At 39.9% G+C, this 288,358-nt stretch overlaps 3 protein-coding genes across 23 annotated transcripts; 2 read left to right on the forward strand and 1 right to left on the reverse strand.

Annotated features, from left to right (window-relative positions):
• Positions 1-66,807: 66,807 nt before the first annotated feature.
• JMJD4 (jumonji domain containing 4) lies at positions 66,808-74,188 on the reverse strand. 12 transcript variants are annotated; one of them, XM_085012095.1, is made up of 6 exons: positions 73,696-74,188; positions 73,260-73,425; positions 71,069-71,144; positions 70,458-70,689; positions 69,742-69,888; positions 66,808-69,299 (listed from the first exon to the last, which is right to left on the reverse strand). In XM_085012095.1, exons 3-6 carry the CDS (start codon positions 71,086-71,088, stop codon positions 68,997-68,999), a joined length of 702 nt encoding a protein of 233 aa, XP_084868221.1. In that variant the 5' UTR covers positions 71,089-71,144; positions 73,260-73,425; positions 73,696-74,188; the 3' UTR covers positions 66,808-68,996. The 12 variants fall into 12 exon arrangements, with proteins under 12 accessions (XP_084868221.1, XP_084868219.1, XP_005661214.1 ...); XM_085012093.1 differs by having other exon boundaries at positions 70,458-70,725; XM_005661157.4 differs by having other exon boundaries at positions 71,069-71,194.
• Positions 74,189-74,352: 164 nt separating this feature from the next.
• SNAP47 (synaptosome associated protein 47) lies at positions 74,353-184,580 on the forward strand. 8 transcript variants are annotated; one of them, XM_085012082.1, is made up of 6 exons: positions 74,353-74,491; positions 93,131-93,675; positions 139,370-139,860; positions 148,211-148,335; positions 159,504-159,610; positions 180,566-184,580. In XM_085012082.1, coding segments are annotated over exons 2-6 (1,269 nt in total). In that variant the 5' UTR covers positions 74,353-74,491; the 3' UTR covers positions 180,567-184,580. The 8 variants fall into 8 exon arrangements, 7 of the variants coding, with proteins under 7 accessions (XP_084868208.1, XP_084868207.1, XP_084868206.1 ...); XM_085012081.1 differs by lacking the exon at positions 159,504-159,610 and having other exon boundaries at positions 74,353-74,581; XM_085012080.1 differs by lacking the exon at positions 159,504-159,610.
• A 50,753-nt stretch (positions 184,581-235,333) lies between these two features.
• PRSS38 (serine protease 38) lies at positions 235,334-269,565 on the forward strand. 3 transcript variants are annotated; one of them, XM_003354166.6, is made up of 5 exons: positions 235,334-236,182; positions 236,368-236,530; positions 237,122-237,393; positions 267,650-267,792; positions 268,221-269,565. In XM_003354166.6, the coding sequence occupies exons 1-5, from the start codon at positions 236,020-236,022 to the stop codon at positions 268,473-268,475; spliced, it is 996 nt and encodes a 331-aa protein (XP_003354214.3). In that variant the 5' UTR covers positions 235,334-236,019; the 3' UTR covers positions 268,476-269,565. The 3 variants fall into 3 exon arrangements, with proteins under 3 accessions (XP_003354214.3, XP_084868224.1, XP_084868223.1); XM_085012098.1 differs by having other exon boundaries at positions 235,914-236,206; XM_085012097.1 differs by having other exon boundaries at positions 235,914-236,182; positions 267,650-267,787; positions 268,221-268,753.
• The last annotated feature ends 18,793 nt before the right edge of the window (positions 269,566-288,358 follow it).

Here is a 288,358-nt window from a genome sequence, read left to right on the forward strand (position 1 = left end):
AAAGAAGAAAAATATCAAAATAACAACTTAACCACCACCTAAATGAATTAGAAAAAGAACAACAACAACCAAAAAAAAAACCCTAAAGTTAAATGAATGAAGGAAATCATAAAGAACAGAGGGGAAATAGATAAAATATAGATTAAAAAATAGAAAAAAATCAATAAAACCAGAAGCTTGTTCTTTGAAAAGATAAACAAGATTAACACACCTCTGGCCAGACTCAGCAAGAAGAGGAGAGAAAGCCCCCCAAGAAATAAAAATTAAAATTAAAAAATGAAAAAGGAGAAATTACAACAGATACTGCAGAAATACAGAAAACCATAACAGAATACTATGAACGATTGTATGCCAACCAATTTGACGCTGTAGGAGACATGGAGAAAACTTTCTAGAGACTTACAGTGTGACAAAATGGAATTAAGAAGAAATATATCATCTGAACAGACTGATCACTAGAAATGAAATTGAATATGTAATAAAAACTATCCCTACAAAGAAAGTCCAGGACCAGATGGCTTCACAGGTGAATTATACCAAACATACAAGGAGGAACTTACTCCCATCCTTCTTAAATTTGTCCAAAATGTTAAGAAGGAACTTACTCCTATCCTTCTTAAATTTGTCCAAAATGTTACAAAGGAATATTCTATACAGCCAATGTCACCCTAATACAAAATCCAGACAAAGATACTACCAAAAAAGAAAATTATAGGCATAGACTCAAAAATCCTCAACAAAATTTTAGTCAATGAGTCCAACAACATATACAAAATATCATACACCATGACCAACATTCATCCAGTTTGCATTCATCCCAGGTTCACAAGGATGGTTCTACATATGCAAATCAATGTCATACACCACATTAACAAAAGAAAAGTCAAAAACCAAATGATCATCTCAATAGTTGCAGAAAAAGCATTTGACACTGTCCAACACCCATTCATGATAAAAATTCTAACCAAAGTGGGTATAGAGGGAATATATTTTAATATAATAAAACTCATTTAGAACAAACCCACAGCAAATATAATACTCAATGGAGAAAGCTGAAAGCCTTTCTGCTAAAATCTGGAACAAAGCAAGGATGCCCACTCTCACCACTGTTATTCAACATAATATTGGAAGTCCTAGCCACATCAATCAAACAAAAATTAAAAGGTATCAAAATTGGAATAGAAGAGGTAAAATTGTCACTGTATGCAGATGACAAGATACTATATACATATAAACCAAAGGAATACACACAAAATTCCTCCAACTGATTAATGAAAACAGCAAAGTAGCAGGATACAAGATTAACATTCATGAATGATTTTCATTTCTGTATACTGACAATGAAATAGTAAAGGAATAAAATAGCTTTTAAAATATAACCCCAAGAGATTAAATACATAAGGCAAACCTGACCAAGAAGGTGAAAGACATATGCTGAGAACTATAAGACATTAATCAAGGAAATTAAAGAGGATTCAAAGAAATGGAAAGATATTCCTTGCTCCTGAATTGGAATATTTAATATCATAAAAGTGGCCATACTACACAAAGCTGTATACAGAGTCAATTAAATCCCTATAAAATCACCAATGATATTTTTCACAGAACTATAACAAACAATCCAAAAATTTATATGGAACCATAAAAGACCCAGAATTGCTAAAGCAATCATGATGAAAACAATACAAGCAGGAGACAAAACTCTGCCTGACATCGGGCAATATTACAAAGCTACACTAAACAAGACAGAGTGGTACTAGTACCAAAACAAACATATAAACAATGGAACAAAATAGTGAACCCAGTAATAAACTGAGACACCTACAGTCAATTAATCTTCAACAAATGAGGCAAGAATATAAATGGGAAAAAGAGAGTCTTTTCAGCAAGTGGTGCTGGGAAAACTGGACAGCTGCATGTAAATCAATGAAACTGGAAAACACCCTCACACCATGCACAAAAATAAATTCAAAATGACTTAAAGACTTAAATGTAAAACAGAACACCCTCAAACTCCTAGAAGAGAAAATAGGCAACACATTCTCTGACATCAACCACACAAATATTTTCTTAGGTCAGTCTCCAAAGGCAACAGAAGTAAAAACAAAAATAAACCATTGGTACCTAATAAAACTGACAAGATTTTGCAAAGCAAAGGAAACCATTAAAAAAAAAGATAACTTATGGAATGGGAGAAAAGAGTTTCAAATAATATGAGTGATAAGGCCTTAATCTCTAAAATATACAAACAACTTATCCAACTCAACAGCAAAAAATTGAAAAATGGGCAGAATACCTGAATAGACATTTCTCCAAAGAAGACATACAGATGGCCAATAGGCATTTGAAAACATGCTCAACCTCACTAATTATTAGAGAAATGCAAATCAAAACTACAATGAGGTACCATTTCACACCAGTCAGAATGGCAATCATTAGTAAGTCCACAAATAACAAATGTTGGAGAGGATGTGGAAAAAAGGGAACGCTCCTATGCTCTGGATGGGAATGTAAGTTGGTATAACTACTACAGAAAATAGTATGGAGGTACCTCCAGAAACTAAATATAGAGCTACAGTACCAGAAATCCCACTTTGGGGCATATAATCAGACAAATCATTCCTTGAAAAAGATATATGTGCCCATATGTTCATCTCAGCACTATTCACAATAGCCAAGACTTGGAAACAACCCAAATGTCCATCAACAGATGAATGGATGAAAAATGTGGTATGTATACAGAATGGAATACTACTCAGCCACAAAAAGAATACAATAATGCCATTTGCAGCAACATAGATGGAAATAGAGACTCGTACTAAGTGAAGTCAGAAAGAGAAAGACAAAATACCTTATGACATCGCTTATATCTGGAATCTAATATATGGCACAAAGAAATCTTTCCACAGAAAAGAAACTCATGGACTTTGATAACATACTTGTGGTTGCCAAGTGGAAGAGGGATGGACTGGGAGTCTGGGGTTAATAGATGAAAATTCTTGCATTTAGAATGGATAAGCAATGAGATGCTACTGTATAGCACAGGGAAACATATCTAGTCACTTATAATGGAACATGATGGAGGATAATCTGAGAAAAAGAATGTGTGTGTGTGTGTGTGTAAGAGAGAGAGAGAGAGAGAGACTGGGTCACCTTGTTGTACAGTAGAAGACGGAAAGAACTCTGTAAACCAACTACAATGGAAAACATAAAATCATCATAAAAAACATGAGAGTCCTAGGGGGAAATATGGCAACAGCTGCTTTCCTGTGAAAGCTAACTTTGGCATTGGTGTGATCTCAGTGATGGGCATGCAATTTGCAAAAGTGAAGCTGGAAACCTCTTGGGCGTGACTGTTCTAAGATTGATGACATGTGGGCAGCAGCCTACCTGGCTAGGCACTACATTTACATGATTGTGAACAGAGTGACTTTTCATAAAAAATCAGCATTTTCCAGGGTGGGGAAAAACTTTTGTGTGTGTTGTAAGTTGTTTGATCCCCCTGCCAGAATGTAGTGCATACAGAGTTTTGGTCATCTGTGCTGGTCCATAACACTAGTTATGTTGTGTTTCCAAGGTTGAAAAGATGTGTAGGTAGATTTTCTGTAGAAACCAACATTGGCGCTGGTGTGCTCTCAGTGTGGAGCACACAGTATGCAAATGGAAAGCTGGAAATCTCTTTTGTGTGGCATTTTTCAAATTGGTGTATTTCAGGTTGAAGCCTAGCTGGCTAGGCTCTACATTTACATGATAATGAATAAAGTGCCTTTTCATACAAGATCAGCCCTTTCCAGGGTGGAGAATTACTTTTGATATACCTGTTGCAAGCAGGTGTATCCCACTTACAGGTTTTCAATCACACAGAGGTGTGGTCATCTTATCTGGTCCATAACAGTAATTATAACTTAGTGTCAAAGGTGGAAAAAAATGCAAAGGTTGGCTTCTTTGGGAAAGCATTATCAGTACTGGTGTCTTCTCAGTGACTATAGCGCAATTTGCCAGTGGGAAGCTGGATGCCTCTCCTTTGTGACCTTACGATCCATGACATGAGGGTAGAAGCTTGGCTGGCAAGGCCACACATTTTGAGTGTAAGGATGAGAATATAGTTTCCTACCAAATCAGATTTTCCCACATTTAGAAGGTGTTTGTCATCTGTTTCGAGGAGGTGAATCCCATCTCAAGAATCTTGCACACAGAGATTTTGGCATCTGAGCTGGTCAAGGACAGTTTTTATGTATAAGAAGTGCAGGTGGCTTAAATGCAACTGGTGATTTCCTATGGAAAACATTACTGTACTAGTGTGCTCTCAGTGACTATCATGAAATTTGCAAGAGGGAAGAGCTAAACTTTTAGAGTGTTAATTTTGTATTATTGGGGACATAAATGTAGAAGCCTATGGAGCTAGGCCCAGCATTTTGACTGCAGTGAAGGGAGTCCTTTTTCATAACACTTTACCATTTTCCAGTATTGAGACCAACTTTTGAGGGTCTTGCCAGCAGGGTGATCCCACTGCCTGAATCTAGCTCACACTGATATTTGCCATATGAGCTGGTCAATCCCAAGAATCATGTGTGAGAGGCCCAGGGGGAGATGGGAAAAGGCTGATTTCTTGTGAAAACCAACATTGGCTCTGCTGTGCTCTAAGTGACATGTATGCAATTGGCAATTGGGAAGCTGGAAACCTCTCTGTGTGACATATCTAAAATTGGTAATATGCAGGGAGCAGCACAGCTGACTAGGCCCTACCTTTTTGTGGTAGTGAAGAGAGCATAATTTTATACAAAATCAGAATTTTCCATGGTGGAGAACAACTTTTGAGTGTGTTGTAAGTTGCTAGATCCCACTGCCAAATTCCAGTGCACACAGAGCTTTGGTCATGTGAATTGGTATATAACAATGCTTATATGTGTGTGTCTGAGGTGAAAAAAAGGAAAGTTTGATTTACTGTGGAATGCATAATTGGTACTTCTGTACTCTCAATTACTGGCATGCAAATTGCTAGTGGGAAGCAAGAAGCCTCTTGTTTGCTACATTTGTAAGATTGGTGACTTGGGGGTAGCAGCCAGACTAGCAAGACCATCCATTATGAGTATAATGAGGAAAGAATATTTTCCTACCAAATCAGATTGTCCTGTATTTTGAAGGAGTTTGGAATATGCTTCAAGCAGTTCACCCCACTTCAGGAAACTTACATAAACAGAGCTTTTGGCATTTGAGCTGGTCAAGGACTGTTATTATGTAAGGAGGTACAGGTGGCTAAAAGACAATGACTGATTTCCTCTGGAAAACATTATTATTACTGATGTCTGCTCAGTGAATAGCAGAAAATTTGCAAGTGTGAAGCTGGAAGCCTCAAGATTGTGACATTTGTAATATTGGGGACATGAGTGTAACAGCTTAGTGAGCTAGACACAGCATTTCAACTGTAGTGAAAGCCATTGTTCATACCAAGTCATCATTTTCCAGGACTAGGAACACAAATTTGACTGTGTATCCAGCAGGTTGATCCCACTGCTGGGATGTAGCTCACACGTATTTTTGCCATATGAGCGGCTAAATAATACTAGTCATGAGTGAGAAGCCCAAGGGGAAAAGGGCAACAGCTGAATTCCTGGAGATACCAACATTGGTGCTGGTGTGCTTTCAGTGACAGGCATACAATTTGCAAATGAGAAGCTGGAAAACTCTTTCATGTGACATTTCTAAATTTCTGATCTGCGTGTAGTAGCCTAGCTGGCTAGGCCCTGCATTTACATAGTATTGAAGACAGCAACTTTTCACACAAAATCAGCCTTTTCCAGGGCAATGGCTGAAAAAGTACATAAGCAATTTTGAGTGTGTTGCAACAAGGTGGAACCCACTGACAGACTGGCACACACAGAGCTTTCGTCATGTGAGGAAGTCCATAACACTATTTATATGTGAATGTCCTATCTAGAATAAATGAAAGGTAGATTTCCTGTGGAAAGTATTGTCGGTACTAGTGTGCTCTCAGTGCCTGGCATGCAATTTGTGTAACTTTAAGAGATCACTGACATGATGGTAGAAGCACGGCAGGCAAGGCCAAGCATTGTGAGTGTAATAATGAGAATACATTTTGCTACAAGGTGAGATTTTCCCATATTTAGAAGGTGTTTTGAGTTTGTTTCAAGCAGCTTGATCACACTTCAACTATATAGCACATAAGAGCTTTTGGCATAGGAGCAGGGCAAGGACCATTATTATGTATCAGAAGCACAGGTGGCTAAAAGGCAACAGCTGATTTCCTCTGGAAAGTGTTATCAGTACTGGGTGCTCTCACTGACTGCAAGCAATTTGCGAGTGGGAAACTGGAAGCCTCTAGATTGTGACAATTGTAATATTGGGGACAAGAGGGTCAACGCCTGCTAGCTGTGCCTAGCATTTCGAATGTAGAGAAGTGAGTCATTTTTCAAAGAAATTCATCTGATTCTAGTGTTGAAAACAAAGTTTTAGTGGTCCCACAGCCGAAATCTAGTCCCCACAAGTTTTGCCATTTAAGTTTGTCAATAACAATGGTCATGACGAGAGACCTAGGGGGAAAAGGGTAATGTCTGATTTCGTAGGGAAAACAACACTGGTGCTGGTGTGCTCTCAGTTACAGGCATGCTATATGCAAATGGGAAACTGGAGACCTCTTTTTTGTGACATTCTAAGTTTGGGGACAGGCCGAGGTGGCTAACCCCTACAAGTTAAATATTTTCATACAAAATAAGCCTTAACCAGGGAACAAATTTTAGAAAAAATTTAGAACAAATTTTGGTTAGGTTTCAAACAAATTGATCCCACTGTCAGAATCTAGCACACATATAGATTTGTCATTAGGGTGTTCCATAACCCTCAGTATATATGAGTGTCCAGGATGGATAAAAAAATGTTGATTTCTTGTGGAAAGTGTTATGTGTACTGGTGTGCTCTAAGTGACTGGCATGTTACTTGACAGTGGGAAGATGAAGCATCTTGTTGCTGACATTTGTAAGATTGGTGACAAGAGGAGAGTAGACCAGCCACCTGGCCATGCATTTCAAGTGTAGTGATGAGAACATAATTTCCCACTAAATCAGATCTTCCATTATTTAGAAGCTGTTTTCAGTGTGTATATCAGTCAGTGGATCCCATTCAAGAATGTAGCGCACACGGAGATTTTGCCTTATAAGTTCTTCTCTTCACCATTGATTTCTATGAGGGGAACATGTAGTTAAAACTCAGGGATGATTTCCTGTGGAAACCAACTTTGGTGCTTGTGTGCTCTCACTGAGGGGAATGTGCTTGCAAGTCAGAAGATGGGGAACTCTTTTTTATATGAGAGATATGAAGAGGGCAGCCAAGCTGGCTGCGCCCTACATGTACAAGTTAGTTAAGAATATGTCTTTTCATACAAAATTAGCCTTTCCCAAGGTTTAGAACAACTTTGGACATGTTGCAAGCAGGTTGGTCAAATTGCAAGAAACTAGCCCCAAACAAGCTTGTGTCACCAGAACTGGTCCATAACACTCTTTATATATCTGTGTACAAAATGGAAAAATGGAAATGTTGATTTCCTGTCAAGGCATTAAGCACAGTGGTGTGCCTTCAGTGACGGGAACACAGTGTGCAAATAGGTAGCTTTAAAACTATTTTTGTGAAATTTCTAAGATGGAGACATGGTGGTCAAAGGCGAGATGATTAGGCCCTCCAATACCATGGTAATGAAAAGAGACCGTTTTCCTACAAAACCAACCTATTCCAGGGTTTAGAACAACTTTTGAATGTGTTGCAAGCAGGTTGATCCCACTGCCACAATCTCGCACACAGAGAGATGGTATCAAAGGAACTGGTTCGTAACAATAATTAGATGTATGACTTCAAAAGTTGGAAAAAGGAAAGGTTGGTTTCAGGTGGAAGGCAATATCAGTACTGGGTGCTCTCAGTGACTGGCATGACATTTACCTGTGGGAAGAAGGAAGCTTCATTTTTGAGGTATTTTTCATCCGGTAAACATCCATTGATATATATAAGTAGGGCAGGTGGATAAAAGGCAATGTCTGATGTCCTGCAGAAAACGTTATCAGTCCTGGTGTGCTCTCAGTGGTTGGCATGCAAATTGCCATTGGGAAGCCAGAAGTCTCTTGGTTGAAACATAGGTAAGATTTTTGAACTGATGGTAGCTACAGAGCAACTTAGGCCATGCATTTCGACTGTATTGAAGAGAGCTTATTTTCCTACCATATCAGGTTTTCCAGGATTTAGAAGGCATTTGGAATGTGTTTCAAGAACATGGATCCCACTTCAGGAATCTAGCATCCATTGAGCTTTTGGCATCTGATCTGGGCAAGGACTATTGTTTTGCAATCAAGGCACAAGTGACTAAAAGGCAACAGCTGATTTCCAGGGATAACGATTATCAGTGACCTGCATGCAAGTTGCAAGTGGGGTAGCTGGAAGCCCTTGGTTTGGCCTGCATGCAGGTTGCAAATGGGTAGCTGGAAGCCTCTGGTTTGGCCTATATGTAATATTGGGGATAGGATGGTAGCAGCCTAGCCAGGTAGGCCCATGATTTTGATGGTTATGAAGGGAGCCATTTTTCATACTATGTCCTATTTTTCCATTTATTAGACCAGGTTTTGTGTGTGTTGCAGGAAGGTTGATCCCACTGCCTAAATCTTGCTTGCACAGTGTTTTAACATCTGTGCTGGTCAAGAAAAATAGTCCTACATGAAAGGCCCAGTGGGAGAAAGGCCTCTGATTTCTTGGGAAAACCAAAACTGGTGAAGGTGTCCTCTCAGTGACAGGCATGCAATTTGCACATGGGAAGCTGGAAAGCTCTTTTTTGTGACATTTGGTCACACTGACATTTGGTCACTAAGATTGGTGACTTGTAGGTAGCAGGAAAGCTGGCTGAGCCTGATATTCACAAGTTAGCAAGGACTGTGCCTTTTCATAAAATTCAGCCTTAACCAGGGTTTAGAACAAGTTTTGGGTGGGTTTAATGCAAGTGGATCCCACTGGCAGAATCCAACACACATTTAGATTTGTCATCGAGCTTGTCCAGAACAATACGTATATACCACTCAGTGTCCAGGCTGGAAAGAAAAAACAAAATGTTGATTCCCTGTGTAAAACATTATCTGTATTTGTGTGCTTTCAGTGATTGGCATACTATTTGACAGTGGGAAGCCAAAGCCTCTTGTGTGTGACATTTAAATTTTGGTGACCCAGCCAGCCACATGGCCAAGCATTTCAAGTGTAATGACGAGAGCATATTTTCCCCACCAAATTAGATATTCCATTATTTAGAAGATGTACTGAGTGTGTATCAGTCAGTGGATTCCATGTCAAGCATCTAGTGCACACGGAGATTTTTGCCTTCCAAGGTGATGATTTGACAATTGTTTTCTATGAGGGGCACATGTAGACCAAAGACATGGTTGATTTCCTATGGAAAACAGCTGTGGTGCTTGTGTGTTCTCATTGATGGGCATGCATTTGCAAGTTGGAAGCTGGAAAACTCTTTTTGTGTCATTTCTATTATGGGTGGCATGGTGATCAGTATAGCTGTCTAGGCCATACAGTCACAAATATGTTAGGTATGTGTCTTTTCATGAAAAATTAGCCATTCCCATGACCTGCATGCAAATTGCAAGTGGGTAGCTGGAAGTCTCTGGTTCAGCATGTGTGGAATATTGGGGGCAGGATGGAAGCAGCCTAGCCAGCTAGGCCCATTATTTTGACAGTTGTGAAAAGAGACATTTTTCATACTATGTCCTCTTTTATGGTTATTAGACCAGGTTTTGCATGTATTGCAAGAAGGTTGATCTCACTACCCAAATATTGCTTGCACAGCGTTTTGCCATCTGTGCTGTTCAAGATCAATATTCCTACATGAGATAGCTCAGGGGAGAAAAGGCAATTGCTGATTTCCTTGGGAACACAACACTAGTGCTTGTGTGCTCTCAATGACAGACATGCAATTTGCAATTGGGAAGCTGGAAATCTCTTTTTAGTGACATTACTTAAATGGGTGACCTAGGGCGTCAGCCTAGCTGGCTAAACTCTACATTCACATGTTAGTTAAGTGTGTGCCTTTTCATGCAAAATCAGCCTTAACTTGGGTTTAGAGCAAGTTTGAGATTTTTTTCAAACAGATGGATCCCACTGGAAGAATTCAGCACAACCCTAGTTCTGTCATCAATCTTGTCCATAACACTCATTATATGTGAATGTACATGGTGAAAAAAAGTTGTGTTCCAGTGGAAAGTGTTACTGGTACTGGTTTGCTCTCAGTGACTGGCATGATACTTGATAGTGGGAAGCTGCAGCCTCTTGTTTGTGATCTTATTAGATTGATTACCCTAGGGGAGCAGCCTAGTCACCTGTCCACATATTTTTTCTGTCATTTTGTTTTTTCTAGGGCTGCACCTGTGCCACATGGAGGTTCCCAGGTTAGGGGTCAAATCAGAGCTGTAGCTGCTGGTCTACGCCAGAGCTACAACAACTTAGCATCTGAGCCACGTCTGCGACCTACATGACACCTCATGGCAACCCTGGATCCTTAAACCACTGAGTAAGCCAGGGATCAAACCCACAACCTCATGGTTACTAGTCAGATTCATTAAATGCTGAGCCATGACAGGAACTCCTGGCCACACATTTCAAGTGAAGTGATGAGAGCATTTTCCCACCAAATCAGAAGGGATTCCACATCAAGCATATAGAGCACACAGAGATTTTTTCTTTCCAAGGTGAAGTTTTGACCATTGTTTTTTATGAGATACACTTGTAGATTAAAGCCATGGCTGATTTCTTATGGAAACCAGCTGTGGTGTTTGTGTGTTCTCAGCGATTGGCATGTGTTTACAAGTGGGAAGCTTGAAAACTCTTTTTTTGTCATTTCTTATATGGGTGACATGTGTTGAACAGCCAAGCTAGCTAGGCCCTACATGTACAAGTTGTTAAGTATACACCTTTTCATACAAAAATAAGACTTTCCCAGGGTTTAGATCACCTTTTGGATGAGTTTCAAGTAAGTTAAACCCATTGGCAGAAACTAGCACACAAAGAGCTAATGTCATCAGAATTTTCCATAACATTCTTTATAGATCTGTGTCCAAATGGAAAAATGGAAAGGTGGATTTCCTGTAGAAGGCATTATGCATACAGTGACTGGCATGCAGTTTGCCAATGGGTAGTTTGGAACAAATTTTTATGACATTTCAAAGATTGAGACAGGCAGGTTGCAGCCTAGAATTCTAGGCCCTACATATCCATGGTAGTGAAGAGAGCCCTTTTTCATAAAAAGCAAAATTACTCCATGGTTTAGAAAAACTTATGAATGTGTTGCAAGCAGGTTGATCCCAAGGCCAGAATCTACACTCAACACTTATGAGCTTTATTCATAAGTGCTGGTGCATAACAAAGTTTAGAGGTTTGTTTCAAAAAGCAGGAAAAATGAAAGGTTGATTTCATGTGGAAGGCAATATCAGTACTGCTGTTCTCTCAGTGACTGGCATACCGGTTGCCTGTGGGAAGATGAAAGCCTCATTTTTGTGACATTTTTCATCTGGCCGCACAGGTGGATAAAAGGCAACATCTGATGTCCTATGGAAAACGTTATCAGTCCTGGTGTGATCTCAGGGGCTGGCATGCAAATTGCCAGTGGGAAGCCAGAAGTCTCTTGGTTGAAACATAAGTGAGATTTTTGAGCTGAGGGTAGCTGCCCAGCCAGTTGAGTTGGCCATGCATTTCAAGTTTATTAATGAGCTTATTTTCCTACCAAATTATATTTTCCATTATTTAGAAGGCATTTGGAAAGTGTTTCAAGAAAGTAGATCCCATTTCAAAAACCTGGCACACTCAGAGCTTTTGGCATCTGAGCTGGGCAAGGAGCCTTGTTTTGGAGTCAAGGCACAGGTGTCTAAAAGGCAACTTGGATGGAAAAAAATCATGGCTATAGACCTTGAGCTAAAATGCATGGTCATGGAAAACCATGATGCCTTCTTGGAATTCTAAGAAGGTTGTTCTAGAACAGAACAGATGCTGCCTTGCTGAGATAAAGTAGAGAAAGAATGCATGGTCATGGAAAACCATGACACAGCCGTGGAATGCCAAGAGAGTTGTGTTAGAACAGAACAGACTCCACTTAGCTGAGATAAAATAAGGGATTAATGTGATAACTTTGCTGCCCTGCAAACAGCTACACTATGGCCTAGATAAATGCTCAAGGGACTTTGTTGATAGTAGTTTTCTCACCAGGAGTAAACCTTGAAACTGTCTGTGCTGGATTAGCAGGTTTTATCTATAATCTCTATGAAATTTTTGCTTCTCACACTTCTCCACGTACCTCTTGTTCATGATCCTAATAAAAGACAGATGCTAAGTTTGCTCAGGACTATTACTTTTCACAGCATTAGCCATCTCTGTGTTTTTCTTAAGCTGTTCTCCAGGTGCAGCCTAAGTGCTGATTGTTGCAGATGATGACAGTCAACAGCTGATTTCCAGGGACAAATATTACTGGTACTGGTATGCTCTCATTGACCTGCATGCCAGTTGCAAGTGGGTAGCTGGAAGCCTCTGGTTTGGCCCATATCTAATATTGGGGGCAGGATGACAGCAGCCTCACCAGTCAGGCCCATGATTTCTATGGTTGTGAAGAGAGCCATTTTTCATACTAGGTCCTCTTTTTCCAGGCATTAGACCATGTTTTGGGTGTGTTGTAAGAAGGTTTAACCTACTACCCAAATCTTACTCACACAGCTTTTTCTGTCTGTGATGGTCAAGAACAATAGTCCTGTGGAGAAGCCTAGGGGGAAAAAGGGCACCTGCTGATCTCCTGGAGAAACCAGCACTGGTTTCTCAGTGATGGGCATGCAGTTTGCAAATGGGAAGCTGGAAACCTCTTTTTTTTTTACATTCTTAGATGGGTGACACATGGATAGCAGCCTAGCTGGCTAAGCCCTTCTTTCATAATTAGTTAGGGGTGTGCCTTTTCATACAAAATCAGCTTCAATCCAGGTTTAGAACAAAGGAATAGATGTGTTACAAGTAGGTGGATCTCACTGGCAGAATCCAGCACCCACCTAGATTTTTCATCAAACTTGTCCATAACACTCACTATATATGAGTGTCCAGGCTGAAAAAAAAACAAAACAAAATGTTAGTTTCCTGTGGAAAGCATTAACAGGAATGGTATGCTCTTAGTGACTGGTGTGCTATTTGATAGTGGGAAGCTAAAGCCTCTTGTGACATTTAGAGTTTGGTGACCCAAGAGTATCAGCCACGCCACCTGGCCATGCATTTCAAGTGTGGTGATGAGAGGATACTTTCCCACCAAATAGGGTATTCCATTATTTATAAGGGGTTTGAGTGTGTATCAGTCAGTGGATTCCATCTCAAGCATCTAGAGCTCATGGAGATTTTGCCTTCCAAGGCTATAATTTGATGTTTGTATTGTATGAGGAGCACATGTAGATAAAAGGCACGGCTGATTTCCTATGGAAACCAGCTGTTTTACTTGTTTGCTCTCAGTTATGGGCATGCATTTGCAAGTTGGAAGCTGGAAAACTCTTTTTGGTGTCGTTTCTCTTACGGATGACATGCGATGAGCAGCCTAGCTGGCTATGCCTTCCATGTACAAGTTTGTTAAGAATGTGCCTTTTTATAAAAAATCAGCCTTTCCCAGGGTTTAGAAGAACTTTTTGATGACTTCCAAGGAGGTTTATTCCATTGCCAGAAACTAGCACACGAAGAGCTTGTGTCATTGGAAAATTTCAATTACACACTTTATATATCTGTGCCCAAAATGGAAAAAGGAAAGTTTGATTTCCTGTGGAAGGAATTATGCATACTGGAGTGCTCTCAGTGGCTGGCATGCTGTTTGCAAAAGGGTAGCTTGAAATGTATTTGTATGACATTTACAAGATGGTGACATGTAGGTCACAGCCTAGATGGCTAGGCCCTACATATCCATGGTAGTTAAGAGGGCACTTTTTCATACAAAAACAACATATTCCATGGTTAAGAACAACTTACAAATGTGTTGCAAGCAGGTTGATCCCACTGCAGAATCTCCACATATAGAGATTTTTTTTTGTCAGAGATGGTGCATAACAATATTTAGAGGTGTGTGTCTAAAAGCAGGAAAAAGGAAAAGCTGTTTTTTTCTTGTGGATGGCAATATTAATACTGGTGTGTTCTCAGTGACTGGCATGCCATTTGCCTGTGGGAAGATAGAAGCCTCATTTTTGTGATATTTTTCACCTGGCCAGAATTCATTGTTACATATTAGTAGTTCAGGTAGATAAAAGGCAGTGTCTAATGTCCTATGGAAAACGTTTTCAATCCTAGTGTGATCTCAGGGGCTGGCATGCAAATTGCCAGTGGGAAGCCAGAAGTCTCTTGGTTGAAACATAGGTAAGATTTTGAGTTGTTTGTAGCTGCACAGCCAGTTATGCCATGTATTTTTACTATATCATTCATATCTTATTTTCCTACCAAATTATATTTTCCATTATTTAGAAGGCATTTGCTATGTGTTTCAAGAACCTGGATCCCAATTCACGAATCTAGCACAGACGGAGCTTTTGTCATCTGAGCCGGACAAGGACTGTTGTTATGTAGAAAAGGCACAGGTGGCTAAAAGGCAATGGCTGATTTCTGGGGACAAACTTTGCAGGTACTGGTGTGCTCTCCGTGACCAGCATGCAAGTTGCAAGTAGGTAGCTGGGAGGCTCTGTGTAATATTGGGGACAAGTTGCTAGCAGCCTAGCAAGCTAGGACCAAAATTTAGATGGTTGTAAAGAGAGACATTTTTCATACTATGTCCTCTTTTTACAGACATTAGACAAGGTTTTGATGTTTTGCAATAAGGTTGACCCCATTGCCCAAATCTTCCTCACAGATCATTTTACCGTCTGTGCTGCTCAAGAACAATAATCCTACGTGAGAGACCCAGGGGGAGAAAGAGCACCTGCTGATTTTCAAGGGAAAGCAACACTGTTGCTTCTGTGCTGTCAGTGATAGACACGCAATTTACAAATGGGAAGATGAAAACCTCATTTTTGTGATATTCTTTTGTTGGAGGACATGCACCTTGCAGCCTAGCTGCATAGGTCCTACATTCAGAGGTTAGTTAAGGGTGCAGCTTTTGATACAAAATCAGCCTTAACCAGGATTTAGAAACAGTTTTGGGTGTGTTTGAAGCACGTGGATGCCACTAGCAGAATCTTGCACCCACCTAGCTTTTGTCATCAAGCTTGTCCATAATGCTTATTATATGTGAGTGTCCAGGTTGGAAATAACAAAACGAAAGTTGATTTCCTGTGGAAAGCATTATTGGTACTGGTGTGTTGTCAGTGATTGGCATGCTCTTTGACAATTTGAAGCTGAAGCCTCTTATTTGTGAAATTTAAAATTGGTGAACTCAGCTTAGCAGCCCAACCAACTGGCCATGCATTTCAAGTGTAGTGATGAGAGCATATTTTCCCAGAAAGTCAGATATTCCATTATTTAGGTGTACTGAGTGTGTATCAGTCAGTGGATTCCTTCTCAAGAATCCAGTGTATACAGAAATTTTGCCTTCCAAGTTGATCAATTGAACATTGTTTTGTATGAGTGGCACATGTAGATTAAATACATGTCTGATTTCCCATGGAAACCAGCTGTAGTGCTTGTGTGCTCTCAGTGACAGACATGCATTTGTAAGTGGGAAACTGGGAAACTCCTTTTTGTGTCATTTGTAATATGGGTGACACGCAATGAGCAGCCTAACTGGCTAGTCTCTCCAGGTACAAGTTTGTTAAGAATGAATCTTTTCATACAAGGTCAGATTTTACCAGGATTTAGAACTTTTGGAAGATTTGCAAGTAGGTTGATCCCATTACCAGAAACTGGCACACAAAGAGCAAATGTCACTCAAAATTTTCCACAACACTCTGTATATATCTGTGTCAAAATGAAAAAACAGAAAGGTTGATTTCCAGTGGAAGGCATTATGGATGCTGGTGTGCTCTCAGTGACTGTCATGCAGTTTGTGAATGGGTAGTTTTAAACCTCTTTTTTTACATTTCTAAGATGGTGACAAGTGGGTATCAGCCTAGATGGCTAGGCCCTATGTATCCGTGGTACTGAAGAGAGCACCTTTTCATATATAACTAACCTACTTCTGGATTTAGAATAACTTGAATATGTTGAAAACAGGTTGATCCCACTGTCAATATCTAAAGCACAGAGAGCTTTTCTCACTGGAGTTGGTACATAACAATATTTAGAGGTGTATGTCCAAAGTGGCATAAAGGAGAGGTAGATTTCATGTGGAAGGCAGTATCAGTACTGGTGTGCTCTCAGTGACTGGCAGGCCATTTTCCTGGGGTAAGATGGAAGACTAATTTTTGTGATATTTTTCATCTGGCAAGAATCCATTGATATATATTAGTAATGCAGGTGGATAAAAGGCAATATCTGATGTCCTGTGAAAAACTTTATCAGTCCTGGTGTGCTCTCAAGGGCAGCCATGCAAATTGCCAGTGAGAAGCTGGAAGTCTCTTGGTTGAAACACAGGTAAGACATTTGTAAGATTGGTGACCTGAGGTTAGTAAAGCAGCCCCCTGACCATACATTTCAAGTGTAGTGATGAGAGCATATTTTCCCACCAAATCAGATACTCCATTATTTATATGGGATATTGAGTGTGTATCTATCAGTGGATATACTTCAAGAATCTAGTGTACATGGAGATTTTGCTTTCCAAGTTGATCAGTTGACCATGTTTTTCATGAGGGACACATCTAGATAAAAGGCATGGCTGATGTCCTACGTAAACCAGCTGTGGTGCTTGTGTGCTCTCAGTGATGGAAGTGTTTTGCAAGTGGGAAGCTGGATAACTTCCTTTTGTTTCATTTCTAATATGTGTGATAAGTGGTGAGCAGCATAATTGGCTAGGCCATGAATGTACAAGTTTGTTAAGAATGCACCTTTTCATACAAAATCAGCCTTTTCCAGGGTTTCAAACAACTTTTAGACAAGTTGCAAGTAGGTTGATCCCATTGCCAGAAAATATAACATGCAGTGCTAGTGTCATTGAAACTTTTCCATAACACCCTTTATATATCTGTGTCCGAATTGGAAAAATGTAATGGTTGATTTCCTCTTCAAGGCATTGTGCATACTGGTGTGCTCGCAGTGTGCAAATGGATTGCTTCAAACCTATATTTATGACATTTCCAAGATGGTGGCAGGTAGATGGCAGCATAGATGGCTAAGCCCTACTTATCCATGGTAGTGAAGAGAGCCCTTCTTCATTCAAAACCAACCATGGTTTAGAACAACTTATAAATGTGTTGCATGCAGGTTTATCCCACTGCTAGAATCTGTGTACACAGAGCATTTTTCCTTGGAGCTGGTGAATAACAATATTTAGAGTTTTGTGTCCAAAAGCCAGCAAAAGGAAAGATTGATTTCATGTGGAAGGCAATATAAGTACTGGTGTGCTTTCAGGTACTGACATGCCATTTGCCTGTGCAAAGATGGAAGCCTATTTTTTGTGGTATTTTTCATCCGGCCAGCATCCTTTGATATATATTAGTAGCACATGTATATAAAAGGCAATGTCTGATGTCCTGTGGAAAACATTTTCAGTCCTAGTGTGCTCTCAGAGGCTGTCATGAAAATTGCCAGTAGGAAGCCAGATGTCTCTTGGTTCAATCACAGGTAAGATTTTTGAGCTGAGGTTGGCTGTGCGGCCAGTTAGGCCAAGCATTTTGACTTTATTTATGAGAACTCAGAATGTGTTTCAAGAACATGGATCCTTTTCAATAATTTGCACACACAGAGCTTTTTTCATCTGTTGGGAAAGGTCCATTTTAATGGAGTCAAGGCACAAATGGCTAAAAGGCAACAGCTGATTTCCAGTGACAAACATTACTGGTACTGGTGTGCTCTCAGTGGCATGCATGCCATTTGCAAGTGGGTAGTTGGAACCCTCTGGTTTGACCCATGTGTAATATTTTGGATATGATAGTAGCATCCTAGTTAGTATGCACATTATTTAAACAGTTGTTAAGGGAGTCTTTTATCATATTATATCATTTTTTGCCAGTTACTAGACCAGATTTTGAGTGTATCACAAGAATTTTGATTCCACCGCCCAAATCTTGCTCACACAGCCTTTAACATCTGTGTTGTTCAAGAACAATAGTTCTACTTGAGAGGCCCATGGTGAGAAAGGGAAACTGCTGACTTCCTGGGGAAACCAACATTTGTGCTACTGGGCTCTCAGTAACGGGCATGCAATTTAAAAATGGGAAGCTAGAAACCTCTTTTCATGACATTTCTTAGATGGATGACGTGAGAGTAGCAGCCTATCTGGCTAAGTCCTACATTCACAAGTTATTTAAGTGTGCACCTTTTTATGGAAAATTACCTTAGCCAGGTTTGAGAACAACTTTTGGTGTATAACAAGTTGTGGGTGTGTTTCAAGGAGGCTGCCCACTGGCAGAATCCAGCACACACCTAGCTTTTGTCATCATGCTGGTCCGTCACACTCATTACATAAGTGTGTCCAGGGTGGAGAAAAAAATCAAGATCTTGATTTCCTGTGGAACACATTATCAGTTCTGGTGTGCTCTCAGGGCCTGGCATTCTTTTGACCACAGGAACCCAAAGCCTCTTGTTTGTGACATTTATAAATTTCATGAACCAAGGATAGAAGGACAGCCACCTGGGCATGATATGATATTCCAGTGTAGTAATGAGAGCTGCTTTCCCACCAAATCAGATCTTCCATTATTTGGAAGGTATTTTGAGTGTGTATCAGTCAGTGGATCCCAATTCAAGAATCTAGTGCACACAAAGATTTTGACTTCTATGTTGTTCAATTGACCATTGTTTTTATGAGGGGAATGGGTAAATCAAAGGCATTGCTGATTTACTGTGGAAACCAGCTTTGGTGCTTATGTGCTCTCAGTAACTGGCATGCATTTGCAGGTGGGCAGCTAGAAAACACTTTTTTGTATCATTTGTATTGTGGGTTACATGCAGTTAGCATTCTGGCTGGCTAGGCCCTACATGTACAAGTTAGTTAAGAATGTGTCTTTTCATACAAAATCAGCCTTACCAGGTTTGAGTACAACTTTTGGATGAGTATCAAGCAGGTTCATCCCATTGCTAGAAACTAGCACATGAAGAGCTATTGTCATCAGAACTAGTCCATAACTCTACATATCTGTGCAAAATGGAAAAAGGGGAAGTTTGATTTCCTGTGGAAGGCATTATGCAAACTTGTGTGCTCTCAGTGGCTGGCATGCAATGTGCAAATGGGTAGTTTGAGACCTAATTTTTTTGATATTTCTAAGATGGTGACAGGTGAGTAGCAGCCTAGTTGTCTAGGCTCTACCTTTCCATGGTGGTAAAGAGAGCACTTTTCCATACAAAACCAACATATTCTGGGGTTTGGAAAAACTTCAGAATATGTTGCAAGCAGGTTGATACCACTGCCAGAATCTCACACACACAGAGCTTTTGTCATTGGAGCTGACCCATAACAGTATTTATATATATATGTGTGTCCAAAAGTGGGGAAAAGTTGATTTCATTTGGAATTCAATATCAGTACTGGTGTGCTCTCAGTGACTGGCATGGCATTTACCTGTGAGAAAATGGATGCTTCTGTTTTGTGACAATTCTTCTGGCCAGCATCCATTGGTATATATTAGTAGCACAGGTGGAAAAAGGCAATTTGTGAGGTCTTGTGGTAAACGTTATCAGTCCTGGTGTGTTCTCAGTGGCTGGCAGTAGGAAGCCAGAAGTCTCCTAGTTGAGACATTGAAAGATTGTTGAGCTGAAGGTAGCTGCCCAGACAGCTGGGCCATGGAATGAAACTGTATGGATGAGAGTTTATTTTCTTACCAAATCAGATTTTCCCAGCATTTAGAAGGTGTTTGGAATGTGTTTCAAGATTGTGGATCCCACTTCAAGAATCTAGCAACCACTGAGCATTTAGCATCTGAGCTGGGCAAGGACAGATATTATGGAGTCAATGAACAGATGGCTAAAAGGCAACAGCTGATTTCCAGGGACAAAATTTATTGGTACTGGTCTGCTCTCAGTGACCTGCTGGCAATTTGCAAGTGAGTACCTGGAAGCCTCTGGCTCAGCACGTGTAAAATATTGGGTACAATATGATAAAAGTCTAGCTAGCTATGCACATTTTTTTATAGTTTTGAAGAGAGCTATTTTTCATAATATATCTTTTTCCAGTTATTATAACAGGTTTTGATTGTGTTTCAAGAAGGTTGATCCCACTGCCCAAATTTTGCTCACACAGCTTTTTACCATATGTGCTGGTCAAGAACAATAATCCCATGTAAGAGACCCAGGTGGAGAAAGGGCAACTGCTGTTTTTGGGGAAGACAACACTGGTGTTAGTATGTTCTCAGTGATGTGCATGCAATTTGCAAATGGAAAATTGGAAAACTCTTCTTTGTGATATTTTTTAGTTTGATGACATGTCAGTAGCTACCTAGGCTGGCTAAGCCATACATTTATAAGTTAGTTCAGTGTGCACCTGTTCATACAAAATCAGGGTTTAGAATAAGTTTAGGGTGGAGTTCCCATCGTGGCGCAGTGGTTAACGAATCCAACTAGGAACCATGAGGTTGCGAGTTCAGTCCCTGCCCTTGCTCAGTGGGTTAACGATCCGGCGTTGCCGTGAGCTGTGGTGTAGGTTGCAGACGCAGCTCGGATCCTGCGTTGCTGTGGCTCTGGTGTAGGCTGGCAGCTACAGCTCCAATTCGACCCCTAGCCTGGGAACCTCCATATGCCGCGGGAGCGGCCCAAAGAAATAGCAAAAAGACAAAAAAAAATAATGTTTAGGGTGTGTTTCAAGCAAGTTTATCCCACAGGCAGAAACCAGCACACACCTAGGTTTTGTCATCGAGTTGGTCCATAACACTCATATACATGTGTTTTCAGGGTGGAAAAAAAAGAGGATGATTTCCTGTGGAAAGCATTATTAATACTGGTGTGCTCTCAGTGACTGGGCAAGCTATTTGACTGTAGAAAGTTGAAGAATCTTGTAGTGACATTCATAAGATTGGTGACATGAGGCAACAAGGCCATCCAGTAGATATGACTTTCAAGTGTAGTGATGAGAGCATGTTTTCCCACCAAATCAGATATTCCATTATTTAGAAGGTGTTTTGAGTGTGTATCAGTCATTTGATCACACTTCAAGAATAGTGTAAACAGAGATTTTGGCTTCCAAGGTGTTCAGTTAACAATTTTGTTGTTATGAGAGGCACATGTGGATCAAAGCATGGTGGATTTTCTGTGGAAGTCAGCAATAGTGCTTGTGTGCTATCAGTGATGGGCATGTGTTTGCAAGTGGGAAGCTGGAAAACTATTTTTTGTGTCATTTGTAATAAGGGTGACGTGTGGTAAACAGCATAGCTGGCCTGGCCCTGCATGAACAAGTTTGTTAAGAATGCATCTTCTTCATATGAAATCAGACTTTCCCAAGGTTTAGAACAATTTTTGGATGAGTTTCAAGCCGATGGATCCCATTACCAGAAACTGGCACAAGAAGAGCTAGTGTCATTGGAACTAGACCATAACACTCTTTATATATCTGTGTCCAAAATGGAAAAACATAAAGGTTGATTTCCTGTGGGAGGCATTATGCATACTTGTGTGCTCTCGGCAACTGGCATGCAGTGTGCAAGTGGGTAGCCAGAAACCTATTTTTTTTACATTTCTAAGATGGTGACGGGCAGGTAGCAGCCTAGCTGGCTAGGCACCATCTTTTATGGTAGTAAAGACAGCACTTTTTTAATATAAAAACAACCTATTCCAGGGTTTAGAACAAATTGTAAATATGTTGCAAGCAGGTTGAACCCACTGCCAGAATCTCTGCATACAGAGCTCTTGACATCAGAGCTGGCCCACAACTATATTTAGATGTGTTTGTCCAAAAGTGGGTAAAAGGAAAGTTTGATTTCATGTGGAAAGTGATTATCAGTACTGGTGTGTGCTCAGTGACTGGCATGACATTTGCCTGCAGGAAATGGAAGCTTATGTTTTGTGACAATTTTCTTCTGGCAAGCATTCATTGATGTATATTAATAGCCCAGGCAGATAAAAGGCAGTGTCTGATGTCCTGTGGAAAATGTTATCATTCCTGGTGTGCTTTCAGGGGCTGGAATGCAAGTTGCCAGTAGGAAGCCAGAAACCTCTTGGTTGTGACATTTGTAAGATTTTTTGAGCCTAAGGTAGTAGCCCAGCCAGCTAGGACATGCATTTTGACTGTATTGATGAGCACTTACTTTAATAAAAAAACTGATTTCCCATAATTTAGAAGGCATATGTATGTGTTTCAAGAATGTGGATCCCACTTCAAGACTCTAGCACACACAGAGATTTTGGCATCTGAGCTGGGCAAAGAATGTTATTATAGAGTTAATGCGCATGTTGCTAAAAGACAATGGCTGATTTCCAGTGACAAACGTTACTGATACTGGTGCACTCTCAGTGACCTACATGCAATTGTCAAGTGGGTATCTGGAAGCTTCTTGTTCAACACATGTTTAATGTTGGGGCTAGGATGGTAGCAACTTAGCTTGCTATGCATATTATTTCAGCTGTTTTGTAAAGAGCCATTTTCCATAATACATCATCTTGTCCAGTTATTAGAACAGGTTTTGATTGTGTTGCATGAAGGTTGATCCCACTGGTGAAATCTTGCTCACACAGCTTTTTACCGTCTTTGCTTTTCAAGAGCAATACTCCTATGTGAGAAGCTCTGGGAGAGAAAGGGCAACTGCTAATATCCTGGGGAAACCAATTTAGGTTGCTGTGTTCTCAGTGAAGGGCATGCAATTTGCAAATATGAAACTGGAAACCAACTTTTTCTAACAGAACTAAGATTGGTGACATGGGGGTAGTAGCCTGGCTGGCTAAGCCCTACTTTCACAAATAAGGTAAGTGTGCACTTTTTCATACAAAATCAGCCTTAACCAGGGTTCAGAAAAAACTTGGGTGTTTTTCAAGCAGATTGATCCCACTGGAAGAATCCAGCACACACCTAGATTTTGTCATCGAGTTGGTCCATAATACTTATTATATAAGTGCACCCAAGGTGGAAAAAAAAGTTTGATTTCCTGTGGAAAGCATTATCAGTACTGGTGTGCTCTCACTTACTGGCATGCTATTTGTCAGTGGTTTGCCAAAGCCCCTCATTTGGGACATTTATAAAATTGGTGACCTGAGGGGGAGCAGCCAAGCCACCTGGACATGATAGTCAAGTGTAGTGATAAGAGCATATTAGCTGCCAAATCAGATATCACATTATTTAGAATGTGTATTGAGTGTTCATCAGTCAGTGGATTCTACAGCAAGAATATAGTGCACACAGAGATTTTTCCTTCTGTGCTGTTCAATGGACAGTTGTTTTGTAAGAGGTATGGATCAAAAGTATGTCTGATTTCCTGTGGAAACCAGCTTTGGTGCTTGTGTGCTCTCAGTGATGGGCATGTGTTTGCAAGTTGGAAGCTGGCAAACTCTTTTTTGTGTGATTGGTAATATAGGTGATGTGCAGTTAGCAGCCTAGCTGGCTAGGCCGTATGTGTACAATTTAAATAAGAAAGTGTTTTTCATAAAAAGTCAGGCTTCCCAGGGTTTAGGACAACTTTTGAATGCGTGGCAAACAGGTTGATCACATTGCCAGAAACCAGCACATGAAGAGCTTTTGTCATCAGAACTGATCCATATCAGTTTATCTGGGTCCAAACTGGAAAAATGGAAATGTTGATATCCTGTGGAAGGCATTATGCATACAGGTGTCCTCTCAAGTGACTGGCATTCAGTTTGCAAATGGGTAGCTTGAAAACTATTTTGTGACATTTCTAACATGGTGACAAGTGGGAAACAGCTAAGATGTCTAAGCCCTACATTTCCTTCGTAGTGAAGACACTACCTTTTTACAAAACCAACCTATTCCAGGGTTTAGAACTTTTGAATGTGTTTCAAGTAGGTGGATCCAATTGCCAGAATCTAGCACACATAGAGCTTTTGTCATCGGAGCTCTTCCATAACATTATTTTGATGTGTATGTCCAAAAGTTGGAAAAAGGAAAGGTTGATTTCATGTGGAAGGCGATATTAGCACTGCTGTGCTCTTAGTGACTAGCATACCATTTGCCTGTGGGAAGATGAGAGCCTTATTTTCGTGATGATTTTCACTTGGCAAGCATGCTTTGATATGTATTAGTAGCACAGGTGGATAAAAGGCAATGTCTGATGTCCTTTGGAAAATGTTATCAGTCCTGGTGTGCTCTCAGGAGCTTGCATCCAAATTGCCCTTGGGAAGCCAGAAGTCACTTGGTTGTGACCTTTATAAGATTGTTGAGCTGAGGGTAGCAGCCCTGCAAACTAAGCCATGCACTTCAACTGTATCAATAAGAGATTTTTATTCCTACAAAATCAGATTTTTCAGGATTTAGAAGGCATTTGGAATGTGTTTCAAGAATGTGGATCCGAGAGCAGATTAAGATGAGAGCAGATTAAGACGGTGGAATAGAAGGGCTGGAGCTCAACTTCTCTCCTAAAAACAACAAAATTCACAACTAATAGGCTGAGCAATCCCACTCAAATGGACTGGAAACCTTAAAAAAGATACCCTACTCCAGAAGAAAAAGAGGAGGCCACATCAAGAGGTAGGAGGGGCAATTTCACAATATAAACAACCCCATACCTCCTGGTTGGGAAGCTCCACATACAGAAAACTAACTGGTTCACAGAGACTCACCTACAGGAGTGAGAGGTCTGAGCCCCACATCAAACCCTCACGTGCAGCGATCTGGCACTGGGAGAAAAAGCCCCTGGATCATCTGGCATTGAAGGCCAGTGTGGCTTCTGTGCAGGAACTCCACAGGACTGGGGGAAACAGACACCCCATTCTTAAAAGGTGCACGTGGACTTTCACATGCACTGGGTCCCAGGGCAGAGTGAGGTCTCCATAAGAATCTGGGTCAAACCTGACCACAGTTCTTGGAGGACATCCTGGGAAAACAGGGGTGAACGTGGCTTGTTGCAAGGGAAGGACATTGAAAGCAAAGCTCTTGGAAATATTCAGCAGCTGCCTTTCTCTGGAGGGGGCAATTTTGGGACAATCTGGCCCCACCCTCAGTCAGTGCTGAGAAGCCCCTGGGCAAGCAACAATCCAGGTGGGGTCACAGCCCCACCCCTCAGTAAACAGGCAGCCTAAAGACCCTCAGGCCCACAGCTGCCTCTAATCCCATCCAGAGACTAAGCCCCACCCACCAGAGGGATTAGAATCAGCTCCACCTACCAGTGGGCAGGCATCAGCCCCTCCCATCAGGAAGCCTATAGCAAGCCCCCCATACCGACTTCAGCCACAAGGGGGGCAGACACCAGAAGTAAGAGAGGCTACAACTCTAATATCTGTAAAAAGTCACCACACCAAAAACATATAAAAATGAAAAGACAGAGAACTATAACTTAGATGAGGGAGAAAGGAAAAAAACCAGAAAATCAGCTAAGTGATCAGAGATTCTAGCCTCTAGGAGAAAGACTTTAGACTGTTGATGCTGAAGATGATGCAAGACATTGGAAATAAACTGGAGGCAAAGATGGATAACTTACAGGAAATACTGACCAAAGAGATACAAGATATAAAACTTAAATAAGAAGAGATGAAAAATACAATAACAAATAAAAAATTCACTAGAAGCAGCTAACAGCAGAATACGGGAGGCAGAAGAATGAATAAGTGAGGTGGAGGACAGATTAGTGGAAATTATGGATGCAGAACAGAAAAGAGAGAAAAGATTGAAAAGAAATGAAGAGAGTCTCAGAGAACTCTGGGACAACATTAAACACACCAACATCCGTATTATAGGGGTGCCAGAAGGAGAAGAGAGAGAGGAGGGGACGGAAAAAATATTCCAAGAGATAATAGCCGAAAACTTCACTAACATGGGAAAGGAACCACTCACTCAAATCCAGGAAGCACAAGGAGTACCATATAAAATAAACCCAAGGAGGAATACACCGAGACACATATTAATCAAACTGACCAAAATTAAAGACAAAGAGAAAATCTTGAAAGCAGCTAGGGAAAAGAAACAAGTAACATATAAGGGAACTCCAATAAGGTTATTGGCAGATTTTTCAGCAGATACTCTGCAGGCCAGAAGGGAGTGGCATGATATACTTAACATGATGAAAGGATAAAACCTCCAACCAAGATTACTTTACCCAGCAAGGCTCTCATTCAGATTTGAAGGAGAAAGCAAAACCTTCACAGATAAGCAAAAGCTGAGAGAATTCAGCCACACTAAACCAGCCTTACAACGAATACTAAAGGAACTTCTCTAGGCAGAAAAGACAAGCCAGCAACAGGAAACAAAAATTCCGCAAATGACAAGGCTCACCAGTAAAGGTATATGTACAGTAAAGATACAAAATAATCCATGCACAGTTATACCACCAAGATCAGAAATAATGAGAAGAGGTGGGTACAAATGCAGGACACTGGAGATGAACTTGCAATTAAGAGAACAACAACTTAAAACAATCTCACATACATATAGACTCTTATATCAAAACTTCAGAATAACTGCAAACCAAAAATCTACAATTGATACACAAACAAGGAATCTCTGGAGAAGAAATATATCTCATAGTAAATAAGTGCGTAATCCACCATGAAGAGGGTAATTTGACATCATTCTTGGAATGCTGAAGTCCTCTGAGATCTGATTCTGATTTCCTCTCCATCAAAGAATTTATGATAATTATAATTAAATAATGCAACTGTACAATTAAATAATACAATCCTACCATTGTATTGTTAATAACCATTTCTCTCTATGGTACAATATAAGGTGTATAATGTCTTGTTTATCACATCACTTAGAATGGTGTAATGCCTATATTGAAGAATCAATAAGATGTAACAAATTGTGAGGATGTATTTATATAGTTACAATGTTTTTTAAACAATTTATGCACTTTATATTCTACTCATTTTTGGAGGGTGTATTATTTTTGTTATTCTTACCAGTTAAGTTATTCTTTTTATTATGCTATATAAAATATTTAATGGTATATAATTCTTTCTTTATAAATTTTAGTTGCACAATATACACAATTTTAATATAATGCTAATATTTAGAGAAAAATTAAAATGTAATAGATAATACTAAATAGTAAAGATGAAAGCCATACAAAATGAGATAAAGTATAGAATAAATTTCGTATTTATCTCAGCATCCTTTCCATTCCACTTCTCCAGAGGGAGTCACTTAATCTGTTTCTTAAGATCCATGATATAATAATCTGCGTGAATGTAACTGTGTTTAAATATATGCATTTTATTCTGTAAAAAAAATAAATTAAATTTAAAAAAAGAATGTGAATCCTACTTCAAGAATCTAGCAATCCATTGAGCTTTTGGCATCTGAGCTGGGCTAGGACCATTGTTATGTAGGAAAGGCACAGGTGATTAAAGGCAGAGGGTGATTTCCAGTGACAAGCATTTCAGAGAATGTTGTGCTCTCAGTGACCTGCCTGAAAGTTCAAAGTGGGTAGCTGGAAGCCTCTGGATTGGCCCAGGTGTAATACTGGGGACAGGAGGCTAGCAGCCCAGCTAGCTGTGCACATTATTTCAACAGTTGTGAAAAGAGCCATTTTTCATAGCTCATAATCTTTTTACAGAACTGGTTTGAGTATATTGCAAGAAGTTTGATCCCAAGCCCAAATTTTGCTCACCCAGCATCTGTGATGTTCAAAAACCATAGTCCTGTGTGAGAGGCCCAGGGGCAGAAAGGGCTACTACTGATTTCCTGGTGAAGCCAACATTGGTGCTGCTGTGATCTCAGCATAGGGCATGCAATTTGAAAATAAGAAGCTGGAAACCTCTTTTCTGTGACATTTCTTGGATTGTTGATATGAGGGTAGCAGCCTAGCTGACTAAGCCCTACATTCACCAGTTGGTTAAGGGTAAACCTTTTCATACAAATCAGCCTCAACCAGGGTTTAGAACAAGTTTTGAGTGTGTTTCAAGTAGGTTGATCCCACTGGCATAATTCTGCACACACCTAGCTTTCGTCGTCCAGCTGTTCCATAACACTCATTATATATGAGTGTCCAGGGTTGGGAAAAAAACCCAAAAGTTTAATTTCCTGTGGAAAGTGTTATTGGTTCTGGTGTGGTCTCAGTGGCTGGCATGCTCTTTGACAGATGGTACCCAAAGCCTCTTATTTCTGATATTTGATATTTTTGTGACTCAAGGGTAGCAGCACAGCCACCTGGCCATGTATTTCAAGTGTAGTGATGAAAGCATATTTTCCCGGAAAGTCAGATATTCCATTATTTAGAAGGTGTATTGAGTGTGCATCTGTCAGTGGGACCCCACTTCAATAATCTAATTCACATGGAGGTTTTGCCTTCTGTGTTCTGCAAGTGACCTTTGTTTTGAATGAGGGCCACATGTGAATAAAAGGCATGGCTGATTTCCTGTGGAAACCAGCTTTGGTGCTTGTGTGCTCTTAGTTATGGGCATGAGTTTGCAAGTGGGAAGCTGATAAACATTTTTGTTCATTTGTAATATTGGTGGCATGTGGTTAGCAGCCTGGCCTGATAGGCCCTTCATGTACATGTTTGTTAAGAATGCATTTTTCATATAAAATCAGCCTTTCCCAGGTTTTAGAACAGGTTTTCACATGTTGCAGGTGGGTTGGTCCCATTGGTAGTAACTATGACACAATGAGCTCTTATCATTGGAACTGGTTCATAATATCTTTCCATAACTGTGTCCCAAATGGAAAGATATAAATATCTGTGTCCAAAATGGAAGAATAGATTTCCTGCAGAAGGAATTATACATAAAGGTGTCCTCTAAAGTGACTGGCATGCAGTTTTCAAGTGGGTAGCTTGAAACTTATTTTTGTAACATTTCTATGATGGCAAGATGCAGACAGCCGCCTAGCTGGCTAAGCCCTACATTTCCATATTAGTTAAGAGAGAACCTTTTCATTCAAAACCAATCTATTCCATGGCTTAGAACAAATTTTGCATGTGTTGCAAGTAGGTTGGTCCCACTGTAAGAATATTGCACACACAGATTTTTTTTCACCGAAGCTTGTCCATATCACTAGTTATGTTTGTATCCAAGGTGGAAAAAAAATGAAAGACTGATTTCCTGTTGAAAGCGTTATTGGTACTGATATGCTGTCTATTACTGGCATGCAATTTGCCAGTGGGAAGATGGAAGCCTCTTTTTTCCGACATATATACCCTGGCATGCTTCAATTTTTATATTTGAGTTGTGCATGTTTATAAAAGGCAACATTTGATATCCTGTGGAAACTGTTATTTTTACTGGTGTGCTCTCAGTGAATGGCCTGAAATTTGCCAGTGGAAAGCAGGAAATCTCTAGGTTGTGACAATTTTAAGACTGTTCAGCTAAAAGCAGCAACCTAGCAAGCTAGGATATGCATTTTGACTGTAATGATGAGAGCTTATTTTCCTACCAAATCATATTTTCCAGCATTTAGAAGGTATTTTGAGTGTTTTTCAAGCAGGTTGATCCCACTGCCATAATCTAGTGCACAGAATTTTTTATCATTCCAGCTGATCCATAACACTAGCTGTATGTGAATGTCCAAGATGTAAGAAATGGAAAGATTTATTTCCTGTGGAAACCTTTATTGGTACTGGTTGGCTCTCAGTTACTGGCATGCAGTTTGCAAGAAGGAAGTTGGAAGCTTCTAGAGTGGGACATGTGTGATATTGGCAACATGATGATTACAGCTTAGCTAGCTATGCCCAGCCTTTTGACTATAGTTGATGGAGCTGAAATTAATACCAAGTCATTATTTCCTCTTATTTAGAAGATGTTTTTAGTTGGTTGCAAGCAGGTTGATCCCATTGTCTGAATCTAGCTCAAACAGAATTTTGCCATTGGGTCTGATCAATAAAATTAGTCTTAAGAGAGAGCCTAGGAGGTTAAAAGGGCAATGGCAGATTTTCTGTTGAAACCAATAATGATGCTGGTGTGTTCTCAGTGACAGGCATGCAATTTGCAAATGGAAGCTGAAATAATCTTCTTTGTGAAAAGGGAAAAATTGGTGACATGAAGGTTATAGCCTAGCTGGGTAGGACCTGCATATACATGGTAGTGAAGAGAGAGGTTTTTCATACCATATTACCCTTTACCAAGGTTTAGAACAACTTTTGTATGTGTTGCAAGCAGGTTGATCCCACTGCCAGAATCTATCACATGCAGAGATTTTGGGATCTTAGCTGGACAATAATCCTAGAAATATGTGAGAGCATCAGATAGAAAAAAGGCAACAGTTGACTTCCTGTGAAAACCAAGATTGGTGCCAGTGTACTCTCAGTGACTAGTATCCACTTTTCATTCAGAAGAGGGAAACATTTTTGTTGACATGTATAATAATGCTAACATATGGGTGGCAGCTCTATAACTGGCCTCCGGTTTGTGATGGGAAGCTGGAAGCCTCTTTTTTGTGATATTATTAATATTGGTGACATGCACATAGCAGCCCAGCTAACAAGACACTGCTTTGCACTGTAGTGAAGAGAGGTACTTTTCATGCCAAATCAGCATCTTCTAACATCGGAGACTAAGTTTTGAGTGTGATGCAAGTTTTTTGAGCACACTGCCAAAATCTAGCACACACAGAGCTTTTTTGCATCAAAGTTGGTTACTATCAATAGTTGAATGTGAGATGCCAAAGTGAAGAAAAAGAAATAATTGTTGAGTTCCTATGGATACCAACATTGGTGTTGGTGTGCTCTCCATGACTGCCATTCCCACTGCAATTGGGAAGCTGGAAGCCTATTTTTTTGTCTTTTGTCTTTTTAGGACCGCACCTGCAGCATATGGAAGTTCCCAGGCTAGGGGTCTAATCAGAGCTGTAGCTGCCAGCCTAGTTCACAGCCACAACAATTCCAGATCCAAGCAGTGTCTGTGACCTACACCACAGCTCACGGCAACGCCGGATTGTTAACCCACTGAGCAAGGGCAGGGACCGAACCCGCAACCGCATGGTTCCTAGTCGGATTGTTTCTACTGTGCCATGACAGGAACTCCTGGAAGCCTGTTTTTTGTGACATTTGTAAGATTTCTGACATGTGGGTAGCTGACTAACTCGCTAGGCCCTGAATTTCTATAGTAGTGAAGAGAGCACATTTTCATACATAGTTAGTATTTTCCAGTATTTAGAACATGTTTTGAAGGTTTTGCAAGTTAGTTGAGCCCACTGCCAGAAAGTGAACAAAGAGCTTTTGGCATCTGAGCTGGTCAATAACAATTTTCCTACTGAGAGACCCAGGTGGAAAAAAGGCCACAGTTGATTTCCTGTAGAAATCAACATTGGTGCTAGTGTGCTCTCAGTAACTGGCATCCACTTTGCAGGTGGGATGATGGAAGCCTTTTGTATGTGACATTTCTAAGATTGCTGGCATGGTTGTAGCAGCCTATCTAGCTATGCCTGCATTTCAACTTTAGTTTAGAGAGCTCATTTTCATACCAAACCAGCCTTTCCAGTATTTATAACACGTTTTGCATGTGTTTCAATCTCCCTGAGCCCACTGCCATAATCTAGCACACACAGAGTTTTTGGCACTTGAGCTGGTCAATAACCCTAGTTATATGCCTTATGGACAAAAGGTAATGGTTGATTTCATTTAGAAACCAAAACTGCTGCTAGAGTGTGCTCAGTGTTTGGCATCAATTTTGCAAGTGGGAAGATGGGAGCTTCTTGTTTGTGACATTTTCAAGATTGGTGACATGCAAGTAGCAGCCCAGCTGACCAGAACCTGCATTTCAACTGTAGTGAAGAGAGGGGGTTCTCAAACCAAATCAGCCTTTTCCAGTATTTGGAAAGTGTCTTGAGTGTTTTTCAAGCAATTATAACCCGGTGCAGAATGTAGACCACAAAGATCCCTTGGCATCTGAGCTACCATATAAGACTAGTTTTATATGAGCGGCCCATTTGGAAAAAGGCAACAGTTAATTTCCTGATAAAACCAATATTGGTGCTGGTGTTCTCTCAATAACTGGCATCCACTTTGCAAGTGGGTAATTGGGAGCCTCTTGTTTGGGACATTTGTAAGATTGCTCTCATGCAGGTAGCAACTCCTAGCTATAACCTACATTTTGAATGTAGTATAGAAAGCACATTTCATCCCACATTAGCCTTTCCCAGTATTTAGGACATGTTTCATATGTGTTGCAATATGTTTGTTCCCACTGCCAAAATCTAGCACACAGAGATTTTGTAATCTGAGCTGGTCAATAAATCTAATTATATGTGAGATTACCAGATGAAAAAACGGCAATGGTTGATTTCCTGTGGAAACCCGGATTGGTACTGTTGTGTTCTCATTGGCAGGCATTAATTTTGCAAGTAGGAAGCCAGAAGCCTCTTTTTTTGTGACATTTGTAAGATTGATGACATGTGTGCTGCAGCCTAGATATCTATGCCCTGCATCTCAACTGTAGTGAAGAGAGTGTCTTTTCATAAAAAATAAGCATTTTCCAGTATTTAGAACATGGTTGGGGAGTGTTGCAAGTTAGTTGAGTCCCCTGCCAGAATACAGCACACACAGAGCTTTTGCCATCTGAAGAGCTCAATAAACACTTTTAGATGTTAGAGGGTCAGATGGGAAAAAGTTAAAGGTTTATTTCCTTTGGAAACAACAAAGGTTTTGGTGCAACCTCAGTGACTGTCATCCAGTATGCACATGGGAATTTTGAAGCCTCTTGCTTGTGATGATTATAAGATTGCTGAACTTCATGGAGCAACATAGCTAGCTATTATCTCCACTTCCAATATAGTGATGGGATGTCTTTTCATACCAAATTAGCCTTTTCCAGTATTTAGTACACATTTTCAGTGCTGCAAGTAGGTTGAGCCCACTGCAACAATCTAATTCTCACAGAGTATGGGCAGCTGAGCCAGTCATTACCCTAGGTGGAAAAGAGTCAAGGGTTTCTTTGCTGTTCAAAAGAATATTGTGGCTGGGTGCTTTCAGTAACTGGCACACACATTGCAAGTAGGAAGCTGGAACTCTGTTGTTTGTGTCATTATTAAAATTGTTCATATGCAGACAGCATCAAGCTGACTAGGCCCTGCATTAGGACTGTAGTGAAGAAAGCGCCTTTTCATACCAAATCAGACTTTCCCATACAGAAAACACATTTTTAATTTGTGACAATCTAGTAGAAACACTGCCAGGATCTAGCACACACAGAGCTCATGGCAACTGAGCTTGTCAATAATCATAGTTATATGTGAGAGACCTAGGTGGATAAAGGCAACAGTTGCTTTATGTAAAAAACAACGTTGGTGCTGGTGCACTCTCAGTGAATCACATCCACTTTGAAAGTGGGAGCCTCAAAGCCTCTTTTTTATGACATTTATAAGATTGGTGACATACTGGTAGCAGCCTACCTGACTAGGCCCTGTACTTCCACTGCAGTTGAGAGCAACTTTCCATACCAAATCAGCCTTTTCCAATATTTATAACATGTTTTCAGTGTGCTGAAAGCTAGTTGAGCCCACTGCCAGAAGCTAGTGCTTTGGCATAATGAGCTTTTGGCATAATAACTTTTGGCATATGAGCATGTCAATAATGGTAGTTATATGTGAGAGGCCCAGGTGGAACAAGTCAATGTTTGATTTCCTGTTGAGACCAACATTGGTGCTGGTGTGCTCTCTGTGGCTGCCTCCGATTTTCAAGTGGGAAGTTGAAAGCCATTGTTTGTGACATTTGTAAGATTGGTGACATGCTGGTAACAACCAGGCTAAGTAGGCCCTGCCTTTCTACTATACTGAAGAGAGCACTACTCATACCACTTCAGGCTTTTCCAGTATTTAGAGCATGTTTTGAGTGTGTTGAAAATTGGTTGAAGCCACTGATAGAATCTAGAGTGCACAAATTTTTGGCATTTTATATGCTCAACAATCCTATTTATGTGTGAGAGGCCTAGGTGTAAAAAAGACAATGGTTGCTTTCCCTTGGAAACCCTCATTGTTTCTGGGTGTTCTCTTTGTGACTTTTGTGAGAAGGCTAACATGTGGGTAGTAGCATAGCTGACTGGCCCAGCTATATTTCTACTATATTGAGGAGAGCAACTTTTCATAACAAATCAGCTTTTTCCAACATGGAAGACATGGTTTGAGTGTCTTGCAACCTAGCTGAGCTCACTGACATAATCTAGTGTACACAGAGCTTTTGGCATCTGAGATGCTCTATAATTCTATTTATATTTTAAAGGCTCAGGTTGGAAAAAAAAAGGCATCAGTTGCCTTCCTGTGAAAACCACCATTGGTGCTGGTGTGCTCTCAGTGATTGGCATCCAATTTGGAATTGCAAAGCTGGAAACCTCTTGTTTGTGACATTTGTAGGATTGGTGACAATCAGGTAGCAACCTTCTTGGTTATGCACTGCATTTGCACTGTAACAAAAAGAGCACATTTCATACCCAATCAGCATTTTCCAGCATTGGAAAACATGTGAGTGTGTTGCAAGCAGGTTGAGCCCAATGCAACAATCTAAGTCTCAGAGAGAAATGACAGCTAAGCCAGTCAGTAACCCTAGTTATATGTGAGAATCCTAGGTGGTATTGCTTTGCTGTTCAAAAAACATTGATGCTGGGGTGCTTTCAGTAACTGAAATACACATTGAAAATAGGAAGCTGGAAGCCTCTTGTTTGTTACATTTGTAGAATTGCTTATATGTGGATGTCACCTAACTGACTAGGTCCTGCATTTAGAGTGTAGTGGAGAGAGCAACAGTCCATCATGTAAAACAAGTTTTGAGTTTGTGGAAGGCTAGTTGAGCAGACTGCCAGAATCTAACACACATAGAACTCTTGGCAACCGAGCTTGTCAATAACCATAGTTATATGTGAAAGGCCCAGGTGTAAAGGGGAAATAGGTTCTTTCCTGTAGAAAGCAACATTGGTGCTGGGGTGCTCTCAGTAGCTGGCATCTACTTTGCAACTGGGAAGCTGGAAGCCTCTTGTTTGTGACATTTGTAAGATTTGTGATATGAGGGTAGTGGCCTAGGTAGCTTTGTCTTGCATTTAAACTGTAGTGAAGAGAGCACATTTTCATAACAAATCAAATCAGCCATTTCCAGTGTTTTGAACATGTTTTCAGTGTGTTTCAAGCAGGTGGAGCCCACAGCCAGAATCTAGCACACACAGAAATTTGGGGATCTGAGCTGGTCCCTAACCCTAGATACATGTGAAATGCTCAGGTGGAAAAAAAGGCAACAGTTGATTTACTGTAGAAAACAACATTGGGTTCATGTGCTCTCAGTCACTGGCATCCACTTTTCAGGTGGAAAACCTGAAGCCTCTTTTTTGAGACACTTGTAAAATTCCTGATATGCAAGTAGCAGCCTAGCTGACTAGGCCCTTCATTTCTGCTGTAGTGAAGAGAGCACCTTTCATACCAAATCAGCATTTTCCAGCATTGGAGAACACATTTTGAGTGTGTTGCAAGCTAGTTGAGCCCAGTGCCATGATCTAACACACACAGAGCTTTTGGCATCTGAGTTGGTCAATATCAATAATTATATGTGAGAGTCCCTAGAGGAAATGAGGCAACAGTTGATTTCTTCTGGAAATCTACATTGATGCTTGTTTGCTTTCAGTGACTGGCATCCACTTTGCAAGTGGAAAGATGAAGCCCCTTGTTTGTGACATTAGTAAGATTGCTGACATGAGACTAGAAGTTTTGCATTCTCTGCCCTGCCTCGACTGTAGTGAAGAGAGTTCTTTTCATACCACATCATCCTTTTCCAGTATTTAGAACATGTGTTTAGTGTGTTTTGAGCTAGGTGAGCCCACAGACAGAATCTAGCAGACATAAAGCTTTTGGCATCTGAGCTGCTCAATAACCTTAATTATATGTGAGAAGCCAAGTTGCAAAAAAGGCAATGGTTGATTTCCTATGGAAACCAGCCTTGGTGCTATTGTACTCTCACTGACTAGCATCCATTTTGCAAATGGGAATCTGGAAGCCTCTTGTTTCTGACACTTCTAAGATTGGTGACATGAGGTTAGCAGCCTAGCTGACAAGGCCCTGCATTTCAACTGTAGTGAAGAGGGCACATTTCATACGAATCAGTCTTTCCCTGTATTTAGTACATGTCTTTAATGAGTTGCAAGCATGTTGAGCCCACTGCCAGAATCTAGCGCACACAGTGATTTGGTATCTGAGCTGGTCCTTAAACTTAATTATATGTGAGAGGAACATGTGGGGAAAAGGCAATGTTTGATTTCCTATGGAAACCAACTTTAGTGTTGGTGTGCTCTCACTGACTGTTATCCATTTTGCAAGTGGGAAGCTGAAGGCCTCTGGTTTGTGATATTTCTAAGACTGCTGACATGAGGTTAGTGGCTTATGTAGCTATGCCCTGAATTTTGACTGTAGTGAAGAGACTGCCTTTTTGTAACAAAGCAGATTTTCCCAGTATTAAAATTTTTTAAGTCTGTTGCAAGCTAGTTGAGCCCACTGCTAGAATCTAGCACACACACAGAGCTTTTGGCATCTGAGCTCATCAATATATCTAGAGGCTCAGGTGGAAAAAAGGAAATAGTTGATTTCCTATGGAAACCAATGTTGGTGCTGGTGGGCCCTAAATGACTGGCATCCACTTTTCAAGTGGGCAGCCAAAAGCCTCTTTTTTGTGACATTTGTAAAATTGGTTATATGAGGCTATGAGCCTAGCTAACTAGCCCCAGATTTATGCTGTAGTGAAGAGAATGCCTTTTCATATCAAATCAGCACTTTCTGGTATTTAGAATGCATTTTCAGTGTGTTGCAATCTTGTTGAGTGCACTGCTAGAATCTAGCATGCACAGAGCTTTTGGCATCTTAGCTGCTCAATAAATATAATTATATGTGAGAGGCCCAGGTGCAAAAAGGCATTGGTTGATTTCCTTTGTAAACTGACACTGGTGTTCACGTGCTCCCAGTTACTGGCATCCCCTTTGCAAGTGGGAAGCTAAAACCTCTTATTTGTGACATTTGTAAGATTGCTGACATGCAAGTAGCAGCCTAGTGACTGGGCTCTGCATTTCCACTGTAGTGAAGAGAGTACCATCTCATACCAAATCAGCATTTTCCAGCATTGGAGAACATGTTTTGAGTGTGCTTCAAGTTATTTGAGCCCACTGCCAGAAACTATTGCAAACAGAGCTTTTGGCATCTGAACTGATCACTAACCCTAACTTTATGTGTAAGAACCAGGTGGAAAAAAGGCAAAAGTTGATTTCCAGAGGAAACCAACATTGGTGCTAGTGTTCTTTCAGTAATTGGCATCCACTTTGCAAGTGGGAACCTAGAAACTTCTTGTTTGTGACATTTGTAATTTTGCAGACATGTGGGTAGCAGCCTAGGTGACTAGGCCCTGTATTTAGACTGCAGTGAAGACAGTGCCTTTCCATATCAGATCAGCCTTTTCCAGTATTTAGAACACATTTTGAGTGTGTTGCAAGCTATTTGATCATAATGCCAGAATTGTAGTCACACAGAATTTTTGTATCTGAGCTTTTCACTAACCTTAACTTTATATGAGAGGCCTAGGTGGAAAAAATGCAATGGTTGACTTCCTATGGAAACCAACATTGGTACTAGTATTCTCTCAATGGCTGGCACCCACTTTGCAAGTGGAAGCTGGAAACCTCTTGTTTGTGACATTTTAAAATATTCTTAGGGCTGCACCTGTGTCATATGGGGGTTCTCAGCATTGGAGTCAAGTTAAAGCTTTAGCTGATGGCCTATGCCACGGCCACAGCAATGTGGGATCTGATCTGCATCTGCAACCTACACTACAGTTCACAGCAATGCCTGATCCTCAACCCACTAAGCAAGACTAGGGATCCATCTGTATCCTCATGGATACTAGTCAGATTCATTAACCACTGAGTCATAACAGGGACTCCTGTTTGTGATACTTGTAAAATTGCTGACATTCAGTTAGCAGCCTAGCTAACTGGGCCCTGCATTTTCACTGTAGTGAAGAGAGGACCTTTTCATTCCAAATCAGCATTTTCCAGATTTGGAGAATATGTTGAGTGTATTGCAATCTAGTTGATCACACTGTCATAATCTAGTGCAGACAAAGCATTAGGCATTTAATTTTGTCAATATTGATAGTTATCCTAGAGGCCCAGGTGGGAAAAAGGTTGATTTCCTGTGGAAACCAACACTGGTACTGCTGTGCTCTCAGTGGCTGGCATACACTTTGCAAGTGGGATGCAGGAAGCCTCTTCTTTGTGACAACTGTAAGATTGGTGAAATACAATTTCACCTACCTAGGTATGCCCTGAATTTTGACAATAGTAAAGAGAGGGCCTTTTCATAACTAATCAGATTTTTCTAGTATTTAGAACAGCTTTTAAGTGTGTTGCAATATTGTTGATCCCACTGCTAGAAACTAGTGCACACAGAGATTTTGGCACCTAAGTTGGTCAATAACCCTTGTTATATGTGAGAGTGCCAGGAGGAAAAAAGGAAACAGTTGATTTCCTGTGGAAACCAACATTTCTTCTAGTGTTCTCTCAGCAACTGGCATCTATTCTGCAAGTGAGAAGCCGGAAGCCTCTTTTTAGGATCTTTGTAAGATTTCTCTCATATGGGTAGGAGTCTAGTGAGCCCATTGTATTGGCTGTAGTTTACAGGGAGCATTTTCATACCAAATCAACCTTTTCAGATATTTTGAACACATTTTGAGTGTGTCAAAAGCTGTTTGAGTCCATGGCCAGAATCTAGAACACAGAAAACTTTTGGCATCTGAGGGGTCAATAACCCTAGTTTTGTGTGAGAAGCCCAGGTGAAAAAAAGTCAACGGTTTATTTCCTGTAGAAACCAACATCAGTGCTGTGTGCTTTTAGTGACTAGCATTCACTTTACTTTGTGTCATTTGCAGGATTGATGACCCAGGGTAGCAGCCTAGTTTGCTCTGCCATGCATTTTAACTGTAGTGAAGAGAGCACCTTTTCCAGTATTTAAAACACCTTTTTAGTATGTTGCAAGCTAGTTGAGCCCACTGCCAGAGTCTAGTGCACACAGAGCTCTTGGCATCCTAACTGGTCATTAACATAATTTATATGTGAGAAGCACAGATACATAAAATGCAATGGTTGATTTCCTGTGGAAACCAACATTGTTGCCAGTGTGCTCTCACTGGCTGGCATCCACTTTGAAATTGAGAAGCTGGAAGCCTCTTGTTTGTGACAAATTTTAAGATTGGTGACATGTGTGTAGCTGACTAGAGAAAACACTATGGAAATTTCTTAGAAAACTAAAGGTAAATCTACCATATGATCTAGCAATTCCCACTCCTGGGCATATATCCAGACAAAACTTTCATTGAAGTCATATATGAGCATGTATGTTCTTTGCTGAACTATTCACAATAGCCAAGACATTGAAACGATCTAAATGCCCACTAGGAGATGAATTGATTTAGAAGATGTGGTACATGTATACAATAGGATACTATCAGCCATAAAAAAGGACAAAATAATTTCATTTGCAGCAACATCAATGGAACTAGAGATTCTCATAGTGAGTAAAGTCAGGAAGGGAAAGACAGACACCCTATGATATCACTTATATGTTGAATATAAAATATGTAACAAATGATATACCCACAAAACAGAAACAGATCATGGACATGGAATACAGACTTGCATTTGCCAGGGGGGAAGGGAAGGGAGTGGGATGGACTGGGAGTTTGGCATGAGTAGATGCAAAATACTGCATTTGGAGTGGATAAGCAGTGAGACCCTGCTGTATAGCACAAGGAACTATATACAATCAGTTGCAATGGAACAGGATGAAGGATAATGTGAGAAAAAGAATGTATATATAACTGTGTCACTTAGCTGCACAGCAGAAAATGGCAGAATATTGTAAATCAACTATAATAAAAAATAAAAATGAAAACCAAAAAAAAAAAACGTATTCTGCTGCTCTGCTGAATTTTTGATCAGCTCAAGTAATTTTTGTGTGGAGTCCTAATGGTTTTCTGCATATACTTTTTGTCATCTACATAGAGTGCCAAATTTACCTCTTCCAATTTGGAAACTATTTATTTCTTTAATTTGTCTGATAGCTGCATCTAGGACTTCCAATACTATGTCAAATAAATGTGGTGAGAGTGAGCATCCTTGTCTTTTTCCAGATTTTAGCAGGAAGGCTTTCATCTTTTCTCCATTGAGTATTATATTGGCTGTAGGTTTGTTATAAATGGCTTTATTATGTTAAGATATGTTCCCTCTATACTCACTTTGGTAGGAATTGTTTTTCAGTCTTTATGTCTTTTCAGGGCCACACATGCAGCATATGGAGGTTCCCAGGCTAGGGGTCCAGTCAGAGCTGTAGCCTCCAGCCTACGCCAGAGCCACAGCAACGTGGGATCTGAGCCACATCTGCAACCTACACCAAAGCTCATGGCAACACCAGATCCTTAACCCACTGAGCAAGGCCAGGGATGGGACAGCATCCTCGTGGATGCTAGTTGGGTTTGCTAACCACTGAGCCATAATGAGAACTCCAGTAAGAATTTTTATCATGAATGAATGTTGGATTTTGTCAAATGATTTTTCTGCATCTATTGAGATGATCGTGTGATTTTTCACTTATCTTTTGTTAATGTGGTATTTGACATTGACTTGCATGAATTGAACCATCATTGAGAACTTCGTATGAGTCCCACTTTGTTGTGGTCTTTTTTATATGTTTTATGTGTTGTTGGATTTAGTTGGCTAAAATTTTGTTGAGAATTTTTGCATCTATATTCATAAAAAATATTTGCCTATAATTTTCTTTTTGGGTAGTATCTTTGGTTTTGGTATTAGGATGATGGTGGCTTCATAGAATGTCTTTGGGAGTGTTCCTTTTTTTCAAACTTTTGGAAAAGTTTAAGAAGAATGGGTGTAAGTTCTTCCTTTTATATTTGGTAGAATTAGCCTGTGAGGCCATCTGGTCCTGGACTTTTGTTTGTGGGAATTGTTTTTTATATTCAATTTAATTACTAGTAATTGGTCTGTTCAATTGATCTATTTCTTCTTGATTCAGTTTTGGCAGGTTGTAAGTCTCTAGAAATTTGTCCATTTCTTCTAGGGTGTCTAATTAGTTGTTCATAACATTCTCCTTATGTTTTTTAAATTTCTGTAGTACCCATTGATATTTCTCCTTTTTCTTTCTCATTTCATTTACTTGGGTTCTCTCTCTCTTCTTAATGAGTCTGGCCAGGGTTTTGTCAATTTTGTTTACCCTTTAAAAGAATCAGCTCTCAGTTTTACTGATTTTTTTTCTATTGTGTTTTAATCTATAGTTTATTTGTTTCTTCTCTGATCCTTATGATTTCTTTCCTTCTGCTGACTTCAGGGTTTTTTTCTTTTTTTAATTATTTTAAGTGGAAGATTGTTGCTTGAGACTTTTCTTCTTTATTGAGCTAGGCTTGTATCACTATGAACTTCCCACTAAGAACTGCTTTTGTGACATCCCACAGGTTTTGTATGTTTCTGTTTTCATTGTCATTTGTCTCAAGGTACTTTTTAATTGCCTTTTTGATTTTCTCATAGACCCAGCGGTATTTTAGTAGTTTTTTAGTCTCCATGCTGTCAGTTTTTTCTAATTTTCCCCCTGTGGTTGGTTTCTAGTTTTATGCCATTGTGGTCAGAGAAGCTGCTTGAAATAATTTATATACCCTTAAATTTGTTGAGGTTAGTTTTGTTTCCCAGCATGTGGTCAATCCTAGAAGATATTCCATGTGCACTTTAAAAGAATGTATATTGTTTTATTTTATGTGGTGTCCTGAAAATATCAATTAAATCTAACTATTCTATTGTGTCATGTAGGATCTCTGTTGCCTTGCTGATTTTCTGTCTCAAAGATCTGTCCATTGGTGTGAGTGAGGTGTTAAAGTCTCCTACTATTTTTGTATCCCCTTCAGTTTCTCCTATTATGTCTGTTAGTATTTGTTTTATGTATTTGGATTATTCTATATTAGATATATATATTGACAAGTGTAATATCCTCTTCTTGAATTGATGCTTTTATCATTAAATCATGTATTTATTATCTTTCTTTATGGCTTTTGCTTTAAAGTCTATTTTGCTTATATGAGTATTGCAACTCCCACTTTCCTGTCATTTCCATTGGCATGAAATATTTTTTTCTATGTCCTACTTTCTTTTTTTTTTTTTATTTTCCCACTGTACAGCAAGGGGGTCAGGTTATCCTTACATGTATACATTACAATTACAGTTTTTCCCCCACCATTTCTTCTGTTGCAACATGAGTATCTAGACATAGTTCTCAATGCTATTCAGCAGGATCTCCTTGTAAATCTATTCTAGGTTGTGTCTGATAAGCCCAAGCTCCTGATCCCTCCCACTCCCTCCCCCTCCCATCAGGCAACCACAAGTCTCTTCTCCAAGTCCATGATTTTCTCTTCTGAGGAGATGTTCATTTGTGCTGGATATTAGATTCCAGTTATAAGTGATATCATATGGTATTTGTCTTTGTCTTTCTGGCTCGTTTCACTCAGGATGAGATTCTCTAGTTCCATCCATGTTGCTGCAAATGGCATGATGTCATCCTTTTTTATGGCTGAGTAGTATTCCATTGTGTATATATACCACATCTTCCGAATCCAATCATCTGTCGATGGACATTTGGATTGTTTCCATGTCCTGGCTATTGTGAATAGTGCTGCAATGAACATGCGGGTGCATGTGTCTCTTTTAAGTAGAGCTTTGTCCGGATAGATGCCCAAGAGTGGGATTGCAGGGTCATATGGAAGTTCTATGTATAGATTTCTAAGGTATCTCCAAACTGTTCTCCATAGTGGCTGTACCAGCTTACATTCCCACCAACAGTGAAGGAGGGTTCCCTTTTCTCCACAACTCCTCCAGCACTTGTTATTTACGGACTTATTAATGATGGCCATTCTGACTGGTGTGAGGTGGTATCTCATGGTAGTTTTGATTTGCATTTCTCTTATAATCAGCGATGCTGAGCATTTTTTCATGTGTTTGCTGGCCATCTGTGTATCTTCTTTGGAGAAATGTCTATTCAGGTATTTTGCCCATTTTTCCATTGATTGATTGGTTTTTTTGCTGTTGAGTTGTATAAGTTGCTTATATATTCTAGAGATTAAGCCCTTGTCAGTTGCATCATTTGAAACTATTTTCTCCCATTGCCCACTCTCACCACTGCTCTTCAACATAGTTTTGGAAGTCTTAGCCACAGCAATTAGACAAACAAAAGAAATCAAAGGCATCCATATAGGAAGAGAAGAGATCAAACTGTCACTGTATGCAGATGACATGATTCTATACCTAGAAAACCCTAAGGACTCAACCCCAAAACTCCTTGAACTGATTAATAAATTCAGCAAAGTGGCAGGATATAAGATTAACATTCAGAAGTCAGTTGCATTTCTGTATACCAGCAATGAAACATTAGAAAAGGAATACAAAAATACGATACCTTTTAAAATTGTACCACACAAAATCAAATACCTCGGAATACACCTGACCAAAGAGGTAAAGGACCTATATGCCGAGAACTATAAAACCTTAATCAAAGAAATCAAAGAAGATGTAAAGAAATGGAAAGATATTCCATGTTCCTGGATTGGAAAAATCAATATTGTGAAAATGGCCATCCTACCCAAAGCAATCTACAGATTCAATGCAATCCCTATCAAATTACCCGTGACATTTTTCACACAGAACTAGGACAAACAATCCAAACATTTATATAGAACAACAAAAGACCCAGAATCGCCAAAGCAATCCTGAGAAACAAAAACCAAGCAGGAGGCATAACTCTCCCAGACTTCAAGAAATACTACAAAGCCACAGTCATCAAAACAGTGTGGTACTGGTATCAAAACAGACAGACAGACCAATGGAACAGAATAGAGAGAACCCAGAAATAAATCCTGACACCTAGGGTCAATTAATCTTTGACAAGGGAGGCAAGAACATAAAATGGGAAAAGGAAAGTCTATTCAGCAAGCATTGCTGGGAAACCTGGACAGCTGCATGCAAAGCAATGAAACTAGAACACACCCTCACACCATGCACTAAAATAAACTCCAAATGGCTGAAAGACTTAAATATACGACAGGACACCATCAAACTCCTAGAAGAAAACATAGGCAAAACACTCTCTGACTTCAACATCATGAATATTTTCTCAGGTCAGTCTCCCAAAGCAATAGAAATAAGAGAAAAAATAAACCCATGGGACCTCAGCAAACTGAAAAGCTTTTGCACAGCAAAGCAAATCCAAAAGAAAACAAAAAGACAACTATGTCCTACTTTCAATTTACATGTGTCCTTTGTCCTACGTTGGGTCTCTTTTAGGCAACATATAGCCTCAGGCGCCTTTCCTTCTCAGGCATATTGGTCTCAGTGTGGGGCACCAAATTTCCAGACCAAAAATCTCTCCCTCTTGGGTGACTTGTAATTAGCTTCTAGGTTTATCAGAAGTCCATACAAGGCACTTTGGACTTGGCCTCAGGCTGTCTAGAGCAATCCAGATTTGGTCTCAGGCACTAGGTTCCCAAATGACCAGCTGTCTATCTTGGACATCTCATGCATTATGAATTCAGCCTCAGGTATCAGGCTGATGGGTCAACCAGTTGTAGGTCCTGGGCATCCTGGCCCTGGCCTTGACACTAAGCTCTTGAGTTGATCAGCTGTCTGTCCCAGACATGCTGGATCATCCCAGATTTGGCCTGTGCTCTGGGCTATCAGGTCAAACACTATCTATACTGGACATCCTGGACTTAAACTTGGCACAAGTCTGTCAGAATGACTAGTTGTCTGTCTCAGTTTTGGTCTCAGTGCCAAACTCCTGAGGTGACCAGTTGTACATCCCATGCATCTTCTAGGTATCATGGCATTTAATAATTGGCTCTGGGGATGGGCTTTTGGATTTTGACAGCTGTCTGGCAGAGGTGTATCAAGAGTCCTGGACTTGGCCTTGGATGCCAAGCTGCTGGGTTTACCAGTTGTCTGGCCCATACATCCTAGATTTGGCCTTGGGTGCTGGGCAGCCAGAAGAACATCCATCCCTCCTGGGCATCCAAAATTTCCCTCTGGTACTGGGCTGCTGAGTTGACCAGTTGTCAATCCTGAGCATCTCAGATATGGCCTTGGGTGCCAGGCTTCCAGGTCAACCATCTGTTCATTAAGGATGTCTTGGACCTGGCACTGGGCACTAGATGGCTGAGTAGACCAACTTCCATTCCAGGCACCCCAAACTTGGCATTGTGTGCTGGGTTACTTGGTTGAGTAGCTGTCCTCTAGGGCATCCCAAACTTGGCCCCACATATGAAGTTGCCAGGGCAACTAGCAGTCCAGCCTGGGCATCCATATTTTTCCATGAGTGCTGGTCTCCCAGGTGAACTCCAGTCTGTCCCAGGCTTACTATATTCCCAGACTTGGCATCAGCACTGGGCTATGGGTTGACCAGATATCTGTCTTGGGTGTCCCAGACATGGCCTTGGGCACCTGGATTTCAGATCAACTAGCTGTCATATCAAATTATCTTGGACTTTGTTTCAGGCACAAGGCTGGCCAGTGCTGTCAGCTTTGGATCCTGTTTATCCTAGACTTGGCTTTGGGTACTGAGATTCTGGGTGCTATTTGAGTTGACCAGCTGTCACAGTAGTCTCTGATATGGACTTGTGTTCCACTGTTTAAGGTCAACAAACTTCATTCTTGTATCTCAGGTATCCCAGACCTGACCTCGGGGATTTCTGGGTCATTTAATGGTCTTTCCCAGGTATCCTCAGTATCCCGAACTTGGCATCATGTACCAGGTTACTAGGATGACTAGCTGTTCAAGATGTCCTGGACTTTACCTCAGGAACAAGTTGACAGGTCAACTAGCAGCCTTGATTGGGTGTATCAGTCTGTCTTGGCCTTGACACTAGATTGCTAAGTCTACAGGTTGTTCATCCCAGGCATATCAAACTTGGACTTTATGTCATTTTGCTAGGTTTACCAGCTGTTTTTCTGGCATCCTGGGTGCCCTGAATTTGGCCTTTAGCAAGGTGCTACCAGGTCATCAACTGTCCTGCCAACTGTCATTTGACCTTGGCTTTTTATTTTTCCCAGGTGTCCCAGGAATGACCTAGGCAATAAGCTATTGTGTCAAACAGGTTTCCACTCAGTCATCTCAGGTGTCCTGGATATGGCCTTGGGTACTGCGGTCACGAACTAGCTGTCCCAAGCTTTCCATGTGACTTGGCATCAGACATTGTGTTGCTGAGAATACTATTAATCCCAGGCATCCTGGACTTTGTCTTGGTGCCTGGATGCTGGGACAACCAACCTCTCATCTCAGATGTCCTGGACATAGTTTTGGTGATGGAGAGTCAGATCAGTCAGTTCTCTATCTCAGGCATTCCAGTGTTGGCCTTAGTGCCAAACTCTTATGTGACTAGTTTTTCATCCCAAGCATCCTGGGTATTCCAGACTTGGCCTCAGGGCCTGGAATCCTAGTGACAGCTATCTATCCTGGATGTCTTGTGCATCCCATATGTGGCCCCAGGCACTGAGTAGCTGGGTTGACAAGCCATCCAGTAGCTCCAGGGCTTGGGTGACTGAGGTCCTGGTATAATCCAGAACTGAGGCAAGCATTGGACCACAAATTCAGTCAAAATTCAGAGATATGCCCATCCTTGCTAGAGCCTCAGGGCCCTCATTTGTAAGTGGGGCCATGGTAAATGACCAGGCTTGGTAAAGAGGTCTTATGAGTTAACTGGACATCCAGGGCCAGTGGAGGGTAATAGGGAGATAAGGGAGAATGGAGGTCCCTCTCATCAGTCCTGGAGCCTGCCTGCCCCACTTCTCTGCCCTGTGAGGGCCCAAGGAACCAGTGCCTGATTGAATTAAATATTGTGTTTTTCGTTCTCTGATTTATTGCCTGGACTATAGTTAGTGCACTGACCACCAGGAAGTTGGCTGTACTTCCTGCACAAAATGGAGCAATGTGGGAAGGGATGAAAAACTCAAGTGTCATACTGAGTAACTGCCTGCCTCCCACCCAACTTTCATTTTTTATAATTAGCATCCATATCCACAATGTGAGCTGCCCATACATGGGGAGTGGGCTCTGGATCCTCTGATTTAATCATTCAGCTACTGTACTCTGAGCACTCTCACCCTGTTCAGAAGCCATGTAAGCCCCTGGGTGCCACATCCTGGTGGTCTCTGCTCCCTAGTAGCTCACAGTCTGGAGGGCAGATGGGGAAAAACCCAAGAAAAATGCTTATAAAGGAAAATAGCAAGTGCTGTAATGAAAATAAAGTGTGAGGGAATGAAGGCAGGATAAGGGCAGGGAGGTATGGCGAGAGACAGAGAATTGAGATATTGAGAGGTGAAAGAGGGGTAACACAGAAGAGAGTGATTAAAATGGAAACCACAAACTTCTTCTAATTGCATCCTGGGGCGGGACATCCCAGAAATTTTGCAGTATCTGCAGTTAGAAGCAAGTTGTTAGGTGCAGTACTCACTCAGGATGAGGCTGTGGGGAGAGAGATGAGGAGGTCAGAGAAGGAAGAGTTATGTGATCTGATTTGGGAATGAAGGTATGCAATGGTGCCAGTGTGTTGGTCAGCTGCATCAGCTGAGTGCTCACCCTCATGACTGCTCTCACCTGGAGGTGGCTGGGGCTAGCATAGCAAATTTTCTGGAGCCCACTGTGGTGGAGCCTAAGGGGCTGGGGCTGCAGACATGGGAGCATACTTTTGCCCCAGTTGCCTGTAAGGGGGTGTTTGGGTGATTCTCCTCTCAAAATCATGCTTCCTGTTACCCCTGCTGGAAGCTCACAGGGTCTGTGGTGGATCCAGGAAACTCCAACTCCTGAATGGAACAAGGAGTGTGCTCTGAGAGAGGAAATACCATTCCAGCTAAGTTGGCGGCCTTTGCAGAGACAAGCTGGGAATCAGGTCCTGATCAGGCAGTAGCTTTCCAGACCAATTTTTGACTATTTTCAAGGGTAATTTTCTAGGTCAGAGAGTGATATGTGAGGTGGGGGAAGGGAAGTGAGCATGTTTCAGTTTCCAGCTGCAGAAGGAGGGCTTTATGCTACTTCCCATTATGGGTAATTTGGGGTAAGGAGTATGTGGGTGCTGCTTCATAGATCTCTGCCTGAGGGTTCCTCTGACTCTGCTGCCCCCCTGCTTCCCCCCAGCACCTTCTCCTCAATATTGAGCAACAATACGGACTAGTCATATGAGGATTTATGTCAGCTTCCATATTTTTATTTCCAAGATGCACATGGACTACACACAGCTCAACATGCTTGGTTTAGACCTTGAGCAACACCCAGAGCCCTGAAGCTCACTGAGGCAGAGCCAGAGGGCCAGGAACACTGGAGGTGGCAGTTGTAATGAGGGATAGGCCAAGGTCACAAAGAAAAGAAGCAGAGAATAGCCTCAGTTCACTCATATGATGGGCTTTAGTCTAGGAACACTTCCTGGGATGTTTGGCCTGGGCTTCTCGTAAAGGCAATGGGTTGTTTTCTGTCTGTGGAAAATCACATTGAAAAGTAGTCATGTTGTTGAACAGCTCCATCACCTCTACCACCAACAATGATAGGCCAGCTTCAGCATTTTTTTACCACCAACTACAAGGATAGAACTCTATTATCAATTCCTGTGCCAGCTCTAGAGATAAAACCACCTCCAAAACTAATTTCAGAGTTAGAGTCAGTGTCAGATCCAGAGCTAGAGTCAGTGCACATTTAGAAGAAAAGCCAACTCAAGCACCAAACTCCACATCTAGAACCAGTAGAGGGGCAGTTTTAGCTCCAATACAGAGTTAGAAAGAGCTCAAGTACAATCACTACTACAAAATCCAGAGATAGAGGCAGCTATCACCAACTGCCATGCCAGCTCTTGTACCAGTTCTTGCAACAGCTCCAATGCCAGATCCACACAGAAAGAAAGCTCTAACATCAGCTCTAGAGATAGAAATACCTCACATCCAGTTCCAGCTTTTGAGCTACAATCAGTGCCAATTTCATAAGCAGAGATTCTTCCTCTCACTTGTTTTTAGTAACAAAAAATATACACTTCATGGTTACATATATTTTGTTGTAAAATTCATAAAAAATTTGGCTTTTAAAACATTTTAAGTTGTACAATCCAATAATACTCACAGTTCTATGCAATCATCACTACTATCTAGTTTCAGAATATTTCATCATCACAAACAGAAACCCTGTACCTATTAATCAGTCACTGTTCATTCCTCTATCTCCCCTAGACTGTAAAACCAATACCCTCACTTCTGTATCCATGGTTTTACCTATTCTGATTTTTTCATATTAGTGGAATTATACAATATGTGGACTCTGTTTTTGAACTCTTTCACTGAGCATGATGTTTTCAAGGTTCATCTACACTGTAGCATGTATCAATACCTCATTTTAAGTCAGAGTAATATTCCATTGTATGTATAGCTTTTTAAAAAATTCACTCATGTCATCAATTCTTTTGGTTATAAGTAGAAATGTTTGGTCAAATGGCAAGTCTACATTTGTTATAATTCAATGAATTTTATTACATTTATAGATGAGCAATGATCATCACAACCAAATTTTATAGCTTTTCCATCCAAACCTCCAGCCCATCCCCCACCCCCAAACTCTCTCCTTTGGAAACCATTAGTTTTTCAGTCTGTGAGTCAGTATCTATTCTGCAAAGAAGTTCATTGTGTCCTTTTTTCAGACTCCACATGTCAGTGATAGCATTTGATGTTAGTGTCTCACTGTCAGACTAATTTCACTTAGCATGATAACTTCTAGGTCCATCCATGTTGCTGCAAATGCCATTATTTCTATCCTTGTAATGACTGAGTAATAGTACCTTGTGTATATTCACCACATATTCTTTATCCATTCCTCTGACAATGGACATTTGGGTTGTTTCCATGTCTTGGCTATTGTATATAGTGCTTCGATGAACACTGGGGTACATGTATCTTTCTGAGTCATGGTTTTCTTTGGATAGATGCCCAGGAGTGGGTTTGCTGAATCAAAAAATAATTCTAATTTTAGTTTTCTTAGGAATCTGCACACTGTTTTCCACAGTGGATACACCAATTTACATTCCCACTAACAGTGTAATAGGGTTCCCTTTTCTCCAAGCCCTCTCCAAAACTTTTTATTTGTAGACGTTTTAATGATGGCCATTCTGACTAATGTATTGGTTTTGATTTGTACCTCATAGTGGTTTTGATTTGCATTTCCTCTAATAATTAGAGATTTAAACATCTCTTCATGTTTTTTGTTTGTTTGTTTTGGCCATCTTTGGTCTACTTTAGAGAAATGTCTGTTTAAAACTTCTGCACACTTTTTGATAGGGTTTTTTTTTGTTTTTTTGGTATTGAGCAGCAGAAGGTGTTTGTAAATTTTGGAGATTAATCAATTGTCGGTCCCTTCATTTGCAAATATTTTCTCCCATTCTGTGGTTTGTCTTCTCTTTTTGTCTAGGGTTTCCTTTGCTGTGCAGAAACTTTTAAGTTCATGTCCCAATTGTTTATTTTTATTTTTATTGTCATTACTCTAGGGGGTGGATCTGAGAAGATATTGCTGTGGGTTATGTCGGAGATTGTTTGGCCTATGTTTTCCTCTAAGAGTTTTATTGTACCCAGTCTTATATTTAGGTCTTTAATCCATTTTGAGTTTTTTTGTGTATGGTGTTAGGAAGAGTTCTAATTTCATTCTTTTACATGTGGCTTTCCAGTTTTCCCAACACCAGTTATTGAAGGGACTGTCTTTTCTCTATTGTATATTCTTGCCTCCTTTGTCATAGATTAGTTAACTGTAGGTGTGTGTGTTTAATTCTGGGCTTTCCATCCTAATCCACTGATCTACGTTTCTGTCTTTGTGCCAGTACCATATGATTTTGATGACTATAGCTTTGTAGTATAGTCTGATCAGGGAGCCTGATTCCTCCAGATCCATTTTTCTTATTCAGGCTGGCTTTGGCTCTTCCGTTTGTTTGTGCTTCCAAGCAAACTTTAAAATATTTTGTTCGAGTTCTGTGAAAAAATGTCCTTGGTAATTTGATAGGGAATGCATTGAATATGTAGATTGCCTTGGATAGTACAGTCATTTTGATAACATTGATTTTCCAATCTAACAGCATCTGTTTGTGTCATCTTTGACTTCTTTCATCAGTGTCTTATCGTGTCTTATAGTTTTCTGAGTACAGACCTTTTGTCTATTTAGGTAGGTTTACTACTAGGTATTTTATTCTTTTGGATGTGATGGTAAATGGGATTTTTCCCCCTAATTTCTCTTTCTGATTTTTCATTGTTAGTGTATAGAAATGCAGTCAATTTCTGTGTATTAATTTTGTATCCTGTGACTTTGCCAAATTCATTGATGAGTTCTAACAGGTTTTTTTTTTTTTTTGGTAGCTTCTTTAGGATTTTCTAGGTATAGTATCATGTCATCTGCAAAGAGTGATAGTTTTACTTCTTCCTTTCCAATTTGGATTCCTTTTATTTCTTTTTCTTCTCTGATTGCCGTGGTTTAGACTTCCAAAACTATGTTAAATAGTAGTGGCAAGAGAAGACATCCATGTCTTGTTCCTGATCTCAGTGGGAATTTTTTCAGCTTTTCATCATTGAGACTGTGGTGTGTCATATTTGGCCTTTATTATGTTGAGGGAGGTTCCCTCTATGCCCACTTTCTGAAGGGTTTTTATCAGAAATGGGTGTTGGATCTTGTCAAAAGCTTTTTCTGCATCTACTGAGAGTATCACATGGTTTTCATTCTTCAGTTTGTTAATGTGATGTGTCACATTGATTGATTCATGGATATTGAAAAATCCTTACATCACTGGGATAAATCCCACTTGATCATGATGTACAATCCTTTTAATGTATTGTTGGATTTGGTTTGCTAGTATTTTGTTGAGGATTTTGTATCTATGTTCATCAGTGAAATTGGCCTGTAATTTTCTTTTTTTGTGATATCTTTGTCTGGTTTTGGTGTCAGGACGATGGTGGCCTCATAGAATGAGTTTGGGAGTATTCCTACCTCTGCAATTTTTTGGAATAGTTTCAGAAGGATAGGTGTTAACTCTTCTCTAAATGATGGATAGAATTTGCCTGTGAGGCCATCTGGTCCTGGACTTTTGTATGTTGGGAGTTTTCTTGTTTTGTTTTGTTTTTGTTTTTGTTTTTTTTTACAAAGGGCAAATAAATCTAAACTTAATTTTGTTGTATTAAAGTGGTATAATTTTTTAAAGTTTTTTTATCATAACTGATTTTTTTTGGTTTTCTTTTCTTTTGTTTAATTTATTTATTTATTTTTCCAAGGTACAGCATGGGGGCAAAAATACACTTACATGTATACACTTTTTTTCCACCCTTCGTTCTGTTGCGATATAAGTATTTAGACATAGTTCTCAATGCTACTCAGCATGATCTCATTGTAAATCCATTCCAAGTTGTATCCAATAACCTCAAGCTCCCAATCCTCCCACTCCCTCCCTCTCCCCACTGGGCAGTCACAAGTCTATTCTCCAGGTCCATGATTTTCTTTACTGTGGAAATGTTCATTTGTGCTGTATATTAGATTCCAGGTATACGTGAAATCATATGGTATTTGTCTTTGTCTTTCTGACTCATTTCACTCAGGATGAGATTCTATAGATCCACCCATGCTGCTATAAATGGTATTATGTCGTTCTTTTTTATGGTTGAGAAATATTCCACTGTGTATATATACCACTTCTTCTGAATCCAATCATCTGTCCATGGACATTTAGGTTGCTTCCATATCTTGGCTATTGTGAATAGTGCTGCAATGAACATGCCAGTGCATGTGTCCCTAAGTGGAGTTTTGTCTGGATATATGCCCAAGAGTGGGATTGCAGGGTCATATGGAAGTTCTATGTATAGATTTCTAAGGTATCTCCAAACTGTTCTCCATAGTGGCTATACCAGTTTACATTCCCACCAACAGTGCAGGAGGGTTCCCTTTTCTCCACAACCCCTCCAGCACTTGTTATTTACAGACTTATTAATGATGGCCATTCTGACTGGTGTGAGGTGGTATCTCATGGTAGTTCTGATTGCATTTCTCATATAATCAACGATGTTGAGCATTTTTTCATGTGTTTGCTGGCCATCTGTATATCTTCCTTGGAGAACAGTCTATTCAGGTCTTTTGCCCATTTTTCCATTGATTGATTGGCTCTTTTGCTGTTGAGTTGTATAAGTTGCTTGTATATTCTAGAGATTAAGCCCTTGTCCATTGCATCATTTGAAACTGTTTTCTCCCATTCTGTAAGTTGCCTTTTTGTTTTCTTTTGGGTTTCCTTTGCTGTGCAAAAGCTTTTCAATTTGATGAGGTCCCATGGGTTTATTTTCGCTCTTATTTCTGTTGCTCTGGGAGACTGACCTGAGAAAATACTCGTGAGGTTGATATCAGAGAGTGTTTTGCCTATGTTCTCTTCCAGGCGTTTGATGGTGTCTTGGCTCATATTTAAGGCTTTCAGCCATTTTGAATTTATTTCTTGTGCATGGTGTGAGGGTGTGTTCTAGTTTCATTGCTTTGCATGCAGCTGTCCAGGTTTCCCAGCAATGCTTGCTGAATAGACTTTCCTTTTCCCATTTTATGTTCTTGCCTCCCTTGTCAAAGATTAATTGACCCTAGGTGTCAGGATTTATTTCTGGGTTCTCTCTATTCTGTTCCATTGGTCTGTCTGTCTGTTTTGATACCAGTACCACACTGTTTTGATGACTGTGGCTTTGTAATATTTCTTGAAGTCTGGGAGGGTTATGCCTCCTGCTTGGTTTTTGTTTCTCAGGATTGCTTTGGTGATTCTGGGTCTTTTGTGGTTCCATATAAATGTTTGGATTGTTTGTCCTAGTTCTGTGTGAAAAATGTCACGGGTAATTTGATAGGGATTGCATTGAATCTGTAGATCGCTTTGGGTAGCATGGCCATTTTTACCATATTAATTTTTCCAACCTAGGAGCATGGACTATCTTTCCATTTCTTTACATCTTCTTTAATTTCTTTGATTAATGTTTTATAATTCTCTGCATATAAGTCCTTTACCTCCTTGGTCAGGTGTATTCCGAGGTATTTGAATTTTGGAGGTACAATTTTAAAATGTATTGTATTTTTGTATTCCTTTTCTAATATTTCATTTTTGGTATATAGAAATGCGACTGATTTCTGAATGTTAATCTTTTATCCTGCTACTTTGCTGAATTTATTAATCAGTTCAAGTAGTTTTTGTGTTGAGTCCTTAAGGTTTTCTATATATAGTATCATGTCATCTGCATACAGTGACAGTTTTATCTCTTCTCTTCCCATTTTGATGCCTTTTATTTCTTTTGTTTGTCTAAACGCTGTGGGTAGGATTTCCAAAACTATGTTGAATAGCAGTGGTGAGAGTGGGCATGTTGGAAATTTTTTAATCACACTTTCAAATTCAGTACTTAAGATTGGTCCATTCATTTTTTCTATTTCCTTTTTGTTTAGTCTTTGAAGATTGTACTTTTCTAATAATCTATTTCTTCTAGGTTTTCTGTTTTATGGGCATATAGTTGCATGTAGTAGTCTCTTATGATCCTTGCATTTCTGTGATGTCCATTGTTAATTCTTTTTCATTTCTAATTTTTTTGATTTGAGTCCTCTGTTTTTTCTTTGTAAGTATGGCTAAGGGTTTATAGATTTTGTTGATCTTTTTAAAGAACCAGCTTTTACTTTCATTGATTTTTTCTATGATTTTCTTCATCATTTTTATTTCATTTATTTCTGCTCTAATCTTTGTTATTTCTTTCCTTATGCTAACCTTAGTTCTTGTCCATTCTTCTCTCTCTAGCTTCTTTAGATGTAAAGTTATGTTGTTCATTTGTGCTTTTTATTGCTTCCTGAAGAAGGCTTTTATTGCTATAAAATTCCCTCTCAGAACTGCTTTTGCTGCATCCCATAGGTTTTGGAGTGTCATATCTTTGTTGTCATTTGCTTCTAGGTATTTTTTAATTTTTTCTTTGATTTCTTCAGTGACCCATTTGTTGTTTAGTAGCAGGTTGTTTTCTCTGCACACTGTGTTTTACTTGCAGTTTTTTCCTTGTATTTGATTTACAGTCAGATAGTGGTGTGGGTGGAAAAGATGCTTGATATGACTTCAATTTTCTTAAAGTTACAGAGGTTTGATTGTTGACCAGAATGTGATCAATCCTAGAGAATGTTCTGTGTGCACTAAAGAACGTGTATTCTGCTGCTTTTGGATGGAATGTCCTATAAATATCTATTAAATCCATCTGGTCTAATGTTTCATTTAGGGCCTGTGTTTCCTTGTGATTTTCTGTCTGGTTTTTCTCTCCATTGATTTAATTGGGGTGTTAAAGTCCCCCACTATTATTGTGTTATTGATTATTTCTCCTTTTAAGGTTGTTAGTAGTTGCCTTATATATTGAGGTGATCTGATATAGGAGCCTACATATATATATATATATATATATATATATATATATATATATATATATATTGTTTTAAGTTGTTGGTCTCTTAATTGCATGTGCATCTCCAGTGTCCTGCAATTGTACCCTCTTCACCTCATGATTTCTAATTTTGGTAGCATATTAGTGCATGGATGATTTCCTACCTTTACTCTATATATACTTTTACTGGTGAGCCTCATCATTTGTGGTATTTTTGTTTCTAGTTGTGGCCTTTTCTTTTATGCCTAGAGAAGTCCCTTTAGTATTTGCCATAAAGCTGGTTTAGTGTTGCTGAATTCTCTTAGCTTTTGCTTATCTGTAAAGCTTTTGATCTCTTCAAATGTGAATGAGAGACCTGCTGGGTAAAGTAATGTTGGTTGGAGGTTTCTTCCTTTCATCACTTGAAGTATATTGTGCCACTCCCCTCAGTCCTGCAGAGTTTCTGCTAAAAAATCTGCTGATAACTTTATTGGGGTTCCCTTGTACATTATTTGTTTCTTTTCCCTAGCTGCCTTCAATATTTTATTTGTCTTTAATTTTGATCAGTTTGATTAAGATGTGTCTTGTGGTTTTACTCCTTGGAGTTATTTTATGTGGAACTCGTTATGCTTCCTGGATTTGAGTGACTGGTTCCTTTCCAATGTTAGAGAAGTTTTTGGCTATCATCTCTTAAAATATTTTTTCTGTACCTTTCATTCTCTCTTCTCATTCTGGAACCCCTATAATACGGATGTTGGTGCACTTAATATTGCCCCAGAGTCTCTTAGACCATCTTCATTACTTTTCAATCTTTTTGCTCTTTTCTGTTCTGCATCAGCAATTTCCAATAGTCTGTCCTCCACCTTGCTTATTCGTTCTTCTGCCTCCTGTATTCTGCTTTTGGTTGCTTGTAATAATTTCTTTTATTTCAGTTGTTATATTTTTGCATCTCTACTTGCTTAAATTTAAATCTTGTATTTCTTTGTTCATTTTGCTATAAATTATCATCTTTGCCTCCAGTTTATTTCCAATGTATTGTATCATCTTCAGTATCAACAATCTAAAGTCTTTTTCCAGTTTTGGTACCAGTACCACACTGTCTTGATGACTGTGGCTTTGTAATATTGCCTGAAGTCTGGGAGAGTTATGCCTCCTGCTTGGTTTTTGTTCATCAGAATTGCTTTGGCAATTCTGGGTCTTTTGTGGTTCCATATAAACTTTTGGATTGTTTGTCCTAGTTCTGTGTGGAAAATGTCATTGGTAATTTGATAGGGATTGTGTTGAATTTGTAGATTGCTTTGGGTAGCATGGCCATTTTTACCATATTAATTTTTCCAACCTAGGAGCATGGACTATCTTTCCACTTCTTTACATCTTCTTTAATTTCTTTGATTAATGTTTTATAATTCTCTGCATATAAGTCCTTTACCTCCTTGGTCAGGTGTATTCCGAGGTATTTGATTTTTTTGACGTTCAATTTTAAATGCTACTGTATTTTTGTATTCCTTTTCTAATATTTTATTGTTAGTATTCAGAAATGTGACTGATTTCTGAATGTTAATTTTATATGCTGCTACTTTGCTGAATTTGTTGAGTTCAAGTAGTTTTTGGGTTATGTCCTTAGGGTTTTCTATATATAGTATCATATCATCTGCATACAGGGACAGTTTTACTTCTTCTCTTCCTATTTTTATGCCTTTTATTTCTTTTGTTTGTCTGATTGCTCTGGCTAGGACTGCCAATGTGATGTTGAATAGCAGTGGTGAGAGTGGGCGTCCCTGTCTTGTTCCAGATTTTAGTGGGAAGGCTTTCAGCTTATCGTCATTGAGTATTATATTTTCTGTGGGTTTGTCATAAATGGCTTTATGTTAAGGAATGTTCCCTGTATGCCCACTTTGGTAAGAGTTTTTACCATGAATGGATGTTGAACTTTGTCAAATGCTTTTTCTTTATCTATTGAGATGATCATGTGGTTTTTGACTTTTCTTTTGTTAATGTGATGTATGACATAATTATTTGCATATGTTGAACCATCCTTGTGAACCTGGTGTGAATCCCACCTGGTCGTGGTGTATGAGCTTTTTGATATGTTGTTAGATTCAGGTAGCTAAAATTTTGTTAAGCATTTTTGCGTCTATATTCATCAAAGATATTGGCCAATAGTTTTCTTTTTTGGTGGTATCTTTGCTTTTGGAATTAGGGTGATGGTGGCATCATAGAATGTCTTTGGAAGTGTTTCTTCTTCATAAGCCTTTTGGAAAAGTTTAAGGATGATGGGTATAATTTCCTCTTTTAATGTTTGGTAGAATTCCCCTGTGAAGCCATCTGGTCCTGGACTTTTATTTGTAGGCATTGTTTTTATGACATATTCAATTTCATTTCCAGTGATCAGTCTGTTCACTTGATCTATTTCTTCTTGATTCAGTTTTGGCAGGTTTTAGGACTCTAGAAAGTTGTCAATTTCTTCTAGGTTGTCAGATTTCTTGGCATATAATTGTTGATGGTATTCTCTTGTGGTTTTTTTGAATTTCTGTAGTATCTGTTGTGACTTGTCCTTTTTCATTTCTGCTTTTGATTATTTGGGGTTTTTTTCTCTCCTTTTCTTCGTGAGTCTTGCCAGAGGTTTGTCAATTTTGTTTACCTTTTCACAGAACCAGCTCTTGGTTTTATTGATTTTGTCTATTGTTTTTTGAATCTCTATTTTATTGATTTCCTCTTTGATCTTTATGATTTCCTTCCTTCTGCTGACTTTAGGAGTTTTTATTTTGTTCTTCTAATTCATTTAGCTGGTGGGTTAAGCTGTACATTTGAGATTTTTCTTCTTTTCTGAGGAAGGCCTGTATTGCTATGAACTTCCCTCTGAGCACTGCTTTTGCGGCATCCAATAGATTTTGAGTGGTTGTGTCTTCATTATCATTTGCCTTCATGTATTTTTTAATTTCCTTCTTTATTTCCTCATTGACCTATTGGCTTTTTAGCAGTATGCTGTTTAGTCTCCATGTAGTAGATTTTGTCTTATTTCTTTCCCTGTGGTTGATTTCTAGTTTCATGCCATTGTGATCAGAGAAGATACTTGAAATAATTTCTATACTCTTAAATTTGTTAAGGTTAGCTTTTTGCCCAAATATGTGATCAATTATGGAGAATGTTCCATGTGCATTTGAGAAGAATATGTATTCTGATATTCTGGATATAATGTCCTGAAAAAGTCAATTAAGTCAATTAACTTTTCTATTGTTTCCTTTAGGATCTCTGTTGCTTTATTGATTTTCTGTCTAGAGGATCTGTCAGTTGATATGAGTGAGGTGTTAATGTCTCCCACTATGATTGTATTCCCATCAATTTCTCCTTGTATAAGTATTTGTTGTAGGTATCTGTGTGCTCCTTTATTAGGGGCATATATATTGATGATTGTAATATCCTCTTCTTGAATGGATCCTTTAACCATTAAATAGTGTCCTTCTTTGTCTTTCTTTATGTCTTTTGCTTTAACGTCTATTTTGTATTGTATTTTGTATTGCAACTCCTGCTTTCCTGTCTTGACCATTGTCATGAAATATCTTTTCCCACCCCCTTTTCAATCTATATGTATCCTTTGGCCTAAGATGAGCTTCTTGTAGGCAGAAGATTGAAGGGTTTTGCCTTTTTATCCAATCTGTTACTCTGTCTCTTTTGATTGGAGTGTTCAGTACATTGATATTTAAGGTGCTTATTGATAGATATTTATTTATTGCCATTTTAAACCTTGTTTTCCAGTTGGGTCTATGTTTTTTTTCTTTTTTTCTTTTATTTTTTTGGTTGGATGGTTTCCATTTATTTTACACTTGAGTACTTTTAAGTTTTTGTGAGTGTAATGTTTGGCTTTGATTTGTGGTTGCCCTGTTTTTTAAGTATGTTAACTCCTTCCTATATCTGGTTACTTTAGCCTGATAATCATATAGGTTCAAACACATCATTAAGATAACAAAGAATCTATTTTTCCTTCCTTCCCTTACCCACATTGTATGATTTTGATGTCTTCTTTTTTATTTTTTATTTTTTATTAACATCTTAATGTTTGGATCTGTATGCTGGCTTATTTAAGTGACCGATTTCCAATTGTGGTTTCCTCCATCCTAGTTCTTCCTCTGTTTTTGTTTGTTTGTTTGTTTTTAATTTAGAGAAGCCCTTTCAGTATTTCTTTTAGAATGGGTTTCATATTGCTGTACTCTTTCAGCTTTTGCATGTTGGAGAAATTCTTTATTTCCCCTTCTATTGTAAATGATATTCTTGCTGGATAGAGTTTTCTAGGTTGCATATTTTTTTATTTTCAGCACTTTAAATATATCTTGCCACTCCCTCCTGGCCTGTAGAGTTTCTGTAGAGAAATCAGGTGATAGCATTATGGGGGTCCCCTCATAATTAGCACTTTGTCTTTCTCTTGCTACCTTTAGAATCCTCTCTTTATCTTTAACTTTTGCCATTTTTATTATAATATGGCTTGTTGTAGGCCTGTTTGAGTTAAACTTCTTTGGGCTCCTCTGTGATTCCTGTGTCTCAATATCAGTACCCTTCAGATTTGGAAAGTTTTCAGACATAATTTCTTCAAATATATTTTAAATCCCCTTTTCTTTTTCTTTTCCTTCTGGAATTCCTATTATGCATAGATTGGCCTGCTTTATATTATCCCATTGGTCTCTTATACTGCTTTCATGTTTTTTCATTTGGTTTTGTGCCTGATGTCCTGTTTGGGTGATTTCCATTATTCTATCTTCCACATCACTAATTCGTTCCTCTGTGTTATTCATTCTGGTCTTCATTGCCTTTAGCTCGGTTTGTATCTCTGAAAATGAATTTTCTAGTTTATCTTGGCTCCTCCTTATATTTTCTATCTCCTTTCTGAGAGAATCTGCATTACTGTTCATATCCTCTTTAATTCCTTCAGTATTTTAAACAGATGGCCAACACGCACATGAAAGAATGCTCAGCATCCCTCATTATTAGAGAAACGCAAATCAAAACCACCATGTGATACCACCTCTCACCAGTCAGATTGGCCATCATTAATAAGTCCACAAATAACAACTGCTGGAGGGGGTGTGGAGAAAAGGGTACCCTCTTGCACTGTTGGTGGGCATTTAAGCTGGTACAACCACTGTGGAGGTACCTTAGAAAACTATACATAGAACTACCATATGACTCTGCAATCCCACTCTTGGGCATATATCCAGACAACACTTTCCTTAAAAAAGACACATGCACCGGCATGTTCATTGTAGCACTATTCACAATAGGCAAGACATGGAATCAACCAAATGTCCACTGACAGGTGATTGGATTAGGAAGATGTGGTATATATACACAGTGGAATACTACTCAGCCATAAAAAAGAACAAACTAATGCCATTTGCAGCAACATGGATGGAATTAGAGACTCTCATCCTGAGTGAAGTCAGAAAGTGAAAGAAAAAAACCATATGATATCACTGATATCTGGAATCTAATATATAGAGCACAAAGGAAACTTTAAACACAAAAGAAAATCATGGATTTGGAGAATAGTCTTGTGGTTGCCTAGGGGGAGGGGAGGGGGTGGGATGGATTGGGAGCTAGGGGTTAATAGGTGCAAACTATTACTTTTGGAGTGGATTAGCAATAAGATCCTGCTGTTAAATGCTGAGAACTATGTCTAGCCACTTATGACAGAGCATAATGGGAGAAAAAAGAATATATACATGTATATGTAACTGGGTCACTATGCTGTACAGTAGGGAAAAAAATTGTATTGGTGAAATAACAATAATAAAACAAATAATAAAATAAAGTCTTTTTCCTGGAGTCTGATAATCTCCCAATCACTTAGCTGTTTTCCTGGGTTTTTTTCTTGCTCCCTTCATTTTTATAGGTTTTTGGTGTGCTGTCCTTTTTGCAGACAATAGAATTGTAGCCCCTCTTACTTTTGATGTCTTCCCTTCCTCAAATGCTAAGTCCATATTTAACTTTTTGAAGAACTGCCAATCTTTTTCACAGAGGCTGCACCACTGTACCTCTCGCTCCTCCCCAGCAATGAATGAGGCTTCCAACCTCACTAGCAGTTTTTTTAAATGATCTTTATTTTTTCCATTATACTTAGTTTACAGTTGTGTCAATTAGCTACTGTACAGCAAAATGACCAAGTCATATATTTTTTTCTCAGATTATCCTCCATCCATTATGTTCCATCACAAGTCACTAGATATAGTTCCCTGTGCTATACAGCAGGATCTCATTGATTATCTACTCCAAAGGCAATAGTTTGCATCTATTAACCCCAGACTCCCAGTCCATCCCTTTCCCTCCCCATCCCCCTTGGCAACCACAAGTCTGTTCTCCAAGCCCATCTTCTGTGGCAAGATTCATTTGTGCAATATATTAGATTCCAGATATTAGTGACATCATATGATATTTGGCTTTCTCAGACTTTGCTTAGTATAAGAGGCTCTAGTTCTATCTATGTTGCTGCAAATGGCATTAGTTTGTTCTTTTTTATGCCTGAGTAGTATTCCATTGTGTATATATACCACATCTTCTTAATCCATTCATCTATTGATGGACATTTAGGTCGTTTTCCATGTCTTGGCAGTTGTGAATAGTGCTGCACTGAACATATGGGTGCATATTTCTTTTTCAAGGAAAGTTTTGTTCAGATATATGCTCAAGAGTGGGATTTCTGGGTCATACGGTAGTTCTATATTTAATTTTCTGAGGTACCTTCATACTGTTTTCCATAGTGGTTCCACCAACAGTATAGGGAGGTACCCTTTTCTTCACACGCTTCCCAGCATTTGTTATTTGTTGACATGTTAATCATGGCCATTCTAAAATATGAGAGGTGGTACCTCATTGTAGTTTTTATTTGCATTTTTCTAATAATTAATGATGTTGAGCATTTTTTTCATGTGCCTGTCAGCTATCTTTATATCTTCTTTGGGGAAATGTCTGTTCATGTCTTTGGCCCATTTTTCAATTGGGTTGTTGGGGGTTCTTTTGCTGTTGAGTTGTGTAAGTTGTTTGTATATTTTGGAGATTAAGCCCTTGTCAGTTTCATCCTTTGCAACTTTCTCCCATTCTGTAGTTTGGCTTTATGTTTTCCTTTGCTGTGTAAAAACTTGTCAGTTTGATTAGGTCCCACTGGGTTATTTTTGCTTTTATTTCTGTTGCCTTGGGAGAATGACCTAAGAAAACATTTGTAATGTTGATGTCAGAGAATGTTTTCACATAAGAAGCACCCTATCCTGCTTAGCCCACGAAGGAGGTGCTGCAAAGGATCTCCTAGTTGCAGGGTCCTGGGAAGTGACAGTGATCAAGCATGTGTGGACACTGCCCAGAGTGTTTGGCAGTGGCAGCAGCAGGGCAAGTGTCTTCCCAGGGGAGTGAGAGCAGCAACAGGTGGCACTCAGTTGCAGTGCCCTCTTTTTTGCTGACTTCTGAGGTGACTGGGGTCGCAGGTGGAGGGCCCTAGTAGTGAAGGGCCACACACCCCCATGGTTTCTGAGATGACTTGGTCATTTGTGCTGCCTGTAGATCACAGAAAAGGTGCCACTTCGTGATTAGTCTCCCATTGCCCTTAGCCTATACAAGAGGTTCCCAGGAACCCGTAGCCTGCACAAGAGGCATCCGGTCTCCTGTAGCCCAAGATAGTGGCCTATCAACCACCTGTTGCCTGCACCAGAGGCAACTCACCCTCTGAGAGCCCACACATGTGCAGGAAAAGAGATTTCTATGGTAGTATGCCCCTCTTCCTCTCACCATCCCCTACAATGGCACCTTGCTTTTCTTGCAGGGCAGACCTCCTCCCAGGTTCCCTCAGCTGTGGAGTTCTGCTCCCTAGCCCATGGCATACCACTCCCTAGCCCCTCAGGCAGACTCCACACAGCCAACCTTAGTCCTCTCTCTGGAACTGACCTCTGGAGCCTGAGTCTCAGTGCCCAGTCCCCACCCAAGCATCCCAGACTGTGGTATCCGGGGCAGTGGTATGGATGATCTGTACAGCTCTCACACTGCTTTGCCCTCCTCAGTCCATCTACTGCACTTTTCTTGGCAACTTTGAAATCCCTCCATCTCGGCTGATCTTCCAGTCAGTTAGGTAGCTTCCCAGGGTGTGGGTTCCTTTTCTCTTTCACAGCTCCCTCTCTGGAATGCCAGTCCTGTGCTGATTCCTTTTTTCCCTTTTTTTCTCTTCAGTTTGGAGGGTTTCTTGCCCTTTTTTGAGGCTTAAGTTCTTCTGCCAGTGTACAGTAGATGTTCTGTGTGAATCATTCTACATGTATGTGTTTTTTCGATGTGTTTCTGGGAAAAGGTGAGCACAATATCTTACTCCACTATCTTGATCCTTCTCCCATTTTGTTTTTTAATTTTCTTGGTAATTGTGAAGTGACTTTGACTTATTTTCCCTAATATCTAATGATATTGATCATCATTTCACATGGTTATTGGTCATTTGTGTCTCTATGAGGAGAAATGTTTATTCAAGTACTTTGCCCACTTTTATTTGGGTTGTGGTTTTGTCATTGAATTGTAAAAGGTTTTAATACATTCTGGGTTCAAGAACCTTACTAGATTTAGTTTGCAAATATTTTCTACCTTTCTGTAGGTTGTCTTTTCACTTCTTGAAGGTATTGATGCAATCTGATTTTGATGAAGCCTATTTTATATTGTTGCTTATGTTTTGGTGTCATATTTAAGAAAACATTGCTAAAATCCATGTGCATAAAGATATCTCCTATGTTTCTTTCTTCCCTAGGGGCTTAGAATTTTAGGTCTTTGATCCATGCTGAATTAATTTTGGCCTATGTTGTGAAGTAAGGTTCCAACTCCACTCTATTGCATGTGGACTTCCAGTTTTCCCAACACTATTTGCAGAAAACCTGTTTTTCCTTTATTGGGTAGTCTTAGTGCCTTTGTTGAAAAATCCACTGACCACACATGTATGGGTTTATTCTTTAAATCTCAATTTCTATTTCATTGAGCCTGCAGCTCAACTGACTTTGTTTGCTAGTTTTAACAGTTGTGTGTATGTGTGTGAATTCTTTAGGATTTTCTACATATAAATTTTGTCATCTGTAAATAAATAGTGTTACCATCTACTTTCCAATTTGGATGTTTTTACTTTTCTTGCCTAATTTTTCTAGTCAGAACTTCTAATGAAATAGAAGTGTGAAGATGGATGTCTTTGTGTTTTTCCTGATCTTAGGGAGAAAGTTTTCAGTCTTTCAAAACTAAACATGATGCTAGTTGTGGGGGTTTTATAAATGCCGTCTATCATGTTGAGGATGTTCCCTTTATTCTACTTATTGAGTTCTCGTATTCTTAGTGTGTTGGCTTTTGTCAAGTGTTTTTTTCAGCATCAATGAAGATGATCATATGGATTTTCCCCCTTCATTCTATAAATGTGGAAAGATTTAATTTCATATATTGAACAGTACTTTAATCCCTGGACAAATCCCATTTGGCCATGATGCATAATCTTTTGGATTTGGAAATATAATCCTGCTGGATCCTGTTTGCTAGTATTTACTGAAGATTTCTGCATCTATCTTCATGGGGGATACTGGTCTCTAGTTTTCTTTTCTTGTGAGGTCTTTGTCTGGCTTTCGAATTAGGGTAATGGTGCTCTCGCAGAAATCAGAAGTGCCCCCTCCTCTTCTATATGCTGGAAGAGTTTAAGAACTCTTTAAATGTTTGGTAGGATTCACCAATAAAATGTTTTATAATTTGCTTATACAAATTTTCCCATTTCATCTACAGCATGCAATTTGTAGGTATATAATTGTTCATAGTCTCTTACAAAGTCTTTTATTTCTGTGGGGTTAGTAGTGTTGTCCCAACTTTGTTTCTGACTTTGGTTATTTCAGTCCTCTCTACTTTTTGCTTAGTCAATCTAAAGGTCTGTCATTTTTTTTTCAGAGAAACAACTTTAAGTTTGCTGATTTTTCTCTATTGCTATGTTGTTCTCTACTATATTTATCCCTGCTCTAATATTTACTTTTCAGATTTACTTTGCTCTTTTTATGGCTCACAAAGGGCATCTTCTAGCTGATTCCTGGTCATAGCTAGCCTCAGGATCACCCTTTCTAGGGTGAGCTAAACACTTACTGACTTCAGTGCCTGGGCCAACCAGGCATTGTGCTCCCAATTTGCCAGCCCAGGCCACTTCCAGACTGGCTGGGCATGATGTCTGACAGTTGACAGGCTGATCTGGATTCCCATGGGTAATCTTGCTGTCTTAGGTGACTTCTGCTCTCTGGGAACCAGAGGACTAGCTAACTAGCTGAGAAGCACTGCCCAAAGTAACACTGCCCTGCTTGCTACTAGCTATTGCCCTCTGTAAACTCTTCTCATTTCTTTACAGGTCACATAAAGGCACCAATGAACTGTAGTCATCAGACCTGGTAGGATGCCTGTAGGCACCAATGACTAGGTAATAGTCACTGCCATCGGTGTCTAGGGGCACCCTACCAGGTCTGATAACTACAGTTTTTTGTTTTTGTTTTTATTTTTTGTCTTTTCACCTTTTCTAGGGCTGCTCCCGTGGCACATGGAGGTTCCCAGGTTAGGGGTTTAATCGGAGCTGTAGCCACCAGCCTATGCCTGAGCCACAGCAACAGAGGATCCGAGCTGTGTCCGCGACCCACACCACAGCAATGCCGGATCCTTAACCCACTGAGTGAGGCCAGGGATCAAACCCGCAACCTCATGGTTCCTAGTCAGATTCGTTAACTAATGCGCCACGAAGGGAACTCCAGTTCTCTCATCTTATAGCACCTGCTTATGACCCTCCCAGGTATCCTGACCTTATCTCACATCACTCCAGCCTTTCTCAGAGTAGATGGAATCTCAGATTCCATTATCAAGGCCAATTGAGAGTGAGAGTTGGCTACCTCCCTCCCCCAGTAGAGGAGAGATTCCACTTCACATACATTGCTCTCCACCAGGTGAGGAGGGGCAGCTGAGTCCCAGTGATGGTATCTGCTGCCACTACAAGTGTCAGGCACCAAGGAGTTTATGATACCATAAGAGATGGGTCAGTGGGAAGGGAAGATTTCAGAGGAGGTGAGAGGGTGATTTTTTTTTTTTTGTATAAAAGGTTAAAAATAAATTACTATTGTTGTAAATAGATAAGGATGTCCTTGAATATTATATTAAAATCCAGTTTCTACTATAACCTGGTTTTCACCTTTCATTTCATATGTTGAAAGAGGCATTCTCACTCCTCAATAAGGCACTCTCACTATTCAATAAGTCTTGCATAGCCATCAGTTTATTGTATATGGGAGAAGTGAGAAGGGCCAGCCACCCCTAAGGACATGCACAAGTCTAGCTTTTACAGACATTTGTTTCAGTTTCATTAAACTAGAAAAGAGCTGAGATACCCCCTCAGAACTCAGGGGATTTGGAGGTTGAAGGTACTTTCACAGGCATAGCAACAACCACTGAAATTTTGGGGTCTTTAAAAGTAACTCTTGCCAGGACCGTTTCCTACCCCAGGACAATGGCTGCCTCTCTACACTTTGGAGGAAGAGAAGCTTTTGCTGTGGTATCTTTTGACCAATATTGGGGAAACTGTATGTCAAACTTTGGAATTCCATAAACCCTAAGTAGATAAAATTGTTAAAAAGATAAAACCATATAATGTGGAAAAGAAAAAGCCAGAGGAAGATTATTAGCAAACACACTGAGGGCAGGCAGGATTTTCTATTATTATCCCTCTCCTCCAAAGAAGAACTTTATCTAAATTTGAATATTCCTCTGACTTCAGAATTCCTTTTCCTGCTTATTTCTTGGATTCCTTTTCCTGCTTATTTCTTGGATCCTGGCCTGGGGAAAGATTTGTGATGCAGACTTAGGCCTACAGCTGGGTGTCATTCTACAAGCACCCTTGCTGCCTATGTACAAGGATTTTCAGCATCCCTGCAATGCCCTGTACAATTAACACAGAAATGCCCTAGACGGCCCCCAGTCTATCAGGTACACAATGGCCACTCCTCTTTGGCTGGGGCCTGATGAATTAATTAACTTTGGTTAGGCCATGGTGATGTGAAACTTTCCATGAGAAGGGCTGAAAGATGCAGTGGATAGGCAGGGGAAGAGGTGTATCACTAGGATCAACAATTCATGGGCAGCAAAAACATAGTTCTACCAATTAATCACCGGAGTGCTTTCAATCTGGGTGGGAAACACACACTGCCTTGAGCTTACCCAATTGCTCTCCTGCAGCTTTACCCAGTACTGGATACTAAAGAGCTAGTGCGAGGCACAGCAAGAAGCCCCCAGGACCCTACCCAACCTTCACTGTGGTGCAGACAAGCGTGAGGAGTCTGTAATGACTGATTTTGTTTGGCACAGGGATTATAAGTAAGCCTTGGAAGTTGGACAGGGCAGAGTGAACAAAGAGTGGTTGTTGGATCAAACACTGCTTGCAAAGTGACTTTGGACAGCAAATAGTGAAATGAGTGAAAGCTGGATGGTGCAGGTATGTGAAGTATGGAAGAGGCCCAGGTTCCAGCTTGTCTGCAGGAGGACCTTGGGCAAGGCCCTCCACCTCACTGGGTATGCAGCTGCAAGGCTGGGCTTAGAGTCCCTGAGGGGAAAGGTGGTACTACAGTAAGCAGGAGGGGGATAAACTCACTTGTGCTTTGCTTTGCTTACTTCTTGCCAGCAGGGCCCAAGTGGCATCTGAACAATGTATCTGTGACACCTGGGGGGACCTACATGAAGGAGAGCACATGAGGCCTGGCCTGGAGACCTGACCAATAGGCATCCCTCAAGTTCCTGTTGGGGAGGAGGGGGCCATAGACCAGTGGCAGGAAGGAGGTTCTATGTAAACAATGGTTCTAGTGTGAGAGAGACACAGGTCTTGAGCCCCACTCTACATCAAGGACCTTGTTCTAGCAGATGTGTGGACTTTTACAGGGATGTAATGCTACAGCAGAGGGAGCCCTGCAAGACAAGGCAGATGTACTGCACCACTGAGGATGGGAGGCCTGTCAGCTTGGGTACTAGACTTTGCTGAGGGAAGGCTGGTATGGAGGTGAGGGTGCGCCAAGAAAACCCACTCCTCAGTCCACAGCACATTCTCAGCCTTCTTGCCTTGGGTCCAACTGACTAACACCTTCCCACCCACCCCCTCACTGGATCCAGAGTTCCCAGTCCTGGCTGGGCCTCATGATGACAAGGAGCCTGGAACCTCTAAACAGGCATCAGGTTCCTAGGGATGCCAATGGATAACTGGACATATCAGACCCCGGAAAGCAGGAATTGTGCCTGGGACACCAAGGTGACAAGGTTCAGCTGAGAGACAACACATCCCAGACCACAAAGGAAGATAACTTTTTCCTAGAAGGGACCCTGGAACAGGGCGACTGCCTGGAACAGGGCACCTCCTCGGTCCCCTTAGGACATGTTGCATCTGATCTTCATAGCACATACTAAAGGGATGTGGTGGCGGCCACAACCTCCTCCAGCTGCTGCAGCAGTTCCTCTGGCTGTGGGGAGAATGTACTGGTATCCATTCTCTGGAAGTCAGGGTGGGCCAACACAGACTTGAGCACCTCAGCTATGCGGCTGACATCAAAAGCAGCCTGCTGGGGGCCTAGCCCAGTGCTCTTGCCACACTCCACTTTGCCAGGGCCCACTCCCTTTGCCAGAAAGAGAAGCCTCCTTTCAGCGATGACCTTGAGAAAGTGATAGAATTCCTCAAAATTAATCCCGGAGCAGGACCTCATGATGACCTGGGCCAGAAAGGAACAGACAGTGAGCTACTGTTTTCCCACAGCTCTGGGAAAGTTCTACTGACCCTACATGGAGTCTAGGTTACAAAAGTTCTTGAGACATGGCCCAGTTCTTGAGGATGAAGAGACACCCAGGGGCCAGCCAGTGATCAAATGGCTCTGAGTCCTATAGCCTGGAAGCCCTAGACTCTCACTCACATAGGTAGGCCTTGTGGTTACCAGGCCCTCAGGACTGCAGCTCTGACATTAAAGATCACACCCTCCCTTGAGACCTCATGCTTCTCCACATTCTCCCCATGACCAAGGCACTGGCCCTGGGGAGCACGCTTTTGCCCGACTGTGGTCCTGGAGCAGGTGAACACCCTATCAACCCCTTCAACCCCACTATAACCCTAGTGAGCTTCACCCCATGTCCCCCTCCTGCTCAAACCAGTTGTCCCACCTGGCAGTGGTGGTGCCAATCAGGCATGGTGTCCCTCCACTCAATGATCTCCTGCTGCACAGCACAGAGCTCCTGCTGCAGGAAGTGCCACATGTTGGCCAGGTTACAGCCGTTGACCCAGTTGTGGTTGATGGAGATGGTGTCCTCCTGCAAGGGGCAAGGTGCAGGCTGTCCCCAAGAGCCCACAAGGGGCACTGTCCCCTCCCCTCATCCTGAGGTCCTTTCAGCCTTCGTCGGCTAGGAAAAGCTGCTCCTATCTCCCAATGGGAGCCAGCAGGGAAGAGGGATCCAAGATAAGATCATCTGAATTCAGTTAACCCAGAGTAGGGCTCCCCAAGGGCAGGACAACACCATGGTGTGTGGATCCGTTACCCAGGAAAGCAAAACAGGAGGGACAGAAAGAAGCTGAGGGCCCTTAGCAGTGCTGTGTGGAGGAACCAACATGGCCACATGCAATACCAGCCTTGCCCATGCCCCACCCCATCCCACACCCAGGCTCTCCCAGAGGGACAGTCTGTCCACTCTGTAGGAACAGCAGAGGTGGGCTTGGCCCTCTCTCTACCAGAAGCCATCTAAGAGGTGTTGAGGAGGATGGATGCTAGGCAGGCCAAGGGGCAGAGTTGAATGGGGGTCAGAGTCAGCCCATTGGAGCCCTGTGGCATTTCTCCCTGACCCGTCTGGGCCATAACATGTGAGGTGGGGAGTGCCCACCTTACCAGGTTGTGGACTTGGTGGTGCCACCCACTGGGCACAAATACCATCTCGCCGGCTTCCTGTGTGACCTCCAGTGGTGGGCTACAGCGATTGAGCACGGGGTGTAGGCGGCTATCCAGGAGTGTAGGGGAGGTCACGTCATAGGGGAGGCCACCATGGCAATCCCGCAGGGCTTCTTCTTGCCCCGGTGGGAAGAAGAACCACTTTTTCCTCCCACAAATGTTGACAGACCAGCTGAAGGAGCGGAAAATGTCGGCATGGAACGGCGACCTGTGTAAGAGCTCCTGTTGGTGCTCTGTGGCTTAGATGTGAGCTTTGCTTCTTCTGAATGGACTGGCCATGCTCAGAGGCCTCAATGGTTCCCAGCTCTCATACCTGGCCTGTGAGCCAGGTGGGAGGGCCAAAACTCCCCCACCCCAAAACATCATACAGAAGGTGCATAGGCTCTTTCCACAGAGGAAAGAGGGTAAGTAGGCTTAGAAATGCCAAACCTGGCAGCCAACTCCACGACCTGACTAACAGGAATTTCTGAGAGGCTCTGGCCAAGAGCGGAACACCAGCTGGAAGGTTTAGGGTCGGGGGTACAGGATGGTGGGAGCGGACAGGCAGTTACCAGGTGCCGGTGGGGCCCATGTAGATGAAGCGGTAGTCATCCACGTCCAGAGCATCCCAGTACTCGTTGAGCCAGTCTGACGAGAAGTATATGGGCAGGGTGAACACGCTCTCCGCCGAGGAGTCCCTTTAGAAAGTGGCTTGAAGAAGTGGCTACGAACCACTGCAGCAGAAGTGGCTACGAACCCACCTCCCAGTGCCCTTTCCCGAGCATATGAAGCCATGAGTTTTGAAATTATGTGAATGACCCTGACCTACCTTCTGGAGCTAGAGCCAATTGCTAGGCTGAGTAGGGCTACCTCGGATATCCAGCCATAATCCAGCCACCTGATGATCACAGCCCCAAATGATCCTAGCTGAGCCCTAAGCAAATGACTGAACCAGAGTTGTAAGCAGATGAAATGGCTCTGGGGGTACTGTGACACAGCCTAGACAATTTGTACAGGCGTGACCTAGATGTTAAGGACCCTTACAACACCTATTCCAGGATTTCAGCCTAAGCTGGCATTCTAAATGCATTATTTGCATCATGGTGATTTCCCAGATCTGGGGGCCTCCTTCACTTTTTCACCCATACCAGTGGCCTTGGTTTTATTGAGCAGATTCAAGGTCACAAAACCAGGCACAAGGACACCCCAGGTACACCAAGATTCTTTTCACCTCATCTCTCAACCCCTCACTCCCCTAGTCCATCCCCACAACCCAACCAATGGGCTCTCAGAGGAGCACTCTAAAACAGTCCAAAGAAGAGTGCAGCTCTGCCAACAACATAGTCACACAACACTCTTTGTAAGAGGCCATGATGGGGAGAACCTTAGTAGTTCCAAATCATCTGTAGCTCTCCAAAGCACCATGCAGGTCCTTCTGCTGCCATGCCTTTGTACACTGACAGACTCTTACTTATCCTTCAAAACTGCTCAGATATCACCTCTTCTGTGGCTATCCTTGCCTGCCTGATCCGAGCCTTCCTCTGTTCTCTTTACTTTAGGGTTGCCAAGGAAAATGCAAGATACTCCATCAAGGCTGAATTTCAAAACAAAAACAAAAAACAATGAAGAAGTTTCTAGGATGAGTATGCTCCTTGTAATACCTGGGACATACTTAAAACCTAAAAAACCATTTGTTGCTTATCTGAAGCCCAAATCCACAATGCAAGAGCATCTGAGTCTGAGTCCGTCTGTGCTGATGGAATATGAGTCCCTGAGGTCTAGGATCAGGGTATGGTTGCATCTTATCCACTGTTTGCTGGGCAAGCTCTCTCTGCTAAGTAAGAAGCTGTGTAGCAGATAGTACCAAGGGAAAACTTTGAGCAGGATGCTAGTGCCCTTCATGTACTGTTGGATTGGTCTTGGGAATGACAAGGGCCTGAATTTTTTTTTTTTTTTTTGAGTTTTAGCTCCTACATCAGCAAAACAAGAATTTGATTGTTCACTCACTCATTAATTGAGCATCTACTCAGTGCCAGTTGGTGGGCGCCTGACTATGACTCCCTCTGTGTTTGTGGAAACATACCCTTGGCAGGGGAAATGGCTACAAAATCTAAGGGCCACTTGAGAGTGGGAACACCAGAAGGGGTGGGGCTGTCCACTAGAGTGAGACATTTCTCAGAGTAGCATCCTTTGAGCTCCCCAAGTGGAAGAAGTGTGTGGTAGGAGGACACACCTCAGAAGGCCTCATTTAAGAGCTGGTATTGCTTGTTAGTGATGGAGATTTTAAATGGGCAGGACACAGTCCCGCTGGAAAGCTCTAGCTTTAATGAGCCTAGCAGTGGGGTGCAGGACTTGAGGCAGGGCAGCTAGTCTGGAGATTGGCAGCAGCCAAGGTAGAGGAGAACAGGCTTGATTTGGAGAAGTAGGTTTGGATAGGGGTGGCCGGTCCCAGAGGCATCTGAGCACTGGTGAAGGCTGGGTGCTGCCAGTTAGATCGAAGTGAGACTGACAAGGGCAGCTCCGGGAAAAACAGTGACAAAAAAGAGTTAGGTAATCACAGGCCATCTGAGCCTCTGCCAGAGGTGCCCACATTCCTCACGCAGCCAACCCCGCGCAGGCATGGTGAGATGGCCATGATTGGAGAGAATGACATTCCAACCAGGCTGAAGAGAGTGGGTTTTTTACACTGATTAAATTCATAACTGGAGAAAAGACAAGTTCCTCACTCATGACTAGGAAAAGCAGTGTTCTGGGCCCCTTTACCTGCACAGATGCCAGTCTTTGAGATAGAGACAGCCCCGTGAAGATGAGTAGTTTCCCTGAATGTACTCTTTCCAGTAGCTGATGTAGTCTTTGAGGGGCATGTGTTCTTTGGGGTTGGAGTTGTATTCCCTCACCCCACAGTTTGCAACAGGTACAACCACATCTCCTGAAAGGAAAGGGTCAGGCACAAACTTTTCTGAGAGTCCTCCACCCTGTCCACCCTCCAACTCATTGCTACACCGTCTCCAGAAGAATTCCTCTGGGGATTAACTCATGTTCCCTGCCTCCCTCAAGTCCTCTTGTGGCTCCCCTCATTTGCACCCTCACAGTCTGACCTAAGGGAATATAGGTAGGGCGAGGGTCAAAGGACACTGGCTGGAGTTTTGTGCTGCATTCCAAGGTGTTCCTGCCTGGGACACTCGCGCTCAGTCCTTACCATAGTTCTGAAGCAGATAATCAAAATTGGGCTTTCCGCTTGGCGTCACCCAGAGCCTCCTGCTGCCCCAGCCCTCGGTGAAAGCGCTGGAGAAAACACAGGGCAAGTTGGGGAGCAGATAGCCCTTGAAGAAGTCGGCGTAGGAAAAGGAGTCTGGATTCTCTATGAAGTCCACGTGGTCCAGTTTCGGGCTGACATTGCTGGAGAGACCTCCCTGGAGGCCTCGGAAGTGGCTCTCGGCAAATGCGCGCATCTGTCTGTCCATGCTGGGCTAGGCTCAGAGTCCGTTGCGTGAGGGTCTGCTGGGAACAGGGGGGCTGGGAGCGTCGGAAGAGCTGCGGGAGTAGGAGGGGGTGCTGGACGCGGAGGGGCTGCCAGCGATGCTGGAGCCAGCGGCCAGATCTCCCGGCTGCCGTCCGGCAGAAGGTCAGGAACCCAGAATGTGGTTTCTGTATTCCCACTTATCTGTTCTTTAAACTAGGAAGTGAAAAAGGAAGTATGTGCGAAAACTACTTCCGGCGTACACGCTACGCACCCGCGGCCGCTTGCAGAGTCCGCCGTCAGCCCGGCGCCCTCGTGCGGAACCTAGAGTTTGCAGACAAGAGTTCCTGCCCGAGCCAGAAACACAGCCAGCCCAGCTCTGGGCGCATGCTCTCTGCTTGTTGCGGCCCGCCTGGGCAGACTCAGGAGCGGTGTACTGAGACTGTGATCCAGCTCAGGGTCCGCACGGTTTCAGAAATTGTCGAACGGTGCTGGCCCCTAGTCTCGCCGTCTTCGCACCTCCCCAGCAACTCAGGTAAGTCGTGTCCCCAGTCTGCAGCTGGGCCTGTGCCCGGAGCTCTTCCAGGCGTCCCTTGGCACAGTCCCTCTCGCCGCTTCTGCCCAGGTGAGTATCTCTCCTCTTTCCAGTGCTTCAAGGACTGAGGAAGGTGGTGGGACGTGGCTGGGCTAACAGAGAGGCACAAGGGTCAAAGGTGGGGTCCTGGAGAAGCTGGGGGTCTAAGGGGATGCTGAAGACCTGGAGGGGATGCTGAAGCCCTGGAGGGCATGCTGGGGAACTAGGACGATGGGAGACCTAGGGGGGTGATAGGGGAATTGGAAGGAGTGCTGTAACTCTCAGGCGATAGTGGGGACCTGGAAGGGATGATGGGACCTGGTGGGGATGCTAGGGGACTAGGGGGCTGCTGGGGACCTGGAGGAAATGCTGTGACCAGGAGAGGATGGTAGGACCTGAAGGGGATAGTGGGGACTGGAGGGGATGCTGGGGGAATAGGGAGGGTTCTGAGTGAAGGTGTGGGGGATCAAATGTGGTGATATGAGGCTGTGCACAAAAACATATCTGAATAGGGTTACATAAAAGGGGAGCTTAGGTGGGGGTGCCATATCAGGGTCTCAGCATGTTGCAGAAATAGATGTCCTGCCAATACAGTCCTACTCGTATCAATATGGAAAGGAAGAAAACAGTTTCATTGCTGTATGAGCAGATTACATATATGTAAGGCATCTGCAGTAGAATACACAGCTGGGTAGGTCTTCCCACATTTCACACACAGGAAGAAAGAAATGTTGAGAACTCTCTCATCTCCTTGAGGGAAAAATAGATGCACCTGTGTAGTCTGTGCCTAATGAGAGACTCTTGCCTCAGTTCTGGAGGTACGTGTTTACAGCTCTGAGTCAGCAGGTGGTGACAATGCCTTATGAAATCTGAACACTTGAATTTGTTTCCTTCCTGACCAAAGGAAACACCCAAAGGGAAGAGGAGAGGCACCTACCGCCCCTTTATTAAATAGTGAACATGTAATCTTGTTTATTTAGCCTTATAGGTGGCATAAGGGAGATTCTGGGGATATTGGGGCTCTAAACTTTGGAGAGGGGCTTGAGGGGGTACTCTTTTCAAGGAGTATGAAACTTACAAGAAGGAGAAGAGCAAGGACCAGAAGTGGAGAGAGGCAGAGGAGGGGAGGACTGGGAAGAGAGTCCAGGTGGGGGTTCTAAAGTGGGAGCTGAGAACATGGGCAGGATGAGACAGGTGGTGGAGAGTTGGTGGCAAGCAAAGCAGTATGAGGGTTTTGTGATTGTGTTTGAGCTGTGCTCCCTTCCCAGTGTGCCTCATTGTGCCTCCTGTGGTCAAGTTGTGGAATTCTTTACTGGGCCAGTATTGGGCAGAAGGTTAGAAGGCACTGGGAAGATAAAATGGAGAAGAGTCACCCTTAATCCCATCCGGAGATGAGCATTTTCTTGTTTCTTGATAAAGAGTTATCCTTCCAGGCATGCACTCATTCACTTTCTCTGTCTTTCTCCCTCCCTGTACACACATATACAGACACACACAGTCTCTTTGTTATATATGTATAAGTTTATATATGTCATCTTTTGATGCCTTTAACTTTTTTTTAAAAGATTAACAATACATTGTCAGTTTTTTGCCACATTATTGACCAGATGTTCATTAATTATTTGGTTCTAGTTGTGGCAGGTGTGGATCATGGAAGGCAAATAGGAAAATTGTGGGAAGTGGAATGTTCATAATTGTCTAAAGATTCGGGAAATATGGCTTAAAGATTGCCTCATTGGGGAAGTATTAAATTCAAATAGTCACATCCTGGGAGGAACCCCAGGATTCAGCTTCTGAAGCTATGTAGTTGAGACTAAGTTTCATAAGAAAGCGGGGGCTTTACCAGCAGGTCTACACACTCCCCAGGATTGTTGGGGCAACTGAACTCAGAGTAGGAGGGGAGACCTCCTTTCTTGAGCATTTCCCCTGGGACAAGCATTCTGTGCTGTATTTCCCTAGTCCACATGATGGCTCTCTGATACTGGCAGTATTACCACCACTGTACAACCTGAGGCTCCAGCATTACTAGTGAGAACAGGATTGGGACTGGAACACAGGTGTGTGTCCCTCCAAGGCCCCTAGATGGCAGTCCTGTCATCATCTGGGAACTTATGAGAAATGCACTTTCCTGGGCCCCACCCAGACCTAAATCAGAACCTGGGAGCAGGGCACTGCTCTAAGCCTTGTCACATCCCAGGGGCACACCCCACAGAGGGCTGGAAAGAAAAAAAGCAGGAAGGGAGTTTAAAAGTTAGCACTTTGTAGGAAATGCATTGGGAATAACATAAAAATCCTAGTTCTCTACCCTGAAAGTTTAGAAAGGGGGTGCATACCATGTGAATAGGCTGTGTTATTGCAATGAAACACCCACAAACAGCACGTTTGAACCTCCCAGGTTGAAAGTGGGAGCCTCTGAGGAGCAGGAGGTGAAGGTAATGGAAAAGACTGGCCGCTGGTGCCTGGAGACACTGCTTCCAGTGTTCTGAATCTAAGTCTTATTGCCATCAGGAGTTGTTGGAAGTTGTATAAAATGTTGCTTGGTCTGTTACTTTGGAAATTAACTAAAAATAGGGTGTTTACTTGATACTGAGTCTACTCCAGGGCACAGGTCTGAGGAAGAGCTAAAAGAGATCCATTATACTAAATTCAGTGTGACCACTCATTTCTTCCCCAGAAGCATCACTCTTGAGGTGCCTTGCCATGATCTCCTCTCCCTAATTCAGCTCTGTCCACAGGGTCAGCACAAGTCTACAAGCATTTTCACTGGGAGATATGGGTTCCAGGTTACAGCAGGTGATGACCAAATAAGGAGTCCCGAAACTTAGCATAGAGTAGAGACCTAGTTCAGCATGTAGAAAGAAAAAAACTGTCCACAATGGACACAGTTGATATTTTCACTTCATATGATTTGTGGTTCACTCAACATATTTCTGGGATTCCTGTGATGTGTCAGTATTGTGCACAAGGCATATTACTTGTGGTGTTTACTTTCTTCAATGTTTTGACTGAGGTGGTCAACGTGTAAGAACATTCACAGGTTCTTTGGAGTTGTGGTGAGTGCTGTGGTCAGTGAACGGGAGAGGATGACACTAGAGTGGAACTGGAGAGTGAGGTGAAATTGGTCATTCAGAGTCACAGGAGCAGCAGGTGGGGTGCCCTGAGACAGGAATAGAGCAGAGCAGAGAGGGGGTTGCAGAGTGGTGAGGCTGTAGTTGGTAAAGCCTGCATGGCTAGGGCGGGGACTTTGGACTTTACTTGAGGTACGTGGGAAAGAGTTTTAGCAGAAGAGTGACATTTTCTATATTGTTTTTTGACTGTCACATTGGCTGATGTACAGAGAATGGGTGATGGGGGCAAAGTGAAACAAGGAGGCCATTTGAGAAGTTTCCCAGGAGAGTAATGACAACATTGCACAGTGCTGTAGCTGTGGGGGTGGGAGGTGCAGAGGGCCAATATGAGATACAATTGCCAGGACTTGCTGACAGATTGTTGAGAGGGGTGAGGAGGAAGGTACTCAGGAGTACTCACCTAGAAGTGCCTTCACTGAGATGCAGGAGCAGATGAAGGGGCTTGCTAAGTTGGGAATGCCTGATAGATGGTCAGGTGGAGACACCCAGTCACTACCCAAGTCCCAGAGAGTCTGGGCTGGAGGGAAAGTTTGGGAGGTAGCAGTGTGGAGGTAATATTTAGCACCATGAAACGGTTTTGACTCTCTTAGGAGAAGTATTAAGAGGACCCAGATTGTGACCTGGTCATTCCAGGATTTAGCAGTTAGATAGGAGAGTAAGAAGCAGCAGAAGAGACTGAAAACAGGCCCTCAGGGGGTGGGAGACCAGGGGAGCACGGTATCTAGGAAGCTAAGATGTGATGTCTCTCAGGAGGGGAAGAGTTATGTTGAATAGATGTGGGCTTTGGATTTGGCCATCTGGAGGCCTGAACAGAGAAGTGTCAGTGAGTGGTAGGGACCCTGTCTTGAAAGGGAGGTTCTTGGGTGGTGGCTGGGGGCGGGGGGGGGGGGGCAAGCCCAGTGAGGCAGTTAGAGTCTATTGGAGGAGCAGTGAGTAGAGAGGACTGTGAGGATGTGGGAAGGGTGTTTGTTTTAAGGTGTTCTTAGAGCGTATGTGTAAATTGATGAGATGATCTAGGACAAGGGTTGGTAAACTATTGCCCATGGGCCAAGTCTGGCTGCCACCTGTTTTATAAATGAAATTTTATTGGAGCAGCTGCATCCCTTTGTTTCTGTATTGTCACTGGCTGCTTCTACTCTACAAAAGCAGAATAGTTTAGTAGAGACCATATGCTTACAAAGCCTAAAATGTTTACTACCTGACTCTTAGCAAAAAACAAAACAAAACAAAAACACACCCTCTCCTAGGGTAGAGGGATAGAGACATTGTTGCTGTAGGTTGGGATCAAGAGCACTAGAGCTTGGTCTTTGAGGGACTAGGGTTATTGCTTCCAGCAAACTATACGTGGAGACCAGAGGAAAGGCAGGACACCCAGAGACAGGTGTGATATGTGTGTCCTCAGTGTTGTTAGGTAATGTGGGTAATGCACATGGGAAGGTTGTTCTCACGTTGGCCTTTGTACTTAATCCTTGTTTATTTTTGGTCTCTTGGGAAAGCTGCCATGGCAATCTGTGATAGGAAAAGTTGTGGCCACAGGTGTGTCCTTTTGCATTTTCCTTGGTATTTGTCAGACCTGATTATTTTTCGTGGTTTTTGTTTTGTTTTGTTTTGTTTTTTCCTGTATTTTGTCTTTTTAGGGCTGCACCCACAGCATATGGAGGTTCCCAGGCTAGGGGTCTAATCGGAGCTGTTGGTGCCAGCCTACAGCAGAGCCACAGCAACACCAGCTCCAAGCCACATCTGCGACCTACACCACAGCTCATGGCAACACCAGACCCTTAACCCACTGAGCAAGGCCAGGGATCGAACCAGCAACCTCATGGTTCCTAGTCAGATTTGTTTCTGCTGCTCCAAGACATGAACTCAGTGATTATTTTTCTTATATTTTTTGTATATAGTATGATAATAAGAAGTGTATTGATTCTTCTTTTAAAACATCTTTCCTCTTTTCTCTTTTTGAATATTGGAATAATTTAGAACTGATAGAGGCCCAGAAGATGACGTAACTTTTTCACAGTCATAAAGTTTGCAGTAGAGCTGGAGTTGGAACTACAGTGTAGTTCCTTGAATGCTGCAATGCCACACTCAGTAATTCTTTGGGGAATTTGTGTGTAATCTCACTCAGTGTTCAAGGAATACCTCCGAGAGTACATACTCAGGAATACAACTCGGGTCAGTCAATTGTCAATGTAAATTCAATTTCCATGCTAAATCAAACTCTCAAACCATGTGGAATAGTGGTGAACAAGATATGGCCCTGCCTCAACTCTCTTGGGGGAATTGGGGATGGTTTATGGCAGCCAGGGTGTAGCCAAGTGGTAGGAGGCTAGCTTCAGCTGGGAAGATGAGGTTCCACCTGGTTTTAGGGGCAGACCAGAGCTGGGGGCACACTGCAGTGACTGAGGCCCAACGTACCTTGCCTTTGACATTTGTCTTGGAAACACTGAAAACCATGGCTAAATTGATGGGGATAGTTGCCCTCTAATTCTGAGAGTAAAAAACTTTGTTACTCACGTCTGAATGACTGCTGAATGGCCTCGTGGCAGAACGGTGCTAGCAGGTTGTACTGGTGACTCACTAGGGACCTCACAGCTCATGGGGGACTGTAGGTGTCTCAATCACAACAAACTGAAGGTCTGCATCTTCCTTGCCTCCCGTTCCTGTGAGAGGCCCCAGTCTGTTTTATGTCTGTTTAAGAGTGCTTGGGTGAGAGTTCTTTTCACTTGGGAGAAGGGTCTGAAGACATTTTGGCTTTACACAGTTCCTTTTGTCCAGTGCAAACCATAGTTACAGAAGAAAGGCATCCTTCCAGCTGCTCTGCCCCATGATCCCAATGTGTGCCAGGAGAACTTGTCAGAGAGTTCACAGATAAAGCCCCTCAGGAAGATGTCACCAGTTTTCGGTACTAAAGGTCAAGAGTTTTAAACAGCTGAGGAGATCTTCGTTAGCTTTCCAGTGACGTAAGAGCATGGATTTCCTGGCTTCTTCACAGAGCTCTGCTAAGTTGGAATATGAGGTTGTTTGTTTGTTCAATGTGTTTTTAGTGTTGAGATTCCCCTTGGTCTGGAATTCATCATCATGTTGGCTAAGAAGATGGATTCTTGGGTTCATGTCTCCTTGGGCAAGTTTCTGACCCCAGAAGCCTCAGATTTCACTGTGACCCAGGGTGGTCATGCCTGCTGATGCACAAGAAGGTACTACCAGATCTGAGAGCAGAAAGTCTGCTTTTTCTTGCTCTGGTCCTACTACATTCTTTAAGTAGGAGGCTTGTCTTCCTTATAGTCTTAATCTGTAGCAGTCTCTTCTAGAATGTTCTTATCACTTACTATTTTTGCTCTTCAGTGCAAGTGCAATCTTATTAGTGCTTATCTTTAACTGAATACATTTTGTCCCTTTCTATACCCATTTGGTCTCTGCACTATTGTTGTGTCTCTTTAAGTATGTAGGTCCAAAGGGTATTACTTTCTCAAAATTGATGCTCATACAAAACACTTGAAGATGCTAATATTCCTGAAGGAGAATGGACTCCTTCAGGAACTTCTAGAAGCTTTTAGAGCTATGCTTGTTCATCTGTAGATTGAAGTGAGTTTGGATAGATGATCTCTGTGGTTCCTCCAGCCCTGACATCTTTATATTTATGACTTCTAAGTCCCATATCTTATTTTGTAGTGGTGACAAAATTCTCACACTTAATATGGCAAAGTTCTTTTATGCTTGTCCAAATTTCAAATATTGGTAATTAGCAGAGCTGGTAAACTGGACTTATTTGTAGTACCAAGCAACAGGAGTTATTTGGCATATATGCATATCTAGGAAGTTTGGGCCAGCCCTTACTCTTGTGATTAAGAGAAGTGCTAGAATGCACTTGATAAGTATTTCAGTCCCATCACCATAGGAGTTAATTTGTCTTGTAATGGAATCAAGTTGTTTTGATTTAACCTGGCATCTTAATTTTGTGTATACCAGCCTCATTCTTCCTTTTATTTTCCACTTTTTCAGTGTCCTGTTTGTTTGTTTGTTTTTGTGGCCACCTGCTATCTATAGCCAACTCTGATCAGATGATGAAAACTAATGAAACCAAATGGCAGGTTCTGGGTGTGGTAATGTCCTAGCAGTCATTAAAGAAATGGAATCAAGAGAAAACTTGTAGACACTTCACATTCCTGATAGATAAGCTATATTAGTTCTATAGTTACTTCGTAACATTTATTACATACAGCATATATTAGGTATTAAATCTCTTCTAGGCATCTTTCACACACCAGTTCAGTTAAGCCTTTCAGCTGTAGTGTGGGATAGATACAATTATTATTCCCATTTACAGATCAGGAAGTAGAGTCAGAAGCGCTGAGTAGTCAGTGGTCACACACAGATGAGTGGGAATACCTGACATTATCTGTATGAAAGGCTTGTGGTGTAGCCTTCTAGCTATGCAGCTGCCTAAGGCAATGATTTCAAATGGTTTTGAAATTGTAATACCTAGCTGAAATATAGTTTTGGTATATCTTTCATGTACATTTATTATTAATTTTAATGTAATTTTATATTGTTAATATTTAGTAAGTCCTTCATTGAAGTCTTAATGCAGAAAAATGAACAAATCATAAGAATAGAAAATGTACAAATCTTGAATTATCGCAAAATGAGGACACCCAGGGCAAGAAATGGAACATTATCAGCAGCACAGAGTCCCCCCTCAGTGGAACTCCTCAATTATAACACCATTCTGACTTACTATTTCTGAACATTTCATGTACTTATTTTTAAAATGAATTAAAGTTTGGGGGAAATTTTTGATAATTCCCTTAAGTCAAGTAAAAACATCCAAGGGTGTTATGAATTGATAGAGTGAGATAACGGAGTTTGCCTCCCAAATATTTAAATAGATTCTGGTATGAAGAACCCATACCCAGAAGAAAAATGATCTTTGCAGTACACATCACTGTCAGAAACTATGAAGGGTCTGAGACTCATGGACTAAAAGGTGAGCCTGTCACAGTTTTGTAGATGTGGCAGAAAACAGGAGACTCAGAGAGAAAAGGCCTGTTATACTGCATGGCACAGCAGGCCTTGTGTGTGCATCTCTTCTCCTTGCCCTCCAAGTTCTGAGGGCCCAGGTGGACACTGCAGACACTATGGGTTTGTGTCATAGCTTTTGATGGGCTTACTGGTAAACCTTCCTAACCCTTGCCTCCAAGGGGACACTGCTTTATTATCCTGGTCAGGCCACAGATTTTCTCTCAAACAGGAGGGAGACATTGCTCACAGTTACAAGAAACTGATATAAGCGGTGAAGAAACACTATAGAGAATTCCTTCCCACTAATGTCCACACCTTGTTTCTGTATCATCTTGGCTTTGGTGAATTTTCCCAAAGTACTTCATCAACCACTGATTAATTTATGGTACAGGATTTAATTAAGGCTACCATGGGTAGGACTCAACAGTAGGATGAGGCCTGCCTGAGCATTGACCTCAGCTGTGCCGAGGTTCACAGCTGGACAGATACCATAAACTATGAGTGTCTGTTCCATTCATTTTGTCACAAAGTATTTCCTGAATTAGAATTATGAATAAAATGCAGCCATTTCCCTTTGAGAGCTTGCAGTCAAATAACAAGTGGTCATCCTACTATTTAATAAGTACAGTAAGTGTACTTAGCTTCACAAACGAGGGAGAGGATGAGGGCTGGGTCAGGCCTCTCTTACTCTGGAAAGAATATTGTGGTAGCAGTAGTGGGTGACCAATTAGACTGCTGTTATTGTCCTATTAAGCCTTCTTTGCATTCCTTATGCCTGCAGGCCTGAACTTTGGGGTTGTTTTGTTTTGTTTTTGTCGTCCTGTGGCATATGGAAGTTCCCAGGCTAGGGGTCAAATCAGAGCCACAGCCTCAGGCTTAGGGCATAGCCACAGCAATGCCAGATCTGAGCCACATCCCAGACCTACATCACAGCTTGTGGCAATGCTGGACCTTTAACCCACTGAGTGAGACCAGGGATTTAACCTGCCTTCTCAATTCAATGAAAGCTGTTTAGGTGCAGGTACTACATTTTTTTTTTTTTTTTTTTTTTTTTTTTGCTGTCCAGCCCCGTGTTGCTTGATTTGGTGTCTGGTACAGTAATTACATTGAAGAGTTTGAGTCTTTAGAATATAACTCATTGAGGAAGTTTATAGAATTCCAGTGGACTCTAAGCTCCATGAGCCAAGGTCTGTGTCATTGTTTCTTTTGTACTTACAGCCCAGCATGGCTTAAAACTTGTTAACCAAATGCAGAGAATTCTTATACCTATTCTGTGAAAGTCCACGCTTTTCAATTATTTTCAGGGCTGTTATTTTTTCGCCTGTTTTTATAGTTGAAATCACATCATATTTAAATTGTGTGTGTGTGTCCACCTGCTTGAGAGAGAGAGAAGGGAAGGGGGAAGGGGAAGAAGGACAGAAGGAGGGCAGGTAGGCAGGCCATATTGCAAGTGGACCTGTAATTGGAGAAGCATTGAACTAGGTATTATCAGGCCTAATTCTAGCCAGGTTAATGTCATGAGCTTGTGGTTTGACCTGTACAAGGTCTTCATCCTTTCTTGGACTTGTATTCTTTACCTGTGCAATGAGAGGTTTGGACTAAGTCTTCTACAACAATTTTTTCAAATCTGCCATTCATGGCTTTTTTTCAATTATAGTTGATTTACAGTGTTCTGCCAATTTCTGCTGTACAGCAGTGTGACCCAGTTATACATATGTATACCTTTTGTTTCTCACATTATCCTCGATCCTGTTCCATCACAAGTGATTGGATATAGTTCCCTGTGCTATACAGCAGGATCCCATTGCCCATCCATTCCAAATATAGCAGTCTTTATCTGCTAATCTAATCCATCCCCCTCCCTCTCCCTCCCCCTCCCCCTGGCAAACACAAGCCTGTCCTCCATGTCCATGATGTATTTCTGTGTTGTAGGTAGATCATTTGTGCCATATTTTAGACTCTACATATAAGTGATATCATATGATGTATATCTTTCTCTTTCTGACTTACTTCACATACTCTGAAGGTCTCTAGTTCCATGTTGGTGAAAATGGCATTATGTTGTCCTTTTTTATGGCTGAGTAGTAGTCCATTGTGTATATGTACCACATCTTCTTCATCCATTCATCTGCCAGTGGGCATTTTGCTTATTTCCATCATGGTTGTACCAATTTACATTCTCATCAGCAGTGAAGGAGGTTCCCTTTTCTCCACATCCTTTCCAGCATTTGTTGTTTTTTGACTTGTTAATGATGGCCACTCTTAACTGGTATGAGGTGGTAATTCACTGTTGCTTTGATTTGCATTTCTGTAATAAAAAATTAGTGATATTGAGCATTTTTTTCATGTGCCTTTGGGTCATCCATAGGTCTTTGGAGAAATGTTTATTTAGGTCTTCAGCCCATTTTTCAGTTGGGTTCTTTGTTTTTTTGTTGTTGAGTTATTTGTATATTTTGGAGGTTAAACCTTTGTTGTTTGAGTCATTGGCAAAGACTTTCCACCCATTCTGTGGATTGTCTTTTCATTTTTTTTTAATGGTTTCCATTGCTATACAAAAGCATTTGGGTTTCATTAGATCCCATTGGTTTGTGTTTTTATTGTCATTATTCTAGGAGGTAGGTCAAGCAGGATGTTGCTTTGATTTATGTCAAAGAGTGCTCTGCCTATGTTTTCCTCTAGGAGTTTTATAGTATCTGAATTTACATTTAGGTCTTTGATCCATTTTGAGTTACTTTTGTGTATGGTGTTAGAAAATGTTCTAATTTCATTCTCTTACATATGGTTGTCCGGTTTTCCCAACACCATTTATTGAAGAGGCTGTCTGTTCTCCACTGTATGCTCTTTCCTCCTTTTTCAGAGGTTAATTGACCATAGGTGCTTGGGTTTAATTCTGAGCTTTCTATGCTGTTCCATTGACCTCTATTTCTGTTTTTGTGCAGTACCCTACTGGATGATGACTGTAACTTTGTAGTAAAGTCTCAAGTCAGGGACACTGATTCCTCCAGTTCTGTTTTTTTCTTTTCAGTATTGCTTTGGCTATTTGAGGTCTTTTGTGTCTCCATACAAATTTTAAAATATTTTGTTCTAGTTCTATGAAGAATGTCATTGGTAATTCAATAGGATTGCATTGATTGAATGAATAGATTGCCTTAGGTAGTATTGTCATTTTGACTATATTGATTCGTCCAATCCAAGAACATGATATATCTGCCCAACTATTTGTGTCTTCTTTGATTTTTTTCATCAGCATCTTATAGTTTTCAGAGTACAAGTCTTTTATCTATTTAGGTAGGCTTATTCCTAGGTATTTTATTGTTTGTGATATGCTGGTAAATGGGATGGTTTCCCTAATTTCTCTTTCTGATCTTTCATTGTTAGTAGGTAGAAATGCAGTCTCTTTCTGTGTATTAATTTTGTATCCTGCAACTTCACCAAATTCATTGGGAGCTCTAATAGTTTTCTGTTAGCATCTTTTAGAGTTTTCTAGGTATAGTATCGTGTCATCTGCAAAGAATGATAGTTTTACTTCTTCTTTTCTAATTTGGATTTGTTTTATTTCTTTTTCTTCTCTGATTGCCGTGGCTAGGACTTCCAAACCTATGTTGAATAACATTGGTGAGAGTGGGCATCCTTGTCTTGTTGCTGATCTTAGTGGAAATGCTTTCAGTTTGTCACCATTGAGAATGATGTTAGTCGTGGGTTTTTTCTAAAATGACTTTTATTATACTGAGGTAGCTCCCCTCTGTGCCCACTCTGTGAAGAGTTTTTATCAGAAATGGGTATTAAACTTTGTCAAGAGCTCTTTCTGCATCTATTGAGATGATCCTATGTTTTTTTTCAGTTTGTTGATGTGGTGTATCACATTGATAGTTTGGTAGATGTTGAAGAATCCTTGCATCCCTGGGATAAACCCTACTTGATCATCTTTTTTTTTTTCTTGTCTTTCTAGGTCCGCACCCACGGCATATAGAGGCTCCCAGGATAGGGGTCTCCGGCCAGCGCCACAGCAGTGCAGGATCCGAGCCGCGTCTGTGGCCTACACCACAGCTCATGGCAATGCCGGATCCTTAACCCACTGAGCGAGGTCAGGAATCGAACCCATTACCTCATGGTTCCTAGTCAGATTCATTAACCACTGAGCCACAACAGGAACTCCGAATGATCTTTTTTAATGTATATTTGTATGCAGTTTGCTGATAATTTGTTGAGGGCTTTTGCATCCATGTTTATCAATGATACTGGCCTGTAATTTCCTTTTTTTTTTTTTTTTTGTGGTGTCTTTGGTTTTGGTATCAGGGTGATGGTGGCTTTTCTTCTTTCCCGAGATAAGATGAATGAAACTGGGTGTGTTCCTTCCTCTGAAATTTTTTGGCAGAGTTTCAGAAGCATAGGTGTTAAGTCTGCTCTGAATGTTGGGTGGAACTCAGCTGAGAAGCCATCAGTTCCTGGACTTTTGTTACTGGGAAGTTTTTATTTTTTTTTTATTATTTTTTTCCTACTGTACAGCATGGTGACCCAGTTACACATATATGTATACATTCTTTTTTTCTCACATTGCATGTTCCATTATAAGTGACTATACAGAGTTCCCAGTGCTACATAGCAGGACCCCATTGCTAATCCATCCCGAAGGCAACAGTCTGCATCTGTTAACCCCAAGCTTGTTATTGGGAAGTTTTTAAATCACATTTTCAATTTCAGCACTTGTGATTGGTCTATTCATGTTTTCTGTTTCTTCCTAGTTCAGTCTTGGTAGGTTGTACCATTGTAAGAATCTGTCCATTTCTTCCACGTTGTCCATTTTATTGGCATGGAGTTGCTGGTAGTAGTCTCTCATGATCCCTTGTATTTCTGTGTGCCAGTTGTTACTTCTTTTTCATTTCTAATTTTATGGATTTGGACCCTCTCCCGTTTTTTCTTGATGCGTCTGGCTAAAAGTTTCTCAGTTTTTATCGATCCCTTTCAAAGAGCCAACTTTTGCTTTCCCCGATCTTTTCAATTGTTTTGTCTCTGTGTTATTAATTTCTGCTCTAATCGTGATTTCTTTCCTTCTACTAATGGTGGGCCTTGTCTGTTCTTCCTTCTCTAGATGTTTAAGGTGTGAGGTTAGGTTGTTTGAGTTTTTTCTTCTTTCCCCGAGATAAGATTGTATTGCTATAACCTTCCCTGTCGGAACTGCTTTTGCTATGTCCTGTGGGTTTTGGATTATTGTATCTTCATTGTCATTTGTTTCTAAGTATCTTTTCATCTCCTCTTTGATTGCTTCAATGATCCATTGGTTGTTTAGTAGCATATTGTTTAGTTTCCACGAGTTTGTGCTTTTTTTGCTGTTGTTCTTTTGTTGTTGTTGTTCTTGTGGTTGATTTCTAGTCTTATAGCGTTGTGGTCAGAGAAAATGTGGAAATAATTTCAAATTTTAAAAAATTTACCGAGGCTTGATCTGTGGCCCCAGATGTGACCTATCCTGGAGAGTGTTCCATGTGCACTTGAGAAAGAAGAAAGTGTATTCTGCTGCTTTGCGGTCGAAAGTCTTATAGCACTAAGTCTGTTTGGTCTAGTGTATCATTTAAGGCCTGTGTTTCCTCCTGGATTTCCTGTCTGGATGATCTGTCCATTGCTGTAAGTGGGGTGTTAAAGTCCCCACTATTATTGTCTTACTATCCATTTCTCCTTTTATGGCTGTTAGTAGTTGCCTTATATATGTGGTGCTCCTATGTTGGGTGCATATATATTTACAATTGTTATTTCTGCTTCTTGGATTGATCCTTTAATCATTATTAATGTCCTTCTTTGTCTCTTGTGACCTTCTTTATTTTATAATCTGTTTTGTCTGATGGGAGTTTTGCTACTGCCGCTTTTCTGTAATTTCCATTGGCATGTAATATATTCTTCCATACCTTCACTTTAGGTCTGAATGTGTCCTTAAATCTGAAGTGGGTCTCCCTAGGCAACATGTATATGGGTCTTGTTTTTGAATCCATCCAGCCACTCTATCTTTTCGTTGGAGCATTTAATGCATTCAAGTTCAGTGTAATTATGGATAAGTATGCACTTACTGTCATTTACTTAATTTTTTTGGATTGCTATTTTGGGTCTTTTTTCTTCCCTTCCTCTTTTTGTTGTCTTTTCTTATGATTAGCTGACCATCTTACTAGTGTTATATTTGGCTTGCTTTTTCTTTTCTGTGTGTGTGACCATTATAGTTATTTGATTTGTGGTTCCCATTATACTTTGATATGTCCATCTATATGTGTGCAGACTTGTTTCTCCTTGCTGGTCCCTTAATTTCAAATGTATTTTCAGTGTTCTGCAGTTGCTCTCTCGCCTTCTCATGCTTGCTAGTTTAGATATATTTGTCGATGGGTGATTTCCTACTTTTGTTTTATCTTTGCCTTTACCAGTGAGCTTTTGCATTTGTCATAGTCTTGTTTCTAATTGTGCTTTTCCTTTTCTGCTTAATGTTCCTTTAGTCGTTGATGTAGACCTGGTTTGGAGGTACTGAATTCTCTTAGCTTCTACTTATCTGTAAAGCTCTTGATCTCTCCATCAAATCTGAATGAGAGCTTTGCTGGGTAGGCTATTCTTGTTTCTAGGTTCCTCCTCTTCATCACCTCAAATATATTTACCACTCCCTTCTGGCTTGTAGAGTTTCCTCTGAAAGATCAGCTGTTGTCCTAATAGAAGATTCCTTATATTTGATTTGATTTGTGGCTCTTAATATTTTTTCTTTGAATTCTTTTTTCAGTTTTATTAGTATGCCTCTTGCTGTGTTTCTTCTTGGGCTTATTTTGTATGGAATTCTCTGTGCTTCTTCCACTTGAGTGAGTTTTTTCTCTCCCATATTTGGGAAATTTTGGGTTATAATCTCTTCAAATATTTTCTCTGGCCCTTTCTCTCTCCTCTGGAACCATATGATGCAAATGTTGGTTCATTTATTGTTGTTCCAGGGGTCTCTCAAACTCTCCTCAGTTGTTTTTTGGTTTTTTTTTAATTCTTTTTTCTTTAACCTTTTCTGTAGCAGTGATTTCCACCACTCTGTCTTCCACGTCACTTCTTCGTTCTTCTGCCTCTGTTAGCCTGCTGTTGGTTCATTCTAGATCATTTTTCATTTCAGCTATTGTGCTCTTCATCTTGCTTTTTAAATCCTCCAGCTCTTTGTCAGTCATCTCTTTCAAGTTGTCAATTTGTGTCTCCATTCTTTTTCCAAGATCTTGGGTCATCTTTACTATCATCACTCTGAATTCTTTTTCAGGTGAATTGCCCATCTCCTCATCATTTAGTGGTTTTTGTGTGTTTCTGTCTTGTTTCTTTGTCTGAAAGCTGTTTCTTTGTCATAGCATAGTGTCTACCTTTCTATTTATTGTCCCCTTGACAGTTCGTATGTAGCTGTCATAGCAGGAGCCTAGTCCTGGAGTTCTCAGTGGTGTTCTAAGTTGATTTGTACCCAGAGGATATGTTGAGAGCAGTGGTATCACACTTCTGTAGCTTGTGGCTGCTAGGGATAAGTCTGTGAGGCAGGTGGCAGTGTTTCACCATTCAAAGAATTGTTTTTGTAGCTCATGGATATAGCAGTGTCTCTTACAGCTCTTCTTGCTGTCAGTTAGCTCGGAGGGCTTTTTTTTGTAGCTTGCAATGTCAGCAGTTTCTCTTGCCACCCCTCCCTTTGCCAGGAAGGCTCTAGGGACTGCTCTCTGTAGGTATAGGAGCAGATGCCACTGTTCTGCTGGCACTTCCCTTGCTTGACCACTCTAGGGATCTCTCTCTAAAGCCCCAGGGGCAGGGGGCTTCTCCCTAATTGTTGCTAAAAGTCTCTCCTGTAGCTTCAGGATGTGTGTTTCTGGCCATCTCTCCCCCTGCCTTGCTTCTGGTGGGAGTGCTCTCTTTAGCCCTGCAGATAGGAATGTAGGTTAATGTGCCTCCACTGGCTCCCTTGGTGTGGAACAAGTACCGCTGACATGGGCCTTGGCAGGGTCCCTGGCAGGGACCCTGTATCTTGTGCTTTTCTCCAGTTGGGCAGCCTGCAGCTCTCTCAGAGAGTGGGCAACAACAGCCCTCTCACAGGAATGGGTGCTGCCCCTGGCAGCTCTTCTGAGACTTATTGGATGGGGCTGGCTTGAGCCTCTGCATGTTCTCTGGGTGGAATATGTGTTTCCCTGACTGACAGGGAGTGGGCATTGGCAGGCATGGGCAATGCTGCCGACAGTTCTTCTGGCACTGATTGGGCTCTGCTAGTGCAAGCCTCTGCAGATTCTCTGGGCAGAGCCAAGGCGCCTGTGTTTTCCCTGATCTCATGGAGGATGGGCCTTGCCGCAGCATCTCTTCTGGCACAGTTTAGGCTCTACTAATGCTGGGGCCACTGGAAGTAACTGGGAACTTGGTTATTTTCCCAGGTGGTTACTCCACCTGCTCCAAGAAATCTGTAGCACTAAGGGTGGGGCTGCCTCCCAACTGTTGCTAGGCAACCACTACCACCAAGTTGTTCCCCAAGCTGAAGCAGGCAGTGTCCTGCAGCTTAATACAGTAGGCATAGGGAACAAGGCTACTTGGATCCTGCCTCTTCCTTCTAGCACCTCCAAACAATGGCATCTAGTCTCTAAGCCCCACTGGGTTGCCTCTGCTTAGATGCTCTCCATTGTGGTTGCCCTATACTCTAGTCCCTTCAGGCTCTTTCTGCACAGCCAACCCGTTTCTTCCCCATGTAGCCGGCCCCAGGTCCCCCTTTGTGTCTGGTCTCTAAGGCCACAGTTTTAGTTCCTATCACCTGCTGGCACCCACCTACAGTTGCCCATTGCCTGTTCCACTGACCATATGTGGAGGACTGTCTCTTTTTTAACTGCTTCACACCGTTTGTCTAGAGTTCCTCCTCCGTTTTTGGCTGATAGGGGAAGTTCCTGGGGTGCAGGAGCTATTCCTCTTTCTAGCTCCCTCCTGGGAGAGCAGGTTCTGTCTCATTTCCTTTCACATTTTTTCTTTTTCCCTTTTTTTTTTTTTGTTTTTTTTTTTTTTTTTTTTTTTTTTTGGCTTTTCTGTTTTTAAGACTGCACCCACGGCATATGGAAGTTCCCAGGCTAGGGGTTGAATCGGAGCTATAGTATCTGGCCTGTGCCAGAGCCACAGCAGTGCCAGATCTGAGCCACATATCTGTGACCTAAACCAAAGCTCAAGGCAACGCCGGATCCTTAACCCACTGAGCGAGGCCAGGGATCAAACCCACAACCTCACAGTTCCCAGTCGGATTCATTTCCGCTGTGCCATGACAGGAACTCCCACTTCTTTTTCTTTCTTTTTTTTTTTTTTTTTTTTTGTCTTTTGTCCTTTTTAGGGCCACACCTGTGGCATATGGAGGTTCCCAGGCTAGGGGTCAAATTGGAGCTGTAGCTGCCAGCAATGCCAGATCTGAGCCACGTCTGTGACTTACACCACAGCTCATGGCAATGCCAGATTCTTAGCCCACTGAGCAAGGCCAGGGATCGAACCCGCAACCTCATGGTTCCTAGTCAGATTTGTTTCCACTGTACCACAGTGGGAACTCCCACTTATTTTTCTTTTGTTCTTCTTTCTCATGTCCTATCTGGTTTTGTTATGTTTTTCTTTTTCTGACATAATCTTGAGGTCTTTTGTCAGTTTCTCACAAACATTTTGTGCAAATAGTTCCACATGTGTTTGTGTTTTAAATGTATTTGTGAGTAGGTGAGCCTTTCATCCTGCTATTCTGCCATCTTAGACCACTACCTTCAAGACATTTTAAAATGCATTGATAGGAGTTCTTTCATGGCCCAGCAGCTTAGGGATCCAGCATTGTCATTGCTGTGGCTTGAGTAAGTGCTGTGGTGCAGGTTCATTCCTTAGCCTAGGAACTTCCACATGCCATGAGCATGGCCAAAAAAATGCATTGATAAATGCAAACTGTATATATTAATAGTATACTTTATTGCATATAACTATTTAAAACTATATAAAATTATGTACATATAATTGTATAATTATGTAGAACTCTGTAAAGTTAGTTGAGATTACAAGAGGGTAAAAGTTTGTAAGATTATTTTCTTTATGAAATTAAGTAAATTATAAAAATTTCAAAAGGTGAACGTTAGTTTAGAAATTTGTGAAGAGTGTGTAGAGATAGAGGTCATCACACTGAAATGGTGTTCCAGTGAAGAATCCTGGGGTGGTGGCTTCCAGTGATTTTCTTCCTTTGATCACATCCAGCTCTAGCCCCTAGTCCTAATGAGCCCCTGGGGACCTTGCTGCTTTGGGACAAGCATAAGTCTGGCCCTAGCCCCCACTTCTCTGCTGAGTCTTCATCCTGTCTGTCACAGGTGGTATGAGAGCACTTGCCAGGCAAGGGTCTGGCCACATACTAGAGTCTCTGGTGTGCTATCAGTGTCCTAGTGTCAAGAGTGATGACACATTTTAGCCTTACCCACCCACTAATTTTTCCCTTTTCCTTCAGATGCAGAGTGACCTTGGCCGTGGTACAAACCAACCTAGGAACCAGATGAGCAGAGACATCTGTGTCCACACCTGGCCGTGTTCCTATTATTTAGAACTTAAGAAGCAATGGGTCCCTGGAAAGATTTCATTAACTTCTCTCTCACTGAAATTTATGACTGATAAAACTGGAGAAATTCTTGTCAACTTTCCCCTTTCCAGTATAATTGAGATCAAGAAAGAGGCTTCTCATTTTATATTCAGTTCTATCACCATCCTGGAAAAGGGTCACATCAAACACTGGTTCAGTTCCTTTCAGCCTAGTCGAAATGTTGTTTTCAGCATTATCGAGCATTTCTGGAGAGAGTTGCTATTGTCCCAGTCAGAAGCTGCTATTCAAGGATTACACCGCCCTGTGACCAAGGGGAAGGCGCTGACTGATCTTATGGCCTGTTCCCAGAAGCATCTGGAAGATACAGCCAAAGTCCTCCATCATCAGGGTGAGCAGCTTGACAGCATCTCGAGAGGCCTGGACAAGATGGAATCTGACCTGGATGTGGCTGACAGGTAAAGACTGTAATCCTAACCTGGCCTAACTTGGTGGCTGTGGTATGATATCTGGTATCTTTTCCATCATCTCATATATAGTACACATTCAGTATTCTGAAAACATAATTTATGCCCTTGTGGACAGTTACACTGGGCCAACTACTGTGGGTATGCAGATAATAAGGTCCAGCATTTGCTGAGTGTGCAGTATATGCCAAGTACAGTTTCAAGTGTTTAATGAGCATTACCTCATTTAATCACCACACTAAGCCAAGAGTAATATGTTGTTCTTTATTTTACCCTTGGGGAAACTGAGGCTGAGAGGCCAGGTAATTTGTTCAAGGTCACATACACCAAGTTTGCTAGCAAAATTTATCTGTTTCTTTTACATAGCTGTATAATAAGGATTGAGCTGAGGGATTTTTGGCTTCAGAAGCTTCCTCCTCAGCCACTATACTAGCCACTTTCAAAGCTTTAGTCTCGGGGCTCCTCCCCTTTAAAATTTGCCAGGAGTTCTTGTCTTGGCTCAGTGATTAACAAATCCAGGTTCCTGCCTGCCTAGGAACCATGAGGTTGCAGGTTTGATCCCTGGCCTTGCTCAAGGGGTTAATGATCTGGCGTTGCCCTGAGCTGTGGTGTAGGTTGCAGACACAGTTCAGATCTGGCATTGTTGTGGCTCTGGCTTAGGCTGGCAGCAACAGCTCTGATTAGACCCCTAGCCTGGGAGCCTCCATATGCCACGAGTGCGGCCCTAGAAAAAGACAAAAAGACAAAAAAAAAAAAAATTGTGGACCCAAAGAGTTTTTATTTATGTAAGGGTTCTATTTACCAATATGTACCATATTTTTTTAAAACTAAGAAATTAATTAATCATTTTTCAAATACAATGATAAACCCTCACCTAGTAACATAAATAACACTTTAATGACATAATTTTTATAAAGCAAAACATTTTTAGTAAGACAAGTGGCACCATTTGAGATTTTTGCACATCTCTTTAATGTAAGGCTTAATAGAAGACAGCTGGATTCTCATGCCTGCTTCTACAATCAGTCTGCTGTGATACCACAAGTCACGTGGCCTCCGGAAACTCTACACTCATGAGAGAATAGAGGAAATAACTGGATAGTGTTGCAGTGTTGTATGAAGTAATTTTGATTTCCCAGACTTCCTTGGAGAGTCTCGAAGACCACACTTTGAAAAGCTCTACAATGACTGTAAGAAGTATACAAGATGTCAGGGATCTTAGAGTCTAGTAGGAGTAACCTCTCTCCTATGTCCAGAAGAGTTGCTAGGGAGCTTAGGATGAGGTGGCAGCCTCTCAGTGATGGGTCCTGAGAGGTTTTCTCTAGGACCAGGACTGTGTGGCTGCTGTTTGTGAGACCCCTTGCTCCTGAATGAGCCCACTCTACAGTCACCACCTGTTGCACATAAGCACCTATGTGGTGAAGGGCATTGTGCTAGAGCTACAGGGAATAGGGCCCTGCATCTTATTCTTTTTTTTTTTTTTTTTTTTTTTTTGCCTTTTTTTAGGGCCGCACCCATGGCATATGGAAGTTCCCAGGCTAGGGGTTGAATCAGAGCTGTAGCTGCCTGCCTATACCATAGCAATATGGAATCTGAGCCACATCTTCGATCTACACCTCTTGGCAATGCCAGATCCTTAATCTACTGAGTGAGGCCAGGGATCAGACCTGAGTCCTCATGGATACTAGTCATTACCACAGAGCCATAATGGGAACTCCTTTTCTTTTTTTTTCTTTTTTTTTTTTTTTGCCATTTTTTTAGGGCCACACCCACAGCATATGAAAGTTTCCCATCTTATTCTTAAAAGGGGGTGCTTGTGGTGGATGAGACCTAAGATCACTAGACCTTTGTGAGTTTTCCTCATGGGAAAACAGACATTTTTCCACCCTTCCTTGCAGATTTGTTGTGGTAGAAATGATGTAGCTCACTTGCAGGCCTAGTTTCTAAAAGCCTTCCTACCAATGTCCAGTACTCTCTTTCCTTTCACCTGCTGGAATCCTCCAGGACTTGAAGGCCCAGGGACAAAGTACAGAAACATTAGTTAGATGGAGTTTAGGGCCCCAAACAGCTCCCCAGAGCAGAGCCCTGACCCCAGCCCTCAAATGGACTAGATTACAATGTAAACAAAAAATCATTCTTTATTGGGATTAGGGCCTTAAGATTTGGGGAGTTGTTATAACAGACAGCCCTCGCAGACAAACACAACATTCCTGTAGGAAATTGAGACACCTATTAAATATTTTCAAGTACATACCAGAACATAGAGACCAGAGATTTAGAAGAATGTTCATCTGCCCTGGAAATCAAAGAAGTGCACATTAATAATAATGGAAATCTATGTTTTAATGATCAAGTTAATAAAAAAAGTAAGAATACACAATACCAACTGAGGATAGTGGATAAAGCATTTTCATACACTGCTTATTAGGAATGACAATTGGTATAACCCTTTAGGAGAACAATCAGGTAGGTGATTTATAAATCTTCTTTTGGAAAAAGAGTGAAAGGATGAACCTAAGTTTGAGAGAAAATATTTGTGATACCTACCCATATCCTAACAAGAGATTAATATCCAACTAGTTAAAGACAAAATGAGAAAAAGACAATTCACCCGAGAAGTTGGTAAAGGCCGTTTATTGGAGTTGAGGCTAATAAGCTGCTGTAACAGAGATCCAAAAATTTGTGATTAAAGTAAGCTAGAAATTTATTTCTCTCCATATGATGGTCCAAAGGAAGGTAGGTATCCTAGGCAGATAGAACTCTGCTTTAGGTCATCACCTCGGGCTTCATGTTGGCTGGAAGTTCTCCTATCTTATCACATGACACTATCATTGCATCAAAAGTTGCTGGTGTCACTCATTCCTAGCCAGTGGGGGGGGTACAGAGAGGGAAGCCAACCTTGTCTTTAAGAAGATGACCCCAAAGTAGCACGAATCACTTCTGTTCATATCCTGCTGGCAGGACTTAATCACATATCTACACCTAGAAACAAAGAAGCTGGGTAGTTGTGAGATTACTCTCAGATGTTCCATTATGAAAGGAAGAAGAGGAGAATGGATGCCCGGGATCATTAGTAGTCTCTGCCATAATGTCTCACAAATGAGGAATCCCAAAAGACCAGTGAACTACAAAAGGGATTTCAAAATCCCTAATAATTAGGGAGAGGTAAATTAAACAAACGAGTATATTAGTTGGGTAATACCAGCTGTTGGTTGAAGATGTGGGGTAATAAGAAATCTCTTTCTGTCAGTAATGTGAATTGGTTCATTACTTAGGAGAGCAATTGTCAGTACCTAGTGAAATCATAGGGGTACAGACCCCATGACTGTGCCCTTTCCCTTTCAAGTGTGTATCCTAGGGAAACACTGGCACTTGTGCACAGCATATGTGGGACATTAACATTTATTAAAGTACTGTGGACAGTAGTGAAGAGTTGCAGTCCATTACTTCTCAAGAGAGACGGGTACATAAGGTATGATTTAGTAGTAAAATAGACTAATACTTTCATGTTAACTGTGGTATATTAGATCTATATGTGTCAACTTGGATAAATCCCAAAGCAGTGTTTTGTTTTGTTTTTTTTTTTTTTAAAAAAAGCAAGTCACAAAGATGTGTGCAGCAGGATACCATTTATAAGATTTTATTTAAATGTGCAAAATAATACTACATGAAAAATAGTTAAAATATGAAAACCTGAACAGGAAGGGTACATACAGAGCACTATCCTACATAGCTCTGTGATGAGTTATCCAGAGAACAACTGACTAGTGTTCCTGGAGTGGTGTTCTCGTGCTTCATGATGCTCCTTGATGTGGATCCTTTCAAATCTGTTGTGATAGGCCCTCAGTGAGTTCTCTAATTTGTCCATCAGAGCTGGGGAAATTTCCTGTATTATTTCTTTGATAATTTCTCTGCCCTCAATGTTTAAAATGTATTACTATCAGAATGGACTGATCTTCTAAAATTGTTCTCATTTTTCTTTCCCTGTGTCCTTTTGTTCTACTTTTATTTCTTGAATTTTATCTTCTTACCTGTCTATTTCTATTATCATATTTTATTATGATATTAACTTACAGGAATTATTTTTTGTTTTCCCAAATGTCTCTTTTGAAGACCAACCTGTTACTGCTTCATGGATGCCCTATTCTCTTATCTCTTGGGCTGTTAGTGATAGCCTTCTCTTAGTATGTTATGGATTGTCTTGTATGGGAAAGCCTGAGTGGACTGTATAATTTTTGCTTCTGCTGAAAAGTGCTTTGGTCACAGTGTTTGAGAGCTGTGCACTGTGGTCTGAGAGTGTCTGGTCTCTCTTCCCATGATAGTCCTAGATGTAAGCAGTCATAGTACCTTCAATAGTCTTCACAAAATGTGGTCTCTCGCTGTTTCTTTGCTCACTACCACTACCTCAACCCCCTTTCTATTGCCCTCCCATTCTTTCTCTCCATGTTTATTATACGTGTGTGTGTGTGTGTGTGTGTGTGTGTGTGTGTTTGTATTTGTTGGTTCTGTCTCTCTGGAGAACTCTGACTAACATAGATTCTGGTACTGAGAGTGGAGATTTTGGAATCTAATCTGATTAGATTTAAACTGATTAACAATTTATTTGCAGTGGTATAGAAGGCACTGATGGTGTGGTGATGCTAATACATAAAGTATCATCATGGGATACTCGTAGTCAAATATATTTTGTTTATATTTTATAATTTATTTTTTCTTCATTTTATTTTTTAAAGCTTTATTGAAGTATAGTTCATTTGGAAGATTGTGATAATTACTGCTGTACAACAGTGATTCAGTTATGCATATACACATATCCAGTCCATTCAGTTTCTTTTCCTACTTAGATTATCACAGAATATTGGGTAGAATTCTCTGTGCTATACAGCATATCTCTATTGGCCAGTCATACCATATACTTCAGTGTGCATGTATGTGCGAACCCCAAACCTCCAGTCCATCCCTTTCCCCCCACCTATTTCCTTTGGTAACCATAAGTATTTCTGTTTTGCATATAAGTTCATTTGTACCTTTTTTTTAAGATTCCATGTATAAGTGATATCATATGATGCCTGAGGAATCTGTATCACTAACTTACTTCACTTAGTATGACTGTCTTTAGATCCATCCATGTTGCTGCAAATGGCATTAACTAATTCCTTTTATTGGCTGAGTAATATTCCATTGTGTATATGTACCATATCTTGTTTATCCATTCCTCTGTCAGTGGATATTTAGGTTGTTTCCATGTCTTGGCTATTGTAAATAGTGCTGCAATGAACATTGGGGTGAATGTATTGTTTTGTATTTTGGGTTTCTCCAGATAGATACCCAGGACTGGGATTGCTAGATCATATGGTAGTTCTATTTTTAGATTTTTGAGGCAACTCCGTGCTGTTTTCCATAATGATTATACCAATTTGCATTTAATACTCATATTCAAATATTTTTAAAAGGTGAGTTTATTTTTTAATTTTTTTAACTTTTTTAATGTCTTTGGTCTTTTGTCCTTTTAGGGCCACAGGCTAGAGTTTCCCAGGCTAGAGGTCGAATCAGAGCTGTAGCCACTGGCCTACACCAGAGCCACAGCAACGCCAGATCTGAGCCATGTCTGCGATCTACACCATAGTTCTTGGCAACGCCAGATCCTTAACCCACTGACGGAGGCCAGAGATCAAACCTGCAACCTCATAGTTCCTAGTCCAATTCGGTTCTGCTGCGCCACCATGGAAACTGCTATTTTTTTTAATTTATTTTTTTAGGGCCGCATATGTGGCATATGGAAGTTCCCAGGCTAGGGTTTGGATCGGAGCTGCAATTGCTAGCCTATGCCACAGCCTCAGCAACACCAGATTGAAACCACATCTGCGACCTATATATACTACAGCTTATGGCAACACCAGATCCTTGACCCACTGAGTGAGGCCAGGGATTGTACCCATGTCCTCATGGATACTAATCATATTTGTTTCTGCTCTGCCACAATGGGAACTCCCTAAAAAGGTAAGTTTCTGAGTATCCATATATTTGACACCTAATAACATTTTTGTCAAATTAATGAGATTGGTTGACTGCTCTAACTCCACTGGACAAAGTGTAGAAAGGAAAAGATGAGTTGAGGTTACCCCATATGACCTAAATATTTCTATACCTGCCCTGAGAGAAAACTTTAGCTCCCTTACCTACAGCACTGAGATTTCTGAAAACCAGATCCTGTGAGTGGCTGAATTACAGTGTAAATTGAAATCCCAACTTTGCATGGTATCTACTGTTAAACCAGACGTATTGATAGGGAAGAAAAGGGATCCTAAAAATTGGACACATAAGAGATCCTAATAAAACTGGGAAGGTAAAACCCCTAAATTCTGATAAGTCTCTTTTGCCAGTAGAAGCAGCCCTTCCACTTCCATTTGAGGTAATTAACCATACTTTGCCTGAGGAATCTGTATTGGCTTCCCCTGAGGTAATTGGTTTGCAAGACAATGCAGATTTTCCTTAAGATCCACTCACACCACACTTTTTTTTTAGATAGAAGTTGCAGCAAATCCCAAAAGATGGATGAGACACAAGTTGTGACTCACAAAGAGGTGCACTACACTCTGAAAGAACTGCATTGTTTTTCTAATATACGACAAATCTGCAGAATATTGTGGGAATGGATATGATATCTAGGGTGTGGGGTAATGGTGAGAGGCGTGTAAAACTGGATCAGGCTGAGTTTACTTTAAAATGGGCCCACTAAGCAGAGATCCTATATTTGGTGCTATGGCTCGAGGAGTTACAAAGGCTTTAACAATTTGGTTGGTTGCCTGACATGTGTACTAAAAGGTGCCCTACGATGAAGTTTGAAATGTCAAACTGTCTTGCCATACTCCTGAGGAAGGATCCAAGACTGAGGAAGATTGGAATAGTAGCTGGAATAGATTTCTTATGTGAGACCTCTTCACTCACCCTGGCAGGGTCCAAGAGGATGCACTTTTTACAATGACTGTTTAAAAATTTTTAAGGAGAGCCCCAGTATCCTTGAAGAGCTCTGTGGTTGTTTTTCTCTGTAGGCTGGAAATTACAGTGGGAACTTTTACCACTAAGCTTCCTTAAATTCAGCAGGGATATTTGGATCCCAAGGTGGCAAAGCTAAGTGGTAGCACTTAATCATCAAAGACAAGTGGGGATGCTTACTATAACAGACATCAGAATCCAAGCAATAATCAGAATAGTCATATAATGACATTGGCTATTGGTCATGTGCCACTAGGAGGGAAATAGTTGGGCATTCTACTCAATTTTTACTTGATCTGTGTAAGCAGAAGAGTTCTAGGTCATGTGAACAAGTATATAACTTGGAATTTAAAAAATAATAGGCATGACGCTTCAGTCGATTTCCAGACATGAACTTGTTTATAGACCCAGAACCCCTTGAATGATAGGGAAGGTGGGTCACTTTGTGGAAGGACTCTGAGATGCTACCAAATTTAATACTGTTTATCTTTCTCCCAGCCTTCCCAGGGAGACCTATGGCATTTTACCAGGGTGACCGTGCACTGGGGAAAAGGAAATAATCAGACTTTTTAGGGACTACTGGACACTGACTCTGAACTGACACAGATTCTAGGAGACCCAAAACATCATTGAGGCTCACCTAGGTGCTTATGGTGGTCAAATGATCAGTGGAATTTTTAGCTCGGGTTCATTTCACAGTGGGCCCCTGAACCCAGCCTGTTGTTATTCTTCCTAGTTTTGGAGTATATAATTGGAATAGATCCAGTCATTTGGCAGAATCCCAAACTTGTTCCCTGACCTGTGGTATGAGAAGTATTCTTGAAGGAAAGATCAAGTGAAAGCCATTAGAACTGCTTCTGCCTAGAAAAATAGTAAGCCAAAAGCAATTTTTCATTTCTGGAGGAATTCTAGGACTTGAAGGAAGCATGGATAGTGAGTCCTACTCCATCTATTCAGTTCACTCTGGCTATGCTGAATAAAGATGGATCTTGAGGGACAGTGGATTATCTTAAACTAATTGCAATTGTTGTTCCAGATGTAGTTTTACTGCTTGAGCAAATTAACACATCCTGTGGTACATAGTGTGCAGCAACTGATCTGGCAAATTTTTTTTCCATCTCTACTAATAAAGACAGCCAGAAGCAGTTTTTATTAGCTGAAACGTCCAGAAATACACCTTCACTGTCCTACTTGAAGAGTATACCAACTTTTCAGCCCTTGTCATAATTTGGTTCACAAAGATCTTGATGCCATTCTCTTCCACAAGATAGCATGATATTAATGCTGATTGGACTGAGTGAGTAAGAAGTAGCACCTACTCTAGACTCTAGGCTGCATATCAGCATGGGAAATAAATCTGACAGAAATTCAAGGGCCTTCTGCTTAAATTAAATCTTTAGAGATCTCATGGTATGTGGCTCATTGAAATATATATTCTGCTGTTGAACAAGTTGTGGAAGAAGTTATTACATTTGGCTCTTCCTCCAACCGATAAGAAGAAACTGTCAAGTGGACCTCTTAGCATTTTGGAAGCAACATATTCCTCATTTGGGTGTATTACTCCTGCACATTTACCAAGTGACTTGAAAGGTTATGGTTTTGAATAGGGCCTAGAACAAGAAAAGACTGAAACAGATCCAAACTGCCATAGAGCTGATCTGCCACTTGGGCCATATGATCCAGCAGACCCCATGGTGCTTGATGTGTCAGTTGCAGACAAGCGTGTTCTTTGGAACTTTTTGCAGACCTCTATAGGGAAACAGTGTGCACACCCTTAAGGTTTTGGAACAAAGTTGTGTCATCCTCTTCAGATAACTATTTTCCTTTTGAGAAACAGCTCTTGGCCTGCTATTGGGTCTCAGCAGAGACTGAACACTTAACCACAGGACACCAAGCTACCACAGGACACCAAGCTACCACATGACCTGAGCTTCCGATAATGACATGGGTGACCCACCAAGCCATGAAGTTGGGCAAGCTTGGCACTATCCCATCATAAGATGGATTTCACCTTTTTAAGGCTGAAAATATATTGTGTGTGTGCATGCATATAAATATAATGTAAGATCTGGCTCAAGTTGGCCCTGAAGACGCAAGTTACTATGCATAAGGAATTGGTTTAAATACCATGATCCCTAGTTCTGCTACACTACCTTTTTTCTCACAGCCTGCATCTGCAGTTCATTAGCTGCTTGGGGGGGGTGCCCTACAGTAAATGACTGAGGAGCAAACACTGAGGCCTCATTTACAGAGGATTTTGCACAATATGCAGGCACTACCCAGATGTGGACAGTAGTGGCATGACAGCTCCTCTCTGGGACATCCTGAAGAACAATGAACGGAAGTCCTCCCAGTGAATAGAACTGCAAGTAATGCACCTGGTTGTCCATTTGTGTTGGTAAATACAGTTTTGTGCATGCAGTCTTTTCACCCTCATTTGACCTCATAAGAATGGGCCTTGGGGCTGCTACGCTTTATTACCAAGAGGTGAAGAACCCACACAGCCTATGTCAGGTTCTGCCAGTTCAGTATTGTTATACCTACACTTCCTATTCTGCCATCTTCCCTGCTGTCACCAGCTAGATGGCATTTATGAGTAGATGCTGCCCTTCATATACTACTTCATTCCAGAGCAGATTTCATAGATGTTTGCTGCTTTTCTGATTTTAGTGGTTTGTTCTTTATTATTCTCAAAAAAATGTCCAATTACTATTTTTAATATTCTTTTGAATTCATGAATTTTTAAAAAATATTTGATGGGTTTCAATCCATTGAAATTAGTATCTTATTAAAATTTATCCTATCTTTGAGCATTTGTGATTTAGCAGGGAGCAGTCTAGGAATGTGAACCCTAAATTATATAATATCATGGGTTCCTGGACAGCTCCTGTGACTGTTAATTATACTTTAAATATAACTTGTGTTGGTGGAATGGTCTACAGATAAATTCCAAGTAAAGCCCACATTACAGAGCAGAAGCCAGAGGAGGCACAGAGGGAAGTCCCTGGAGAAAGTCTCTTCAGTGAGTTTGGCTTCCACAGCCTTCATTTACAGTGTCTTCTTGGGAGGGAGTTAAGAGTACTGGTTCTGTAATGCTCACTCGAGAGCTGTGCCATTCTTCAATACATAGTTAACATTTCCTCACATTCTCTGGTAAAATTAGGATTACATAGCAGGTTTTTAGAAAACAATATGTATTTATTTACACATATTAAAATCCTGGATTATATGTGTCCTACTTTTTGGTGTTACGTAGGTCAACCAAGGAAAGAGGCACATCTAATATAAAATAATTTATTGGTGTCTTAAAAAAGGGAGCTTTGGAACCTCAGTTTGTCAAGAATTATGATCAGAAGATATTATAATTTATATTTCATTGGGTTTCTGAGCACTTTGCATAAGTCACTAGGAAATCTATTGTTAGAATATCCAGATTTTATCTGGACACAGCAATATGGTCACAACAGTCTTGTGGTCAACCATCTGCCTTTGCCCAGTTCAAGAGTAAAATTTAGTTCCTGCTAGATGAGCACAAGATGGAATAGTTTGAATCCAGAATAGAGTCCATTCTATCTAATTAAGCACACAAGTTCACATGTCTCTTTTAATAAAATGATGACAAAATGTTAACAGATTTAATTGCAAGGGTTTGCTAGAATCTACTTGGTGAAATCATTGGTCTAATTTTGTTTTCACTGGGGTCTATGTTTAGATAGTATTGTCTCAATCTTTATATGTTGGAAAATGCCTTCATTTTACTGACACTCTGAATGATAATTTGGTTTTTCATAATTGAGCCAAATTTAGCTCAATACTTTGAAGATGTTTTTCCATTGTCCTCTTTGCATGTATTATTGCTAGAGAGAATTTATTTTTCCCTTGTGGCTTATGTTTTTTTTCTCCCTGTCTTAGATGTTCTGATTTTTTTTTTTACTCTGATTTATCTGTGTAGTTTTTAGAACAAATTTGTGATTTACATACCACAATTCAATGGCTTTTAGTAAATTTAGAGTTGGGCAAACATCACTGTATTCCAGTTTCAGGATATTTCCATCACCCCCAAAAGTTGCCTCAAACTCACTTGCTGTCACTCTCTGTTCTTGCCCTAGCCTAAATTACCACTAATCTACTCTAATTCTGTATTGTGTAGATTTGTCTTTTCTGGAGAGTTAATGTATGCCTGGCTTCTTTCACCTAGCATTATTGTTTTTGAGACTCATCCTTGTTGTAGAATGTAATTTTTTAATTTATATTTCTGAATAATACTCTATCATATGGATCTATCACATTTTGTTTGTTTACTATTGACTAGTTTTCATGGATATGTTTTTTTTTTTTTTATTTTGTGGTTATGATGAATAGCGCTGCCATGGACACTCATGTAGAAGTGTTTGTATGGACATATGTTTTCCTTTTAAAAAATATTTTATTGAAGTATAGATGATTTACAATGTTGTGATAATTTCTGTTGTACAACAGAGTAACCCAGCTATACATGTGCACATATCCATTCTCTTTCAGATTCCTTTTCCACATAGATTATCACAGAAAATTGGGTGGAATTCTCTGTGCTATACAGCAGGTTCCCATTGACCAGTCATTCCATATACCACAGTGTGCATATGCCAATCTCAAATCCCCAGTTGATCCCTCCCCCCACTGCCTGTCCCCTTTAATAACCATAAGTTTGTTTTCAAAGTCTGTAAGTCTTTTTGTTCTGCCAGTAAATTCATTTGTATCCTTTTTTAAGATTCCACATATAAGTGATATCATATGATGTTTGTCTTCTACTAAGTTCACTTAGTATAATCTTTAGGTCTATCCATGTTGCTGCAGATGGCATTAATTCATTCTTTAGTATGGGTGAGTAATATTTCATTGTGTATATGTACCACATCTTTATCCATTCCTCTGTTGCTGGACATTTATGTTGCTTCCATCTTGTGGCTCTATATAGTGCTGCAATGAACATTGGGGTGCATGTATCTTTTAGAATTATGGTTTTGTCAGGATAGATGCCCAGGAGTGGGATTTCTAGATGATATGGTAGTTCTATTTTTAGTTCTTTGAGGAACCTCCATACTATTTTCCATAATGGTTGTTCCAATTTATATTCCTACCAACAGTGTAAGAGGGTTCCCCTTTCTTCCCAACCTCTCAGCATTTATTGTTTGTAGACTTTTTGATGTTGGCCATTCTGCCTGGTGCAAAGTGGTACCTCATAGTTCTTCTGATTTGCATTTCTCTAATAATTATTGATGTTGAGCATCTTTTCATGTGTTTTTTGGCCATTCATAGGTCTTCTTTGGAGAAATGTCTACTTAGGTCTTATCCCCATTTTTTGATTAGTTTTTTTTTTAAATTGAGCTGTGTGAGTTGTTTGCATATTTTGGAGATTAGTCCCTTGTCAGCAGTTTCATTTGAAAATATTTTCTCCCATTCTGTGGGTTGTCTCTTTGTTTTGTTTATGGTTTCCTTTGCTGTGCAAAAGCTTTTAAGTTTAATTAGGTCCCATTTTTTTATGTTGCTAATTTATTTTATTTTTTTTAATTGTTATTTCCCCAATACAGTTTTTTTCTACTGTACAGAAAGAACAGTAGTTTGTTTGTTTTTATTTTATTTACTCTGGGAGGTGGATTAGAGAAGGTATTTCTGTGGTTTATGTCAAAGAATGCAAAGAGTGTTCTGACTGTATTTTCTTCTAGGAGTTTTGTAGTATCCAGTCTGATATTTAGGTCTTTTAATCCATCTTGAGTTTATTTTTGTGTGTGATGTTAGAGAATAATTCTAATTTCATTCCTTTAGACATATAGCTGTCCAGTTTTCCAGCACTACTTACTGAAGAGACTGTCTTTTTTCCATTGTATATTCTTGTCTTTTTGTCATGTATTAATTGACTATATGTGTGTGGGTTTATTTCTCAGCTTTGTATTATGTTCCATTGATCAATATGTCTGTTTACCGGCTGGTGCCGTATTGTTTTAATGACTATAGCTTTGTGGTATAGTTTGAAGTCATTCCTCCAGCTCTGTTTTTCTTTCTCAGGATTGCTTTGGTTATTTGGGGTCTTTTGTGTTTCCATATAAATTTTAAAATTTTTTGTTCTACTTCTGAGAAAATTGCCATTGGTAATTTCATAGGGATTGCACTGACTCTGTACATTGCCTTGGGTAGTATAGTCATTTTTATATCAATTCTCCCAAACCAAGAGCATGGTATATATCTTTCCATCTGTGTAATCTTTGATTTCTTTCATCAGTGTCTTATAGTTTTCGGACTTCAAGACTTTTGTCTCTTTAGGTATGTTTATTCTGAGGTATTTTATTCTTTTTATGTGATGGTAAATGGGATTGTTTCCCTAATTACTCTTTCTGATCTTTCATTGTTAGTACATAGAAATGCAGTTGATTTCTGTGTATTAATTTTGTATCCTGCAACTTTATCAAATTCATTGATAAGCTCTAATAGTTTTCTGATAGTGTCTTTAGGATTTTCTAAGTATCATGTCATCTTCAAACAGTGATAGTTTTACTTCTTTCTTTCCAATTTGGATTCCTTTTTTTTTTTTTTTTTCTTTCCTGATTGCTGTGGCTAGGACTTCCAAAACCATGTTGTATGAAAGTGGTGACAGTGGGCATCCTTGTCTTTTTCCTGACCTTAGCAGGAATTCTTTCAGCTTTTCACTATTGAGAATAATGTTAGCTCTGGGTTTCTCACATATGCCCTTCATTATTTTGAGGTAAGTTTTCTCTGTGACAACTTTCTGCAGGGTTTTATTCTTTTTCTTTTTTTCTTTTTTCTTTTTTTGTCTTTTTAGGGCTGTACCTGTGGCATATGGAGATTTCCTGGCCCAGGGTCGAATCAAAGCTGTAGCTGCCAGCCCACACCACAGCCACAGCAATGCTGGATCCAAGCCGTGTCTGTAGCCTATCCATAGCTCACAGCAATGGTGGCTCCTCAACCCACTGAGCAATGCCAGGGATCAAACCCACGTCCTCATGGAACTAGTCGGGTTTGTTAACCACTGAGCCATGGCAGGAACTCCCTGCAGGGTTTCTTTCTGAAGTGGGTATTGAATTCTGTCAAAAGATTTTTCTGCATCTATTTATATGATCATATGAATTTTATTCTTTAGTTTGTTTATGTCATGTATGACACTGATTGATTTTTAGATATTAAAGAATCCTTGCATCCTTGGGATAAATTCCCTTGATCATGGTATATGATCCTTTTAATATATCATTGGATTTGGTTTGCTAGTATTTTGTTGAGTATTTTTTGCATCTATGTTCATCAGTAATTTTCCTTTTTTTGTGGTATTTTTGTCTGGTCTTGCTATCAGGGAGATTGTGGCCTCGTAGAGTTTGTCAATGTTCCTTCATCTGCAAATGTTTGATAGATGGAGGGAGCAAGATGGCAGAGTAGTAGGACATGAGGCTCACCTACTTCCATAAATACATTGAGAATGCATCTACATGTAGAACTATTTATATGGAAAATTTGCTAAACACTGATATGATTATGATAGTTCAAGAAAAACTTCATGAAACTGGATAGAACAAAAGAAAGAAGAAAAAGAACAGAAAAGAAGCAAGATGGGACCTGCACCCCTGGGAGAGAGCTGGAAATAGGAAAAGCTCCTGCACCCTGGGAAGCTCCCCCACTAGTGAGTAGATCAGCTGGGACAGAGGAAAAACTTTAGAGTATTAGAGGAGAACACAGCAATCAGTATGAAGCAATTAAAACAGAAACAGTCCTCCACAAATGCTCTATGCTATGGCAACCAGAAACTATATGCTGGTGCCAGCAGTTGTCGGGAACTAAAACTCTTGACTTAGAGTTACATTAGATATCAAACTCAAAGAGAGGTGGGTCTGGCTACATGGTAAAAAAAATGGGGTTGGCCATGTGGAAACAACCTGGAGGGACTAGAGTATATTGTGACCACCTTTGAGGGTGTAAGCTGAGGCAACCCAGTTGGGCTTAGAGACTAGGTGCCATTGTTTGGAGGTGCTGGAAGGAAGGGGCAGAATGCATTAGTACAGTCTTGTTCCCTATGCACACTTTCAGGCTGCAGAACACTGTCTGCTTCAGCTCTGGGAGCCACCCAGCTGTGGTGGCTGCCTAGCAACAGCTGGGGAGCAGCCCTGCCTTTAGGCTATAAAGAACTCAGAATAACTGCCCAGGGGAATAACACAAGCTCTGTGGCTCCTGCTAGTGGTTCTGCAGGGGCCCATGCTAGCAGTGCTCCTTCCATGCCCTAAGAACTTCAAGAGGCCTGCTGGTGCACATTCCCTGTGGGAAATGCAAACTGCCAAACTGGGAATAGCACAAGCTCTGCAGATGAAGCCAGTGGCCCTGCAGGAGTCTGTGCTAGTGGCATCCACTCTGTGCCAAACGAGTTGTGAGAGGGCTACTTGTGCACATCCCCTGTGGAGGTTGCAAATTGCCTGTCCAGAGAAAAGCACAGCTCCATGGCTCCTGCCAATGGCCCTGCAGGAGCCCATGCCAATGGCCCTTCTTCTGCACCAAAGAAGCCATGAGAGGCACACTGGTCCACATTCCGATCTGCTGCAGCTGCAGAGAGCTCTGCTGCCAACAGCCAAGCCTGGGGAGGGACTGCCAGAAGTACACATCCTGTAGCTACAGAGAGAGCCTTGTAGAAACAATTATGGAGCAGCCACTGCTCTTGGGGCTTCTGAGAGATCCCTAGAGTGGCCAAAAAGGGAATGACTATAGGATGGTGCCTGCCCCTTAGGCTGCAGAGAACTGTCCCTAGAGCCTCCCCAGCAAAGGGAGGGACTGCAGGAGCAGCTGCCAACATTGCTAGCTACAGGAAATAATCCTGACTGCTACCTGGTAGCAGGGAGTGTCGCAGAAATCAACTACCAAAAAAAAAAAAAAAAAAAAAAAAAGTGAAGAACGCAAACTCCCAGAAGCTAAACAATATACTTCCAAACCAGTGGATCATTGAAGAAATCAAAAAATACTTAGAGACAAATGACAGTGAAGATACAATAATCCAAATCTACAGACACAGCAAAAGCAGTTCTGAGAGGGAAGTTTATAACAATAAAATCTTATCTTGGGAAAGAAGAAAAAACTTAAACAACCTGACCTTACACCTAAAACATCTAGAAAGGAAGAACAGACAAAGCCCAACATTAGTAGCAGAAAAGAACATAAATATTAGAGCCTAAATTAATGACAGAGAAGATCAATGTAACCAAAACTTTGTTCTTTGAAAAAAATCAAGAAAATTAAACATTTAGCCAGATTCATCAAGAAAAAAGGAAGAGGGTTCAAATCAATAAAATTAGAAAAGAAAAAGGACAAGTTTTAACTCACAGAAATATAAAGGATCATAAGAACAACTGTGTGCCAATGAAATGGACAACCTAGAACAAATGGATAGATCCTTGCAAAGATACAACCTGCGAAGATTGAAACAGAAAGATGTAGAAAATGTAAATAAACCAATTACAAACACTGACATTGAACATGTGATTAAAAACTTCCAACATATGAGGAAAAGAATGTGTATATATGTGTCATGGGGTCACTTTGCTGTATAGCAGAAATTCACAGAACATCAACTATAATAATAATAAAAATTTCCAACAATAAAAGTCCAGAACCTGATAGCTTCACGGGTGAATTCTATTATGCGTTCAGAGAAGAGTTAACACCTATTCTCCTGAAATTCTTCCAGAAAATTGCAGAGGAAGGAACACTCCTTTGAAGCCACCATCACCCTGATAACCAAAACCAGACAAAGGTACCACAAAAAAAGGAAACTACAGGCCAATATCACTGATGAACATAGATGCAAAAATCCTCAGCAAAATACTAGCAAACTGAATCCAACAATACATTAAAAGGATCACACACGAAAATCAAGTAGGATTTATCCCAGTGATGCAAGAATTCAATATATATGCAAATCAATTGGTGTGATACACCATATGAACAAAGTGAAAAATAAAGGCCATATTATTATCAATAGATGCAGAAAAAGCTTTTGACAAAGTTCAACACCCATTCCTGATAAACAGTCTCCTGAATGGGCATAGAGGGGAACTGCCTCAACATAATAAAAGCCATATATGACAAACCCACAGCTAAATTCATTCTCAGTGGTGAAAAACTGAAAGCATTTCTGCTAAGATCAAAAACAAGATAAGGATGTCCACTTTCAACATAGGTTTGGAGGGACTAGCCACAGCAATCACAAAAGAAAAATTGGAAAAGAGGAAATAACACTGTCACTGTTTGCAGATGACATGGCATCATACATATAAAATCCTAAAGATGCTACCATAAAACTATTAGGGCTCATCAATGAATTTGATAAAGTTGCAGGATACAAGATTAATGCACAGAAATCTACTGCATTTCTATATACTAGCAATGAAAGATCAGAAAAAGAAATTAGGGAAACCATTCCATTTACCATCATATCACAAACAATAAAATACCTAGGAATAAACCTACCTAAAGAGACAAAACACACCTGTACTCTGAAAACTCTAAGACACTGATGAAAGAAATTAAAGATGATATGAACAGATGGAAAGATATACCATCCTCTTGGTTTGGAAGAATCAACATTGTCAAAATGACTATACTACCCAAGGCAATCTACAGATTCAGTGCAATTTCTATCAAATTACCAAATGGCATTCTTCACAGAAGTAGAACAAAATATTTTAAAATTTGTGTGGAAGGACAACAGACCTTGAATAGCCAAAGCAATGTTGTAAAGGAAAAAAAAAAAAAAAACAGAACTGGAGGAATTTGGCACCCTGACTTCAGACTATACTACAAAGTTGCAGTAATCAAAACAGTGTGGTACTAGCACAAAAAGAGACATATTGATCAATGGAATGGGACAGAAAGCCCAGAAAGAAACACAAGCACCTATGGTCAACTAATCTATAACAAAGGAGGAGGGAACATACAGTGGAGGAAAGATAGTCTTTTCAATAGGTGGTGCTTGGAAAACTGGACAGCTACGTGTAAAAGAATGAAATTAGAACATTCTCTAACACCATACACAAAAATAAACTCAAAATGGATCAAAGACCTAAATATAAGTGCAGATACTTTAAAACTCCTAGAGGTAAACATAAGCAGAACACTCTTTGACATAACTCATAGCAATATCGTTTGATCCACCTCCTAGTATAATGACAATAAAGACAGATAAACCAATGGGACCTAATTAAACTCAAAAGCTTTTTCATAACAAAGGAAACCATTTAAAAAATGAAAAGGCAACCCAAAAAAATGGGAGAAAATCTTTGCAAACTATGCAATTAACAAGGGCCTAATTTCCATAATGTACGTACAACTCAACAACAGAAAACCAATTTATGCAATCAAAAATGGGCAGAAGACCTAAATAGACATTTTTCCAATGAAAACCACTGGGCAGCATGCACATGAAAAAATCCTTAACATCACTAATTAATAGGGAAATGCAAATCAAATTTTCAATGAGGTGCCTCCTCACACCAGTCAGAATGGCCACCATTAACATGTCAACAAATAACAAATATTGGAGAGAATGTGGAGAAAAGGCAAACTTCCTTCACTGTTGGGAATGTAATTTGGTACAGCCAGTGTAGGAAACAGTATGGAGCTTTCTCAGAAAACTAAATATGGAACTACAGTATGATCCAGCAATCCCACTCCTTGGCATGTATCCGTACAATACCATTATTCAAAAGTTGCATGCTGGAGTTCCCATTGTGGCACAGTGGAAACAAATCCGCCTAGTAACCATGAGGTTTTGGGTTCAATCCCTGACCTCGCTCAGTGGGTTAAGGATCTGGTGTTGCTGTGAGCTGTGGTGTAGGTCGCAGATGAGGCTCAGATCTGGTGTTTCTGTGGCTATGGCATAGGCTGGTGGCTACAGCTCCGATTAGACCCTAGTCTGGAATCCTCCATACGCCACAGATGTGGCATTAAAAAGACAAAAAAAACAATTAAAAAAAAAAAAAAAAAAACTACATGCACCTGTATGTTCATTGCAGCACTGTTCACAATAGCCAAGACATGGAAACAACCCAAATGACCATCAATAGATGAATGGATTACAAAGATGTGGTACATACATAAAATGGAATACTGCTCAGCCATAAAAAGGGAAAAATGATGTGATTTGCAGCAACACTGATGGAACTAGAGATTCTAATACTAAGTGAAGTAAGTAAGAAAGAGAAAGATACCACAATGATATCACTTTTATGTAGAATCTAAGATATGACACAGACAATCTTATATACAAAATATAAACAGATCATGGACATGGAGACTAGACTTATGTTTGCCAGGAGGAGGGTGATGGACAGGGAATTTGGAGTTGGTAGATGCAAACTATTACGTTTAGAATGGACAAGTAATGGTGTCCTGCTGTACATCACAGGGAACTGTGTATACACTCTTGGGTTAGAACATGATGGAAGACAGTATGAGAAAGAAAGACTATATATATGTCTGGGTCACTTTGCTGTATAGCAGAAATTAAAGGAACATTGTAAATTAACTATATTTTAAAAATTTTACCAAAAAAATGTTTGATAGAATTCCCCAGTGAAGCCATCTGGTCCTCGACTTTTTTTGTTGTTGGAAGGTTCAAAATCACGGTTTCAATTTCAGCGCTTGTTATCGGTCTGTTCATCTTTTCTATTTCTCCTGTTTCATTCTTGTAAGGTTGTATCTTTCTAAGGGTTTGTCCATTTCTTTAGTTTGTCCAGTTTATTGGCATGTAGTTGTAGTAGTCTGTTATGATCCTTTGTATTTGTGATGACTGTTGTAACTTCTTTTTCATTTCTAATTCTATTGATTTGAGCTCTCTCTTGATGAATTTGGCTAAGGGTGTATCAATCTTGTTGATCTTTTCAAAGAACCAAGTTTTGGTTTCATTGGTCTTTTCTATTGTTTTCTTCATTTCTATTTCATTTGTTTCTGCTCTGATCTTTATGACTTCTTTCCTTCTACTTACTACCTTTGGGTTTTGGTTGCTCTTTCTTCAGTTGCTCTTAAGTGTAAGGTTAGGTTGTTTATTTGAGATTTTTTTTGATTTCCTGAGGTAGGCTTGTATTGCTATAAACTCCCCTCATAGAACTAACTGCCTTTACTTTATCTCATAGGTTTCGGATTGTTTTGTCTTCCTTGTCATTTGTCCCTTTTTGATCCATTGGTTGTTTCAAATCATTGTTCAGTTTCCACGTGTTTGTGTGTTTTGAAGTTTTTTTTTTCTTTGTTATGATTTCTGGTCTTACATCATTTTGCTTGATATCACTTCAGTTTTCTTAAATTTACCAAGGCTTGATTTATGACCCAGAATGTGATCTGTCCTAGAGAATGTTCTGTGTGAGCTTGAGAAGAGTGTGTACTCTGCTGCTTTTGTATGACATATTCTATAAATATCTATTAAGTCTACCTGGTCTAATGCATCATTTAAGGCCTGTGTTTCTTTGTTGATTTTCTGTCTGGATGATCTGGCCATTGCTGTAAGGGGGTGTTGAAGTCCCCCACTATTTTTGCGTTATTGTTGACTTCTTTTATAGCTGTTAGTGGTTGCCTTATATATTGAGGTGCTCCTATGTTGGGTGCATATATAGTTACATTTGCTATATCTTCTTGGATTGATCCTTTGATCATAGTGTAGAGTCCTTCTTTATCTCTTGTAACATCTTTACTTTAAAGCCTATTTTATCTGATATGAGTATTGCTACTCCAGCTTTCTTTTGATTTCTGTTTGCATAGCATATCTTCTACCATTCTCTCAGTTTGTGTATGTCCCTAGAACTGGCGTATCTTTTATAGCAGCATATCTCTGAGTCTTGTTTTTGTATCCATTAAGCCAGTCAATTTTTTTTTTTCCTTTTTAGGGCCACACCTGCAGCCTATAGTACTTTCCAGGCTATGGGTTGAATTCGAGCTATAGCTGCCAGCCTACACCACAGCCCCAGCAACATGGGATCCAAGCCGTGTCTGCCATCCACAGATCACAAGAGTGCCATATCCTTAACCCACTGAGTGAGGCCAGGGATTGAACCCATGCCCTCATGGATAATAGTTGGATTCGTTTCTGCCGTGCCACAATGGGAAATCCCAGTCGATGTATTTTGATTGGTGCATTTATTTCATTTATTTCATTTTCATTTAAGGTAATTACTGATAGATATGCTCTTATTGCCATTTTGTTCATTGTTTTAGATTTGCTTTTGTGGGTCTTTTTTCTTCCTTCTCTGTTCTTCTCTCTTGTGTTTTGATGACGGTCTTTAGTTCTATGTTTGGATTACTTTTTTTGTTTTGTGTTTATCTATTGTAGATTTTTGGTTTATGATTACCATGAGATTTTGATATAGGAGTCTACATGTATATAAGATTATTTTAAACTGCTGTTCTTTTAATTGCAAATCCATGTCCAATATCCTGCATTTGTACCCTCCTTTTATCACCTTTGCTGGTTTTGGTATCATATTTCTGTGTGCATGATTTCCTACCTTTGCCATATGTTTGCCTTTACCAGTGTGCCATATCATTTGTAATTTTTTGTTTGTGTTTGTGTCCTTTTCTGCCTAGGTAAGTTACTTTAGTATTTGTTTTAAAGGTGGTTTGGTGATGCTGAATTCTCCTAGCCTTTGCTTGTCTGTAAAACTTTTGATTTCCCCTTCAAATGTGAATGAGAGCTTTGCTTAGTCAGTAGAGTATTCTTGGTTGTAGGTTTTATTCCTTTCATCACTTTCAGTGTATCATGCCACTCCCTTCTGGCCTGCAGAGTTTCTGCTAAAAAAATCAGCTGATAACTTTATTGGGGTTCCCTTGTATGTTATTTTTTGCTTTTCTATAGCTACTTTCAACATTTTATCTTTGTCTTTAATTTTTGCTGGTTCGATTAATATGTTTCTCAGAGTATTCATTCTTGAGTTTATTATATAAGGTATTCATTGTGCTTCCTGTATTTAAGTGAATCATTCTTTTCCCATGTTAGGGAATTTTTTATCTTCTTTCTCTGTCCTTTTCTCTCTTCTCCTTCTGGAACCACTATAATGCGAATGTTTGTGAATTTAAAGTTGTCCCAGAGTTCTCTTAGACTACCCTCATTTCTTTTCATTCTTTATTCTTTATTCTGTTCCAGGTCAGGGATTTCCACTGGTGTGTCTTCCAACTCACTTGTTAATTCTTCTGCCTCTTGTATTCTGCTATTGGTTCCTTCTAATGAAATTTTTATTGTGGTCATTGTATTTTTCATTTCTGCTTGTTTAATCTTTTAATCTTCTATGTCTCTGTTAAATGTTTCTTTTTTTTTTCTTTTTACAGCTGCACTGTGGCATATGGAAGTTCTTAGGCTAGGGTCCAATCAGAATTCCAGCTTGCAGAAACACCAGATCCTTAACCCACTGAGCAAGGTCATGGACCGAATCCACATCCTCACAGACACTTAACCTTAGCCACAATAGGAACTCCAAATGTTTCTTATAATTTATTGGTATTTGCCTGAAATTTTTTTCCAAGATCATCTTACTATCATTACTCCAATGTCTTTTTCATGGATTTCGCTTATTTCCGGTTCCCTTAGCTGTTTTTGTGGAGCTTTAACATGTCCCATCATCTGGCTCATATATCTCTGCCTTTTCATTTTATGTAGCTTTTTGTGTGATCTTCTTTTTACAGACTACAGGGTTATGGCCTCTCTTGCTTCTAGTGTCTACCCCCTTGTGGGTGAAGTTGATATGGGGGCTTGTGGCAGGCTTCCTGATAGGATGGACTGGTGCTTTTCCACTGGTAGGTGGAGCTGAGTCTTGTTCCTCTAGTGGGTGAGGCTTTGTCTTTGGGTGTGATTAGTGGCAGCTTTGTGACTAGGAAGACCTTTAAAAGCCTGTTTGCAGATGTGTGGGGCTTTGTTCCCACCTCGTTTGTTGTTTGGCCTGGGACTTTTCAGCCATGATGGGTTGGGGGTCATGTTTTTCCAAAACGGCAGCCTCCTGGGGAGCTCATACCAATGATTATTATGGGGACCTCTACCTCCAGTGTCCTGTCTCCAGAGAGCCACAGTCTCCACCTCCTCTCCCAGAAGACCCTCTAAGACCTGCAGGTAGGTCTGACTCAGATTGTTATGGAGTCCAGGCTGTGTCTTGGCACCCAGTGCACATGAAAGCCTGTGTGCACCGTCCAAGAGTAGAATCTCTGTTTCCCCCAGTCCTGTGGAGCTCCTGCATACATGCCTTGCTGGCTTCCAATGCCAAATCCTCTGGAGGCTCCTCTTAATGCCAGTTCCCCAGACTGGGGGAGCTATGTGGGGTTTGGAACTCTCAGTGCTCTGTGATATAGTTGTTTTTCAGTATGTGGGTCACCACGTGGTGGCTATGGGATTGCTTATATTGTGAAAGCACCCTCATACAATCTGATGTGGTTTTTTCTTTGTCCTTGGGTGTAGGATCTCTTTTTGGGTAGTTACCATCTATTTTGTTGATTGTTGTTTAGCAGTTAGTTGTAATTTTGGTGTTTTCATGAGTGGAGGTGTGCTTGAGTTTTTTGTATTTATCCATCTTGTCTCTGAATCCTCTGGACATATATTTTCATTTCCCTTGAGAGAGAGATTTCTGGTTCTCTGTCCATCATTTTTAGAAACAAATTGTTTTCCAAAATAGCTGTACCATTTTACATAACTGCCAATAGTGTATATGGGTTCCATTTTCTCCACATCCTCACCAATACTTATTATTGCCTCTTTTTTTTTTATTATAGTCATCTTTGTGTATGTGAAGTGGTATCTCATTGTGGTATTAATTTTCATCTGCTAATGACAGCATCTTTTTATGTGCTCTTTGTTCATACATTTACTTTGTTTTCAAATCCGTTGGTCATTGTTTTTCTATTATTATTATTATTATTATTATTATTATTATTATTTTAAGAGCTGCACCCATAGCATGTGGAAGTTCCCAGGCTAGGCTGCAGGTCCTGGCCTATGCCACAGCAATGCCAGATCTGAGCCACATTTGTAACTTATACTACAGCTTGTGACATCTCTGGATCCTTAGCCCACTGAGTGAGCCCTGGGATCAAACCCACATCTTCATGGATACTAGTCAGGTTCATAGTCTGCTGAGCCAAAATGGAAACTCCTGATTATTATTGCTGTTACAGATTTGCAAGAGTTTTTTATATATTCTGGATACAAGTCCCTTTATCAGATATATGATTTGCAGATATTTCCTCACATTCTGTGGATTGTCATTTCGTTTTCTGATTGTGTTCTTGAGTGTGAATGATTTTATTGTTGATGATGTCTAATGTATCTGTTTTTCATTTCACTTCCATTTTTATGTCAGATCTAAGAATCCAATGCCAAATGGAAGGTTGAAAAGATGTTCTCTTCTAAGCATTTTTTAGTTTTAGCTCTTATATTTAGATTTTGATTCATTTTGAGTTTGTTTATGCAAATTGTGTAAGGAATGGGTCCAACTTCTTTTTTTTTTTTGCATGTGTAGCCAGTTGTATCAGTAACATTTGTTGAAAAGACTTGTTTCACTATTGAATTGTCTTCTCACCCTTGTTTAAAATCAATTGCCTGTAAAGTCAAGGTTTGTTTTTGAACCACAAATTCAGTGTTGTTTATTCATATATATGACTGTTAGCCAGTACCACACCATCTTTATTAATTACCCTTTGTAGTAAGTTTTGCAATTAAATAGTAGGAGTCCATCAATTTTTATCTCTTTTTCAAGATTGTTTTGACTATTTTGAGTCCCTTGCATTTTCATAGGAATTTTAGGATGAACTAGCTAATTTCTGCACAAAAGCCATTTGAGATTTTGATAGAAATTTGGTTGAATCTGTAAATCATTTGAGGGGAGTTTTGCCATCTTAACAATGTAAGTGTGATATAAAATTACTTAAGCCTCCTACTTTATTTTTTGCGTTCTTTATTCCCTCTGTTGTTCATATGGGTTACTTGAATATTATTTTAGAATCCAATTATGACTATGTGTTTTGAGTGTAACTCCTTATATAGATTGTTCATTAGTCACTCTAGGTATTATATTGTAAAAACCTATTTTTCACATTTTACCAGTTTGAATGGTGTGTAGAAACCTTACCTATCCTTATGTCTCTTTACCCTACCTGATTCATTTAAATATATGTTAAGATAACAGTCATCTTAATTTCATACATACTTTGAGAACTTCAATGTTACACTTTTTATTTCAAGCGTCACACATATTTTAGCAAGCTCAAAAGACAAGGGCAAGCCTATTTTATTTCCCTTTATTTTTACTTTTCCATGTTCCTGCTCTTTTCCCTGATGTTCCAGGATTCTTGCTTTATCAGTTGCTTTCTGATTCAAGAACTTCTTTGAGCCATTTTTCTTTTTAAGGCTGCACGTGCAGCGTATAGAAATTCTCAGGCTAGGGGTTAAATTGGAACTGCAGCGGCAGGCCTGCACCACAGCCACAGCAACGCCAGATCTGAGCCACATCTGCGATCTACACCGCAGCTTGTGGCAACCCCAGATCCTTAACCCACTGAGTGAAGCCAGGATCAAACCTGCATCCTTACAAGTTTTAGCTGTATTTTTAACACACCAAACCACAACAGGAACTCCACTGAGCCATTGTTTTAGGGGCAGACCTGCTTGCAACAAATTCTCTGTAATTTCCCTTCCAATGAGGAATTTCTTTTCATTCCTGAAGGATAGTTTTATTGGACATAGAATTTTGTCTTGTTTTGTTTTTTTAAGGGCTGCATCTGTGGAAGTTCCCAGGCTAGACATCAAATCAGAGCCATAACTGCTGGCCCAAACCAGATCTGAGCCTCATCTATAATCTACACTGTATCTTTTGGCAACACCAGATACTTAACCCACTGAGCGAGGCTGGGGATCAAACCCATATATATCCTCATGTCTATTAGTCAGGTTCTTAACCCACTGAGATACAGAAGGAACTCCTAGATACAGAATTTGAAAGAACATTTTTTTTCAGCACTGGAAAAAGATTATAGGACTTCCTTATACCTCCATAGTTTCTGATAAAAAGTCCACTGTTATTTGAATTGTTTTTCCTCTATAGTAAAGTCTCCTGTCTCTCTTGCTGCTGTCAAGGGGTTTTGTTTGCCTTTTTAATGTATCTTTATGTTAATTCCTTTGGTTTTATCCTATTTGGGTCCATTTTTTTGAATCTAAGATTTTATGTATTTTTGCCTAATTTGGGAAATTGTCAGCTATTACTTCTTTGAAAAATTTTCAGGCCCATGTTCTTTTTTTCTTCTGGAATGCCAATGATATAAATGTTATATCTTACTCAGATAGGCTCTACTTTTTTTTTCCCCTTGGTATTTTCTGTTATCCAGATTGTGTAATTTCTATTCTTTAATCTCTAATTTCAGTGATTCTTTTATCTGTCATACTATACTTCATTTTACCTTCATTATACCTTTCATTTTACCATGTCAGACTTTTTGTATCAGTTTATTGTATTTCTCAATTCTGTAAGTCCCATTTAGTACTACTTTCTTGTTACTTCAATTTCTTTGTGACAACTTCTTGTTTTTTTTCATTTGTTTCCAGCATGTTCATAATTTCTTGTTAAGGCATCATAGCTTGATGGCTCTTTTAAAATCTTTGTCAACATTTTCTATCAATTTCATCTTGTTTTTGGCATCTGTTTCTTGATTGTTTGTTTTATTGAGGTTCAAGTTTTTTTCTGGTTCTTGAGTCATTTTAGTATTTTGTGTTCTTCTAGGTCTTTTTTCATTTTATCTAAATTTTCTAATTATATTGTAGCATAAAAGCTCCTTGTTGTTTCCTGATAATGCTTTTAATTTATAAGGTGAGCATATATTCTGCTTTCGTTCCCAATTCTAGTAATGTGTGTGTTCTGTTTTCTCGGTTAGTCCAACTTTTAAGTTTATCAGTTTTGTTGATATTTTGAAATAATTTTGGTCTTTGTGACTTTTACATTGCTCTTTTCTGTTTCATTGATTTCCTTCTTTAGTTTGCTCTTCTATTTTCTTTTGTCTTTATGTGGAAATTTATGTTTTTTTATTTCAAATCTACTTTTGTAATACAGGTATTTATAGTTAAAAATTCCTTATAATTATTGCTTTAGCCACATCCTATAAATTTTAGTATCCAGTATTTTAATGTTTATATAGCTCAGACCCTTTACTTATTGTCCTCGAGATTCCTTCTTTAACCCATTGGTTGTTTGAAAATAGATTGTTTAATTTCTAAATATTTGTGTTCTTCTGACATTCCCTTCTGTTGGTATCTATTGCATTGCATCATTGTTAGGGAACAAAAGTATTTTGCATTATTTAAATATTTTTAATTTATTGAGACGTGTTTAATGACTTAGCAAGGAGCTGGCAAATGATGGCCTATGGGCTATAAATTCATCCCACCTCCTGTTTTTACTTATGAATTTTTATTGGGACATAGCCGTGCTCATACATTTGTGGTTGTTTTCATGCTCTAATAGGAGCTAGATATTTGCAGTAGAGATAGTTGGTCCTCAAAGCCTAAAAAGTTTACTGTTTGTCCCTTTGCATAAAAAGTTTTCTGATCCCTGGTCTAGCATAGCATCTATGTTGGAGAATGTTCCATCTATACTTGAGAAAAATATTCATTCCAGTGTTTTCAGAGGAAGTCATATTTAGATAGCAGTTAGATGGAATTGGCGAATAATGTTCAACTGTTCTGCATCTTAGATGGTGGTTTTCTAGGTTTTTTTTGGGGGGGGGTCTATTTTGAGAGTAAGGCCTTGAAGTCTCCAGTTATTGTTGAACTGTCTATTCTTCAAATCTGTCAATTTTTTCATCATGTATTTTGCATCTCTGTTTTTAGGTGTTTAGATGTTCATAATTATTATTTCTTCCTAATGAATTGACCCTTTTGTCATTTTAAAACAATTTTCATTATAGTTGATTTACAATGTTTTGTCAACTTCTACTGTACAGTCAAGTGACCCAGTTATACATACATATATATATGTATACACACACACACACACACACACACACACTTTCTTTTCCTCACTTTATCCTCCATAATTTTCCATCACAAGTGATCGGAGATGGTTCCCTGTGCTGTACAACAGAATCTCATTGGTTATCCCCTCTAAATGCAGTGCATTGTATCTACTAACCCCAAACTCCCAGTCCAACCCACTTGCTCTCCTACCAACTTGGCAACCACAAGTTTGTTGTCCATGTCCATGAGTTTGTTTCTTTTCTGTAGATATATTCATTTGTGCCATATGTTAGATTCCAGATATAAGTGATATCATGTGGTATTTTTCTCTTTGTGACTTCACTTAGTATGAGAATTTCTAGTTCCATCCATGTTGCCAAAAATGGCGTTATTTTCTTCTTTTTATGTCTGAGTACTATTTAATTATGTATATGTACCACATCTGCTTAATCCACTCATCTGCCAATGGACATTTGGGTTGTTTCCCTGTCTTGGCTGTTGTGAATAGTGTTGCAGTGAACATACCGGTGCAAGTATCTTTTTGAATTAAATTTCGTCCAGCTATAAGCCTAGGAGGGGATTGCTGGATCATATTTGGTAGTTCTATAGTTTTCTGAGGTACCTCCATACTGTTTTCCATAGCCCTTGTACCAATTTACATTCCCACCAACAGTGTAGGAGGGTTCCCTTTTCTCCACACCCTATCTAGCATTTGTTATTTGTGGTATTAATGATAGCCATTGTGACTGGTGTGAGGTGGTACCTCAGTGTAGTTTTGATTTACATTTTTCTAGTAATTACTGAGGTTGCGCATTTTTTGCATACCTGATGGACATCCGTATGTCTTTGGAGAAATGTCTGTTTAGATTTTCTTCCCATTTTTCAATTTGGCTTTTTGTTTTTTGTTTTTTGTTTTTTGTTTTGGTGTTGAGTTGTATGAGTTGTTTGTATATTTTGTAGATTAAGCCCTTGATGGTTGCATCGTTTGCAGATATTTTCTCCCATCTGTAGGTTGACTTTTTGGGTTTTTTAATGGTTTCCTTTGCTGTGCAAAAGCTGGTAAGTTTGATTAGATCCCATTGGTTTATTTTTGTTTTTATTTTCTATTGCCTTGGGAGACTGACCTAAGAAAACATTTGTATAGTTGATGTCAGAATGTTTTGCCCATGTTCTCTTCTAGGAGTTTTACAATATATTGTGTTATGTTTAGGTTTTTAAGCCATTTCTACTTTATTTTTGTGTGCGATGTGAGAGATCTTCTAGTTTCATTGATTTACATGCAGCTGTCCAGTTTTTCCAGCACCACTTGCTGAAGAGATGGTTTCCCATTTTATATTTGTGCCTCCTTTGTCGAAGATTAATTCACCATAGTTGTCTGAGTTTATTTCTGGGCTTTCTATTCTGTTCCATTGGTCTATATGTCTGTTTATGTAACAGTACCACACTGTCTTGATTACTGTAGCTTTGTAGTATTGCCTGAAGTCTGGGAAAATTATGTCTCCTGCTTGGATTTTATTACTCCGGATTGCTTTGGCATTTTAGGTCCTTTATAGTTCTATATAAATTTTTGGATTTATTCTAGTTCTGTGAAAACTGTCATATGTAATTTGATAGGGATTGCATTAAATCTGTAGATTGCTTTGGGTAGTATGGCCATTTTAATGATATTAATTCTTCCAATCCAGAAGCACAGAATTTCTTTCCATTTCTTTGAATTTTCTTGAATTTTCTTGATGAGATTTTATAGTTCTCAGCATGTAAGTCTTTTACTCCCTGGTCAGGCCTATTCCTAGGGGTTAATTTTGGGGGTGGGCGATTTTAAAAGTCATTGTGTTTTTACATTCCTTTTCTAATATTTCACTGTTAGTGTGTAGAAATGCAACCAATTTCTGAACATTAATCTTGTATTCTGTTACTTTGTTGAATTTGTTGGTTAGTTCAAGGAGTTTTTGTGTGGAGTCCTTAGATTTTCTTTATATAGTATCATATCATCTGTGTATTGTGACAGTTGTACTTCTCTTCCAATTTGGATACCTTTTATTTCTTTTGCTTGTGTGATTGCTGTGGCTAGGATTTACAATATTAGGTTGAATAAAAGTGGTCAGAGTAGGCATCCTTGACTTGCTCCAAATTTTAGCAGTATATTGGCTGTGGGCTTGTCATAAATTTCTTTTATTATGTTAAGGGATGTTCCTTCTATACCGATTTTGGTAAGAGTTTTTATTATGAATGAATTTTGAGCTCTGTCAAATGCTTTTTCTGCATCTGTTGAGATTATCATGTGGTTTTTGACCTTTCTTTTGTTAATGTGGTGTGTGATGTTGATCGATTTGCATATGTCGAACCATCCTTGTGAACTTGTTATGAATCACGCTTGATTGTGTTGTATCTTTTTTATGGGTTTTGGATTCAGGTGTCTAGAATTTTGTTGAGAGTTTTCACATCTATGTTCATCAAAGATACGGCCTATAATTGTCTTTTTTGGTAGGATCTTCATCTGGTTTTGGTATTAGGATGACGGTGGCTTCATAGAATGTCTTCGGGAGTATTCCATCTTCTTCGCCCTTTTGGAAAAGTTTTAAGAGTTTTAAAAGTTCTTTGTATGTTTGGTAGAATTCACCTGTAAAGCCATCTGGTCCTGGACTTTTGTTTGCAGGGAGTGATTTTATTACATATTTAATTTCATTTCTATTGATCAGTCTGTTCAGTTGATCTATTTCTTCTTGATTTAGTTTTTGCAGCCTGTAAGTCTCTTGAAAGTCATTCATTTCTTCTAGGTTGTCAAATTTGTTGCCATGTAATTGTTCCTAGTATTCTCTTATGTTTTTTTGTATTTCTGCAGCATCCGTTGAGAGTTCTCCTTCTTCATTTCTTATTTTATTTGACTTTTTTCTCTCCTCTTTTTGGTGAGTCTGGCAAGAAGTTTGTCAATTTTGTTTACCTTTTCAAAGAACCGGTTCTTGGTTTCATTGATTTTTTTTTTCACTTGTTTTTTGAATCTCTATTTTATTTGTTTTCTCTCTGATCTTTATGATTTCCTTCCTTCTGCTGACTTGAGGTTTTGTTTGTTCTTTTTCTGTTTCTTTTATGTGGTAGGTTAAGTTGTTGATTAGAGGTTTTTCTTCTTTTTTGAGGAAGGCCTGTATTGCCGTGAACTTCCCTCTAAGAACTGCTGTTGTAGCATCCCATAGATTTTAAATGGTTGTGTTTTCATTATCACTTGTCTTGAGGTATTTTTTAATTTACCTTTTGATATGCTCATTGACCCATTGGTTTTTTTAGTAGCATGTTGTTTAGTCTCCATGTAGTCAGTTTTTCCTCATTTCTTTTCCTGTGCTTGATTTCTAGTTTCATGTCATTGTGGTCAGAGAGGATGCTTGAAGTAATTTCTATACTCTTAAATTTGTTGAGGTTAGTTTTGTGCCCCAGTATGTGGTTAATCAGTGAGAATGCTCAATGTTTACTTGAAAAGAATGTGTATTCTGATTTTTTTGGATATAATGTCCTGAAAATGTCAATTAAGTCTAACTTTTCTACTGTCATTTAGGATCTCTGTTTCCTTATTGATTTTTAGTCTAGAGGATCTGTCCATTGATGTGAGTGGAGTGTTAGTCTCCTACTATTATTGTATTCCATCAATTTCTCCTTTTGTCTGTTACTATTTGATGTATGTATCTGGGTGCTCTTATATTCAGGTCATATATATTGATGAGTGCAATATTTTCTCCTTGAATTGATCCTTTTATCATTAAATAGTATCCTTCTTTGTCTTGCTTTCTTTTAAAGTCTATTTTGTCTGATATGAGTATTGCAGTTTCCACTTTCTTGACTGTTCCATTTGCATGAAATATCTTTTTCCATCCCCTCACTTTCAATTTATAGGTGTCCTTTGCCCTAAGTTGAGTCTCTTTTAGGCAACATAGTGTAGGCTTTTCTTTTTTAGTACATTCTGTACTCCATGTCTTTTGATTGGAGCATTCAGTCCATTGATATTTAAGGTAATTATCAATAAATATGTAATTACTGTCATTTTAAAACATGTTTTCAGGTTGATTCTATGTTTCTCCTTTGTTCCTTTCCTTTTTTGGCTGGATGGTTACCCTTTATTTTATGCTTGTATCCTCTTTGTAGTTTTTGCAAATGTACTCTTTGGTTTTGATTTGTGGTTGCCCTATTTTTCAAGTCTGTTAACCCCTTCCTATATCTGCTTGCTTTAGCCTGATAGTCATATAGGCTCAAACACATTCTTTAAAAAAAAAAAAAATAGTCTAGATTTTTTTACTTTCCTTCCCCACATTTTATGATTTTGATGTCCTTTTTTAACATCTTCATGTTTATCCTTTTGCTGTCCTTGTGTTTATCATCCTTTTACAATAGTTTTTTTTTTTCCTTTTAGATCTGTATTACTGGCTTATTTAAATGATTACTTTCCTATTGTGTTTTCCTCTATCCTATATCTTCTTACTTCTTTCCTATTTAGAGGGGATCTATCAGTGTTTCTTTTAAAATGCGTTTAGTATTGCTATATTCTTTTAGTTTTTGTTTCTTGGTGAAACTCTTTATTTCTCTCTTTTTTTTTTTTAATGATAATCTTGCTGAGTAGATTATTCTAGCCTGCAGATTTTTCCCTATTAGAACTTTGAATATGTCTTCTGGCCTGTAATGTTTTATAGAGCAATCAGCTGATAGCCTTATGAGGGTTCTCTTATAGTTAACTCTTTGTTTTTCTCTTGCTGCCTTTAGAATCCTCATCTTCAGCCTTTGCCATTTTTATTATAATATGTCTTGGATGTGTATTTGTTTGGGTTCACCTCATCTTCAGCCTTTCCCTGTCTTGGATGTATATCTGTTTGGGTTCAGCAAATTTGGGGTCCTCTGTGCTTCCTGTATCTTGACATCTGTTTCCTTTAGATTGGAATGTTTTCAGCCATAATTTCTTCAAATATATTTTCAATCCCCTTTTCTTTTCCTTCGCCTCTGGAATCCCTATCATGCATAGATTACCCCACTTTATATCATTCCTTAGATCTCTTATATTGCTTTCATGTTTTTCATTTTGTTTTCTGTCTGCTGCCCTGATTATGTGATTTCCGTTACTCTATCTTCCAAGTTACTTACTCATTCTTCTGCCTCATTCATAATGCTAGTTTAACTTACCTTGTGTCTCTGCAAATGAATTTTCTAAATTTTTTTGGCTCCTCCTTCCAGTGTCTAGTTCCTTTCTAAAGTTATCTGTCTTACTGTTCATATCTGCTTTTAATCCTTCAGTATTTTCATTACCTCCTCTCTGAACTCGGTGTCAGTTATACTGCAAGGTCAGTTTCATTTTTTGCTCCTTCAGAGGAATTCTGTTCTTTTAACTAGGAAAGGTTCTTGAACTTCTTCATTTTGCATATATATATATATATATATATATATATATATATATATATATATATATATTTAATTCTGTTAGTTCAAGGAAGACAACTGTTGTAGTCTTCAAGGGCTGTTTATATGTGGGAGCCACCTTGGATATTTTTTAAGGGACCATGGTTTGTTTGGTTTTTTTTTTTTGACTTGAGTGCTGCTTTTGGTTTGGATGCTTGCTGTCTCTTTCCTCAGTGTGTGCAGACTGCTATCCTCCATGCTGATGTATGGCATGCACGTGCTTCCACAGTGATGAAGGCAATGGGCAAGGCCTGTAGACAGTGCCTGGTTGCTGGGCTCTTGAAAGTAGTGAGGACCTGCAGGGAGGTGGTACAGCCTGCTCCCGTTTACAGGGCCCTGTGAAGTGGCAGTGACTCTCAGGCAGGTGTAGCCAGCACCTAGAGCTTTTCGCAGTGGCAGTAGTAGGGTTTGTATGTTCCCAGGGGAGTGAGAGCAACTAGGTGTGGCACTCAGTTGTGGTGCCCTCCTCTGTGCAGACCCCTGAGGTGACTGATCCTACAGGTGTGTTCATGGATCCCCAGTGGTGGTGGGCCATGCCCATCTCTGGAATCTGAGATTGCTGTGGTGGTTTGCACCTGCTCCCTGTATCCCGCACAAAGGCGCCCAGCTGCCTCAGAGCTTGTGCATGTGCAGAGTAAGATATTCCTATGGCATTCCACCCCTTCTCCTGTTGCACTTCCCAATGATGGCACCTTGCTTCTCTTGAAGGCCCAGGCCTCCTCCTAGGCTCCCTTGGCTATGGCATTCTGCTTCCCAGCACATGGCACACTGCTCCCTAGCCCCAGAGGCTGTCTCCACACAGCCAAACCTAGTCCTCTCCCCAAAACTAACCTCCAGAGCCTGAGTCTCAGTGCCTAGCCCCTGCCCAAGCATCTCAGGTGTTTAGGGGCGGTGGTACTCATGGTTTGTGGGGCTCTCACTCTGCTTTGCCCTTCTCGGTCCAGCTGCTATGCTTTTCTCTGAGACTTTGAGACCCCTCCATCTAAGCTGATCTCCCACTTAGGTAGCTTCCCTGGGTGCAGGTTCCTTTCCTCCTTCACATCTTTCTCTCAGGAGTGCTGGTCCTGTCCTGATTCCTTTTTTCCCTCCTCTCCCTATTATTTTTCCTTTTATTCTACCCAGTTATATGGAGGGTATGTTGCCCTTTTTGGAGGTTTATGGTCTTCTGCTAGTGTTCAGTAGATTTTCTGTGTGAATTGTTCTACATGTAGATGGGATTTTTTTTTTTTTTATGTGTTTGTGGGAAAAATTTTAAAATATTTTGTTAAATAATAGTATAACCCTCTGGCTCCCTTATGATCAATATTTGCATGGTATATCTTTTTTTATTTTCAATCTGTATCTTTGAACCTAAAATGTGTCACTTATAGACAACATATAGTCTGATTTTTTTAAATCCAGAGTGATAAATATGCCTTTTGATGACAGTGTTATTCATTTACATTTGTTCTTATTATTGATATGGTTGGATTTACTTCTTTGAATTTGCTATGAATGTTATATATCTTTTTTTGTTCCCCTGTTTCTCCTTTACCACCTTCCCTCTGGGCTTTAGATTTTTTCTAGTAACTATAAAAAGTATCATATTATTAAACAAAATTTCTTCGTGTGTGTGTGTTTATGGCTATTTACTTTTTGTGCTTACACAGTCTTTGCTTCTGCATGTATGCAGTGTCATATCCATCCTTACAGGTAAGTATTAGAGAAACTCTGATTTACTGTCTTATTATCTTTTTTATTAATGATTTTTATTTTTTCCATTATGCTTGGTTTACAGTGTTCTGTCAATTTTCTACTATACCGCAAAGTGACCCAGTGACACACACACACACACACACAAATTCTTTTCTCACATTATCCTCCATAATGTTCCATCACAAGTGAGTAGATATAGTGCCCTGTGCTATACAGTAGGATCTTGTTTCTTATCCACTCCAAATGCAACAGCATGTATCTATTAACCCCAGACTCCCAGTCCATCCCACTCCCTCCCCCTGAGCAACCACAACTCTGTTCTCAAAGTCCATGCATTTTTTTTCTGTAGAAAGGTTCCTTTGTACTGTATATTAGATTCCAGATATAAGTGACATCATGTGGTATTTGGCTTTCTCTTTCTGACTTACTTCACTGAGTATGAGAGTCTCTAATTCCATCCATGTTGCATTATTTTGTTATTTTTTATTGCTGAGTAGTATTCCATTGTGTATATATACCGCATATTCTTAGTCCATTCATCTGCTGATGGACATTTAGGTTGTTTTCCATGTCTTGGCAATTGTGAATGGTGCTGCAGTGAACATATGGGTACATGTATCTTTTCCAAGGAAAGTTTTGTCCAGATATATGCCCAAGAATTGGATTTCTGGGTCATATGGTAGTTCTATGTATAGTTTTCTAAGGTACCTCCATACTGTTTTCATAGTGGTTATACCAAATTACATGCCCACCAACACTGTAGAGGGGTACTCTCTTCTCCACACCCTCCCCAGCTTTTGTTATTTGTTGACTTGATGGCCATTCTGACTAGTAAGAGGTGGTACCTTATTGTAGTTTTGATTTGTATTTCTCTAATAATTAGTGATGTTTACCATGTTTTCATGTACCTGTTGGCCATCTGTATATTTTCTTTGGAGAAATGTCTATTCCAGTCTTTTGTCCATTTTTCAGTTGGGTTGTTGGTTTTTTTGCTGTTGAGTTGTATAAGCTGTTTGTATTTTAGAGATTAAGCCCTTATCAGTTGCATCATTTGAAACTATTTTCTCCCATTTTGTAGGTTGTTGTTTTGTTGTTGTTGTTGTTGTTGTTGTTGTTATGGTTTCTTTTGCTGTGCAAAAACTTGTTCAGTTTGATTAGGCCCCATTGGTTTATTTTTGCTTTTATTTTTGTTGCCTTTGGAAGACTGACCTAAGAAAACACTTGTGTGGTTGATGTTAGAGAAAGTTTTGGCTATGTTCTCTTCTAGGAGTTTGATGGTGTCTTGTCTTACATTTAAATCTTTAAGCCATTTTGAGTTTATTTTTGTGGATGGTGTGAGGGCATGTTCCAGTTTCATTAATTTACATCCAGCTGTCTAGTTTTTCCAACACCACCTGCTGAAGAGACTATCTTTTTCCCACATTACATTCTAGCCTCCTTTTTCAAAGATTAATTGACCATAGGTGTCTGGGTTTATTTCTGGTTTCTCTAGTCTGGTCCATTGGTCTGTATGTCTGTTTTGGTACCAGTACCACACTGTCTTGATTAATGTAGCTTTGTAATATTGCCTGAAGTCTGGGAGAGTTTATACCTCCTGCTTGTTTTTTTTCCTCAGTATTGCTTTGGCATTTCTAGGTCTTTAATGGTTCCATATACATTTTTGGATTGTTTGTTGTACTTCTATGAAAAGTGTCATGGGTAATTTGATAGGGATTGCATTGAATCTGTAGACTGCTTTGTGTAGTATGGCCATTTTAATGATATTAATTCTTCCAGTCTAGGAGCATGGAATATCTTTCCATTTCTTTGAATCCTCTTTAATTTCCTTGATTTAATGTTTTATAGTTCTCAGCATGTAAGTCTTTCACCTCCTTGGTCAAGTTTATTCCTGGGTATTTAATTTTGGAAGGTGCATTTTTAAAAGGTATTGCATTTTTGTATTCCTTTTCTAATATTTAAAAAATATTTTCTTAATCATTTTAGATATTACAGTATACATCCTAACTTATGATCTCTTTCATATTAATACTGATTTAATGTACTCCATTATATTTCAATTTACTCTCCCCACCTTTGTGCCATTGTCATGTATATTACATCTATATATGTTTTAAACCAAAGGATATAGTACTGTAATTATTACTTTATACCACCTTTAATGTTTTAAAGAGATTAGGAAAGAAAAATATATTATAGAATATTTATTCTAATCCAAATACTGTTCTTAGTACATACCATTTCTAACTGTGGACTTGCCATCTATTTTCACACTCTAAACCCCCTTTTGTGCCATTATTTGTCATTTATAATTATATCTTTATATATTATAAGCCTCAGTATAATTTAAAATTATTATTTTATGCACTTACCTTTTTAATAGTTAGGGAAATTAAAATATTTATATTCTCCAATTACCTGCACAATCCCATTACCTGTGCTTTTTGTTCCTTTTTATTGATTTCAGTTTCCTTCTTTGGGTGTCCTTTCCTTTCTGCCCAGAGAACATCCTTTAGTCTTTTTGCAGAAGCAAGAATGCTAGCAGTGAATTCTCTCAGTATCTGTGTGTTTGGTAATATTTTCATTTTGCCTTACTCTTTGAAAGATAGTTTTGCTGGTGTAGAAATCTCCACTGATAGTTTTATTTCTCTCAGAACTTTGGTTATGTCATCTTATGTTATGTCATGAGTACCTTCTGGTACTCATTGTTTATAGTAGAAGTCAACTGTTAATTTTATGGTTCCCTTGTTCATGGTAAATCATGTTTCTGTTGCTGATTTCACAATTTTCTTGTCTTTGGCCTTCCACATTTGACTAGGATGTATCAGTATGTATATCTCCCATCCAAGTACTAACCAGCCTGACCCTGCTTAGCTTCTGAGATCAAACAGGATGTGTTATCGTTTTGTGTTTACTCTGCTTGGAATTTCTTTAGCTTTTTGGATATATAAGTTACTGTTTTTTCATCAGACTTGGAAAGACTTTAGACTCTTGTTTCTTCAAACATTTTTTGTCCCTTTATTTCTCTCCTCTCTTTCTCACAGTCATGTTATGTGTATGTTGGTGGTGTGTTCAATGGTATGCCATAAGTCCCTGAGGATCTGTTTGTTTTTCTTTCTTTATTCCTGATCCTCAGATTATATAATTTCTATTGATGAGTCATCCAATTCATTGATTCTTTCTTATACCATTTCAAATCTGCTATTATATCTTACTCATGTTTCTCTTCACACTGTATAAGCTTTGTGTTTTTCAAATCTGCTATTATGCCCTCTAGTGGAGTTTTGTTATTATCTTTTTTTTTTTTTTTTTTTTTTTTTTTTTGCTTCTTGGGGCCACACCTGCAGCATATGGAAGTTCCCAGGCTAGGGGTCAAATTGGAGCTGTACCTGCCAGCCTGTGCCACAGCCATAGCAATGCAGTATCCAAGTCATGTCTGTGACCTGTGCCACAGCTCATGGCAATGTCAGATCCTTAACCCACTGAGCCAGGCCAGGGATCGAACCTGTGTCCTCATGGATATTAGTTGGGTTCAATACCACTGAGCCACAATGGGAACTCCCTGCTACTATCTAATTTTAGAAATTCCATTTTTTTATGTAATCTGTCTCTTTTGATAGTCTCTATGTGGTGAATCATTGTCACCATACTCTTCTTTACTGTTTTTAATATGGTTTTAATTCCTCAACATTTATAATTACTTCTTTGACATCTTTATCTGATAAATCCACTATGTGAGTGCTCTCAGAAATGGATTCTATTAACTTTCTATTTCCTCCTCTGTAAGGGTCAAATTTTCTGTTTCTTTGACTATCTCATACTTTTTTTGTTAGAAAACTTGCATTTTTTTTTCTTTTTTTTTTTTGTGCCATGCCTCTGGCATGTGAAAGTTGACAGGTGGGGTATCAAACCCAAGCTACAGCAGCAACCCAAGTTGATGCAGTGACAACTAACTGGACAAGGTTTATCCTTAACCTGCTGTACCACAAGAGAATGAAGACTTGACATTTTAAATAATACATTGTTGCAACTCTGTATTCTAATCTCCCTCCTTGATAGGGGAATGGTGGTTTTTATTGGTTTTTTTCATTTTAGTAACTTGCCTTACACTCTGGAGTGTCTGCTGTCATGTGCAACATCTGTCTTCTCTGCTCTGCCTTTTTATTTTTGTTATTTTGAATGTTTAAATTTTTGTATTTTTTATTAAAGTGTAGTTGATTTACAGTGTTGTGCCAATTTCTGCTGTTTAGCAAGGTGACTCAGTCGTGTGTGTGTATTTATATATACTATATATATATTTCTTCTTTATATGTTTGGCAGAATTCATCAGTGAAGCTACCTGGACTGTAGCTTTCTCTGTTGCAAGATTTTAAATTACAGATTCAATTTCTTTGTGAGATTATTCATATTATTAAACAATTTCTTGTCTCAGTTTTGAAATTTGGAGTTTTCCTTATAATTGGAAATTTGTACTTTTTGACCAACTTCATCCAATTCCCCCACCCTCCAATTCCCACTATAAATTAATGATTGTAATTGGTCTGTTCATATTTTGTATTTCTTCCTGACTCAGTCTTGGAAGATTCTATGTTTCTATGAATTTGTCTATTTCTCCTAGATTGTCCCTCTTACTGGTGTAATCTCTTAAGATCCTTTTTATTTCGGTGGTCTCAGTTGTAACTTATCCCTTTTCATTTCTGATTTTATTTATTTGGGTTATCTCCTTTTTTCCTTGAGCCTGGCTAAAGGTTTATGAACTTTATCTTTTCAAAGAAACAGCTCTTTGTTTCATTGATCTTTTCTATTGTTTTTTAGTCTCTATTCCATTAATTTCTGCTCTGATCTCTGTGACTTCTTTGCTTCTAATTTGGGGTTTTGTTTGTTCTTCATTTTCTGCTTTCTTCAGGTGTAGGGTTGAGTTTTTTCTTTTTTGCTGAGGTAGGCATGTATCACTATAAATTCCCCTCTTAGCACTGCTTTTGCTATGTCCCATAGGTTTCATATTGTTGTGTTTTCATTTTCTTTTGTCTTCAAGTATTTTTTTAATTTCCTCTTTGATTGCTTCCATGATCTGTTGGTTTTTAGTAAAATATTGTTTAGCCTCCATGCGTTTGTGTTTTTTGCAGTTTTTTTCTTTTATGTGATTTCTAGTCTCAGAGTGTTGTAGTATAAGACTAGAGGTGTCTTAAACTGTCCGTGTGTGTGTGTCTTTTGCAGCTTTTTTCTCATAGGTGATTTCTAGTCTCAGAAAGACACTAGAGGTGTCTTAAACTGTCTCTCTCTCTCTCTCTATATATATATATATATATATCGATACATATATATATATATGTATCGATATATATATATATGTCTTTTGTCTTTTTAGGGCCACACTGCAGCATATGGAGGTTCCCAGGCTAGGAGTCTTAATTGGAGCTACAGCTGCCGGCCTACGCCACAACCACAGCAACACAGGATCTGAACTGCGTCTGCAGCATACACCACAGCTCACAGCAATGCTGGATCCTTAACCCACTGGCGAGGCCAGGAATCAAACCTGCAACCTCATGGTCACTAGTCAGATTCGTTTCTGCTACACCACAACAGACACTCCAAACTGTCCTTACTTTTTTAAATTTTCTCTTTCTTTTTTCTGTTCAGCATGGGAGATTTCAACTACTGTGTCTTCCAGATCACTTATCTCTTCCTATGTATTATCCGAACTCCTGTTGATTTCTTCTGATGTCATTTTTAAATTTCGCTATTATAATCTTTAGCTGTTTGGTTCATCTTTATTTTTTCTAATTGTTTTTAAACTTCTCACTTCAGTCACTGAGCTTGTTGAGCTTGTTTATAGTTGTTATCTTAAACTCTTTACTGGGTAGGTTGCTAATCCCCACCACTTAGTTCCTCTCCTAGGATTTTATCTTTTCCTACCTTTGGAGCATACTCCTTTGTCATCTCCTTTTGCCTAATTCTCTGTGTTTATTTCTATGAATTAGGTAGGCTGTTTATGTTTTCTGATCTTAGAGAAGTAGGTTTATATAGGAGATATCTGTCCTATGATGCCCAGTAGCATAATCCCCCCACCACCACCCCCATCACCAGGGTAATATGATCTAGGGATGCCTCCTATCTTTTGAGTGGGTCCTTCTGTTGTGGCAGGGCGAACTACTGTGGGTATGCTGGCAGGCAGGACTGGTCTCTGGCCCAGTTGGCTGCAATGCCTTGCATTATTCAGAGGCTTTTGGACATTGGTGGGCAAGGCTAGGTCCCAGAATAGCCAACTGAGTCGCACTGGGGTTTCCTGAAAGCTTGTCTCAGCTTGCTGGTAGGTATCAGCCAGTGCTAGTGCAGTTGGTTTTGGGACATGGGAGGTCCTGGGACTGCTGTCTGCAAGTGCTGGCAAGTCCCAGTACTGGTGTCAGCTCACTAGTATGTGGGATGAGGGCCTTAAAACTCCTGGGTCGGATGCTGGCCTGTTTGTGGGCACAACCAGATCCCAGTGTGATTGTCCTTAGGGCCTGGGATCCTGGTGCTGGCTCTAGTCCGATGGGGGCTGGTTTCAGTTCATGGCTGACTCCAGGGCCATGGTTCTACGACTGATTTGACCTGCTGGTATTCATAGTTGTTTCCCATACATGACAGGCTGTGTATGGTGGGGCATCCCAAAACTGTTGCTAACTTGCTGATGGGTAAGGCTGAGTCCTGGAGCAAATAGTCTAGACTCCAAAGTATAACTTGCCAGTACCAGTGTGCCCATGGTAAAACATAAATGACTTCCATAAATTACTGCCAGTAGCATCTATGTCTTCAGGGGAAGTCAGGTGGCCTCCTGCTTCTCTGGTAGGCTTCTCCAAGTTCAACAAGTCAATCTGACCTAGGTTTTCAAATTACTTCTCTGTGCTGGATCTCAGAGCATGTGAGATTTTGCTTGTGTCATTTAAGGGCAGAATTTCTGTTTTCTACAGCCTCTAGCTCTCTCTTACACAAGTCCCACTGGCTTTCAAAGTTAGATATTATGGGGTCTCATCTCCAGTGTACCCCTGGGCTGAGGAGCCCGGCCTGAGGCTTGGACCCCTCACTCCTTGGGGAGAACCTTTGCAGTTGTGGTTGTCCTTCTCACTCCTTGAGGAGAACTTCTGCAATTATGATTGTCCTCCTGTTTGTATGTCACCTACCTGGGGATGTGGGTCTTAACTATACTGCTTCTCTACTGGTGCTACCCATCTCACTCTAGCTCCTTCTTGATATCTTAGAGCTGAAAACTCTTTTTTGCTAATCTTCAGGTCCTTTCATTGACAGTTCCTCTGTAAATAGTCATAATTTTTGTGTACCTGTGGGAGGAGGTGAGCACAGGGTCTTCCTACTCTGCCATCTTGACCACTCTGTTATATACATTCTATGTGTTATTATTTTTACGTTCTGAATATATTTAAAAAGAATTTACATTCACAATTTTGATGATGTTTCTATAAATATCAATCAGATTGAATTGGTTAGTGTTGTTCAAAATTTATGTATTCTTACTAATTACTTTTGTCTTCTTGCTGTATCAAACATTGAGAGAAATTTGTTAAAATCTACAACTATGATTGCCTATTCTTTTAGTTTTACTAATTTTTGCTTAATGAATTTTGAATTTCTGTTATTAGATGCATACATATTTACTACCATTAAGTCTTTCCTTGGGATTGATCATCTTATTATTATGCATTGTCCCTCTTTATCCCCAGTAACACTCTTTGTCTTAAAGTTTACTTTTGACATATCTATTTTCTGATCCCTTTACTTCCAGTATAGTTGTATCTTTATATTTCACATTGCTTCTTGTAAACAAGATGTAACTATGTCTTGTTTCTTTATCCAGGCTGACGATTAAAGAATTTAGTATAATTACTAATATGGTTGAGATAATTCCACCATCTTGTTGTTTTCTGTTTATTACATTTGTTCTTTCTTCTTTTGCTTTTCCTTTCCTGCTTCCATTTTTTTCCTCTTTTATTAGCTTTTTTTTTTTTTATTTTCCCACTGTACAGCAAGGGGGTCAGGTTATCCTTACATGTATACATTGCAATTACAGTTTTTCCCCCACCCTTTCTTCTGTTGCAACATGAGTATCTAAACATAGTTCTCAATGCTATTCAGCAGGATCTCCTTGTAAATCTATTCTAGGTTGTGTCTGATAAGCCCAAGCTCCTGATCCCTCCCACTCCCTCCCCCTCCCATCAGGCAGCCACAAGTCTCTTCTCCAAGTCCATGATTTTCTTTTCTGAGGAGATGTTCATTTGTGCTGGATATTAGATGCCAGTTATAAGTGATATCATATGGTATTTGTCTTTGTCTTTCTGGCTCACTTCACTCAGGATGAGATTCTCTAGTTCCATCCATGTTGCTACAAATGGCATTATGTCATCCTTTTTATGGCTGAGTAGTATTCCATTGTGTATATATACCACATCTTCCTAATCCATTCATCTGTCGATGGACATTTGGATTGTTTCCATGTCCTGGCTATTGTGAATAGTGCTGCAATGAACATGCGGGTGCATGTGTCTCTTTTAAGTAGAGCTTTGTCCGGATAGATGCCCAAGAGTGGGATTGCAGGGTCATATGGAAGTTCTATGTATAGATTTCTAAGGTATCTCCAAACTGTTCTCCATAGTGGCTGTACCAGTTTACATTCCCACCAGCAGTGCAGGAGGGTTCCCTTTTCTCCACAGCCCCTCCAGCACTTGTTATTTGTGGATTTATTAATGATGGCCATTCTGACTGGTGTGAGGTGATATCTCATGGTAGTTTTGATTTGCATTTCTCTTATAATCAGCGATGTTGAGCATTTTTTCATGTGTTTGTTGGCCATCTGTATATCTTCTTTGGAGAACAGTCTATTCAGGTCTTTTGCCCATTTTTCCATTGATTGATTGGCTCTTTTGCTGTTGAGTTGTATAAGTTGCTTGTATATTCTAGAGATTAAGCCCTTGTCCGTTGCATCATTTGAAACTATTTTCTCCCATTCTGTAAGTTGTCTTTTTGTTTTCTTTTGGGTTTCCTTTGCTGTGCAAAAGCTTTTCAGTTTGATTAGGTCCCATGGGTTTATTTTTGCTCTAATTTCTGTTGCTTTGGGAGACTGACCTGAGAAAATATTCATGATGTTGATGTCCGTGAGTGTTTTGCCTATGTTCTCTTCTAGGAGTTTGATGGTGTCCTGTCGTATATTTAAGTCTTTCAGCCATTTGGAGTTTATTTTTGTGCATGGTGTGAGGGTGTGTTCTAGTTTCATTGCTTTGCATGGAGCTGTCCAGGTTTCCCAGCAATGCTTGCTGAATAGACTTTCCTTTTCCCATTTTATGTTCTTGCCTCCCTTGTCAAAGATTATTTGACCATAGGTGTCAGGGTTTATTTCTGGGTTCTCTCTATTCTGTTCCATTGGTCTGTCTGTCTGTTTTGATACCAGTACCACACTGTTTTGATGACTGTGGCTTTGTAGTATTTCTTGAAGTCTGGGAGAGTTATGCCTCCTGCTTGGTTTTTGTTTCTCAGGATTGCTTTGGCGATTCTGGGTCTTTTGTGGTTCCATATAAATGTTTGGATTGTTTGTTCTAGTTCTGTGAAAAATGTCATGCATAATTGGATAGGGATTGCATTGAATCTGTAGATTGCTTTGGGTAGGATGGCCATTTTCACAATATTGATTTTTCCAATCCAGGAACATGGACTATCTTTCCATTTCTTTACATCTTCTTTGATTTCTTTGATTAAGGTTTTATAGTTCTCGGCATATAGGTCCTTTACCTCTTTGGTCAGGTGTATTCCGAGGTATTTGATTTTGTGAGGTGCAATTTTAAAAGGTATTGTATTTTTGTGTTCATTTTCTAATGTTTCATTGCTGGTATACAGAAATGCAACTGACTTCTGAATGTTAATCTTATATCCTGCCACTTTGCTGAATTTATTAATCAGTTCAAGGAGTTTTGGGGTTGAGTCCTTAGGGTTTTCTAGGTATAGAATCATGTCATCTGCATACAGTGACAGTTTGATCTCTTCTCTTCCTATATGGATGCCTTTTATTTCTTTTGTTTGTCTAATTGCTGTGGCTTTTTAGATATTTCTCTTAATGTTATAATTGGTCATTCAATATGGTAGCCATTAGCCACACTTTTAAATAAGTTTAAAATTCAGTTCATCATTGTACTTTAGGTGCCCAGTTACATGTCCCCATTACTGGATTAGATAATAAAGATTACTGCAGAAAGTTCTGTTAGACAGCTCTCTAGAGATTAAGATCAGGATTTATTGTGGTCAGAGTGATCTTAGGTCAATTGTGAAAAGATAAACATTCTAGTCAGAAGATGTGTGTTTTTGTTGTGTGTCTGCTACTGATTAGCTTTGTATCTGTAGGCAAATGACCCACTGCTCTTAGCCTCAATTTTTTTTCTAAAACATGGGGATAATAATTCCTGCTCTTTCTGCTTTATGGAGTACTTAGAAGAAATAAGTTTAAAATGATAATTTATTTGTAAGTCAAAGCAGTTTTCAAAAAAAAAGTTAACAGCTGATTGACTAGTTTCTGTGTTTTGTTTGCTTTTTTAGGCTGCTAACAGAACTGGAATCTCATTCTTGGTGGCCCTTTAGCTCCAAGCTTTGGAAGATGCCCTCGGAAACAAAGCCCAGATGGGGTGCCTCAAACACTAGTTCCAAAGCTTTTGGAAAAGAAGGGATAGTGATCAGAATTCCCTCTATTATTTCGCAAAGAACAGAATCTCATGTTATACCAGGAAGTCTCACCATGCTTGTTTCTGGATTGGAAATCCACAACTCGGATTCTTTGCTCATGCACAAATTTGAAAGAGAAGACATAGATGACATCAAGGTTCACACACCATATGAAATTAGCATCCGCCAGCGGTTCATTGGGAAGCCAGACATAGCTTATCATTTGATATCTGCCAAGATGCCAGAGGTTATCCCCATTTTAGAAGTATGGTTCAGCAAGAAGATTGAGTTGTTAGAAGATGCTTTGGTACTCAGAAGCACTGCAACCTCTTCCCCAGTAGAGAAAGGGGACTCAGTCTGGCATGCAGGTGAGTGATCATCAAAACAGTCTGTGCACAAGATTGCTAAAGTCATAGTAAAACTCAACACACCTGTGGTGTATACTTTATACGATGCATCACTCAGAGGAACTGCTGATTTCAGCTCACTAGCCACTGTGATTTGTTTGTAAATAAAAATAATTTCAGATTTTTCCTCAGTACTTGCCATCTGAATGTCAAATCACTCAGGTTTATTACACGCTTGAGAGATCTATGGGTTTCACAAATGTGTCAGAAACGGTTTTGTTAACTCTTTCAAAACAAAGGAAATTTCTGAGTTAGATGTTTTCACGTTCTTTTCTCTGACTTGAGAACCAATACTTCAGGGTCTTAACTAGCATCATCCCCACCTGCTCTGGTATGTCTCCAGTCCCTCCACCTAGGATTATTCTGTTTTCTTGACATTTAATCAAGGTCTTCCCAGCCCACCTTCCAGATGTGCATTTGGGCATCAGAATTTTTGAAAACTTCAGCATGGTTTGTGTGTGTGTGTGTTTTTAGCATCTACAGGATACTGTGAAAACCTTGTTTGTATGGCTGCAGGCCTGTCCGAGGTACAGAGGATGTAGCTGAGCATGGCCCCAGGGTCGTGTGGGTATGTCCCCAGGCCCCAGCCTCCTCCCTAGCATAGGATAAATTGGTGTTACATGACTTCTCATTTTTGCCACTCTGACAGATGTCAAGTGGCATATTGATGGTAATTTATTTTTATTTTTTTATTGATTGTAAGATGGAGCATCTGATGCTTTTTATTTGCTTTTTTGGCACCACAGGTTTTCCTCTATGGGTTGCCTGTTCTATTGTTTTGTTTTTTCTCTTTCTTTACTGAGCTGTCTATGTATTTATTTACTTACTTATTTATTTATTTATTTATTTTGGCCACTCCCATAGCCATGTGGAAATTCATATGGCCAGAGTTCAAACTTGCACCATAGCAGTAACCAGAGCCACAACAAATGTGGATCCCCTAACCCGCCGAGCCATCAGAGAATTTCTGGTTTGTCCTTTTTGTTATTATTATTATTTCTTTGTAATTTGCAGGAGTTCATTATTCATTCTAGATATTTATCCTTCCTTGACTTTAGAGTCTATACTACTTCTCTCAGACTGTCAGCCTCCATTACAGAAATCTTTAGTTCTGCTATGGTCAAATCTACCAGTTTCCCCCTTAAGTTTTTTTTTGAGCCCTACTTAAAATATCCCGAACTCTTTATAAAATATTCTCTTTTCTAATACTAGCAATATAAGTGACATTACTTCTATGTTACGGTAATTTTTCTAACAAGTGATAATAGGCCTTTCTTATTAACTTTGATTACTAGAATTTGTATATTTGTTTGTTTAATTTTTTTTTTTTTTTTGTCTTTTTGCCAATTCTAGGGCCGCACCCGCAGAATTTGAAGGTTCCCAGACTAGGGGTCTAATCGGAGCTATAGCCGCTGGCCTATACCAGAGCCACAGCAACTCAGGATCCGAGCCACGTCTGTGACCTATACCACAGCTCACAGCAACGCTGGATCCGTAACCCACTGAGCAAGGCCAGGGATCGAACCTGCAACCTCATGGTTCCTAGTCAAATTTGTTAACCACTGAGCCATGACGGGAACGCCGAATTTGTGTAAAGTAAGAGATATGTTTGTTATTCCAATTCCTTTTCTTTTTTCCTCTAAAGTGATTGATTACAATTCCACCATGTAACCTGTTTCCTTAACACATGAATGTTTTGATGTTATTTTAGATGGCCTCAAGTTTCAAAAAGAAATATTCTTGATAATAGATCTGGTCCCATAAGTATCAAAATGTTGGATATGTTAATGTAAAAACTTAATTTAAAAACTTACTTTCTTGGAGTTCCCTTGGTGGCGCAACAGGTTCAGGATCTGGAGTTGTCACTGCTGTGCCTCAGGTTTGGGCCCCGACTCCAGAACGTCCACATGCTGTGGACACAGCCAAAGAAGAAAAAGCAAAACTCTCTTGGCATTTCCAGATTTTTCTTTGGCCCCTCACTCAAGGCAGGACTCAAGCTGATCCATAAAAGGACCAAGAAGAATGAACTGTACCAGCCAGCATAAGACCCTGACCAGAAGGGTCTGTAAGCCCACCATGGGCACTCTGATACCCCAGGTTTCCCTCATTTCTGTTTTCCTCTGGGAGGGACCTCAGCAGTGAGAAAAAGAAGGAGGCCCTGGCTAATGGGACCAGATGCAGAGCACCATGGGCCATTTGTTCTGATGGTGCTGTTGGAGAATCCTGCTGTGCCAGGCATAGTGCCAAGTACCCATAGTCCTGAAAACAAAACTAAATAAAGCCCACAGTCCTTCTTGTGAAACCCTACCACATTTGTGGGTTTTGTGTTAGACATGGTAATTTCAGAATAGAACATGGCACAGAATATTGAAAATGATGGCAGATGCGAGCAAGCCAATTATGACATAGAAAGTCACACTGTACAAGCAAGAGGAGCACAAGCTTGCTGGGCTTTACTATCATGGCATAGACCCCATGGAAGATGGGATGGTAAACTCTGACCCCGAGCATCCAGGCTAGAGTGGAGCAGGAAGTGAGTGCCAGGGCCTGTGCAGCCATGATCAGTCCGCAGGAAGCTGGGTGGGCGCAAATTCTGCAGGGTCGCCCATCAAGAAGGGGAGAGTGGACTTCCTGAGCACAATCTAAGGCTGCTGACCAGAACATCTTTCTTAGGGAAGTTGCAGACACACTTTTAAGGTCTTTCCACTGATTGAACCAGGCCCACCAGATTGTGTGGGACAAGGTCCTTTATCTAAAGTCAACCAATGGTGAGCCTTCATCTGCAAACACCTTCCCAGCAACGCTTAGATTAGAGTTGAATTAAATAACCGGGGACTATAGCCTTGCCCTTCACAGTAGCAGATTGTATGTGTATGGAGTGAATTGAGTCACTTCCATGATGACAGATGGATTTTCATCTCATTGCTTCTGGGTAGGATCCCTGCAGTGTGTATGTCTGAACTGAACTGAGCAAGAAATGCCCTCCTCCCCTTGTGAGGCTGCCCTGCCCAGGTGAGGCAGGTATACCTTATAGCTGTGGATTTGGAGAGGTGCAGGTGACAAGGAGATATGTTTGGAAGAAGCCAGCATGCTGACTTCAGTAGCAAGATGGTATTTTGTTTGCTTGGAACTTCACAGTAGTCCTATACAAGCCCAGCGATGAGAACTTACTTCTCACTGTTGCCTCTCTTGTTGTGTCTGTGAGCACCTCTGTTTTTACTGTTGTACATTGGAAACTACAGAAACAGTTGAGGAAACCATGACTTTGACATCTCAGAAATGTATTTCTCTTCTTGATGAACCATTTTGCTGAAATGTATGGCCAGAAGGTGGCAGTCTAGTAACAAGAGACCAGCATTTGCTAGGAATCAGTGTCTAGAAGAACTTTCCAGAGATCTCTGTAGTAATGTAGAGTGTAGGCAGGTGAGCACTTGGGGTGGCCAGGCCAACAGCTGGGGGAGGAGAATCTCCTGGAACTCAAGGGCCAGAAATGGCACAGGTGGGCGGATTCCACCTTAGGGAAAAACAGTTGAAAATTGCTATTTTTCTACACAGCATCTTTAAAATCATCTTTTAAATTTTAGAATAATTTCAGACTTAGGAAAAAGTTGTTCCTGTGTCTCCCACACTCAGTTTGCCCTACCTTGTTATTTTACACTAGTATCATTCATTGTCACAACTAATGAACCTATGTTGCTTCATCTTTATTCACCAAAATCTGTATTTTACCCAGACTTCCTTACTTTTACTACCCCAGAATCCCATCCAGGATCCCATATGACATTTCAGCATCTCATCTCCTTGGACTCTTCTTGATAGTTACAGTTTCTCAGACTCTCCTGGTTTTGGTGATCTCGACAGCTTTTAAAAGTAGTGGTCAAGGTTTTTGTAGACTCTCCCCTAGTGTGACTTTGTCTCATGATCCACTGGGGTGATGATGGGCTTTTGGAGGAAGACCACAGAGCTCTTATCTTATAAGAGCAAGGTCTATGCATGGCATTTTAAAGAGTGTTTTGTACTGATTTCGGAGTTCTCTTCATGGCACAGTGGAAATGAATCCGACTAGTAACCATAAGGGCGCAGGTTCAATCCCTGGCCTCACTCAGTGTGTCAGGGATCCAGTGCTGCTGTGAGCTGTGGTATAGGTCACAGGCGCAGCTCAGATCCTACATTGCTGTGGCTGTGGCGTAGGCCAGGGGCTATAGTTCCAATTCAACCCCTAGTCTGGGAACTTCTGTATGCCGCAGGTGCAGCCCTAAAAGGCAAAAAAAAAAAAAAAAAAAGTATTTTGTACTGATGTGTGTTTTTGCTGTTTGCTGACTGTCACCTTCTGAGAGGGGCCTTCTTTGACCACCTAACTTAAGGGGACTCTCATCACCCAATCACTTACCCTATAGAAATCTTGCCTTAGCACTTGCCCTCTGGCGCCACTACCCTCTGGTTTGCTGATCGGCTTCCCACACTGGGACATGTGCTCCAGAATCAGGACGGAGACTATCTTTTCTCACCCCACCTCCAGCACCCAGGACAGGTTCAGGTAACCAAAAGGCACATGCATCTCTGTGTGAAGATGAATAAACTTCTAGGAGTTCCCTGGTGGCCTAGTGGGTTAATGATCCAGTGTTGCCCCTGCTATAATGTGATATTGATCTCTGGCCTAGGAACTTCCACATGTTGCAGGTGCAGCCAAAAAAAAAAAAAAAAAAAAAAAAGATTAAACTTCTGGGGCATTGAAATCTCTGCACAGGGTCATTAATTTAAGACCATCTTTTGAAGCCATGAAGCCCTGGGACATAGCACCATGGTGACCACCAGTAAGACCCTTCCATGTGTTCACTTAGGATGCAAGCACTGGACTGACTATAGATGGCCCCCCTGTGGTCATTAGGTCATGGTGATGCCCTGACTACTGACAGACTCCCAGGGAGCTACTTGGCACTCATCCACTTGATCCCTTCCAAGGCCCCATGCATGAGTCCAAGCCATACGCCATCTAGTTTTGCAAAGTGGTTTTTGTTTGTTTGTTTGTTTTGTTTTTGTCTTTTTGCCTTTTCTAGGGCTGCACCCACGGCATATGGAGGTTCCAAGGCTAGGGGTCTAATTGGAGCTGTAGCTGCCAAGCCTACTCCAGAACCACAGCAACACGGGATCCGAGCTGCAACCTACTCCACAGCTCACGGCAATGCTGGATCCTTAACCCACTGAGCAAGGCCAGGGATCGAACCTGCAACCTCATGGTTCTTAGTCAGATTCGTTAACCACTGAGCCACGATGGGAACTCCGCAAAGTAGTTTTTAAAATTATCATCAGTTGAGACTGCTATCTCTCTCTATTTCATTTCTTTCTGTTATACTTCTTGTTGTATTGAGGACATGAGGCAATTTGTGGGGTTTTTTGAAAGGGCTTCCAACCCAGTTATATAAGTTGCTGGATCCATCCCCAGGTAAAGTAGGCATTTTCCTTTTGTCATCTTTGGGGTGTTTGGAGCCTGGGGACAAAGAGGAAGATTTTCCTGTGGTTCTGTTCCCAGGTCAGGCCCTGGTGATCTTTGCTCTGAACTTGCCATGAGATCAGGAGTCTGTGTCTGATGCACAAAGGAGACTGGAGTCTTGGTGCTGCCTCTTCCAGCCCAGCCCTTGCTCAGGGTTCACCTTAATGCTTCCACGTTCTTGGAAAGTGGAATCTTTTGTAAGCTCCCACGTACCTTGAACAATCTGTGCTTATTTTGTTTAACTGAGATAACTAGTGACTTTTGAGACAAAAGTCATCTTAGACTGAATCAGATTCTTTCAGAAGATATTTCAAGGCATTGAAGTAACTGAATCATCAACTCAGGTCTCAACACAGAATTCTAGGGGTGGCCAACCCTTGAACTAGACAAACCCTATAAAAAAAAATCCGTGATTAGTGTATTCCAAGAAGAGAAATCTTCAATTTTGACTTTTTGATTGTTTAGGTAATCCCATTTGGTAAACACTCAAAAATGTGTAGTCTTTTTCTGTAGTATAACTATAGGTACTGAAATGGAAACCACAGTGACAATACAAGAGCTCGGTTCTGGGCACAAGTGTGCATCAGATGTGCGTCTTGCTGAGAAGCTAGTTGGGGGATCCCAGTTTGAAAAGATGATGAAAAAAAAAAATAAGAAGCAGTGCAGTACCAAGTAAGCTACTGCAAAGGTGTGCAGACTGAATGATATCAGGACAGACGAGGAAAGATTGCCACTAATGGAAGGGCCAAGTGGAAAACATGGCTCTATACTTGGGCTCAGGGACATCTGTCTGCATGACATATGCAGAGAGGCTGCTGGGTAGGTGGGGACAGCATACTGGGGACAGGATGGCTGGAACAGGAATCTTCAGGATCAGGGAGCAGACTTAGGAAGGAGATACAGGCTGAGTGAGGAATTTACTTTCACCTGTTCAGTCATAGAACCATTGTTAACGTAGACAAGTGAAGTGCACTTTGCCATCACAAATCACTGATAACACTTGAATGTCATGTACGTTAGTTGGCCTTTCCTTTGTTGTAATAATGACTAGTAGAACATGTCCTCCGTTTTGGCTATCGTATTGTTTACTTTAGCCCTGTCATTGTAGTGTCAGTTTAAGTGTTCTCTTGCTAACTGTTTCAGAAAAATATTTTTCACTGTGTAACATCTTAATGACATTTGATTTGGATCATGTAAGACCAGGCAACACTGAATTATGTGCTATGGAAAGTTCTCTGCTAATTAATAAGCCCTTATGATGGTTGGAGTAGGGTGGCACTTAGGAGACTCTAGAGCACAGGTTATGAAATCAATTTGTTTGGTTGCATCCAGCTTTTATATGAAGAATAGAATAGAAAAGCACATCTGAGGGCATAGTACTAAGGTTCTTGTCTTGTAAAACTTCTTCAGACCTTCTTGGTGCATGTGAGGGTGTAGCAGTTCTCTGTAGGATGTGCTTCTCACAGTGGTACACAGCTAAAGGATGCAAAGACTCTCATGTAGGGCCTCCTCCTCAGTGGAGATGGGCCTGAGGCTTGCAGTGTGGACCCTGGGTCTTTCCACAGGCTTTGCTTCATATCAACTGGTTCCAAAACTCACTCTATCTGGTCAAGGCCCTTTTCCTGTCTAGAATCCCAAGAAAACATGCTTTATTGTCCTCATTTTAGCCTGAATTTATCCTGGATGAAGCCAGGCCTTCTTTGCCCAGCCAGACACTCTGAGGGAGTGTTAATTTGTAAGAAATTTTTTTAAGAGATAAGAATCAAGGGGATGTTTGCATGCATGTTGGAGGTAGCTTGTCTGTCCCCTGGAAGGAGGGACTTGGTGCAGCTGGCCTGTCCTGGAGGCACCAACTATGCACCTGCTCTTTAGGCCCAACAAGAGCTTTACCCCAAGATGGATTTCTTTTCCTAATAGCTCATTTTTTGGCTACTCCAGACTGCTCTGATGAAGGGTTTTGCTGGCCACCATCAGGGTCCTAGGAAGGAAGTGGGGGTCCCATCTTTGCCCCTCCATTCTGCTGAAGTAGAGAAGTCTGCATAATGGAGTTGGTGCTGCTGATTATGAGCCCAGGGTGCCTTCTGCTTTCCAGCATCCTAGTATTAAACATGGCTATAACAGCATGTCTGAAGTGGTCTGCATTACGGAAAAAAGCAGAGGATAGACTCTATGCTCCTGCCTTGGCTTTGCAGTATCAGGGTTGCAGTTGGAGACATCACTTTAAATAAAGCATTCACTGTTCGTCACCAGGCTGCTCTTAGCAAGATTACCCAAAGACAGATGTGTGAGTGGAAACACCCCACGCAATGCCTCGCCATGTACGGCACTCTGGCTCACCCCCACCTCAGCACAGCTCCACATTCAGCTTGCTGAACCCCTCCAGCTAGCCACCCTCTGTGCTGTGGAACCACAGAGTTTTGCAGGGTAATCAGGTAATACTGTGGTCCCAGTAGTGTGTTTCGTGTAGTATTTATGTTTTATACTCTAAATACAAAATAAAACACTCCTAGATAAAGGAATTAGATCCTCAGTACTTACAGTGTTGCATACTGTGATCAGTGTGTGGTAAAGAAAGAATCAGCCCTGGATTGAGGTAGAAGACAAGGTTCAGGCTGGTTCCGTCGGCTTAGCAGAGGCTGGAAGTTATACCCACCACACCCATTGCTTCTGTAAGAGACTCTAAACCGGTAGATGACTGTAAAATCTGTCAACCCAGGGAGCTCTGCCAATCTTGAATACCACTTGCTATGAAGTTCTGAATGCTCTTGCATTGTTCATACCTTCCTGAAGATGCCACTGCTGTTTGGCTTTCCATTTTAGCATCTGGGCTGATTGACTGTGCCATGCACCACGAACCATCCTCAGGGAGCCTGGAAAGCAGTCCACTTCAGCTACAGTCAAGAGAGCCAGTAATTTCTGAAGGGGACGTCGGGGAACTGAGACAGGTAACATGCATTCATTGTGCCATGTCCTCCCTTTCAGGTAACTTACTTTTCTTTCTTGCCTAAAAACAACTCTTCACTGGTTTATGCTTGCCTCTCATCTATAAGGAGCTGCTAGGATTACCACCTGATTTACTCAGCTCCCTCTGGCTGGAGAAAAAAGACAAAGGACCATGTCCATTTTGAGTCCATGTGTTTTGTGGCATGAAGACACACATAGCATTCCTATGCATGCACAGTAGTTCTGGCAGCCTGTTGTATGTGTGTGTGTGTGTGTGTGTGTGTGTGTACATGAGCTCTGACATATCTGCAGGGTGTGTGTGTACATGATGCATGTGTACATGTGGGGTCTGTACATACATGCATATACAGTGTATTATGTGTGCATATGTGTGCAATGCTTGAATGTATATGCTGCATGTGTGCTCTGTGCTTGTACAGTTGAGGGTGCTTACTTTTTCAGATCTCTCTGAAGTACTCAACACTGGATTCTTGAGGCTCACCACATTTGTCTAGGAGGTTGGAATTTAAACATTTGATATAAATAATTTCAACTTATTTTCCTATGTTAATACTAGACAATACAATTGATTTTTCCTTTTCATATTTTTTAATTGTTTTTAATTGAAATACAGTTTCTTTAGTGTCGTGTTAGTTTCAGGTATACAGCACAATTAATTCAGTTACACACATATATGTACTTTTTCCTTTCCTATATATTCTTTTCCTTTATAGCTTATTACAAAATATTGGGTATAGTTCTCCATGCTGTATACCAGGTCCTTGATTGGTTATATAATTTAGATATAGTAGTGTGTGTTTGTTAATCTAAACTTCCTAATTTATCCATTTCCCCCACCACCTCTCCCCTTTGGTAACCATAAGTTTGTTTTCTATGCCTGGAGATCTATTTCTGTTTTGTAAATAAGCACAATAGTTTACCTTTTTTTTGGATTCCCCATGTAATTGATATCAGGATATTTGTCTTTCTCTGTCTAACTTACTTCACTTAGTATGATAGTCTCTATTTCCATCGATGTTGCTGCAAATGACATTATTTCATTCTTTTTCATGGCTGAGTAATATTCCATTATATGTATATACCACATCATCTTTATCAATTACTCTGTCAGTGGACATTCACATTGCTTCCATATGGTAGTTCTATATTTAGTTTTCTGAGGTACCTCCATACTGTTTTCCATATTGGTTGTACCAATTTACATTCCTACAAACAGTGAAGGAGTATTCCCTTTTCTCTACATCCTCTCCAGCATTTGTTGTTCATTGACTTGTTATTGATGGCCACTCTAACTGGCTTGAGGTGGTACCTCATTGTTGTTTTGATTTCTATTTCCCTAATAATTGGTGGTGTTGAGCATTTTTTCATGTGCCTCCTTGCCATCTGTATGTCTTCTTTAGAGAAACATGTTTTTAGGATTTTTGCCTGTTTATCAATTGAGTTGTTTATTTTGTTGTTGTTGAGTTGCATAAATTCTCTGTATATTTTGGAGATTAAACCTTTGTTATTTGAGTTATTTGCAAAGATTTTCACCTATCATATATGTTGTCTTTTCATTGTTTTAATGGTTTCCTTTGCTGTTGGAAGCTATTGCGTTTAATTAGGTCCCATTGGTTTACTTGTGTCTTTATTGTCAGTATTCTAAGAGGTGGATAAGAGAAGATGTTGCTGTGATTTATGCCGAAGAGCATTCTGCCTATATTTTTATCTATGAGTTTTATATTATCTAAGTTACATTTAAATCTGTAATAAATTTTGAGTTATTTTGGTATACAGTGTTAGTGTTCTTTCATTCTTATATATGTACCTCATTTTAAAATATTTTGTTTTAGTTCTATGAAGAATGTCATTGGTAATTCGATAGGGACTGCATTGATTGAATGTATAGATTGCCTTAGGTAGTATTGTCATTTTGACTATATTGATTCGTCCAATCCAAGAACATGATATGTCTGCCCAACTATTTGTGTCTTCTTTGATTTTTTTCATCAGCATCTTATAGTTTTCAGAGTACAAGTCTTTTATCTATTTAGGTAGGCTTATTCCTAGGTATTTTATTGTTTGTGATATGCTGGTAAATGGGATGGTTTCCCTAATTTCTCTTTCTGATCTTTCATTGTTAGTAGGTAGAAATGCAGTCTCTTTCTGTGTATTAATTTTGTATCCTGCAACTTTACCAAATTCATTGGGAGCTCTAATAGTTTTCTGTTAGCATCTTTTAGAGTTTTCTAGGTATAGTATCGTGTCATCTGCAAAGAATGATAGTTTTACTTCTTCTTTTCTAATTTGGATTTGTTTTATTTCTTTTTCTTCTCTGATTGCCGTGGCTAGGACTTCCAAACCTATGTTGAATAACATTGGTGAGAGTGGGCATCCTTGTCTTGTTGCTGATCTTAGTGGAAATGCTTTCAGTTTGTCACCATTGAGAATGATGTTAGTCGTGGGTTTTTTCTAAAATGACTTCTATTATACTGAGGTAGCTCCCCTCTGTGCCCACCCTGTGAAGAGTTTTTATCAGAAATGGGTATTAAACTTTGTCAAGAGCTCTTTCTGCATCTATTGAGATGATCCTATGTTTTTTTTCAGTTTGTTGATGTGGTGTATCACATTGATAGTTTGGTAGATGTTGAAGAATCCTTGCATCCCTGGGATAAACCCTACTTGATCATCTTTTTTTTTTTTTTTTTTTTTTTTTGTCTTTCTAGGTCCGCACCCACGGCATATGGAGGCTCCCAGGATAGGGGTCTAATCGGAGCTGTAGCCACCGGCCTACGCCAGCACCACAGCAACGCGGGATCCAAGCCGCATCTCTGGCCTACACAGCTCATGGCAATGCCGGATCCTTAACCCACTGAGCGAGGTCAGGAATCGAACCCATTACCTCATGGTTCCTAGTCAGATTCATTAACCACTGAGCCACAACAGGAACTCCGAATGATCTTTTTTAATGTATATTTGTATGCAGTTTGCTGATAATTTGTTGAGGGCTTTTGCATCCATGTTTATCAATGATACTGGCCTGTAATTTCCTTTTTTTTTTTTTTTTTTGTGGTGTCTTTGGTTTTGGTATCAGGGTGATGGTGGCTTTTCTTCTTTCCCGAGATAAGATGAATGAAACTGGGTGTGTTCCTTCCTCTGAAATTTTTTGGCAGAGTTTCAGAAGCATAGGTGTTAAGTCTGCTCTGAATGTTGGGTGGAACTCAGCTGAGAAGCCATCAGTTCCTGGACTTTTGTTACTGGGAAGTTTTTATTTTTTTTTTATTATTTTTTTCCTACTGTACAGCATGGTGACCCAGTTACACATATATGTATACATTCTTTTTTTCTCACATTGCATGTTCCATTATAAGTGACTATACAGAGTTCCCAGTGCTACATAGCAGGACCCCATTGCTAATCCATCCCGAAGGCAACAGTCTGCATCTGTTAACCCCAAGCTTGTTATTGGGAAGTTTTTAAATCACATTTTCAATTTCAGCACTTGTGATTGGTCTATTCATGTTTTCTGTTTCTTCCTAGTTCAGTCTTGGTAGGTTGTACCATTGTAAGAATCTGTCCATTTCTTCCACGTTGTCCATTTTATTGGCATGGAGTTGCTGGTAGTAGTCTCTCATGATCCCTTGTATTTCTGTGTGCCAGTTGTTACTTCTTTTTCATTTCTAATTTTATGGATTTGGACCCTCTCCCGTTTTTTCTTGATGCGTCTGGCTAAAAGTTTCTCAGTTTTTATCGATCCCTTTCAAAGAGCCAACTTTTGCTTTCCCCGATCTTTTCAATTGTTTTGTCTCTGTGTTATTAATTTCTGCTCTAATCGTGATTTCTTTCCTTCTACTAATGGTGGGCCTTGTCTGTTCTTCCTTCTCTAGATGTTTAAGGTGTGAGGTTAGGTTGTTTGAGTTTTTTCTTCTTTCCCCGAGATAAGATTGTATTGCTATAACCTTCCCTGTCGGAACTGCTTTTGCTATGTCCTGTGGGTTTTGGATTATTGTATCTTCATTGTCATTTGTTTCTAAGTATCTTTTCATCTCCTCTTTGATTGCTTCAATGATCCATTGGTTGTTTAGTAGCATATTGTTTAGTTTCCACGAGTTTGTGCTTTTTTTGCTGTTGTTCTTTTGTTGTTGTTGTTCTTGTGGTTGATTTCTAGTCTTATAGCGTTGTGGTCAGAGAAAATGTGGAAATAATTTCAAATTTTAAAAAATTTACCGAGGCTTGATCTGTGGCCCCAGATGTGACCTATCCTGGAGAGTGTTCCATGTGCACTTGAGAAAGAAGAAAGTGTATTCTGCTGCTTTGCGGTCGAAAGTCTTATAGCACTAAGTCTGTTTGGTCTAGTGTATCATTTAAGGCCTGTGTTTCCTCCTGGATTTCCTGTCTGGATGATCTGTCCATTGCTGTAAGTGGGGTGTTAAAGTCCCCACTATTATTGTCTTACTATCCATTTCTCCTTTTATGGCTGTTAGTAGTTGCCTTATATATGTGGTGCTCCTATGTTGGGTGCATATATATTTACAATTGTTATTTCTGCTTCTTGGATTGATCCTTTAATCATTATTAATGTCCTTCTTTGTCTCTTGTGACCTTCTTTATTTTATAATCTGTTTTGTCTGATGGGAGTTTTGCTACTGCCGCTTTTCTGTAATTTCCATTGGCATGTAATATATTCTTCCATACCTTCACTTTAGGTCTGAATGTGTCCTTAAATCTGAAGTGGGTCTCCCTAGGCAACATGTATATGGGTCTTGTTTTTGAATCCATCCAGCCACTCTATCTTTTCGTTGGAGCATTTAATGCATTCAAGTTCAGTGTAATTATGGATAAGTATGCACTTACTGTCATTTACTTAATTTTTTTGGATTGCTATTTTGGGTCTTTTTTCTTCCCTTCCTCTTTTTGTTGTCTTTTCTTATGATTAGCTGACCATCTTACTAGTGTTATATTTGGCTTGCTTTTTCTTTTCTGTGTGTGTGACCATTATAGTTATTTGATTTGTGGTTCCCATTATACTTTGATATGTCCATCTATATGTGTGCAGACTTGTTTCTCCTTGCTGGTCCCTTAATTTCAAATGTATTTTCAGTGTTCTGCAGTTGCTCTCTCGCCTTCTCATGCTTGCTAGTTTAGATATATTTGTCGATGGGTGATTTCCTACTTTTGTTTTATCTTTGCCTTTACCAGTGAGCTTTTGCATTTGTCATAGTCTTGTTTCTAATTGTGCTTTTCCTTTTCTGCTTAATGTTCCTTTAGTCGTTGATGTAGACCTGGTTTGGAGGTACTGAATTCTCTTAGCTTCTACTTATCTGTAAAGCTCTTGATCTCTCCATCAAATCTGAATGAGAGCTTTGCTGGGTAGGCTATTCTTGTTTCTAGGTTCCTCCTCTTCATCACCTCAAATATATTTACCACTCCCTTCTGGCTTGTAGAGTTTCCTCTGAAAGATCAGCTGTTGTCCTAATAGAAGATTCCTTATATTTGATTTGATTTGTGGCTCTTAATATTTTTTCTTTGAATTCTTTTTTCAGTTTTATTAGTATGCCTCTTGCTGTGTTTCTTCTTGGGCTTATTTTGTATGGAATTCTCTGTGCTTCTTCCACTTGAGTGAGTTTTTTCTCTCCCATATTTGGGAAATTTTGGGTTATAATCTCTTCAAATATTTTCTCTGGCCCTTTCTCTCTCCTCTGGAACCATATGATGCAAATGTTGGTTCATTTATTGTTGTTCCAGGGGTCTCTCAAACTCTCCTCAGTTGTTTTTTGGTTTTTTTTTAATTCTTTTTTCTTTAACCTTTTCTGTAGCAGTGATTTCCACCACTCTGTCTTCCACGTCACTTCTTCGTTCTTCTGCCTCTGTTAGCCTGCTGTTGGTTCATTCTAGATCATTTTTCATTTCAGCTATTGTGCTCTTCATCTTGCTTTTTAAATCCTCCAGCTCTTTGTCAGTCATCTCTTTCAAGTTGTCAATTTGTGTCTCCATTCTTTTTCCAAGATCTTGGGTCATCTTTACTATCATCACTCTGAATTCTTTTTCAGGTGAATTGCCCATCTCCTCATCATTTAGTGGTTTTTGTGTGTTTCTGTCTTGTTTCTTTGTCATAGCATAGTGTCTATTTATTGTCCCATAGACCGGTTAGCATATAGATGCCAAATCAAGTGCCCAGTCCTGGAGTTCTCGGGAGTGGTAGCAGTTCACATGTACCCAGAGTTCATGTTGAGAGCAGCAGTATCAAACTTCTCCTGGAGCTGGGTGGCCCATAAGGATGGGTTCTGTGAGGCAGGTGGCAGTGTTTCACCATTCAAAGAATTGTTTTTGTAGCTCATGGATATAGCAGTGTCTCTTGCAACCCCTCCTGCTACCTAGTAGCTTTGGGGTTATTTCCTGAAGCTTACAATGTCAGCAGTTTCTCTTGCCACCCCTCCCTTTGCTGGGAAGGCTCTAGGGACCTCTCTCTGGAGCTGTAGGAGCAGGTGCTCCTCTTCCACAAGCACTCCCCTTGCTTGGCCACTCTAGGGATCTCTCTCTAAAGCCCTAGGGTCAGGGTGCTTCTCCCTAATTGTTGCTAAAAGTCTCTCTCTGTAGCCACAGATGTGTATCTCTGGCAGTCTCTACCCCCACATGGCTGCTGGTAGGAGAGCTCTCTGTAGCTGCCGCAGATTGGAATGTGTATTAATTGGCCTCCTGCAGCTCTCTTGGTGTGGAATGAGTGCCACTGATTTGGCACTGGCAGGGTCCCTGTAGCTTGTTCTTTTCTCCAGTCCAGCCACTGGCAGGGGTCCTGTAGTTTGTGCTTTTCTCCAGTCGGGCAATCTGCAGTTCCAGCAGGGAGCATGTACCTTCAGCCCTTTCTTGGCTCTTTTTGGTGCAGATCGGGTGCTGCTAGCCCGAGCCCCTGCAGAGCCTCTGGATGGAATCCCAGATCCTGTGTTTTCCCTGGTCGTGCAGATTACTGCTTTTTCAAGGAATGAGCATTGCCGCTGTAGCTCTTCTGCGCAGTTCAGGCGCATTACTGCAGAGGCCATAGACAGGAGCTGGGAGCTTGTGTTATTCTCCCAGAGGGTTAGTCCACCTGCTCCAAGAAGTCTTTAGCCCTAGGGTGGGGCTGTTACCCAGCTATTGTTAGGCAACCGCTGCTGCCAAGTGGTTCCCTGAGCTACAAGCAGGCAGTGTTCTACAGCTTGATACATCACATGCAAGGAACAAGGCTATAGTAGTAGATCCTGCCTCTTCCTTCTAGCACCCCCAGGCAATGGCATCTAGCCTCTAAGCCTGACTAGGTTGCCTCAGCTTTGATGCTCTCCATTGTGGTCTACCTATACTCTAGTCCCTCAAGGCTGTTTCCATGCAGCCAACCCCAGGTTTTGCCCACGTAGCTATCCCCAGCTCCCTCTTTGTGTCTGATCTCTAAGACCAGAGTCTTAGTTCCCAACACCTACTGGCACCCACCTACAGTAGCCTCTAGCAGTGACCAATTGTGCAGCATTGTTTCCATTTTAACTGCTTCGCACCATTTGTCTAGAGTTCCTCATCTCTTTTTGGCTGATCTACTCGCTGGTGAGTGAGATTTCCAGGTAAAGAGCAGGTCCTATCTTACTCCCTCTCGCTTCTTTTTCTCTGTTTTCTTCTTTCTTCTTTCTTTTGTCCTATCTGATTTTATGAAGTTTTTCTTGCTCTATCATAATCCTGATATATTTTTCAGTTTTTAGCAAATTTTCTGTGTGAATTGTTCCACACGTAGGTGTCTTTTCCATGTATTTGTGGGGGTAGCTGAGCCTCGCGTCCTGCTCTTCCACCATCTTAGCTGGTTTCCCCTAACTTTGGCTTATGTTTGTTCTTTCTCTTGTTGGTTTAGAAAGAAGATTACATTTTTTATTTGAGATTTTTCTTATTTCCTGAGGTGATCTTGTATCTTTATAAACTTCTCTCTTAGGCCTGGTTTTGCTGCATCCCAAAGGTTTTGGATCATTTTGGTTTTGTTTTCATTGTTCTAGGTATTTTTTTTTATTTCCTCTTTAATTTCTTCAATAATTCATTGATTGCTTAATAGTTTATTGTTTAGGCTCCATGGGGTTTTTTTTGGTCGTTTCTTTCTTGTGTTACATTGTTGTAGTCATTAAAGCTGCTTGATTTTTACTTCAGTTTTCTTAAAATTTTCATGGCTTGGTTTGCGCCCCAGAATGAGATCTGTCCTAGAGAATGTTCTGTGTGCCTTGGGAAGAATGGATTATGCTGCTTTTGGATGGAATATTCTATAAATACCTATTAAAAGTCCATCTGGTCTAATGCATCATTTAAGGCCTGTGTTTCTTTGTTGATTTTCTGCCTGGATGATCTGTTCATTGTTGTAAGTGGAGTTTTAAAGTCCCCCACTATTATCATGTTATTGTCAACTTCTCCTTTTATGGCTGTTAGCAGTTGCCTTGTATATTGAAGTGCTCCTATGTTAGGTGCATATATAGTTATATTTTTTATATCTTCTTGGGTTGATCCTTTGAGCATAGTGTAGAGTCCTTATTTATCTCTTGTAACATCTTTATTTTAAAGCCTATTTTGTCTGATATGAGTATTGCTACTCCAGGATTTCCAATTGCGTGGAATATCTTCTACTATCATCTCACTTTCTGTCTGTATGTGTCCCTAGAACTGAAGTTTGTCTCTTGTAAGAAGCATATGTATGGGTCTAGTTTTTGTATCCTTCATCCAGTCTGTGTCTTTTGGTTGGAGCATTTAATCCCTTTACTTTTAAGGTAATTATCAAACATATGTGTTAATATTGCCATTTTGTTAGCTATTTTAGATTTGTTTTTGTGGCTGTTTTTATTTTATCGCATTCTCCTTTTGTGATTTGATAGCTGAATTCCTTTTTTAATGTATATCTATTATAGATTTTTGATTTACATAACCATAAGGTTTTGGTATAGCTGTCAGTATATCATGATTGTTTTAAGTTGCTGATCTCTTCATTCAGATGCATTTTACCTATCCTGCTTTTATACCTCTCCTCATGATTACTGGTTTTGATTTCATGTTTGTGTGTGAGTGATTTCCTACCTTTACTGTATGGTTGCCTTTACTGGTGACCTTTCCCATTTTTTAATTTTTTTTTGTTTCGAGTTGTAGCCTGTTCTTTCTTAGAGAAGTTCCTTTAGCATTTGTTTTAAATGCTAAAGGAACTTAGCATTGGTGGTTCTGAATTTTTTTAGCTTTTACTTGTCTGTAAAAGCTTTTGATTTCTCAATCGAATCTGAACAAAAGCCTTAGTGGATAGGGTATTCTTGGTTGTAGGTTTTCTCCTTTTATCACTTTTAGTATATCATGCCCCTCTCTTCTGGCCTGCAGTTTCTGCTGAAAAATCAGCTTGTAGTTGTATGGGGATTTCCTTGCATGTTATATGTTGCTTTTCTCTTATTAATTTTAATATTTTCTCTTAGTCTTGAATTTTTGTCATTTTGATTACTAGGTCATTTTGTCATGTTCCTCCTTAGATTAATCCTGCATGGGATTCTCTGCACTTCCTGGACTTGGATGACTGTTTTATTTCCCATGTTAGGGAAGTTTTCATCTACTTCGCTTCATTTATTTTATAAGGCCCTTTCTCTCTCTCATCCTTCTGGTACCCCTATAATGCAAATGTTAGTGTGTTTCACATTGTCCCAGAGGTCTCTTAAACTGTCCTCATTTCTTTTTATTAATTTTATTCTTTCCCATGGTGGTGATTTCCATCACTCTGTCTTTTAGCTCACTGATTCATTTCTTCTGCCTTATTTATTCTGCTATTGATTCCTTCTGGTCTATTTATCATTTCATTTATCGTATTCAGCTCCGGTTGTTCTTTGTATTTTCTAACTCTATTAAAAAAAAAAAAAAAAAAAAACCTGGCGTTCCCATCGTGGCACAGTGGAAATGAATCCAACTAGGAACCATGAAGTTTTGCATTCAATCCCTGGCCTCGCTTGGGGGATTAAGGATGTGGCGTTGCCATGAGCTGTGGTGTAGGTCACAGATGTGGCTCATATACGGCACTGCTGTGGCTGTGGTGTAGGCCAGCAGCTGTACCTTCAATTAGACTCCTAGCCTGGGAACCTCCATATGCCATGAGTGCAGCCCTAAAGAGCAAAAATAAATAAATAAAAAATAAAAATAAAAAACTTCTTGCTCTGTGCACCCATTCTTTTCCTGAGTCCTTACATCTTTTTCCTGAGTCCTTGGATCATCTTTATGATAATTACTCTGAACTCCTTCTTGGGTATCACTTAGTTGTTGTTCTGTATTTTTTTTTCTTGTTTATTTTCCTGGAACATATTCCTTTCGAACCTCATTGAGTCTAAGTTTCTATTTGTATTTTTATATATGTAGTAGGTTAGTTTTGTTAACCTTGGAGAAATGGCTTGCTGCAGGGGTTTTCCTATGTGTCTCAGCAATACACTTCCCTGCTCCCCTCTTGTCACCCAAGGGCCATGGTCCACCTGGTACCAAAGTAGGTTCTGACCTGTGTTTGCAGACTCGGTTACACAGGCTGCAGAATCATAGTTTTCTTGCTTTTGTTGTCTGTCTCCTTGTGGGTGAGGCTGGCTTTTGGCCCTCTGGTGGGTAAGGCTGTGTCAAGGGGCATGTCTAGAAGTGGCTGTGTGCTCAAGAAATTTTTAGGCAGTATGTCTGCTGTTGGATGTGGCTGTGTTACCATCCTATGGGTTTGGCATCCCAGCACTGGAGCCTATTGGGTGGGGCCAGATTTTGATGCTGATGACCTAATCAAGATGTCTGCCTCCAGCAAGAGTTCACATAGATGAACACTCCCCAGTATGGTTGCCACTAGCCCTTATGATCCCAGAGAGAGCCGCAGCTGCATCTCACCTACCTAGGGGACCCTCCAAGACCAGCAGATAGGTCCGGCCCAGGATCCTTTGAAGTCACTGCTTTTGCCCCGGAGCCTAGTGCACAGGAGACCATTTCTGTACCCTCCAGCAAAAGTGGAATCTGTTTCCCCTAGTCCTTTGGAGCTCCTGCAGTTAAACTCTGCTGGCCTTAAATGCCAAATGTTCTGATGGCTCTTATTCCTAGTGCCAAACCCCAAGGATGGGAATCCTAACTTGAGGCTCAGAACTCTCACTGCTGTAGGAGAACTTATATTATAAAACTATTTTCCAATTTGTAGGTCGTCTACCTGGGTGATATGGGGTTTGATTATATCACAAGTGTGGCACTCCTACAGCCTCATTGTGGTTTCTTCTTTATTTCTTTGGATGTCGAATATCTTTTTTGGTAAGTTCCAGTCTTTTTACTGATAGTTTTACTGATAGTTCAGCCAGATAGTTTTGATTTTGGTGTACTTGTAAGAGAGGAGGTCAACTCAAGCTCCTTCTAGTCCATCATCTTATCTCTAGATTTTCTTTTTTATTTTTAATAATTATGTAGCAAATAACTAGACATTGCATTGTTGCATTCATAACTGTTTCAGAATGTAGCTTTAAAGGTAAGAACTGTTAAAAAAAATCAGTGCAATAGTGTACTCACCTTAAAAGTAATAAGTAGATTCCTTGGTATCATCAGACATCAAGACAGTGCTTAGATTCCTCCTCACCTCATTTAGGAATATATGTTGCATGTTCAGATAAGTATCCTCATGAGGCCCATGTGTTACATTCAGTGAAGTGCCTTTAGTGCATAGCTTTCTTCTGTCATCTCATGTTTTTCCTTGGCAGTTTATTTTATGAAAAAAAATTAAATTGTTTCTCTGCTGAGACTTTTGTAGTTTGCTTCTTTCGGACTTGGGTTTCCTGGTGATGAGCTGTCTGCTCTCTGCCCTGGTACTCTTGTAGCATGGTTCGTTGCTCTAGAGGCTCCCTCAGATTCAGTCTCCATTTTGAAGAGACTATTTCATTGGCAGCACTGCACACTTACATCAAGGCATACAAGAGACTTTTAAACCTGTTTTTAATTTTTATTTTATGTGTGTCTATGACCCCTTTAAACTTTTCCTTTTTGGGAAAAAAGGCATTCATCTTTTACTAGGGAGTATTTTAAATATACACGATTTGTCACTTTTTTCCTTCTGATATAACTAATCACTTTTAGTAATGAAAAGCTCCTTTCTAGCTGCAAATAGCAAATTCTACAGGTTACTAATCATTTCTGATAGGCTTATAGATTCCAGAGTACTGCAGGTAATTGTCTGCTTTAAGTCTCAACTATAAAGCCAATCTTGCCTGTTCTGAGGGTGGATGAGGGTGCCTATAGACCTCAACTCGGTAGAATCTGGCACCATCCTTTCCCACCCTCCAACGAAAGTGTCTGTGGCTGAGATGAGCTCTTCTGTGTCCCACATTTGTGTTGAGGCTGAAGCAAGAACATGGCTTTTTAATGGGAAATGTAGAAACTTTATCTTTTCTAACAGTGACCATGTAGTATGAGAGGGCCCTTCCAGTTTCAAATAACCAGTCTCAACTCTTATGTACAATATGCCTTTCTACTAAAAGTAGTGATAGGATGGGCGAGGTCAGGATGAATGCACCAACAGCTATGAGTAGAATAAGGTTCCTCACTGACAAGTAAGGTCACCATTTCTACCCCATGAAAGCATGTATGTGTGGTTGGTCCTGACTGTCATCATCAAGTCTTAGTGAGCCTTGTGGTATCCATGCTGGAAACAGTGGATGCCATGGTTTTGAATATCAGGATGCTGGCTTCAGGGCAGAGGAAGTGGTGATCCCTGAGCATTTGGTCTGGGAAGACCCACCCATTGGAGAGGCAGGGCTTTGTACTAATAAGTGCCCCACTCTCCTTCCCTGCAGGGAGAACCTTTTGAAGTAAAACACAAGTTCCGTATTTATAGAAGAATTCGGAGCTGTGTGTTTGAAGCTCAAGCATGGGTAGGAATGAGTTAAATTTCTGGAGAAAAAGAAAATGCCAGAAAATCTCCCTCTGTTCATCTGTGGTTTCTGTTGCAGATGCTATTAAAGTCATTATGTGAGACTGGGTCTTGGTGACTTAAACTGCACTTGAGGTGCTAGAGAGAAGATTCGCCATGATTTCCCCCAGGGAGCAGGCAGCAGTGCTCAGTACAGTATGCCAGCTCCCTCTGTGCTGGGCCCCTAGAGCAGGCATGTGAGCTGCAGTTAGGCCCCATCTGCTGCGTAACTGTGGCCATCCACCATCTGCTGTGGGAGGACACGTGGTGGAGGAGACTGGAAGAGGAATCAAGAGTCTCTCAGAAGGGTTTGGCAGAGTCTTTTCCAATGTCAGATGTGCTAACTCTTCCTGCCTCAGAACTATTGCTCCTTTTTTTTTTTTTTTTTCTAAGTCTGTGGCTACCATGTATTTGATACACATTTGGAAATGATAAAACAAGTGGCATGATTCTGCCCTGAGGACACTCTAGTTTTATGTAAAGTTTCTTCATAACTTTTTAATCTTTACTTCTCTGTCTTGTCCAGTATTTGGCGTTTCTTTATCCTGCTTATCTCTTTCACCAAGAGCTAATCAGATGAACAGTTGGCCCAGGTCTGGTTTATCAGGCTCCAAACAGGTTGTGGGGGCCAGCATCATAAGAGCTCTGCAACAGCCCTAGCACCAGGAAAGGCAGTGAACGAAGACTTGCACTGGATGTTATCTTTATTTCCAATAAAGGATACACAGAATGTGGATTCATGGCAAGTTTTTAGGTCATAGTTTTGAACTTCTGTTTGATTGTATTTGGACATTTCGTCTGCCAACTATATGTGATATTTTTATAATCAATAAATGCAAAACACAAAAATTAAAAAGGAAAATGGAGGCAGTTCATTCAGTTCAATTAGCAAGTTAATTTACTAGAAAATTTAGCCAGTCAGCTGTTGTGAAGAGAAGAATTTACTGAAAAGACAGCCCTGTGGACGCTTAGACTGGGGAGATGAGTGAAACCCAGAGCTTTTGTCTCTGTATCTCTGCCTTCTCTATTTGCTTAGTAGAACCAAATTCCACATGTATATCTGCACTGGCATTTTATCGGAACTTTCTTGAAATAATTCTTGGGCAGAGAGGATTCTGCGGTTTTCTATTTGCACACACACACATAGATAATGTAGATATATGTACACACGCACAAATATATACATCTATACATATATATTCTTTTTCATATTCTTTTCCATTATTTTTTTTTTCTTTTGTTTTTGTTTAGGGCTGCATCTGCAGCGTATGGAAGTTCCCAGTCTAGGAGTTGAATTGGAGTCGCAGCTGCCAACCTGTACCACAGCCACAGCAACACCAGATCTGAGCCACATCTTCGACCTATACTACAGCTTGCAGCAACACTGGATCCTTAACTCACTGAGGGAGGCCAGGGATTGAACCCACATCTTCATGGTAGTAGTTAGGTTCTTAACCTCTTGAGCCACAAGGGGAACTCCCCTCATTATTTTTTATGAGAAGATATTCTTTTTTTCTTTTTTTTTTTTTTTTTAGAAATTATAGGATACATTTCATCTTCAGTAACTCCACCATTATGGTACATTTTTTTCCATGTACTTTGTTCCTAGGTATTTAAGTTCGTCCTAATTCATCTATCTCCCTTCCTAATCAGGAAAAAAAATTATCATTTCTTACATACGTAATCTGTGTAAAAGAATTATGTTTAACAAATGTTCTTCAGTCCCAAATAAATGTCTGATTCAGTGAATTATTTACCCCTGGCTTCAGTGTGGTAACTGTCTGTTTGGAGAGATGACAGATATGGGTATCCTGGGATAATTGTCAGGAATTATCAGCTATGGCAATGAACTAGTCTGCACTCCAGGAATGTACATTCTAGAACTGATACTTCTTAGGAAGAAGGGATGACTAAACTGGTAGGCCCTCAAAAGTAAATAGGTAAGAACAATGGTAGCCTGTAGGACCACAAGCCAGTGCTGGGAGGGCGTACAGATACCTTTGTTGAAGTGGGCTCTGTGGAGAAGTATGGGGACAGAGAACTGGACATGCCTTCTCACTTATCAGTACCTGCATGCCAGGCAGTTGTCCTGGAAGCATTTTGGAATCATTAAAGATTTCAAGGCAAGGAGTAATAGGATAATTTCAGATTTTTGCCCATTCTCCTCATGTTCTCTTATTGTCTTTTGCTGCCTTCTGGATCTCTTTCAGACTGTTCATTTCATTATTTATGACACACAGAGTGTTGTTGTTTTCATATATGGCTTTGATACCAGTCCAGATATTAGCAATGAGCTAGGCCATTTATTTAAATATATGTTACTTTAATTGTAAATTATTAATAAATGTTCCTGACATTATATCCTGTGTCATTTTGAAATGTTAAACAATAAGAAAATTCTTGGTAACCAAGAAAAGGTGCCTAGTAACTTTTGATGTGTACACATATTTGAAGAAGAGGTCATGTGTCCTAGGATGAGCCCTGGACTAGGAACCTAACATCCAGATGCTGGTTTGGACCTGCCTGTGGGCTCTATAGTCCTGGGAAAGCTGCTTTTCTCCCTTGGCCTTAATCTCTCCATCCAAAAGGGCACTGATTTGTAGGGTATTGTCACACTGTACTTTTTAAAATATTCCTTCATGGTTTTCCTGTCTGTTCTGTTGGTTAACTAAACTAGGTCACTGGTAATCTTGAGCACTGCTTTGACAAGAGAGAGACAAATGGTGACCCCACCCCCAGCCCAGCCATGCCTGCTGTGGTTTTATCTGCCTCCTACTGCTGCCCTCTGAAATTTCCTGGGACAATCAGCTCTTCTTCACAACAGCCTTCAGAACTCTATGAATGGGGGTTAGAAATGACAGTAGAGGAGTAGGACATGAGGCTCAGCTACAAATTCATCAAAAATCCATCTATATGAGGAACTAATTGCCCAGAAAATTTGCTGAATGCTGACAAAAGAACCCAGGATTACAATAGAGAAAGAAAATTTTCATGAAACTGGGTAGGACAAAGGAAAGAAGAAAAAAAGAAAAGGAAAAACCCATGCCCCGGGAGGGAGCTGGAAAAGGAGGAAAAACAAAACTCTGTACCATGAAAAGTCCCCCACACCAGTGAGGAGACCAGCCAAGACAGAGGAGGAAATTTGCAGAATTGGAGAACACAGCATTTGGAGTAAAGCAGTTAAAATGGAAATGGTCCTCTACAAACAGTCACTGTCATTGCCCTGTACTTCCCAACCATAAGTGGTGGCGGATAGGGGCCAGGAACTGAAATTCCACCTTTAGAGGCCAGAATAGGACAGAAAGCTGGGGCTGGCTACCTGGGGGAAAACTAGGATTGCACAGAGACAACCTGGAGGGACTGGTGTCTAAAATGACCACTTTTGAAGTTGTTAGCTGAGGAATCCCAGCCTGGATTGGAGGCTACATGCCATTGTTAGGGTGTGCTGGAGAGAAGGGCGGGATCCGTCACTATACCCTCACCCCACAAGCACTCTCAGATTGCAGGACCCCAACTACCCCAGCTCCAGTTCACCCTTGAGCAGTGACTGCCTAGCAACAGTTGCAGAGCAGCCCACAGGCCTTAAGACTACAGAGAAAGTGGAGCTAGTGGAAGGAACCCTTTGAGTAAATGGAGAGAACTTGGGAATAATGCAGTCTGCACAGCCCCAGCCAGCAGGGAACACCACAGGAACTGCTATAATAGCACAGAAGGCTCAGGGATTGTAGATGGCCCCTTGTGTGGGTGGAGAGCCCCATTTTCCCTAGGGGACCGAAGATGATTTTGAAAACAGCACAGATAGTTCAGAATTTTGCAGGGGGATTCCTGAGCTGACAAAGACCTGCAGATTTCCTAGGGAGCATAGAAAGTTATTTCTGAAGCAGCATGGAGGGGCAGGATTCTGCAAGGGTCCTCTGGAGCAAGCACAGAGCTGTGATCTCCCTACTGAGGTGGAGAAAGTTACCTCAGATACAGGGAAAGCTCCTGGAAGTCTTCAAGGAGCCTTTCAGGTGAGTGCAGAGCTGCAGCTGCCCTAGCGGACAGAAGGTGATTCTGGAAATAGTGCAGACTGTCCAGAATTCTACAAGGGGCCATCCTGAGCTGACAGAGACCTGCAGATTTCCAAGGGAGCAGAGAAAGTTATTTCTGAAGCAGCATGGAGGGGTGAGATTCTGCAAGGACCTTCCAGGTGGGCACAGAGCCTCAGTTTGCCTAGGGTAGAGAGGGTAATTTGGGAAACAGCGCAGAATGTCCGGGAATCTGTGAGGGACTTCCTGGGTGGTTGCAGAGCTGTGATTTGTCTAGGGGAGGTGAAAAGTATCTTGGAAGCATCGCAAAGGATCCTGGAAATCTTTAAAGGGCTTTCTGGGCAGGTTGAGAGCTGTGAAAAGCCCACTGAACTGGTAAAGTTATTTTAGAAATAGCTCAAAAGGTCCTGGGAATTACAGAAGGCATAGTGGGCAGGCAAATAGCTGCAATCTGCATCTTGATGGTGGAGAAAGCAAACTTGGAAACAACACAAAGGATCCTGGGATTTTCAAGAGGCCAAATGTACAGGTGGAAAGCCCTAAAAGGCCTAGTGAAGGGGCAAAGTGAACCTGGAAACAATGCACACAGCCTGGGAAACACAAAGAGCCGGGAGGATTGGCAGAGTGATCTCAGGAAAAGCACAAGTTCTGTGATCCATGCCAACAGTCAACCAGGGGACCAGATGCACCATTTGATGCATGCCTAGCCAAAGGAGCTGAGAGGAGCCCACTGGCACACATTTTTATACTGCAACAGCTACAGGGAGCATTCCACCTTCAGCCTGTAGGGGGAAGGACTGCCAGAATGGTGCAGGCAGAGCCTCACCTCAGAGAAAGCCTTTTGGCAACAGCTAGGGAAAAGCACCTGCCCCTGGGGATGCAGAGAATGTCCCCTAGACTGGAAAAACAAAGGGAGTGATTACAGAGAGGTGCCTCCCCCCCCCCACCAGCCACAGAGAGCAGTCCCTAGAACCTCCCTGACAAAGGGAAGGACCATGGGATCAACTGATGACGTTGAATCACAGGAAACCATCCTGAGAGCTACCTGGAAGCAGGAGATACAACAACCCAAAACCTATGGGACACAGCAAAAGCAGTTTTGAGAGGAAAGTTTACAGCAATACAATCTTAGCTCAAGAAAGACGAGAAAGCTCAAATAAACAACCTAACCTTACGCCTAAAACAATTAGAGATGGAAGAACAGAAAAACCCAAAATTAGCAGAAGGAAAGAAATCATAAAGATTAGAGCAGAAATAAATGAAATAGAGACAAAGAAAACAAAGGAGAAGATCAATGAAACCAAAAGTTGGTTCTTTGAAAAGATAAACAAAATTGATAAACCTTTAACCAAATTCATCAAGGAAAAGGACTCAAATCAATAAAATTAGAAATGATAAAGGAGATATTACAAATGACTCCACAGAAATACAAAGCATCATAAGAGACTAATATAAGCAACTATATGCCAATAAAATGGACAATCTAGAAGAAATGGACAGATTCTTACAAAGGTACAATCTCTCAAGGCTGAACCAGGAAGAAATTGAAAATATGAATAGACCAGTCACAAGTATTGAAATTGAAAATGTGATTAAAAACCTTCCAAAAAGCAAAAGTCCAGGCTACACAGGTAAATTCTATTTAACATTCAGAGAAGAGTTAACACCTATTCTTCAGAAACTCTTTCAAAAAATAGCAGAGAAAGAAGCACTTCCGAGCTCATTCTATGAGACCACCATCACCCTGATACCCAAACCAGACAAGGATGCCACAAAGAAAATTATACACCAATATCACTGATGAACATAGATGCAAAAATGCTCAACAAAATACTAGCAAACTGAATCCAAATATGTATTAAAAGGATCATACACCATGATCAAGGGAGATTTATCCCAGGGATGCAAGGATTCTTCAGTGTCTGCAAATCTATCAGTGTGATATACCATATCAACTAACTGAAGAACAAAAACCATATGATCACCTCAATAAGAAGAAAGGGTTTTAACAAAATTCAACAGCGTTTCTGGAAAAAAAAAAAAATTCTCCAGAGAGTTGGCATAGAGGGGAGCTACCTCAACATAATAAAAACTGTATATGCAAAACCCACAGCTAAGATTATTCCCAATGGTGAAGAATTGAAAGCATCTCCACTGAGATCAGCAGCAATACAAGGATGTCCACTTGCAATATTTTCAACATTGTTTTGGAAGTCCTAGCCACATTAATCGGAGAAGAAAAGGAAATGAAAAGAATACAAATTGGAAAATAAACAAAACTATCACTGTTTGCAGATGGCATGATAAAAACCCTAAAGATCTAAAGCACCTAAAGCAGTTAGAATTCAGTGAATTTGGCAAAGTTGCAGCCTCCAAAATTAATACACAGAAATCAATTGCATTTCTATATACTAACAATGAGCAATCAGAGAAATCAGAGAAACCATCCCATTTATAATCACATCAAAAAGAAAAATACCTAGGAATAAACTTAGCTAAAGAGACAAAAACCTATACCCTGAAAACTATAAGATGTTGATGAAAGAAACCAAAGACAACAAACAGGTGGAAAGATAAACCATGCTCTTGGATTGGAAGAATTAATATTGTCAAAATGACAATACTGCCTAAGGACAATGTACAGATTCAGTGCAATCTCTATCAAATTACCAAGGATATTCTTCACAGAACTAGAACAGAATATTTTAAAATTTGTATGGAAACACAGAAGAACTCAAATATTCAAAGCAATATTGAAAAGAAAAACGAAAATGGAGGAATCAGGCTTCCTGACTTTAGACAATACTACAAAGCTACAGTCATCAAAACAATATGGTACCGGCACAAAAACAAATATAGATCAGTGGAACAGGATAAAAAGCCCAGAAATAAACCCAAGCATCTGTGGTCAACTAATCTATGACAAAGGAGGAAAGAACATACAATGGAAGAAAGATAGTGTCTTCAATAAATGGTGCTGGGAAAACTGGAAAGAATGGAAGTGGAACACTACCTAACACCGTACACCAATAAACTCCAAATGGATTAAAGACTTCAATATAAGTCCAGATACTATAAAACCCCTAGAGGATAACATAGGCAGAACACTCTTTGACATAAATCACAGCTATTTCTTGTTTGATCCATCTCCTAGAATAATGACAATAAAGACACAAATAAACCAATGAGACCTAATTAAACTCAGAAGCTTTGTCACAGCAAAGGAAACCATTAAAAAAATGAAAAGACAACCTATAGAATGGGAGAAAATCTTTGCCAGTGATGCAACAGACAAGAGCCTACCTAATCTCCAAAATATACAAAGAACTCATGCAACTCAACACCAGAATAAAAACCCAATCAGGAGTTCCCGTTGTGGTGCAGTGGTTAACGAATCTGACTAGGAACCATGAGGTTGCAGGTTCAGTCCCTGCCCTTGCTCATTGGGTTAAGGATCTGGCATTGCCATGAGCTGTGGTGTAGGTTGTAGACGCGGCTCAGATCCCGCATTGCTGTGGCTCTGGTGTAGGCTGGTGGCTACGGCTCCGATTAGACCCCTAGCCTGGGAACCTCCATATGCCATGGGAGTGGCCCAAAGAAATAGCAAAAAAAAAACCAAAAAAAAAAAAAATGGCCATAGGACCTAAATAGACATTTCTCAAAAGAAGACATACGAATGGCCAACAGGCATATGAAAAAATGCTCAGCATCACTAATTATTAGAGAGATGCAACACCTCATGCCAGTCAGAATGGCCATCATTAACAAGTCTACAAATAAATGCTGGAGAGGGTGTGGAGAAAAGGGAACCCTCCTACACTGTTGGTGGGAATGTAAATTGGTACAACCACTATGGAAAACAGTATAGAGGTACCTTAGAAAACTAAATATAGAACTGCCATATGATCCAGCAGTCCCACTCCTGGGTATATATCCAGACAAAACTTTCATTTCAAAAGGATACGTGCACCTGTATGTTCATCATAGCACTATTGACAGTAGCCAAGGCATGGAAACAACCTACATGTCCATCAACAGATTAATGGGTTAAGACAACATGGTAAATATATACAGTGGAATATTACTCAGCTGTGAAAAAAGACAAACTAATGCCATTTGCAGCAACATGGATGGAACTAGAGAATTCTCATACTAAGTGAAGTAAGCCAGAAAGAAAAAGACAAATACCATATGATATCACTTACTTATGGAACCTAAAATATGGTACAGTTAATCCAATCTGAAAAAACATAAGCAGATCATGGCCAAGGAGAATAGACTTGTTTTTTATTGTGGTAAAATATATATAATGAAAATTTGCCATTTTAACTATTTTAAGTATAAAATTCAGGAGCATTAATTACATTCAAATGTTGTGCAACTATTGCCACTATCTATTTCCAAAGCTCTTTTATCACCCGAAATAGAAACTGTATTTCCATGAAGCAGTAACTCCACGTTCTGCCATCCCCCATCCCTGGTAACTGCTAATCTTCTGTCTCTATTTATTTGCCTGTTCTAGGGACCTCCTGTAAGTATAATCCTTTTGTGTCTAGCTCTTATCACTTAGCATAATGTTTTCAAGGCTGATCCATCTTGTAACATGAAGCAGTACTTTTTTCCTTTTTATAAGTGAATAGTATTCTATTATATGTATAAAACGTTTTTATCTCTTCATTATTGGTAGACACGGGTTATTTTTACCTTTTGACTGTTGTGAATATTGTATGCACATTCATGTACCAATATTTGACTTACTGCTTTCAGTTCTTTTGGACATACCTAAGAGTGGAATTACTCAATTATAGGATAACTCTTATGTCCATCTTTTTAATAAGCTGCTACACCATTTTAAATTCTTACCAGCAGTGTATGAGGATTGTGGTTTTTTTATATCCTTGCCAACACATTTTCTTTTTTGAAAAATTGTTCTAGTTATCCTGGTGGATATAAGGTGGTATCTCCTTGTGGTTTTTGTTTGCAGTTCCCTGATGGCTGATGATGTTGAGCATCTTTTCATGTGCTTCTTAGACATCTGTACATCTTTGGAGAAATGTCTATAAGAGTTCTTTTCCCATTTATTAGTTGTGTGGTTTGTGTTTTTGTTTGTTAAGTTGTAGGAGTTCCTTATATATTCTAGATATTAAGCCTTTATCAGATCTGATTTGCAAATGATTGTCCCATTTGTAGGTTGTCTTTTGACTTTCCCGATGTCCTTTAATGCAGTTTGAACACTAACACCTAACTGGTATAATGCACTTCAGTTCTGGCACTAACTACTACTCATTGTTAGTGCATACCCATCAAGTTAAAGGTCCTAGTCCCCTGTGTGCCTGCTCCTCCTTGAGATGCCAGCCTCAGCGGGGTCCCCAAGACACTTGCAGTTCTGACCAACTAGTTACAAATCTTGGGGTGTTCCCAAGACCCCTTTCAGGTTTGATAATTCATCAGAGCAACTCACAGAATTCAGGAAAGCACTCTAGTTATGGTTACAAAGTATACAAATCAGGGATAACCAAATGAAAAGACATACAGGGTGAAGTCTGTGTGGGTCCCAGTTGCAGAGCTTCTGTGCTCTCTCCCAGAGGATTGGCCCATCTACCTCCTGGCACATTAACATTTTACCAATGAGGTAGCTTCCACTGAGCCTTGGGTGTCCAGAGTTTTTATTGTTTCATCTAGTAGGAATGATTGCTGGATCCATTGGTCATGTGACTGAACTTGGTCACCAGTTTCCTCCTTTCCCTCCCCTGAGGTCAAAGTTTCTACTCTCTAATCACATAGTTGGTCTTTCCAGCATAGCCAGCTTCCATCCTGAAACTATCTAGAAGTCTACCATGAGTTACTTCATTAGTATAAACCAGATGTTGTCCCAGGGACTCATCAGTAACAAGTTACTTGAAAAATTCCGAAGATTCAGACTGTCTCTCCCAGGAGCCAAAGACAAAGGCCAATCAAATTCTTTATAACGCAATAGATATACAGAAGTTTGGAATTCTGATGAAATGTAATTTATCTCTTTTTCTTTTGCTTGTGCTTTTGGTGTCATATCTGAGAATTCATTGCCAAATCCAAGGTCGTGAAGTTTTACCTTTATGTTTTCTTCTAAAAGTCATTGATCCATTTTGAGTTAATTTTTGTATTTTTGTATATGAAGTAGGGAAAGAGTCCAACTTAATTCTGTTGCATGTGGATGTCCAGTTGTCTACCACCACTTACTGAACAGACTATTCTTTCTCCATATAATAGACTCCGCACACTTACCAAAAATCTGTTAGCCATAGATATATGAGTTTATCTGAAGACTCTATTCTATTCCATTAGTCTATATATGTCTGTTCTTATGCCAGTGCCATACTGTTTTTGTTATTGTAGTTTTGAGTCAGGTTTGAAATTAGAAATTGTGAGTTTCTCAGTTTCTTTCTTCTTTTTCAGATTGTTTTGACTATTCAGAGCCCCTTGCAATTCTATATGAATTTGAGAATCAGCTTTTCCATTTTGGGGTGGGGGAGGAAAGTTTTGGGAATTTATACAGATTGTGTTGAATCTGCATGTCACTTTGAGGGGTATTGGCCTCTTGTCATTTTTAACTCTTCCAGTCCAGGAACACAGGAGGTCTTTTATTTATTTCATCGTGATTTATAATTTTTAGTCATTCACCTCCTTGGTTAAATCTATTTTTATTTTTGGGAGTGCTATTATAAGTGGGATTATTTCTAAATTTCATTTTCTGATTCTTCATTGCTGCTGTATAGAAACAGAAGATTTTCGATCTTGTATCCTATAACTGTTAAATTCGTTAATTAGTTCTCTAAGTTTTCTTGTAGATTCTTCAGGATATTCTATATATAGGATCAGGTCAAATAGAGATAATTTTTCTTCTTCCTTTCCAATTTGAATGCCTTTTGTTTCTTTTTCTTCACTTATTGCTTTATTTAGGACTTCCAGTGCATAGCAGTACTGTGTAGCAGTGATGAAAGTAGGCATTCTTGTCTTTCCCTGATCTTAGGAAGAAAGCTTTCCATCTTTCTTCGTTCTGTATGCTATTAGCTGAATTTTTCACAAGTGCCTTTTATCATGTTCAAGTTCTTTTCTTTCCTAGTTTTCTGAGTTTTTATCATGAAAGGATGTTGGGTTTTGTCATTGCCATTTCTTTATCAGTTGAGTCAATTGAGTTGATTATGTGGGGTTTATCCTCTTTGTTCTAATGTAGTATATTACATTAATTGATTTTCCAGTGCTGAACTACCCTTGTATTCTGAGATAAATCCTACTTGGATTCAGCTTGCTGGTATTTTAGTATGTTGTGTTTTTGTTTTCATTTGTCTCAGTGAATTTATTAATTTCCCTCTTTGACCCACTGGTTGTTGAAGAGTGTGTTGTTTGATTTCTACATATCTGTGAATTTTTTTAGCTGTCCAGATTTCCAGTGTCTTTCCACTGTGACCAGAAAAGGTACTTTCTATTACCTTAATCTTAAGTTTAAAGCTTGTTTTGTGGTCTACTAGATGGTCTTTCCTGGAGGTTTTCCCATGTGTACTTGAAAAGAATTTGTATTCTACTGATTGAGGTGGAGTATTCCATGTATGTCTGTTGGGTGCAGCTGGTCTATAGTGTTGTTCAAGTCTTCTCTTTCCTTACTGATCTATCTGGATGTTTTATCCATTACTGACATCTTTTTATTAAGTTTTAAAAATAGTTAACAGGTATTAGGTGGTTTTTTGTTCAGAATAGGAAGTCAGTTTTGTGCAATTTTTAAGTGTGAAATTGGACTGAATGCATGAACATAATGTTGGGGAGGCTATATGACCTTGAGCAGAATAGGTCTGATTATCTCATTTGCAGCATGAGGGTTGGGGACTGGTTCTTGGAAACATGGCTTCTGTTGGGCAATAGCCATGTTAGCCATATGGCCTTCAGCAAGCTGCACATTTTTTTGGAAAAGTGTTACTGTCACATTTTACAGAACAAGGTCCTTCCTCAAAGATTGCTTGGGGATGAAGTAAGGATAAGATGAGCTCTGTACTGTATGGAGCAGAGTTCTGGCACATAGCGAGTTCTATATAAATCTATCAGTAGGACCCCAACTGGATGTGACCCAGTCAACTCTGAAGAGCCCCATACTCCATGCATTCTTTTGTTTGTTTCATATTATGAGAATGTCCCCACTGAGGCATTTACTTCCACATATAAGATGAACCTTCGGTTTATTGAGCACTTCACTTGGGTGGGAATTCCATTGCTCTCACCATGGGAAGCTCTGCTTATGGTCTGATAGCAGGTTGGTTCCCAGGACCCCTCTCTAGTCCAGGAGGTACTCCCTTGTGCTTTCCCTGTCCAGACCTTGAGTAAGAGGGGCCATCTTGTGCCATCAGGACCATTTGTAACTAGAGGCCAGTTATCAGATTCAAATTAGGGCTGACAGATCCTTGAAGTCTAAGCTCTCAGAGTCTTGCTATACCGACACAACCCTGGTGCATAAGGCAGGTTTGTGCTTAGCTCCTCTTTCCGTTGACTGAGAGGGTATCATGAGGAGGGGAGCACCATAAGAGGACTCCTTTAAAAAAAAACCCTGTGCTGCCCCTGTTCATCCACAGATCACCTTCAGGGCCTCAAGGAATGTAACAGAGGAGACAGGGTGGGTTGTGGGGGTGGTCTGTGAATGCTAAATATGACAGTTTGTAGCCTAGAATATTCTTTACAACCTCCAGAGCTTTGGTTGAGAGGAAGCCAATTTTTCCCTCTTTACCTTCTCCATAGCATATTAATGGCCTCAACTGGTAGAATTGCAGACAGCTTGATTTATCCCAGTACTATTCTTAAATGGTTGTTAGTTTCTCACTGCAAGAAAATGTAGTTTTTCAGTGGGTCAGCTTAATAATAAAAAGATCAGGACAGACGGTCTAGCTAATACTAAACTTATTTTAGGTGCTTAATATACTAATACTCTAAAACCTGGAGTTTTACCATGAAGTGAGCAAAAAACTTTATTTTTTCAGACTATAAATTCAGGCAACAACTGGCATGTTATTGATGGTTTAGAAGTGTTAAGGCCCATACTTGTGTGTGCTGTATACTTCCATTGCTGCAGTTACACAGTGAAAGCACGAGCCTAGACACTTCAGGGCCTGCTTGGAGCACAGCTACTAGCAGAGCTTGGGGGCTCTGATTCCCAGACTTTCACACTTTGATAGCCGATGTGAGGCATACATCTGTTTTGGTAAGTGAACCTACACTATTGGATGAGCAGTTTTTGCATAATATATTTCCTGTTTTTATAAACATCATGGAAATGGTTAGAAGGCTAAACTGTCTCCATATCTGCTGTTGTATCAGCCCAGACAGTGTCTCTGCCACTGTTCTGAGGTCTGTGGCATTGGAGAGATGGAGGTCACCATAGCATGTAGCCAAAGCAGGTCCTCCTCTTCCAAAGAGGACAGTAACTTCTGCTGTGTCCTGGGGACCATGTGGTGCCTCCCACTTCCTGCCTGAGTCATCTCTGCTGTCCCTCTTCCAAGTTACTAATGCTGGTGAGTGAGTCCAGCATCCTGCCTGTGGGGAACCAAGCCTCCTGTACCGGCTTTGTTGAGCACCTGTGACTCTTGAGCTGAAGAGCACGGATTGTGTGTGTGTGTGTGTGTGTGTGTGGTTTTTCTCAAGATGTTGTTCCTGGAGGGTACTAGCATGTGTGTTTTTATGTCTTGCTTGTACTTGTATGCACTGTGTGTTTCTTTGGATTTTATAAAAGTTAATTTCTTTTAAAACTCAATGTACTCTCTTTGGCCATGATCTCTTTTTTTTTTTTAGATAGGATCATCTGTTCCATGTTTTATTTTTATTTAATTTTTTATTTTACTATGATTATTATTGCTTTTTAGGACCACACCCATGGCATATGGAGGTTCCCAGGCTAGGAGTTGAATCAGAGCTACAGCTGCAGGCCTATGCCACAGCCACATCAACACCAGATCCGATCTGCATCTGTGACCTACACCATAGCTCAAGGCAACGCCGAATCCTTAACCCACTAAGCAAGGCTAGGGATCGAACCTACAACCCTGTCGGATTTGTTTCCACTGCGCCATGACAGGAACTCCTGTTCCATATTTTAGACTCCACAGATAAGTGATATCATAGATATTGGTCTTTTTCTTTCTGACTTACTTCACTTAGTGTGAGAATCTCTAGTTCCATCCATGCTCCTGCAAATCACATTAGGTTGTCTTTTTTATAGCTGAGTAATATTCCATTGCATATATGTACCACATCTTCTTAATCCATTCATCTGTTGATGGATATTTAGGTTGTTTCCATGCTGTAAATATTGTGAATAGTGCTGCAGTGAACATAGGGATGCATGTATCTTTTTGAATGAAAGGTTTGTCCAGATAGGTGCCCAGCAGTGGGATCACTGGATCAGATGGTAGTTCTATATTTAGTTTTTTGAGGTACCTCCATACTGTTTTCCATAGGACTTCTAGTGGGGAAAGTGGAGGGAGTGGGATAGATGGGTATTTTGGGGTTTTTTGAATGCAAACTGTTATATTTGAAATTATTGGGCAGTGGGGCCCTAGTGTATGTACAGCACAGGGAAAAGTGTATGATTGGGTCACTTTTCTGTACAGCAGAACCTGAAGAAACATTGTTAATCAACTATACTTTAATAATAATAAAAATTAAAATTTAAAAAATGAAAGAAAAAATAAAACTCAAGGTACTCATAATCAGGTAATTTCTGTGTAGGTACTAATGTGGCTAGAAAGATGGCTGGCTACTGAGTTTATATTTTAGTGGAGGAGAGACTTGAGGAAGAGTCCATTTTGACCCTAGCTTTTGACTCAGAGCCCAGTGAAGGCTCATATAAGAGGCCAGTTGGTTTTCCAGAGGCTGGCAGCATCATACATTGATGACTAGACAGCTTGTCATCCTGGGCCACAGAAATAACAACTGTTTTTAAGGTTTGGCCAGACTTCATAGTCTCCATTCTTTCCATCTCATGTTATATGGAATGCACATGATGCCATTTAATTACTTCAGTCCCTTTCTAAATGAAAAAAGACACTGGACCAATATTCCAGAGATACTACTGGTTTGAAGGTTTACTCAGTTATTTTCTTTGCACACTTAATAACTGTAAAGATCTTGCTTGTATTTTTGAAGTATTAATTAATTTCAAGTGCAGTTTTAGCAGACCAACCAAGGGTCTCAACAGGCTGCATAGAATGAGTGCTATATTTAAGGCCATCATCTCAGTGGAACTTTTTCCAAATAAAATTCAATAGGAACCAACCTTTATTTGAACTATACACTCAGTAAAATGTTCAATTTTTGTAAGCATGTAAGCTGTTCTTTCTCACAAAATAAGAGTTGTATGTGCCTATTAAGTATAGACTTAGGAGTATAGGTGTTCTTTCTTTTGCCAATGTTTCATTTTAGACTGAGAAAAAGGCGGTTGATTCATGCTCTAGAGAAAGATGGCCATGGAAGTGTAGGACACACAGGGTCAGTCACACAAAGTGGCATTTGATGGAAGAGCTATTGTGTGGCAATATGGTCCTATGCTACCTGGCACAGTAGCCACTGGCTACATGTGGCTACGAGCACTTAAAAAGCAGTTGGTCTGGAGTTCCCTTGTGGCTCAGTGGGTTAAGGATCTGGCATTGTCACTGCAGTGGCTTGTATTGTTGCTGTGGTACAGATTTGATCATTGGCCTGGAAATTTCCACATACCATGGGTGGGGCCAAAAACAAAAAACAAAAAACTGCAGTTGGTCCAAGATGAGATGTATAATAGTATAACATTCATACTAGCTTGCTAGTACTTCATTTTTTAAAAATAATATGAAATATCTCATTAATAATTATTTATATTGACTTCATGTTAAAATGATAATTTGGGGGTTGATTGATTTAAGTAAGATATGTTATGAAAATTAATTGTGCTTTTTACTTTTTTTAAAAAAATACTAATTTTGAGTATTAGAAAATTTGAAATTACAAGGGTGGCTCTTCTTATACTAGACATCCTGCCATAGTAGCTCAGGACTATAAGAACTGGTGCAGATTCTGGGGCTTGGCTTCACTTGGGTGTGTGAATGGACTGCTGATCCCTGGTAAGAACCATTATGCAATTTTTTTAAGGGTCTTATGCAATTTCTTTCTGTCTCAGTGATGTGACCTGAGTCATTGCCATGACATCTGTTGTCCATGCAGTAGTCATTTCAGGATTGCACTGGAGCTGGACCCTGGGAACTCAAGCAAGTCGCCCACTCCTCTTGGCCTTGTTTGTGAAACAAAGTTAGATTAAGGGTTAATAGAGAATAGTTAAGGCACATTGCAGGAGTCCCATAACTCCTATCCTTATTTAGGAAAATTGGGGTATGAGAAAACAGAAAACAAAATTTCATATACATATATTTAACCCCCAGTTTTACTTTTCTCTTCAAGTGTACGAAAGTTGGGGTGAGAAAGAAAGATGACAAGGCCATACAGTATTATCAGCAGTGCTTGTCTGACAGGCATTAATTGGATTTTGAAGGACTTTTATTTTCTTCTCTAAATTTTATTTCCTGATTTTCTATGTACACTGTTATTATCAGAACAGAACAAGAGAGTTGACTGTCTCCACTAAAGGGGACCATGGCTGCCTTGCTGAAAGCCAGTCTCCCACCATCAGCTCATATGAGAACAGTGGTCGTGAAAGACATTTCAGCTGAAAATAAACTTGACCATGAGATCCTGCTGTATAGCACAGGGAACTATATGTAGTCACTTGTGAAGGAACATGATAGAGGATAATGTGAGGAAAAGAATATATATATATATACACACACACACATATGTATGTATGTATAACTGGGTCACTTTGCTGTACAGCAGAAATTGACAGAACATTGTAAATCAGCTATAAGAGAAAAAATAAAAATCTTATTAGAGAAAAAGAAAATGAACTTGACCACATTCTGATATGATTGACAAGTACATCAAGATTGCAAAGAGAGTCACACAGCATCTGTGCTGCCTGATCATTCATCTGATACCTCGAGGGTATCAGATCAGATGCAGGTGTGTGGCATAAGCTAATCTTCTAGGGGACATTTTTTACAAGTTCCTGGTAGAATGGCCTCATTATCATACTAAAATGGAGGTAATGAGGAAGGAATAGTTGACCAGAGAAAACAGCATAGAAGGACCTGCCTAACATGGTGGTGAGTGGTGACTTTTTTTATTATGCTGTCTGGGCCTCAGCCGTATGAGATCATAGAAATGAGAGATGGAAAAGACCTCCTGTATTAGGTCATCCAGCCCATCCCCTCCAGAGCTGACTGACCCCACAGTATACTTTCCAGAGCTCCTTCCAGTTTTTCAAGTGACTCAACTGATGGAGTTTCCACCAGCTCCCAGAGGGTGCAAAAAGACGGTGTCTGAGACTGCTAGCTTGAATCAGGATTTATGCTTCTTTCTCATGATGAAGATCCCAGTGATGATGCTTTATTTGAAGAGAAGTGTGGGGGTAGATCCTGCCTCTGTCACTAACTTGTGTGTAACTATGGATGACCTCAGCTCGCCTCATCTCCATTTCCCCTCCAGAAAGCAGGGGTGCACTGCTGGGCTCCTTCAGCCTGAGTGTTTTAAGACTTGGCGTCAGCACCTTACATAGCACTTTATAGTTTTCACAGCTTGTTCACATTTGTGATCTCATTTGAGCCTCACCATTCTTAGGGATGGAGTTGATCTTATTATCCTCCTGGCCATCTTCCTGCATTTATTCTGTTTCTTGTTAATCAGACAAAGCAATTCTCCGAGGCCAGGTGGTAGGCCAAGTGGTCAGGCATTCCTTTTGATTCTAAACACAGAGCTGCTTCTATTTGACCACACAAGTACTGTCATGCCTTCTGAAACACCACATGGGATGCAGTTTACTCTCCTTTCCTAGGTAGTAGCACTGCTCAAGATTGTCCCAGGCCACCTGTGGAATCTAGAGCTTTCTTGCCTATGTCATTTGGTGAGATCTGTAGGGGTGACGGTGATTTCAGTGTGGAGCATGATAGATTAATAATTAGATCAATAGATTGTGCCTGGAGTCCTCTGAAGTGGTCACTCAGTCTGTTCACTGCTAATTTCCATCCTCATGTGATAAAGGACCTTGAATAGATCTGTAAGCAGGTTGCTCTACTGGGAGTTAGTAAAAGGGACACCAAGGGCCTGTCTTAATAATTAATATTCTTTAGTTCCTTTTTTGTGACCTAACCAATGATCTGAAACTTTTCCTAAAAGAAGAGAGGTATTAACATTTATTGCAAGTAGTTGTCAGTAAGATTTCTCTTAAAATCATTTATTTCTGTTGTCAGCTTGAGGATATTAAATTTTTGGTATGTAGTTAAAGTACATTTCACAATGCAATTAGTCTCAATAGAATTATGATACAATGGCTGCTCTTAGTTTATGAAACTATATGAATTATAACAAGTCATGGAAATGGGGGTGAGGGGCTGACATCTAGCCTAGTCAGCTTCCTTGGTCTAGCTGTGCTAGAACAGCCCTCCATTTTGTGGGCACTATCCTCCCCGGTGGCATCATGTGACTTAATGGCATTTTGGTGTCCTCCAAATGTTTGGACCCAGGGGCTGCACTTACAGGACCATCTATGTGTTATGTTAACTGTTTCAGCACCTTGGGTTATTTGTGCTATGTTTTGTTCTGCCTTTTGCATTTGTAAGTGCAATATTTCAAACATATAGACAAAAAGGGATTTTGCTTTTCTTTTTAAATTTTGGTTTTCCAGCTTTAGTCTGCAGTTAGTACTCTGGTGCAGATAGGTAATAAAAACAGTGATTGGCTGAGAGCTGGAACTCAAATCTGAGTTGTAGGCTCCAGATCCCTGGTTCTGCCCTGTGCCAGCCCACCCTGCTACTGTTTGCAAGAATTCCACATGGTTGTGGTAACATTCCTAGCAAGGCTGTCAGTGTTGATAAAACAGCAAACTGTGGTCTGGAAACAACAGTGCCCTAGGGGTACATCTTCCTAGGTCTGTGTGGTCAGTCTCCTTGCCTGTGGCCTAGAGCACAGCTAGAGAGCAAATACATCATCTAACAGCTCTATCTTGCTAAAAGTGCCAGGATGTGCCATAGCTGAGACGCAAACCCAGGTTCTGTGCTTAGAGTGTTCATCATCACCATTAACTCACACCATTTCTTGAGCATTGTAAAAATGATGAAATATTGTCTGTTTTTGAGAGTATAAGGAAAGGCAACCCCTCCTATCATTTGTGCTTTCTTGCAGATCCTGAGGAAGCTAAAGGATCTTGCCTTGGATGCCAAGACAGAGCTAGAGAGACAGGATGAGGCCTTGGATGGCATCACTGCAGCTGTGGACCGGACAGCCTTAACCATTGACAAGCATAATCAACGAATGAAAAAACTGACTTAGAAGGACACAAAAGCACAGAAGTGACCACTTTTGACAAGAATCACTTCTCTAAAGTACATTGTTCTCAATCCCTGCATGCTTTCTTAATATGAAGACCCCAAGAATTTATTCCAAGGGCCCTGCCCCAGGGGGTGCATAGCTGCCTCAGGACGAAGGGATTCTGTGAAGGCTGTGGAGCCTGGGAAGATTGTGGCTGCTACCAGAGGATTGCCCTGTAGGGAGCTGAAGGTGGCTACAGGAGAGTAGTTCTGCCTGCAAATAAAGTGAGCTGCTTCCCCTCAGGGTCCTCTTGGACTGCTTGGGGAGTCAGGAGCACATATGCCTTCAAATATGGGCTGAGTTTTATTGAATTGGCCACAGCAGTAGGGTAGCTCTTCACCTTGCAGCAGGGTGGCTACACCCAGCATGCAGGGACCACTTTGCATGGTCATAATCCCAGGTCTCCGGGAATGTACAACTAGTTGCATTTTCATCTTATCTCCATTCTTGATAAGCATAAAAGTATAATTTAAATCTCTATGAAAGAAATATACTGATTTCTGACTCTACCCATCTGAACACTATCAGCAAAATCTCTTCTCCTGCCTCGACTACATTCAGGCCTGAGCCTGCCTCCTATGTGGGCTGCTCAGCACAGGCCCCACTACCTTCACTTTGTTCCATTTTTCTCTGGTGGACAGGTCACTTTCTTTTTGGTTGTATTGTAATTTTCTCACCAAAGCTAAGAGTCTAGTACACCTTGAAGTCATCCTATAAACACCCAAAATATTCTTTAACTGCCCAGTTTTTAGTCAAACACAAAAATAGTACATTTTTCATGTTTGACTAAACACTGTGCCTATTTTTAAAAGTGTTCATTTTTGCTTTTCTGCCCCATTTCTATCCAGAAACAAAAGAAAAATGCTAGTTTTAGAATATTTTTTGAAGTCAGGCATTGATGCTACTTTTTTCTTGGTTTGGGGCATCTTAGTGTGTCCCTGGGAGAGCCCGTCATGGGAAGACAAGGAGAAAATAGAGAATTGGGTTACCTCCTCACCTTTTCACAACGGGCCACCTCCAGACTGCTTTGAAATAGCATCCCAAAGAACGTTGCACAGAGAGGCTCGTAGAAACCTTGTAGAAATGCTATTTTGAAGTGCCTTTCCTACAGCCCTCCTGAGATGGCTCCCACAAGCCCTATGCTGCCGTGTTGCACCACTCCACTTATATTATGAGTTCTGGATGGTTTTAAGAATTAATTCACAGGTGCAGTGTTAGTTCTTTTTGGCTGCCCTGATGAAGTACCACAAACAGGGGGCTTACAACAGTAGGAATGCACTCTCTCTCAGGTCTGGATGCCAGCATTGCAGGATCACAGTATGGGAAGGCTGTGCTCCTTCTGTAGACTCTAGGGGAAGATTGTCCCTGCCACTTCTAGCTGATGGTGCCTCTAGGTATCACTGGGCTTATGGCCACATCATCCTAATCTCTGCCCTCATTGTCATGTGGCCCTCTCCTGTGTCTCTGTGTCTCAAATCTCCCTCTGCTTTCTCTTATAAGGATCTGTTATTGGATTGAGGGCCCACCCTAATCCAGAGTCATTTCATCTCAAGATCCTTACCTTGATGATATCTACAAAGACCTCATCTCCAGATAAGGTCACATTCTAAGGTTCCCAGTGGGCATGAATTTGGAGTCACCTCTGGATGCCCAGCATTGTGGAAGCTGACCCATTACAAAGAAACATGGAAAGTAGCACTTCTAGAAAGTAATGTTCATAAAGGTCTTCCAATTCTTTTCTTTTTTTAATTTAGTAAATTATATTCCTGGTCTCTATTTATCTTATTTGGTTTGTACTTACTAACTTCCAGAATAAGAAGTTGGCCTATTCTTTAAAGGTTTCTCACTCTAATGCAAGGCATTTGAGCAGTTGCTCTTGACCTTTCCAGGCACATGAAATGATAGAGCTCCTTGGAGTTTGTGCCCATCCCAGGGGAGCTGAGCCCGTGCAGCCCCTTCTTCTTGTGCTCAATGATAGAGAGTGTCAGGGAGGGCACAGCAGATGTGAAGATGTGTCAACAAGGAGTGTTATTGAGGTAGCAGCAGCTAGATCTTGCCCTCATGGAGCTTGGAGTGGTGGTGGAGGGAAGGCAGCTCATGTCCTGTGCACAGGGCAAGTGCAAGTGGGCAGTATCCTGACACTGGTAGCTTCTCAAAGCAGCCCACGAAGAGCAAGTTCCCTCGAGGTGGGGTACGTGGTTCTCATCATAGCCACACACTGGGCTCATCATGCCAAGGACTAAGAAAATACAAACAGATGCACTCACATGCCCTGACCCCATGCCCCTCAGTCAGAATTTCTGTGGGTATACACACTCCCCAAATGTTTCTAATGAGTAGGCAGGGCAAGATCCACAAGCCAGGTAATGTACTACCATCAGACCCGCTCTCTTTTACATCTGGTGCTGGAGAGCCCTGAGTAGCTGGAATGAAAGTGAGTCTGTCCACTCATGATGCTGTTCTAAATCCAGATGGGCACTGCTCAGGAGTTCCCAGCTCAGCCTACATTGACCACCTGACATCTGCTTGTCCTGAAAACACATACCACCCAGCACTCATGTGGCCTCAGGGCTGCACACATCTTGGCTGCTCACAGGCCTCTGAAAAGCAGAGGGCCAGGATTCTGCTGGTGAATCCTGAGGTCTCTGGGCCTCACCCTTTCTTTATCTGTCACTGGGGGATGCATAAATCTCAGACACTCTGGGCATGAAGGTGTGTGGTTCAGAGACATTGTACCATTAGAAGATTATTCTCCAGGCCTTCACTCTCCCATGAATAATTAACTTGATAGACACTATGGTCTGTTTATGTGGAGACTTATAGTATTAAGAGGAGGGGGGCATCAAGCACCATTTTCTGCTATTTTTTTTAACTCTGGCCCCAGAGTTAACTTTTTTCACCCTAACCCCTTCTAATATTAGAAAATCCATCTGCCAAACTGTTAGTCACCAAGGCCGAAACAAAATTGCCAAAAACCCTGTAAAACCAGGCACTAACTCCCGCAACATACTGATCTCCACCCCAAGTGCACTCATTCCACTTCCCACTGCTCCCCCAACTTTTGGTACATTGGCTCTGCTTCCACAGTTTGGACACAGGAAGGTCATGAAGGGGAACAAACATTGTCATGCTTCTAGAAGCAGTCAGTACCAGGGGAAGGAGATGAGCAGGTAGGCCAGTGATCTCTCTTGCCATCCTCTGGCAGCCCAGGTTAAGTGCCATGATGGCGGGAACTAAATGGATCTCATCAGGTGAGTAGTAGACCCTCTGTAGTGGCAGGAAGAATACACTGAGCCCATTGTCATCATTATTGCTAGTTTTTGGATCACAACATATTGTGTCTTGTTTTCTACTTTCCTGATGTGGAGAGCGTCCTCTAACATTGACATTGAGTTTGTGTGTGCATTCAAGCTCATGCATGTGCTTTATTCTAGCACAAAAATCTGATTTCCTTTTAACCTGTGACTGAGGAAATAGATTACGCTAGTTTGTTGTCACCCTATAAGGTATTTGCACTTCCTAAAACACATAATGCTTTGAACTCAGTTTTACACTCATAAATGTGGGCAAAATACAAGATCCATATCCAATGCAGCTGTGAGACCAATACTGAACTGAAATGAAACATTTCATCAAAAATAGCTGATTCTTTTGTTTGTTTAGGGCAGATGTCAGCAGACTTTTTCTATAAAAGGCTAAGTAGAAAATCCTCATCCCAGCCATGTGGTATCTGTTAAAATGTCTCAGGTCTGCTATTAAATGAAGGCAGTCTGGACTTGTGAACAAATGGACGTGCTATATTCCAATAAAACTACCAGTGCTAATCACAGAATTTCATTTATTTCATGTGTCCCAAAATGTTACTCTTGTTTTTTTTTTTTTCCTTCAACCATTTTTTTTTTCTCTTTATGGCCATACCTGCTGCATATGGAAGTTCTCTGGCTAGGGACCATTTTGGAGCTAAGGCCTACACCACAGCCATGGCAACACTGGATCCACTTCTGTATCTTACGCCACATCGTGAGGCAACACCAGATCCTTAACTCACTGAGGCGAGAGATTGAACCCACATCTTCATGGAGTATGTCAGCTCTTCTTTTAACCATTTGAAAATTCAGACATGTCCCTAGCTTGCAGGCTATAGGAGAACAGGCTACAGGGCTTTGCAGAGGCTGCAGCCATCTGTCCAGGTGAGTGTGTTCCTTTTGAGGTTTCACCTCAAAGTTGTCCAGCACTGTCTGTCCTGGAGGGCAACTCACTTCCCAAACTCAAGCCTGTCCTGAGCCCTTCACATGGCACTGCTGCTGGTGGTCAATGGTGAGTCTAGGGTGCAGCTAGGAGGGTTCTAGGTATTTTTGCTGTAAGATTAAAAAGAACAAAATGTAAAAGACATAATGAAGTATGAAAAATTAATGACAAACCTTCAAAGATTTTACTGTGAAAAATGAAAAGACAAAAAATATTTGACTACAAGTAAAATGTGTACAGATTCATGGTTATAGTTGTATTTGAGTACCTTAGAGAAAGTGATGATACTTCCTTTCTCAAAGTCTATCAGTATCAGGTATATAATATATAATCAGCATCAGGTATAAGTTCTTTATGATGTAAAAAAATCTGTTAAATCTTCAGGTTTTTCTGGAAGTAAGATGAACAGATAAAGAATCCTATTTATTTATTGTGTATAAGTGATAGTACATGTATGGATTACATTTAAATGTTCCATTACATGTCCCGTCAATCCTTATATTTCACCAAATCATCTAAGCTGGATTCTTTGCCAAATACCAAAATTCTGCCTACATCATCTACTCCACTATCAAATAGCAAAAAATTTTTCACCATTTTCAAGAAACTTATACTCATCAGAATCACATAACCATTTCTTTTGGGGGGAAATAGGAGGTCTTTGATTCTTTTCCCTCAAACTTCTAATATTACATGATAAGTTTAGTGAAGAAAGCATTAGAAAACAAGCTGTCAAATCTAAATTAGCTAAAGAATTGATAGTTAATGCTCTCAAAGACTTGTGAATTACTCTATCTTTTATGGCAAAATTGCCTTACATCCAATTAGTCCTGCTACCATACTGCTTGCAGCAAAGATGTTCACAGCAAAAATACTGGACACAGACTGGGAGACCCCAGCCGCATTTACTGACTGCTCAGCTGTTCAGGGCTTCAAAGCCTGCCTTGATTGTGCAAAGTCAGTCCTCTTCTTTTTAAAGGCAGAAAAGGGAGACAGTGGGGGCGGGGGTGAGATGGGAAATGACAGGTGCTGGTTTTCACAAGCCCCAAATCTGGAGGCCCCACATCAGCACACACACAAATTTTAGGAGAAAGGAAAAAACAAAAATCAAGCCTTGAGGCATTTTCAAATACCACAGAACTCTCAACTATATGCAGTCAGTTGGCGTTGGGGCTTTGGTTTCATTTGTGGTTTGAGGAAAGGCCATCTTGAAGGCAGTTGTGTTGGTTGGGGAGTCAACCATGGCATGAGACCACACCACAAGCAGGCACGTCCAAGGCTGCAGTGGCCTCACCTGTGAGGAGCCTCTTCCCTCCAGTTTAATTATTAGCTGTGTTTGAATAAAACTTGAAATACATGCAAATTGTAGTCAGTTTTCACATTTGCAACTGATTTCTATACCCACGTAGTATCTCAAGCTTTTGGCACCCATCTGGAAATTGAGAACAGTGGTGGCTTTTCCCAAGAGGTTAATTTCCCTGATGCATTTTGAAAGTAAAAACCACAGGGTTGGTCCTCCAGCTAGTCTGAAGGCAAGGGTGGTCCTGTTCAGCCTCATCCCTCAGCTTCCTCAGTGACCAGACCAGCAGACACAGAGTGGGGAAGGCCTGATTCAAAGACAACAGGAGCTATTTGCCAAGCCCAGAGAGCTATTCAGGGACCTCCTGCAGTGTCCAGGTGAGGATACCTGGGCTGCAGTGGTGGGGACCCATGAGCAGGAGCAGAGTCAAAGCTGTTCTCTGTGAATCTGCCTCACACATCCTGGGCTCACACTGGGGTAAGACAGCCATGTCCTGAAGCTGTAGCAGGCCATCCCTTCATGAGTGGCTACTGTCCTGGGGTGCACTGGTGCCGCACTAACTGTCCAGCATGTTCTCCCACCAGGTCTGAAGCAGCACTTGTTCTTCAGGGATTTCTAGATTTTACTCTCATCTCCTATTTCTCTAACCCTTTCTTTCACCCTGGGGATGGAAATGTAAACTAGGGAACAGGCAACTTATTTCCCCCCACCTATCTCTTCTGAAGTCGGAGGGTTAGGGAAAGGGGCATGTTCCCCAGAAGGAATAAAGGGCAGAGTGCAGAAAAACAGTTATACACGGAGAGTCAGGGCTTCACAGGTGTCCCGGGATGTGAAGACATCCCAAGGCTGCTGCTCATGGGACCTCCAGGGCAACACTCCTAGGATGCCCCTTCCCGCCAGTGGTGGCTGTTCTTTTCCCATGCCTGGCCCATGGAGCTGGTGCTAAGAGGTTAATGAGGCTGGCCCTTTTTTGAGGCTCTGTGGGCAGGGGCACATTCCTTGGAAAGAACAAGGGGTGAGGTACAGCCATTGAGCTTCCATACCATGGAAGGTGAAGACATGCAGAGAATGCACACTCTCATGAAGTCCTTTGGATGTAGCTGTTTAGATTTTGGGCTACATTTCCAATGGAAGTGACACTCTAGAGGGCAATTTGTTTCCTAATATGATGGCAGCATTGAGATGCACCTCTTGGGAATGAAGACTAGGAATGAAGATGATGGGAATGGGTCAGAGGGCAAGACTTGGGAATCCCATTCCCAAATGCCCAGTTAATGGTTCAACTGGGAATCAAACATTTGGATTTGCTCATGTGTGCTGGCCTTTCTCTGAGTGTTCACAGAAGCTCACCAGAGGGGAGCTCTGTTTACCCTTATTTATTTATTTATTCATTCATTCTTTCCCACTGTTCAGCATGGGGACCAAGTTACACATACATGCATACATAATTTTTCCTCTCATTGTCGCGTTGCAATGTAAGTATCTAGACATAGTTCTCAGTGCTACCCAGCAGGATCTCATTGTAAATCCATTCCAAGAGCAATATAGTTTGCATCCGTTAACCCAAGCTCCCAGCCCCTCCCACTCCCTCCCTCTCCCCCCAGGCAGCCACAAGTCCATTCTCCAAGTGCATGATTTTCTTTTCTGTGGAAAGTTTCATTTGTGCTGTATATTAGATTCCAGTTAAAAGTGATATCATATGGTATTTGTCTTTCTCTTCCTGACTTACTTCACTCAGTATGAGAGTCTCTATTTCCATCCATGTTGCTGCAAATGGTATTATGTCATTCTTTTTTATGGCTAAGTAGTATTCCATTGTGTATATATACCACATCTTCCTAATCCAATCTTCTGTTGATGGACATTTGAGTTGTTTCCATGTCTTGGCTATTGTGAATAGAGCTGCAATGAACATGCAGGGGTATGTGTCCTTTTCAAGGAAAGTTTTGTCTGGATACTTGCCCAAGAGTGGGATTGCTGGGTCATATGGAAGTTCTATGTACAGATTTCTAAGGTACCTCCATACTGTTCTCCATAGTGGCTGTACCAGCTTACATTCCCACCAGCAGTGCAGGAGGGTTCCCTTTTCTCCACAACCCCTCCAGCACCTGTTATTTGTGGACTTATTAATGATGGCCATTCTGACTGGTGTGAGGTGGTATCTCATGGTAGTTTTGATTTGCATTTCTCTAAGAATCAGGGATGTTAAGCATTTTTTCATGTGCTTGTTGGCCATCTGTATATCTTCTTTGGAGAAATGTCTATTCAGGTATTTTGCCCATTTTTCCATTGGGTTGTTGGCTTTTTTGCTGTTGAGTTGTATAAGTTGCTTGTGTATTCTAGAGATTAAGCCCTTGTCCGTTGCATCATTTGAAACTATTTTCTCACATTCTGTAAGTTGTCTTTTTGGTTTCTTTTCGGTTTCCTTTGCTGTGCAAAAGCTTTTCAGTTTGATTAGATCCCATTGGTTTATTTTTGCTCTTATTTCTGTTGCTTTGGGAGACTGACCTGAGAAAATATTCATGAGATTGATGTTTGCCCTTCTTACCAGCAAAGCAACAAACATTTAACAACCACGCAGGGTCAGCACACAAGCCTCTAGGGGCTGCTGAGATCCTGACTCCCCAACAGGAGCTTGCCCTCTGGAAATAGAGTGTGAGGAGAAGGAAAAGTGTTCTAGGTCATGGGGCATGATCTGGATAAGCCAGCGTCACTTAGAGTGCAGATATTGACTACAGATCCGAACCCACCCATTTATGTCCCGTCTCATAGAAAACAGGTTTCTTTTGAAAGCAGTAGCCACCTCTAAACTCACAAGCCACCTTTCTTTCCAATTGGCTTGTGTATGTAGTACATTACCTCAACACAGGAGGGCCACAGAACAGGCTAGAGCAATAGCTCAGGAAGCAGCGATATGTTCTCTGGGATACTTGGTTTCCTAATCCCTCCAGCTTAACTCAAAATCAGGAGGTACCTGAGCCTGGAGCCTCACTTGTTTTGTGTTCTTGCAGGAGTATACAGGTAATGAGGAAAGATACCATTGCATCTTGTTCAAGCCAGCTCTGACCTCTGGGTCCTATGAAGTAAGCGTGTTAGCCTTAGGCTACTCAGAGTTCCACTCCTGTTTGCTCAGTTCTCCCTCATCACAATGCCTAGCACAGGGAACATCAGCATGGGTGGGGTCTCCCTGTTAACTCAGCCCTTCACTCTTATCAGACCTTATAGGAAGGAGTAGGGTCTCACCATCACCTGTCCTGGCTGCAAACTGTACAAAAGAGCAAATGGTGTTGTGTGATCTTCCTGGGGCCGCTGTGACAAAATACCACAAACTGGGTGGCTTAAAACAACAGAATTTATGTTTTTGCAATTCTGGAAATCAGAATTCTGAAATCAAGGTGTCAGCATGGTCCTGTTCCCCTCAGCAGCTCTAGAGGAGAATCCTTCCTGCCTCTATCCCTTCTGGTGGCCTGAGCGAGCATCTCCATTTTCACTGCTCTTTGCATTTCCCCTTCCCCTTCTGTGTATCTGTCTCAAAATTCCCACTTCCTGTTTCTTTTTCTCTTTCCTTTTTCTTTTTAGGGCTGTACCCATGGCATATGGAGTTCCCAGAACTAGGGGTTGAATTGGAGCTACAGCTGCTGGCCCACCCCCACAGCCACAGCAATGCCAGATCCAAGCCACATCCTCAAGCTCTGCCAAAGCTTGTGGCAATGCTGGATCCTTAACCCACTGAGTGAGGCCATGGATCAAACCCACATCCTCAAGGACACCAGTTGGATTCTTAGCCCCCTGACACAACGGGAACTCCCCACTGACTCTTATAAGAACAATTGTCAGTAGATTTAGCATTCAGCAGATAATCCTACATGATCTATTCATCTCAAAACTCTTAACCTAACTGCATATGTAGATGCACTTTTTCCAAGTAGATCATATTTACAAGTCCCTGGTATTAAGACTTGGACATATTTTGCAAGGGACAACAAATTCAGCCTATCATAATATGGCCTCTGTTCCTCCTAAATTCGCATTCATCCCACAACAAAATATATTCACTCCATCCCAACATCAACAAAAGTCTCAATCCATTATATAACAGCATTTCATCCAAAATCTCATCTAAATTTTACCAGCTCCAATCTCGTCACCTGAATCATATGAATCCAGTGTTGGTGAGACTCTTAGTATGGCTCATTCTCGGACAAAATTCATCTCCATCTCTGACCAGAAAACAAATTATCTACTTCCAAAATACAGTGGTGGGACAGTCATATGATAATAGTAATAGACAGTTCCTACTCCAAAAGTGTGTGTGCGGGGGTGGGGAGGGATTACGAAGGGTCACCAGAGTTTTTGTTTCCTGTCCAGTAAGTAAAGAGCTGAGAAGTCACTACTTAATCCTAATAACAAGCTGAATAAACTGAAAATTAGCAACCCTTCTTAGATCCTTTAAAGAACTGTGGTCATAGGACAAATGTCCTAATTCATTCTATGAGGCCAGCATTTCCTTAATACAAAACCAGATAAAAGCATTGTAAGAAAACTATAGATCAACATTTCTCATGACCATAGATGCAAAAATGCTCAACAAAACATTAACAAATCAACAATGCATAAAATGATTATACACAATGACCAAGTGAAATGTATCCTATGTTTGCAAGGCTGGTTCAACATTTTTTTAAAAATCAATCAAGGAGTTCCTGTCATGGCTCAGTGGTTAACGAATCCGACTAGGAACCATGAGGTTCCAGGTTTGATCCCTGGCTTTGCTCAGTGGGTTAAGGATCCGGCATTGCCATGAGCTGTTGTGTAGGCTGCAGACGCTGCTTGGATCCCGCATTGCTATGGCTCTGGCTAAGGCTGGTGGCTACAGCTCCGATTAGACCCCTAGCCTGGGAACCTCCATATGCCGCAGGAGTGGCCCAAGAAATGGCAAAAAGACACACAAAAAAATCAATCAATATAATCCATCATACCAACAGATTAAAGAAGAAAAATCACATGATCATATCAATAGCTGCAGAAAAGCATGTGAAAAAATCCAATACTCATTAATGATTTTTTAAATTTTTTTATATAATGATTTTTATTTTTTTCCATTATAGCTGGTTTACAGTGTTCTGTCAATTTTCTGCTGTACAGCATGGTGACCCAGTTGCACATCACTTATGATGGAGCATTAATGATTTTTTTAAAAGGTTTCCAGCAAAAAAGGAACAGAAGAAAACTTTCTCAACTACATAAGGAACATCTACAAAAATCTACAGTAAACATCATACTTGATGAGAAATTAGAAGTTTTCCTGCTAATATCAGGAACAAGGCAATAAGACAAGAAAATAACATAAAAAGTATACCGATTGGGAAGGAAAAAATAAAACTCTTTTTGTTTGCAAAAAGATCTGATTGTAGTTTGACAAAAAAAAAAGCTGCTGTAATTAAGAATTATAGCAAGTTTGCAGGATACAAGTGTTAATATTACAAGAGTCAATCACTTTCTTATGTACCATTAATGAACATGAGGAATTTGAAATTAAAAACAATGTCATTTACATTAGCACCCCACCCCAAATGAAGTATTTAGAAATCTAACAAGATACATGCAAGATATATATCAGAAAAACTACAAAATCCTAATGAAAGAAATCAAAGAAGAGCTAAATAGAAAAATATTCTATGTACACTGATAGGAAAATTCAATTGTCAATATGTCAGTACTAAACAACTTGATATATAAATTCAATGTAGTTCCAGTCAAAATCCCAATAAGTCATTCTATGCATATCAACAAACTGATTCTAAAGTTTATCTAAAGAGGCAAAAGACTCAGAATAGGTGACTCAACATTGAGTCAGAAGAACAGAGTCAGAAAACTGACTCCAAGACTACTGCTATAGTAATCAAGACAGTGTAGTATTGATAAAAGAATAGACCCAAAAAAATCAATGAAAGACAACAGAGAGACCAGAAATAGATTCACATGAATATAGTCAATGGATCTTTGACAAAAGAGCAAAGGCAATGCAGTGGAGTAAATACAGACTTCTCAACAAGTGGTGCCAAAACAACTGGATATCCACAAGCAAAAAAAAAAAAAAAAAAAAAAAAAAAAAAAAAAAAAAGAATCTAAATGTAAAACAAAAAACTCTACCTACAAGATAACATTGGATCAAACCTAGATAACCTTGGGTATAGTGTTGTCTTTTTAAATACAACACCAAAATCACAATCCATGAAAAAATTGATCAGATGGATAAAATTTAAATTTAAATTTTCTGCTCTGTGAAGGATACTGTCAAGAGTCAAGACACAGACTGGGAGGAAATATTTCCAAAAGACATACCTAATAAAGGACTGTTACCCAAAGGACTGAATGAGCAAATAAACTGTACATCTAGACAAAGGAAGAGAGCTATCAAGCCATGAAAAGACGTGAAGGAAAATTAAACACACATTACTAAGTGAAAGAGAACAATCCAAGAAGCCTACATACTATATAATCTGAAAAGGCTACATACTATATGATTCCAACTATATGATGCTATGGAAAAGGCAAGACTATGGAGATAGTAAGAATTGTTTCCAAGGACTGGGGGGATAAAGGGATGGATAGGCAGATTTTTAGGTCAGTGAAACTATTTTATATGATACATCAACTTAAAAAAAATATGGACAACCTAAAAGTTGAGAGTTAAGTTTTATCTGGGGCAAAATGAGAACTGCTAGGAGGCAGCATTTCAGATAGCTCTGAAAAAATGCTCCAAAGAGGAAGGTAGAAATGTCAGTATATATGTGATTTTGATGAAGGGGAAAGTACACGCAACCAAGAACACATTTTTACAGAAGGTTTCTACTAGTCTTGTGAAGGTTACTGCTAGTCATGAGGAACAAATGTCACCCTGAAGGATTTTAGTTTTTTTATAGATATGAGGAGATGCAAGAATTGGGCTCATGAAATCCTCCCCTGAAAATATCTAATATCTGAAGATCTATTCTGCCAGTTTTCCCAAAGCACAGAGTGCTTCACTCCTAATTTCCACCCTCAGCTCCTTCAGGGGGGTGTTGAGGGTCAGCAGCTACAGTGGCCCATGATTCAGTCAAAGTAGATGCAGATGGCAAGTGCCAATCTCCAGTTCACAGATACTACTATAACAGTGGATATATTTTTCAAAACCATAGAATGTACATCAAGAATGAACCCTAATGTAAACTATGGACTCTGGGTGATAATTACGTGTCAGTGTAGACTTATTGATTATAATATACTACCCCTCTGTTGTGGGATTTTGATAGTGGGAGATGTGTGGTGGGGAAGAGGGTACCTTCTCTGTACCTTTCTTTCAACTTTTCTGTGAGCCTAAAACTACTCTAAGAAAGAAAAAGGAAGTAAGGGATGGAGGAAAGAATGGAGGTAAAGGAAGGAAAGAATGAAATCTCTGGTCCCAAGCAACACCAAAATCCAGCAGGACAAATTCCATTCAGTTTCAAGACCTGCCCTCTGGGCCCACGGCTTCAGTATTGAAGTAATTCTTCCTTTTTTCTTGAAGAACAGAACATGTCAAACAGCTTAGTGTCTCTATCAGCCTGTTTCCTGCCTGTAGAATTTCAGAAGTCTAATTTTTTAGAAGTCTGCCCTTTTTTACTCCATCCCTTTCTGTCTAAGCTGACAGTGTTCCTGCTCATTAATATTCTCAAAAAACTTGTGGGTCTCCTATATTTGTATGGGGATCCACACCATCAGACAAGAAGACCCTCCATAGTTTCTAGATAATCCCATCTCTACTCCTGGCTTTGCTGAGATTGTTGCTGTGCATCCGTGAGTCACACCCTTAATCTCTTTATCCATACTGTAGGCTTTCTCACTAGTGCACATTTTCCTAACCATGAATCTCCTAATTTTAGCATCTTTTGCTACCTGAACAGGCTAATCTCCCAAATTATCAGGTGTTCATTTTTGTTTTACAGTTCCTTCTTCAATTTATCTCCCCTCTCAAATGTTACTGCAATCAATAAGGAGGAACCAGGTTGCACCTTCAAAACTTTTCATAGAAATCTCCTCATGTTCCTTTATAAGTTCCGCTTTCCACCCAACAGTAAAACACAGTTCATCTGAGTTCTCGCTGCTTTATAATAAGTTTTCTCCAGTTTCCAATAACATGTTACTCATTTCCTTCTGAGCACTTACTGGCAGAGTTTGTAACATCCATATTTCTACAATAGTCTATTTGAGGCAATTTAGATTTTTTCAAGTGTCTCAAAACTTTTCAAGCCATTACCTAATCTAAAGCCACTTCCACATTTTAGGTGTTTGTTTCAGGCACCCCACTCCAGGTAACACAATCTGTATTTGTTTCCCAAAGCTGTCATAACAAAGTACTAAAAACTGGGTGACTTGAAACAACAGAAATTTTCTCTCAGTTTTGGAGGCCAGAATTCTGAAATCAGATGTTGGCTTGGCTATATCCTCTTCTGGGCTCATCTGGACTCTTCCTAGCTCTTTCAGGGTATTGGCAGAATTCAGCTCCTTACAGCAGTGAGACTGACGTCCCCATTTCCTTACTGTATCAGCTAGACCAATCTGAGCTCTAGAGGTCATCCACGATCCTTGACCTGTGTCAAGGCACCCTCCATCTTCACACTAGCAGCAGCAGGCAAGCCCTTCCCATGCTGTGAATCTAGGACTCCCCTTCTGCAACCATCTGGAGAAAACCATTTTTAAAGAGAGTCATGTGATTAAGTCAGGCTCACCTGGGTATCTCCCTATCTTAACGTTCACTGATCTGGGACCTTGATTCTATGGGCAGAATCCCTTTGCATCAGCACCTAATTAGTGTTTTATCAAATACCTGGGAGAAGCTGTGTGTATACCAGGGCAGGAATTTTGAGGGCATGTTAAGATCTGCCCCTCTCTGTTTCCAGCATCCAGGAAAGCTGTGGTCTGGCCCTCACTCCTCACCCACTGGGTGAAAATGCATTGAACCTCAGTGCTGGCTCTCCTTGCTCTCTATGGGACTTCAGTAAGTTACTCCCACTCTGAAGATTCATTTCTGCTTCTATAACATGTGAATACTAAAGATCCACTGTCATAGCCAGGCAGAGCTATGCTTGTTATCTGTGAGATGTCCCCACCCCTTATGACTGTGAGATGTCCTCACAGTGGCTTCAGGAGCTGGATGAAGAAAGGGCTTTGTGAACCTGCTTCTGTTCCAGAAGCCCTTAGTGCTGAGGTCCTAGGAGAAGCCCCCTAGCCTTCACATGTTTGAAGAAATGGAATAAGCACGATGATGCATTATGAGGGCCATAGCTATGGAGAAAAACCCCCCTGACCCTCTCTGCCTGGCAGGCAAGGTTATCAGCTGCCTTGGCCATTTCAAAAGAACTCTCTTGCTACACTTCCAGCAGGTTGCTCTCAGGGTGACAGCCAGACCAGAACCAGAGCCAGGGAGGTCCAGACAGCGACTTACAATGAAAGTCGCTGGCTGGACATGAGCATTATTCAAGATATGTTCCAATTTGTTCCAAATGTTTTTAGTTTAATGGTTTCTATTGTAGTGCAAAGTGTTTATGGCAGTAATATAAGGACAGACAGGTGGCAACCTATAGGCCCAGGATTCCTGTGTAGGAAGTAGGGCGCTGCCCAATTGCCGGTGAACAGGGGAGCAAGTAAGGGTCTGACAGGAGACAGTTTTTTGCCACAGTTTATGGGCACAGCTCTCTCTGTCAGCATAGCAGTGCAAAGGAAGAAAACAGTGGAAAGAGATGCAAGCTGAGAAGTCAGGCCTCTAAGGAGCGCACTTTTCTCCATGTTTTCTGCCTGCTGTGGATGTATAGGCAAGACAGACAGGCTAATGCCAGCCACAGGTTTCTGTTAGGGAGCTGGCTTTGCCTGATTGGAGAGCAAATCCAGAGCACCCTGTTCTCTAGGGTTTGAATCTTGTCTGTTTGAAATCAGAATCCCCTGGATTTAGTTCCTTACCACAGCATTTCAGTGCAATAGACATGAAGAATTTCTGACAGTTATCCCACACAGGTAGTAACCTCCCATCACTGGAGGTATTCCAGGAACCAGACACTCCCAAACAGTGACCATGCTAGGGATGGCTTCACATTTTTCAGAGAAATGGACATAAGGACCTGTCAATCATGTAATGTTATAGTCAGTGCATATATATATATATATACACTCTGGTTCAAAAACCCACCTTCCTACCTGCTTGTTACAAGAGGATCTTTGACTCAAAGTGCTCATGTTTGAACCTGAGATAAGTCTGGCCCTTCTGGCCAGCCCTGAGGTAATCACTTTGTTCAACAAACACCACTCGAGCCCTTGGAAGGAAGAGAGGACATTGCTGCCCTGGAAGGGCTAAGCGTCCACTTAGAAGAGGGAACAAGGCCTAGAGTGGAGATACTCACATAGCACCCAGGGCACAGGGAGGCCCTCTCTTATTGAAACAGTGTGAAGAAAATAAGCTAGGGCATCTGATGTTCTGTAGTGTGAAAAGGATTCAGTGCTCTTGACAGATCTCATGATGAATCAACCATCAACCAAGTGCATGGAGAAAAGCTAAACTGTACAGTGCCTAGGAGCCTTTCTGAAAATTGCCATGTAGTGAATCTCTGGGAGGCAGAGACATAGATGCTCGAGGTGTCAGGCTCTCAGGATTATGGTCTTTTCTCTGCCTTTTGCACCAGGGGTACAAGAACCTCATGGAAAGGGAGTCTCTTGTATGAGTGTGCTTGGCGGAGGAAGCAGAGACAAGGCCTCAGTTTGTGTTCTCTGGTGCTAGCCCCCACTGCTCCTGGGTAGAAAGGGCAGATGGATGCAGCATGTGGGCATCAAAAGAGTGCCCCAAGCAGGCCCATAGGTGATACCTGAGGTCCTATTAGGATCTAGGTGCACATGCAGCTAGGTTCCTCCACCCTTCCAGTGGGGCCTGCCGTAAGGGCATGCCTGGCATGCAATTGGCACCAAACTCCACTTAGGGTCATGACTACATGAGGTCTAGTTTAATGGCATAGGAAAAATCTCCTGAGGGTGCGCTGCTAGGAGAGATTACTTTTTGGTTGTTCGTTTTGTTTTTCATGGCCTCACCTGCAGCATATGGAAGTTCCCGGGCTAGGGAATGGAGTCAAATTGGAGCTACAGCTGCCGGCCTACTCCACAGCCACAGCCACAGCAGATTTGAGCCACAGCTTCAGCCATTACCACAGCTCACAGCAATGCCAGATCCTTAACACACTGAGCAAGGCCAGAGATCGAACCTGTGTCCTTGCAGACACCATGTCGGTTCTCAACAGGCTGAGCCACAATAGGAACTCCAAAATTACTTTTTATTGTCCTAAACCTTAAGCCCCCAGCTTGGGTATGTCTCTGAGCAGGGTAGTATCTCATGGAGCGGTGGGATGAGAGGGCAGAAAGCAGAAGGTCTGGGACAGAGTCCTGTGGAGAGAGAGGGGTAGGCGTCCCTAAGCCTCTTCCTGTAAAGAAGAGGGCCCAGTTGCCAGGGCACAAGCACAGACCTGTGGAGGATGTCAACTGTCTTTGTGGAAGGACTCCCCACTTGGCACTCACCTCTTATTTTAGAAAGAGAGCTGTGCATTTTTTGCATTTGTACAACTGAATTTTCTGTGTGTTAGGCATAACTAAATTGCAGACTCTCACCAAAAGCAGATGTTTATCTCCAGATGCCATCCTAGTGAGCACATGGCCTGAATAAATAAATAAATTACTCTGCAATTTCAGAAGAAAGCATGTCAGTATTGGCTTTTGGTAATTTTCAAGGGAGAAATTTCCAAAACAGAAATCTGCTTAGATTTGGAAATGATACCTCCTTCAAAGCTTAATTCTTTCCTTATGTCTTACGTCTTATGTCTGATAAAAATGAGATACAGATTGAGGCCTATTTTAATACAGCCCTGCTAGCTGCATCAAGATAAAATTTTGTGCAGGTAGAGTATTTTGCTCGTTCTTGTCAAGCACACTCACCTCTGAGCGTGAGCACACCTGAAGCCACAATCTGGACACCTGGGAACGTGTGAGAGTGAGCTGATAGCCACGATGAGCCAGAAGGGACAGATAGCACAAGGGGACAGGCAATAGGAGGGAAGGGTGTGGCTGGTACCAGAGATCAGGTGACATCTCCCAGCAGTTGGAATCTGGAGTGTGAGGAAGGTTGAAAGGGGGTAGAATCTGAGCTGTCTTTCTTCATGAGGGAGGTCTTTGATAAGTATTAGGCTTGGGGGAGCACAGGACCTATACCCTCTGGGCACCAAACCTAAGCAGGGAGACAGGATAGAGCCCCAAAAGGGTTTTCTGGGAGCAATAACTGAAATGATACAGTGGTACCTGCTCACATTGTGGAGGGTCCCAGGCAAGCATGTCTGCATACAAGTTGCCAGTAGCTTGGGCATACATGAACCAACTACATGAGGTTCCCAGCTCCTTGCTGAGGGTCCTACCTTTTGACCAGATCTTTGGGCTCCTCAATCCATAACCTCTGGCTCCTTAGGCCTTGGTCACTAGGATTTACGCGAGAGATTACCAGAAGCTCTGTCCAAGGCCAACTTCCCTCCCAATGCCAGAGCAGTGTTTGGTTGTGGGACACATGCCTAGGGCTGTCCAAGGACACAGTGGAAACAGCCTTGTGAGGTGGAAGAGGAAGGGATGGCCAGGTTCCAGGGCAATTAACTAGCACCACTTCAACAGAGAGCACAACAGTGAATCTTTAGACTTTACCACACCATCCAAGTGGCCTGCCAGTATAAGTCACAGGTCATAGTGCCCAGTAATTATGGAAGTCCAGAAATCTGTTCTCTATCCACTGCATGCTAAACAGTACTGTTTTCACCAGGTTTGGGAGACATCACACAAACTTTTTACTATTTTCCCAATCTTCTGTCTCAGTCACAGACCCTGGACCTTTCACACCCGAGAGAGGAACTTCCCAGGATGTGGGACTTTGGCATGAACACCAGGATGGTGCTTCTAATCCTGGGCCCTGAGTAAACCTAATGAATGCCAGATCCATATAGTCCCTCTGGAGAAATAAAGAAATCCATATAGTCCCTCTGGAGGCTTCACAGCACTCAAATCTCCCACCTATTTTTCTCAAATAAGCCAGGGACACACATCCTTGGTGGGGGCATCTTACACTAGTTTCCTGTGCTCTCCCAGCTCTACTCAAGCTGCTTTCTCCCTCTATAAGAGAGGGACCATGTGCTCATCAGAGCACTCCAAGTGTTGGCTGAGAAGAGCATGGGATACACAAAGCCATAGGGCTCCCTTCAACCCATCTGCTTCTGGCTTTTTTTTTTTTTTTTTTTTTTGTCTTTTTGCTTTTTCTTGAGCCACTCCTGTGGCATATGGAGGTTCCCAAGCTAGGGGTCGAATTGAAGCTGTAGCCACCAGCCTACGCCAGAGCCACAGCAACGCAGGATCCAAGCCATGTCTGCGACCTACACCACAGCTCATAGCAATGCTGGATCCTTAACCCACTAAGCAAGGCCAGGGATAAAACCCACAACCTCATGGTTCCTAGTCGGATTCGTTAACCACTGCGCCATGACAGGAACTCCATCTGCTGCTGGCTTTGAAGGACCCCAGGCTCCACATGAGAACAGGGATCATGTTCTGGATATGCCACCTATGGAAACTTGGGGTGAGCTCTGGACTCGGGCAAGGCTGAGTAAACTGGGTCAGACATGGAATTTCTCCTGGAAGGTCAGGAGCTGTGATGCCCCAAGTTCTCTGCAGTACCGCCCCACCCTCCTGCCCCCTAGGACAGGGTGACACTCCTAACTGGCCAGGCTTTGGCTCCTGGCCAGCTAAGAGAAAAGGACGGAAGGAGAGAAAGTGCAAATGAAGCAGCTATGCCAGCTTACTCATGTCCAGTCTCCAGACAGGGATGGTGGCTCCTATAGCCTGGACCCAGCTCCCCACACCAAGAGGCAAGAGGATACTCATAGCCTCATTTCTAGGCCCCCATCCTCCCTGAGTGCTATCAGTTCCTATGCAATTGCTGTTGGACCCACTCTCCACAACAGTGTACACAGTGCCTTATTACAGACACAGGAAGAGTTTATGATGCTGAGGAAAGGGAGGCTGCCGTCCATTCTCCCTTCCAAAATCTAGCTCATCTTCTCTTCAAGTGACAGAAAACACTGTACAGAGGTGAAGGAGAGGTATCTGAGGAGGGTTTAGGAGAAAGAGAGGCCCCTGGTTTAATCCCCACCCTCTGACAATGAGAAGAAAAGCTAAGGGTCTGCAGAGAAAGAGTGACCCATCCCTTAGGCCACCAGGGCATCCCCCCACCCCCCATGATGAGAGCCAAAAACATAGTCTTACCCTGAAAAGGAACATATGGGAGAGAGCCCCTGAGTCCACCCTCTGGAAGAACCATCCTGCCCAGGTCAGGCCTTTATCCCAAACTCCAGTCCTGTGTTTTCAGGTCTTCCCTGAAAGAGGCCAAATAAATTTCAAAAGGTTTAAGTGAATCAAAATTAAAAAGTAGAAAAATTCACAAATATCAAGTTTGCAAATAATGAGAATCCACTATAATCAATGTACCAATCAAATTAATTGATTTGTGTTTACTTTCTTTCAGAAGGTGTCTAGCTGGCTTAAAATAAAAACATGTATATGGAACACTTACAATTGGAAAAAAGCTTAGGGCACTCTCTCTTGTGAAGGAAAAAACAAACAAGGAAACTGGGTGGAGTCACCTTGGGAGGCTGGGCCAAGGTTAAATGGACATGTAAATATGTGTTTGTGTCATAGCTCTGGATGAATGTGGGCAAGCTGAGGCGTTCATGGGAGAAACAGGCTTTTTCCATGCACCATTTTCCATGCCGAGGCATCTGGGCTCCTTCAACTTAGGGGCAGTGTAAGTGCTAACTGCAGACTGAAATTCTGGAAGCCTCCAGGTGCTTCCGTTTCCCACAAACATTGGAACTGATGTCTGCATGAATTAATTATTGTTCCAGAGTCCTTGCTAGTGTTGGATGCTTCTTGATGACTTTTATAATTTATAATTTAATATTCAAGCAGCAATCTTCAGATTTAATGCAACTCCTATCAAATTAACCATGACATTTTTCACAGAACTAGAATAAATAATCCAAAAATTTATATGGAACCATAAAAGATCCAGACTTGCCAAAGCAATCCTAAGGAAAAAGATAAAGCAGGAAGCATAGCCCTCTCAGACATCAGACAATACTGCAAAGCTACAGTGATCAAAACAGCATGGTACTGGAGTTCCCATCGTGGTACAGCAGAAATGAATCTGACTAGGAGCCATGAAGTTATGAATTCGGTCCCTGGCCTTGCTCAGTGGGTTAAGGATCTGGCATTGCCATGAACTGTGGTGTAGGTCACAGATGCAGCTTGGATCTGGTGTTGCTGCAGCTGTGGCTTAGGTTGGCAACTGTAGCTCCTATTGGACCCCTAGCCTGGGAACCTCCATATGCTGCAAGTGCAGCCCTAAAAAAGAAAAAAAAACAGCATAGTATTAGCACAAAAATAGACATATGGATGGATGGGACAGAATAGAGAGCCCAGAAAAAAACCAGCACACATACAGTCAATTAATCTTTGACATAGGAGGCAAGAATATACAATGGGAAAAAGATAGTTGCTTCAGCAAGGGATGTTGGGAAAGTTGGACAGCCTCATGTAAACCAATGAAGTTAGAACACACTTTCACACCATACACAAAATAAATTCAAAATGGTTTAAAGACTTAAACTTAAGACACGACACCATAAAACTCTTAGATGCAAACATAGGCAAAACATTCTCTGGCATGAAGTCCTAGAGCCAGCTCTTCCTCATCACTCACCATGTACCTGGACTGAGGCATGTGTTATTATCCTGCCTTTCACAGGTGAGAAGCTGCAGGTCCCATCACCCATTCTGGCATCTTTTGATGATGTCACCATTTAAAGAAACCTCCATCAAGAGCCCTTCTGAGCCAACTTTATGACCAGCACAAGGCGATATCTGGCACACATCAGTGCCTCCCTGGGTGACAGAACAGGCTTCCCTCCTGAGGCTTCTGTGAGTGTGCTCTGATCCAGCAGCCTCTGTCTGGAGTCTCTTATGCCCCAGATGAATGTTGTGGCTTTGGCATTTACAAGGGCCATTGCTGTATCATTGTGGGATATACTCTTGGAGCCAAATTTGGTTTGGGGATTTTAGATGGTATTTTAAGGAGGGGAGCTCATATTTGGGCACCCCCCATGCCATCATATCTTCCTTTTGTTTGTTCAGAGGAAGGATTGACGGCCAAGAGACCTGTCCCATCTGTGCGACCATGGGGTCCCAGGCATTTACTTCCCTCTTCAGGATTTTTCAGCTTCGCCATCTGGTCAGTAGGGGCCTGTTGCTTCTTGGGCTCTTTAGTGAGGTTGTCTTTCTGATCAGACAAGCCTCTGCACTCACATGGCGGGAATAGAAACTGCAGCTGGGACCTCAGACAGGTGTAAATTCTCGACGGATAGATGCCATCTGGAAGCCTGGAAAACCTGGTGTGGAAGAGAAGCAAAAACTCAGGTAAAAACCTACCAAAATGACCAGCATCCTCACTGGGCAGGTGCATGATCTGATCAGGATCCTGCCAGAGTCTTTGGAACCATCCTCTCTGAGGTTCTCCTGTAAGTTTAAATCCTTGTCTGTCCCTTCCCAACTTCAGTGTAAAACCCATAAGATCTGGGACTTATCACCAAAATGATGGATGAGTGAACATGTAGGGCTCCTTTGGCAGCCTGAGTGAGACGAAGCAGCCCAGATGAGGTAGAGCTGGTAGTGAGACAGAGGCCCCAGGAGAGAAGGCCCAAGGCCTCCACCTGTGTACATCACTCTGTGAGCAACAGCATGCTAGAGTTGGGTCACAGCACAACCTCCCAACAGACAGTTTAAAGGATGATCAGCTGTCACACTTGGTTTTTCTGTCCAAGTCTCATAAACCAGGCAGTTTTCTTTCATGAGGACAGGAGTAGATTGAGTAAATCTTTTCCATCTTCCTCGGTAGCATCCAGTGACTTTAATCTAGCTGATTATGGTCTCTGTTACAACTATGTACTTATCTCTGCTGTTGTAGAGTAGCAGCAGTGAGTGACAATACAGAAACAAAGGGGTGTGGCTGTTCCAACAAAATTTCATTTATAAAACAGTTGGCAGCCATCCTTCACAGAACTAGAACAAACAATCCAAAAATTTATATGAAACCATGAAAGACCCAGAATTGCCAAAGCAATTCTGGGGAACAAAAACCAAGCAGGAGTCATAACTCTCCCAGACTTGAGAGAATATTACAAAGCCACAGTAATCAAGACAGTGTGGTACTGATATAAAAACAGACATATAGACTAATGAAACAAAATAGAACCCAGAAATAAACCCAGACATCTATGGTCAAGGATGTAAAATGGGAAAAAGACAGTCTCTTCAGCAAGTGGTGCTGGAAAAACTGGATAGCTGCATGTAAATCAATGAAACCAGAACACACCCTCACATCACGCACAGAAGTAAACTCAAAATGACTTAAATATAAGATAAGACACCATAAAACTCCTAGAAGAGAACATAGGCAAAACATTCTCTGACATCAACATCACAAATGTTTTCTTTGGTCAGTCTCCCAAAGCAATAGAAATAAAAACAAAAATAAACCAATGGGATCTAATCAAGCTTACAAGCTTTTGCACAGCAAAGGAACCCATAAAAAAAGACAACCTTCAGAATGAGATAAAATAGTTGCAAAGGATGAAACTGACAAGGGCTTAATCTCCAAAATATGCAAGCAACACATACAACTCAACAGCAAAAAAACAAACAACCTAATTGAAAAATGGGGAGAAAACCTAAATAGACGTTTCTCTTAAGAAGACATACTGATGACCAATAGGCACATGAAAAAATGCTCAACATCACTGATTATTAGAGAAATGCAAATCAAAACTATAATAAGGCACCACCTCACACCAGTCGGGATGGCTATTACTAATAAGTGTACAAATAACAAATGCTGGAGAGGGTGTGGAGAAAAGGGAACCCTCCTACACTGTTGTTGGGAATGTATATTGGTTCAACCACTATGTGAAACAGTATGGAGGGACCTCAGAAAACTAAATATAGAACTACCATATGACCCAGCAATGCCACTCCTGAGCAAATATCTGAACAAACCTTTCTTTCAAAAAGATACATGCACTCCTACATTCATTGCAGCACTATTCACAATAACCAAGACATGGAAACAATCTAAATGTCCATTGGAAGATGAATAGATTAAGAAGATGTGGTGCATATGCATAATGGAATACTACTCAGACATAAAAAGAACAAAATAATGCCATTTGCAGCAATGTAGATGGAACTGGAGATTCTCATACTAAGTAAAGTAAGTCAGAAAGAGAAAGCCAAATACCATATGACATCACTTATGTCTAGAATCTAATATATAGCACAAATGAACGTATCTAGAGAAAAGAAACAAACTCATAGACATGGAGAACAGACTTGTGGTTGCCAAGTGGGTGGGGGAAGGAGTGGGATTGACTGGGAGTTTGAGGTTAGTAGATGCAAACTGTTGCATTTGGAGTGGATAAGTAATGGGGTCCTGCTATATAGCACAGGGAACTATATCCAATCACTTGTGATGGGAGATAATATAAGAAAAAATATGTGTATATATGTATAACTTGGTCACTGTGCTGTACAGCATAAATTGATAGAACATTGTAAATTAAGTTAAAAAAATTAGTAAAATAAAATAAAATTAAGCCTTCTGAGGACCCAGAGGCTAAATCTGTAATTTCTTTTTTCTTTTTAAAATCTTTTCTAAAATTTATTTTATTTATTTTCATTAAAGTATATTTGATTTACAGTGTTGTTCCAATTTCTTCTGTACAGTTAATGTCTTACATTCCCTGGATAAAAGCTGAACTGGAAGGCATAGTCAAGGAATTTCCCAAAGTAACCAAAGATCATCATATTTTCTAAGGGATTTAATATAGTCATTCAAACTTATCAACCTGGTTTCTCTGACTTATATCAGCTAGTTCATATGCTTGTCATTGAAAGTCAGTCCCAGCATTGGATGAAAACTGCTAACTAGGTAAACCTTGAAAGGTCTCTATTAGTACAAACAGAAGATTAGCTTACTAACTTATATGATTAGACTCAAGCAATTACTAGACAACTTCATCAGATAATTCCTAGGGCTTCCAGAACCTGTGGATTGGAACAAGTGTCAGGCTTGCACACAAAAATCTGATGAATATATTCACGACTATTATTCAGATTATTTTTAAAGAAAGTTCTGGTCTTCCCTCAGATACTGAGTCCACTGGGCTAGCTTTTAAATCTATGTTTATTAATGGACTGAACCAGGACCTTTCCTTTTTATTTAAAACGACCAGGATGGAATGGGAAACTATGCCTACTCCACATTTAGTTAATCTGACAAACTTTCTCATACTCTAGGTGAATCACCTAAAAGAAGATTGCTAAAATTCTTAATTTTCAACTCCAGCAAGTGAGGACCCCTAAACAAAACCAAAAGTTCCTAATCCTATGTTTTTTGCAAAGCAACAATATCAGAAAAGGAATTGTTACAAAGCTAAGTGCTTCAGGCATCTTCAGCCCTTTAAGCAACATTTCCAGTGTCCCTCCAGTTCTCAATAATGTGACTCCAAGAAAATACAGAAGCTCTTCCCAATCTTGCCTCTTAATCAGCTTAGAGAAACACTTATCTAGATGAAGGGTGGGTCTTTTCTAGTCCTAATTGACAATGGAGTCACACTTTCAGTGCTCAATCCTGCTACTATAAAGTAGCCCTTGCCTTGGAGTATCAAAACAGTTTAAATAGTGAATATTTCTAATGAACCTCAACAGGTTCTTATTTCTGAACCTATTCCAAAAGGCCCTCTGGAAGATCCATACTCTTTTCTCTTTAGTTCTCTGCCCCTATTTATCTATGAGAACAAGACTTCTTTAAAAAAGTATTGTGTGGGAATTTCTTTCTCCGAAAAGAGGAAATAAGTCTAGAATTTGATAGTAACCATCAAAATAACCAATCAGGTGAATCAAATGTTTTTGACACTTTTTCTTTGCTCTGTCTCATAGAAGAGCTGATTCTGGAAACACTGATAATCTGTCCCTATTGAACCAGCTACCATCCTCCTTTGGGCAAGACCTCCAATTGATTTTGGCAAATTCACAATCAAGATTCAAGTATAGCTTTGAAAAACCTCTTCCCAGAATTATAGCAATAAAGGTAAAGAAGCTCTTTAAATCACAAGGCCCATACTGGAAGATTACAAATTTCAAGACCTTATTATCCCTCATACTAGCCCCTGTAGCACTCCCGTTTCATCAGTAATAAAATCTAAGAACCAAGGGCCAAGGTTCATCCAGGACTTCAGAGGGATAAACAATATTGTTATCCCTTGACACCCTGTTGTTCCTAACCCTTGTACTAACTAACGTCCATTCCCACTGGAGGCAAATTCTTTACTGTAATTGATCTGTGCACTGCATTATTTAGTACTTCAGCTGATAGAGCTAGCCAATACATTTTTGCCTTCACTTGGTAAGAAGAACAATTTACCTGGACAGTAATGCCTCAGGGCTTTACTGAGAGTCCTTGTTTATCACAAATCCGGAATGCTTATTTGGATGATATAAAGTTTCCTAAGTTTCTACTCTGTTACAATATGTGAATGATTTGCTTCTTTGCTCTCATTCTCAAGCCTCCTCACAGGAGGGCAACATTCACTTGCTAAAATTTTTAGCCTTAATGGAATATAAGATCACTAAGGGAAAATTGCAGCTTGACCAAACCCAGGTTCCGGTTTGATATTTAGGGCATCTGATAACAGAACAAGGGCTATACCTAGATTCAGATAGGTTTCATGGGTGTCCTAAGTTTCCCCAAACTGGAAACTAACAACCACCTGCAAGGTTTTTCTTGGGCTAGTTAGTTATTGGTGAAATTGGATTCCAGATTTCTCTCTTAAGGCCAAACCTCTGTATTTTTGACTAAATGATAACGACTCCAACCCAATTTTATGGGAAGGATCAAACAATATAAGTTTTAAGTCCTTAAAGGAGAGTTTGATGAACCCATCTGCCCTTGGGCACCACAATTATCAGATTCTCTTTTTCCTTTTTGTATGTAAAAAGGAAAGGAATGCCCTTGGAGTACTCACCCCCAAACAAGGGGACCACCATCAACACACAGAGTACTGTAGCTAGAATCTAGAGTCTGTGGCATGGAGATAACCCTCTTTGCCTTAGAGCCATTACTGTCACTGCCCTTTTGGTTAAGGCCACAGGAGAAAATCTTTAATCATTTTTGTACCTCATACAATTGAAGCCCTCCTGAATTCTCACCATACTCACTATTTCTCAGTCAGCTGCCCCCCCCTTTGAAGTCCTTTTGTTAACTGATCCTCATGTATTGCTTTTACATCATAGTAATTTTAACCCTGCTACTCCTCTCCCTTCCATCACTGATGAAGTCCCCCACAACTGCTTAATGCTGATGGACCACCTCCTGACTCCTTGTGATAATTTACTTGAACCTACTCTGGGTAGTCCTGAATTTCATGGTTCACTGATGATTCTTATTTAAAAGCTGACAATGGTAAATATTGTGCTGGATATGCTATTGCAACTCCTCTTGGTGTTGTTGAGGCAACATCTTTATCTATGACTACTTCAGCCCAACATACTCTTACATGGGCTTGTACTTTAGCCAAGGACAAAACTGCCAATATTTATGCTGATAGTAGATGTTTTCAGAACAGCCCATGATTTGGGGATATTGTGGAAGCAATGTGGCTTCCTTACTTCTAGAAAAAGTAAAAATTAAAATGGCCCCTATGTTCAGAAATTATTAGATAAAACATTTTACCTGATGCTTTAGTTATTATTAAGATTCTGGGGCATTCTAAACGTGACTTTCTGGAAGCTAAGGGAAATCACCTTGTTGACATTTCTGCAAGGAATATTGTCTTTAAAGAAACCAACCTCTGTCATGGTCCAAAGGAATATTTCCCCCAAATGATAGCTTAGAAAAACTGGCTAAAGAAGCTGAAAAACTGGCTTCAGAAAAGGAAAAACAAGATTGGAAATCCAACAATTGTTGGTTCAATAAAAAGAAAGCTGTGGTTGAGAGCAAATACATCCCAATCCTAGTGGAAATTCTAAAATCCCCACTCCTCACCACTGTACATGGATACACTGTACATGAATGCATTGGTCCACTGACAAAATGATAGCTTTCGTGATCAATGATGGTGGGAAAACATTAATAAGACTGCAAAATTGCCTACTTAACTTGCTCCATTTGTCCAAAATCTACTCCAAGGAAGCCTGTTTGCATTGCTCCTGGATATTTTAAATTGTCTAATGGACCATTTGAGCCCTGGCAAATAGGTTTCACACAACTTTCTCTGTCTAGTGGATGTAAATACATTTTAGTTGTGGTCTGTGTATTTTCACACGGAACTGAAGCCTTCCCTCTTTTGTAGCTAAAGCCCTTTTGGAAAAAAACTGTCTGTACCTGGGGAACTCCTCTCAAATTCGCAGTGATCAAGGGACTCGTTTTACTGTCCAGGTACTTTTACAGAGCTGTACCTGTTGGCTGGTTTTAAAACTTTTTACTGCACTTATCACCTTCAACACTCTGGTTTAATAAAATTCACTAATAGCATTATTAAGATTCAACTGGCAAAATTTATAGAGGCTCTCATAATACTTTGACCAAAGGCATTGCTGTTCATCCTTTAAAATCCCAGATCCACTCTTTTTGGAACTCATAAACTCTCACCCATTTAGATAGTCACAGGATGCTCAATGTACTTGCCTCCCACTTTCTTTTACCCACTGCTGATAAAAAGAAAGATACTCCAATTTTGCAAAGACCTAATCTCTTCTATTTACAATAACCATGTTTTGGTAGAATAATATTTTCACAGTGCATTCTCAAGAGATGAAGACCTTAAGCAGCATACTTGAAAACTGGAGACTTTTTCTGTTAGAAAATACAACTCCAGAAAGACTATCTTCAATACCACTTTTTAGGCCCTATCAGGTACTTCTAAACCAACTCTTATGCCATCAAACTCCAGGGAAGATTCTTGGACTCATATGACACACCTAAAGAAAGCATCAAACCCTGATTAGAACTGCACATCATCTGGTGACCTGAAAGTAAAGATTTTCTGGAATTGAAGCAGATGACATTTTATGAGACAGCTTTCCCAAGATATCCAGACCAGGTCTGTTAGAAGTCCGTTGTCAATCCTCTGATGGTGGCATAATGCTTCAGATGATCTCAAGTGCCTGTGGCATGTGGAAGTTCCTGGGCCAGAGATCAAACCTGAACCACAGCGGTGACAATATCTGAACCACAGCAGTAACAATACCTGAACCACAGCAGTGGGCCACCAGGGAACTCCTCTAATATCTACAATCTTGATAACATATGGACTTTATATTAAAAAGTACCTAAGAGTGCTCCCTCCTACTCCTCCTTTTCACTCAAATGTGACCTCAATAAGTTTCCAATCTGTATACTTTCTTTTCTGGAAAAGATTCAGCCAATGAAAAGCCATAGATTCCTTGTTTACTAGAGCCCTCCCAACTTTCTTTTCCTCTCTACAGAAGAGTTCTCCTTCCCTTGCTGTGCAGGAACTTTCACGTGGCTTACCATGGTTGCAGACGCTGAATTTCAATTCTCTGCTGATCCTGAATAAACTGATCTTTGCTGGGTAAATAACTGACAGTCTATTTGTTTTAGGTCAACAGGATTCCAGCCAAAAGCCAGTGGCCCCAGAAGCTAGGCCATGAGAATGGGGCTCTCCAAATAGCTCTCTTGCTGGAATGGGCCACATCCAGGGATCCTCTTCCTTGGAATCTCTGCCTGCCCTCTGGAGATGGTTGAGAATAAATGTCCAGGAGGGCAGGGTTAAAGAGACAGGAACATGCTGCTCCGCCTGCTCTCAGGGCTGGAATGTGGAATGAGTGAAGGATCAGGTTTCCTCATTTGCCTGACAAGTTCACTTAACCAGTGGGATCTGAGCCCTGCTCTAATGGGAACCAGCTGTGGGTGGGGGAAGCTCTGTCTGGGAGGAGCACAGGCCACATACTCCCTGCTCAAGTCATCACCCAGGGAAAACTTAGTTTAGCCCTCCTTTTACAGCTGGGGAAACTGAGGCCCAGGAAAGTGGGCCACCACAGACCTATGTCCAGGGCTCCTCCACACAGACTACAGCTGGGGATCCTTGGACCAGGCCTCTAAATGGCTTCTTCTTGAATTCACTGCCCAGGAGGACTGTCCTTGGGCCCAGACAAAGCTCCCCAACAGGGTTGACCTAGCTCCTGTGTGCCTTCCACCTTGCCCAGAACCTGCCAGTCTGGTCTCCATGCACCCAGAGAGAGACCTGGATGTTCTGGCTTATACTCCTTTGCTTCCTTTCCCTTTATAACAGTCACAGCTTTCCCTCAGGCCAGGGGACTCAGGAGTGAGGAGCATTTCTTCCCACACCAGGTCCTTCTACAGTGGAAATAATTCACAGTTTCATCAGTTTAGGATTGTTTTGGAGAAGGATGCTAGCCATGGTGTGGGGAGTGTAACCACTGGCAGTAAGAGAATCCAGGTTTATCCCAGTTGCCCAATCTTACCCTACTACAGAACTTTAGCCCTATATTCCTTCAAATCCCGCTCTTACTACCTCTTATTATGTATAAGTTAGTTTTTGCTTCATAATAAGCCATTTCCAAACTTGGTAGCTTAGGACAACAAATATGTTTCATTTTTCATGATTTTATGGGCCTCCTAGGTGCCTTGGCTGGAAATAAATGGGGTCTCACACAGGTGCCTGGAGGGCCACAGGAGCCAGGACAGGAGTCAGAGACCTGGGTGATAATGGAGTTATAGCTCAGTGGGGCTTGAGCCCTCCTAGAAAGGGCTGGGGACAAGGATGGGAGATGGAGTGGAATGAGAGGAATAGTGACACTGCCCATGGCTGGGTTTAGGCCTGGCTAGGGCTTCAGGCAGGTGGAAGCTACTTGGCCCAGCCTCTGGGTCCAGGCTCTGAGCAGGGAAGGCATGGATCAGAACTACAACAGGCCTGAGGGGCAATGATGACCACACCTGGGACTAATGCCAGGACTCCATGGCAACTTACAGACACTCTGTGCCTGTTGCAGGGCCAGGCCTCTCCTTCCTGGCTTCCTAGGTGTATCCTGGGTGGGTCTGGCATGGAGTCCATGGAGGTGAAGGGTGAGTAGGGGACACTGTGGGTGGGCTGGTCCTCAGGTAGGATCCTAGTACTATTCCTGACATTTTCCTGCTACACTGTCCTTGGATAGAAACTCCAAGGCATCAGAAACAGCCTGATCCGATCCCAACTTTCAGCTCATCCACCCCACTGACCCTGACTGAGGTCCATGAATCTTCAGAATGGCTCCTTGGAGAGGCTTACCTGCAGAATGCAGGCCTGGGGGCAGATAAAGTTCCCATAGGGCAGGTTCCTGAGGATGGCCCGAGTCCTCCTACTTAGGAGCATCATCCATTTCAGCTGGAGGCCAGAGTGATTCTGTAGAAACAGTTTGGCCTCTTCATTCAGGCCTATGAAAAGGAACAAGCAGTCAGGATAGTCTGTGGGGCCACAGGGGACTCCCAGGCCAAGATGAACATGGAAAAAGGCAAACACAGGTATAGGAAGTACTAGTAGGGGACACCCTGGGGTGGAAGGAGCAGGTCTGTGGAGGACAAGTGGGTAGGAGAGGAGGGAACACAGAGGATGAAAGGAGTAGGCCTGTTGAGGACAATCAGGTATACAGGAGGGGACATGAAGGTAGAAAGAGAGGGCCTGTGGGGGACAGCCCATAGGCACATGTTGGGTCATGGCACTGGAAGGAGCAGACCTCTGGGAGGACAGCCCCAGGGTGACAAGGCAATGTGAAGCATGCCAGGAATGTGGCCAAGAATATAAAGGATACAGGAGGAGAACTTGGGGGGAAGTAGATCTGTGGGGAATCGTTAGTGGGGAGGGAAAGAGAGGACAAGGGGGTAGAAGGAGAGGCCTATGGGAGACAGATGAGGGGAACAGGAGGGGTGGAAGGAACAGCCTTTTCACCAGGACCCACCTCACAAGCAAGAGTGAATTCCCATGATTTTCAAAAGCTGTGTCAGGGGTTAGCAAATCTTTTCTCTGAAGGGCCAGAGACCTGGGCCCTACAGTCATAATCCTCACTTCCAGGACTGTCTCAGAAAAGCAGCCAAGATTATCCATAAATGATTGAGTCTGAATAAGTTTCGATAAAAAACTTATTAATACACACTGAAATTTTAATTTCATATAACTTTCACATCATGATAGTCTACATTTCTTTTCATTCATTTAAAAACATAAAACCATTCTTAGATGGCATGCAGTCCCAAACCAGGTAAAAACCAGAGTGCTGACTTGAGCTAGAATGGCAAATCTCTTTAAAAAAAAATAACATGCAAATACAATAATATGCAATACTCAGCTGACTGTGGAGAAGGGCAACCATGTACGCTGTCAAGATTCTTCTAGGACACTTCTTGACGGTATATTTATGGGAATTTAAGCTATTACAGTCTTTTAAGGGAATTTGACAGTGCCCACCTACTTTTAAATATGATGGCCTTCCAACCAGCAATTGCATTAAAAAAAAAAAAAAAAAAAAAGTCCATCAGAGTTCCCATTGTGGCACAACGGAAACGAATTCAACTAGGAACCATGAGGTTGAGGGTTTGATCCCTGGCCTCGCTCAGTGGGTTAAGGATCCAGTGTTGCCATGAGGGGTGGTGTAGGTCGCAGACGTGGCTCGGATCTGGCATTGCTGTGGCTCTGGCATAGGCCAGTGGCTACAGCTCTGATTAGACCCCTAGCCTGGGAACCTCCATATGCCATGGGTACAGCCCTAAAAAGGACAAAAGACAAATAAATAAATAAATAAAAATTTTAAAAATCCATCCTACAGAAATATGTGTTGAGAATGCAAGAAGGTGGCATTAATTGTAAAAGTAGAAAACTGTGACTTTATTAGGGGGTTATTGAGATAGTTAATGTGTGAAAGGGTTACATTGAGCATCCTTTCTGTGTATTAAGTGGGTTCATATCCATTTCCACCTGTATCTACAGGTGTTTCCCCCTAGGGTTGGGGCCTCTCCCTATCTCATAGGAGCTGTGACCATCTTAGTTAGGAGGCAGTGGAATTGGAGCAGTGGAGGCAGGGGCTCACCCATGGCCAGCGTAGCTGGGGCAGGAGGCGGATTAGAGAACATTCCTCGGATGCCGCTGCCCAGCCTTCCTTGCCCGGCTGGCAGACGCCTTTGGAGTCCTCTGGCTGACCCAGCTCCTCCTTGGAAAGCAGACCGGAATTCCCATCAGCATGCACCTGGCTAGGCCCGTCCTCACAAACTGATGCTCATCTCCTCGCCTTCGGGGAGGGAGCAGTGCCATGAGGGGAATAAAACCATGCCAGGAGGAGCTCCCAGTCCAGGAGTGAGGGATTGGAGGGATAGGTGAGTGGCGAGGAACTGGGAGGTACCTTTCCAGTTGACGGGATGCCCCTAGGGACAGTGGTCACTCATAGCACCCTGAGCAGCTGATGGGTGTCCTAGGCCAGTGCAGCATATAGAATCCAATTTTGTGGGCCCTGCCAAGCACAGCAGCTTCTCAGGTCCCTCTGCCAGCCCCCAAAGTAGTGACTGCCCATGCAATCACAGTGTCATTGTGGGGTTTTGTCATTCCTGCCCTCCACGTCCCAACCCTCAGAACTAAGAGAGGTTTGGCAGAACACTGGTGGTGAAAGCGCCCAGCCATCAGCCCTCACCATCCCACTGTCAGACATTTTTCTGACCACAGGAGTCTGACTCCCACTTTCCTGAGCTCAAAAGGAGTTGGATCATCTGGGTATGTTTGCCCTTTCTGCTCCCACCTCCCAGGTCTTGGCACACTAACCTGGGAGGCAGAGACTCTGCTCTGATTGAAGGGCCCTGACCCATGAAAGTGTTGCAGGAGACCTCTGACTGGGGCTTCAGCAGCAGACTTGATTAAGGTGCCAGGTTGGTCAGAGAAGCTCTGGCTCAGCTAGATGCAAGTACACAATGCTGTGTACTGACTCAGCTCCTGGCTGACCCACACTTAGGGCCTCTGAGCTCTCAGACCCTCTCACAACCTCTGTGCTAACCTAAAATTCAGAGTTCAGGCCTCCACAGTCCTGCTCACCCATTTTCCCCTTACCTGTAAAAGGATATTTGCAAGGTGTTCCTGCATGGCAGGTATGAGAAGGACCTACCATGTTTGAGTGGCCTGTACTTCTCCCATGCCTTACCTTAGCTCTAAGTTTGAGCCAAACAAAGACACTTGCTGTCTCCCAGGTGAATTCAGAACTCCCTGCCACCCCTGGTCCTTTGCTAGAACTCCATGCCTCTCCCAAGCTATCCTAAAGTTCTCTGCCTCAATCAGGACCATCTAGGACACACTGACTCCCCTCCCAGGCCTGTCCTAGAACTCCCTGCTCCCCCCAGCCTTGTTCTAAACTTTCTACCTTCCACTATGCCTATTCTAGAAGTCTATGCCTCCCAAGGCCTCTCCTAGACTACTTGTCTTCCAGGTCTGTTCTTGAACTCCTTGACTCCTCCAGTCCTATCTTAGAACTTCCTGCCCTTCTGCATAGGGCCAGGCCTTTTGGCTACAGTGTTTCCTGCCCTGTGTCAGCCATAAGAAGATGCAGTATCATGGGTGCAGGCACTAGATGAGCTCTGCTCTAATGGTGGGAAGCAGTCAAGGATGCCCTGGGCTACTAATGATGGACCCAGTGGACAGTCTTGTGCCTGGACAGCTGGGAGGCTTCCCTACCTGGTAGTTGAGACTGTGGATTCATTTCAAATTCAAAGGCTGGGTGATTCTTCCAGACCCCAGATTCTGAGACTCAAAACTGGTTTTTCAATCTCCAGAAACTTTGATGGATGGTTTGCTGCTCTGTGCGATCCCGAAGTTCTCTGTTAACCCTACATGGGGTCCTAGTGAGTTCCTGTGGGGTGGTCCTCTGGCTAGTGCAGGCTGGTCCTGTAGAAGTTGCCACAAGTCTAGCTGGATAATTTTAATGAATCAGATTTGGAGGTTGCTGTAGATTCTCCAGAGATTACAGGAGAAAGCAGGCCGCACAAAGCAGCATGGTCACAGTCAAGATAGGTCATCTTTATCGATATGTGCTAAGCTGCCAGTCATCTCCCCATTCCATTGACAAGAACACCATTACTGCCTGGTGTTCTGCTGTGGAACAAACCAAAGCACACAGTGAGGTCCTGCAGAGCACCTGGGACTCAGGTCAAGGTCTCTGTACTCAGAGAGCTCAGGGTTTAGTCACAAAGATGAGGCACCCAACCAGCTGGTGAGGGGCATGAGAGAGAATGTGCTTACTCAACCCAGCACATAAGGGATCGAAGTGCACGATTCTGGGTGGGAACTTGGGAATAGGCCTGGGGTCCAAGTCACTGAGGTAAGACCAAGAATAGCCAGAGCAGGTGGAGGTCTGCTTGGAGTCCCTCAAGAGTGGCATAGCCCAGATGTAGACAGGAAGGATAGGCTGAGAACATGAGTCAGGCCAGTTGAGGCGAGGAGAGGTAGTGGGTGAGACTGAGTAAAATGATATTGTCAGGCCTGAGTGTGGGCTAGAGAAAGGAGCCCAGGCTCAAGAGGGTGGGTAAGGATGAGGAATGTATCTGGGAGGTGGGAGGCAACACCAACCAACTTTTATAAGACTCCAAAATATCATTTTCCACACTAAATCAAAGTTAAAAATTTTGTGCTTCAAATATGACACTATCAAAAGAGTCAAAAGAATCTTTGGGGGAAAATAGAAGAAAATATTTGTAAATCACATATCTGATCAGAGGTTACTATCCAGAATATATAGATAGAGAGATCTCTTAAAACTCAACAACAACAACCAGGATTCAAAACCTGGTATAGGACTTGAATAAACATTTTTCCAAAGAATACATACAGGTAGGCCAAAAAGCACAGCATCACTAGTCATTAAGGAAATGCAAATCAAAACCACAGCTTTACCTCACATCTATTAGGATGGCTGTTATAAAAAATTACAACAAAACAAAATAAGAGCAGACAAAAACAAGTGCTCATGAGGCTGTGGAAAAATTGGAAAACTTATGCATTGCTTGTTGGAATGTAATATGGTGCAGCTGCTGTGGAAAATGGTTTTGTGGTTCCTTAAAAGTTTAAACCTAGAGTTATCATATGATCTAGCAATTCTACTTCTAGGTATAAACCCGGAAGAATTGAAAGCAAGGAAACAAACAGATGTTTGCACACTCATGTTCATATTAGCACTATGCACAAAAGCCAATCGGTGAAAACAACCCAAGTGTCCATCAATGGATAAATAGATTTAAAAAATGTGGTATATCCTTAAAATGGAATATTATTTAGCCTTGAATAGAAATGAAATTCTGATACTTGCTGCAGCATGGAAAAAAAGACATTGTGCTAAATGAAATAAGCTAGACACAAAAGAACAAATATTGTATTATCCCACCTATATGAAGTTCCTAGAATAGGCAAATTCATAGACATGGAATTAAAATAGAGGATACCAGGGACTGGAAGGAGGGAGGTAACAGGAGATGATTTAATAAGTGCATAGTTTCTCTTTGGTTTAAAAGTTTTGGAAATAAATGGTGGTAATAGCTGTACAGCATTGTGAATATACTTAATGCCACCAAATTGTACACTTATATAAAATGGTTAAAATTGTAAAATTTATGTTATATATATTTTACTAAAATAAGATGACATGTGATAAGAAAATTCACTAAAGTATTATTTGTGGTAGTGAAATATTAAAATAAACTGCAAAAAATAAACTGAGATATTGAACATTAAAGAGGAGGAAAAGTTAAAAACATTTGCCATCTCTGATGACACTTATGGTTCAACCTTATTCTTTTCATTTGTTAAAGTTTTGTTGAAGTGTAGTTGATTTATAATGTAATGATTTCTGCTGTACAACAAAGTAATTCAGTTATACATGTATAAACACCATTCTCTTTCAGTTTCTTTACCCTCAAAGATTATCACAGAATATTGGGTAGAGTTCTCTATGCTATAAGCAGGTTCCCATTGGCCAATCATTCTATATACCTAAATGTGCATATGCCAATCCAAAACCCCCAGTCCATCCCTCCCCAAAGCCCCATATCTGTACCCTTTGGTAACCATAAGTTTTTCAAAGTCTGTGAGTCTGTTTATGTTTTGAAAATAAGTTCATTTGTATCCTTTTTTTAGTTTCCAGATACAAGGATATCACATGATATTTGTCTTTCACTGTCTTTCTCTTAATATGATAATTTCTAGGTCCACTTATGTTGCTGCAAGTGGCATTATTTTGTTCTTGTGTAAGGCTGGGTAATATTCCACTGTATAAATGTACAACATCTTCTTTATCCATTCCTCTGTTGATGGACATTTATTTAGGTTGCTTCCATTGCAGCATTGTAAATAGTGCTCTAATGAACATTAGGGTGCACGTGTCTTTTTGAATTTTTGGTTTCTCCAGGTAGATGCCCAGAAGTGGGATTGCTAGATCACACGGTAGTTCTATTTATAGCTTTTTTGGAGGAAACTCCTTACTGTTTCCCATAGTGACTGCACCAATTTACATTCTTACCAACAAGTGTAGGAGTGTTCTCTTTTCTCTGCACCCTCTCCATCATTTATTGTTTGTAGACTTTTTGATTATGGACATTCTGGCTGGTATAAGTTATTTTTTATTTGCATTTCTCTAATAATTAGTGTTGTTGAACATATTTTCATATATTTTTTGACCATCCATATGTCTTCTTTGGAGAAATGTCTATTTTGATCGTCTGCCCACGTTTTCATTGGGTTGTTTTGTTTTTTTGATATTGAGCTGCAGGTTGTGTTTGTATATTTTGAAGATTAATCCCTTGTCAGTCACTTCATTCGCAAATGTTTTCTTACATTCTGTGGGCTGTCCTTTCATTTCGTTTATGGTTTACTTTGTTGTGCAAAACTTTTAACTTTGGTAATTAGGTCCATTTGTTTTTTGTTTTTATTTTCATTACTCTAGGAGGTAGATCTGAGAAGATATTGCTGGTGGTTTATGTCAGAGAGTGTTCTGCTGGTTTTCTGTAAGACTTTCACAGAATCCAGTCATCTATTTAGATCTTTCATCCATTTTGTGTTTGTTTTTGTGTATGGATTTAGAGAGTATTCTAATTTCATTCTTTTACATGTAGCTGTCCAGTTTTTCCATAATAATTTATCGAAGAGACTGTCTCCACCACTGTATATTCTTGCCTCCTTCATAATAAATTAGTTGGGTTTATATGTCATAGATTAATTGGGTTTATTTCTGGGCTTTCTATCCTGTTCCACAGGTCTATATTTTTGTTTTTTGCCAGAACCATATTGCCTTGATGGCTATGGCTTTGTAGTAGTTTGAAATCAGTAAGCCTGATTCCCCCAGTTCCATTTTTCTTTTTCAATATTTCTTTGGCTATTTGGGGTCTTTTGTGTTTCCATACAAATTTAAAATTTTTTTGTTCTAGTTCTGTGAAAAATGCCATTGATAATGTTACAGGGATTGCATTGAATCTATAGATTGCCTTGGGTAGTATATTCATTTTGACAATATTGATTCTTCCAATCCAGGAGCATGGTATATCTTTCCATTTATTTGTTCATCTTTGATTTCTTTCATCAGCATCTTATAGTTTTCAGAGTACAAGTATTTTGCCTCTTTATATATTCCTAGGTGTCTTATTCTTTTTGATGCAATGGTCAACATTCTTTATACCCTGATATTTCATGTTTTTTGTTATTATTGGCACTTCATTTCTAATAATAGTTTTTTTCTAATATTATGGGAATAGTTCTTGAAATTAAGCAAACATTTTTACACAATTCAGGTTACTCTTTCCCCCCATAATGATTAGCCTATGTTTATGATCCACAGAAAGTAACCAAAAACAAAGTCAAAACTGCTCATTTTGTATATTTTATATAAGTAACATGCAGGTTTGAGTAATGGAATGGCAGATTATTTTTTACTCTGAAGTCTAACCAAATCCTATTTTAATCCTATGAATAATGTGAGTTTTAACTTGTGCCATTTTATGAGCTTTAAATATTTTGCTTACTTTTTAAACTTTCTTGTTTTCTGATAATATATTCATATTTATAATGCCTTTTATGAAAGGCGTTTGTTTCTTTTTTTAACTTTTTATTGTGAAATTATGGACTTATGGGAAGCTGCAGTTATAGTACAAAGTGACCCAGATAACATTTTATCCAAGACTGACATCTTTTGCAATTGCAGTGAAATGTCAAAACCAGAAAATTGACATTGATACAATACAGAGAACTAGACTACAGATGTTAGTCAATTTTCACCTTTAAGAAAACCCTGCACATTCGTGTGTGTGTGTGCATGCATGAACATATGCATGTGTGCACTGTTCTGTTCTTTGCAATTGGACTCATTATTAGACTCACATGACCACCATCAGGGTATAGAACCACTCTATCACCTCAGAGCTTTAATACTGCCCCTTAAGACTCTCACCTCCCCCAAAATCCATTTCTCTATAAAGCAACATAAAAAGTTGTCAAAACAAACTTTTTCAGTACTCTGGAAACTAATCAAATTTTCATCACAACCCAAGGAGCATTTAATAAAGAAAAATATACTTTAAAAATTTTATACCATAGTGAGATATGATTTAATATCATATTTAAGAAAACATTGGCTAACCCCAAATCATGAAGAGTTACTCTTACGTTTTCATCTAAAAATCTTACAGTTTTAGCTCTTACATTTAGTTTTTTATGATCATTTTGAGATAATTTTTTGGTATGGTATCCTCATGCCAATACCTCACTGTCTTTGTGTAATTTCGTAGCTTTAAAATCAGGAGGTATAAGTCTTCCAAATTTTCTTGGGGCTTTTTTCACGCACCAGATTGGTTTGGCAGTTCTGAATCCTTTACTTCCCAAATAAATTTTAGGATCAGTTTGTTGAATTATGGAAAAAGAAATAGGCAGCTTGGATTTTGATGGGAATTACATTGACTCTGTAGATCAGTATGGGAACTATTGCCATCTTAACAACATTAAGTTTTCTGATGAACACTGAGTGTTTTTCTATTTATTTAGATATTCTTTAAACTCTTTCTAGAAAGCTTTATGGTTTTCATTGTACAGAGCTTCCAGATCTTCCATTTAAGTTCTTTATTCTTTTTGATGCTATTGTAAATGGAATTGTTTCATTAATTTCATTTCAAATTGTTTGGTACTTCTTTTTTCCCAAGTGGATAGCTTTTATTTCTTTTCTTGATTAATTTCCTTGGCTAGAGCCTCCAGCAGGTTGCTAAAATGAAATGATGAGAACAGACATATTTGTCTTTTTCTTCACCTTATGGAGAAAGCATCCAGTCATTCACCAAGTATGATGTTAGCTCTGGGTTTTTTGCTTTCTGGTTTTGTTTTTTGTTTGTTTGTTTCTTTTGTGGCCATCCTGTGTCATATGTAGTTTCTGAGCTAGGGATCACATCCGAGCCATGGTTGTGACCTAAGCTGCAGGTGTGGCAACGCCTGATCCTTAACCCACCATGCCAGGTTAGGTATTGAACCTGCAGCTCTCCCAAAATGCTGCAAATCCAGTTGCACCACAGCAGGAACTCCAGCTCTGGTTCTTTGCTGATACTCATTACATCAAGAAAGTCCTTTATACTCCTAGTTTGTTGAATGTTTTATTATAAAAGAGTGTTGAATTCTTTCAAATGCCTTTTTTGCCTCTATTGAAATTATCAGTATACTTTGTTCTTATTCTATTAATATGGTTTACTACATTAATTGATTTTGGGGTGTTAAACTAACCTTGCTTTTCTGGACAAAATCCCACTTGGTCATGGTGTATATTTTTTTCACTTGTTGCTGGATTCAGTCTGATGCTACTTTATTGAGGATATTTGTGTCTCTATCATAAGAAAGAAAGTCTAGTTTTCTTATAATGGTGTTATTTATCTTTGGTATCAGGGAAATAGTGGCCTCCAAGAATGGGTTGAGAAGTCTTCCCTCCTTTTCTACTTTTGGAAGAGTTTTTTAATGAATGGTATTATTTCTCCCTTAAATGATTGGTAGAATTCTCCATTGAAGCCATCTGGTTGTAGGCTTTTCTTTGTGGAAACTCTTAAAAATTACTATCCATTTTTTTGTAATAGGTATATTCAGATATTTTCTTCTGCTTGAGTCAGTTTAGGTTGTTTGTGCCATTCTAGGAATCTATCCATTTCATCAAAATTATCTCATTTGTCAGTATACAATTGTTTATAATATTCCTCCATAAATATTTTTTTTGTAAATCACTCCTGATTATAGTAATTTGAGTCCTTATTTACACTGTCAGTCTAGCTAAAGTTTTGTCAATTTTGTTGATCTTTTCAAACAACAAACTTGGTTTTGTTGATTTTCTTTATTCTATATTCTATTTTTAAATTTCATTGATTCCCTCTAATATAATCTCCTTCATTTTTTGAAATGTGTTACTAAATTATTCATCTTGGCATTATTTGTCTATTTTCCCTTCAATTTTTTCAATTCTTTCTCCATGAAATTTAGACTCTGTTTTGATGCATATGTTTATAATTATTTTATCTACATGATGAATTGACTCTTTTACAATTTTTCAATTTTTATTGAGGTATAGTTTATTTACCATATTTCTTCAATTTCTCTTTTATAGCAAAGTGACCCAGTCACACAGTTCCCTGTGCTGTACAGTAGGACCCCATTCAATGCCCATCCATTCCCAGTGTTATAGTTTGTATGCACCAATCTCGAACTCTTGTCCACCCCACTCCCTCCCTCCAGCAAACACAAGTATGCTCTCCATGTCCATGATTTGTTTCTGCTTTGTAGATAGGATCATTTGTGCCATATTTTATATTCCACCTATAAATGTTATCATATAGCAACTGTCTTTCTCTTTCTGACATACTTCACTTAGTATGAGAATCTCTAGTTCCATCCATGTTACTATAAATTACATTAGTTTGTCCTTTTTTATGGCTGAGTAGTATTTCATTGCATATATTGCATATATATACTACATCTTCTTAGTCCACTCATCTGTCCATGAACATTTAGATTGTTTCCATATCTTGGCTATTGTGAGGGCTGTGATGAACATGGGGTGCATGTGTCTTTTTGAGTGAATGTTTTGTCTAGCTATATCCCCAGAGTAGGATTGCTGGATCATATGGTAATTCTCTAATTAGTTTTCTGAGGTACCTCCATACTGTTTTCCATAGTGGTTTTACCAATTTACATTCCCACCAAGAGTGAAGGACGGTATTTTTCTCTCCTTCATTTGTTATTTGTTGACTTTTTAATGATGACCATTCTATGAGGTGGTACCTCATTGTAATTTTAATCTGCATATCTCTAATAGTTAGTGATGTTGAGCATTTTTTGTGTAGCTGTTGGCCATCTGTATGTCTTCTTTGTAGAAATATCTATTTAGGTCTTTGGTCCTTTTTTAAATTGGGTTGCTTGGGGTTTTTGTGGTTGAAATTTTTTTTAATTTCTGTTTTTTAATTTAATGATTTTTTATTTTTTTCCATTATAGCTGGTATACAGTGTTTTCTACTGTATAACAAGGTGACCCAGTCACACATACACATAAACATTCCTTTTTCTCACATTATCATGCTTCAACATAAATGACTAGATATAGTTCCCAGTGCTATACAGCAGGATCTTATTGCTTTAATATGTTGTTAAATTGTATGAATTGTTTATATATTTTGGAGATTAGGCTTTTATCTGTTGCATCATTTGCAAAGATTTTCTCCCATTCTGTGAGTCATCTTTTTGTTTTTCTTTGCTTTGTTGTCTTTGCTACACAAAAGTTTTCAAGTTTAATTAGGTCCCATTGGTATATTTTTATTTTTATTGACTTTATTCTAGGAGGTGGACAAAACAGGATGTAGCTGTCAAAGAGCATTCTGCCTACGTTTTCCTCTAGGAGTTTTATAGTATCTGGCCTTATATTTAGGTCTTTAATCCATTTTGAGTTTATTTTTGTATATGGTGTTAGAGAGTGTTTTAATTTCATTATTTTTATAAGTAGCTTTCCAGTTTTCCCAAAACCATTTATTGAAGACACTGTCTTTTTCCACTGTATGTTCTTTCCTCCTTTGTCATAGATTAGTTGACCATAGGTGCTTGGGTAAAAAATAAAAACCATGTGGTTATCTTAATAGATACACAAAAACTTTTGACGAAATTCAACACCCATTTCTGATAAAAACTCTCCAGAATGTGGGCATAGAGAGAAACTACCTCAATATAAAAAAAGCCATATATGACAAACCCACAGCTAACATCATTCTCAATGGTAGACAACTAAAAACATTTCCACTAAGATCTAGGACAAGACAGGATATCCATTCTCACTACTTCTATTCAACATAGTTATGGAATTCCTGGCAATGACAATCGGAGAAGAGACAGAAATAAAAAGTCCAAATTGGAAAAGAAGTAAAACTATCACTGTTTGCAGATGTCATGATATTATACTTTGAAAACCCTAAAGACACTTCCAGAAAACTGTTAGAACTCATCAATGAATTTGGCAAAGTTGCAGGACACAAAATTAATACACAGAAATCAATTGCATTTTTATACACTAACAATGAACTATCAGAAAGAGAAATCAGTGAAATGATACCACTTATCACCATATCAAAAAGAATAAAATACATGGGAATTAACCCACCTAAAGAGACAGAAGACCTATACTATGAAAGCTATAAGATGCTGACAAAAGAAATCAAAGACAACACAAATGTATGACACAAACAGAGCAGATATACCATGCTCTTGGATTGGAAGGATCAATCTTGTCAAAATACTACCCAAGGCAATCTACAGATTCAGTGCAATCCCTATCAAATTGTTAAGGACATCCTCCAAATAACTAGAACAAAATTTTTTAAAATCTGTATAGAAACACAAAAGACTCTGAATAGCCAGAGCAATATTGAAAAAGAAAAACAAAACAAAACAAAAAAAAAGGAGTTCCCATCGTGGTGCAGTAGTTATCGAATCCGACTAGGAACCATGAGGTTGCGGGTTCAGTCCCTGCCCTTGATCAGTGGGTTAATGATCCGGCATTGCCATGAGCTTTGGTGTAGGTTGCAGACGCAGCTCGGATCCAGCATTTTTGTGGCTCTGTTGTAGGCCAGTGGCTGCAGCTCTGATTCAACCCCTGGCCTGGGAACCTCCATATGCTGCAGGAGCGGCCCAAGAAATAGCAAAAAGACAAAAAAAAAAAAAGAAAAGAAAAGAAAAAAAAAAACAGAAATGGAAGGAATCACGCTTCCTGGCTTCAGACAATACTACAAAGCTACAGTTATCAAAACAATATGGTACTGGCTCAGAAAGCGAGATATAGATCAATGGAACAGGATAGAAAGCCAATAAATAGATCCTTTTATAATTTTTAAATGCCATTCTCTATCTCTGATAATATTTTTGTCTTAAGGTGCATTTTGTCTGATATTTGTATAACTACTCCAGTTCTTCTATGGTTTTAATGTTATATTTTCTTCCATCCTTTTACTTTCAGCCTATTTGTACCTTTGAAATGCAAAGTGTGTCACCTGTGGATATCAAATAGGAGAACCTTTATTTTGCTTTGTTTTGTTTTTATCCAGTCTAAAAAATCTCTACATTTTGATTGGATATTTTAATCCAGTCATACTTCATATTACTATTGTTATAGTTGGATATGCCTTCTATTTTGCTTTTTGTTTTCTATATGTCTCATACATATTTTGTTCTTCTGTTTCTCCTTACTGCCTTCTTTTGCATTTATTTAACATTTTCTGGTATAACATTTAATTAATTAAATAATATTTAACTGTATTTTTTTGTGAGTTTCTAGGGCAACCAAATAATCCAGGATAATCTCCTTGTCTCAAGATCCTTAACTTAATCATTTCTACAAAGCTTCTTTTGTCATATAAGATAATGCTCCCTTAGAATTATGGTGGGGGCATATTTGGGAACATCATTCATTTGTTTACAACAGATGAGCTAATTACTCTTTTTAATCAAATGTGGGAAATATTCAACAATGATTTCTTCTAAAATTTGTTCTGTTCCTTCCTTTTTATCTACTGTCATTTCCATTATGCATATGTTGGTGCCGTTAATGATGTACATATCTCAGAGGCTCTGTCAGTTTTTATTCACTCTTCTTTCTTCCTTCAGATTTCACATCTCTCTTCAAGTTTGCTGATTCTTCTTCTAGCTTAAATCTACTATTGAATTCTCTAGTAAATTTTTCATTCTGACTATTGTTCTTTTTAGCCCCATAATTTTATTTTATTCTTTTTCATGATTTTTATTTCTGTTGTAATTCTCTTTTTGGCCAGACATTTTCATCAGTTCTTTGAACATATTATAATAGTTGCTTTGGCATCTTTGCCTGCCAAGTCCAGAATGTTAGTGGTTAGTACAGACAATTTCACAGGCAGTTTCTATCATCTGTTTTTTTTTTATTGTGTATCAGTCACACTTTACTGTGTCTTTGTATAGATTTTGTTAAAACAGGCCATTTAAGATATATTGTATTGTAATATATTTGGATATTACCTCCTCCTCCCAGAATTGGGCTTGTTATATTGTTTGCTTATTTGTTTAGAGGCCTGGCTGGACCAGTTCAATGAAGTGAATTTCCCCTGCAATGTAGCCTCTTATGTTGCCTCACAGAATGAACAGTCTTGGTAATGTGTACAGTCTCCCTGCCCACCAGAGATGATTGTGGTTTTAGCTGGCTCTTTGTCTCTTTCTCCAATCTCCCCATTAAGATTTCAGCTGGTCTGATTCCATTGGCATCATACCCAGCTCTTAGTCTCCACTAACTGCTAGCTGACTTCTCCAACATTTACAAAAAGCCCTGTAACATAAATTGCCTCACAGTCCAATCCAGTTGAAGTAAAACTCTTTGGTAGGGGCAAGGTGTTGCCAATTTTTGCCCTATTGGTCAGGGTGTTGCCAACCTTCCCCTAGGAAGAACTTTTGTGCAATGAAATAGGAGTTGCCTGTAGGGGAGGTGGGCAGGAACATGTGCCACTTCCCAGTTGTTGAAGAAACTGGCAACTATGGATCTTCCATAGCTCAGAGCCAGGGAGGATAGTATCTATGTATGTTCACTGGCTATCAGATCTACCCAGGATAGTTCTTTTGCCCCAAGAAGCTAGTGGAGATGGGCATTGCAACTGTGCTGCTGAGACCACAAAATTATCTTCCCCAGAACACAAAGCTAATTTGGAGAGTTGCTGCACTCTTCACCAGCCACTCACCCAGATCATCCCTATATGGTGAAAAATGAGGGTGGGAAGGTGGATGCTGCCTAGTTTCCACCACATACTCAAGATAGACTTTCTGTAGCACCAAGCTGAGGAAGATACCAACTGATGTGCACTGGCTGCCATATCCATCCTTAATAACTCTTCCCTACCATGGAACTAGAGGAGATGGTAAATGCAACTTGGCCATCTGCCCAACTAAAACAGCAAGACAGAGATATGAAGGAATGAATGCAGTCCTTAGCTCAGATGCCTCAATCTCCTACTTCCATAATTTTTTTTGCATAAGTGCATCTTAATTTGTTGTAAGCCCTTTGATCATTATATAGTTTTTGAATGGTTATCTCTGCAAATTTTGGCCAGGCTAATGGATGTCTCTCCAGGGGAAAGTTTTCGCAAGCTCCTCACACTACAATTCTGGAAATCTTACCACACATTTTTTTATTACTAGGTATTATTCTGTTGGAAAGATTACTGGGAATTGTATAATAATTCACCCATTAAAGGACATTTAGATTTTTTCCAGTTTTTCGCTATTATGAGTAAAGCTTCTGTGGATATTCATATATAGATTTTTGTGTGAACAAAAAACGTTCTTTCTTTGGAATGCCTGTGTAAGAGTGCAATTGCTAGTTTGTATGTTAAGTGCATTACCAGAATTATTTGCCAGAGAGGCTGTGCCACTTTACATTCTTATTTTACATTCAAAGCTGATAGGGTATTAATATGTTGGAGTACTCTGTAAACTTAAAGAATCCATAAATGTCATTTATTAACTTGGTATTTAAAAAGCAATCTAGGGGAGTTCCCATCATGGTACAGTGGAAAAAAATCCGACTAGAAACCATGAGGTTGCAGGTTCGATCCCTGGCGTCACTCAGTGAGTTAAGGTCCCAGTGTTGTGTGAGCTATGGTGTAGGTTGTAGACACAGCGTGTATCTGGCATAACTGTGCCTGTGGTGTAGACCAGCTTCTGTACCTCTGATTGGACCCCTAGCTGGGAATCTCCATATGCTTCGGTGCAGCCCTAAAAAGCAAAATAAATAAATAATAAAAAGCAGTCTATGAGAGGTCTAAATCCCCAACATACTCACCAACATTTGGTATTGTCACTATTGTTTTTAATTTCAGCTGTTATACGAAGTATGTAGGGACATATTATTCTCGAAATGGCTAATGATATTGAAACTCTTTTCATTTGATTGTTAACCATCAGTTTTACACCCCCCCCCTTTGATAAAATGCCTATTCCTGGCTTCTGCCCATTAATAATATGACTGTTTATTGCTGAGTTTTTGGAGTTCTTTATGTATTCCAGCTCTGACTCTTGCATCAGATATATGATTTATAAATATCTTCTCTTTATCCACTTTATCCTCTTAGCATGATCTACCATAGAGCAAAACTTTTCATTTTGATTATATACAATTTATTTTTCATTTCATGAATCTTACTTTTGGTATCACATATAAGAACAGTTCAATTAGCTTTAGGCCCTGAAGACTTTTCTCCTAAGTTTTCTTCTAAATTTTTTATAGTTTTAAAAATTTATACATAAAGCTATGATCAACTTTGACATAATGTTTTATGAAGTGTAAAGTTTTGGTTGACATTTTTTACCATATAGATGTCTAATTGCTCCAGCATCATTTTTTGAAAGACTATACATTACCACATTTTTTTCATTTTATAATGATTTTTATTTTTTCCATTATATCTGGAATCTAATATATGGCACACTATCCCACATTTAAATGCTTTTCTGCCTTTGTCAGAAATCAGGTGTTGGTCTATTTCTGTTTATTTTATTCTAGTGTCTTTCCCTCCACTAATAATACACTGTATTGGTTATTGCAGATTCTGTAGTAATCCTTCACACTGGATAGAATAATTTCTCCCACTTTATTCTTATTTTTTTTGTCTTTTTGCCATTTCTTGGGCTGCTCCCGTGGCATATGGAGGTTCCCAGGCTAGGGGTCGAATCAGATCTGCAGCCACCAGCTGTAGCCACAGGCCTATGCCAGAGCCACAGCAACGCAGGATCCAAGCCACATCTGTAACCTACACCACAGCTCACAGCAACACCAGAACTTTACCCCACTGAGCAAGGCCAGGGATCAAACCCGCAACCTCATGGTTCTTAGATTCATTAATCACTGCGCCATACTGTGAACTCCATTATTTTTTAATTAAAAAAATTTGGGGGGGAAAAAGAAAGTCTATTCAGCAAGCATTACTGGGAAACCTGGACAGCTGCATGCAAAGCAATGAAACTAGAACACACCCTCACACCATGCACAAAAATAAACTCAAAATGGCTGAAAGACTTAAATATGAGACAAGACACCATCAAACGCCTGGAAGAGAACATGGGCAAAACACTCTCTGACATCAACCTCATGAGTATTTTCTCAGGTCAGTCTCCCAAAGCAATAGAAATAAGAGCAAAAATAAACCCATGGGACCTCATCAAACTGAAAAGCTTTTGCACAGCAAAGGAAACCCAAAAGAAAACAAAAAGGCAACTTACAGAATGGGAGAAAATAGTTTCAAACAATGCAACAGACACAGGCTTAATCTCTAGAATATATAAGCAACTTATACAACTCAACAGCAAAAGAGCCAATCACCCAATGGAAAAATGGGCAAAAGACCTGAATAGACTGTTCTCCAAGGAAGATGTACAGATGGCTAGCAAACACATGAAAAGATGCTCAACATCGCTGATTATCTGAGAAATGCAAATCAAAACTACCATGAGATACCACCTCACACCAGTCAGAATGGCCATCATTAATAAGTCCACAAACAACAAGTGCTGGAGGGGGTGTGGAGAAAAGGGAACCCTCCTGCACTGCTGGTGGGAATGTCAACTGGTACAGCCACTATGGAGAACAGTTTGGAGATACCTTAGAAATCTATACATAGAACTTCCATATGACCCCGCAATCCCACTCTTGGGCATCTATCCGGACAAAACTCTACTTAGAAGGGACACATGCACCGGCATGTTCACTGCAGCACTATTCACAATGGCCAGGACATGGAAACAACCCAAATGTCCATGGACAGATGATTGGATTCAGAAGAAGTGGTATATATACACAATGGAATACTCCTCAGCCATAAAAAAGAATGACATATTGCCATTTGCAGCAACATGGATGGAACTAGAGAATCTCATCCTGAGTGAAATGAGCCAGAAAGACAAAGACAAATACCATATGATATCACTTATAACTGGAATCTAATATCCAGCACAAATGAACCTTTCCTCAGAAAAGGAAATCATGGACTTGGAGAATAGACTTGTAGCCAGCTGGGGGGAGAGGGAGGAAGCGGGAGGGATTGGGAGCTTGGGGTTATCAAACACAACTTAGAATGGATTTACAATAAGATCCTGCTGAGTAGCATTGAGAACTATGTCTAGATACTTATATTGCAACAGAACAAAGGGTGGGGAAAAAATGTATACATTTAAGTTTAACTTGGTCCACATGCTGTACAGTGGAATAAAAAAAAATCATTAAAAAAAAAGGATCTAGCATTGCTGTGAGCTGTGGTGTGGTTCACAGACGTGGCCTGGATCTGATATTCCTGTAGCAGTGGTATAGGCCAGCAGCTACAGTTCTGATTCAACCTTTAGCCTCTGAATTTCCATATGCCACAAATGCAGCCATAAAAAGACCAAAAAAAAAAAAGACTTTCTGTGCTTCCTGTACCTGGATATTTTTTCCTCTTCAGGCTTGGAAATTTTTCAGCCATAATTTCATTAAATACATTTTCAAACCAATTATCTCTCTTCCTTTTTTCTTAGACTCTAATAATACAAAAGCTGCTATGCTTGATGTAATCCCAAAGATCCCTTAAACTGCATTAATTTTTTTCTGTTCTGAAATTGGGTGATTTTCATTATTCTATCTTCCATATAACTTGCGCATTCTTTTCTCTCACCTAATCTGCTGTTCATTCTTTCCAACTTGTTTTTTGTTCTTCAATTCTGCCTGGTGTGTGTGTATATGTATATAATTCCTTGTCAAAATTCTCACTGTGTTCATTTATTATCTTCCTTAATTCAGTTAGCATTCTTATCACTGATGCTTTGAATCTTTATCTGGTAAGGTTTTGTTTGTTTGTTTGTTTGTTTCTTTAGATGATTTTTCATGGGCTTTCTCTAATTTTTTCAGTTGAAACAAATTCATTCCTCAGTCTTCTTCTTTTGCTTATCTTCCTCTGTCTCTGTGAAATAGGTGACACAGTTACTTATGGTGGACTTGATGGATCCCTATACAATGTATGTGTATCCATTGCCTTTGGTGGGAGAGCTTGATTTGACATGAACACAAGTCTTTTCTTTCCTTAGGGTGTACTAGCAACTTTCACATTGATAGGAGTTTGGGTTGGAGATGGAGGGGTTATGGCCAGAGTTAGATATGAGGTGGGGCCTCTTCTCTGTTCAGTGGCTATCACCACCCTATCAAGGGTGGGGTCAGGTCTCAAGTTTCTGGAGCAGAAGGCCTGAAGTTTGGGTCCTAGCTATCCCAGTTCCCTACCAACACCAGCACTTTTGCCCCAGAAGGGAGCAGCGCAGGGGCAAGAGAGGCAGATATGGGTAATTGGCAAGGGTCAGAACACAGGCTATGTTGGTCTAGCCACCCTCAGAAATCCAGAATGCCTCTGATTCACCACCTGTGAATTCACCACAATGGTTGTTCCCCCCTATTCAGATGCTGTTTATGGATTCAGCCACATCATTGTCACACAGTTGGATGAGTTCTTTCCTCAGTCATGATAGCCCTCACTCCAGGATGGATCTGTTACATGAGGCAAGCAGGGATGGAACATTCATTTGGCTCAGGCTGGGTGTACACTGGGGTGGTTGCAGGAAACAAGTCAGCTATTTATACAATTTTAATTTCAATCTGCCCTCTGTGCCTTGCTTTGGTAGCAAGTAAGTCTTAGGTACACTCCTCACAAGTAGAACCCAGGTTTCCTATAGCCCTCCTGTTAGTTTCACCAGCCTTCCAATCAGCCAAGGGACTCTTCTTGCCTTTGTTGGACACCAGGGCCTCAGGCAACTAATATGTGGCTTGAACACTTCACTTCCCAAGGACGAGTTCTACCTTGTCTTCTGAGTCCACTCCCAGGGGCACAGGTCCTGCACTATTGCAACTCTTCCCTTCCTTCTCGATTCTATGTGCATATTTATTACAGTATTGCTTTCACAGGAGTCTTTCTGCTTGTCTCCAGTTGGTTTTTAGTAAGAATTGCTCCACATGTGTTCATGAGGGAAGATGACTTCCATGCCCTCCTACTCTGCCATCCTGATTTCTCTTCAGGTCAGTTTTTCTTCTATTTCTCAGTTATGGTACATTATGTCAAGTTTCTGGTCATCTTTGTTTATGTGCATGGAAAAGTATTTTTTAAAGTTTTATTGAAGTAAAGCTGATTTACAATGTTGTGATAATTTCTGCTTTGCAACAAGGTGATTAATTTATATATATATATATATACACACGTCCATTCTTTTTCAGATTCTTTTCCCACATAAATTATCACAGACTATTGGGTAGAGTTCTCTGTGCTATACAGCAGATCCCCACTGGCCAACTATTCCATATACTTCAGTGTGCATATGTTGATCCCAAACCCCCAATCCATCCCTCCCCCCACCTTTCCCCTTTGGGAACCATTAGTTTGTTTTCAAGCTATGAGTCTGTTTCTGTTCTGCAAATAAATTCATTTGTAGATTCCATATGTAAATGATGTCACATGACATTTGTCTTTCCTTGTGTAACAATTTTATTTAGGATGGTAATCTTTAGCTCTATTGATGTTGCTGCAAATGGATTTATTTTATTCTTTTTTTGTAGCTTAGCAACATTTCATTGTATATATGTACCACATCTTCTTTAACCATTCCTCTGTCAGTGGGCATTTAGGTTGCTTCCATGTCTTGGCTGTTGTAAATAGTGATGCAATGAACATTGGGGTGCATGTATCTTTTTGAATTATGGTTGTCTCTGGATAGATGCCCAAGAGTGGGGTTGCTGAATCATATATGGTTTTTCTATTGTAAGTTTTTTTGTGGAAACTCCATACTGTTTTCTATAGTGATTCTACCAATTTACATCCCCACCAACAGTGTAGGAGTGTTCCCTTTTCTCCACACCTTCTTCAGTATTTATTGTTTGTAGACTTTTTGATTATAGCTATTTCACTGGGATAAGGTCATTGTAGTTTTGACTTGCATTTCTCTAATAATTAGCAATGTTGAGATTTTTTTCATTTTTTTGGCCATCTGTTTGTCTTCTTTGGAGAATGGTCTATTTAAATATTTGGCCCATTTTCTGACTGGGTTGTTTTTTTTTTTTTATATTGAGCTGCAGGAGGTAATTGTATATTTTGGAGATTATTCCCTTGTCAGTTGCTTCATTTGCAAAGATTTTCTCCCATTCTATGGATTGTCTTTTCTTTCTTATTTCATATTTTTAAGTTTTATTGAAATATTGTTGATTTACAATGTTGTGATAATTTCTCCTGTACAACAAAGTGATTCAGTTATACATATACCACCATACACACACACACACACACACACACACACACACACACAACACACACACACACAACACACATGCCTTAAGAAAAGCCAATAGGCCAGGAAAGATTTGCCCACTATGACAGAAACCTTTTAGCCAAATTACCTGTTCTTAAGGCAAACATAAGAAGAGCTTCACCCCTCTGTTACCTAACAGTCATTGCAGAAGCTGAGTTCATTGGTAAGAGGCTATGTTCCAATGCTTTTCCTCCACAATAAGGTAGTCCTCTTAGAACCCACAAGCCAAAATATTTCAATCTCAGCATTACTGACATGTGGGGCTGGAAATTCTTTGTTCCAGAAAGGTGTCTGTGTATAATAGGATATATATTAGTGTCTTAGATAGCCTACCAGATACCAGTAGCCACTCCCCCAATTTTGATAATCAAAATATATCCAGATATTACCAAATATGCCCTAGGAACATCACCCCTGGTTGAGAACCAGTGCTATCTGATTTCCACAGGCTCCTGTAGGAAGTATGGGACACACAAGCCAGACATATTATGGAGCCCATATTCTCTCCCCATCTGCAGTAGGAGGCAACACCTTTCCCATCTCAAGCTAGCACTAAGACTGTGAAGGAAACATGCAAGTGGACAGATCAGAATAGTCCTGCAGAGACTTGATAAACTAAACCACAGTCCACCAGAGTGAGCCAGGATGTGCATTTTGAAACTAAACAGGTTTACAACTTACTAAAATAGAATTTAAATGGAAATCAGTCTTCTAGAGTAGTACTCAAAATGCAGAGGACACAGTCCAAAATGACTCGTCACATTAAGAACTAGGAAGGTTTCAGCTCCAATAAGAAGAGACTGTTAATAGACACCAACATCAAGCTAACACAGCTGAATTATTGGACAAGGATTTTTTAAAAAGATTTTTAGTGCCACACCTGAGGCACATGTAAGTTCCCAGGCTAGGAGTCCAATCCGAGCTATACCACAACCACAGCAATGCAGGATCCAAGCCACATCTGCAAACTATACCACAATTAATGGCAACACCAGATCCTTAACCTGCTGAGCAAGGCCAGAGATCAAACCCCCATTCTCATGGATACTAGCTGGGTTCATTACTGCTGAGCCATGACTGGAACTCCTTTGCACAAGGATTTTTAAATCATATCATAAAATATTCATAAAAATTCATAAAAATTTCTACCATAAAAATTCTCAATTGAACAATTATGAACACACTTGAAACATATTAAAAGACAAGGAATAGTGAAGAAAGAGAAATTATTGGCATTACATATAAAAGACAAAGATTAATATCAAGAAATAGAAGGTACAGAAATTTTTCAATACCTCTTGCCCTGACACATGCATTGCCTCCTGCATTAACAACCACTGTACCTGTTGTTTAATTTCGTTGTGAACCCAAAACTTCTATAAAAATAGTATTTTTTTTGTCTTTTTTTTGCCATTTCTTGGGCCGCTCCCACGGCATATGGGAGGTTCCCAGGCTAGGGGTCTAATCGGAGCTGTAGCTGCCAGCCTACACCAGAGCCACAGCAACGCGGGATCCAAGCTGCGTCTGCGACCTACACCACAGCTCATGGCAACGCTGGATCATTAACCCACTGAGCAAGGGCAGGGATCGAACCCGCAACCTCATGGTTCCTAGTCAGATTCGTTAACCACTGCGCCACGACGGGAACTCCCAGTATTTATTTTTAAAAAAAGAAATATAAGAAGCACTTAGAGCAGAGGTTGGCAAACTACTTGATTCTAAATATCTCATGAACTAAGAATGGTTTGTACGCTTTTTACTGTTTTGGGGTAAAACAAGAGAATATTTTATGAGACAAGATAATTAAAAGAAATTCAGATTTCAGTGTCCATAAATAAAGTTTTATTGGAACACAGACATGTTTATGTTTATGTATTGTCACAATAGCAGAGTTCTGAAGTTCCCTTAGAGCTTAAGTAATACAGTGCATTTTCCAATCCCCCTTTTCCATCAGCTGTATAACTTGCTTTATTCAATAGCACATTAGCAAATATGATCAAGAAGAGGCATGAAAGTGCTTATGCATTTCTGGAATGCTGCAACTGAGACATGACTAAGCCCCAGCATGCTGGCTGATGTTTGGAGACACCAGACCAAATTATTCCCACTGCATCAGCCAAGAGCAAGCCAGCTGATTGGGGAGAGACACCACTGACCACCACCACCATCCAGGAGTGAGACCAACTAGGGTCCACTGACCGCTAGCCAGAGAGTGAGACTGCAGAGAGCCAGCCATGGTGGGGATGGACGATGGGGCAGGGGTGGGGGGATGGGGCAGAGGTGGCAGGGAAGGAGACCATTGAGGGCTGGTTCTGAGCTGAGGAACGAAACAGCCATGACCTCCCAGAAGCTCCAGGGGGCGTTCTCACGTATCCCTGTGGATAGAGGAAATAGAGAGCAGGGGTTACACGGTCATGAGTATGAGATGAAAAGCAAAAATCAGCCGTTCAAAGTTCTATCATATGTGGGTTACCATTGTGTGTTGGTGCCATCATATGCCCGGGACCCCTGGAATATTTGTGCTATCATGCTTTAGTACCACCTATGCCTGGACACTGTCGCATGTTAGTGCCGTCACAAGTCACGTGCTCTGATCTACAACCGCGAGGCGCGCTTGCTTCATGGCTGCCACCCTGATGAGACCTCCCACTGGGACTGGCGAGTCCTGGCCCATGATCCTGAGCCTCCTCCTCCTGCTCCTGCCCTTCCTGCCTCCCACCCAGGTTGCAGCGACGGCCCTCAGGCACCCTGCCAGAGAGGGGGTCGCCATTAGCCGTGATGTGGGTAGGACCCTCCAGGCCCAGATTGGTGGTGGTGGTCCCAGTGGTGAATCCAGGGCTTTCTCCCTTCAAGGGTGGAAACCTAGTCTTCTCTGGCCTTCCCCTCCTCCCACTTGACCCTCCCTCCACTTTGCCTATGGCCAGGCCTGCCCTGGCACCACTGCTACTCACACACTCTTTCTCCCTAAGCCTGTGGCCAGCGTCATGTGCAGGGGAAAATCATAGGAGGTGTGGATGCCCTCGAGGGAAAGTGGCCATGGCAGGTCAGTGTGCACTATGCAGGCTTCCACATCTGTGGTGGGTCCATCATTGATGAGTACTGGGTCCTGTCTGCAGCACACTGCTTTGAGAGGTGAGTGGGCAGTGCTGGATACTATTTCCTTGGAGGTCTAGGGCTGCAAGACTGAACACACAGGCTGCATAGGACTGGGACTTCTTAGAGGTGGAGGAGAGAGTGGGACCTAGCACACAGCTCCACCCACTACAGCTTCTTCTTGCACAGGGATGAGGGCTCTTTTAGGGTCCTCTCCTCTTCCAGATAGGTGTGAAACCAAATAATAGGATGAGAGTTGAGGAGAGTGGCCACACCATAGGATGAGAGGAGAGAAGAGGAGACAAATCACAGGATCAGAGTTGATGAAAGACTCATCTTCTTGAGCTACACATCTGCACATATGGCAGGCTCACCATCCTGGGCTGTCCAACAGGGCCTAGTGGGTCCCTGAATCCTCTATAGGCTCAGATCAGGACTTCCTTGGGGGCAATTCTGCCAGACAAACAGGTGCCACTATGCTAGAAGGGCTCACTTTTCCACATCCTGGCTGAGAGCTTGGATACCCAGACTGCCATGCTTCAGGACTCCCTAGGCCTATGAGCTCAAGGTGGCTCCTCTTTCCAAATGCAAGGTTCTTAATCACTGTGCATTTGTTCTCTGTCCCCATAGGGACAAGAATACTGAGGCATTTGATATGTATGTGGGCCTTGTGAATCTCGGGGTTGCAGGCCATCACACCCAGTGGTTTGAGGTGAATAAGGTGATCATACACCCCACATACGAAGTGTACCACCCTGTTGGAGGTGACATCGCTCTGGTGCAGTTGAAAAGCCGCATTGTGTTTTCCGACTCTGTGCTTCCAATCTGCATTGCACCCCCAGATGTGAATCTCTGGAACCTTTCTTGCTGGGCTACAGGATGGGGATCCATCTCTCAACAAGGTAAGAAAACTAGGTGCAGGGTCATTTCCTTTATTGGAGCTTGTGGAAGGGATGACAACTATATGACATTACAGGAGTGAACATGTTCTTTCCACTAAGTGGTTGCAAGTACCTGAGGACTGGAGTCTCCATTTATCAAATCACTGTCTGTTTCTCTGTCAATGTAGAGTTTTGTTTTAATCATGACTGGCTTCATTGTATACAGAGAGGTAGTTACATCTACTTCGAGTGTGGAATTAATTTTAGTATAACAAGAACACAAATTTCCAAGCATAGTTGTTCTTAAGATTTTAAACTCAACTTAGAAATAATCTTTTTTAACCTATGAAAAAAGGCATATTAGATATTCTAGTTATCTCCACAAAGGCCTTGTACTTTCCTTCTAGGTCTATATATGCATACCTTAGAATTTTATGTTTATTTAAAAGGTTATTTGAATTGTATTTGCTCATCAGTCACAGCTGTTGATTTCTGCACATTAATCTTTTCTCCAGTTACCATATAGGGCTCATTTTTAATGACTTTTCAGTTGATTATTTAATTTTTCTAGATTTTTAACATCATATATCTTCCTTTCCTACGTTTTATCTGTTATTTCTTTTTCTTATTCCAATGGTTAGAACCACTAGAAGAACTGTGGCTAGGTCTCCTTTTCTTGTTTTTTTTTTTTTTTATTTTGGTGGACATGCTTCTAATAGTTTACTATAAAGTCCAGTCTGTGGCTTTGTTTGGAAATTTCAGAAAATTTAGTGTCTGGTTTACTTAATTTAAAAAATTATTATTGAAGTTAAGCTGTTAAATTTTAAAATGTTAGAATTTTAGACTATTAAATGTAATCCCCCATTGTAACCACAAAAAGAAATTAAAAATTATTCACTTTTAAAAATCTACTAAATGCCGAGAAGACAAAAATGCAAGAAAATGAGGGACAAAAAAGCTATAGGCCATGTAGAAAATAAATAGTAAAATTACAGAAGAACCTCTTTATCAGTAATTACTTTAAATTATTACATTTAAATGTAAACAGAGTTAGGGAGATATAGCTAAGATGACAGAGTAGCTCTGAGCTCACTCTTCCTCACCTCTTCTCATTGAAACATCAAAATTACAACAATTTGATGGAACAACTATTGATGAGAAAGATTAGAATCACAAGAAAAGATTTTCTACAACTAAAGATATAAAGAAGGAACCATGTAGAGATGGGCAGGAGGGGCAGTCACAGTATAGTCAAGACCTATACCCTCGGATGGGTGACCCACTAACAGGAGAATAATTAAAAACATGGCCCATATCCTTGCACCAGGAATATTTGGTTTTGGAGGTCAACAGAGCTTAGTTTTGGGAGACCTAAAAAGCTGTGGGAAATAGAGACTCCACTCTTAAAAGGCACATGCAAAATCTCACATGCTCCAAGACCCAGGCTGGAAGCAGTAATTTGAAAGAATCCTGATTCAGACTCACCTACTTATCTTGGAGACTCTCCCAGAGAGGCAGGAGGCAACTGGAACTTACATTGGGGACACAGACACTGGTGGCACCACTTGAGGGTGCTCATTCTATCACATGGACACGGTTGCTGACAAGCACTATTTTTTTAATTAAAATAAGTTGATTTACAATGTTGTACCAATTTCTGTTTACAGCAAAGTGACATATATATATATATATATATATATCCTTTTTTTATATTGTTTTCCATCCTGATCTCTAACAGGAGATTGGATAAACAAATTCAACTTAGTAGCAGGATACAAATTAACATCAGAAATCAATTGTGTTTCTGTATACTAGAGTGAAATATCAAAAAGGGAGTGAAAAAAAATACCTTATAAAATTGCACCAGGAGTTCCCATGGTGGCCCAGCGGTTAAGGACCCAACATTGTCTGTGTGAGGATGCAGTTTTGATCCTTAGCCTCACTCAGTGGATGAAGGATCTGTCATTGCCACAAGCTATGGTGTAGGTCCAGCACTGCTATGGCTCTGGTGTAGGCCAGAAGCTGTAGTCTGACTGTATGACTTCTAGCCTGGGAACCCCTATATGCCATAGATGCAGCCATAAAAAGAGAAAAAGCGCTCCAAAAAATATACTTAGAAATAAACCTGACCAAGGAGGTGAAAGACTTATATACTGAGAACTATAATGGAATACTATTCAACAATAAAAAAAGAATGAAATAATTAGTTAAGTTAATCAACTAATCAACCTCCCCCTTAATCCACAAAAAAATAGTTCTGTGAAGAATGTCATTGATAACTTGATAAGGATTGCAAAGAATATGTATATTGCCTTAGGTAGTGTAGTCATTTTGACATTGATTCATCCAATCTAAGGAAGATTATTTATATATACCAAAAGCATGGTATATTTTTCTACCTGTTTCTGTCATCTTTGATTTATTTCATCAGTTTCTTAAAGTTTTCAGTCTTTTGTCTCTTTAGGTAGGTTTACTCCTAGGTATTTTACTATTTTTGATGTGATGGTAAATGGTGTTTTTCCCCTCATTTCTCTTTCTAATCATTCATTGTTAGCATATAGAAATGCAATAGATTTTTATGTATCCCGCAACTTTACCAAAATCATTGATGAGCTCTAACAGTTTCCTGATAGCATCTTTAGGATTTGCATATATAGTAACATGTCATCTTCAAATGGCAACAGTTTGACCTCTTCTTTTCCAATGTATAATCCTTTTATTTCTTTTTCTTTTTTTTGGTTTAAAAAAACAGTGCATTTTTTTTCTTTTATAATTATTATTGAAGTACAGTTGGTTTACATTGGTTTACAGTGTTTCTTCAAGTTCTGATGTACAGCAAAGTGACCCAATCACACACATTTCCCTGTGCTATACAGTAGGGCCCCAATGCCCATCTATACCAAATATAACATTTTGCATCCAAAAAACCCTCAAAATGTCCGTCCATTCCACTCCCTCCCCTTTCCCCCACCCCGGGAACCCCAGGTCTGCTCTCCTTGTTCATGATCTGATTCTGTTTATTTTTTATATAGGATCATCTGTTGTATGTTTTAGATTATACAGATAAGTGATATCATATGGTATTTGTCTTTTTCTTTCGGACTTACTTTACTTGGTATGAGAATCTCTAGTTCCATCCATGTAGCTGCAGATGGCATTAGTTTGTTTTTTATGGCTGAGTTATATTCCATTGTATATATGTACCACATCTTCTTAATCCATTCATCTGTCATTGGACATTTAGGTTGTTTCCATGTCTTGACTATTGTGAATAGGGCTGCAATGAACATATGGGTGCATGTATCTTTTTTAATGAAAGTTTTGTCCACATATATTCTCAGCAGTGGAATTTCTGGATCATATGATAGTTCTATATTTAGTTTTAAGAGGAACTTCAAAACTGTTTTCCATAGTGATTGTACCAATTTACATTCCCACCAACAGTGAAGGAGGGTACCTTTTTCTCCATACTCTCTCCCGCATTAGTTATCTGTTGACTTGTTAATGATTGCCATTCTGACTGGTGTAAGGTGGTACCTCATTGTAATTTCAATTCACATTTCTCTAATAATCAGTGATGTTGAGCATTTTTTCATGTGCCTATTGGCCATCCGCATGTCTTCTTTGGAGAATCTATTTAGGTCTGCTGCCCATTTTTCAACTGGGTTGTTTGGTTTTTTGTTATTGAGTTTCATTAGCTATTCATGTATTTTGTAGATTAGGCTGTTGTCTGTTGCATCACTGGCCTAGATTTTCTCTCATTCTGTAGGTTGTCTTTTTGGGTTTTTTAATGGTTTCCTTTGCTGTGCAAAAGCTTTTTTTTCTGTCTGATTGCCATGGATAGAACTTTCAAAATTATGTTGAATAAAGGTGGCGAGGTGGACATGCTTGTCTTGTTTCTGATCTTAGCAGAAATTCTTTCAGCTTTTCATTGTTACGAATGATGTTAGCAAAGGATTTGGGCCATATATGGCTTTAATATATTGAAGTACATTCTCTCTATGCCCACTTTCTCTAGGATTTTTTTAAATCACAAATGGGTCTTAGATTTTTGTGAAAAGCTTTGTCTGAAACTATTGAGATGATCATATGGTTTTTATTATTCAGTTTATTCATGTGGTGTAGCACATTGATTGACTTGTGGATATTGAAGAATCTTTGTATCCCTGGGATAAATCCCACTTGACTGTGGTGGTATATCATCCTTTTAATGTAATTTTGGATTTGTCTTGCTAATATTTTATTGAGTTTTTTTGCATCTTTGTTCATTAGTAATATTGGCCTGTAATTTTCTTTTTTTGTGGTATCTCTTTCTAGTTTTAGTATCAGGGTGATGGTGGCCTCATAGAATGATCTTGGGAATGTTCCTTCTGCAATTTTTTGGAAGCATTTCAGCAATACTTTTCTATGAATGTTTGGTAGAATTGGTCTGTGAAGCCATCTGGCCCTGAACTTTTATTTTTTGGAAGCTTTTAAATAAAATTTTCAACTTCAGTACTTGTGATTGGTCTATTCATATTTCCTATTTATTTCTGGTTCAGTTTTGGAAGGTAGTACCTTTGTAAGAATCTATCCATTTCTTCTGGGTTGTCCATTTTATTGGCGTATACTAGATTATAGTAGCCTCTTGTGATCCTTTGTATTTCTGTGTTGTCAGTTGTAATTTCTTTTTCATTTATAATTTTAATTTTTTGTAATTTGAGCCCTTTCCCTTTTTTCTTGATGAGTCTGGCCAAGGATTTATCAATTTTTTTATGTTTTTAAAGAACCAACTTTTGGTTTCATTGATCTTTTCCATTGTTTTCTTCATTTCTGTTTCATTTATTTCTGCTCTGATCTTTATGATTTCTTTCTTTCTACTAACTTTGAGCTTTATCTGTTCTTCTTTTGTCATTTTAGGTGTAAGGTTAGGTTGTTTATTTGAGCTGCTTCTTGATTCCTGAGATAAGGTTCTAATTTGTTATAAACTTCCCTCTCAGAACTGCTTTTTCTGTGTCCCATAAGTTTTGGATTATTGTATCTTTATTGTCATTTGTCTATAAGAATTTTTTTAATTTCCTTTATGATTTCTTCGGTGATCCATTTGTTGTTTAGTATTATATCACTTAGCTTCCAGGGGTTTGTTTTTTTCTAATGGGTTTTTTTTTTCTTGTAGTTGATTCCTAGTCTCATAGCCTTGTGATAGGAGCAAATGCTTGATATAATTTCAATTTTTAAAAATTTCCCAGTGCTTTATCTGTGTCCCCAAGATGTGATCTATCCTGGAAAATGTTCCGTGTGCATTTGAGTAGAATGTATATTCTGTTGCTTTGGGATGGAATATTCTATAAATATCAAGTCTATCTGGTCTAGGGTGTCATTTAGGATTTGTGTTTTGTTGTTGATTTTCTGTCTGGATGACCTGTCCATTGATGTAAGCAGGGTGTTAAAGTCCCCCACTATTAATGTGTTGTTGTCAATTTCTCCATTTATGGCTGTAAGTATTTGCCTTATATATTGTGATGCTCCTGTGTTGTATGAATATATATTTACAATTGTGATATCTTTTTCTTGGATTGATCCTTTGATCAATGTCGTGTCCTTCTTTGTATCTTGTGACCTTTTTTATTTTAAAGTCTATTTTGTCTGATATGAGTATTGTTCTTCTAGCTTTCTTTTGATTTCCACTTGCATGCAATACTTCCTTCCATCCCCTCACTTTCAGTCTTTATGCATCCTTAAGTCTCAAGTGGGTCTCTTGTAAACAGCATATATATGGGTATTGTTTTTGTATCCATTCAGCTAGTTTATGAGTTTTAGTATGAACATTTAATCCATTTACATTCAATATTATTGTGTATATATGTATGTACTTACTGCCATTTTCTTAATTATTTCAGATTTGTTACTTTAGGTCTTTTTTCTTCCCTTCCTCCTTTGTTTTCTTCTCTTGTGACTTGTCATCTATCTTTAGTGTTGTGTTTGGATTGCTTTTTCTTTTTTTATGAGTGTGTCTATTGTAGTTTTTTGTTTGTGATTCCCATTAGATTTCAATGTAACAGTCTGTATATTTACAGAATTCTTTTTGGTTGCTGGTCTCTTAATTTCAAATGCATTTTTAATGTTCTTCACTGTTCTCTCCTCTTCTCATGCTTGCTAGTTTTGATATTATATTTGTGGGGTAATTTCCCACCTTTTTTTTTTTTTGCTTTTTAGGGCCACACTAGTGGCATGTGGAAGTTCCAAGGTCGAATCAGAGCTACAGCTGCCGATGTAAGCCACAACAACATGGGACCCAAGCTGTGTCTGTGACCTACACCACATCTCATGGCAATGCCAGATCCTTAACTCACTGATCAAGGCCAGGGATTGAATCCCCATCTTTATCAATACCAGTCAGGTTTGTTACTGCTGAGCCACAGCAGGAACTCCCTTCCTACATTTTTTATGTTTGCTTTTACCAATGAGCTTACTTATTTATAATTTTGTTGTTTCTAATTGTGGCCTTTTCTTTCCATCTAGAGAAATTCCTTTAGCATTTGTTGTAAAGTTGGTTTGTTGGTGGTGAAGTCTCTTAGCTTTTTCTTGTCTGTAAAGCTTTTGATTTCTGAATCTGAACAAGAGCTGTGCTGGGTAGAGTATTCTTGGTTGAAGTTTGTATGTACATTTATCAATTTGGGCATGTGAAATGAACCTTACATCCCTTTGATTTTGGTCATTGTATATAATCCTTTTTATAGGTTGCTGGAATCAGCTTGCCAATAATTTGTTAAATATTGTTGCCTCTATATTTAAGAGAGATATTGGCTATATTTTTATGTGATTTTTTTCTGTCTATGGTATCATGTTAATACCTGGTTTTATAGTATCCCTATTGTTTCTTCTTTAAACATTTGCTATAATTCACTAGAGAAGTGATCTGGAATTGGGCCCTCCTTTGTGAAAGGATTATCTATTTATTTGCTTATTTGTTATTTATCATTTCTTTTTGTTTTTTAAGATATATTCAGATTTTTATTTATTCTTGAGTTAGTCTAAAATGTTTAATTTAGTGACACTCAGTTGTTCATAAAATTCTCTTTTAATTTCTAAAAAATTGGCAGTAATGTCTCATATTTCTCTTCTCATTTTGATGATTTGTGTCTTTTGTCTTTTCATCTTGGTCATTGCAACCAAAGGTTTATCAATTTTAGTCATCTTTTCAAAGATCCAACTTTTGATGAGTGGTTTTCTATAATTTCTGTTTTATATTTCATTATTTACCAAATGGATATTTATTTATTTGTCTTTTTTATTGCTTTGAGTTAAATTTCTCTTCTTTTTCTAGTTTCCTAATGTGGAAGCTTAAAGAGATTTTGTAATTTTCTTCTTCCAATATACACATTTAAAGATGTAAATTTCCCTTTAAGCACTGCCTTAAATTTATCTCACAAGTTTAGATATGTTGTGTTTGTTTTCATTCCGTTCAAAACATGTTTTAATTACCTTCATAATTTCTTCTTTAAAGTGTATTATTTAACTCTAAATATTTAGGGAATTACCAAATTTCTTTCTATTGTTAATTTCAACTTTAATTCCATTGTGCTTAGAGAACATACTTCATATGATTTCACACTTATTTACTGAGACTTGTTTTATGGCCTAACATATGATATATCCTGAAGAATATTTTATGAGTGTTTGAAAAGAATGTGTCATGCTGTAATTGGTGTGGAATTTTTTTGAATTTTTAATAAATCACATGTCAAGTTTGCTGATAGTATTTTCAAGTCTTCTAGAGTCTAAATTTTTTTATAAATCACATTCAAGTTTTCTGGTAGTAATGTCAAGTCTTCTGTAGTCTTACCTATCTTTTCTAACAGTGAGACAAAGTCGAGTATTGAAATATCTAACTGTGAATGTTGTTGTCTATTTCTTCTTTCTGTTCATTCAGGTTTTGCCTCACGTATTTTCTCTGATGGGCACCTATATGCTCATAATTATGTCTTCATTATATGTTGGCTTTTTTATAATTGTGAACTGTTTCTCTTTGTCCCTATAAATATTGCTTGTTTTAAAGTCTATTTTGTCTGATGTTTGTCTAGCCTCTTACAGTTACTATTTGCATAATATATTTTTCTACCACTTTACATTCAACCTATATGTGTCTTTAAATCTAAACTGTGTCTTGTACAGAGTATATAATAATTGTGTCTTCCTTTTTCTTCCAGTCTGGAAATCTCTGATTCTTGAATGAAGTGTTAGCATACTCACATTTGATCTAATTTCTAAAATGTTTGGATTTACAAATGTCATTTTGTTAAATGTTATGAATATACATATATATTCTCATCCCCCTATATTTTCTTCTGCCTTCTTTTGTGTAATAAGCAAATGCTTTTTAGTGTACTATTTTAATTCTTCTCTTGATTTTTTTTGTCTATGCCTGTGGTATGTGGAAGTTCCCAGGCCAGGGATCAAACCTGTGCCACAGCAGCAACCCAGGACACTGCAGTGATAATGCTAGATCCTTAACCCACTGCACTACAAGGGAACTCTCAATTCTTCTCTTGATTTTTAAACTATATTTGTAAAGATGTTTTTGAGTGGTTACTCTAGGGATTACTTAGTTTATCATAATCCACTCAGATTAATACTTAGTCCTAGTAAAAGATAGAAGTTTTGTTTCAGTATAGTTCCACATGTAATTTAAAAAAATTCCAAAACACAGTTATAATTATTGCTTTATAAAATTAAGTATTTTAAAGAATTTAATAGATTTTAAAAAATGTTAATACCTTGATTTCTGGTGCTCTTATTTTTTATCCATGAATTAAAGTTAGCATCTATTATCCTTTCTTTTCAGTGTAAAAGACTTCCTTTACTATTTCAAGAAAGGTAGTTACGCTTTTTCTCACTTTTTATTTATCTTAAAATATCTTTATTTCACCGTCATCCCTGAAGGATAGTTTTGTTGGATACAGACTTCTTCCTTGAAGAGCATTTCTTTTCAGCACTTTGTTGTTCTGCTTCCTCTGGCTTTCATTGTTTCTGGTGAGAAGTTGGCTGTTAACCATACTGTTATCACCATGTAATTAGTTGCTTTTCTTCTTATTATCATGACATTTTTAACTCATTAAATATCATTTTAAAACATGTAACAACTCTTTTGAAATCTTTATCAGCTAAAATAAACACCTAGGGCCACACAGAACTTCTTTATATTGATTTTTTTTTCCTGAACATGGGTCATACTTTCTGAGTTGTTTGCATAAATTATAATTTTATTGTTTAAATTGGACATAAATAATACATTATAAAAACAGGATTCTGATTTTTCCTGAAGAATTTGATTTGTTTTTAATAATTTGTCCAGACTTAGTTTGCATAATCTCTCCTGTAGTTTGTAGCAGTCTGTGCTAGGTTTTCTTTTTTTTCTTAATTCTTATAGTTATTACTTTTATTCTGGTTTCCTTAGGGTCACCACCATGTCTAAATAGCTCATTGGTTAGCCAGTGATTTGGGCATGTCAAACTGCTAGGCTTCCACCTCTGCCTGTGGGTTATATCTGTGAGCACATTTAGAGTTTGTGTGATTCCTCAGTTTTTGCTTTCCACTGAGCCCACTTCTGTCTCCATGATTATACATATAGTTACCCAGTAATCCTAGAAATCAGTGGAGATTTTCCAGCCTTTCTATTGCTCTCTCATTTCTAGACTCCCCATAAATTTCTGGCAGACACTGTTCACCACACCCAGAACTATAATCTCAGACAAAAACTGTTTAGATCTTCCTCACTCATTTCCTACAAATTTAGATAGTTTAACTGACTGTACAAAGTGTTACCTTTTAGTTGTCTTCTCCAAATCAAGTTCTTGCCCTTTGGCAGAAAAACTGATTTTTTTTCCTAGCTAGCCCCACCAAGATAAAACTACCACATTGACATAACAGATGTGGAGGGGTGTCAAGGGCAGTGAAGCCCCGGGAAAATAAGTCATATTTTTGACATTATTACCTAAAGTTCCACCAGTTTTTCATGAATAAACACCTCTCACATTTCCTTTGAGTTTTGATTGGAGCCCTGAAATTTTAAAAAATAATTTTGTACAGTTTATACTTGTTTATTGGAGAAAGAGTTTGCTGACTTCTTCACTCTATGCTAGCCAGAAATCCCATATGTAGACTTATTTCTAAAAAATTATTTTATACCATCTGATGCTTTCTTTTAAATATTTTTCATACTTTTCTCCTTTTGCAATACATTGATTTTCTATATTACTTTTTACTGTATACTGTTCTGTAAGTTAAATATCCAATTTTTAATCTTCTTGTGACTCTTCTTAAATTTTTTTTGTCTTTTGAGGGCTGCACCTGCAGCATATGGAGGTTCCCAGGCTAGGGGTTTAATTGGAGCTACAGCTGCCAGCCTACACCACAGCCATAGCAATACCAGATCCGAGCCTCATCTGCAACCTACACCACAACTCATGGCAACGCTGGATCCTTACCCACTGAGCAAGACCAGGGATCAAACCTGCAATCTCATGGTTCCTAATCAGATTCGTTTCTGCTGTGCCACAATGGGAACTCCTCTTCTTAAATTTTTAACATGCATACCTGAACATACTCATTTCTCAGAGGAAAAAAGACCCCATTTTATATATTTATAAACATACATGGAGATATTTTATTTCCTGTTACTTCTATTTTTGTATGTTTATATATTTATAAAAATATGTTTATTTCATATGTTACTTCTACTTTATGTTACTTTCATTCCACTGTTTCTATTACAACTTTTTTTTTTTGCAAGCTAGGTCTTTATTAAAGGAAAGCAGATAGCTCCCAGGGTTGCTGGGAGGCGGGATAAGAGCTCCTTTTCTCTATTGTCCTATAGGGGTTTTTAATTCCTTTAAGATGGGGGATACCAATGTGGGGTCCAGAAAGATGTGGTTGTCTCCCATTGGCCTTGTTCAATTACCTATATCAACCCTTGTCCAATAGGGTCTCAGGGGTGGAAATGTCCCAGGAGTCTCATAGTTTCTTTGACCTTTTCCTCCCATAAACTGAGTCATAGGGGATTAGGGATTAATGTCCATCTGGGCACAGGTACACTCTCTATAGTAAACAAGGCCTGTGGGGATGTTACTCCATGGAGCCCTTAAGCCACAAATGTTAATCAATGGCCATATCAAAGAATGCATCAAAGCCCATGCCCCTACACTGACTACCTGAATTAAATATTCTGGCTCAATCCCCCTTCTAGAGTTGGCGACTCTAACTGTGGGGGGGCGGGCAGTGACCATTCTGACTGCCTCCTGCTGAATAGGGGTGTTGTTAGGGGAGAGCAGTTAAGTCTCCACTCATGGGATGGTCAAGTGGGCTTCAAAAAACTGCATTGGGTACCCTTTCCATCACCATTTGAGGGTTGATGGCTTCTCATCGGGATGTAATAAAATGAGAAATACAATTAATTATACAGGTTTTGAATAAAACGATTAAGACCACAATGATGGCTATGGTGAGGAAATATTTTCTCCAGGAGGAGGAGGTCAACCAGTTCCAGAGGACAGTTCCAAAAGCTGGAGCTGGATCAGACATCTTATGAATCTGCTGCTGGAGATCTTTAGTTTCTGTTTAGTAACTGATGTCTTAGTGTCTCATTTGACATCTGTTAAACCTTATGAGCACAAATGTATTGGATCAGATCCTGGATGAGCCCCTAAAAGTGATGTTACCAGAAAGATGATACCAGAATCTGGGTTCGTGTTCAAGGCAGCCAAAGAATGAACTCTGCAAACACACAGGCAGCAAGCAAGCAGTCTTTATTGAAGGAAAGCAGATAGCTCCCAGGGTTGTTGGGAGGGGGGAGAAGAGCCCCTCAACTTTTTAATCATTCAAGTTTACTAACTTTACTCTTGTTTTATATAGGATATGCTTTTTTGGCTATATTCATATGTGAATCTAATTTCTTTATTCCTGCATTATACTTCTTTCAATTAGTTTATTTTCCTTATTGCCAAAGAATTTGCTACAACTCTTAAACATGAATCAACCATTAAACAGTGGATCAAAGGAGAAATCACAGATTAATTTAGAAATATTTTGAGATGAATAAAAACAAAAACACATTACCAAAACTTATGGAATGCAGTGAAATCAATGCTTAGATGGGAAATTTATAGCTATAAAAGAAGGAAGACCTCAAATCAATACATTTACTTTATGATTTAAGGAATTATAAGAACAAACTAAACCCAAAGCTAGCAAGAAGAAGGAAATACTGAAGATTAGAGCATAAAAATGAAATAGAGAATAGAGAAGATTAGAGTGAATGAAACACAAGTTAGTTATTTGAAAAGATAAACAAAGTTAGAAAAACTTAACTAGACTGACTATAAAAAGAAAGAAAGAAAAAAATACAAATAGATAAGACCAGAAATGAAACAGGGAACACAATGACTGACCTTACAGAAATAAAAAGGATTGTAAGATAATGAATAAATATCAATAAATTCTGTATCAACAAATTAGATAATTAGATAACATATAAAATGAAAAAATTACTATAAACACTCAAATTACCAAAACTTAATCAGGGAAAATTAAAATAGATTTATAGAAAATACTTAGGTTAAATTCAAAGATTTAATCAGTATTCAAAAAGCTTTTAACAAAAATAAGTCCAGGACCAGATCTCTTCACTGGTGAATACTACTGAACATTTAAAGAAGAATTAACACCTTTTCAAATTCTCCAAAAAATAGAAGAGGAGGGAGCACATTATAATTCATTTTAAGGGGTCAACATTACACAAATACCAAAGCCAGACAAGTCACAAGAAAAAAAAATCACAGACCACTATCCTTCATGAATAAATATACAAAAATCATCAACAAAATACTAACAAACTGAACCCAAAAGTACATTAAAAAGATTATACACTGCAACAAAGTGAGATTTATGCCAGAAATACAAAGGGGGGGGGGTAGACACACTAAAATTGATCAATGTAATATAACACATTAAAGAAATGAAGGAAAAAACCTGTGTGATAATCTTAAATGGTGCATAAAAAGTATTTGACAGGATCTAACATCCCTTCATAATTTAAAGAAACACTCAGAAAACTATGAATAGAAAGGTATTTCTTCAAAATGATTAAGGGCATTTATGAACAACTCACAGTTAACATTTTACTCAATGAAGAAAAGCTGAGAACTTACCCCTGGGTCAGGAAAAAGATAGGTGCCTATTTTCACCACTGTTATTCTATATTGTACCAGGCTATAGACACATACATTAGGCAAGAAAAAGAAATTAAATGCATTCAAATTGGAAATGAGGTAAAATAACCTCTCTTCATAGTTGACATGATCCTATATAAAGAAAATCTGAATGAATCCTCAAAAAAAACCCAAAAACCTACTACAGACAATAAACAAATTCAAAAGTTTTTGAGGGCACAAGATCAACACACACAAAAATCAATTGTGTTCCTATACACTTTAATGAACAATTGAAAAAGGAAATTAAGAAGATAATTTTCATATCATCCAAAATGAAAATTATCTATAAATAAATTTATCCAAGGAGGTGAAAGACTTGTATACCAAAAGCTATAAAACATTGCTGAACGAAATTTTAAAAGACCTAAGCAAATATAAAGCAGTTCATGATTCTGGATTAGAAAACTTAATATTGTTAAAATATCAGCACTCCCCAAAGTGATCTACATATGCAATGCATTCTCTATCAAAAGTCAATATTTTGCAGAAATGGAAAAACTGGTCCTCAAAATCAAATGAAATTCAGAGTTCCCATCATGGCTCAGTGTTTAATGAACCCAACAAGTACCCATGAGGATGTAGGTTCAATCCCTGGCCTTGCTCATTGGTTTGAGGATCTGGCATTGCCATGAGCTGTTGTGTAGGTTGTAGATGCAGCTCAGATCCTGCATTTTTGTGGCTGTGGCACAGGCTGGCAGCTACAGCTTCAATTTGACCCCTAGCCTGGGAACCTCCTTATGCCATGGGTGTGGCACAAAAAAAAAAAAGGCAAAAATCAAATGAAATTGGAAGGAACACTAAACAATCAAAACAGCCTCAGAAAAGATGATCAAAATTGGAAAATTCAGGAGTTCCTTTAGGGGCATAGCAGAAATAAATTCAACTAGTATCCATGAAGATGCAGGTTTGATACCTGGCCTCACTCATCTGGAATTGCCATGAGCTGTGGTGTGGGACACAGATGTAGCTCAGCTCTGGCATTGGTAAGGCTGTGGTGTAGGCCAGCAGCTATAGCTTGGACTCAACCCCTAGCCTGGGAACTTCCATGTGTGGTGGGTGTGGCCCTAAAAAAAGGCAAAAAAAAAAAATGGAAAATTCACCCTTCTTGATTTCAAAATTTACTACAAAGCTATAATAATCAAAACAATATGGTACTAGCTGAAGGAATAGTCAGTGGAATAGAATTGAAAGTCCAGAAATAAATGCATTCATCTATAGCCAATTGATTTTTTCAAGTTTTATTGAAGTATAGTTGATTTACAATGTTGTGATCATTTCTGATGTACAGCAAAATGATTAACTTATGCACATAAACACATCCATTCTCTTTCATATTCTTTTCCCATATAGGTTATCACAGAATATTGGGTAGAGTTCCCTGCCCTATACAGAATGTCCCCATTGACTGTTCCATATAAAATAGTATGTGTATCCCAATCCCAAATCCCCAATTCATCCCCCCCACATTGTCCCATTTGGTAGACATAAGATTATTTTCAAAGTCTGTGAATATTCTGTTTTGATTTTTGACAGTGGTACTACTCCACTCAATGGAGAAGGAATAGTTTGTTCAACCAATAGTGGCAGGTTAACTGGATGTCCACATGCAAAAGAATGTAGTTGGACACTTACCTCACACCATACACAAAATTTTAAATGGGTGAACAACCTAACTTTAGGAATTAAAACCATAAACATCTTAGATGAAAACATAGGAGTAAATCTTCATGATCTTGGGCTTGGCAGTGGATTCTTTGATGTAACTTTAAGTTTTTGAAGTCATGTAGTGTGGATTCTTTTTTTCTCCTTTCTCATACTACTGCTTTTGAGATTCATCAGTAGTTCATGTTGTTTCTCTATCATTCTGTCTTCATTATATGAACATAGGAAAATTTCTTTTATACATGTTCCTTTAATTTTCTTGTTAGGGTCAATATTAATTAATTAATTTATTTATTTATTTATTTTGTTTCCCCAATACATTATTTTTTTTCTACTGTATAGCATGGTGACCCAGTTACACATACATGTATACATTCCTTTTTCTCACATACATGTTCCTTTAGATATGACCTCTGGGTTGTCCCCAGTTTTTAAGTCTTATAAGTAAATATACAACAAATATTGTACAAGACTTTTTGTGAACATATGTCCTTGTTAATCTTGAGGATATACTTGGTAGTAGAATATGTTAGCTATAGGGTGGGGTATATTTAACTTTATTAGAAATTGCCAAACAGCTTTCCAAACTGGTCATGCCATTTTATAGTTCCATAGCCAATGTATGAGAATGTTAGTTGCTCTACATCCTTGCCAACACTTGACATTATCAGTCTTTTTCACCTTAGCTACACTGATCATTATGTAGTGATACCTTCTTGAGGTTTAATAAAAGTAGAAGTTTTATAATTTATAGAAGTTTTTTATATATTCTAAATATGTGTACTTTGATAAATATGCTAATAGTCTCTGCTAGACTGTGGCTTGTTTTCTAAAATTCTTAATATTGTCTTCTGATTGGAAAAGTTTTAAAATTTAGCCCAAATCCAATTTATCACTTTTTTCTTTATTTGCTTACTATAAGCTTATGAATAATTTTCTGCATTTATCCTAGAAGCATTATGAATTTAATTTTTACATTTAGTTATAAAATCCAACAAAAAAAATTTTTTGCATATAATATGAAGGGAAAAAACAAGGTTCACATTTTTCTGTATTGATATTCACTTGCTCTAGCACCATTTGTCAGGAATATCTCCTTTTCCTACTGATATGTACTGGCATCTTTCTCAAACATCATGTGACCATACATGTGTAGGTCTACTTCCAGTCTTACTATTCTGCCACTTAGATCTCACCAAATACAACAGTGTTGTATTTACCATAGCTTTATGATGGATTCGGTCCTACACATCATCCATGGCTGTTTCTCTTTTTCAAGATCATCATGGGCATTCTAGGTCTTTTGCACTTCCATATGAATTTTAGAATTAGCACCCCAATATACAGTAAACCCAAGATTTTGGATGACTCATCATTTTCCATGGCTCTTGGCACTGTGAGACAACTTTCTCCTTGGATACTTCATAAAATTGCCTTAAAAAAATACCACATTGAATAACTTTCCCAGCCTCTACTGGGGACCCAGAGCCCTTTTGAGATATTGAACATAATGCTACCTTTTTGTCTAGACTGGCAACATTTTTATAATTACAGATCTTGAGCTGTGTGGCACTGCTGGTTGTGGCTGAGCTTGTCTGTGTGTCTGATGGCTGTCTCTCTATGTACTGGCCTGTGACAGAATGAGCTGAAGTGCTGGAATCTGATCCATGCATCTCTCATTGTCCAGAATCCCGACTAGGGAATGTCCAAAGGCAGTGGTGGAGAAACACAACACTTTTTGAAGCCTCTGCTTACAAGAAGTCTGTTTAAATTCCATTGGCAAAACATACCATGGGGTAAAATTCAGATTCAGGAATTGAGAAAATACATAACACCTCTCAAAGGGAGTGACTGCAAAGACACATGGCAAAGGGAATATATGTAGAAAAGTATGGAGAACTGGATTCATTAATGCAATTCATTTAAATTTGTAGTTTACTGCTTAACAGATAAACACTAACATAGTGTTATCCCGCTTCAATTCTTTATGCTATTGTTCTATATTTTACTTCCTTTTTTAATTACTCAATGAATTTTGTTACATTTATAGTTGTACAATGATCATCACAATCCAATTTTATAGCATTTCCATCCCAAATCCCCAGGACATTGACCCCCCCCCCAACCTGTCTCATTTGGAAAACATAAGTTTTTCAAGGTCTACATGTCAGTATCTGCTCTGTAAAGAAGTTCATTTTGTCCTTTTTTTAGATTCCACATATAAGTCATAGCATATGATGTTGATTCTATATTTTACTTCTGCACAGTATACTGGTATTATTGTTGCTTAAAACCTTCAGTAATCCTCCAAAATACTTTTCAATAGTCTCATTTTTAACATCATCTAGGAAATTATTGATCCAGTGATCAAATACTGTTTACTCAGAAACCAAGACCACTCACCTTCCAGCAACATTTCTCATCCCCTAATATTATCTTACACATGTAGTGCACCCCAAACTCTGAGGTTGAGTGGGGTGGATGGAATGTACAACCATGATCTGTCTAGGCCCAGATCATATCTATTCTCCAAGGTATTCTTTTTCTAGGATACCTTACCCAAATTCATCCCAGCCCTCTCTCCCTTCTCAGACATACAGTGTCATTTCATATGTCAGGTATCTCTCTGTCTTGCTTTCTTTGGACCTCAGGGACAGACAATGGGAGTCATCCTAATTCTTGGTTCGAAAAACATTCATTCATTCATACATGGTCTTATTTATGTTTGTTTCTAATAATATAATGCATACTCATGTACACATCTCTAAAATAGGGAAATTGGAACATTGAAAGTATCGGCTTCATTGTCATTGTATCTACTTGTGTCTGTGGAACATTGTATCTACTTCATGGTCCTGCCCCATCCTGACCCTCTTGGTCTTCTCATTTGAGTGAACTTAGCAAAAATCTTTTCTTCTTTTTTAACTGGGTTAAAATATACTAAACATAAAGTTTATCATCTTATTCATTTTTAAGTGTACACTTCATTAGTTTAAATAATTTACATTGTTGTGCAATCATCACATGCCATCCATCCCCAGGATTCTTTTCATCGTGTAAATCTGAAACTCTATACTTATTAAACAGTAACTTCCCTTTCCTCCTTCTAGCCCCTGGAAACCATCATTACACTTTATGTCTCTATGAGTTTGACTACCTAGTACCTCATATAAGTGGAATCATTCAGTATTGTCCTTTTGCTACTGGCTTATTTCACCTAGCATGATGTCCTCAATGTTTATCCTTGTTGTAGTGAATTGCAGAATTTCCTCCCTTTTCTCCTATTTAGTTTCTTTTTTAACCATTTTTTGTATTGCAATATAGTTGATTTACAATGTATATATGTATGTGTACACATATTCTATTTCAGTTTCTTTTCCATTATAGATTATTACAAGATATTGAATATAGTTCCTGTGCTATTAAGCAGAGCTTTTTTGGTTATCTGTTTTATATATAGTAGTGTATTTGTTAATCCCAAACTCCTAATTTATGCGTCCCCCACTTTTCTCTTTGGTAACCTTAAGTTCATTTTCTATGTCTATGAATCTATTTCTGTTTTGTAATTAAGAGAATTTCTATTATTTTTTAATATTTCACCTATAAGTTATATCATATGAAATTTGTCTCTGACTTACTTCACTCAATGTGATTTTTAGGTCCATCCATATTGCTGCAAATGGCATTATTTTTTCTTTTTTAATGGCTGAGTAATATACCATTTTATATTATATACAATATATTATTTATTTTATATATATATATATATCTCACATTTTCTTTGTCCACTCATCTGTCAATGGACATTTACATTGCTTCCATGTCTTGGCTATTGTAAATAGTTCTTCTATGAATATTGGGGTGCATGTATTTTTTCAAATTAAGAGTTTTATCCAGATATATGCTTACAAGTGGGATTGCAAGATCATGTGTTTAACTCCATTTTTAATTTTTAAGGAACCTCCATACTGTTCCCCATAGTAGCTACACAAGTTTGCATTCCCACCAAAGTGTAGGAGGGTTCTTTTTTCTCCATACCCTCTCCACCATTTATAATAGTAGACTTTTTAATGATGGCCATTCTGCCTGGTGTGAGGTGATATATCATTGTAGTTTTTTTTATTTATGTAATAATTAGTGATGGTGAGTATCTTTTCATGTGCTTGTTGGCCAACTGTATTTCTTCTTTGGAGAAATGTCAACTTAAGTCTATTAAATTTCCCTCCTTTTGAAGGCTGAATAATGTTCCTTGATATGCATATACCCCATTTTGGTAATCCGTATACCAGGCAATGGACACTTGGTTGCTTCCATGTTTTAGTTATTGGGAATAATGCTAGTATGAGCTAAATGGTATACAAATATCTCTTTAAGGCCCAGTTTTCAATTCTTTTGGGTATATGCCCAGAAATGGAATTGCTGAGTCAAATGGTAATTCTATTTTTTATTTTTTGAGCAACCTCCATACTGTATTCTATTGTTATACAATTTTACATTTGCACCAACAGTTCACAAGGGTCCAATTTCTCCATATCCTTGCCAACTTGTGATTTTCTGTTTTGATAGCCACCCTAATGAATGTGAGGTGGTATCCCATTTCAGTTTTCAGTTGCTTGTTGAGCATGTTTTCATGCATTTATTGACCATTCATTTGTTTCCTTTGGAGAAATGTCTATTTGAGTCCTTTGTCCATTTTTTAAATTGTTTTGTTGTTGTGATTGTTGAGTTTTAGGAGTTCTCCATATATTATTCAATAATAACTTATACAATTTGCAAATATTTATTTCTTGCCTGTGGGTTCCCTTTTTAATCTGTGGATAGTGTCTTTTCATATACAAAATTTTAAAATCTTCATGAAGTCCAATTTGTCTATTTTTTTGTTTGTTACCTGTGTCTTTGGTGTACTATTCAACAAATAATTACCAAATCCAAAGTCATGAAGCTTTCATCCTATCAATATTTTAAAGTATATTGAGATTTAGTGCATGGCCTAAAATTACGACCTATTCTGGAAAATGCCTCATGTACACTTGAGAAAAATGTTTACTCTGCTATTGCATAGAATGTTCTGTAAACATCTATTATATCTAGTTGGTTTAACGTGTTGTTTGAGGCCTTGGTTTCCTTGTTTATCTGCTGTCTGATTATTCTATCCATTATTGTGAGAGAGGTTAGAAGTCCCCAGTTATAGAGAACTTTCTGTTTCTGCATGGAATTCTGTCAGTTTGTGCTTCAAATATTTTGATGGCATGTCATGAGGTATGCAAATGTTTATAATTGTTGTATCTTCTTGTTGTATTGAATTTTTTGTTATTATATAATATCCCTTATCTCTCAGAAACTTTTTTGATTTAAAGTCTGTTTTTTCTAATATTAGTATACCTCTTTCTGCTCTCTCTTTGTTACTAGTTGCATGAACTATCTTTTCCCATCATTTCACTTTCTACCTGTTTGTGTCTTTGGATTTCAGGTGAGTTGTGTAGATATCACACAATTAGATCACGTGTTTTATCCATTCTTAAAATCTGTCTTTTAATTGGATAATTTCAATTCATTTACATTTAAAGAAATTATTGATAAAGAAGGACTTCTGACAATGTGCTTTTAGTTTTATTGTGCCCCACAGTTCCTTTTTTCTCATTCCCTTCCTGCCTGCCTTTTTTGAACTTACTTGATTTTTCATACTAAAATGTTTAAATTTCATATCTCTCCTTTTGTGTATATTCTATAGCTAGTTTCTTTGTGTTATCATGGGAATTACATTTGACATTCTAAATTTATAGCATTCCAATTTGAATTTAAAACAGCTTAATTTTATTTTTGAAGATGTGTAGGTGAAATTTATTTCATATTAATAATTTTTTATTACTCAATGAATTTAACACATCTGTAGTTGTATAATGATCATCACAATCCAGTTTTATAGGATTTCCATCCCACACCCCCAGCTCATCCCCCCAAACCCTCCAAACTGTCTCCTCTGGAGACCATAAGTTTTTCAATGTCTGTGAGTCAGCATCTGTTCTGCAAAGAAGTTCAGTCTGTCCTTTTTTCAGATTCCACATGTCAGTGAAAGCATTTGATGTTGGCGACTCATTGTATGTCTGACTTCACTCAGCATGATAACTTCTAGGTCCATCCATGTTGCTAAAAATGCCGGTATTTCGTTCCTCTTAATGGCTGAGTCATATTCCATTGTGTATATGTACCACATCTTCTTGATCCACTCCTCTGTCGATGGACATTTAGGTTGTTTCCATGTCTTGGCTATTGCAAATAGTGCTGCCATGAACATTGGCGTACATGTGTCTTTGCGAGTCGTGGTTCTCCCTGGATAGATGCCCAGGAGTGGGATGGCTGGATCAAATGGTAGTTCTATGTTTAGTTTTCTGAGGACTCTCCAGACTGTTTTCCACAGTGGTTGCACCAATTTACAATCCCACCACCAGTGTACTAGGATTCCTTTTTCTCCACACCCTCTCCAGCACTTGTTGTTTGTAGACTTTTGGATGCTGGCCATTCAGGCTGGTGTAAGGTGGTACCTCACAGTGGTTTTGGTTGGCATTTCTCTAATGATGAGTGATGTTGAACATCTTTTCATGTGTTTCTCGGCCATCCATATGTCTTCTTTGGAGAACTGTCTGTTTAGATCTTTGGCCCATTTTTTGATGGGGTTGTTGGTTTTTTTTGTTATGGAGCTGCAGAAGTTGTTTGTAAATTTTGGAGATTAATCCCTTGTCAGTCGATTCATTTGCAAAGATTTTCTCCCATTCTGTGGGTTGTCTTTTCATTTTGCTTACGGTTTTTTGCTGATTTGGTTTTCTGTCTGCTGACCTGATTGGCTGATTTCCATTTTTCTATCTTCCATATCACTGATTCGTTCTTCTGCATTATTCATTCTGGTTTTTATTGCCCTTAGTTCAGTTTGTATCTCTGCAAATGAATTCTAGTTTTTCTTGGCTCCTCCTTCTATTTTCTAGTTCCTTTCTGAGGGTGTCTGCATTACTGTTCATGTCTTCTCTTAATTCCTCCAGGATTTTCACTGTTTCTCTTTTGAACTCCAGGTCTGTCAGACTGCAGAGATCTGTTTCATTGTTGACTGCTTTAGGTGAGTTCTCCTGTTGGTTTGACTGGGGGTGGTTTCTCAGCTTCTTCATCTTGCTTGTTGTTTTCTTTCTCCTGAGGGAGTTGTACTCTCCGTGGCCAGGCAGTGTTTGCCTTGTCACTGCCGTGGAATGTTTCCTGTGGGCTGGCATTGTTGATCAGTCTTTTTTGAGGCAGTGTGACTTTTCTGGAGTGTTGATGGGGCTAACAGTGTTTCTTTGAAGCAAAGGAGGACTTCCTGAGGGCAGACAGAACTGGGAGATCCACACCACGATGGGAGTAGATTTCACTCGGCTGGGCAGAGCTTGCTCTGGTGTTTTTGGGCTGTGGGGCTTTTGCAGGGGGCTGGTGGTGCTGGGCAGCTGTTCCTCAGGAGTGCAGCACTCCCCAAGGGTGGGAGCAGCTATCTGGGCCACTGAGAACCCAAGAGGCTCTTCCCCAGGGCAGCCTGACTCAGAAAGACTGTCTGAGAATGTAGGCAGATCTTTTCACAGCCTGGCCAAGCTTTTTCTAGCTTTTCTGGGCTGCAGGGGCTCTTTCAGGGGACTGGCGGTGCTGGGCAGCTGTTCTGCAGGAGTGCAGCACCCCCGAGGCCTTGAGCAGCTAGCTGGGCCACTGTGAACCCAAGAGGATCTTCCCCAGGGCAGCCTGACTTGGAAGGACTTTCCAAGAATTAGGCAGATCTTTTCACAGCCCGGCCAAGCTTGTTCTAGCTTTTCTGGGCTGCAGGCCTTTTCCCGGGGACTGGTGGTGTTTGGTCCTGCTCCATGGGGGTGTAATCCCTCCAAAGGTCAAGCAGACAGGGCAGGGACAGCCCCTGCAGTGGCAGGCTTCTGGTAATTGTTGAGGCCAGCCCTCCCAGGTGGCAGGCAGCCCCAGGTCCAGCGTGTGCATAAGGGGTGGCAGGGACGGGGGAGTGATGCACTGGGAAGCACAGCTTTCTGCTAGCTAGCAGGCCAGTAAGCTCGCTGTGGAGTATTCTGTGGGGGCCCACCCCTTCTTCTCTCCCCTCCCCAACACTGGCACAGACCCGGATCTTCTCCTAGGTTCCCTATGATGTGGCTTTCCACTTCCCCGCCCCTAGAGTGTTGCTCCCTCCCCCTGCAATGCTCTGCTTTCTAGTCTTCCAGGCAGTCTCTGCCCCATCAAACTTGACAGACTGGTTTCTAGACCTCCCAAGCAGTCTCCACTCCACCCTGCACTCCCTGCCCTTTCCTGGGGACTAACCTCTAGAGCCGAGGTCTCAGTGCCCCGCTCCCACCCAGGCGTCTTATTTTTTGGTGACTCTGCCCATAGTTCAGATGATCTGTGTGGTTCTCGATCTGCTTTTCAGAACTCCAACTTACTGCTATACTCTTCTCTGCATCTGGAGATTCCTCCGGTTTGGTTGATCTTTCCCTCGAGCAGGTGACTTTCCAGGATGCGGGATCCCTTTCTCCTCTGCAGTTCCCTTTCAGGATTGTCCATCCAGCTCGGATTCCCCTTCTCTCACTCTCCTCTTTTCTCTTGTTTTACCTAGTAATGTCACAAAATTCTTGCCCTTATTGGAGCTTAGGTTCTTCTGCCAGCAATTGGTTGCTGTTCTGTGTGAGTCATTTATCCTGGAGATGTGTTTTCTTTGCTGTGTTTGTGGGAGAGGGCGAGCGTGTCCCCTACTCTTCCGCCATCTTGCCTCCTCCTGTTGGAAGTTTTTTAATCACAGTTTCAATTTCAGTTCTTGTGATTGGTCAGTTCATCTTTTCTATTTTATCTTGGTTTAGTCTTGGCAGGTTGTACCTTTTTAAGGATTTGTCCATTTCTTCTAGGTTTTCCATTTTATTGTCATATAGTTGCATATAGTAGTCTCTTATGATCCTTTGTACTCCTGTGGTGTCCATTGAGACGTCTCCTTTTTCATTTCTAATTTTATTGATTTGAGTCCTCTCTCTTTTTTTCTTGATAAGTCTGGCTAAGGGTTTATCAATTTTGTTGATCTTTTCAAAGAACCAGCTTTTTGTTTCATTGATCTTTCCTATGGTTTTCTTCATTTCTATTCCATTGATTTCTGCTCTGATCTTTATGATTTCCTTCCTTCTAGTAACTTTAGATCTTGTCTGTTCCTCTCTCTTGAGCTGCTTTAGATGTAAAGTTAGCTTGTTTATTTGAGCTTTTTCTTGTTTCCTGAGGCGGGCTTGTATTGGTCTAAATTTTCCTTTTAGAATGGCTTTTGCTGAATCCCATAGGTTTTGGAGTGTTTTATCTTTGTTGTCATTTGCTTCTAGGTATTTTTTAATTTCCTCTTGGATTTCTTCAATGATCCATTGGTTGTTTAGTAGCATGTTATTTAGTCTCCAAGTATTTGTGTTTTTTGCAGGTTTTTTTCTTGTTGTTAATTTCCAGTCATACAGCATTGTGGTCGGAAAAGATGCTTGATATGATTTCAATTTTCTTAAAGTTACCGAGGTTGGATGTGTAGCCCAGGATGTGATCCATCTTAGAGAATGTTCTGTGTGCGCTTGAGAAGAATGTGTATTCTGTTGCTTTTGGATGGAATGTCCTATAAATATTAAGCCCATCTGGTCCATTGCTTCATTCAGGGCCTGTGTTTCCTTATTGATTTTCTGTCTGATTGATCTGTCCATTGCTGTGAGTGGGGTGTTAAAGTCCCCCACTATGATTGTGTTATTGTCAATTTGTCCTTTTAAGGTTGTTAGCAGTTGCCTTATATATTGTGGTGAACCTGTGTTGGGTGCGTAGATACTTAAAATTGTTATATCTTCTTCTGAGATTGGTCCTTTGATCATTATGTAATGACCTTTTTTGTCCCTTAAAATATTCTTCATTTTAAAGTCTATTTTGTCTGTTATGAGTATTGCTACTCCAGCTTTCTTTTGATTCCTGTTTGCATGGACTATTTTCTTCCATCCTCTCATTTTCAATTTGTATGTGTCCCTAGAAGTGAAGTGGGTCTCTTGAAGACAGCATATGTATGGATATTGCTTTCATATCCATTCAGCCAGTCTATGTCTTTTGGTGCAACAGCTTAACTTTAAACATACTAGAGCTCTGCTTCTTTACAGTTGATCCACAGCCAGTTTAGTTGTTGATGTCACAAAATTGTGCCTTATACATATTGTGCTCTCAAAACATAAACTTAAATTTTTTTTTGGTTTTTGTCTTTTCAGGGCCACACCCATGGCACATGGAGGTTCCCATGATAGGGGTCAAATCAGAGCTGTTGCCGCCAGCCTACACCACAGCCACAGCAACACCATATCCAATCCATGTCTGCAACCTACACCACAGCCCATGGCAATGCTGGATACTTAACCCACTGAACAAGGCCAGGGATTGAACCTGCATCCTCATGCATAGTAGTCAGATTCATTTCCACTGAGCCACTACAGGAATTCTGAAACTAACAATTCTTTTAATTGCATCAATATTTTTAATCTCGGAGAAAACAGAAAGGTGCAGTTACAAAATATTGTTACAATAACACTGACTCATAACTGGCAATATATTTATATCCTTATTGAGATGTTCATTTTTTTTCATGTCTTGAAGTTGCTATTTTCCTTTCTTTTCACCTACAGTACTCCCCTGAGTATTTTTTGCAGGGCAAGTGTAGTGGTCATAAATCCTCTCAGCCCTTGTTCATCTAGGAATAGGCTGATTTTCCCCTCCTTTTGCAGAGACAGTTTTTCCAGATTAGAATTCTCAGTTGAGAGTTTTTCTCTTTTAGCCTTTGCTTTTATCTGCCCACTGTCTTCTGGTCTCAAACATTTCTGATGAGATATATACTGATAATCTTATTGAGAATCCCTTGTATGTGATAATTCTCTTATCTTTTATTGCTTTTGGGATTTGCTCTTTGGCTTTGGCTTTTGAAACTTTGATTATAATGTATTTCAGTGTGAATCTTTTTTGACTTTATCTTTTCCAGAGTCTGTTAATCCTCTTGGATGTTTATATTTATGTATTTCATTAAATTTGCAAAATTTCTAGCTGTAATTTCTCTAAATACTTTCCCTTTCCATTTATCTTTCTCTTCTCCCAGAGTACCCATAATGTGTACTTTAGCTACTTGATAGTGTGTCACTCACTGGTCCCTTAGACTCTGTTTGCCTTTCTTAAACTTTTTACTTTCTGTTTCTCAACCTCCATAATTTCCATTGTGCTAGTTCAAGCTCACTGTTTATTTCTTCTGCCTGCTCCACTTGCCTTGAATCCATCCAGTGAACTTTTAATTTCAGTTATTGCATTTTTCAGCTCCAGAGTGTTTCCTTTGTTTTTGTCTGCTTTTAGATTTTTTATCTTGGTTGCAAATTCTATTTTGCTCACACATTATTTTCTTGACTTTCTCCACATCTTTTAGTTCAGCTTATCTAATATATCTGCCCTGTGTCTCTTCCAGGGACAGATTCTGTTCATTATATTTTTCCTTTGATTGAGCCATTCCCTGTTTTTCTGTATGTCTTGTGGGGCTTTTTGTTGTTGTTGTTGAACACTGGATATTTTAATTGAATATGTGGTAATTATGAAAATCAGATTGACCCCCTTACCCAGGGTTTTCTGGGTTTTAAAAAATGGTGTGTGTTATTGATTTTTGTAGTCTGCTCTCTGTGCTAAGAACCAGCCTGGGTTGTATCTTGAGATCATCTGTCTTTTATGACCTGAGCATACATTGTTACTTTCTAATTTTCTCCATATATTCAGTTCATTTTGAATGTCCTAGTCTTTAATGTCCGGGTACCAAATAGGGAAGAGTGAAAAATGAAGGCAGAAAAGTGCTGTGGCCCCATAAATTCCCTATAAGCTGCTTTAGCTGGAGCACAGGTGCTTGTGACAATATGGAGAGGTACAATAACAATGGATGCCTCCCCCCTTTGTGTGTACATTTGTGAATCAAAAGCAGCAATCTAAAATCTAAGCACAAATAAGCAATATGTAGAAGATAGAGTCTTATTTTCTCACCCTGGCTCCTACACGCTGTGTGAAGCTCTCCAGGAATATGTGTATAGCTCCCTGTCCCAGGAGTGAGGTTGGTAGCTGCTACTGTGTTAAGAGCTGAATTTGACTGCAGTTTACCTTCCCAGCCTTCAAAAGCCTCTAGGGTTCCAAAATAGTTATATCAGACAAATTATGGCAGTGTGCTTGCTGTCCTGGTAAGAGAGAGATTCCTAGCCCTTCATTTAGGCCATTTCCCAGGATCCTCCCCATAAATCTTTTATAGACAATCATAGTATATACATAGATTCCAGAGTATAAGACCCATTCTTGGCCATTATATCTCTACCCTGTAGCCAATTCTCATTCTGGAACTAATTTCATATGTTATTTGTTTGCTATTGCCCCACAGCTCTTAAGCGCTATTCTGCTTTATTTGTCACTCTTTTTCTTTTGTGTCAGTATGCATAATAGCAATTGACCTATCTTCATATTCACTGATTCTTTCCTCATTTTTATCCAGTCTGCTGATACATCTACTGAAGGAATTTTTAAAATCTCCAATAGTGTGTGTTTCTGGCATTTCTAATTGATTATTTTTTATATTTCCATATCTCTGCTTAAATTCTTCATGTTTTCATGCATGTTGTTTACTTCTTTAACATGCTTTCTTTTTTTCTTTTGTCTTTTTAGGGCCACACACATGGCATATGGAGGCTCCCAGGCTAGGGGTTGAATTGGAGCTGTAGCTCCTGGCTTATGCCACAGCCACAGAAATGTGAGAGCTTTAACCCGCTGAGTGGGGCCAAAAATCAAACCCACATCATCATGCATACTAGTCAGATTTGTTAACCACTGAGCTGTGATGGGAACTCCTTCTTTAACATATAATCATTATTTTAAAGTTCCTTTCAGGTATTTTCAATATTTCAGTCATCTCTGGATATGAATCTGTTTAATGCTTTTTTTCTTAACAATGGATATAGTGTTTTATCCCCTCCTCCTGTGTGTGTATGTGTGTGTGCATGTGTATATATGTGTGTGTATGTATATTTTCATTTTTTGTTGAATACCAGTCACTATAGAAGAATATTTAAAACTAAAGTCTCTGTACCCAAAAACATGCATTCCTCTTCTGACAAACCCCTGGTATGATGAGGCACAGCTGATTCAGGCTAGTGTGAACTTGAGCTGGGTTGTAGTTTTTGTTGTTCCTGCTGACTTCAGTGCACCAGAGGCTTCAGATCCCTCCATGGTAGGCTCTGTGTGAGGCCTGGGGTGTTTCTCTATTCCTGCTCCACCCTTAACTTCAGCATTTCTGTATACCTGTGTCAAGTTTTTGCCTGCCCTCCAGAAGAAAACTTCTGTTCTTGGCATTCATTACTAGACTGTTAACGGGAATGAGAAACCTTGAGTCCCCTGATTCAACCTCAGTCTTAGGCAGAGCTATGGGTCTGAGTTGTAAATGGATCTCTGTATGCCACTGTTCTTCCTTTGGGGTAGCTAAGCTCTACTTTGTATCTATGATAGCTCCTGAGAGGATCTAGGCCCTGCCCCCATGGAGGCAGTCCTCAGATGTTCCTGGTGTTAGCTTTGCACAGTTGGATGTAAGGCTTGTTTTTACTGTCCCTGCAGAATAATGCACCTTTGCCATGCTCTGAGGGAAGGAATATTTGATGCTCCCCCTTGATAGCCAGTAGAAGGCTTCTGCTCCATGTATAAGAAGGAAAACAAGCTGTGTTCTTGCAAGTACCTAGTAGTAGATGGTCATCTTCTGAAGACCTGCACTGAGGTGCTCTCTCTGGACCCCTGTTCTGCCCCATGTATATCTCATTAGCTGCTATTGATGACCCAAGCAAAAGACCTACCAGTGAGTACAAACCTTATCTTATCTAATTACACATCATTCTGAACTGGCACAGTATCCCACATTTGAAAAACTCATTGAAACTATAGCTGACTTTCTCTCTTCCCTTCCTTTGTGCTGTGCTAAAGGTGAAACTACTTGTGTGGAGCTCATCATTCTGACCCCCATCCACCTGATTCCATGTGGGCCTTGGCATCTATGTGAGCATGACAGGAATATTTTACCCTATCTCTGCACTTTCCACCCAATGTCTTGGGTGCTCCACAAGACTCTCCATTCTTGACTTGTTAGAACTCAGCCTCCTAGCCACATGTGAGCTCTAGGAACTTCAAAGTCTAACCTGGCCACTCTGCCCTCCTTGTGGAATTATACACTCTGAACACATGCTTCAGGGTCCAATAGCAGACTGTGGGAATGGAGGCCCTCTGGGGCTCCTTCTCTCTGGAACAACCTCCCTCTTTGCAAATTTCAGCTGCCTATGTTCCTCTTCACATCACAACTTGGAATGTGCCCCAGACAGGATGATGGGTTACTTCTAGACCTTGCCTCATCTGCTCTCTTTTCTCAGGGACCATAACCCTGGTTTACTTCATGGCTGATGAGAAACATTTGCCTTGTGTGTAGACATGTTCACTGCTAGATTGTGGCAGAGGGAAGTTCACTCCAGTTAGCCTATTGTGGGCACAGTGGAAGCTTTCGGTAAATTTTTAGTTGGCTCAGTAGTTCAAAGTGTTTCCTAACTGTGTTTTACTAGGTTGCTTCTCCAGCATTACTGTTTCTGAGTTTTTTCCTTCCTTCCATTGCTCTGCATTCCTGTTTGCAACCATCTAATTCTTCAGTGGCTCTTTTCTGATAATACCTTTCCAACACAGTCAGCAATAAGCACAAGTACTGCTGATATTCTGCTTCCCATGGTTTTCCTTTGAGCTCTAAAACTGATTCCCCACATGTAACAGGCCAACCCTTATCCAAATATGCCCCTCCTTTGATACAAATGAGTCTTCAGCCTGTGAGAACAGCTCCTTTCCAGACAAGGCAGGCCTACTGGCACACTGGTCAGGATAGTACAAGGTTCTGGAACCAATTACTATATCCATTGGCATATATAAGGACATATAGGGTGAACCCACAAAATTTGGAGGTTCCTTTCTTATACTCACTCTGTATCATCCACTCATGGTCACCTAGAGACTCAGCTTATGGAGTTGTTTGTACTTGAGCCATGTCAGTGGGAATGAAATAGGATGAATCAAGTCCTGGCTCTTACATCTCTTAGGAAGTGTCACATGAGGCTTATATTTAAACTTCATTGAACAAAGCTTGAGTGTCTAGTGCAGAAAACAGCCATTTGGAAGGCCAGTGCAGGAGAAGGAGTTCCAGCATGAGCCCACTAGGCCTTGGGGCAGGGTATACCCTGGGGAACAGTTGTGAGAAGACCTTTTACTGGGCCTCTACTCCTTTCTGACAGGTGACACTTCAGACAAGCTGCAGGAGGCACAGCTGCCTCTGATCCCATCACCCCTGTGCCAGCTACTTTATGGACACACATCATATATTCTGCCAGACATGCTCTGTGCTGGAGACCTCAGAAACATGAAGACTGTGTGTAAGGTGCAATCCACTCTGAGTGTAGGAGGCTAAGCCCAGGGATTTCAGATGTTTCATCTTCTTTAAGACAGGGGCACTTCTCCTGGGTGGGTAGGTGGGCCCAGAGAGCCACTCCTTAAGGGCTTGGAAGTACATCTCCATACAGCCATAGATTGTGTGGGAGACCATAGGCCTCATTCATACTCTGTGGACCCCAGTGCTGGCCAGAGCAGGCCAAGACTCCATGTTGCCTGGGTGCCTTGCCTGCTAACTGTTGACACAAGGCACCCACCCTCTACTTACAAGACAGTGCAGTGAACACTGTTGCCTGAAGCAGGGCCTCCCTCTGGCAAGGTTGGGCTACATGAGTGGAAGGATTCTGGCCTTGTCCCATAAGGGTGGGTATAAGACCTCAAACTCCCAGTTCATAAGAAATTCCTCTTTTTTTCCAGGGTGACTCTGGGGGCCCTCTCGTCTGTGAATTCAACCACACCTGGATTCAAGTTGGAGTAGTGAGCTGGGGACGTGGTTGCACATACCCTATGTATCCTGCAGTTTATGCCCAAGTCTCCTATTTCTCAAAATGGATTCATTATCACATAGAAAACACACCCTTACCTCATCAGCCACTCCCCACCATCTCCTCTATTCTGGGGGTCACCATCAGTGTCCTTGTTACCTCGCTGGCTGTCTCATCAATGTTGTAAGGGCCAAGGCTCCCCACCCCCAGCTTATTCATGGCTGCATGCCTCTGTCCCTACCAGCTCCAGCCTCTCAGGTCTTTGTGTACCTGAGCAAGGTGAGGGCCACCAGCTAGGCCCTTATGCAGAGTCCAGGAAGAGGCTAACAAAGGCCACACCCAGAAAGGCACAGAAGCTAGTCTCATCACAGAAGGGTGGAAGTACATGAGAGAGCAGAGCACATTGTCTGAGTGCTCTGGACACCTAATATTTGGTAAAATATTAAATATTTACCCAAAAAAGTGTCCCAGAAGTCCTATGTCCATCTTTCTATCCAGAGTGCAAGCTCCCTCATGCAGATAGTGTATTCATCACACGCCTAGTTGGGATGACAGGCAGAAGGATGAGAGAAAAAGGACAAAGCAAACTGCAGCATTTATAGAAAGGTCAGCCACACAAACACTAGTGTCTTGGATAGAGGGAGAGCCTCAAAGCCTTGGAGAAACCTGAAGCAGCTCATCTGAAGAGGGCAAAGTAGAGAGTAGTGGAATAGAGCCACACAGAATACCAATACCACTGCCCAGCACACCCAGGCCTGAGACACTTGGGTGAGGTCTGGGTGCTGAGGCTCAGGTCTCAGAAGTCAGTCCCAGGGACAGGATTAGGGTTGGCTGTGTGGAAACTGCCTGAGGAGACTAGGGTGTGGTATAAGAAGCCTAGGTAATGTGGGAGGAAGTGTGGGAGCACAAGAGAAACAATGTTCCATTGTTGGGGAGTGCAAGGGGAGGGGATATGGAACTGCCATAGGAATGTGTGGGCCCTCAGGCAGCATGGCACATTCTTCGTGGGCTGTGGGTGCTGGTACAAGCTGTCACAGCCATCTCAGAGGTAGGTGAAGCCCACCATTGCCTACCAACACCCCTACCCCAGAGATTGACACCACTGCAGAGTGCCCTGTGGGAGGGCATCTCCCACCATACCAGCCTCCTTGTGACATGTGTGGGCTGTGCACCTGTGCATGCCATCAAGGGGATAATGTCCTGCACATTCTGAGGAAAGAGAGAGAAAGCATCAAAAACAAATGCAGCCTTCATGCTAAAAAAAAAGAAAAAAAAAAGGAAAACCCACTCAAGCTACCCAGGTATGCTCCCACATATAAACAGACCTCTAAGATTATGGTAAATAATTGTTTCCCCTAAACTCACAGAATAAGGGAAATATAAGCAAAGAGAAGAGGGAGAGGAACCATTCCCATTTAAAAGAACAGGAAAATTCCTTTGAAGAAACATACAGTATAACAGACGTTGAGTTCAAAAAGAGGTAATAAAAGGAATTACTGAAGGAATTAAGAAAGGCTATCAATATAAATGCATATTGCTGTAAAAAAGGAACTAGAAACTATAAGAAGGAGCAAGGAAAAACTATAAAATTCATTTGCCAAAATGAAACCTGAGCTAAAGGTGATGAATAGCAGAATGAATAATTCAGAAGTAGGAATAAGTGACTTGGAAGATAGAATAATGGGAATCACCCAATCAGGAGAGCAGACATAAAGCCAAATTTTAAAAAAATGAAATCAGTGTAAGAGATCAAAGGAATAAAATACAGCATGCCATTCTACCCTTAATAGGGGTCCCAGAAGGAGAAGAAAGAAGAAAGAGAATTGAAAATGTTTTTGAAGAAATTATGTATGAAAACTTCCCCAGTCTAAAGAAAGATAAAGGAAGCAAAAAAGGTCCCTAATAAGATAAACCCAAACAAATCTATACCAAGACATATAATAAAGGTGGCAAAAGTTGAATATAGAAGAGGATTTTAAAGGCAGCAAGAGAAAAACAAAGAGTTAATTATGAGGGGACCCCCCCCATAAAGCTACCAGCTTATTTCTTTATGGAAATGTTGCAGGCCATAAGAGAGTGGCAACATATATTTAAAATTCTGAAAGGGAAAAAACTGCAGCCTAGAACAATTTGCCCATCAAAATTATCATTTAAAATAGAAGAGAAATAAAGAATTTCTCAGATAAGTAAAAAAAAATAAATAAAAGGATACAGCAATACTAAACCTATCTTAAAAGAAATATTGAAAGTTCTCTAAATAGAAAGGAAGTAAGAAGGCATAGGTGGAAGAAATCATAATTGGAAAGTAAATCACTTAAGCAGATCAAAAAGAAAAAAATACTATTTGTGAAAGAGATGATGAAGACAAGGAATGACAACAGGACAAACACAAAGATCTAAAGAAGGACATAAAAATCATAAAATATGGGGAAGGAGAGTTAGAAAATCTAGACTCTTTTTAAGAATGTTTGAGCCTGACTATCAGTATAAAGCAAGGGGTTAATATACTTGAAAAACAGGGCAACCATAAATCAAAAATAAGCAATAGACTCACAAAAACCAAAAAGGAGAGGATATGAGTGTAAAGTAAAAGTAAATCATCAAACCACAAAAAGGAAAAGAAGGGGACAAAGAAAAAACATAGAAATGGAAAATAAGGTTTAAAATGACAATAAATAGATATTTATTTAATGATATTTAAAAGTCAATAGACTGAATGCTCCAATCAAAAGACATAGTGGCAGACAGGATAAGAAAAGAAAGAACTTACAATATGCTGCTTAAAGGATCCACTTTAGGGCAAAGAACACACATAGATTGAAAGTGAGGGGATGGAAAAATATATTTTATGAAGACAGAAGTGACCAGAAAGTGGAAGTCACAAAACTCGTATCAGAGAAAATATACTTTATAACAAAAGCCATTAAGAAGGACACTAATGATAAAAGGATCAATTCAAGAAAAGGATATCATACGCATCAACATATATATACCTAATATAGGAGCACCCAAATGCATAAAAAAATACTAACAGACACAAAGTGAGAAATTGATGAGAATGCAGTAATAGTAGAAGACTTTAACACCCCCACTCACATCAATGGACAGACTTCTAGACAGAAAATCAATAGCACAAAAGAAATCTTAAATGATACATTAGAACAATTAGACTTAATTGATATTTACATCCCTAAAAAATGATAATGTACATTCTTTTCAAGTGCACTCTCTAAGATTTACCACAAACTATGGGGCACAAAAATAACCTCAAAAAATTTAAGAGTATAGAAGTTATTCTAAGCATCTTCTCTGACCACAATGGCATTAAACTAGAAATCAACCACAGGAAAAGAAATGAGGAAAACTTTTTTATATGGAGACAAAACAACATGCTACTAAAAAAAAGAGTGGGTCAACAAGGAAATCAAAAAGTAGTTAAAAAATACCTTGAAACAAATGACGATGAAAACACAACTATACAGAATCCATGAGATGCTGCAAAATCAGTTCTTATAGGGAAGCTCATAGCAATACAGACCTTCATCAAAAAAACAAGAAAAAGCTCAAACCTAACCTACCACCAAAAGTAATTAGAAAAAGTGGAATAAACAAAAAACAAAGTTCCCATTTGGCTCAGCAGCAACAGACCTGAATAGTAACCATAATGATGCAGTTTCAATCCCTGGCCTCACTCAGTGGGTTAAAGATCTGAAATTTCTGTGACCTGTGGTGTAGGTTGCAGATGTGGCTCAGATCTGGTATTGCTGTGGCTGTGCCATAGGCCAGAGGCTAGAGCTCACATTTGACTCCTAGCCTGGGAACGTCCATATGTCATAGGTGCAGCCCTAAAAAGCAAAAACAAACAAACAAAAAGCAAAAAAAAAAAATCAAAAGAAAGAAGGAAATAATAAAGATGGGGAAGGAAATAAATAAAAACTGGATTTAATGAAACAGTATAAAAAATTAAATAAAACATTCTGTAAGTTGTCTTTTTGTTTTCTTTTGGATTTGCTTTGCTGTGCAAAAGCTTTTCAGTTTGCTGAGGTCCCATTGGTTTATTTTTTCTCTTATTTCTATTGCTTTGGGAGACTGACCTGAGAAAATATTCATGATGTTGAAGTCAGAGAGTGTTTTGCCTATGTACTATTCTAACAGTTGGATTGTGTCCTGTCTTATACTTACATAATGGGAGAAAATAGTTTCAAACAATGCAATAGACACAGGCTTAATCTCTAGAATATATAAGCAACTTATACAACTCAACAGCAAAAGAGCCAATCACCCAATGGAAAAATGGGCAAAAGACCTGAATAGACTGTTCTCCAAGGAAGATGTACAGATGGCTAGCAAACACATGAAAAGATGCTCAACATCGCTGATTATCTGAGAAATGCAAATCAAAACTACCATGAGATACCACCTCACACCAGTCAGAATGGCCATCATTAATAAGTCCACAAACAACAAGTGCTGGAGGGGGTGTGGAGAAAAGGGAACCCTCCTGCACTGCTGGTGGGAATGTCAACTGGTACAGCCACTATGGAGAACAGTTTGGAGATACCTTAGAAATCTATACATAGAACTTCCATATGACCCCGCAATCCCACTCTTGGGCATCTATCCGGACAAAACTCTACTTAGAAGGGACACATGCACCGGCATGTTCACTGCAGCACTATTCACAATGGCCAGGACATGGAAACAACCCAAATGTCCATGGACAGATGATTGGATTCAGAAGAAGTGGTATATATACACAATGGAATACTCCTCAGCCATAAAAAAGAATGACATATTGCCATTTGCAGCAACATGGATGGAACTAGAGAATCTCATACTGAGTGAAATGAGCCAGAAGACAAAGACAGATACCATATGATATCACTTTTAACTGGAATCTAATATCCAGCACAAATGAACCTTTCCTCAGAAAAGGAAATCATGGACTTGGAGAATAGACTTGTAGCCAGCTGGGGGGAGAGGGAGGAAGCGGGAGGGATCGGGAGCTTGGGGTTATCAGACACAACTTAGAATAGATTTAAAAGGAGATTCTGCTGAGTAGCATTGAGAACTATGTCTAGATACTTATATTGCAACAGAACCAAGGGTGGGGGAAAAATGTATACATGTAAGGATAGCTTGATCCCCTTGCTGTACAGTGGGGAAAAAAAAAATATATATATATATATATTTCCTTTGCACACCTCACTGGAAAAAAAAAAAAAAAACTTCCAACAAACAAAAGTCCAGGACCAGATGGCTTTACAGGCGAATTCTTTTTTTTTTCTTTCTTTCTGCCTCTTCTTGAGCCGCTCCCATGGCATATGGAGGGTCCCAGGCTAGGGGTGTAATCAGAGCTGTAGTCACCAGCCTACACCAGAGCCATAGCAACACGGGATCCGAGCCGCCTCTGCAACCTACACCACAGCTCATGGCAATGCCGGATCCTTAACCCACTGAGCAAGGCCAGGGATTGAACCCGCAACCTCATGGTTCCTAGTCAAATTCGTTAACCACTGCGCCACGATGGGAACCTCTCACAGGCGAATTCTATCAAACATTTAGAAAAGAGCTAACACTTCTCCTTCTGAAACTATTTCCAAAAATTGCAGAGGAAGGGAAACTCCCAAACTCATTCTATGAGGCCATCATCACCCTGATACCAAAACCAGACAAAGATACCACACACAAAAAAAGAAAACTACAGGCCCATTTCACTGATGAACATAGATGCAAAAATCCTCAAGAAAATACTAGCAAACCGCATCCAACAATACGTTAAAAGGATTGCATATCATGATCAAGGGGGATTTATCCCAGGGATGCAAGGATTCTTCAATATCCGCAAATCAATCAGTGTGATGCACCACATTAACAAACTGAAGAATAAAAATCATATGATCCTCTTGATAGACACATAAAAAGCCTTTTTTTCATTTTTTTATTACTGAAATGAATTTGTCACATCTGTAGTTGTATAATGATCATCACAATCCAGTTTTATAGGATTTCCATCCCACACCCCCAGCTCATCCCCCCAAACCCTCCAAACTGTCTCCTCTGGAGACCATAAGTTTTTCAATGTCTGTGAGTCAGCATCTGTTCTGCAAAGAAGTTCAGTCTGTCCTTTTTTCAGATTCCACATGTCAGTGAAAGCATTTGATGTTGGCGACTCATTGTATGTCTGACTTCACTCAGCATGATAACTTCTAGGTCCATCCATGTTGCTAAAAATGCCGGTATTTCGTTCCTCTTAATGGCTGAGTCATATTCCATTGTGTATATGTACCACATCTTCTTGATCCACTCCTCTGTCGATGGACATTTAGGTTGTTTCCATGTCTTGGCTATTGCAAATAGTGCTGCCATGAACATTGGCGTACATGTGTCTTTGCGAGTCGTGGTTCTCCCTGGATAGATGCCCAGGAGTGGGATGGCTGGATCAAATGGTAGTTCTATGTTTAGTTTTCTGAGGACTCTCCAGACTGTTTTCCACAGTGGTTGCACCAATTTACAATCCCACCACCAGTGTACTAGGATTCCTTTTTCTCCACACCCTCTCCAGCACTTGTTGTTTGTAGACTTTTGGATGCTGGCCATTCAGGCTGGTGTAAGGTGGTACCTCACAGTGGTTTTGGTTGGCATTTCTCTAATGATGAGTGATGTTGAACATCTTTTCATGTGTTTCTCGGCCATCCATATGTCTTCTTTGGAGAACTGTCAATTCTCCAGAAAAAGCCTTTGATAAAATCCAACACCCATTTCCGATAAAAACCCTTCAGAAACTGGGCATAGGAGGAATCTACCTCAACACAATAAGGGCCATATATGACAAACCCACAGCTAACATCATTCTCAATGATGAAAGCTGAAGGAATTCCCGCTGAGCTCAGGAACAAGACAAGGATGCCCACTCTCACCACTACTATTCAACATAGTTTTGGAAGTCCTGGCCACAGCAATCAGAGAAGTTAAAGAAATAAAAGCAATCCAAATGGGAAAGGAAGAAGTAAAACTATCACTATTTGCAGGTGACATGATACTACATCTTGAAAATCCTAAAGACTCTACCAGAAAACTGTTAGAGCTCATCCATGAATTTGGCAAAGTCCCAGGACACAAAATTAATACACAGAAATCAATGGCATTTCTATACACTAACAATGAAAGATCGGAAAGAGAAATTAGGGAAGCAATCCCGTTTACCATTGCATCCAAAAGAATAAAACACGGAGGAGTAAACCTACCTAAAGAGACAAAAGACCTGTACTCTGAAAACTATAAGACACTGAGGAAAGAAATCAAAGATGACACAAATAGATGGAAAGACACACCATGCTCTTGGATTGGAAGAGTCAATATTATCAAAATGACTATACTACCTAAGGCAATCTACACATTCAATGCAATCCCTATCAAATTACCAAGGACATTTTTCACAGAACTCGAACAAAATATTTTAAAGTTTGTTTGGAAGCACAAAAGACCCAGAATAGCCAAAGATATCCTGAAAAAGGAAAATGGAGCTGGAGGAATCAGGCTCCCGGACTTCAGACTATATACTACAAAGCAACGATCATCAAAACCGCATGGTACTGGCACAAATGCAGAAATATAGATCAGTGGAACAGGATAGAAAGCCCAGAATTAAACCCATGCACCTACAGCCACCTCATCTATGACAAAGGAGGCAAGAATATACAATGGAGAAAAGACAGCCAGTTCAATATGTGGTGCTGGGAAAACTGGACAGCCACGTGGAAAAGAATGAAATTAGAACACTGCCTAACACCATACACAAAAATAGACTCAAAATGGATTAAAGACCTAGATATGAGACCAGATACCATAAAACTCTTAGAGGAAAACATAGGCCAAACCCTCTCTGACATAAATGACAGCAACATCTTCTCAGATCCACCTTAGAGTATTGACAATAAAAACAAAAATACACAAATGGGACCTAATCAAACTTAACAGTTTACGCACAGCAAAAGAAACCGTAAGCAAAATGAAAAGACAACCCACAGAATGGGAGAAAATCTTTGCAAATGAATCGACTGACAAGGGATTAATCTCCAAAATTTACAAACACCTTCTGCAGCTCCATAACAAAAAAAACCAACAACCCCATCAAAAAATGGGCCAAAGATCTAAACAGACAGTTCTCCAAAGAAGACATATGGATGGCCGAGAAACACATGAAAAGATGTTCAACATCACTCATCATTAGAGAAATGCCAACCAAAACCACTGTGAGGTACCACCTTACACCAGCCTGAATGGCCAGCATCCAAAAGTCTACAAACAACAAGTGCTGGAGAGGGTGTGGAGAAAAAGGAATCCTAGTACACTGGTGGTGGGATTGTAAATTTGTGCAACCACTGTGGAAAACAGTCTGGAGAGTCCTCAGAAAACTAAACATAGAACTACCATTTGATCCAGCCATCCCACTCCTGGGCATCTATCCAGGGAGAACCACGACTCGCAAAGACACATGTACGCCAATGTTCATGGCAGCACTATTTGCAATAGCCAAGACATGGAAACAACCTAAATGTCCATCGACAGAGGAGTGGATCAAGAAGATGTGGTACATATACACAATGGAATATGACTCAGCCATTAAGAGGAACGAAATACCGGCATTTTTAGCAACATGGATGGACCTAGAAGTTATCATGCTGAGTGAAGTCAGACATACAATGAGTCGCCAACATCAAATGCTTTCACTGACATGTGGAATCTGAAAAAAGGACAGACTGAACTTCTTTGCAGAACAGATGCTGACTCACAGACATTGAAAAACTTATGGTCTCCAGAGGAGACAGTTTGGAGGGTTTGGGGGGATGAGCTGGGGGTGTGGGATGGAAATCCTGTGAAATCAGATTGTGATGATCATTGTACAACTATAGATGTGTTAAATTCATTGAATAATAAAAATTATTTAAAAATACAATATCATGAGATGTCTGTCTTTCAGTGTGCGACTAACTTCACTTAATATGATAATCTGTAGGTCCATCCATGTTGCTGCAAATGGCATTACTTCATTCTTTTTGTGGCTGAGTTTTATTCTATTGTTTATATGCGTAAGATGAATCCTCATTTCTTTATCTATTCTTCTGTCAATGGATATTTAGGTTGCTTTCGTGTCTTGTCTATTGTAAATAGTGCTGCAAAGAACATGTGGGTGCATGTATCTATACAAATTATGATTTTCCTCCAGATAGATGCCTGGAGTGGGATTGTTCGATCATGTTGCAGTTCTATTTTTAGTTTTTTGAAGAACATCCATACTGTTCTCCATAGAGGTTGTACCAATTTACATTCCCACCCACATTGTAGGAGCATTCCCTTTTCTCTGCACCCTCTCTAGCATTTATTGTTCGTAGACATTTTTTTTTTTTTTTGTCTTTTTGCCATTTCTTGGGATGCTCCAGAAGCAAAGGCAGGTTCCCAGGCTAGGGGTCAAATCAGATATGCAGCCACCGGCCTACACCAGAGCCACAGCAATGTGGGATCTGAGCCACGTCTGTAGCCTACACCACAGCTCACAGAAACACCAGATCCTTAACCCACTGAGCAAGGCCAGGGATCAAGCCTGCAACCTCATGGTTCCTAGCCGGATTCGTTAACCACTGAGCCACGACAGGAACTCCTGTTTGTAGACATTTTGATGATGGCCATTCTGACTGGTGTAAGGGCGTACCTCACTGTTTTTTGATTTCCACTTCTCTAATATGAGTGGTGTTGAACATCTTTTCACATGTTTTTTTTTTTTTGTCGTCTGTATGTCTACTTTGGGGAAATATCTATTTTTATCTTCTGCAGAATTTTTGATTGGGTTGTTTGGGGGTTTTTTGATATTGAGCTACAGCAGGTGTTTGTATATTTTGGAAATTAATTGTTGTCTTTTGCTTCATTTGCAAGGATTTTTCTCCCTTTCTGTGGCTGCCTTTGTTTTGTTTATGGCTTACATTGCTGTGCAAAAACTTTTAACTTTAATTAGGTCCAATTTGTTTATTTTTGGTTTTATTTTCAGTACTCTTAGAGGTGGATCTGGGAAGATATTTCCAGCAGTTTATGCCAGGGAGTGTTCTGCCTGTGTTTTCCTCTAAGAGTTTTATAGAATCCAATCTTATACTTAGGTCTTTAATTCATTTAGAATCTATCTATATGTATGATGTTACAAAATATTCTAATTTCATTCTTATGCAAGTAGTTGTCCAGTTTTGCCTGCACCACCTATTGAAGAGACTGTCTTATCCATTGTATATTCTTGCCTTAATTGACCAGAAATATGTGGGTTTATTTCTGGGCTTTCTATGCTATTCCATTGATCTATATATCTGTGTTTGTGCCAGTACCATACTGTTTTGATTGATATAGTTTTGTAGTATAGTCTAAAGTCAGAGAGAGTGATTCCTTTAGCTCTGTCTTTATTTCTTAAGATTATTTTAGCTATTCAGATTTTTTTGTGTGTTTCCATACAAATTTTAAAATTCTTTGTTCTTTTTCTAGGAAAAATGCCATTGATAATTTCATAGGGATTGCATTGAATCTGTAGATTGCCTTGGGTAGTATAATCATTTTAACAATGTTGATTCTTCCTATCCAAGAACATGATATATCTTAGCACCTGTTCTTGTCATCTTCGATTTCTTTCACCAACATCCTATAGTTTTCAGAGTATAAGTCCTCTGCCACCTTAGGTAGCTTTATTCTTATTCTTTTTGATGCAGTGGTAAATGGAATTGTTTCCTTAATTTCCCTTTCTGAAAAATGTGAGCGATATTGTGTATTAATTTTATCCTGCAATTTTACTAAATTCATTGATGAGCTCTATTAATTTTCTGATAGCAGCTTTAGTATTTTCTATGTATAGTATCATGCCTCTGCAAACAGAAACATCTACCCTCTCCTTTTCCAATATGGATTCCTTTTATTTCTTTTTCTTTTCTGATTGTCTTGGATAGGACTTCCAAAACCATGTTGAGTAAATATGACGAGGTGAATATCCTTGTCTTGTTGGAAATTATTTCAACTTTTCACTGTTGAGAATGATGTTAGCTGTGGGTTTGTCAAATATGGCCTTTATTCTTTTGAGGTAGGATCTCTCTGTGCCCACTTTCTGCAGGGTTTTTGATGTAAATTGGTGTTAGATTTTGCCAAAAGCTTTTTCCACATCTATTGAGATGATTATATGGTTTTTATTCTTCAGTTTGTTGATGGGGTGTATCACACTGATTGATTTACAGATATTGAAGAATCCTTGCATCCCTGGAATAAATCCCACTTGATCATGGTGTATGATCCTTCTAAGGTATTGTTGGACTTGGTTTGCTAGTATTTTTTGAAGATTTTTGCATCTACATTCATCAGTGATATTGGCCTATAATTTTCTTTTTTTGTTATCTTTGTCTGGTTTTGGTATCAGAGTGATGGTGGCCTTGTGGAATGATCTTGAGAGTGTCCTTTCTCTAAAACTTTTTGGAAGAGCTTCAGCAAAATAGATGTTAATGCTTGATATAAATCACCCATGAAGCTACCTGGTCCTGGTCTTTTGTTTGTTGGAAATTTTCTAATCACAGTTTTAATTTCAGTACTTGTAATTTGTCTGTTCATATTTTCTATATCTTCCTGGTTTAGGCTTGGAAGATTGTACCTTTCTAAGAGTTTACCCATTTCTTCTAGTTTGTCCATTTTACTGGTATATCATTGCTTGTAGTAGTCTCTTATGATCCTTTGTATTTCTGTGATGTCTGCTGTAACATCCCTTTTCATATCTATTTTTATTGATATAAATTATCTACCTTTTTTCATGATGAGTCTGGCTAAAGATTTATCAATTTTGTTGATCTTTTCAAAGAAACAGCTTTTAGTTTCATTGATCTTTTTTATTGTTTTCTTTGTCTCTATTTCATTTATTTCTTCTCTAATCGTTATGATATCTTTCCTTCTACTAACTTTGGGTTTTATTTGTTCTTTCTCCAATTGCTCTAGGAGTAATGTTAAGTTGTTTGAGATTTTTCTTGTTTCCTGAGGTAAACTTTCTTTGCTATAAAATTCCCTCTTAGAACTTCTTGGCTGTACCTCATAGGTATTGCATCATTGTGCTTTTATTTTCATTTGTCTCTGGTTATTTTTTTTATTTCCCATTTGATTTGTTCAGTGATAGACTGGTTGTTTAGTAGTATACATTTTAATCTCCAGATGTTTGTGTTTTTTGCTTTTTTTCTTGCAGCTGATTCCTAGTCTTATCATCTTGTGGTTGGAAAAGATGCTTGATATGATTTCAGTTATCTTACATTTAGCAAAGATTCATTTGTGGCCCAAGATATGAGCTATCCTAGAAAATCCAAGTCCATGTGCACTTGAGAAGAATATATATTCTGCTGTTTTTGGATGGAATGTTTATAAATATCAATTAAGTCCATTTTGTGTAATGCATCATTTAAGCCCTGTTTTCCTTATTGATTTTTTTTGCCTGGATGATTGCCAAAAGTTGGGTGTTAAAATCCTCCACTATTATTGTTTTATTGTCATTATCTTCCTTTATGGCTGTTAGCATTTGACTTATATATTGAGGTGCTCCTATGCTGTGTGCATATATATTTACAGCTGTTATATCTTCTTCTTGGATTAATCATTTGATCATTAGGTAATGTCTTTCTTTGTATCTTGTTTGTCTCTTTATTTTAAAGTCTATTTTGTCTGTTATCAGTATTGCTACTCCAGCTTTGTTTTGACTTTAATTTGCATGGAATATCTTTTTCCATCCTCTCTCTTTCAGCCTGTAGGTATCCCTAGAACCAAAGTATGTCTCTTGTAGACAGCATGTATATTTTGGTTTTGTATCCATTTAGCAAGTCTATACCTTTTTGTTAGAGCATATAATGCATTTACATTTAAGGTAGTTTTTTTTTTTTGTCTTTTTTTTTTTTTTTTTTTGCCTTTTCTAGGGCCGCTTCCACGGCATATGGAGGTTCCCAGGCTAGGGGTCGAATCAGAGATGTAGCTGCTGGCCTTAACCCACTGAGCAAGGCCAGGGATCGAACCCAGAACCTCATGGTTCCTAGTCGGATTCGTTAACCACTGCACCACAACGGGAACTCCTAAGGTAGTTATTGATATATATGTTCTTACTGCCATTTTGTTCATTGTTTTGGATTTGTTTTTGTTGGTCTTTTTTCTTTCTTTCCTCTTTTGTTCTCTTTTGTGGTTTATTGACTATCTTTACTGTTGTGTGGGATTCCTTTTTCTTTTTTGTGTGTATATCTATCATAGATTTTTGGTTTGCAGTTACCATAAGGTTTTTATATAGGAGTCTATATATACACAAGACTGTTTTAAGTTGATGGTCTCAATTTCGAATGCATTTCCTATATCCTGCTTTTGTACTTTCCTCACAGTTGCTAGTTGTCATATATTTGTGTGTGGATGATTTCCTACATTTGCTATCTGTTTATCTTTACCAGTGAGCCTTCTCATTTGTAATTTTCTTGTTTCTAGTTATGGACCTTTCTTTTCTGCTCAATGAAGTTCTTTTGGCATTTATTATAAAGCTGGCTTGGTGGTACTGCATTCGTTTAGCTTTTGCTTGTCTGTAAAGCTTTTGATTTCTCCTTTAAGGCTGAATGAGGGCCTTGCTTGGTAGAGTATTTTTGGCTGTATGTTTTTTCTTTCATCACTTAGAGTATATTGTGTCACTCCCTTCACACCTGCAGAGTTTCTGTTGATAAATCAGCTGATAACCTTACTGTAGTTACCTTTAATGTTATTAGTTGATTTTCCCTAGCTGCTCTCAACATTTTCTCTTTGTCTTTAATTTTAGCCAGTTTGATTAATATGTGTCTTGGAGTGTTCTTCATTGGGACTCATGCTTCCTGGATTTGAGTACTTCCTTTCCCATGTGAGGGAGGTTTTTGGCTATTGTCTTTTCAAATATTTTCTTTGGCTTCCTCTCTTCTCCTTCTGGCACCCCTATAAATGTGAACATTGGTGCATTTGATGTTATTCCAGTGTTCTCTTAGACTGTCCTCATTTATTTTCATTCTTTTTTCTTTATTCTGTTCACACCCATCTGTCTTCCAATTTGCTTATTTGTTCTTATGCTTCCTGTATTCTGCTATTGATTTCTTCTAGTGAATTTTTCATTTCAGTTGCTGTGTTGTTCAGTTCTGCTTGTTTTAATCTTTAAATCTTCTATTTCTTTGTTAAACACTTCCCATAATTTCTCAATCTTTGCCTCCAGTGTTTTTCCAAGATTTTAGATCATCCTTACTATCATCACTCTAAAGTCTTTTTTCTGTAGGTTGCTTATCTCCACTTCACTTAGCTGTTCTTCTGGGGTTTTGTATTATTCTTTTTTCTAGATTGTATTTCTCTGTCATTTCATCGTGTCTAGCTTTCTGTGTTTGTGGTCTCCTTTCTGCAGGCTGCAGATTGTAGCCCTTCTGGCTTTTAGTGTCTGTCCACTGGTGGGTGAAGTTGATACAGAGGCTTGTGACTGACTTCCTAATGGGAAGGACTGGTGACTGCCCACTGGAGGTAAAATGAGTCTTGTCCCTCTGGTGGGTGGGCCTTTGTCTCTGGGTATAATTAGAGGTGACTGTTTGCTTGGGAGGACTTTAGGCAGCCTGTTTGATGATGAGTGGGGCTATGTTCCTACCCTATTTTTTGGCCTGGGACTTCTGAACACTCATGTATATAGGCTGTTTTCCAAAATGGCAGCTTCCACGAGATTATGATTATTCCCTGAGACCTATGACTCCAGTGTCCTGACCCCACAATGAACCACAGCCAACCCCTTGCTTTCCCAGCAGACCCTCCAAGACCAACAGGTAGGTCTGGCCCAGATTCTTATTGACCCTGCTTTTCCCTGGGACCCAGAGCACATGATACCTTGAGTGCATCCTCTAAGAGTGGAGTCTGTTTCCCCCTAGTCCTGTGGAGCTCCTGTGCTGAAGCCCTACTCACCTTTAATTCTAAATGCTCTGGGGGTTCCTCTTACCACTGCCAGACCCCCAGGCTGGGAAACCTGACATGGGGTTCAGAACTCTCACTCCTGTCAGAGAGCTTCTGTGATATAGTTATTTTCAAGTTTGTGGGTTTCCCACATGGTGGGTGTGGGATTGCTTACATCGTGAAAGTGTCCCTCATGACCTCTTTATGTGGCTTCTTTTTTTAAATTTTTTATTGTAGTTGATTTACAGTATTCTGCCAATTTCTGCTGTATAGCAAAGTGACACAGTCATATATATATATATATATATATATATATATATATATATATATATATATATACACACACACACACACACACATATATATATATATAGTCTTTTTCTCATATTGTCTTCTACCATGTTCTATCACAAGTGTTTGGATATAGTTCCCAGCAGGATCTCATGATGTAGCTTCTTTGTCTTTGGGTGTAGGATATCTTTTTGGTAGCTTACAGTCTATTTTGTTAATGGTTGTTCAGCAATTAATTGTGATTTGGTGTTTTTGTGAGAGGAGCTGAGCTCAAGTCCTTCTACTCCACTATCTTGTCTGAAATTTATAGCATGCCTTCTAACCCTGTTGATTATTTCCCTTGGTGCACACATTTTAAGGTTGGTGTAGATCCATTTGTCTATTTTTGCTTTTGTTGCCTGTGCTTTTAGTGTCATATCCTAAGAATCATTGCCACATCCAATGTCACAAAGCTTTTCTCCTATGATTTCTCCTGGGACTTTAATAACATAAGGTCCTAACTTTAGGACTTTAATCATTTTGAATTAATTTATAAGAGCCCAAATTTTTATTGAAATGTAGTTTATTTACAATGGTGTGTTAGTTTCAGGTGTACAGCAAAATGATTCAGTTATGTGTATGTGCATACTTCTTCAGATTCTTTTCCATTGTAGGTTATTGCAACTTATCCCCACCCCCACTATCTCATTTGACAGCCATGAGTCTGTTTATTCTAATTATGTTGTTCTTTTTGATATTACTGTAAGTTTTTATTTTACTGATTTCATTTTTGGATTATTGTTCCTGGTATACAGAAATTCAATTGATTACTGCCTACTGATCTTATGTCCTACAATTATTATTAGTTACAACAGATTTTTTTATTTTTCATTGAAGTATAGAGGATTTGCAATGTTGTGTTAGTTTCAGGTGTACAGTAAATTAATTCAGATATGTAGATATAGATTATTATTTTTCAGATTCTTTTCCATTATACATTAATACAAGATATTTAATACAGTTGTGCTATACAGAAAGTCTTTGATGTTTATTTATTTTACATATAACAGTATGTATCTGCTAATCCCAAGCTCCTAATTTATGCCTCCCCGGCTTTTTCATTTGGTAACCATATATTTGTTTTTTAATGTCTGTGAATCCATTTCTGTTCTGTAATTAAGCTTATTTCTTCACTTTTTTATATTTCACACTTAATAGACTATGTTATAGCATAAACATAACTTTTATACGTACTGAGAAACCAAAACTTTGAGTGGCTTTATTGCAATATTATCTGGAACTGAACTGTAATATTTTGAGATATGCCTATATATTGAAGGTGTAAAACATGATGATTTGATTGCTATATTATGAAATTTATACATATATATGGGTTGTGAAATGATTCCTATAATCAAGCTAATTAACACATCCATCACCTCACTTAGTTACTATGTGTATAAGTATATGTGTGTGTGAATAAATTAAATCTTAATTTCTTAGCGAATTTCTATTATTCATACAATATTGTTAATTGCAACCATTATGCTGCACATTAGATTTCAGGATTTATCTTCTTTTTTTATAATGATTTTTATTTTTTCCATTATAGCTGATTTACACTGTTGTGTCAATTTTCTACTGCACAGCAGGGTGACCCAGACACACATACATGTATACATTCTTTTTTCTCACATTATCATACTCCATCATAAGTGACTAGATTTAATTCCCAGTGCTGTACAGCAGGATCTCATTGCTAATCCATTCCAAATGCAATAGTTTGAATCTATTAACCCTAAGTTCCCAGTCCATCCCACTCCCTTCCCCTCCCCCTTGGCAACCACAAGTCTGTTCTCCAAGTACTGAATTTCATTTCTGTGGAAAGGTTTATTTGTGCCATATATTAGATTCCTGATGTGTGATATAATATGGTATTTGTCTTTCTCTTCCTGACTTACTCACTTAGTATGAGAGTCTCTACTTCCATCCATGTTGCTGCAAATGGCATTAGCTTTTCTTTTTATGGCCGAATAGTATTCCATTGTGTATATATATCACATCTTCTTAATCCATTCATCTGTCAATGGAACTTTGGGTTGTTTCCAAGTCTTGGCTATTGTGAATAGTGCTGCAATGAACATGTGGGTGCATGTATATTTTTCAAGCAAAGTTTTGTGCAGATATATGTCCAAGAGTGGGATTTCTGGGTCATATGGTAGTTCTATATTTAGTTTTCTGAGGTACCTCCATACTGTTTTCCATAGGAGTTGTATCAATTTATATTCCCAACAATAGTGCAGGAGGGTTCCCTTTTCTCCACACTCTCTCCAACATTTGCTATTGTGGACTTACTAATGACGGCCATTCTAACTGGTGTGAGGTGGTACCTTATAGTAGTTTTGATGTGCATTTCTCTAATAATCAGTGATGGTGAGCATTTTTTCATGTGTTGTTGGCCATCTGTATATCTTCTTTGGAGAAATGTCTATTCAGGTCTTTTGCCCATTTTTCAATTAGGTTGTTAGCTTTTTTGCTGTTGAGTTCTATAAGTTGTTTGTATATTTTAGAGATTAAGCCCTTGTCAGTTCCATCATTTGAAACTATTTTCTCCCATTCTATAAGTTGTCTTTTTGGGGTTTTTTACGGTTTCCTTTGCTGTGCAAAAGCTTGTCAGTTTTGTTAGGTCCCATTGGTTACTTTTGCTTTTATTTCTGTTGCTTTGGGAGACTGACCTGAGAAAACATTTGTAAGGTTGATGTCAGAGAATGTTTTGCCTATGTTCTCTTCCAGGAGATTGATGATGTCTTGTTTTATATTTAAGTGTTCAAGCCATTTTGAGTTTATTTTTGTGCATGGTGTAAGGGTGTATTCCAGCTTCATTGATTTACATGCAGCTGTCCAGTTTTCCTAGCACCACCATTTGATGAAGAGGCTCTTTTTCTAAGGAAAATTTTGCCTGGATATATGCCCAAGAGTGGGATTTCTGGGTTATATTGTTCTATGTATAGTTTTCTAAAGTATCTCCATACTGTTCTCCATAGTGGTTGTACCAGCTTACATTCCCACCAACAGTGCAGGAGGGTTCCCTTTTCTCCATAACCCCTCCAGCATTTGTTATTTGTGGACTTATTAATGATAGCCATTCTGACTGGTGTGAGGTGGTATCTCATGGTAGTTTTTATTTGTGTTTCTCTAATAATCAGGGGTGTTGAGCATTTTTTCATGTGTTGTTGGCCATCTGTATATCTTCTCAGGAGAAATATCTATTCAGGTCTTTTGCCCATTTTTCCATTGGGTTGTTGGCTCTTTTGCTGTTGAGTTCTATAAGTTGTTTGTATATTTTAGAGATTAAGGCCTTTTCAGTTTCATCGTTTGAAACTATTTTCTCCCATTCTATAAGTTGTCTTTTTTTATGGTTTCCTTTGTTGTGCAAAATCTTTTCAGTTTTGTTAGGTCCCACTGGTTTATTTTTGCTTTTACTTCTGTTGCTTTGGGAGACTGACGTGAGAAAAAATTTGTAAGGTTGATGCCAGAGAATGTTACTATTCACAATAGCCAAGACATGGAAACAACCAAAATGTCCATCGACAGATAATTGGATTAGGAAGATACACACCATTGAATACTACTCAGTCATAAAAACTAAAAAAATAATGCCATTTGCAACAACATGGATGGAACTAGAGACTCTCATACTGAGTGAAGTAAGTTAGAAAGAGAAAGACAAATACCATATGATATCACTTATATATGGAATCTAATATATGGCACAAATGAACCTTTCCACAGAAAAGAAAATCATGGATCTGGAGAACAGACTTGTAGTTGCCAAGATGGAGGGGGAGGGAGTGGGTGGATTGGGAGCTTGGGGTTAATAGATATAGACTATTGCCTTTGGAATGAATTAGCAATGAGACCCTGCTGTGTAGCACTGGGGACTATGTCTAGTCACTTATGGTGGAGCATGAAAATGTGAGAAAAAAGAATGTATACATGTATGTGTAACTGGGTCACCATGCTGTATAGTAGAAAATGCACAGAATACTGTAAACCAACTATAATGGAAAAAAATAAAAATCATTATACAAAAAAACCTAAAATAAATAAATAAACAAATAAATAAGAATGTCTTTTTCCCACTTTATATTCTTGTCTGGGTTTACTTCTGGGTTCTCTGTTCTGTTCCATTGGTCTGTATGTCTGTTGTGGTCCCAGTACTGCACTGTCTTGATGACTGTGGCTCTGTAATATTGCCTGAAGTCTGGGAGAATTATGCCTCCTGCTTGGTTTTTGTTCTTCAGAATTGCTTTGGCAATTCTGGGTCTTTCGTGGCTCCATGCAAATTTTTGATTGTTTGTTCTAGTTCTGTGAAAAATGTCATGGGTAATTTGATAGGGATTGCATTGAATCTGTAGATTGCTTTGGGTAATTTTGTCATTTTTACAATATTAATTCTTCCTTTTATTTTCATCCTCTTTAATTTCCTCGATTAATGTTTTATAGTTCTCAGCATATAAGTCTTTCACCTTCTTGGTCAGGTATTTGATTTTTTGGGGTGCAATTTTAAAAGGTATTGTGTTTTTGTATTCCTTTTCTAAAATTTCATTGTTAGCATTCAGAAATGCAACTGACTTCTGAATGTTAATCTTATATCCTACTACTTTGCTGAATTTATTGATGAGTTCGAGTAGTTTCAGTGTTGAGTCCTTAGGATTTTCTGTATATAGTATCATGACATCTGCATACAGTGACAGTTTTGTCTCTTCTCTTCCTATTTGGATGCCTTTTATTTCTTTTGTTTGTCTAATTGCTGTGGCTAGGAGTTCC

This window comes from Sus scrofa, chromosome 2 (genome assembly GCF_054392235.1).
Source record: "Sus scrofa isolate SSC_HxYL_T2T_F1_AM1 chromosome 2, Sscrofa_HxYL_maternal_Yorkshire_Landrace_v2.0, whole genome shotgun sequence".
Taxonomy (NCBI): domain Eukaryota; kingdom Metazoa; phylum Chordata; class Mammalia; order Artiodactyla; family Suidae; genus Sus; species Sus scrofa.

What these genes read in the sequence shown, in the direction of transcription:
- SNAP47 (XM_085012081.1), top strand. Translation starts at nt 93,131, where the DNA reads ATGCAGAGTGACCTTGGCCGTGGTACAAACCAACCTAGGAACCAGATG. An exon ending in GACCTGGATGTGGCTGACAG is followed by an intron (nt 93,676 to 139,369) that starts GTAAAGACTGTA and finishes TTGCTTTTTTAG; the next exon opens with GCTGCTAACAGAACTGGAAT. An exon ending in GGACTCAGTCTGGCATGCAG is followed by an intron (nt 139,861 to 148,210) that starts GTGAGTGATCAT and finishes TTTCCATTTTAG; the next exon opens with CATCTGGGCTGATTGACTGT.
- JMJD4 (XM_003123609.6), bottom strand. Translation starts at nt 73,960, where the DNA reads ATGGACAGACAGATGCGCGCATTTGCCGAGAGCCACTTCCGAGGCCTC. An exon ending in ACCACCAAGTCCACAACCTG is followed by an intron (nt 69,889 to 70,457) that starts GTAAGGTGGGCA and finishes TGCCCCTTGCAG; the next exon opens with GAGGACACCATCTCCATCAA. An exon ending in ATTGGCACCACCACTGCCAG is followed by an intron (nt 69,300 to 69,741) that starts GTGGGACAACTG and finishes TTTCTGGCCCAG; the next exon opens with GTCATCATGAGGTCCTGCTC.
- PRSS38 (XM_085012098.1), top strand. Translation starts at nt 236,020, where the DNA reads ATGGCTGCCACCCTGATGAGACCTCCCACTGGGACTGGCGAGTCCTGG. An exon ending in GCAGCACACTGCTTTGAGAG is followed by an intron (nt 236,531 to 237,121) that starts GTGAGTGGGCAG and finishes CTGTCCCCATAG; the next exon opens with GGACAAGAATACTGAGGCAT. An exon ending in GGGATCCATCTCTCAACAAG is followed by an intron (nt 237,394 to 267,649) that starts GTAAGAAAACTA and finishes CCTTTCTGACAG; the next exon opens with GTGACACTTCAGACAAGCTG.